This window comes from Schistocerca nitens, chromosome 2 (genome assembly GCF_023898315.1).
Source record: "Schistocerca nitens isolate TAMUIC-IGC-003100 chromosome 2, iqSchNite1.1, whole genome shotgun sequence".
Lineage (NCBI taxonomy): Eukaryota > Metazoa > Arthropoda > Insecta > Orthoptera > Acrididae > Schistocerca > Schistocerca nitens.
In genome coordinates this window covers 355,474,893-355,759,288 of record NC_064615.1, presented here as the reverse complement: position 1 = coordinate 355,759,288, position 284,396 = coordinate 355,474,893, and the positions used below count along the sequence as shown (strand labels likewise).

General features: G+C 41.2%; 1 protein-coding gene across 3 annotated transcripts; it reads left to right on the top strand.

Moving 5' to 3' along the window:
• The first annotated feature begins 112,203 nt into the window (after positions 1-112,203).
• LOC126236181 (klaroid protein-like) lies at positions 112,204-283,625 on the top strand. 3 transcript variants are annotated; one of them, XM_049945279.1, is made up of 16 exons: positions 112,204-112,436; positions 112,527-112,652; positions 112,750-112,897; positions 113,076-113,299; positions 195,317-195,546; positions 214,961-215,215; positions 216,858-217,073; positions 254,772-254,887; positions 256,330-256,530; positions 256,740-256,931; positions 259,446-259,692; positions 272,163-272,402; positions 272,506-272,624; positions 272,714-272,881; positions 275,044-275,136; positions 279,791-283,625. In XM_049945279.1, the coding sequence occupies exons 2-16, from the start codon at positions 112,537-112,539 to the stop codon at positions 279,920-279,922; spliced, it is 2,697 nt and encodes an 898-aa protein (XP_049801236.1). In that variant the 5' UTR covers positions 112,204-112,436; positions 112,527-112,536; the 3' UTR covers positions 279,923-283,625. The 3 variants fall into 3 exon arrangements, 2 of the variants coding, with proteins under 2 accessions (XP_049801236.1, XP_049801235.1); XM_049945278.1 differs by having other exon boundaries at positions 112,204-112,652; XR_007544884.1 differs by lacking the exon at positions 279,791-283,625 and having other exon boundaries at positions 112,204-112,652; positions 272,751-272,881.
• The last annotated feature ends 771 nt before the right edge of the window (positions 283,626-284,396 follow it).

Sequence of the window (284,396 nt, the reverse complement as noted above, 5' to 3'; positions counted from 1 at the left end):
ATTTAACAAGGTCAGATTCTGCCTTGGCAAAAACTCTAAATTGGCTTCTGGCCAGTACAGCTGTAGCTATGTGACATTCAATTGCATGACTCCTGAAATTGATGCTGGTAGGTGGAAAGTTGGTCCTATTATGTTACACTTACAAGGGAACCTCCCCATCGCACCCCCCTCATATTTAGTTACAAGTTGGCACAGTGGATAGGGCTTGAAAAACTGAACACAGATCAATCGAGAAAACAGGAAGAAGCTGTGTGGAACTATGAAAAAAATAAGCAAAATACACACACTGAGTAGTCCGTGCTCAAGATATGCAACATCCAGGATACTTTGAGCTCCTCAGCACCGTGGTCCCGTGGTTAGCGTGAGCAGCTGCGGAAGGAGAGGTCCTTGGTTCAAGTCTCTCCTGAAGGGAAAAGTTTAATTTTTTATTTTCAGACAATTATTATCTGTCCGTCCGTCCAACCGATGCGATCACTTTTTGGGAGTGATTATCACATCCACAAGAAAACCTACATTGGGCAAGGTGGGAGAATCTTTTTACCCATTCGCCAAGTGTACAAGTTAGGTGGATCGACAACATATTCCTGTCATATGACGCACATGCCGTCACCAGTGTCGTATAGAATATATCAGACGTGTTTTCCTGTGGAGGAATCGGTTGACCTATGACCTTGCGATCAAATGTTCTCGGTTCCCATTGGAGAGGCACGTCCTTTCGTTTACTAATCGCACGGTTTTGCGGTGCGGTCGCAAAACACAGACACTAAACTTATTACAGTGAACAGAGACGTCAATGAACGAACGGACAGATCATAACTTTGCGAAAATGAGGGAAGTAAAATTTTCACTCGGGGGAAGACTCGAACCAAGGACCTTTCGTTCCGCAGCTGCACACGCTGACCACGACACCACGGCGCTCCTGAGCTCTGTATCACCTCGATGTTGCCTATCTTGCGCATGGACTACTCAGTTTGTATATTTTGCTTATTTTTTAATAGTTCCACACAACTTCTTCCTGTTTTCTCTATTGATCTGTGTTCAGTTTTTCAAGGCCTATCCACTGTGCCAACTTATAACTGAATCTGAGGGGGGTGCGATGGGGAGGTTCCCTTGTTAGTACCATTGATTAAAATTCCGCTCCCCTCGAGCTCTATACGTTTCGCTTCCGCAAATACTCCCCACTCAAAACAACTTGCTACTACTACCAAATTCTCGTAGCTGGAGAAGATCCAATGCATCCCGACCCGTTGAAATATCAATTTTGGCTCCACGATGTCCCTTGGACAGTCAATTCCTTTCCCCTGGCTAAAAATAACTGTACCGTGCTTGTATCTGGATTGGTAATTACCACTCTGGCTGGACATACCGTTACCATCCCTCTATGGCAGCTTCGTAATTCCTACCTTGCCATCTCGGCGTACTGGTTTCTAGTTGCCGAGATCAGCAATACCTCTTTAGTTTTCACTTCCACAAAGTTGCTCAACGTTCCCCACTTCACTGGATATGGGTGGACCGTGTAACACTGAAACCTCGCGTTCTTCCCCATAACCGGGAATTGGACCAAAATATACACTCGTGCGCCATCGGTTGTTACCCTTACTGTTGCAACATGGTGGAAAAACGGCAAATTTTGCTCGCTGGGCTCCATTACTAAATATAACCCTGATGGTAGTTCCTTCTGCGCCTTGCGCAACCCGCGTAAATATTGGTCCGGCGGTAAAAAAATCTGTACTTATCTAACCTTGCAATGCGTGATGCAGCGCTTCTTGCAGATTCGTTATTACTCCCTGCACATCCCACACACTGTCAGCTACTCCTTGGAAAATTCTGATTAACACCACCTTGATATCTAATACTTCTAGATGCCCCTGTAGGGTTCCCAGGTTACGGTTTATTAAGTCTTCCGACGCCTTAGCGTATTCCACTACCTGCCCTGCTAATGCGCGGAGCAACTGTGTGTTATTCAGGACTTCCCGTTCCAATGTCCCTATATGAGTTGCATGCCAAGCTTCCGTTGCCCTAACTCTCCTCTGCGAGTTGGCTCACCGCTTCCACCGTGTTGTTCACTTCTTTTATACCGCTTTCGTCTGCGGTTCCAAAAACTGTCTTTAGAATTTTCCCCCTGCGTTCAGGCATCCTCGTTTCCGTCTTACCCGTGGCACCACTTCCTCCATCCGACCTACCTGCTTCCGTAGCGTCTTATAAGCCTCATGCAATTTGTTATACTCCCCTGCAACTTCCTTCAGCATTCCCTTACCCTCTGCACATTGACTAAGCTCTTCGAACACTTCCTCAAGCCTCCTTACTTCAATCCGCATTTCCCATGTGTTCCATACTAACCTTAACGCCCACTGGTGACTCGACACCACCACAACTTCCTGCACCCGTAAGGCGTCCACCCCAATGATAAAGAGATGATCACCGCCAACGCTCCTTCTTTCAGTGATCTGAGGACAGGGATCAATCGCCACCACCCTTCCTCCCTCTTCAAAAGGGCTGCTGTCTGCAGCAGGCTACATTCGAAAATACATACAACATATGAAAATGCAATGCCTAATTACTCTACACAAACCCAATGATACATGACATGAAAACAAAAAAATTCAAATACTCTACTACTTTCTGGCTCGCAAAGCATACGGTACTTCATGCTGTACTCTATCTTCCTGGTTTTCTCTGTGCTTATCACCTCTCTTCACTCTCTCTTTCTTCCTCTTTCCCTCCTGTGACACGCCTGGAATCACATCTGGACAACCCTTAAATGGCCGTAACCACCCAATGTGTACTACCATTGTTCTAGTTGGCAGCTGAAGCTTAACATTAACGGGGGATGTGGTTTCAACAATTTGGTATTGCCCTTCATACCTCGTGAGGAACTTCATCGTTTTTCCTTTCTGCATATAGGGGCAGGGCAGTATTATCCGTTGCCCCACTCTATATTGCGGTAAACTTCCTTTCCGCTTTACTGCGTCTTCCTGCCTTTCCAAAGCCTTTGTATTCGCCTTTTGAACCCTTGCAAATTGACGTACAGAGTCATCGGTCTTTCCTTTCTGTAGCCTCACCAAATCAAAGGGTGACGGCATTTTTCGCCCGTACACTACCTCATATGGAGACAAACCGGTATTTGTATGGACTTTTGCGTTGTATGCACATACAATGTGCTTCAAATACTCGTCCCACAAATGGTGATCAGAATCCACATAAAAACTCAGCATCTTCCCGATTGTTCTGTGTACCCGTTCTGTCCTTCCGTTGGCGTGTGGATGCAACGCGCTCTTCCTCAACTTCTTTATGTTCAACAATTCACACAGTTCCTTCATTATATCCGACATGAAGTTGGTCCCTTGGTCAATAATTACTGTCCTCCGGTGCACCAAACTTAAAAATCCAGTTGTTTACAAATGCTTGCGTGGCCATTGCTGCCTGTTGATTTGGCATAGCCACCATCTCCACATACCTCGAAAAACGGTCTATTACTGTCAGAACGAATCTGTTTCCCGATGGTGTTCGCCTGAAAGCTCTTAAGACTTCGATCCCCAGCATAGAGAATGGACATGTCGCTTCCGGCAATCGTTGTACTCGTAGCTGTATCTGTTTCCGGCTCAAAGCTGCTCTCTCCGTACATGGTATACAATTCTTGACATACTGATCCACTCACTACTTTCCTACCTCTCCACAAATACCTCTCCGCCACTCTACTATTCGTCCCTCTACACCCTCCATGACCAGATAACACGTGATCATGTGCTTCCTTTAAAACCTCATCCCTCAACTTCGCTGGCACTACTACCCTTGGCCCTAACTTCGTTTCCCTGCACAGAAGACCGTTGTACATATTAAATTGTGGCTGTGTCCGATACAGTTTACAATCGTTGTCCGCGACCTGTATTTCTTGCCATACAGCTAGGTCATAACCTATGACTTATACTTTTGCCACCTTCCTACTTAGTGCATCCGCATTACCATGCTTCTTCCCAGGCTTGTGCACCACCTCGTAGTTGAATTCACTAAGCCTCACAGCCCACCTAGCGAGTCTAATAGACGGATCCTTCAACCCCATGGAGCATGATCTGTCACTACTCGAAATCTTCTCCCATATAAATAACATTTAAAATATGTGATTCCATACATTACGCTAAGCATTTCCCTCTCAGTTGTTCAGTAATTCATCTCTGCTGCATTCAACTGCCTGGACGCATAGGCTACAGGATGTTCTTTCCCATCAATTTCCTGGCTAAGAGCACACCCTAATGCTTAATTCGATGTATCGCATGCTAGTATAAACTCCTTTTCAAAATCTGGAAACACAAGAACCGGACTTGATGTTAACACTTCTTTCAGTTTGTCAAACGCTTTCTGACCCTCTTCTGTCCACTCAAATCTCACACCCTTCCGTAACAATGGCGTCAACGGCTGTGCTAAATCTGCAAAATCCTTCACGAACTTTCGATAGAAATTGCAAATTCCGATGAATGACTGCACTTCCTTAACTGTTTTCGGTTCCCGAAAATCCCTTACAGCCTGTACCGACCTCAGATCTGTTCGCACTCCGTCCTTACTGATAATATGACCCAAATATTTTACTGCTTCTAATGCAAAATGACACTTCTCCAGGCTCAACGTCAAACGAGCTGCTCTTAAACTCATAAAGGCTTCCCTTAATCGCTGTCCATGTTGCTCCATACTACTTGAAAACACTATATCATCATCCAAATAGGCCAGACACTGCCGTGGTTTCAAACCCCTCAGGATTCTGTCTAGCAACCTCTGAAACGTTGCCGGAGCGTTTTTCAAACCGAATGGCATTCTAATGTACTGGTAATGGCCTCCAGGAGTAGAGAAAGCAGTTTTTGGACGATCCTCTGGAGCCACCTCTAACTGATGATAACCACTTGTCAAGTCCATCGTAGAAAAGTACTGGCACTGTCCTAAGTGATCCAAAGTCTCCGATATGTTTGAAATGGAGTATGCGTCCGTTACTGTCTCATTATTGAGGTATCGGTAGTCACAACAGAACCTTATTTCTTAGTTCCATCCGCAGATTTTTTTGGCACAACGACAATGCCCACTCCCCAGCAACTATTACTATGCTCTATAATACCGTCTGAAAGCTGCTGACCAATGAAATCCTCCACAATCGGCTGCAAATACCTCGGTATTCTGTATGGTTTACGGTAAACCGGTGCTTCATTCCTTGTTGGTATCCTATGTTGTACTAATGGAGTTGCTGGTAACGGCCTTTGTGGAAAAAACAAATTCTTAAATTCCCACAATAATTCTTCCATACGCTCTCTTTATTCTCCTTTCAAATGCTTAATTTTGTCACGCAATGCAGTTCTGTCGGCAGTTAGTGGTTGATCGCTTCGCCTACCTATCGAACACCAGTCTTTGTCATCTGGCACATCCAAATTTGCTTCTAAAACTCCTTTCCTCAAATTCGCGTCTACAGCGCTGAAATTATCCACGTTCACGGGAACTACTGGCCCGTCATTCCCCTCCTGTACGCGTACAACACTACATTTCACAACACAATCCAATGGATCAAAAAATTCATTACCTTCCAATGGTTCAATAACACATACTGTACCCACAGGTAGATCTGACTCGACACTTACCCAAAGCGACTTCCCGGTGCCACTAGACACACACTCATGCGAATTAAGCCTTAATGCTAATGTACGCGGTTCAATTGTTTTGTTCATTACGTTGAATGCCCCTCGCGACAGCTCTGCATTCACAACAGTTTCCCCTAGCTGAAATAACATTCCACCAAATTCCACAGTTCGTTGTCCAAGGTCAATTTTGGCATTATGTTGACCCAAGAAGTCTACTCCTAGGATCATGTCGTAGTCCTCGCTTACCCATGGTGCTATCTCCATGTATGCATTAAATCGGACTTTCTCTATTCGAAAGTCAACTGTCACCAACCCCAAAGGCGTGACCTCCTTATCACCCACTCCACGCAACCTATAAAATGGTGGGTCTAGCATCCTTCGTCCCATTATATTCCTAGTAGCCACTGACACTTGCGCCCCTGTGTCCAACAAAATCTCAAACTTTTTAGTTCATGTGTATCCTACGACTGAACATTCCACCTCTGCATATGTAGTTGTAGCACTGATATTAAAGGGGAGCTCCCTTCGGTGGGTCTTGGGACCCCTCTGCCGTTTAACTCTTGTCCACCTCTCCTATCTCCACTTCTCCATCCTTCCTGCTGCCGATTTCCACCCCTTCCTTTATTCCTCGGTGACTAGGTACATTGCCTTTGCACATGTCCTCTATGACCACACTTAAAACATTTCACACCTGCTGTAAACAATGTTTGCCTCTCACGTACTCCTGTTGCCACGTCTATTTCCTCACATTGGATTGCCAGCTGAATGGCCGAATACAAATCTTTCGGAGTCCCTTCACACACTTTCCGTGACATATGCGCCAGTAACCCTCTCAAAAATACATCAAGTCCCCTTTGCTCAGCCTCCTGCAACAGAACACTATTTGCTTCATCGCTCTGACCCAACTCATAAGTATACTCATTAATTTCCCCTATCCTGTCCACAAATTTCTCCATCGCCTCCCCCTGTCTCTTTGACCTTGTACTTAACCTCTCTTTAAAGTACCGAGCGCTATTCTGTTTTTTGTACCTTTGTAAAAGGCCTTCCTTTAACTGCTTAAACTGTCCTGCCTTCCTTAAGGCCTCAGAAAACCTTGCATATGTTTTCGCTTTACCCACTAATCTAATCTTGGCTATATGTGACAAGTGCTCATCAGAGCAACCATTCATCACCGCTTCCTAAAGAACAAAATTCACAATTTGCATATAAACATTTGACTTCTTGTAACTCACTTGTATCTTCTCACATTAGAAAACAAATTTAAGTACATTTTAGAAAAGAGTTGGCTTAACAACCATAACTCTATTACAAACAAATTGTAAAATATGTCTTGCCTCCAGCAAATCCAAGATAAGAGTTTTTCCAGAATTCCGAATCTCAAGTGTTCATGTTACTGAATGGTCACTGATACGATTAACACAGAATAACCTAGAAGTTCCATAGTTCTTCTTTGCTCTTTCACTATGAATTCCATGGATTGACTGACAAGTACTTGTTGGTGCGGTTTGACTTCCGTGTCTACAGTCTTCTCACAACAAACTTCAAACCTGCACACACAAACATGCGACAAGCAGTAGGTAGGATACTATCGTCCCATTCTCACATCTAAAATATCATGTGTTCAAGATGGTAGAAGGCCAAGTGGTTCTAGAATTTACGCCAAAATTCTCAGAACACTACATATCCACCAACTCAGATGAAACACGTGATATTTTATACATAATCATTATGTACATAATATCTCACATGATAACATTTTACATTTCATAACCATATACTTTTCTTCTACATGTTTACATACTTTTTTTCAATTACAATTCTTTGTACTCTCTTAAACAGGCTTCTGCTTACAGTCTTTCTAATGTTTTCTTACTCTACTTTGTTTAGACAAGAGCATTTGTTCATGATTTAGTAAGCTTCACTAGTATTTAGGGATCGTGAGACTTTTTCTTTAATTCCAATTGTAAACTTCAGGTGTTCATGACATTTGAGTATTCTATTTTCTGTTCTCATTCTTTGTACTAGCTTGTAGCCTGTAGTTTGGAGGAACTCTGGGCGAAATGAAAGAGTTCTTTTGACACTCATTCATTTATATGAAACATAATAATGCTAGTTTTGTATAGAATTCCTATAAAATGTGTGACTTCTGTCACAATACTGTCCCTTTGCCCTAGGATCAGTACCTATACTTTGCTTTTGGGTTGACCTTATGAGAGCACTTCCTCTTTCCATTATGGTAGGTATGTCCCTTTATAAAACATTCCCATTTTTAAGGCCACAGGTCATCCTATCTCCACATAGGTACGCCTGTCCTTTATACTTAGTAAATGCCGGGTACACCCCCCTTATCCTGACTGAATAGGCCTCACGGTTCACTACCCTAGTATATGTTTCTATGTATACTATAACTAAGTATTTTCCGGTAAAGCTACAAATCTACTCTACACTTCACATTCACTTCTTAATAAATCATTTAATCCCTAGAGTCCTCCTCTACTTCTCAACTTATATGCTCTTGGTAGATACTATATCTACCTATAATTCAAGTCCTACTGTCCTACTATTCATCAATTTTCAGAGTATTTATTATACTGACTTTTCTTGAATAAGCATCACGATTAACTCCAATCTTGCTTGCGTTCTCTTTCATTACTCATGCCTCCTTATGTACACTCAATGTAGAATCATCACAGTTCATAGTTCTTATATATATGTATATGCGATATGGAATTGTCATAGTTTTTATATATATTTTTATATAAACAGGCGATGTAGAACCATCATATTGTTTACATACCTCTATGTATAAGTTTTCTTATTTACACATATTTTTTCCCCTACAATACCTCACATCGCAACAGGTTTCTAGTCTATAATTTTAATGCAGTATGATTCTTCAGCCTTCTTATCTGAAGATAAGATGTAGGTTATTGGAAACCACAAAAACCAGGAAGGACTTCTGTGATAGAAGTATGTGAATATGGAAAGAGGAAAAAAAATAGATAGGTCCTCAAATGAGAAGTAAGCAAGCAAATAAATAGAAATGGTTGCTAATATCGAAGAAGAGAAAGAAGATAGCCCAAAAGACAGGAAACCCTTCCCGCCCCCCCTTTCCCAGGAACCCTACCTTGCAGGTACTTGTGCGAGATGCTGGAGGAGGTTTGGCGTTAAATTGCCTCCTACAGAATGGACATTCCCACCTTCACCCTTGAGGTACCCAAAGGAAATCTTAGCAACCCTATGGAAATGGCAAGTGGTGAAGAATCAGTCACACTTGTTTGTGAGGGTTGTCTGAAAGGTGTGGTGTGTGTTTCATGTAAGTCATAGACCACCGTGTCTACAATCTTTTCACAACAAACTTCAAACCTGCACACGCAAACAAGCGACGCGTTGTTGGTAGGATTCTATCATCCCACTCTCACGTCTAAAATATCGTGTGTTCGAGATGGTAGAAGGCTGAGTGGTTCTAGAATTTATGCCAAAATTCTCAAAACACTACAACACCAGCATTCCTGACATTCTGGAGGGCTGAATAGGGTCTATCTTGATGGTAGGCCAATATTTTTTAACCTCATCGCTACACAGCAGCCAGCATTCTGGTACAATGGGTGACAAAGAAAGGTGGTGAGTGGAAGGAGACAGAGCACCTCCGAAGTTGGCATTTGTAAGTTCAGTACATAAGCCGCTGTCACTCACTGCTGCGGTGTCACAGTACAGCCAGTGTCAGTGCTGTCACAAGTGGCAAACCACCAGTGAGCAGTAGGCTGGAATGAAGTGTACAATATGAGCTGCCTTGAGCTGGCTGAAGGCCGCTTATGGTGTGATTCCTCAGTGGGCACTGACAGATGATGTCAATCACGAATCAAGGTGCTTCCTGTATTTTCGTGGAAATAAATATCTAATTCTGAATCTTCTTTCACTGTGCCTACTGGTGACCACAGGTCACTATCGTCCTTCCGAGGAAAACTGGCAAGGAGCAAACTGGGAGAGTGCCTCCTAACACAGAACCAACTCTACTCATTACATTCCATTAGTCACCTCTTGCAAAATTGGTGTCAGGAAGTGGTTGTGCTTCTGACACTAGCAGCATCTACATGAGAAGGCTGTGCAAAGCATTTCATACAGAGCCACGTCAGCAGTTACAACAATCGTTGGGTGAGTCGTTGAAAGCTCTGTTTCTCACACAGGTATGTTTTGGCGCTGATCATGTTCAGAATAAGACACAGCGAGTTCAGAGTCACTTGTGGCAAAACCTAGTAACTGAATTTAAGGGGAATTGAAATAAAGTGTGTTTTGTATTGGTAGATTGTAAAATTTGTAATCTGTATAGGCACAGAGTGCCTTGTGATAGGTTTATTCCCGTAACATATTTCACTTACAGAATGGCCATGCAGAAGAGAGCTTTTTAAGTGTCATTTGGTGTTGCTGAGATGAAGTAATAAGTAAATTTTGATAGACATTGTAGTGTATTGTGTAGGTGTGTAAGGGATACTGTGATAGAAAAGTAAACTACACAAATATGCCACAAATGTGAGCAGCTGTTACAGCAGACATGGTATCAGCTCTCACAGAACAGGTTGAACTATTAAAAAAATGGAATGAGCTAATGGAACAGCAGTTATGTATTCAAATGGAAGATCCTTCACAGTCAGAATCAAGTGAAGTTAAATCAATACTGACAGTATGTTCCCCATCCATAGATGCTGTAGCTGCTAGTCTTATTACCTTTTTTTCTGGCAAGACATTGTATGATGTCCCTATTTTTATTCAGGACATGTTGTTCACAGCCAGCTTGTGCAACTGTTCTGAACAAACATCATTTCAGATGGCCAAATTGCACTAGTCAGGTGAGGCTAAGGCGTACATCATGTACCGTGAGGTTTGGAGTAAAGCAACCACATTTACAGAGCTGGCAAATTGCTTAAAGCAATCGTACAGAAAACAAAATAGTGCTCCTTTCTTTTGAGAAAAATTAAGTAATGTGAGATAATTGCTAAATGAAACTGTGGAAGCAATTTCGGGTAGGATATGCAAGTTGAATGCTGAAACTTGTGAGTTGACTAACAAACCGGATGCTGATGCAGTTTTATTGAGGGAGACTGATGACAGGGTGCTGAATGTGTGGCTAAGGGGGATTTCTCCGGAATTTTCTTGCAGAGTGAGAATGGAAAATCCGCAAGATGTAGCAGCAACACTGCAGGTAGCCAATTATCTACAAGAGATAGAGAGTGCTACTAAGTCTCAGAATGATCAGAATATGTTTATGTTGAACAAAGAATGTTACTGCTGTGGAAGAAAGTGTCATTTTAAAGAACAGTATCACCAACGACAATGTTTTAACTGTCAACAGATTGGTCATAAGGCACACGAATGTAGGTCAAAAAAACACAGTAACTACACTCCTGGAAATGGAAAAAAGAACACATTAACACCGGTGTGTCAGACCCACCATACTTGCTCCGGACACTGCGAGAGGGCTGTACAAGCAATGATCACACGCACGGCACAGCGGACACACCAGGAACCGAGGTGTTGGCCGTCGAATGGCGCTAGCTGCGCAGCATTTGTGCCCCGCCGCCGTCAGTGTCAGCCAGTTTGCCGTGGCATAAGGAGCTCCATCGCAGTCTTTAACACTGGTAGCATGCCGCGACAGCGTGGACGTGAACCGTATGTGCAGTTGACGGACTTTGAGCGAGGGCGTATAGTGGGCATGCGGGAGGCCAGGTGGACGTACCGCTGAATTGCTCAACACGTGGGGCGTGAGGTCTCAACAGTACATCGATGTTGTCACCAATGGTCGGCGGAAGGTGCACGTGCGCGTCGACCTGGGACCGGACCGCAGCGACGTACGGCTGCACGCCAAGACCGTAGGATCCTACGCAGTGCCGTAGGGGACTGCACCGCCACTTCCCAGCAAATTAGGGACACTGTTGCTCCTGGGGTATCGGCGAGGACCATTCGCAACCGTCTCCATGAAGCTGGGCTACGGTCCCGCACACCGTTAGGCCGTCTTCCGCTCATGCCCCAACATCGTGCAGCCCGCCTCCAGTGGTGTCGCGACAGGCGTGAATGGAGGGACGAATGGAGACGTGTCATCTTCAGCGATGAGAGTCGCTTCTGCCTTGGTGCCAATGATGGTCGTATGCGTGTTTGGCGCCGTGCAGGTGAGCGCCACAATCAGGACTGCATACGACCGAGGCACACAGGGCCAACACCCGGCATCATGGTGTGGGGAGCGATCTCCTACACTGGCCGTGCACCACTGGTGATCGTCGAGGGGACACTGAATAGTGCACGGTACATCCAAACCGTCATCGAACCCATCGTTCTACCATTCCTGGACCGGCAAGGGAACTTGCTGTTCCAACAGGACAATGCACGTCCGCATGTATCCCGTGCCACTCAACGTGCTCTAGAAGGTGTAAGTCAACTACCCTGGCCAGCAAGATCTCCGGATCTGTCCCCCATTGAGCATGTTTGGGACTGGATGAAGCGTCGTCTCATGCGGTCTGCACGTCCAGCACGAACGCTGGTCCAACTGAGGCGCCAGGTGGAAATGGCATGGCAAGCCGTTCCACAGGACTACATCGAGCATCTCTACGATCATCTCCATGGGAGAATAGCAGCCTGCATTGCTGCGAAAGGTGGATATACACTGTACTAGTGCCGACATTGTGCATGCTCTGTTGCCTGTGTCTATGTGCCTGTGGTTCTGTCAGTGTGATCATGTGATGTATCTGACCCCAGGAATGTGTCAATAAAGTTTCCCCTTCCTGGGACAATGAATTCACGGTGTTCTTATTTCAATTTCCAGGAGTGTATAATGGGAAAAAGAAATTGTTAAATGACAATGGGGATCTTCCTCACATGGAGAAGTATTCCCATTAAATAGAAGGACATTCAGTTTGCATGCAGAGATGGATTGTATGTTGGTGGCTTGTTTGGAAGGGAAACAGTATGAAATTTTGGTAGATACAGGGCACACATATTGGTTGTCAATCTGGACCTCATGGATAAGAGCAGACAACAAGGGCCATGATATAGGTCATATGCATATGTGGCAATACAGTTGATTCAGTTGGGGCAACACAGCTCAGGTTTAAAATAGAAAATGCAAGGTTTAATGAGCAAGTGGAAATGTTTCGAACTGTGGAATAAGGTGTCACTGCAATACTTGGGCTAGATTTTCTGGTTAGGCATCATGCTACAATCAACCTTTGGCAAGGGATGCTTGAACTCAATGATAAGTTATTTCCATTGGGTACAACAGTTGCAAATATCTACATCACAAGATGCTACCATTGCAAAGGTGGTATCAAATAAACTGTGTTTAAGTGCATTAAAAGTTGTTAGTGTGACAGAGTACCAGCAGGTATAGAAAAACTAAACTGGGTATTAGTAGATAGTAATATTCCACAGGGTGTAGTGGGTTTGGTAGAACCACTAAAATGTTATGACATGTTGGATGATCAACATTGTTTTGTACATAGATGTATAATATGTACAAGGGTTATTAATGGTCAGCTTATGGTGCCAATAATATTGGGCAATTTTGGGGGAGATGAAGTGAGACTTCCAAATGGATTATTGATAGCCATGTTAGATGTTCTGTAAGGGGAAGATATATTGAGGATTCTAGGGTACAAGGCAGAACAGAGCGAACTGTTGACATTCCTGCATGGTGAAGAAAAGTTAAACACCTTCAGGATGAAGATAGGGTGTTAATGAAATCAGTGATAATATGGTACTAGGATTTGTCCAATCCACAAAGATTTTTACCTGCTACACCAATCATTTCACATAGAATATTAACAGGCAAACATCAGCCAGTGTTTGGAAAACATTGTTGGGTACCTACACATTTACAGCCTTCAGTATAGTAAATGGTCAATCAGCAATTATGAGGTCAGTATCATGATAGCGGGTAAGAAGTCACCAGATGGAACAGAGCAATATTGGTTTTGTTGCAATTACAGGTTCTTAACTGAAAAAACAGCAACATATACATACCTGATCCCTAATATTACCGATACATTACATAATTTGGGTCTGTGAAAGTTCTTCTCAACCCTAGATTTAAGAAGTAGACATCATGAAATCAAAGTACACCCTGAAGATAGACCTAAAACAGCATTTACCATGACCCTGGGTCACTACCAGTATAGTAGGCTGCCTTTTGGGCTGAAAAATGCACTAGCTATAATTCACTGTTTATTAGATGGACTCCTCAGAGGTTTAAAACCAAACAAATGCAGGGTGTATCTCAATGATATAATTATATTCACAAAAAGCTTGGAAGAGAGTGTTTGGAGATGGTATTTGACAGGTTGAGAAAGGCTTGACTTACACATAACACTGATGAGTGTCACTTTAGGCAGTCGCAAGTAACTATCTGGAGTATACGGCTCAAATGGCTCTGAGCACTATGGGTCTTAACATCTGAGGTCATCAGTCCCCTAGAACTTAGAACTACTTAAGCCTAACTAACCTAAGGACATCACACACATCCATGCCCGAGGCAGAATTCGAACCTGCGACCGTAGCGGTCGCGCGGTTCCAGACTAAAGTGCCTAGAACCACTCGGCCTCACCTGCCGGCTGCAGTATATAATTAGTCAACATTGAGTAAGGACAGATCTACCTTACAGAGCAGTACCTGACTTTCTGGCCCCTCAGACAGTTAAATAATTACAATATTTCCTTGTATTTGAAAACTACTATAGAAAATTCATGAAGGGGTTTGTTGAAGTGGTGCAAATTTTTGTGGAATGATGTTTGTTTAGCTGGACACCTGAGTGTCAGACAGCATTTCAAAATTTAAGAGATATATTAACTTCAGATCATGTTTTGATTTTCCCAGATTTCACAAGATAATTTATATCATAATGTGATGCAAGTGGTACAGCTTTGGGAAGTGTTTTAGGGAAAATTATTGATGGGAAAGAACACGCCAGCTTAATAAGACTGAACAAAATTATTCTACCACTTAGCATTAGTAAATGGTATTTCTTATTTTAGATGTTATCTGTATGGACAGAAGTTCACAGTGATGACTGATCATGCAGCTTTAAAATGACTACTAGGGCTAAATGATCCTTCAAGTCATCTAACAAGGTGGGCTTTGAACCCAAGTGAATTTCAGTATGATGTGATTCACAAATAGGGCCATAGATCCCTTTCCTTGAGTACCAGTGGAGGTGCCACATATTAGAATTAAGGAGCAAAAGAATAAAGAAATACTGCAGAATAGGCCAAAAGCATTGAGATCAAGGAATATGCAGTTGTGGATATAGAGATACATGGGTTATAGTGGATTTCTTTTTCATGTAATGTACTTAGGAATATAGGTATTTTTGTTGTATTCCCACTTTTCTCTAGGGAGGAAAGGAGTACATCTAAATAATTTCCTCTAGGTTATGGCGAGGATGACACCTACGTGGTGTACAGTTAGTGTTATGATCTTGCTCATCATTGAAGCAGAAGAAACTGTCAATCATCCTTGACAGAATGGATAATTGTTTGTGCAGCAGCTAGATGTAGTCCTCATGAATCACAGGTGGTCGCTGAGACTGACATTTGGCATCTGGGAGGTAAGGAACAAAGTGAGAAGTTTGCAAGATATGTTCTTAGAAGTATGGAAGGAAGTAAAACAGGGCAATATAACACGGGATATACAAAATGGATATTATGAACCTAAGTTCTCCTATGATAAGCTGAAAGAGCAGTTGCAGCAAGTAACAAGTACAATTCCATACACTCTTGCATGGAGGAAGAGGAGATGGCTGAATGCTGGTGGCAAAACTTCCCAAAACCACGTTTGGCACAGCAGATAGTGATGATGTATGAAGTTTAAATAGTACTGTAGGCTAAGTGCAAAAAGTAGCAAGACACACAGAAACAATAGCGGATTGGCATATGATGCATGTTATGGGTATGGAGCAAGGCTTGTTAAACAAAATGAAAACAATGTATAAAATAACAACAGAATTACTGCAGTATGCTAATGATACAATGATTTCTGTAAATAAGGATTTAGGTACAATACAGAATCATCTAAAAATATTGGACAGCAAAGTAGGTATAGCTAGGCAAAATTATGTGCCAAGCAAAATCGTAAGAGACGGAAAAGAGCCACCATGGTACAACAACCAAGTTAGAAAACTGCTGCGGAAGCAAAGGGAACTTCACCGCAAACATAAATATAGCCAAAACCTTGCATACAAAAAAAAAATTACGCGAAGCAAAATGTAGTGTGAGGAGGGCTATGCGAGAGGTGTTCAATGAATTTGAAAGTAAAGTTCTATGTACTGACTTGGCAGAAAATCGTAAGAAATTATGGTCTTATGTCAAAGTGGTAGGTGGATCAAAACAAAATGTCCAGACACTCTGTGACCAAAATGGTACTGAAACAGAGGATGACAGACTAAAGGCCAAAATACTAAATGTCTTTTTCCAAAGCTGTTTCACAGAGGAAGACTGCACTGTAGTTCCTTGTCTAGACTGTCACACAGATGACAAAATGGTGGATATCAAAACAGATGACAGAGGGATAGAGAAACAATTAAAATCACTCAAAAGAGGAAAGGCCGCTGGATCTGATGGGATACCAGTTCAATTTTACACAGAGTACGCGAAGGAACTTGCCCCCCTTCTTGCAGCGGTGTACCGTAGGTCTCTAGAAGAGCGTAGCATTCCAAAGGATTGGGAAAGGGCACAGGTCATCCCCATTTTCAAGAAGGGACGTCGAACAGATGTGCAGAACTACTTGTATCTCTAATGTCGATCAGTTGTAGAATTTTGGAACACGTATTATGTTTGAGTATAATGACTTTTATGGGGACTAGAAATCTACTCTGTAGGAATCAGCATGGGTTTCAAAAAAGACTACCATGTGAAACTCAGCTTGTGCTATTCGTCCACGAGACTCAGAGGGCCATAGACACAGGTTCCCAAGTAGATGCCGTGTTTCTTGACTTCAACATGGTGTTCAATACATTTCCCCACAGTTGTTTAATGAGCAAAGTAAGAGCATACAGACTATCAGACCAATTGTGTGATTGGATTGAAGAGTTCCTAGATAACAGAATGCAGCATGTCATTCTCAATGGAGAGAAGTCTCCGAAGTAAGAGTCATTTCAGGTGTGCCGCAGGGGAGTGTCGTAGGACCGTTGCTATTCACAATATACATAAATGACCTTGTGGATGACATCAGAAGTTCACTGAGGCTTTTTGCGGATGATGCTGTGGTATATCGAGAGGTTGTAACAATGGAAAATTGTGCTGAAATGCAGGAGGATCTGCAGCGAATTGACGCATGGTGCAGGGAATGGCAATTGAATCTCAATGTAGACAAGTGTAATGTGCTGTGAATACACAGAAAGAAAGATCCCTTATCACTTAGCTACAATATAGCAGGTCAGCATCTGGAAGCAGTTAATTCCATAAATTATCTGGGAGTACACATTAGGAGTGATCATATAAAGTTGATCGTCGGTAAAGCAGATGCCAGACTGAGATTCATTGGGAGAATCCTAAGGAAATGCAATCCGAAAACAAAGGAAGTAGGTTACAATGCGCTTGTTCGCCCACTGCTTGAATACTGCTTAGCAGTGTGGGATCCGTACCAGATAGGGTTCATAGAAGAGATAGAGAAGATCCAACGGAGAGCAGCGCACTTCATCACAGGGTCATTTAGTAATCGCGAAAGCATTTCAGAGATGATAGATAAACTCCAGTGGAAGACTCTGCAGGAGAGATGCTCAGTAGCTTGGTATGGGCTTTTGTTGAAGTTTCGAGAACATACCTTCACTGAGGAGTCAAGCAGTATATTGCTCCCTCCTACGTATATCTCGCGAAGAGACCATGAGGATAAAATCAGAGAGATTAGGGCCCACACAAAGGGATACCGACAATCCTTCTTTCCACGAACAATACGAGACTGGAATAGAAGGGAGAACTGATAGAGGTACTCCTGGTACCCTCCGCCACACACCGTCAGGTGGCTTGCGGAGTATGGATGTAGATGTAGATGTAGATGTAGATGAGGGAATTAACAAACACTGTAAGTGATGCTGGAACTGAATTGGAAAAAAATAAAGATGCTATCCACCATGCTATGCATAAACAATTAAGCATTACACTACTGAACTGGAAAATTTTTTGCAAGGGCTATTGCAAGCAAAAAAGGATATTCCTGCAGGTCTGCAGTAATTTATTTCCATAAATGAAAGCAGTATAGCATTTTACTATCATGTTTCCATAGTTACAGTTTCTTCTAATAAAGCATGTACATAAATTAATATACAATTCCCCATAACCAACTTTAAGTCACAATTTGAGTGTTATACAATTCATGCATATCCAATTGGATAGGGTCTTATTAACAGATGGATAAATTTGGTTAATGAAGTATTACTTGTATCTAAACATTGCAAAATGATCATAGTTCTATCAGTAGAAGATCTGGGTAAGTGTATTAATGGATTGTTATTATTTGTCTGCATGAGCAATACAAATGATAAACGATCATATGAAGTACAACTATTCTTTGGAAATATGAATGCACCTGAGTGTAAGAAGGTAGTTATCAAGCCATGGACATATTTTCAGTGAGTCAGAAATCATTGGATTTATTCTGTATACAAGCCAGAAATGGTAATAGTGAACTGTTATACAAACAAGACTTTTACAGGAATGACAAAAGTAGAATTACAGCTTAGTGATATATTAATCATGGACCTGACAGGAGTATACTTTCATCTACCAGCAACCATCGTGGGTACTACAGTAATTACTAGTGTACAACCAACATTATATTGGCCAGAAAATCTCTTCAGCATTTTACCTATTTAGAATATTTTCTAAATTATACACTGGTACTACAGTGTATAAATAAATTGATTGATGCAGAAAAGAGGCAAATTGCTGCTGGTCAAATGTTAAGACATGTTCAGGAATATCACTATGGGCGAAAGCAGGAAACAGTTACCATTAGTGTAGTAACCACTAGTATAACTTAAAGCAGAGTTGAAGCCCATACATGAGATCCCACTGAAATGGGTTGTATCAGAAAAAAGAAGAGAAATTGTAGCCTAGGTTTAGTTGAGGAAGAATTATAGGTGGAGTAAGATTATTATATTAAAGGTTAAGATTTGTTCTTAAAAATTTGGAATGGATTTTTTTTTTATGTACAGAAGAGGAGTATGTTGCATACCAGCCTTGTATAGGGCAGTAAGATGGCTAAAATTTTTAAATTCCCAGAGCCAAGCTATCTCAATTCATTACAACAATGTCAACAAAGATGGCTACAATGAAAACATTTCACCACCGAGAATGAGTCATGGTAAAACACAACATCGGCATTTCTGACAAGCCAGACAGCAGACATCAACAGAATGTAGTGGATCAGAGCAGCCTAACAGGGTCATGTCACCTTCATAATGTGATAAAAGAATGGCTAAGGTGAATGCAGTAAATAGTACCAAGAGCTTTAGCAAACCAGTTCTATACTATAACAAACTCATTAAGCAAACACAGCAGAAGGAAAACTGCTAATACCTTCATAATAGCATGATGAATGATGTCAGGTAAACATTAGTCATTACTTCGCTCCATAAATATCCCAGCAGTTTAGCTGGTGCGCATGATGTTCACCCTTGATTTCCTGATTGCAGTGAAGTGACATCTGGCACAAGTCTGTTGTAGATTTCCTGCACACTGCAGACAACAGCAGCCACTACTGCAGTTGATGGCTACCTTGCCATAACCACCAACTGCAGAGTTCAAACCATAGTCTGTCTCTGTCACAGTTGGAAGGACATGGAGGTTTTCCTCCCTCCAGGATCAGGATACCAGCATTCCTGACATTCCAGTGGACTGAATAGGGTCTACCTAGATGGCAGGCCAATATCATCAAACTTCACAGCTACATGGCAATTGTCATCATGATATGACAAATGACAGAGAAGGGTGGGGAGTAGGAGGGGACAGAGGGCCTCCCAAGTCAGCATGTGTAAGTTCAATACATTTGCTGCCATCACTCACTGCTGTGGCATTTTGATACAGCTGGTGCAGGGCTGTCACAAGTGGTGAAACACCAGTGCAGCAGCAAGCTGGAACAAAATATGTAGTGTCAGTTACCTTGAGCAGGCTGAAGGCAGCTTATGATGTGATTCTTCAGCAGGCATTGGCAGATGATGCCAACCAAGTGTCAAGATGCTACTTGTATGGAAATAAATAACTAATCTGAATATTCTTTTACTGCAGCTACCGGTGAACACAGGAAAACTAGCAAGGAGTGGCTTGAGAGAGTACCTTCTCATACAGAACCAATTCTACTTTCACCTTTCTCAGTAGTCACCTCTTGCAATAATAACATTCTCAACAGGAAAAGGACATGGCAACAGTGAATGCTAATGTATTTCTAAATCCAATGGTCTTTCATGGAAAATAAGTGAGCCCCATAACAAATGCTTTACCTGATGATGATTGTCAAATGACAGTAAAAACTACCCCTTTCAATAAGATTTAGTTAAGAACAGAGAAGTACACTTTCATAGTATCATAAATGTTGTCTGAGTTACACTATTCAAAGATAATTTACAGGATGAATAGTGGGAAGAACATCAGTGCTTTCCTGAAAATATGCTTACAACACTATGAATCCATTTTTTCTTAGAACAGGTCAGTGACAATAAGAGTGGAAGCCAAGGAAAAAGGGGGGAACAACTCAGATCAATGCATTTTGTGCCATGAAGAAAGGCCTTTATTTAATGCACCTCTATCCAAGCATTCAAGGTGCAATACAAATGGTATTGCAAAATTTGTTAGGTGTCATCAAATATGTAAAAATCATATGTTATGCACAAAATCTCAAAATTCAAGGAACAAAGCAAAGGCAGTTTGGAGCATTATTAAGTCAGAAACAAATTTCATACTGCAAATTATGTTACTATTCCCTGATGACCATAGTAATAGAACAATTTACATTACATTCAAATTACTGGCCACTAAATTCAATGGATTCATCCTGGCAATTATTGAAAAAAAGGGAAAAAATGTAGCATTGAAAATAAATTCATTAGACTTAGTTAGAGAGCCATTGCATACTCCATCAGTAGCCACCAGTTTTGTGTAATCAGTGATATAGGAGATCACAAAAATCATTATGTCACTGAAAACTAGCAACTCTTCTGGTTATGGAGGTCTTTAAACCAAAGTACTAAAATCTTGTACTGTTTAGGTAGCATCCAATTTGAATTACCTTTATAGCCAATTGATGAGTCAAGGCATATTTCCTGAAAGACTGAAATACATAGTAGTAATATTGATTCCTAAAACTGGAGATAAGCAAGTGATCTCTGTTAATGGGACCATCACTCTGCTTCCCATGTTCTCAAAAAACTTTTGGAGGTACCTTGCAACATAACCCTGAACTATGTTTTTGGGATGAACTTTTCTAACAAAAGCTCTTTTTGACTTCCATAAGGGTTTCTTAATGAGTAAGTGATTTATGATCTCAAAAAATAGCTTTAGTGTAATTGAACAGGAATAACTATCCTGTTGATAAATTCTGTGAACTTGCCAAGTTCTTTATCATGTAGATAATAAAATTCTTCTAGGGATACTAAAACAGTACAGTGTAAAAAGTCATTACTCTTCTGTAGATGGAGACTTTTCTGAACAACAGAACAGAGCATCACATTAACAGTGATGCAATAGGAATAGGACATTATAATGAGCCAGTGTTTGGCTCACTTCTTTTCTTGACCTAAATGAATGATTTACCCAGTATATTGAAGGAATTTTAGAAAACTGTGGTGTTTAATGGTGTCACAAAAACACTGATAAACAGCTTAAACACATCTATACCAGCAACAGCCAGGAAACAAATGAACCAGGGTTAAAATTGGTACACAGCAAACAGCTTGATCCATAATCTCATATTAAGAATCCCTGCCAAATAAAAATGACTTATCATATTACGAGTAGAGGTTAATGGGCACACCCTGAATGAGGATACATGAGTGAAGTTGCTAGGCTTTCAAATGGATAATCAAGTGAGAGGCACCAGTACATGGATAAATTATCCCAAAAGGTCAGACTTTCACTCAGGAGGCTACTGTCCTCTGTAGTTAATGTCAGAGAATTATCTACTCTGCAGAAGTGTGCAGTAAGAATATTGTGTATATTTGCTAGCCGAACATTATGCATAAGTCCCTTTAAGGACCTATGGATTCTTACAATTCATATACAATCACTCCCTCCCAAAGATATTTGTTGTGAGCAACAAGAGTAAATTTAGGATTAAATGTGCAATTCACAACCACAACAGCAGAAGTAAAAATAATTTCCAAATATACTGTTTATTCCTCTCCAGATTTATGAATGGTGCTTTATGAAAGTAAACATCAAAGCTGTCATCAACCTGATGGATCGTTTGAGCACCACTGTGTTTTGCTAGGCATGGTAATATCAGAGGTGGTATGCTCTGGCCTTCTTCTGACCTCTGGAGTGACTTACACAGCCAGGTATCAGGGAACGTACAGTTTAATGTAGACTCCAAACCATGGTGCAATTCAGCATTTTTCACTTTGACAAAAATTGCCAGAGATAAAAGAAGGCATATATAGTCTGGTGCAAAAGTCTGTAACATGTTTCTGGGTTTCTGACAGACTACTTTTCTACCCACAGCTTCACCCACATACACATGTCACATATATTGCACACATCACCTCCTCCACCCCTCCCCCTTCTCCTTCTCTCTGTCTTTGTCCATCTCCTCATCCCCTCTCCCTGTCCATATCCTCTTCCCCCTTCTCTTATGCATCTCATCATGTCCCTTCCCCTCTTTCTGTTCACGCCCTCCTCTTCCTCCTCCTTCTCACACATGCCCATCTCCTCCCCTCCCCTCCCCTCCCTTCTCTCTGTCCACCTCCTCCCCTCCCTTCTCTCTTTCCATTTACCCCTCCCCCCTACATCTGTCCATCTCCTCCCCCTCTCTCTGTCCATCTCCTCCTCCCTCCACTCTCTGTCCATCTCCTCCTCCTTCCCTCTGTCCATCTCCTCATTCCCCATTCTCTGACCAACTATCTCTCTATACATTTCCTATGTCACCCTATTTTCACATCCCCCCTCACCCCAATTGAAGATGTTTTTTAGCCCAACAATACTTTACTGACAAGTAAATGGTAGTTTTGTTGAAACTGATCCAGTGGTTTGGGAGGAGATGTTACATATACATACATACATGCATTTTGATTGTAGAGAGGGTGAAGCAAAAGTCTAGTGACAAACTTTTGGTACAGCTAGTACGGACCGAAATAAGCAAAAAATATCTAATTAATGTGGACTCTAAAATGAAAACCTGAAGACCTCTGAGCACTTGTTCATCTTCATACTGTGAGCTACATCTCTTCAGTTGAAAGCTCTTTGTTTTCCCTATTTTAAGAGGTGGTAGTATTGATACAAAAAAATGCTGTATACATGGGCTCTAAAGAGTATGCCTTAATAGCTGTCAGTTTTTGTTCATCTACACTTCTGTGAAAAACATATCTTCTACTGAAAAAGTACTCATTGCTACTAAGGTATGCATTTTAGAGCCCATGTTTACTGGACCTTTTCTTCTTGTTTTGGTTGATACAATATCTTCCCAAAATATGTAAAGCAAAAGACTTGAAGTAAAATGATGCATATCAGCTGATAAGAGTATCTCTCCAAGTTTTGATTTGCACTATGTGCCATGGCATAATTGCAAAGCACACCACTAGGGGGCAGCTATCCAGAACATGCATTTTGTGTCCTTGAATATTTTTAAAATTTGAGTTTATTGTGATGGTGTAGACACACTTCCATATCATATACCTGGTAGAAGCTCTGACAGAGAAAACAATCCATGGGCGATAACAACATATTCCATGAGACTGGCTGCTTCTGAAGTTCAAAGAAGACAGGCTGGCTGGGACCATCAGCAGAGAAGTTAGATCATGTGCAGGAACCATTCACTGTGAGACTGAAGATCAGGATGACATGTGTGAGCAGAGAACTACAGATTCCACAGCTGACTGTCTGGTCTATACCTCACAGTCTTCTGCCTGTCAAAGCACACTGGCTGCAGTTGTTACATATGGTGACATCTTGGGACAACATGAATCATTCTGACTTTTGCAATGACTTGCAGCAGCTGCTAAAAGAAGACATTATTTTATAGAAGTTAGTTTTCAGTGACAATGCTTTTTTTCATGTGTCTGGAAAAGTGAATCATATTTTATGTGTTTGGGGCACAGAATGACCACATAAGATTACAGCACTGATTTGTGATTCAACTAAACATAATGCCTTTTGCACCATGTCCACTTCAAAAGTTTATGGATCATTTTTCTTTGTTGTTTGTGGAGAAAACTGTGACTGGTTTCATGCACCTGAACTTGCTGCAGCAATGACTTATTTCACAATGGTAGTAAGGCAGTGGAGACTTCATTTAGCAACAAGATGATACTCCGCAACTCTTTCTTTCAGATGCTCATGGTTATAAAAGACAGAATTGTCTCAGTGTTGGATTGGACATACTACCCATCATGACTCTCCTCTTCTTCCATGGTCCATGTGGTCACATGACTTAATTCCAAGTGATTTCTTCTTATGGCTTTATGTTGAAGACTGTGTGTTCCTGCCACCACTACCACTTAATTTACAATAATTGCAAGGAAGGATAATTAATGCAGTCACTGACATTGATCATGATGTTTTGTGATGTATATGACAAGAGTTTGACTACTGTATTGATATTTGCCATCTCACAAATGCTGTTTCTACAGTTTTTGATAAGGTGAGTGGAATCATTATAGGCCAATAGTTCCCAGGATTCCCCTTGTCAATACCAGAGAGGCCATTAATATATTTTTTCACAAAGTGTTCCTCAGATAAACTATTATATATATAAATATTAACTATTATTGTATAACTGTTCTCTGTACTCTTATTGTAATGCACAATGCCCATTTCACTTTGTAGGACACAAGTAGATCCATCAACATTCTTGTTTATGGTCAGAACTGGGAGATCTGTACAATACCACAATTAAAGTCTTTTCTCTTAAAATGAAAACATTCATATAAAATTTTTTTCTTCAGTATTTTGATATGTCAGTACTTTGAATGACACATCAGCTCTCCCATCAACAAAGAAATATCAGCATACAATTTAAATTATGATGTGAGATGCAGACAATGTCTGTCACCTGTTCATCTATGTTACCTTCAGTACTCTTCATATTTTAGTGAAACAAGACCATTACGCATTTTGAACTTCATTCCTCATTTACTGAACTGATGTTAGCATTAATGGAATCTTCCATAAGAACTGATGCCTTGCAACTGGCTCCACCCTTAAAAAAGGTCTAGTGCTTTCACTAATAATCAAAGGAATTTGACCTACAAGGATCACAAATCCACTCAATATACAATCACTTATATGTGTGGTGTCTATTCTTTCAGACATGTCCAATAGAACAGACACCACACATAAAAATACATGTACCTTGACAACAATTAAATGTCATTCAGTGCAGATGCACTCTTCGTCCAATCTCTAGCAGGAATCAGTGTGAGGCTGTGAGCAATGAGGTTAAGGGACGGGGTGCTATGTATGGTATGTAGTGTGAAGCAAGTTGAGAATTTGGGCTGGACATGAAGTATGCTCAGACAGTTGAAGCATTTAAGGATACCTCTTGTATACAGCAGAAAATCCAATTTCAAGTCCCAGTCCAGCACAAATATTCAGTTGTTGCCAATAAATTTACTTTAGTGCCCAGTTGTAGCTAATGTCAGAATTTCAATTTAATCACTCACAAGTTCAACCAAGCACCCATAATAATTTGTATTCTAAAATAACTTGGCATACATACACTCTCCGATCAAAGGTATCCGGACACTCCTTATGTAATCTAGAATTTGATTGATTGACTGATTAATTTTTTATTAGTCCAGTTATATCATACAGCACAAATTGTACAATTGATATTGGACAGATCAAAGAAAAATTGGAGCAATACTTGGTCTTAGCAAATATTAGCAATTAAAATTAGGTACAGATTCTTATAATTTAATTTTTAAGTAACCTTTTTTGTAACATATTCAGAAATTCTTTTACAGAATAGAAATAATGCTTTATTAGACATTCCTTTCATTCAGTTTTAAACTTTGGATGTATAGTGATTTTTATTTCCTCTTGTATCTTATTGTGTAGTATTACACCAATGTTAATTATTCTCCTCTGATACACTATAGTTCTGTCATATTTTTGGTGAATGTTTGATTTCTTTCTGGTACAATAGTTGTGTACTTTTTTGTTTAGTAGTAGTTTGCCTGTTTCCAAAAGGTAATCTCTAGTGAACAAAATACTTTCATAAATGAACAAACTTGGAACACTCAGAACACGAAGCTCAGTAAATGAGACTTACAAGACTCCATCTCTTTCAGGCCACAAATTATTTTTAGAGCTCTTTTTTTACAGTCTCAAAACCTTTATGCTGCACACTGAGTACCCCCAGAAAATAATTGCATATCGAAGTAGTGAGTGAAACTGTGCATAACATGCCTGCAACACTGTTGTTTTGCTTGTTGTAGACTTTAATATTCTTAGAGCATAGCAAACGGATGAGAGTTTACTAGATAAGTCATTTATGTGTGTTTCACACTGTAAGTCTTGCTGAACCCACAAATCCAAAAATTTTGTGACACTAACATTTTCTAGGGGATAATTTTTTAATCATGCTTAAATAGATATTTGATTACGTGGAGGAAATAAATGAAAGTTGACACACATAGTTTTTTCAGTATTGACAATGAGATTTTTGTGAATGACTCAGAAAGTCTCTTCATAGAACTTTCTGCTGTTGACTGCAAGGTTTCTGGGCTGGTTCCAGTAAGCAATGTGCTGGTATCATCAGAAACTAGGATAGTTTTTCAGGGACTCTCCTATTCAACAACGTTGTCCACAATGAATCAAGAAGGACAGTGGACCTAAGATTGAGCCCTACAGTACACCACATTTTATTGGTAATTCACTAGAAAGAAGCGAGTTGTTTTTTATTTTGCTTGCTGTGTTGAATTCGTACTGAAGTAATACCTTCTGCCTGTGATTTTTTTAGGTACAAATATGACCAACTATGTCCTACACCTCTTGCACCTTGTCTTTCTAATTTTTCAAGCAGAATGTTACAGTCTAGGAATTCGAAGGCTTTCGATAGGTCAAGAAAAATACCTGCAGCTAATTTATGTTGATCAAGGGATCTTAAAGTGCAGTCTAAGCATTCAAAAATTGCTGTCTGTGTAGATTTAGACTTTCTAAAACCATGTTGTTGTACAGTAACAAGTGAATATTTACTTATAAAACTCAAAAGTCTGTCATAAAAGCGTTTTTCTAGAATTTTTGAGAAGAAAATTAGCTGTGTCACAAGTTGATAATTTGATATCTGATCAGAAGAATCTTTTTTTAGCAGTGGTGAAACTTTTGCTACTTTGAGAACATCTGGAAAGACATCAGTTTCTAGTGAGAGGTTGAAAATGTTTGCAATGGTTTTGCTAATGACCACTAGATATCAAAGGGCTAGACCTACCAATATATATGTTGAGGTACCACACTTGTCTACAGCATCCTAATCTGAAATCAAACTGTCTGTATGCACTCCTAACATCTTGGACATGTATGCATAATTTCTGTAATAGTCTGTAAACTGTATTATTAGCACCTCACAGTCTGGCTTATAATACCATAATTCTTCCAACACAAGTATTGGTAGAGACAAATTTATTTTATTCCCATAAACGGTTAAAGTCAACTAATCCAATCTTGCATAGTTTGGTACTATGAATGTCAGGCAGAGCTCATCAGGATAGAACTGGATTTGGTTGCAGTTCTGGTAAAGAAACTGAACAATCTTTAGGTTGTGCAGAGAGAGACAGTAGTGTGATCGGAGTCATGCCCCAAGGCAATTGCATGAATTTATGTTGGCTAATGAAGTTTACATGGATGTGGCTGCTGCATTTGTTATTTACAGTAGTCATAAATGCTGGCCCGTACTGTGATCTGTCTACGTTGGTGACTTCATCTCAGCTGCAAAAAGCACAGTTCTTCAGTTTTTTGTCATGACAATGTCGCCGCCACATGACACTCCAACCATCCCACTGCTTCTGGATTGCAGTGACAAAAGGACTGCAGTGCAGGATTTGAAGCATTCTCAATGTGCACAAATAATGTTGAAATCCAAATGTGCTGATGACTAAAGACTTGTCCTTACTGACACCATTAGACCTCCAGTTTATCAACAATACCTACCACTTATCAGTCCACCCTCACACCATGAGTGCAACTCTCCTAGTAATAGTGTTATCAGTGTACAATGATCCCAGAGTGCCTGTGGGAACATTTTCACATCATCTGCACTTCCATGTTGCTTGTGCAATATGAACATTAACATACCATCCCACAACAATCATTCATGTGTCATGAACAACTGCTGGCCATGTTGTCTTACATTATGGACTTGCTTTTAGATTTGGAGGATAGTGCCTTTATGGGCAATGCTCCCTTTCAAAACTGAGTGCAACATACATGCACTGCAAATTGTGTGCTTCTCGCATCTTCTGCATCACGATACATAAACGCCCAGTCGTTTACCATTTTGCTGAAACAATCCAGGCTTCTTGCACAGTCAGCAGCCATCTTGCTGCCGCAAGAGATAGTGATACTAAATCAGCATTCACTTCATGTCCAAAGCTTAGTAGTCACTTCAAATTGCCATCTTTTGATGTTTCCAACCGCACCTCTTGGTTCGTGATGATTGACAGTATTTTTTATGGCAACAGGAGTACTTAGTGAAGATGCTAGATACCTCAGGTTACTCTGCCATCTAGCAGATCAAGCAGAAGTCATCAGTAATGTCATATTGTCACTGCCTCAAATGAACAAGTAAGATGTAACAAAGTCTACATTCCTACAACAACAAGTAGAGGAAGCAACTAGTGATGATTATGCTTGAGCCTGAACCTCGTGGCAAATGACTTGTGCTAACTGACTGTACATTCGCCATCAACCATCACCATCAATTAATAGACAACCATGATGATGACACACCAGGCAGCACAAGGGCATTATCAGCTTCAATGCCAACCACTGCCAGCTGAGCCAGCTTGACTCAACCTGAGAATGGTGTCATGCCTCACCTTTCAGCCCCAAAATGCCACAGCATGAACATCCCACCCCACCACAGAACAAGGGTTGCTAATGTTCTGCTCATTTCATTCTACCTTTAGGCAGACAGCTCAAAAATTATGAAAACCATGTGAGTTCCCAAAAGCTTTCTGCAGCCTGAAATAGGCACTTCACCCTGTTCAGCACAACACAGTCACCTTTCACCCTCACATGTTCCACGGGCTCATGTCACTTTTACAGCTCCCATGGACAACACCTCTTCATTCAAGAGCTAACTACGAAACAATTCTTCCTTGTGGATATGGGCTCTGATGTCAGTCCCGTGCACTATGACAGCACACCTGATTTTGAGCTGTTGTCGACTATTCCTCTACATGCAACAGATGACTCAAAAATCTCCATCCACAGCACTACCTCATGCACCATTCAGTTTATACTGGCTTTTATAAGTGACATTAATGTACAATACTACCATGGCCTGCATTCAGGTACTATTCTCTAAGACTATGCCCACAGCACATCATTCTGCCAGGTGTGTTTCTACTCATGAGTCTATGATGGAAATGATTTCTCAATGCATCTCCACAACTCAAAACATTCTCTCCACTCAGCAGCAGTACAATGACTGCTTCATGGAAGCATGATTAGTTCACAAAAAAAATTCTGATCTCCATCACCACATCAATGTAGCACAGGATGGCCAACTTAGGATCCCAGTACCTGGACAGAGAGGTTTACCCCTTTCAGTCTGAGGTTGGTTTGTCTGTCAGGTTGGTGGCGGAAGCCTACTCCTCCGGTAGCTTTCATTGCACCGGTAGTTAGGCGAAGCTTGGTGGAGAAAGGACACTCTGCAGCTAGCTGTTGGTGAGTAAAGTTCGTAGCACCTACAGAGGGTTTCTGCTGATAGGAAGTAGGTCAAGCTGAACTTGCAACAGCGCACACACACACACACACACACACACACACACACACACACACACACACACACATATATATATATATATATATATATATATATATATATATATATATATAACAGAGGGAAACATTCCACGTGGAAAAAATATATCTAAAAAGAAAGATGATGAGACTTACCAAACAAAAGCGCTGGCAGGTCGATAGACACACAAACAAACACAAATATACACACAAAATTCAAGCTTTCGCAACAAACTGTTGCCTCTTTCCTGATGAGGCAACAGTTTGTTGCGAAAGCTTGAATTTTGTGTGTATATTTGTGTTTGTTTGTGTGTCTATCGACCTGCCAGCGCTTTTGTTTGGTAAGTCTCATCATCTTTCTTTTTAGATATATATATATATATATATATATATATATGAGAGCTCTCTTCATGATGGTCACCTGTGACAAATGGGATGCCATCCTATGCCATGCAGCCCTGTTGCAGCTACAGCCTGAACTTCATAAACATTCTGTTGTTCCACATGCAAATTGTGGATGTCAATGATCACGCCACAGATGAAGCGCCCCCTCCTCCTCACCACTTGTCTCCACACCAGTCTCAGTGGAGCATTCACCACAGCCACTCTTGCCACCAACACTTGACAACAATACACACACCAACATCTGTATGCTGCTACCTTGAGTGTTACTAAAGAGTGCATTGCCACTGGCCACTGCCTGCACTCAAGCTTACACATGTGCTGTACATGATGGTACAGTGTGACAACAGATGGTCCCCCCACCAGAAACAAACCTTGTCACCTGTGTCCCACAGATTTACAAAAAGCTAAAAATGCCATTCATGAACTTTTACAAGCAAGTATTGTCCACCTGTCTGACAGCCCCTGGGTGTCATGAATTAAACTTGTTTGCCAGAAAGATGGTACAACATGACTTAGTGCTGACTAAAAAGTTCTTAATTCTAGAACAATCCATGACATCTATCCTGTCCCAAAACTCCAAGAGTTTATGCATGCACTTGCTGGTGCAACAACCTTTAGTGTCATCACCTGCAAGTGCACATATCTGCAGATTCTGATACAGCCTGATAATATATAAAAGACTGACATCAAAACACCATTTGGACTTTACAAATACCTCTTTATGCCTTATGGCTTAAAGAATGCTGCACAAACATGGTGGTGTTTCATTTGTGGCCTCCTTGACCACTTCCCATTTTGTTATATGCATCTTGACGATAGTTTGGTTCTCGCGTACTCCGCAGAGGAGCAGACACTTCAGCTAGAATAAGTTCCAGCCATGTTGCAGCAGGGTGGTGTTATCATCAATGAGGCCAAGTCACAGCTATGTCAGTCAGAACTAACATTTCTTGGGCACACGTTTAATGCATCCATCAGTAAGCCAACTGCTGAATGAATGGACAAGGTTAAAACTTACCTCTTCCCAAAACTTAACATAACTTATGTCATTTCCTCAGGATTCTCAATTTTTATCACAGACATCTCCCACATGCTGCTCAGCTTCAGTCTCCCCTTACAGATGCCTTATCAGGCAAGGACAAGCAGGATAAGAGCAAAATTGTCAGGACAGCAGAAATGTCTGAGGCATTCCATAAAACAAGGAACAGCATGAACAGCATGGTACAAGCTCTCTCTCTCTCTCTCTGACTCTGTCTCTGTCTCTGTCTCTCTCTCTCTCTCTCTCTCTCTCTCTTTCTCTCCCCCAAAACCAGAAGCTCACCACACACTCATCACTGATGCTATTGATTCCACAGTGGGTGTGGTATTTCATTAGGTTCTTGATGGAGTACCTCCGCTGTTATGATTCTTCTTGAAGAAATTTTCACAGTCTCAGTCTAAATAGTTGGCCTTCAACTGCCAGCATTTGCAGTGTACACGGCTGCCAAACATTTTCATGAAGACATTGAAGAATGCCAGGTGACTACATACACCAACCACGAGCTGCTGGCTGATGCCATTAGAAATCCCTCTCAAGATGGCAGCCCTACGTGGTACAGAGACTTGGACCTCATCATGCAGAATGCTACTAACATGGGTCACACTCACGACACAGATTATCTGTCCCAAATCTATGTTATATCCCTGCAGTACAATTATGAATTTATGTCAGCTGAGCAAGCAAAAGACTCCATCATCACAGCTCTTCAAAATAATATGGCTACAATCCTGTAGACTGAACGATGTGCTCTGCCCCCTACTAAAACGACTCTGCTCTGCAATATTTCTCAAGACAAATCATGTTCATAGTTCCACTCATCATGCACCAAGAAACATTTGACAGACCACACAATCTTAGCCACTCAGGCATCAAAACATTGGTACAATTGGTGGCAGACAGGTCTGTGTCGCCTGGCATCATGTGCGATTGCCATTGCTGAGTGCGGAGTTGCCTTGCATGCCAGTGTTCAAAAATGAACTGCCATACTCAACCACAACTCAGATGGTTGCCAATTCCCAAGATGAGATTCTGTCATGTTCACTTGGACATCATTGGACCATCTACAGATTCTGAGAGATTCTGTTACCTAGTTTTGAACATTGATAGGAAGTCTTGTTGGGTTGAAGCAACTCCCCTACTCATTTTGGCACATCATAGTTGGTCACCACTGATTAGGATTGCCAGTTTGAGTCAGGTCTTTTCAAGGACTTGTGCTGGCTCTGCAGGATGACCTATGCATGGACAACAGCATATCAGCCGCAGAGCAATGGCCTTGTTGAGAGGTAGCACAGGATCATGGAGGTGGCCCTAATGTGCCATTCTGGTTCATGGACCAAAGTGCTGCCCTGAATTCTCCCTGGCATCTGCTCCTCATATAAAGAAGTCTTACATGGCTCCCTAGCTGAGGTGGTGTTTGAGGAACCATTAGCCTACTAGCTGACTTTGCACAACCTATTACTGCTGGCCACCAACAGGACCTACCGGCACTCATACAGCATGTCTGCCAGCACATTCAGAAGATGAATTTGCCACCTCCAGCTCCTGCAAGATATTCATTTGTGAAGCATGTGAATTCATCATGGTGAGGGATGACACAGTTCGGGCAGCTCTGCGGGCGGCATATATTGGACCATTTTGGGTACTCCAATGTGGGCCACAGACATGACTCATGGCAAGCCTATGACAGTCTCTCTCTCTCCTGCCTCACATCTGCCTGGGTGCTGCAAGATGCTCTCGATACACTGCATCCTGAGGGTGACACCTCGGTTGACACTACTGTCAACCAAAGCATATTGCTGCTTCTTCCCCAGCAGCTAAATCATCTCTCAATTACTGATCTCCTACTGATTTACCATCACCAACATTACCCCCAAATTTGTCATACAGGTCATGCTACAACTGCCCATGACATTTGCTGAGGCACATGTTGCCTTACCATGTCTACAATCTATGCATCAGTTATGACAATCAGTCGAGAAATTGTCCAGCTGTGTTTGCCCAAACACCAGCCATGACATGGCTGGTCAAGCACACCTGCACCTTGACCACCTCACCTAGTGCTGCACACAATGCTGTGCCAGAACAACAACATATGCAAGACACAGCCCCCACGAGAAATGGTCCAGACATGTCTGCTCATGCAGCAGCCACAACACAGCTGGTCAAGCGCACCTGCACCAGATGTGCACATCAACACAGCAACCTACAGTGCTCTGCACTCATGGCGGGGTGCACTGTGGGAGTATCGATGCCAGTGCAGTTTCCAGGGACTCTCTGTCATGAGAAGAGAGTGGTCTTTGGATTGTGCAGAGAGAGTAATGCAATGTGAGTCTTGGTTCAAGGCAGTTGCATGTATTTATGTTTGCTAATGAAGTTTTTGTAGATGTCTCCACCGCATTCATTATGTATGGTAGTGATAAATACTGGCCCATACCATCTGCCTACGGCTGCAATATAAATTTCAGATAAGACTGGGATTTTGATTTAGGAACAAATAATCTTTAGTACTCTACTGGAACCACCATCAAAACCAGATGAACTTACTTACTTTTTTTAATATATAATTTTCTTAATTTCAGAAGGAAAAGTTGGTGATACATTTGTACAAAAATATTATGAGGGTTGCTTTTTCAACATACTTCTGTGATTTTTCTCTTGAACTGTGACCCACACCAGATAGGACTTACAGGGAATATTGAACATATACAGAGAAAGCAGCATGAATGGTCACGTGTTTGTTTAATCCATGGGAGAGTGTCACAGAGATACTGAAGGAACTGAAAGGCAGACTCTTGAAGACAGATGTAAACTATCCCAAGAAAGTCTATTAACAAAGTTTGAAGAACCAGCTTTAAATGATTTCTCTAGGCATATACTACAACCACCTACATATCACTCACACAGGGGTTGTGAGGATAAGATTAGAACAATTACTGTATGCACAGAGGCATTCAAACAATTATTCTTTCCACACTCCATATGGGGATGGAACAGTAAGAAACCATATTAACTGGTACAATGCGCCCATGCACCTCATGATTGTTTGCGGAATATAGCTATAGATGTAGATGTAAATGCTTGTCCCTCTACTTGCTACAATTTTTAAGAAATGATTATTATATATATTTGCTACCTACATCTCATCATTTATAGCCTTTCCATTCAGTTCAGTAGTGATGCTATGCTGTTCTGTGGCTGGATGTCCTGTCTCTCATTTCGCTATATTCGATATAGCTGTTCAGTCTGTTATTGGAATTACTAATTTATGACATTATGTACACATTCCTTCATTTTTAATACATTTTCTGAGTAATTCTGTATAGTTTTTATAATGTATCAATTGCTGCAGGATCTCTACTTGTTCTTGCCAACAGATACATTTGCAGCTCACAAGGTACTTCAATCCCTTTACTGATACATACTTTTTTACATGGCTGTTTAATGTCCTTTCTGATTAGCTTATGCAGAAAGTCATTTTAAGATGATGATATCAATTTATCATGGAATACATTAAATTTTACTTTAGCATTTGGTTCACTATTAATTTCATGCTGGGCCATCCCTTGTAAACTATTCTTAGTTACATTTGTTCTGAATTAATTAATTATTCTATCTGACTTCCACTGAGGAGTATCCATACTGCAAGGCTATTATTTATCTAAACTAACTGTGCATCGTGATCAGAGAGAGCATTTTTTATTGGGTAAACAGTTATTTTCTTGCTTTGATCTTCAACAAAGAAAATATTATTAATTAGGTTCCTACTGTCTTTATCCACCCATGTTAGAAAGTTAATTAGTGAGGACAAATTGTAGGATTCAAAATAGTTTCCAGATTATTTTTCTTATCAGAATCCCTTATTCATACATCGAAGTCACTGCAGACAATTAACTCCTTCCTACTTCCTGGTAGATGGCTTAGTAAGAAATCCAGATTCCTCATAAACAGTTCAAAATGTCTCAGGTGGATCTATATACAGTTGTAATTAAAAGTGAACTGTTTTTCAGTATTAATTCCCAAGCACACACTTCTATGTGTTCATCACTACAAACTTTACGTGCCTTTGTATTTTTGAACTTGTGTTCTTTCTTAATATATGTAACAATTCCTCTTTTTCCCATGTTAGTTCTACAAGAGTAAGATGCTAGTGTATAATCCTTTATAGGTAACTTACCTAACCATATGGTTATGTGGTGCTCAGATAGAAACTGGATGTCTGTCTTTTCCAAACAGACAAGAAGCTCTTCTATCCTATTCCTCAGTCCTCTAATATTTTGTTGAAATAAGGTAACCTTACTTTTCTATGCATCCCTAAGCATTTTGTTGGGTTCTTGTGTTATTCTGAATTCTTTCAAATAATGGTGCCTGCCTTCTGATTCTAACCAAAAAAGGTACCCCTCTGACACTAGTAACCACAGGGATCTTGCTTTTTTTTATGGTGGCTTCCCACACATTTTCTGCAAGAAGCTTCACCAACCTATCTTTCCCTCTCTTATTCAAGTGTAGGCTATGCCTAGTATATCCCCATATCCCAATCATAGCAACAGGCACTGCACTCATATGAAATTTAATTTCAGACGGCAGCAGCCTGCTCAACTCAGTGTTCACATGGCTCAGAGCAGTGTTAACCAAGGGCTGGTCATGGTGCTGTAGGACTTCCACAAAACACATTTGTGTGTGTAGTTGCGACTCCTATTTCATGCAGGTCATCCCTAATGCTGCAATTATTGTCCTTAGCCAGACTGTTTCCCACTCCAGCTACTACAATGACCTGATCTTCTTTGGCAAAATATTTGCACAAATTCCCTATGTTCTTTGTCACCTGGCAAAGGCTTCATAATACTTGTGACCCGGTACTCTGTTCCTAATTTTTCTTGTACCATCCGGCGTCCCTGTCATGGCTAGTACCTAGCAGCAAAACTTTCCTTCCTACTTTTTTGATGCGGGCCTACAGTTTGTTTCTTTGCTAGAAGTCTGCAACACCCTACTGTGACATACAGCTGGACAAGGGCTATTCATTGTATGTTACCTAATTAACAAATCTATCAGGGACATTTTCAAACCTTCTAAAGCTGCCCAAGTGGACTGTTGGTGATATGTCAGTAAAGTGGAAATTTGAAGGAACAATCACAGATAAACCAAGACCAGGTAGCCTAATGTACTGATGGACAGGGATCATGGAGCACTGTGGTGGGTAGCTGTACAAAATCATATGAAATCAGTAGAAGGAATCACTCTTGAGTTTCAAAGTACTACCAGCAATCCAGCTAGTGGAATGACTGTGCCTAGGAAGTTAAAAACAATGGGGTACAATGGTCAAGCAGCTCATAAGCCACATGTTTCTGTTGTTGGTGTTAAGCGGTACTTGAGGTGGTGTAAAGAGTGATGCCACTAGACTTTAGATGACTGGAGTGGTGACTCATATTATAGCCTGTGTCAATCTGATGGAAGGGTTTTGGTTTGGCAAATGCCTGGAGAATGTTACTTGCTGTTGTGTGAAGTGCTAACAGTGAAGTACAGAGGAGGTGGAAGTGTTTTTCGTGGTTAGGGTATGGTCCTCTTATTGTGATTGAGAAAATCCAAATCTGGAAGGAAATGAACACAATTTACAGTGTTTTGTATTGCATACAGCACCAAAAATAGCTTAGAGATGACAGTTATTTGTAAAAGTATGACAATGCACCATGTCATAAAGAAGCGTCTGTGAGACAATGCTTTGTGGATGATAACACTCCTGAAATTTACTGGCATGTCAAGAGTTCTGACCTGAACACAGTGGAACACCTTGGGGATGAGTTAGAACATTAACTTCACTCTAGACCCCAGTGTATGACATCACTTCCTTCTCTGGTTTTGAATCTTTAAGAAGAATGATTCCCCCACAGACATTCAGACACCTCATTGAAAGTGTCTCCAGCAGAGTTCAAGCCATCATAAAGGAAAAAGTTGGCACACCCCATATTAATGTCCATTAATAGGCACCCAGACATTTTTGATCAGATAGTGTATACACTCGACTTGCACATTGTCAACAATGATCAATATACATGTTAACTCATCTTACAGCAGTCTCAAGATAGAGTTGATTGTAATGCTGGAATAATTTTACAAATTTAATACTGGTGGAACAAGTCTGGGCAGTACTTCTGTACAAGTCAACCCCTATATCATAAGTCCATGCCCTGTCAAGACTTTATACCATTTCTCCCAGTGCCAATACTGATTCTCTTAAGTAAAAAGTTCACACTATTCCCTTAAGCATGTTTCATAAGTGAGCTCTGCAGACAGCTCGAAAATGCTGGTGACTACAGGCCACATGTAGGTTATTTTTTCTTTTTTTTCCAAAACAGTGCTTAATTACAGTTTTCTTCCATTTATTTTATGACCAATTTAAACCTATGTGATCATCATCAGATATGTCTGTCTTCCTAAACTAGTATGTAAAGCATAAGAAGCTCGTAGTCAAGATAGACACCAGCAAAAGATGTAAAAAAAATAAAACTATGATAAATGCAAATGACCTGTAGGGTAGGGTCACCATCAGTATACTTTACTGTGATTATGTCATCATTAATAATGTCCAAGTACGTTTTCCGAAGTATTATCTAACCACATATCCAGATATGGCTTATTTTTTACTGACTGTATTTATGGAGTTTTGAATGTGTTTAACTATCAGAACTTTTGTCAGTTTTATTCATCTACTTCTATATCTACATGATTACTCTGCAATTCACAATTAAGTGCCTGGCAGACAGTTCATCAAACTACCTTTAAGCTACTTCTCTACTGTCCCACCCCACTCTCACACAGTGTGCAGGGGGGGTGGGGGGGGGGACCACACTTAAATTTTTCTGTGCACGCTGTGATTTCCCTGGCACTCTCTCCCCTATTTTGTGATTAATACAGAAAAAGCTGCCCTTCTTTGAACTTTTTTGATGTCCTCCATCAATTCTATGTGATTCGGGACCCCACATCACACAGCAGTATTCCAGAAGAGAGTGGACAAGTGTAGTGTAAGCAGCCTCTTCAGTGAACTTTACATTTTCTATGTGTTCTGCCAATAAATCACAGTCTTCGGTTTGCTTTCCCAACAATATTATCCATGTGATCATTCCATTTTGAGTTATTTGTGCTTGTAATCCCTAAGCATTTAGTAGAGCTCCAGCTTTTAGATTTGTCTGATTTATCATGTAACTGAAATATAGCAGATTCTTTTTAACACTCATGTGGATGACTTCATGATTTTTATGATTTAGAGTCAAGTGCCACTTTGCCACTTTTTGCACCATGCACATGTCTTGTTTAAATCCATACATCTATACCTTGCAAATCATAGTGAAATGTGTGGTGGAAGGTACATTCCATTGTACCAGTTATGAGGGCTCTTTCCCATTCCATTCACATATGGAGTGCGAGAAGAATGATTGCTTAAATATTTGTGTGAGTGTGCTGTAATAGTCTAATCTTACGTCTGTGACTCTTGTGGGGGCAACATATAGGGGACTGTAACACATTCCTAAATCCAACACTTAAAGTTGGTTCTAAGATATTCCTACATAAGTTTCCATGGAATAATTCCCATTCTTCAAGTGTCTCCCAATTCAATTCCTTCATCTCTGAAAATCTTTCTCACGTATCAAACAAACCTGTGGCCATATGTGTTGCCCTTCTCTGCATACATTCAATATCCCCTGTTTGTCCAATTTTGTATGGGTCCCAAAAATTTGAGTAATATTCTAGGACGGGTTGCATAAGTATTTTGCATAGAGTCTGCTTTGTAGACTGATTGTACTTTCCTAGTGCCCAACTAATGAACCATAGTGTGCCACCTGCTTCACCTATGACTGAGCCTATGTGAAAGAACCATTTCATACCACTACAACATGTTACATTCAAGTATGAACTAACAAACTTCAGTTGCAACTCATTGATATAGTAACCATAGACCATTAGGATTTTTTCAGTACGTAAAGTGCAAAAGTTTACATTTTTGAACATTTAAAGCAACTTGCCAGTCTCTGCACCACAAGAAAGCTTATTACTCTGATTAAATGTTTGTGCAGCTTCTTTCAGACAGTAGTTCATTATAGACAACTTTCTGGTGTTATGTAACTTGTTACCTCTAGCAATGCATAGAAAATAGGCCCCCCTCTGAGAATTTAGAAAAATTGTTGAAAATATAGTCCTGCCAGTCTGTGTAGGTCTTCCTCAATTAAACTGCAGATGTTTAAAGTCTGAACAACTGCCACTACATCTGACTGAACAAGTTCAAAATGACTGTTACCAATCAAGACATAATAGGGCACTTGACTGGAATAAGAAAACAAACAAACCACTACAACAATGGTTCCAGATATCCTGTTGTGTTATGAGTTTTATTTTCACCAGAGCAGATGTTGTGTGCATGGCAGTGGTCTTTTGTGCACAATATTTATTGTTCTTTCTGCTGCTCATCTTTTGTTCAGAATCCGTTACCTGTTCTAATATATAAAAAAATCAAACTCCACCCGAACAGGCCATGAATGGCCAATGGTACTGACTGGCCACTGTGTCATCCTCAGCCCACATGCATAACTGGATGCGGATATGGAGGGGCATGTGGCCAGCGCACCACTTTCCTGGCCATATATCCGTTTATGAAACTGGAGCTGCTGTTTCTCCATCAAGTAGCTCCTCAGTTTACTTCATTAAGGTTGAGTGCACCATGCTTGCCAACTGTGTTCGGCAGACTGGATGGTCACCCATACAAGTGCTAGCCCAGACTGACAGTGCTCAGCTTCAGTGATCTAATGGGAACCTGTGTTACCACTGTAGGATCAAGGAGCAACACATGCACAGAATTACAGCACTGAGATCACCATTCTAATTGTTCAGAATACTTTAGTGATATTTATGGTCTCAAAATGTACTAATAAATGTCTCTATCATTAAAGCATGAAGATTAATCCTCTACTTTCAGATCTGAGTACTTATTCTCTTACTGTATGATTAATGTTTTCATTGCAAAATTAAATTTTGTTGCATATTTCGTATTGGCAGTTAATGGTGCAGTGATATAGAAAGCCTGCAGTTAGTGATGAGTAGATTTACTACTAAAATTTTGAGAGAGCAGTTTCCAGGACAAGTCAGACAATACATTAATTCCTCCCACATACATCTCATGAAATGACCATGATGAGAAAATTCTAAAAATTAGAGCTAATACAGAGGCATACTGAAAGTCATTCCTCCAACTCACCATTTGTGGGTGGAACAGGGAAGGGGGGGATCAATTAGTGGTGCCAAAGTACTCTCCTGTATACACCATTAGGTGACTTACAGAGTATGTTGTAGGGGTAGATATAGATGAATTTAATCATGCTATTCCTACTAACTAATTTTAGATTTTTATCCATTACCTGCACAATCGAGTGAGCAATGCACCACACTCTGCTATGTACTAGCCACTTGAAGGAGAGCTCATTTAAATATACTTCAAAATAATATTCTTTATTGTCAACTAAGTTCCAGGACATTTAAGGAGGTACACTCAGTAGGATAATTACAGCAAAGATGTTCTTTGTATTCTCATGTAAAAATTTATTACAACTCTTGTATGTTTTTATGTTTCATGGCTTGCACAATGAGTGGAGGATCAGGAAAGCCAGGTGTGGACTGATGACTGACAGTTATGATGCTGAATTATATGCAAGGTATTCAGATCTCTTTTTCAGTGAGTAATTGTGGTCATAATGCAGCAAATAGATATGTGCTTCTACATTTTTCCTCAATTGAAAGATTTCAAATTAATTATTATAAAATTTAACTAACTCGAATGCGTTTGTTTTAATTGCTATTGGAGGAGGTTTTCATTTTTTCCATGGTCTTGTTGGTTATGGTAATGACATCACACCAAGTCAGAATAGGAAATAAAGATGATAGTAATGTTCAGCAGGTTATGGAAAATACTGAGCCTGCTGCTCGAGACAAGCCAAACGCTGATCCTTTAGCAGAATTATTTTGTAAGATTAATGATTTTGTCAGAACTTTAGCCACAGTTTTCAATCAAATGGACATACGTACTGAGAAACAGGAAGTAATGTCAAAGAAACAAGATGTAATATCAACAAAAAAAGATTAAATTGACCGACATAATATATCTTTAGCTAATAAGATATCTGCTTTGAAAAAAAAACTCATCAGCATTTACCTGAAGCAGTCATACATTTAACCAATGAGTTAGTTAAGACCCAATCAGGGAACAGTTTTGGACACTATAAAACAGTTGTTTCAACATGTTACCAAACTATCTCTGAAAGAAGAAACAAAGATTAATGAGCAGTTAGCTCCACAAAGAGATCAATTTGCTGCCAAATTAGATAAGTGGACATCTACAAAAGATGAGCAAATCAGTAATATAATAGAAGGAGAGGTCCAGGCAGCAGTTGTGACTACATCATCCTAGAAGGATAATGAAGGGGATTCATGAGATTCATGAGATTAAAGTTCAGTTGGGAGATAATTTTTCACAGTGACAATCTGTCACTTGCAAGCTCACTAAGTCCCTGAGTAAAGAGCTTACTGAGGTTAAGGATGCAATGCACAATGACCAATTTATAATGAATGATTCCGAGCAGATGCAAGTACATGTACTGTTGCCAGAGAATCCACAAAATAAGAGGTCAGAATTTGATGTGAACTTCCCTATTACAATGCAGTGTGCACGGGGAGTGATGACTGACCATGCAACTATGTTGATGAAGGAAAAGTTGATAAAGCATTGGCGTTTTCAGGTGTTTTTACCAGGCAAAAAAATGTATACATACAATTGTCTTTATATGAGCCTTTAGATGTGCACTACCACTTTCTTGGAGTGAAGTCCAGTAAACAGGCTGTGTCAGTGGATGCATTCCCAAGGATGCATCCCTCTGTGCTGCAGTATACCTGTCCTTTTTTCCCCCTAAGGTAAGTCTTTCCGCTCCCAGGATTGGAATGACTCCTTACCCTCTCCCTTAAAACCCACATCCTTTCGTATTTCCCTCTCCTTCCCTCTTTCCTGATGAGGCAACAGTTTGTTACAAAATCTTGAATTTTGTGTGTGTGTTTGTGTTTGTTTGTGTGTCTATTGACTTGCCAGCGCTTTCGTTCGGTAAGTCACATCATCTTTGTTTTTAGATACATTTTTCCCACGTGGAATGTTTCCGTCTATTATATATATATATATATATATATATATATATATATATATATATATATATATATATATATATATATTCGCAACCAACGGTTGCCTCGTCAGGAAAGAGGGAAGGAGAGGGAAAGACGAAAGGAAGTGAGTTTTAAGGGAGAGGATAAGGAGTCATTCCAATCCCGGGAGTGGAAAGACTTACCTTAGGGGGAAAAAATGACAGGTATACACTCGCACACACACACATATCCATCCACACATATAAGACACAAGCAGACATATTGAAAGAGAAAGAGTTTGGGCAGAGATGTCAGTCAAGGCGGAAGTGCAGAGGTAAAGATGTTGTTGAATGACAGGTGAGGTATGAGTGGCGGCAACTTGAAATTAGCGGAGATTGAGGCCTGGTGGGTAACGGGAAGAGAGGATATATTGAAGAGCAAGTTCCCATCTCTGGAGTTCGGATAGGTTGGTGTTAGTGGGAAGTTTCCAGATAACCCAGACGGCGTAACACTGTGCCAAGATGGGCTGGCCGTGCACCAAGGCATGTTTAGCCACAGGGTGATCCTCATTACCAACAAACACTGTCTGCCTGTGTCCATTCATGCGAATGGATAGTTTGTTGCTGTTCATTCCCACATAGAATGTATCACAGTGTAGGTGGGTCAGTTGGTAAATCACGTGGGTGCTTTCACATGTGGCTCTGCCTTTGATCGCGTACACCTTCCGGGTTACAGGACTGGAGTAAGTGGTGGTGGGAGGGTGCATGGGACAGGTTTTACACCAGGGGCGGTTACAAGGATAGGAGGCAGAGGGTAGGGAAGGTGGTTTGGGGATTTCATAGGGATGAACTATCAGGTTACGAAGGTTAGGTAGACGGCGGAAAGACACTCTTGGTGGAGTGGGGAGGATTTCATGAAGGATGGATCTCATTTCAGGGCAGGGTTTGAGGAAGTCATATCCCTGCTGGAGAGCCACATTCAGAGTCTGGTCCAGTCCCGGAAAGTATCCTGTCACAAGTGGGGCACTTTTGTGGTTCTTCTGTGGGAGGTTCTGGGTTTGAGGGGATGAGGAAGTGGCTCTGGTTAATTGCTTCTGTACCAAGTCAGGAGGGTAGTTGCGGAATGCAAAAGCTGTTGTCAGGTTGTTGGTGTAATGGTTCAGAGATTCCGGACTGGAGCAGATTCGTTTGCCATGAAGACCTAGGCTGTAGGGAAGGGACCGATTGATGTGGAATGGGTGGCAGCTGTCATAATGGAGGTACTGTTGCTTGTTGATGGGTTTGATGTGGACGGACATGTGAAGCTGGCCATTGGACAGATGGAGGTCAACGTCAAGGAAAGTGGCATGGGATTTGGAGAAGGACCATGTGAATCTGATGGAACCAAAGGAGTTGAGGTTGGAGAAGAAATTCTGGAGTTCTTCTTCATTTCGAGTCCAGATCATGAAGATGTCATCAATAAATCTGTACCAAATTTTGGGTTAGCAGGCCTGGGTAACCAAGAAGGCTTCCTCTAAGCGACCAATGAATAGGTTGGCGTGCGAGGGGGCCATCCTGGTACCCATGGCTGTTCCCTTTTATTGTTGGTATGTCTGGCCTTCAAAAGTGAAGAAGTTGTGGGTCAGGATGAAGCTGGCTAAGGTAATGAGGAAAGAGGTTTTAGGTAGGGTGGCAGGTGATCGGCGTGAAAGGAAATGCTCCATCGCAGCGAGGCCCTGGACGTGCGGAATATTTGTGTATAAGGAAGTGGCATCAATGGTTACTGGAAGGTTTCCGGGGGTAACGTTTTGTGTAAGGATTCCAGGCGCTCGAGAAAGTGGTTGGTGTCTTTGATGAAGGATGGGAGACTGCATGTAATGGGTTGAAGGTGTTGATCTACGTAGGCAGAGATATGTTCTGTGGTGGCTTGGTCACCAGCTACAATGGGGTGGCCGGGATGATTGGGTTTGTGAATTTTAGGTAGAAGGTAGAAGGTAGAGGTGTGGGGTCTCGGTGGGGTCAGGAGGTTGATGGAGTCAGGTGAAAGGTTTTGCAGGGGAACTAAGGTTCTGAGGTTTCCTTGAAGCTCTGCCTGGACATCGGGAATGGGGTTACCTTGGCAAACTTTGTATGTGGTGTTGTCTGAAAGCTGACGCAGTCCCTCAGCCACATACTCCCAATGATCAAGTACCACGGTCGTGGAACCCTTGTCCGCCGGAAGAATGACGTTGGATCGGTCAGCCTTCAGATCACGGATAGCCTGGGCTTCAGCAGTGGTGATGTTGTGAGTAGGATCAAGGTTTTTTTAAGAAGGATTGAGATGCAAGGCTGGAAGTCAGAAATTCCTGGAAGGTTTGGAGAGAGTGATTTTGAGGAAGAGGAGGTGGGTCCCGCTGCGATGGAGGATGGAACTGATCCAGGCAGGGTTCAATTTGGATGGTGTCTTGGGGAGTTGGATCATTAGGAGTAGGATTAGGATCATTTTTCTTCGTGGCAAAGTGATATTTCCAGCAGAGAGTACGAGTGTAGGACAGTAAATCTTTGACAAGGGCTGTTTGGTTGAATCTGGGAGCCACTTCCTCATCCCCTCGAACCCAGAATCCCCCACAGAAGAACCACAAAAGTGCCCCACTTGTGACAGGATACTTTCCGGGACTGGACCAGACTCTGAATGTGGCTCTCCAGCAGGGATACGATTTCCTCAAATCCTGCCCTGTAATGAGATCCATCCTTCATGAAATCCTCCCCACTCCACCAAGAGTGTCTTTCCGCCGTCCACCTAACCTTCGTAACCTGTTAGTTCATCCCTATGAAATCCCCAAACCACCTTCCCTACCCTCTGCCTCCTATCCTTGTAACTGCCCCCGGTGTAAAACCTGTCCCATGCACCCTCCCACCACCACTTACTCCAGTCCTGTAACCCGGAAGGTGTACATGATCAAAGGCAGAGCCACATGTGAAAGCACTCACGTGATTTACCAACTGACCTGCCTACACTGTGATGCATTCTATGTGGGAATGACCAGCAACAAACTATCCATTCGCATGAATGGACACAGGCAGACAGTGTTTGTTGGTAATGAGGATCACCCTGTGGCTAAACATGCCTTGGTGCACGGCCAGCACATCTTGGCACAGTGTTACACCGTCCGGGTTATCTCGATACTTCCCACCAACACCAACCTATCCGAACTCCGGAGATGGGAACTTGCTCTTCAATATATCCTCTCTTCCCGTTACCCACCAGGCCTCAATCTCCGATAATTTCAAGTTGCCACCACTCATACCTCACCTGTCATTCAACATCATCTTTGCCTCTTCACTTCCGCCTCGACTGACATCCCTGCCCAAACTCTTTGTCTTCAAATATGTCTGCTTGTGTCTTATATGTGTGGATGGATATGTGTGTGTGTGCAAGTGTATACCTGTCATTTTTTCCCCCTAAGGTAAGTCTTTCCACTCCCGGGATTGGAATGACTCCTTACCCTCTCCCTTAAAACCCACATCCTTTCGTATTTCCCTCTCCTTCCCCTCTTTCCTGATGAGGCAACAGTTTGTTGCGAAAGCTTGAATTTTGTGTGTGTGTTTGTGTTTGTTTGTGTGTCTATCGACCTGCCAGCGCTTTCGTTCAGGAAGTCACATCATCTTTGTTTTTAAATATATTTTTCCCACGTGGAATGTTTCCCTCTATTATATTGATATCAGTAATTTGAACCCAACAATTACGTTTGTTATTGTCACTGTTGCATTTCGAAATCTTTTCTGTCGTCTTATTTTCTCTTTCTGTTCTTGCCAGTAGTTTCACTTTGTATTCACCTTCTCCTTTTTACCGTAATCTGCTATACAATTTTATCCCGCCTATATATACTTAATAATACGTAACCCACTTCCAAACCATAACGAAAAATAAATTTTTTTACCGCTTTCAACACTACCGCCGCTATAAAATCCACCATTTCTAGTTCACAAGCAGTTCCTTTCACCCTTTAAACAACCATTTCGGCTAGTTCTAATAACTTTCGCTTTATTTCCATTTCCGTTTTTCCCACATCACTGATAATTTTTATCCGCTTCCCCAGGTTTTAACGTCATTATTTCTACAGACAATTGTTAGCCTCATTTTCATAATCTGCCACCACAAAACCACTCCTTTTAATATATTACACGCAGTTTTTTCGAAATTTTCTTCCTAAAATCCACAAACCCAATCATCCCGGCCGTCCCATTGTAGCTGGTTACCAAGCCCCCACAGATCGGATCTCTGCCTACGTAGATCAACACCTTCAAGCCATTACATGCAGTCTCCCATCCTTCGTCAAAGACACCAACCACTTTCTCAAACGCCTGGAATCCCTACCCAATCTGTTACCCCCGAAACCATCCTTGTAACCATTAATGCCACTTCCTTATACACAAATATTCCGCACGTCCAGGGCCTCGCTGCGATGGAGCACTTCCTTTCACGCCGATCACCTGCCACCCTACCTAAAACCTCTTTCCTCATCACCTTAGCCAGCTTCATCCTGACCCACAACTTCTTCACTTTTGAAGGCCAGACATACCAACAATTAAAGGGAACAGCCATGGGTACCAGGATGGCCCCCTCGTACGCCAACCTATTCATGGGTCGCTTAGAGGAAGCCTTCTTGGTTACCCAGGCCTGCCAACCCAAAGTTTGGTACAGATTTATTGATGACATCTTCATGATCTGGACTCACAGTGAAGAAGAACTTCAGAATTTCCTCTCCAACCTCAACTCCTTTAGTTCCATCAGATTCACCTGGTCCTACTCCAAATCCCATGCCACTTTCCTTGACATTGACCTCCACCTGTCCAATGGCCAGCTTCACACGTCCATCCACATCAAACCCACCAACAAGCAACAGCACCTGCATTATGACAGCTGCCACCCATTCCACATCAAACGGTCCCTTCCCTACAGCCTAGGTCTTCGTGGCAAACGAATCTGCTCCAGTCCTGAATCCCTGAACCATTACACCAACAACCTGACAACAGCTTTCGCATCTCGCAACTACCCTCCCGACCTGGTACAGAAACAAATAACCAGAGCCACTTCCTCATCCCCTCGAACCCAGAATCCCCCACAGAAGAACCACAAAAGTGCCCCACTTGTGACAGGATACTTTCCGGGACTGGACCAGACTCTGAATGTGGCTCTCCAGCAGGGATACGACTTCCTCAAATCCTGCCTTGAAATGAGATCCATCCTCCATGAAATCCTCCCCACTCCACCAAGAGTGTCTTTCCGCCATCCACCTAACCTTCGTAACCTGTTAGTTCATCCCTATGAAATCCCCAAACCACCTTCCCTACCCTCTGGCTCCTATCCTTGTAACCGCCCCCGGTGTAAAACCTGTCCCATGCACCTTCCCACCACCACTTACTCCAGTCCTGTAACCCGGAAGGTGTACACGATCAAAGGCAGAGCCACATGTGAAAGCACCCACGTGATTTACCAACTGACCCGCCTACACTGTGATGCATTCTATGTGGGAATGACCAGCAACAAACTATCCATTCGCATGAATGGACACAGGCAGACAGTGTTTGTTGGTAATGAGGATCACCCTGTGGCTAAACATGCCTTGGTGCACGGCCAGCACATCTTTGCCTCTTCACTTCTGCCTCGACTGACATCCCTGCCCAAACTCTTTGTCTTCAAATATGTCTGCTTGTGTCTGTATATGTGTGGATGGATATGTGTGTGTGTGCAAGTATATACCTGTCCTTTTTTCCCCCTAAGGTAAGTCTTTCCGCTCCCGGTATTGGAATGACTCCTTACCCTCTCCCTTAAAAACCACATCCTTTTGTATTTCCCTCTCCGTCCCATCTTTCCTGATGAGGCAACAGTTTGTTGCGAAAGCTTGAATTTTGTGTGTGTGTTTGTGTGTCTATCGACCTGCCATCACTTTCGTTCAGTAAGTCACATCATCTTTGTTTTATATATATATATATATATATATATATATATATATATATATATATATATATATATATATATATATATATATCATCCATGTTTCACTTCCGTACATGGCTACACTCCATACAATTACTTTCGGAAACAACTTCCTGACATTTAAATCTATACTCGATGTTAACAAATTTTTCTTCTTCAGAGGCACTTTCCTTGCCATTGCCAGTCTACATTTTATATCCCTTCTACTTCGACCATCATCAGTTATTATCTACCCAAATAGCAAAACTCCTTTACTACTTTAAGTGTCTCATTTCCTAATCTAATTCCCTCAGCATCACCCAACTTAATTCGACTACATTCCATTATCCTAATCCGAACTTTTCTTTTGTTTCCTTTATTGCTTGCTCAATATACAGATTTAATAGCATAGGGGATAGGCTACAACCCTGTCTCACTCCCTTTCCAACCACTGCTTCCCTTTCATACCCCTCAACTCTTATAACTGCCATCTGGTTTCTGTACAAATTGTAAATAGCCTTTCACTCCCTGTATTTTACCCCTGTCACCTTCAGAATTTGAAAGAGAGTATTCCAATCAACATTGTCAAAAGCTTTCTCTAAGTTTACAAATGCTAGAAATGTATGTTTGCCTTTCCTTAATCTTTCTTATAAGATAACTCGTAGGGTCAGTATTGCTTCATGTGTTCCAACATTTCTACGGAATCCAAACTGATCTTCCCCATAGTCGTCTTCTATCAGTTTCTCCATTCGTCTGTAAAGAATTCGCATTAGTATTTTGCAGCTGTGTCTTATTAAACTGATAGTTCGGTAATTTTCACATCTGTCAACACCTGCTTTCTTTGGGATTGGAATTATTATATTCTTCTTGAAGTCTGAGGGTATTTCACCTGTCTCATACATCTTGCTCACCAGATGGTAGAGTTTTGTTAGGCCTGGGTCTCCCAAGGCTGTCAGTAGATCTAATAGAATGTTGTCTACTCCCAGGGCCTTGTTTCGACTTAGGTCTTTCAGTGCTCTGTCAAACTCTTCACTCAGTATCATATCTCCCATTTCATCTTCATCTACATCCTCTTCCATTTCCATAATATTGTCCTCAAGTACATTGCCCTTCTATAGACCCTCTATATACTCCTTCCACCTTTCTGGTTTCCCTTCTCTGCTTATAATTGGGTTTCCATCAAAGCTCTTGATATTCATGCAAGTGGTTCTCTTTTCTCCAAGGGTCTCTTTAATTTTCCTGTAGGCAGTATCTATCTTACCCCTAGTGAGATGAGCCTCTACGTCTTTACATTTGTCCTCTAGCCATCCCTGCTTAGCAATTTTGTTCTTCCTGTCGATCTCATTTTTGAGACGTTTGTATTCCTTTTTGCCTGCTTCATTTACTGCATTTTTATATTTTCTTCTTTCATCAATTAAATTCAATATTTCTTCTGTTACCCAATGGTTTCTACTGGCCCTTGTCTTTTTACCTATTTAATCCTCTGCTGCCTTCACTATTTCATCCCTCAAAGCTACTCATTCTTCTTCTACTGTATTTCTTTCCCCCATTACTGTCAATTGTTCCCTTATGCTATCCCTGAAACTCTGTACAACCTCTGGTTCTTTCAGTTTGTCCAGGTCCCATCTCCTTAAATTCCCACCTTCTTGCAGTTTCTTCACTTTTAATCTACAGTTCATAACCAATAGATTGTGGTCAGAGTCCACATCTACCCCTGGAAATGTCTTACAATTTAAAACCTGGTTCCTAAATCTCTGTCTTACCATTATATAATCTATCTGATACCTTTTGGTATCTCCAGGGTTCTTCCATGTATACAACCTACTTTCATGATTCTTGAACCAAGTGTTAGCTATGATTAAGTTATGCTCTGTGCAAAATTCTACCAGGTGACTTCCTCTTTCATTTCTTAGCTCCAATCCATATTCACCTACTATGTTTCTTTCTCTCCCTTGCCCTACTCTCGAATTCCAGTCACCCATGATTGTTAAATTTTCGTCTCCCTTCACTACCTGAATAATTTCTTTTATCTCATCATACATTTCATCAATTTCTTCATCATCTGCAGAGCTAGTTGGCATATAAACTTGTACTACTGTAGTAGGCGTGGGCTTCGTGTCTATCTTGGCCACAATAATGCATTCACTATGCTGTTTGTAGTAGCTTACCCATACTCCTATTTTTTTTTATTCATTATTAAACCTACTTCTGCATTACCCCTATTTGGTTTTGTATTTATAACCCTGTATTCACCTGACCAAAAGTCTTTTTCCTCCTGCCACCGAACTTCACTAATTCCCACTATATCTAACTTTAACCTATCCATTTCCCTTTTTAAATTTTCTAACCTACCTCCCGATTAAGGAATCTGACATTCCACACTCCGATCCGTAGAGTGCCAGTTTTCTTTCTCCTGATAATGACACCCTCTTGAGTAGTCCCTGCCCGGAGATCCGAATGGGGGACTATTTTACCTCTGGATTATTTTACCCAAGAGGACGGCATCATGATTTAATCATAAAGTAAAGCTGCATGCCCTCAGGAAAAATTATGGCTGTAGTTTCCCCTTGCTTTCAGCCGTTCACAGTACCAGAACAGCAAGGCCATTTTGGTTAGTGTTACAAGGCCAGATCAGTCAATCATCCAGACTGTTGCTCCTGCAACTACTGAAAAGACTGCTGCCCCTGGTAACATTAGTCCAGTAAATGCCTCTGAGGAGTGTCCTGAAATAATCAATTTTTGGCTTATTGATTACCCTCTTGAGCTCAGATTTAATAGATTTTATATCCTGTTCAGTATTAACATTTAACAGAAGGAACTACATGTCATGGTCATTGACTATTGGTTTTGTAATATAATTTTGTTCATTGGACTTTTCTATAAAGATATTATCAAAAGCTGTTTGTGAGCAATTGGCTACCCTAGTGGGGAACTTTACAATGGGAATTAAGTTGAATGATAGTGTTACTAACTCAAATAAGTTCTTATTGGGAGAGTCTTTAAGGAAATCTACATTGAAATCACCAGCAACCACTATTTCTTTGCTTTTGGTTGTTAAGTGGGTCAGTACAGATTCAAGATGGTTTACAAACAGAATCAAGTTACCTGCGGGTGCTCGATATACACTTATTATTATGAAGGATTTTTCATGAAATTCTACTTCTGTTGCACATGTTTCCATATGCTGTTCTAGGCAAAATTTATGAATGTCTATGTTCTTACATTTATGACAGTTCCTGATGAATGTGGCAACTCCTCCTTTCTCCATTTCTGATCTACAAAAGTGAGATGCTAACCTAAACCCTGTAACACTTAAAAGTTCTATACCAGAAACAATGACATATTTCCCTAATGTGTCAGTCACCAATAGAAATAGGGACCATGTTAACTTAATTGAGATTTTTAGGTACAACAACAAGGATGGTATCCAGGAAGAGTTGTCACAAGATGTTAATCCAAGCCAGATTAATAACTCAGCTGTATCACAGTTCACCATAGATGCAGAAATGGAAGGTAAAAGAGTTTTAATAGCCTCAGACAGAGGCTTCACTGTTAACATGATTCTGACCACATTATTCAGATGAATACTGGAGGAACTGCAGGTACCTATCTTTTCCATAGCTAACAGCCTAAGCATCGGAGCAGTTGGGAGCCAATCAAGGAATATGAGGCTGAAGACAAGACTTAATGTAAAGCTAGAAACCATAGCCATCAGAATCACCTTCCTTATTTTACAGAATCTTGTCATGGACTGCATAGTAGGACTTGATCTGTTGAGAGAAAAGGATGCAGTAGTCGACTTTCTTCAGGCAAGTGCCATCTTAATATTGAGGATGTGCAAGTTTTGGTGACTCTATGAAGCAAATAGAATGTCCATGGCAAGTACAGTTCAGGAATTACTGTCGAGAGGATGGCTAGTGATAACAATAGATTTAAAATACATTTGCCTAGAACAATAAGCATTCCATCAATATAGGAATTAAGCTGATACAACAGTCTGCACAAGTGTATGAAAATGGATGTGAAACTGTGCAAGTGTATGAAAATGGGTGTGGAACTGTGCAATGCTAGTCATGTCATCTGAATGCTGTATCCCACTGAATCTATTATCACAGTTCATACTCTACCAAAGATCAGATGTTGACCAGGAAATCTGAAGAACTGGGAAGTGATTGAATTGTATGTTTGTCCTTATTGTAGCCCATTGCTGGTAATGCCTAAAACAGAATCAAGCATGACATTTACTTTGAATACAAGAGAGATAAATAAAGTGATCATCCCAGTCTGACATGACCACAAAATACAGAAAATTAATTCAGAAGTTTCACGATCTTAAATTTTTCACCTGTCCTGATCTGTGATATTAATACTGGCAAATTACTTTGGAGCAAGCACTGAAAAAATACACTACATCTGTTTATCCCAGAAGAAGTTATAAATTACAAGTATTGCTTTTTGGACTCAGTGTAATCTGCAGTGTATTTATCACAGCCTTGGAAACTGTCCTTGGACATGAACTGTGGGATTGAGTGGTGCTGTTCATCAATGATCTGTTAATAGCATCTAAGACATGGCATGAACACCCTGCATTGTTGCAAAAAGTGTTAGATTTTTCCAGGCAGGAGTAACAATAAGCCAGAAAAAAATTGAAATTTGGATACCCACAGATAACCATTCTTGGTCACTTAATTACATCAACTGGAATCCTAGCTCATAGTAAAAAAATCACTGTGATTAGTAATTTTTTCAAAGAAACAACTGGAGGGGTGCCTTTGATTAGCTTCATTTTATACATGTTTCATTCCCAATCAACTATTAACTGCAGAACCACTATTTAACCCATTGAGGAATAAAATATCTTGGTATTGGACTCACAACTGCCAACTTGCTTTCGATAAGATCAAATTAGAATTAGTAAATTCAAAATTCTCCTTCTAAAGGACATCGCAGAAAAACTGACCTTTTGTCCAGCAGCATATGCAAGTAGGATCCTATCAGTGTGTGAACGAGAATAGCACCACAGAACTGGATGCACTTGATATGGTGTGATCTTTCAAAAAGTTTCATTATTAATTAACAGTAACACATACTAACGTCTATAGTGAACATCAGGCATTAAGCTTCCAGCAAACACGTAAACTATACCACCCAATACTTGCAAGATGGCCTTTAATTTTATAAAAATATGATTTTGATATTGTATGTGTGACAGGAAGACATAACATCATAGCTGATGCCCTCTCACAACTACCAGAAGTACTAAGTCAAAGTGTGGAAGATTAAGATCTGTCATCTGAATTTAAGATTTTGTTGATGAAGGACAACATGCTCAAAAAACATTACTTGGAATTATGTTGAAATATGTCAAGGTTATAGGAGTGAGATTCTCACTGGCACAATGTTAACCCTGCAGCAGTCACACATGGACTGACAGTATGCACAAATGTATTTTTTCTTTTCCTTTTAGTCTCTATAAAAGTGGGAGTCAAGTGATCCAAGTTCCTTCCTGCAATCAACAACAGTACTATGTTGTTCCTTTGAACTAGAGCAGTGGTGGCAGAATGAGCAACAAATTTTGCAGACTGACAATCCCACATGAGCAATGGCATTTGATACGAATCACACTGTTGCCTTTCGGAAAATAGTAAAACGGAATCTGTTGTAGCCACATTATAGTTTATTCTCATGAGGTTTCTTATTACTGCAGTGTTACTTTCTATTAGTTACATTGTTTTGTTAGTTACACATTAGTTAATTTTTCTGTTTATATATTTATATATTTTGATCCAACATCAACTGATTAAAAAAAAAAAAGTTTTTTGTTCCAGTCTTCTGGATAAGTCAGATCCTTACTTACTAAAGTTACGTATTATTGCCTGGCATTTTCATCTAGACAACTTTTTCTAAATTTAGTTGAGAAAACAATGTTACATATATGGACTATACATAAAAACAATTTGTTATTGCAATACTTAGATTAAGGAATCTACAGTTTGTGACACAGTATTCAGATTTGAGTTTCAAATATTTACAGTTTGTGACACAGTCTAAGATCTGAGATTACATATATTTTTAGATAGATGGTCTTCCATCATATGAGTGAACTAAATCTAGAAACTCATCTATTGAATATACAGTATTGTTTAGGAGCCATAATTTTCATTTCTTTTTTAGTTTTGTAATGGGCAATTTGTAGATATTACGATGGAAGCTATTCAGTAGTTTTATGCCTGCATAGTGAGGGCTTTTCTCATAAAGTGTTGTTCTATGAGAGATAATGTGGGTTCTCACTCTACCTCTAGTTCTGTGATTGTGTATTTCTTTATTAAGTATTTTGTTACTGTTTACTGCCATAATGGTTATCTTCATTACATACAGGTTATGAACAGTATTTTAAATTCTTTAAACAAATTTCTGCAGGGCTCCCTGGCACATTTCTTTCCCATAATTCTTCTTTTGTAAGATAAGTGCACTTTTCCCATTACCTTTACTGCTGGATCCCCATACCTCTATCCCATAGCTTAGATGGGATTCAAATAGTGCAAAATAGTTTTGCCTCAGAGTGGCGCTGTTAGAAAAAGGTGTCAGTTTTCTTAGAACATACATGGTAGTACATAGCTTTTTGCAAATATCATTTATATGATCAGACCAGTTTAACTCTGCATCAAGTGTCAGGCCAAGAAATTTGGTTTTCATGAGTTTTTTGCCTCCCAAGATCAAATTCAATATAGACAGATTTATTTGTGTTTAATTTTAGTTTGTTTCCATTAAAATGCTGCAGAATTACACTTGCTGCAGTGTTGGATTCCACTTCGAGCTGCAAATAGCTTGGATTGGGATATATTAACATGGTATCATCTGCATATAAGATAGCTGTAGCATGGTTTGTTATGGACTGAATATCATTAACATAAATAATAAAAAGGAGTGGTCCTAATATTGATCCCTGTGGAATACCAATATTTACATCAGTGGTGTTTGATTTGTATGCTCCCTCTGTAGTGCTAATAGACACAAACTGCTTCCTATTTGTCAAGTAGGACCTCAAAAGATTATGGGCTGTGCCTTGAATGTCATAGCTCCACAGTTTGTCCAGCAATATGGTCGTATCAACACAGTTTGTAAGTCTAGAAAGAAGCAACATACATGTTCTTTATTATCTATTGCTTGTGTGACACCTTCAATTAAGTTGGATGCTGCTGCAATGGTGCATGATCCCTTGACAAACCCATACTGCCTCTTAGAAATCACTTTTTTGCATACCAGGAAGTTCCAGATTCTTATGTATATCACTTTCTCAAAGATTTTGGATATTATTGGAAGAACAGAAATGGGCCAAAAGTCTTCTACTAGATTTCTGTTTCCTTTTTTAAAAATAGACACAACTCAGGCAATTTTCAACTCATCTGGAAATAGACCATCTTCCATATGAAAGTTGATAACTGTTGATAAAGGTGATGCAATTTTATGTATACATTTCTTAAAAGTGTCCAGATTAAGACCATCATATCCTGCTGCATGGGAATTCTTTAAGCTACTCACTATTTCAATTATTTCTTCTTTACTTGTTGGTGTCAAATATATACTTCCTGACACTGGTGTTCCTCTGAATTTGTATTTATGATTTTTAAGCTGATTGTTTATGCTGGAGCCAACAGAAGCAAAGTAATTATTAAATGGATCTGCTAAATTATTCTGATCAGTTTCTATTGTGCTGTTTATCAAGTGATTTTCAATTGTATGTTTCCCAGATTAACCTATTTCTCTATTTACTAGTGACTATGACGTTTTGGAAATATTATTTGAGTTTGAATGACACTTTCAAAATGTTTCTGTTTTTCTGAAATTAGGAGGTCTACATAGTATTTCTGATATTTCTGCAGAATGGAATTGCAACCTGAAATCATGAATCCAAGAAAGCATCCAGAGAGTTCAAATACGTTTTCTACTCTTAAACAATATATATGTATAACAAGTAGAAAGGAAGTGTTGTCATATGTGAAAAATTGTTTGCAAATTGCACAAGACACCCTCCCCCCCCCCCCCCCCCCCCCTCAATTGGCTTTTGGTCATATTTTATTCCTCAATGAATGTTGGAGGTAACACTTCTTCAGTAATTCATGCTTCTGACAGCCTAGATAGCTGCACTCAACAAAGAAAATTTTCTGCACGTGTTGTGTTATCAGCTTGTTTGAGAACATGTGCATCTGAGCTGCCATTAAAATTTAAACATAATAAATGATATATTAACAATAACACTGTTAATTTCTACTGATAAATCTGCATTTATATCCTTGTGGACTGATGGTCTGCAGTGACTACTAATGGTATGAAATATGGCAAGACTGCTCCAAGAGTCCGGGTACCTGCCTTCAAATGGTTTAAGTCCTATCTCTCTGAGAGACAACAGAGAGTACAAATATGTCATGAAGGCAAAGAGTATCTCTCATATTTCAAAAAAACTAGCTATGGGGAGTGCCCCAGGGTTCCGTGTTAGGTTCTCTGTTGTTCTTGGTGTACATAAATGATTTGCCAAACCATCTGACAGTTGCAGAAATGGTGATGTTTGCTAATGAAACTAGCATTTTTATAAAGGGATACACTGAGGATAATCTACAGAAAAGTGTCTCTAGGACAATAAATGAGACAGGAAAATGGTTTAGCGATAATGTTTTTATAATAAATAATGATAAAATGGTATTGATCAATTTCAGTAATATTAAAAGTAAAGCTAGAAGAAGAGTAAAAGCTGAGTTAGGGAACTATGTTATTGCACAAGCTCGATACACAAAATTCCTTGGTATATCCAGTATCTTCACAATGACAGTCCTTTGCACTCTTGCAAAGACTGGACTGACTTCCTGGAGGCATCTGTATCAGACTAGAATGGATTGAACATCTTGATACTGATAAATATTTTCCTTTATGTTTATATTTCGTATGAAAAGTGTTAATTCTTTTGTACTTTGTGGAGTTTCTGTCTATTACATATGTAACTTTATTTGCATGTAACATTATGTACTAAATAAATCTGACACCACTATTCCTTGACTAGAACATGAGCTGAAATATAATAGGCTTCTCATTGGTGCTTGGAACACTAGGTATGCCATTCTATATACTTCATCAAAATGCCAACAACTCAAAACTTTATAAACATTAGCTTATGGCAGCAGTTGACTCAGCATGAGTCGACCACTACCTCTATGAGGATGAACTTCTTTGATCTGTTTTGGCTGTGTGTTCTGTTCAGCCATGTTTTGTATGTCATTGTTATTTTTCACTGCAAACATCATTTAAAGATGCCATCAATAAAGTGTATTTAAGTGAAAAGTGTGTCTCTAGTACTTTTTACTATGACATAGTACTGGAGTACCCACAGTGGTGACCCCATTATTGTGCATTTTTGCATCACATTGACTTTCTTCAGTGATTATCGCTGTGTGTTGTGTTCCCATGAATGACATCATGTGGCAGTCCCCGTCCTATATTGAAGTGCAGTACAGAATGTCACTGCAAGTACGTCAAACACCACTTTCCATGACACTTTCACATCTCCTGGTTCTGACAGCTCAACTCACCAACTGCCTCAGTGAGCTCTTACTCAAACATTGTGACATCGAAACCATTCCTGCCAGCAACAACGCACTTCGTCAGCTGGTTGCAGGTGCTTCTGATAACCTGACTCATGCACATCATGTGACTGATGCTCTCCAACCGCGATACTGCCTGCTGAACCTCTGGTAGACAACACACACACACACCCACACACACACACTGCTGTTCCACAGACTTGACAGGTCAGTGACTCTTCCTGTATCAGTGTCCCCTGCCATGCCCCCTCCCCTTCTTTGTGCCTCATGGCTATTTCAAATGGTACCTGGTATATGCTAATGACCATGGAGGCCCTTCCATCTGTTACAAGGCAAGGTCCCTGATAGCTAATGAACAGTGCCACGCTAAGGATGCTGTGCAGGAACTCTTAAAAGCAGGTATAGTCCACCCCTCTTCTAGTAACTGGTCTTCTCCTATCCACTGATCTCTAAAAAACATGGTATGTACAGTTTGTGTGGAGACTACCACAAACTGAATGCATGCACACTAATTGACAGTTATCTCATTCCACACATCCGAGGCCTCACGCAAAATCTGCAACACGGGTGTGTATTTAACATCATAGACTGCTGCAAAGCTTACCATCAAACACCTACACACACTGATAGCATCCCCAAAATGACCATTCAGCCTATTCGAATATTGTTTCAAGCCTTATGGACTGAAAAATGCTGCCCAAACCTGGCAGTGCTTTATTGATTGTCTATTTTTCCCATGGCCATTATGCTTTGACATCTGGATGGCATCCTTATCTTTTTCTTTTCCAATGATGAACATGAGAAACGCCTATCACATGTGTTACAAATCCTCATGGACAATGGTGTCGAAATTAATCACAATAAAACTCAACTTTGCCACACTAGCATCACCTTCCTTGGTCAAGAAGTTACTGCTGAGGGCATTTGCCCGACTTCTGATTGTGTCACCTCCATCTATGACCTACTGCTAGCTGATACCTAATTTGATCTTCGCAGTTTCCTTGGTATGGTAAGCTATTTCAGGCATCATTTACCCCATGTTTTAGCAGGCAAGAACACTTCTGGATCATGTAGAGTGAACTGGTCTGACACTATGTTACAAGCTTTTTAAAATCTCAAGGTCACACTCTCCAGTGGTGTCACTCTCACAGGTCCTGTTGCAGATACATGCATCTCTGTTACCATGGATGCTAGCAACACTACTGTTGGCATAGTGATTCAGCAACATATAGGCGACATTCCACAGACTCTTCACTTCTTCTCCAAGAAATTGTCTTCCACCCAGTGCAAATGGTCTGCTTTTGAGAGGGAGTTATATGCCATTTATCAGGCAGTGAAATATTTTTGAGAAGACATTGAAGCTCTGGAGTTTACCATTTTTACAGACCACCGCCCCTTTGTGGACACATTACATAACTCTGCTTCTCATTGTTTTCAACATATCAACCTCATTTCTCAGTAAACTATGGAAGTCTGCTACATCAAAGGCTCTGACATTACTTCACCACACAACCTGGACAAGTTGGTTCATTTACAAAACAAGACCCCAATGTATAGAACAAGACTTGTCTATTTCCCTTACAGTGGAATCACAACTCCTACCGGGATCAGCTACTCCAGTGTTCAGGGACACTTCCACCAGCACACCAAGTCCCATAGTTCCTTCAGCCCTGCAATGTGCAGTTTTCAGTGCCATTCACAACCTGGCACACCTGGATATCAAATCCAGCATGTGCCTGCTTACCGAGCTTTTTGCTTAGCTGAACAACAAAAGTGACTGCCATGCATGGATATTCCATGCCAACATAGTATGGTCAGTTGATATGTGCTACATGCTCTCAGACACTCTGACATCCCAAAAGGAAGTTTTCACCACCTACATCTTGATCTGATCAGTTTCCTCTCTCCTACAGAAAGTTTCAGATAGATTCTTTATATGATCAATTGGACTAGTAGGTGGGTGGAGACTGCCCCCTTGCTGACATATCAGCCAACCTAGTAGCCCCTGCTTTCATTCACACTTGGCTGGCCAACTTCATCAGCCTATTGTTTGTCACTACAAATCAAGGTCAGCAATTCGAATAGTTTCTTTTTGCTAAGCTCTGTAATCTATGTGGCATTGTCAAGTTCTGTACCACTGCCTACCATCCACAAAATAATGGACTTGTGGAGTGCTGGAATCACACTCTGAAAGCAGCTCTCATGTGTCACACCGATGATTGGGCAAAAATGTTGCCATGGGTGCTCTTGGGCATATGTACCACTTTCAAAGAGGAGCTTCAATTATCTTTTGCCAAGGTACTGTACAGTGGTCCTTCCCACAGATTATGTCACAGATTCCAATCCTCTTCCTCCCTACCCACATTAATCGAGTGCATCCACTCACACATATCACATATCCATGTGCTCCCTCCCCATGCTCACACAACTCCATGCATCTTTATTCACAGTGAACTCACCACATGTGATTACGTCATGCTCTGTGGCAACTCAATTCATGTGTCTTTGCAGCCCCCTTATTCAGGCCTTACTAGATACTATCTAGCTCTAACAACTCCTTTGTTATTGTCCTCAATGGTAAGTCACAAACTGTATTCTTACACAGGCTAAAACTGGCCTTGACAATTGAAAACACCATGATGCATGGCCCGCCACCCAGTGAACCTACTCCAGTCAAGTGTAGTGACTCATCGTTTGGTCAAAGCACACTGAGTCTTACATCTCCTGCTGACCCTCCTCCACTCTATGATCTTCCCCATGCTCTGCACTACTGGGAGGGGGGAGGGGGGGGGTTCGGGGAGGGCTCCTGTGGAGGCAGTCGAGTCAGCAAGAGTCGACCACCATCTCTGTGACAGTCAACTTCTTTGACTTGTTTTGGCAGTGTATTCTGCTCAGACATGTTTTGTATGTAGTCGTTAGTTTTTGCTGTGGACATTTGTGCAAAGATGCTGTTTATAAAGTGTATTTACGTGAAAAGTGTGGCTCTAGTTGTTTCTACTACAACGTAGTACTGGAGTATACACAAATTTACTCTACAAAATGTTCTTGATCTCTGACACTTTTCTAGTCTCAACTAGCATAAATTACTGTTGTTGCATATATATTTTCACTTCTTTCTTACCTCCTTACCTGTATGCCATAATTTTCATTTACTCTTTCTTTTTTCATTTAATTTATATTTGGTGGCTCCTCTTCACTTATCTTTCCTTCCCTGCTTCCTAACCATAATTTGCTTCTTTTACAGTAATAAAGGTGATATTTAAATCATTTTGTGGGGATGCCTCAATCACTATGGGAACCATTCTCATGAGGCAGAGAGGAAGGTCTTTTATAAACAGTGAAGGAGCAGTGTAGGTGATGCTACTGTCTGGACATATTACAGGCATTTCTTGCTAGTAAAGTGTAATACAGCATAATGAACTGTGTATTATTAGTGGTATCCACCAATCCATAGTTCGATACCTCTTATATTGGCGTATTTGCATCAACTGTGGAACATGCACCTGTTCAGTATTCACGAAAATCCATTATATTGTGTTGCAACAATGGGAACAACCCACACCAATTTGTCCACCGCATCAATTTCTGTGGATAACAACTCAAGGACTGCAGTGCAGGAGCTGCAGTGTTGTCACTGTGCTAATCATGTGATTAAAACTGAGTGCAACATTCAACAGTGTGCCATTTCTCTTGCTAACACTGTCCCTGTCATGCCTGAACAATGCCCACCTGGTCCCAGCCTATTATTAGACTTTGAGGACAATACCATGCCCAACTCTACCTTCATTCTGCAATGGCCCCACACTATGTATGATTCTATGTTTACATCTTCCGTGTCCTCTGTGCTGCTAATTTGGATTCAAACAACTGCTACTCCTTCTGCCACAGTCAGTTGCGTAGTGTTCCATGCAGATCCAACAGCCATGTTGCACTACATATCAAACAATGTGGATGTTCACTCACCTTTCTCATCACAATGGTCATACACACATTTAAAAGTACCGCCATTTAATGCCACTCGGTCAACATTGTGGTTTGCGACTGCAGAATGTTTTATCAAGACTTTCAGAATTTCCAATAACGGCAACAAGTATGTGCACCTGCTTTGCCATGTAATGGCAAAGGCCAACCTCAGTAGTGATATTATACTAACTACATCACATAAGAACAAGTATGATGCAGCAAAAGCTGTCCTATTACAGAGACTCTGATGCACTCCAGAAGAGCAACTTCAGGAGGCCATGTATGAGCAACAACTCCAGGAGAACACAGTGTCACAACTTTGGCACTGACTCCATGCAACAGTTGATGTGTCTTTGGCTAGTGAATTTACCGATTGATCTACAGCTCACAATGATTACCCACGAGTCAGCCTGTTTAGAAGATTGACTTGTGCAGGCAGATCACATGTCTTCAGTGATCTTCCACATTTACAGAATTAATAAGCACAAAGATACCATGCCTAGTGCCACTGGAGGTATGATGAAACCCACCTGAACTGCCAAGACTGCTCACGAAGAGGTCACCACACCCCCACAATCATTGGAAACCCACTATGGCTTAGCCACATAGCCCATACCACACAGCAATAATGCACTTGATACCACTCCCACTCCCAACTGATCACCTGCTGGTTTCACAGCCAATTCTGCAGTGACACCCAAGTGTCATGAGCCCTGTGATTACCTGGTCACTGCCAGCAGCTTGATACAGGTGCACTGCCACAGGCAGAAGAAGCAAGACACCTATTGGTTTTGCAGACTACACTGGCATACTTCAAAAGATGACACCCATGCAGGGATGCCTCTTTGTACCCAACTTCTTGACACATCAACATTTCTTGACAGACATGGGACTGGACATAGCACCCTGCCACAACCCAGCACATTGATGTTTGCATCAATAATGTCCTTAGGCATCCATTCTGCAAACAACTTAAAAAATAATGGTCCATGGCACCCTTGACCATACTGAACACCTTTCACTGACTCTGCAATGTTCTTGGACATTCTAAGTCATCGACAGCATCCAGTCAGTCATTGACAACAACTTCATAGACTTTCACCGGTTCTCATGAGATGTCATTCATGCTACTCTCATTTATCATTTCAGCTGTGCTAGTATTCAGGACCTCTTGGCCTCAATCATGCCTACACTGATCACATTTGTCCTATTTCCAATTGAACAGCATCATGTCGACAATACATACTTTGACATGCTTCGCGGAAATGTCACCCTACTCAATGATGTACTGACTACACGTCAATGTGATATTGACTGTCACAACCAATTGCAGTGACTTTGCACCAAACAGGAGGAAATTAAACATGGCATCAGTGATGTAACTAAAGATCTGCAACTGGCCTGAGAATACGTTCACACAGCAGAGTGTCAACAACAGGGGACATTGGACAAAGTCCCAGCTTCCATGTCCACCTGCTCAGCTGAGTGGTAACATTCTTGCCTCCCATGCAGCAGGCCCGGGTTTGATTCCTGGCAGGGTTGGAGATTTTCTCCGGTCGTGGACTGGGTGTTGTGTTGTCCTCATCACCATTTCATCCTCATCTCCAGCATGCAAGTCACCCAATGTGGCATTGACTGAAATAAGATTTGCACTCGGTGGCCGAACTTTCCCGGATGGGGCCTCCTGGTCCACAATGCCATACCATCATATCATACATATCCAGCTTCCATCCTGCTATTCCCTCACCCCTCTCAGCCAACTGTGGCTCACACACAGCATGCTCCATACCACACCAGCTCCCTGTACCACAAGTTAACAAACTCTCCAAGGTCAGGACAGCACCACCTGCATTGTTAGTAAACTGTGTCATCAATTCTGCCCCCCTCTACATCCGCACTCATACATGTGCAGTTTGAGACAGGACATTACATCATATCATGACCATGAATAGTCCACCAGTTCACCACAAACCTCAGTACATGCACCCCGCAGACTTACAGAAACTGTGGCTCACACACAGCATGCTCCACACCACACCAGCTCCCTGTACCACAAGTTAACAAACTCTCCAAGGTCAGGACAGCACCACCTGCATTGTTAGTAAACTGTGTCATCAATTCTGCCACCCTCTACATCCGCACTCATACATGTGCAGTTTGAGACAGGACATTACATCATATCATGACCATGAATAGTCCACCAGTTCACCACAAACCTCAGTACATGCACCCCGCAGACTTACAGACAGCTATGTTGGCTATTAACAAACTGTTGCAAGCAGGGATTTACAACCGTCTCTTTGGGCTTCCTGTACTAAATTAGTGCCCAAAAAAGGTGTTATGGTCAGACTCTATAGTGACATGACACTACAGCTTTTTTATCTACTTTACTGAAGATATACACCTTTCTACTTTGTTCTAGTTGTGCTTTGTACTTTGGTAACCATTGTTGACACAACCAGGTCATGGTCACTGATACCAGTTTTGATATAGACTTCCTCAAGGATGTCAGGTCTGTTTGTTGCCTTTAGATCCAATATATTTCCACCATGAGTGAGGTACTGAACTATCTATTCTAGGTATTTTCCAGAGAACGCAGGCTGTTTCATAGGATGTCTTGTCATGTCTACCTTTAACAAAACTGTAATTTCCTCACTTGATTGTTAGATTGTTAAATTCTCCACTGATGATTACAGTATGATTGGGAAACTGATGTACAAGTGAACTGGGGTTTTCTCTAAAGTTTTTAGTTACATCAGGACACGAGTCTGGTAGGAGATAGAAGGATCCAGTTACCATTTCAAGTCCATCTCAGATACTGAGACTTGCGCAAACAATTTTGCGTGCAGCTTCAATTTCTATCTTGCTAGATCTGAGTTTCTCATCAACTGCAACAAACACACTGCCTCCATTTCCCATTAGCCTATCTTTTGGATATACACTTAAATTTTAATCAAAAATCTCACATTTATCAATTTCAGGTTTCAACCAGCTTTCTGTACCTAGTGTTATGTGAGCTTCACTGCTTTCAGGAGCACTTCAAGCTCTGTCATTTTGTTGCAAATGCTTTGGCAGTTATCTATTAGGCTATTAATACTCTCGCTTGCAGCGGAGCATCTTTTAGACCTTACATTTTTACTTTTGTGTCTCCTACAGCTGTCTGTATCTCCACTGCATGGAGAGTTGCCTAATGTAAAAAAAAAAAAAAAACCTTATGTGCAAACCACACAGAGTTAGCTATCTCACTGCATGAAAAGGAAAGTTGCTACTCACAATATTGTGGAGATGCTGAGTTGCAGATAGGCACAACAAAAAGATTCTTTCCTTCTCATAATATAGTTACATTTCATCCAGGATTCATGTTGTGATGGATCACAAGGATGTGGATTGAGTCAGGGTTATATCATTAAAGAGCTACAATAAACAAAATGTACAATTACAAAGATGTAGCAAATTGGTGAGTAAACTTAAAAGTTACAGCAAAATTAAGAAAGTATATTTCAAGTAAAAATGACATAATATACTGAAAACATCTTACAGCACAGGAAAAAAGAATATTCATACACTGACCATCTTAAACAACAAAAATGAGTTATAGCTAACATTATAAATGGCAAGTCTTAAAAAATAAATACAAATGGCTATACAAATTTACAAAAACGTTCATTGATTATCTGCATGTACTAATTTGGGTCGTCAAACCACCTACTTAAACTGTCCAGAATGTTATTCAAACCAATTGCGAACAGTGGTGGCCCACTGACACAACTAATTCTCATCCATGAATGGCTGCAAATGATTTCCAAGTAGCCGAACATAATCATTTCCAGTCAGTGATTGTTTCACTTTGACCAGAGTACCCATTGCATTCCACATATACACAATCCACACCTTTACGGAGCCTCCACCAATTTGCACAGTGCCTTGTTGATAACTTGGGGTCATGGCTATGTGCAGTCTGTGCCACACTTGAACCCTACCATCAGCTCTTAGCAACTTGAATCAGGACTCACCTTACCAGGTCCTGGTTTTTCCAGTCATGTAGGGTCCAACAGATATGGTCATGAGTCCAGGAGAGGCACTGCAGTTGAGGTCATGAAGGTAAAGACACTCACACTGGTCTGTTGCTGCCATAGACCATTAATGCCAGATTTTGCTACACTGTCCTAATGGATAAAATTTTTCATACATCCCACATTGATTTTTGTGGTTATTTCACAATGCTGCTTGTCTGTTATCACTGTCAACTCTACGCAAATTCCGCTGCACTCGGTCATTAAGTGAAGGATGTGGCCCACTGCATTATGTGTGGAGAGCGGTAATGCCTGAAATTTGATGTTCTTGGCACACTCTCATCACTGTGGATCTCAGAATATTGAATTTCCTAAAAATTTCCAAAATGGAATGTCCCACGCATGTAGCTCCAACTGCCATTCCATGTTCATAGTTTGCTAATTCCTATCATGTGGCCCGAATCACATCAGAAACCTTTTCACATGAATCCTCTAAGAATAAATGACACTTTGCCAATGCAGAGCCATTTTTGTATCTTGTGTACACAATAGTACCACCATCCATACATGAGCATATCACAATCCCATGAATTTTGTCAACTCAGTGTATAGTATATACTATTAGATGTAAATAGAGAATGGTTACTAGAGACAAAAAGCATCAAAGAAAAGATGTATTGAGATTTGGTGGTTAATATTTGGAGCTTATGGAACAGGTTTCCTGCAAGAATATCTTGGATCAATACCATGCATGATTCCAACTACTCTCTTTTATGCAATAAGATTTGTTGTATGAGGGTTTGAGGTGGATGCTCGGGTGAGATACACCAAACAACACCTTGATATCAGGAGTTCAATTATTTACCTCTCCACACAAGTAAGGCTTACAGAGAACTGAATGGCGAAACTACACAATGATAATGTTTTGCTAGGTTCAAAGATGATGCTCAGATCGATACTGGTGTCGATCTCATCGGCGCCACATAGTCCCCCCCCCCCCCCCACACACACACATTACAGAGTACTCCTGAGTGGCCGGGTGATGGAGGGGTGACTATGGCGTCGGCAGGGGTGGTCCGCAGAAGTTGAACCAAGGTCAGCTCGACAGTGTCGTCGAGGAGTTGTGTTGATAGATGACATGAAATAAGGTCCGGCCACCAAACCTGGAAGTCATTGAAACGCGCCGGGCATCGTACTGGCCGTGCTGGTTGTGTGGCAACAGGTAGGGCGGCGGTTTGTGGGTGGAACGGAGCGACGATGACGATGTCTCCGGTGGGCGTGGCGAAGACACGAAGCATGTCCAAGTCAATGTAGGGCGAGAGGGGAACACATTTCACCAGGTGGCAGGGAATGGCGGAGGTTGTGTCATGAGCACCGGATGAAGGGAAACATACGACGAACAGTGTGTCATCGTGTAGTATTATAGGGCACGTTCAAGATGGGGGGGTGTGAGAAACGTCAACAGGGCGAGGCAGCCGATAGGCGAGACGTTGAAGGGGCCAGAGAGGGGCCCAGCGGCGAGGGAACGATCGTAGGTAAATTCGACATGGGGAGCATGTGATCACTCGATGGAGTGCGTGAGACCAGAGTAGAGGGCGAGGTCGGAGGGAGCTTGATGATTGGAGCTGAAAGTCACTCGGCTGAGTGAGTAAGTACAACGTGGAGGGTGTTGTTGGAGTGTCGTGAGCCATGACAGTGAGTGGCGTGGTCATGGCCTGAATGGGGTAGAAGCGGGCTTGACATGAGCAGGCTTAAGTCTGTTGAGAGAGCCTGTAACAGTTGAATCTTTTATCTGGATGCCATAGGTGTTGGCTAAGCGCCGGAGAACTCGGTACGGGCCGGTATATGGGGGTTGGAGGGGAGCACGGACAGTGTCATCTCGGAGCATGACATACTCGCAATTGTTCAGAGATTTCGGGACATGAACCTTAGGGTGGGAATGGCTGGTGGGCGGAGGGATGTGGAGGTTGATGAAGTGGCGTCTGACGAGGTCCACGAAGGAAGGTAAGTCGGACTGAGGGAGAGAAGCGGAAGGGCTCACAAGTTCGCCACGAAGAACAATGTTCTGGCTGTATACGAACTCGGCTATTGTGCCTTTGAGGTATACCTTATAGATTGCACAAATGCTGAGTAGCACAAGGGAAAGGGCCTCCGTCCATAGAGAGTCGTGGCATCGAAGAGTCGCCTTGAAAGTGCAGTGCCGGCTCTCGACTAGCCCGTTATTTTTTGGGTGATATGCTGTGGTATGGATGCGCCGGATGCCACAAATGTTACAAAACTCGTTGAACAGGGCCGACTCAAATTGTATGCACTGGTTAGTCGTGATGATAGTTGGACATCCGAAATGTGATACCCATGACTCAACGAAAGCCAAGCAACAGTTCCTGCCGTGACATTGGGGAGGGGGACAGCCTCGACCCAGTGAGTTGTTCGGTCGATAGACAAGAGAACATAACGAAAGCTGTTAGAGGGGGGGGGGGGGGAGGCCTAACAACGTCAATATGAATATGTTGGAAACGCCAGGTTGGATCGAAAAGGCGCCAAGGGGGGGTGAAGTGTGCTTGTGTACTTTGCAGCGTTGGCACGCGATGCAGGAGCTTGCCAATTGCTGGTAGTCCTTGTTGAAGTTTCTCCACAGAAAGCACTCCGCTACGAGGTGGGCGGACGCACGAACACCAGGGTGGGCTAAATTATGCAGTGCGTTGAAGACAGCTCGACGGAGCGTGGTTGGGATGAGGGGGCGTAACGTGCCTGTACTGTCGTCGCACCTGATCTCACCAGAAATGCCAGGGAAGGTGGTGCGGATGAAGTGTAGTGAAGAGGTAGAGTCTGAAATCAGGTTTTGTGTGACCTCGTCAGTGGGTTGGAGGTTAGGCAGGTCAGAGAGGTCTAACAGCGAATGAACAGCGTCGACTTGTGAAAGGAAATCAGCAACTATGTTGTCAGCACTCTTTATGTGCTGACATCGGTGGTGAACTGAGATATGAAGTCCATGTACCTGAAACGGTGAGGAGGCGGGTCAGCTGGCGGATTTCAAATGGTTGCAGCCAGGGGTTTGTGGTCAGTTAAAACATAGATAGGGCATCCCTCAACGTCGGTCTTAAAATGCTTGATCGCTTTGTAGACTGTGTGCAACTCCCTGTCAAATGCGGAATATTTCCATTGTGCATTGGTGACCTTGCACGAGAAGAACTGCAGAGGCAAAGTTTGGCCATCGACTGTCTGGCTAAGGACAGCGCCAATGGCAGTATCGCTCGCGTCTGTGGTGATGAAAAGCTGCGCATTGGGATGAGGATGCGCGATGGTGCAGGCCTCGGCAAGAAGATTTTTGAGGGCAGTGAAAGAGTCAGTCATAGCAGGGGTCCATGGAATGGGCCAAGATCCAGAAGTCTTGGTGCCTGCCAAGGCGTCTGTCAGTGGAGCCTGAATTTCCGCAGCCCGAGGTAGATGTCGGCTATAATAATTAACCGTCCCCAGAAATCGCCGGAGCTCTTGGAATGACAAAGGTCTGGATAGGTTTAGTATTGTTTGTAGTTTGCCAGGGGGCGGTGAAATGCCTTCGGCAGAGACCCGAAGTCCAAGAAAAGTGACAGTGGATTGATGTAGCTGCAATTTGTCCCAGTTGGTCTCGATGCCAGCTGCCGCGAGAGTGTCCATAACAGTTTGCACATGTCAAATGTTGTCCTCGACAGAGGAGCTGAACACAAGGATGTCATCAAGATAAGCAAAGCAGACTTTTAGGCCAAATAGCACTTCGTTGATGAAGCGTTGCCAGGTCTGGGTTGCGTTTTTCAGGCCAAAGGGCGTGAATCGAAACTGAAGTAACCCGATTGGGGTGGTGATTGCTGTCTTCTCGATGTCTTCAGGAGCCATGGGGATCTGGTGGTAGGCCTGTTTGCAATCAATGGCAGAGAACATGGTCGCACCTGCGAGGGAACTGGTAAAGTAGGCAATGTTGGGAATGGGGTAGGTGTCCATAATTGTTCGTGCATTTAGTCGACGGTAGTCTCTGCACAAGCACCAGGACCCGTCTTTCACGGGTGTCATATGAATGGGTGTAGACCAGCTGCTGGCAGAGGGTTCGATGGCGCTGGAGCTTAGAAGTTCAGAAATCTGCTTTTTAAGGTCGGAGAGGTGCTCGGGGCAAAGTTGACGTGGTTTACTGGAGATCGAGGGACCTGGCATGAGGCGAAGCTTGTGAACCGTGCCATTGGTGACAACGGAAATGTTGCCAGCGGCACGGGAGGCGGTTTGGTTACAATGTGAGGAGAGCGGGGCAGGCGAGGTGAGGTCGTGGTGTTCGGAGCCACTCGGCGGATCTGACGGGAGCCGAGGCGGCGAATTGTCACAGGAGTCGACATGTCAAGATGGCCGCCAGCCTGAAGCAGTGGCACCGAGGTCATGTGAGCTCAGCAGAGCTCGTGAAGCGTCAGTGAGTCCATTGTCCGAGGGCGCGGCCTGTGGCAGCACGGTTGCGGGCGAAGCGCTGGGCGCGAGTGCACTGTTTGTGTTGTCAGTGGCGGTCGCACGTCGGCGCGCAGGAGCCGAAATTGCATAGTTTGAGGTGCTGTCCGCGAGGGGAGAGGTAGGAGCTGTCAGTATGGGAACACATGACGCTCGTGTCCGGCCGAGTGTCAAACGTTGCCGTATTAGGGGGGTGTGGTCCTGTGGAACTGTCAGTACATGTTATGGTAGACTTGATAGCACAGTTGTGAGGGGTAGCGAGAGGTAAGCAAATGGAGGCTCGATTGCTGGAACTACAAGCAGATTCGGCACACTTACTGACCTTGATTTGTCCTTGCTGCTGTGTCTGTAGTTCCTTTGCTGCATCGGATAGCTGGAGCTGAGTTTCATGGATTCGGAGGGGGAGCTCAAAGTTTTCCTTGCGTAGGTGAGCGACGTTTTCAAGCCCGACAAGGCACTTGTGCGTTGTTTCTTGTAACGTCGTCGACAGAGACGAACATGTACGGATGAGATGAGCCCTGACTGATGTGTCATGGGAGGGTTTGCTCGATGGAGCACAGGGGAAGTCAGTTTTGGAGGGGTAATGAAACACAGTGTTTCGCACTAGGTCTGATGAATGTTTGTGGTGTCGCAAGAAGTCAATGCCTAGTATAGGTTCCTCAATATTGCACACTAAAGAAGTCCACTCGAGTTTGCAGTTTGCGTAGAGTAAGACGATGTGGGAGGTTGAACCCGAGCATTGTAGTTTAGTTGAATTCACAGCTTGCAGTGAAGTATGGGGGCGTGACCAAGGGCGGAGCCGGTGACGTCCGAGCTGTTTGTATACTGCATCCCGGAGCGAGCGAAACGGTCGGTACAGTGTGGCCCTGGCCGCGTTCGGCCGCGGGACGAGGAGCCTGAACCTGAGACTTGCTAGGTAGGCAGTGGCTGGCGAAATAGAGCAGTGATGCCTCATGTAATTTGTCAGCAATTGTCATTCGTTCTACGACACTAAGGATGTAGGCAGCAGCGGAATGTCAGCGCCTGTGTCCACTAGGAAAAAGTATCCCAACGAAATGTCTTTAATATAAAGTCGTGCGTAATTATCCGAGTGTTCCCGGACAGAATGGAGCACTGGGAGGTGCCTGTCATGTTGTGCGCAGGAGGCGGGACCCGGACCTACCTGAGATTCGCATTTGGGAAGCAGCAGGGTGGTCTGCAGTTCCGTGCCGCCTCACCAAACCATGTGTGGAAGTAACAGTATGGGTAGTGTGGCTGCATTTCCTGCGGAAAGTTCGTTGCCAGAGGCGGTGGCCGAGGTTCGGAGGCCGCAGCCGGTTCGGTTGCAGGAGGGGGCGTGACCGACGGCGGGGGGGGGGGGGAGGTCTTGATTCATCATCAGAGGATGAAGATGCTTACTCAGTGCAGGACAGTGATGAAGACTTGATTTTGTCCTCTGCAGATTTTTCAGATCAAGATAAAAATACTGTTATCTCCATACGCCAAGGTGGACTATATGGTGGTCAAAGTGTATGGTAAAACAATCATTTCGATGTTATGTTAGCAAAGTTAATTACCTTATTGACAATGGTTTTGTTGGAACATTTTATAAAGAGTTCCTCAAACCAAAAAGTTCAATGACTGAAGAAGAATCTTTTGTATCAAGAAACGATGTTGTCCTAAAATTGTTGTTGCCGGTTCTCAGTTCAAGTGCTTGTTTCAAGGACATGCTATGTTCTGAGGATGATCTGTCTGATTTAACTATTTATTGCCTCTTGCGCACAACATGACAGGCACCCCCCAGTGCTACATTCTGTCTGGGAACGACCGGATAATTGCAGACGACTTTACATTAAAGACATTTCGTCGGGATACCATTTCCTAGTGGACACAGGCGCCGATGTTTTGCTGCTGCCTACGTCCTTACCGTCGTCGAACATCTGTCCTCGTCATACTTCACTGCAAGCCGTGAATTCAACTAAACTACAATGCTCGGGTTCAACTTCCCACGTCATCTCACTCTCCGCAAACTGCAAACTTGAGTGGTCTTTTTTAGTATGCGAAATTGACGGACCCGTACTAGGCATTGACTTCTTGTGACACCACAAACTTTCACTAGACCTAGTCAAAACACTGTGTTTCATCATCCGTCCAAGACTCACTTCCCCTGTGCTCCATTGAGCGAACCCTCCCGTGACACATCGGTCTGGGCTCATCTCATCCATACATGCTCGTCTCTGTCGACGACGTTACAAGAAACCACACACAAGTGCCTTGTCGAGCTTGAACTCGTCGCTTGCTTACGCAAGGAAAACTTCGAGCTCCCCCTCTGGCTCCACGAAACACGGCTCCAGCTCTCCGATGCAGCAAAGGAATTACAGACACTACAGCAAGGACAAAGCAAGGTCAGTAAGTGCGCCAAATCTGCTTGTAATCCCAGCAATCGAGCCTCCGTGTGTTTACCTCCCGCTACCCCTCACAACTGTACTATCAAGACTGCCATAACGTGTACTGACAGTTACGCAGGGCCACACACCCCTAATACGGCAGCATTTGACACTCGGCCGGACACAAGTGCGCATCCGCGACGAGCGTCACGTGTTCCCGAACTGACGGCTCCTACCCCTCGCAGACAGCACCTCAAACTATGCAACTTCAGCTTCTGCGCGGTGCTATGAGACCGCCACTGACATCACAAACAGTGTACTCACGCCAAGTGTTTCGCCCGCGACCGTGCTGCCACTGGCGAACGATGGACTCACTAACGGCTCACGAGCTCTACCAAGCTCACCCGATCATGGTGCCACTGCTTCAGGGCCGGCGGCCATCTTGTCGCGTTGACTACTGGTGCACTTCACCGCCTCAGCTCCCGTCGGATCCGCCGAGTGGCTCTGAACACCACGAGCACGCCTCGCCTGCCCCGCCCGCCACACATTGTTAACAAACCGCCTCCCGTGCCGATGGCAACATTTCCGTCGTCACCAACGGCACGGTTCACAAGCTTCGCCTCACGCCAGGTCCCTCGATCTCCAGTAAACCACCTCAACCTTGTCCTGAGCGCCTTTCCGACCTTAAAAAGCAGATTTCTGAACTTCTTAGCTCCGGCATCATTGAACCCTCTGCCAGTAGCTGGTCGACGCCCATACATATGACACCCAAGAAAGACGGGTCCTGGTGCATGTGCAGAGACTACCATCGACTAAACGCACGAACAATTATGGATACCTACCCCATACATAACATTGCCGACATTGAAACTTCCTGGCAGATTAAAACTGGCAGAAGTAAAGCTGTGAGTACCAGGCGTGAGTCATGCTTCGGTAGCTCAGATGGTAGAGCACTTGCCCGCGAAAGGTAAAGGTCCCGAGTTTGGGTCTTGGTTGGGCACACAGTTTTAATCTGCCAGGAAGTTTCATATCAGCGCACACTCCACTGCAGAGTGAAAATCTCATTCTGGATTGCCGACTTTACCAGTTCCCTCACAGGTGGGACCATGTTCTCTGCCATTGATTGCAAACGGGCCTATCACCAGATCCCCATGGCTCCTGAAGACATCGAGAAGACAGCAATCACCACCCCAATCAGGTTATTTCAGTTTCGATTCATGCCCTTTTGGCTGAAAAACGCAACCCAGACCTGGCAACACTTCATCAACGAAGTGCTATTTGGCCTAAAAGTCTGCTTTGCTTATCTTGATGACATCCTTGTGTTCAGCTCCTCTGTCGAGGACAACATTCGACATGTGCAAACTGTTATGGACACTCTTGCGGCAGCTGGCATCAAGACCAACCAGGACAAATTGCAGCTACATCAATCCACTGTCACTTTTCTTGGATTTCGGGTTTCTGCCGAAGGCATTTCACCGCCCCCTGGCAAACTACAAACAATACTAAACCTATCCAGACCTTTGTCATTCCAAGAGCTCCGGCGATTTCTGGGGACGGTTAATTATTATCGCCAACATCTACCTCATGCTGCAGAAATTCAGGCTCCACTGACAGACGCCTTGGCAGGCACCAAGACTTCTGGATCTTGGCCCATTCCATGGACCCCTGCTATGACTGACTCTTTCACTGCCCTCAAAAATCTTCTTGCCGAGGCCTGCACCATCGCGCATCCTCATCCCAATGCGCAGCTTTTCATCACCACAGACGCGAGTGATACTGCCATTGGCGCTGTCCTTTGCCAGACAGTCAATGGCCAAACTTTGCCTCTGCGGTTCTTCTCGCGGAAGCTCACCAATGCACAACGAAAATATTCTGACAGGGAGTTGCTGGCGGTCTGCGAAGCGATAAAGCATTTTAAGACTGCCGTTCAGGGATGCCCTTTCTATGTGTAACGGACCAAAACTGCTGGCAGCAGCCATTACAAACCCGCCACCTGACCCACCTTCTCGCCATTTCAAATACATGGACTTCATATCTCAATTCACCACCGATGTCAGCACATAAAGGGTGCTGACAATATAGTTGCTGATTTCCTTTCATGAGTCAACGCCATTCATTCGCTGTTAGACCTCTCTGAACTGCCCAACCTCCAACCCGCCGATGAGGAAACACAAAACCTGATTTCAGACTCTACTTCTTCACTACACTACGTCCGTACAACCTTCCCTGGCATTACTGGTGAGATCAGGTGCAACAACAGTACGGGCGCATTACGTACCCTCATCCCAACCATGCTCTGTCGAGCTGTCTTCAACGCATTGCATAATTTAGCCCACCCCAGTGTTCGTGCGTCTGCCCCCCTGTAACGGCTTTCGCTATGTTCTCTCGTCTATCAACCGAACAACTCACTGGGTCGAGGCTGTCCCCCTCCCCAATGTCACGGCAGAAACTGTTGCTTGGCTTTCGTCGAGTCATGGGTATCACATTTCGGACGTCCATCACGACTAACCAGTGCATAAAATTTGAGTCGGCCCTGTTCCATGAGATTTGTAACATTTGCGGCATCCAGCGCATCCATACCACAGCATATCCATAATGGGCTAGTCGAGAGCCGGCAGCGCACTTTCAAGGCGACTCTTCATTGCCATGACCCTCTATGGACAGAGGCCCTTCCCCTTGTGCTACTCGGCATTTGTGCAATCTATAAGGAAGACCTCAAAGGCACAATAGCCGAGTTCGTATACAGCCAGAACATTGTTCTTCGTAGCAAACTTGTGAGCCCTTCCGCTTCTCTCCCTCAGTCCGACTTACCTTCCTTCATGGACCACGTCAGACGCCACTTCATCAAACTCCACGTCCCTCCACCCACCAGCTATTCCCACCCTAAGGTTCATGTTTCGAAATCTCTGAACAATTGCGAGTGTGTCATGCTCTGAGATGACCCTGTCCGTGCTCCCCTCCAACCCCCATATACCGGCCCGTACCGAGTTCGGCGCTCAGCCAACATCTATGGCATCCAGATAAAAGATTCAGCTGTTACAGGCTCTCTCAACAGACTTAATCCTGCTCATGTCGAGCCCGCTTCTACCCCCCTTCAGGCCATGACCGCGCCACTCACTGTCATGGCTCACAACACTCCGACCACTCCCTCCACGTTGGACTTACACACTCAGTCCAGTGACTTTCAGCTCCAATCGTCATGCTCTCCTCCGACCTCGCCCTCTACTCCGGTCTCACGCGCTCCATCGAGTGACCACATGCTCCCCATGTCGAGCTTACCTACGATCATGCCCTCACGCCGGGCCCTTCGCCGGTCCCTTCGATCTCTCCACCGTTGCCTGCCTCGCCCTGTCGAAGTTTCTCACGCCCCCCCCCCCCCATCTTGAACGTGCCCTCGCTCAAGGTGTTTGTGCCTGTCCCCCCAGACATATTCCAGGACATCTCAATAATTCTGTGCGATGGTACACTGTTCAACATGTGTTTCTCTTCATCCAGTGCTCATGACACAACCTCCACCATTCCCTGCCACCTGGTGAAATGTGTTCCCCTCCCACCCAACGTTGATGTTGAAATGCCTCGTGTGTTCGCCATGCCCACCGGAGACATCGTCGTTGTCTCTCCATTCCACCCGCAAACCGCCAGCCTACCTGTTGCCACACGACCAGCACACCCAGTACGCACCAGGCTTGCTTCAACGACTTCCAGGTTCGGTGGCCAAACCTTCCAGCATGACATCTACCCACACTGCTCCCCAACGACGCTGTCGAGCTGACTGTGGTCTGGCTCCCACAGACCACCCCTTTTGACGCCTTAGTCACCCCCCCCCCCCTCAGCCTCTCAAGAGTACTTCGCACTGCCGGTGGGGGGGGGGGAGGCTATGTGGCGCCAATGACGTCGACACCAGCAACGATATGCGTTCGTCTGTGGACTGAGCTTCGTCTTTGGACTCTGAGCATGGTCTTTGGGCTGTTCCGGCATGTCAGTTCTTTGTGAGCCTTACATGTTTTTAAGTGAATAAATGAACTATTGCAGAATGGGTGTTGTTTGGTGTAACCAACCCGAACTTCTCCCTCATCCTCAAAGTCATCAACACTAACACTTCTGCCAGGTTTGACATTAACTTTTGTCCTTTTTCTCCTTTATTTTAGGAATCGGTTTTTGTCTAAGACTTTGGAAGAGTTCTTTAAAATTGTTGTCAACAGCATTAGTGGATTCTTCAAAATTGTTCTTATCCTGGTTTTCATTTACTGGTATGCTAGTACCAGTACCTGGGAGCATTAACAACAGTTTATTGCGCTATAGAAGGTCAATCCCAGATTTCCTAAAACCTGCAATAACATTTTTTTCCTTCAAGGAGTCTCACAACTTTTTCAAAAGCAGAGGAAATTTATCCTTAGGAACTGTTGCCTCATTTCTTCCTGGGTCTTTCTTCCATTCTTCTAATATTTGGTGACAATTAGTTTTAAGAGGCCGAAAGAATGCCACATCCTTTGGTTGTGTCAGATGTGTTGAGTTTGCTGGCAGGAATATAAATCTTATGTCATTGTCCTGACACAGCTTAACCGATTCTATGGACAGATGCAAAGATAAATTTTTTCCAATGAGAAATTTTTTACCTTCCAGCTTTTTCAGGTGTGGGATACCAACTGTAAGGTCCCAATTCTCGAAGTAGAATGAATCGAACCAGCCAGATTTTGTCCAGTTGTATCTTGCATATTTTGGCTCACATTCAGTCCAGCTTCAAAATAAATGCAAAGCCTTATACACGACATAAGGGGGTAGTATAGTGCCAACTGCAGCAGCTGCAAACATTATGGAGATTGATGCCTTTGAAGAGTTCATGGCGCTTTTGGGATATTTAGTTCCCCTCCGTGTGAATACCTTTCGTTTTCCTGGATCATCTGTAAGGTTTGTCCCATCATAATTTATTATATTAGCCAGCAGCACATTCTCCAATTTCTTCATTGACGTAACTATTGGTAGTTTCTGGTGTAACACCAGCTCTTGAGCATTTTATGTTTTGGCACATTCGCACTGCTAATTGATCTTTGTGATGCCTCATAAATGATTCCACAAAATCATGACCAGGGAGATTATTCATAAACCTTCTCACTTCCTTCCCCCTTCTGGCCAGAGAATCCTTTACTAGAAGTCTTAAGGTTGAAAAGTCAACAGGATAGCCCCATTTGCTGCATATTTTCGATCTGTCTACAAACAGCTTCTCTTCTTGAAAAGACAAGGCAGTTTGTCCACCCTGAGGTTTAATGTCGGCACCTCTCTTTAGGTGTCTGTCTAGTATGCTAAAATGAATCCCATGTTTTTCAGCTGCTTTCCGCAAGCTAACCCCCAATTTGATGCCAGAGAGGGCATTGTTTATACGGTTAGGTCTGTGTTTCTTGTGACCACCTCCTATGATGGGTTTGTATTTCTGTGGCATATTCGAACAGCAACTCTGAAACAAGGAAGATATGTTAGGTGTGCATGTACCATAACTAGAGAATTATATAGTATTAATGTGGCATACTAACAGATTTTTTTTTGTTTTTTTTCTTTTTTTTGTTATTGTGGGGTGAACAGAAACACCAGAATTCGTATGTTTCTATTCACCCCACAAAGTTTATAAACATAACCTAAAAAATTTGAAAATTCACAGACCTGATTTCAGTGAAACAAAAACCAGCCCTTACTGTTTTATATATATGTTATACCTAGTACTTACAATGCCATTAACTGTCACATGTAGAGTACATGTTTACTTACCAGAGAAGTAGATAGGAAAACTACTTAAAAACTATCAACACAGACACAAGGATAAACATCAGCCTACAATGCTGCCAACCCAACAAAACATAATTTCCTTGTTAGTCTGAAGTGTTGCCAACCTAAAAACAATAATAGTTAAAATTAATGTCCAGTACAACCTTATAGTATTCAAAGAAATTGTGTATATGAAGTTTTGTTTCTATTCACTCTGCTGTTTCAGTTCACCCTGTTTTACGGTAGCGATGAAGTGAGGATATTCCTGTACGACCATTTCATGAGTGTACTATGAATATCAGGAATCTGGAAAATATCAGATCTCTGACACTGCTGCAGCTGGAAAAACATCCTGCAAGAACGGGACAAAAGACAACTGAAGAGATTCGTTCAATGTGACAGAAGTGCAGCCCTTCGGCAAATTGCTGCAGATTTCAATGCTGAACCATCAGCAAGTGTCAGTGTGCAAACAGTTCACTGAAACATAATCAATATGGGCTTTTGGAGCCGAAGGTCCACTTGTGTACCCTTGATTACAGCATGACACAAAGCTTTACGCCTCACCTGGGGTTAGACACTGGACTCGCATTCGGGAGGACGACGGTTCAATCCCGCGTCCGGCCATCCTGATTTAGGTTTTCCGTGATTTCCCTAAATCACTCCAGGCAAATGCCGGGATGATTCCTCTGAAAGGGCACGGCCGACATCCTTCCCCATCCTTCCCTAATCCGATGAGACCGATGACCACGCTGTCTGGTCTCCTTCCCCAAACCAACCAACCTCACCTGGGCCCATCAACACTGACATTGGACTACTGGTGACTGGAAACATGCTGTCTGGTCAGACGAGTCTCTTTTCAAATTGTATGGATCTGATGGAAGTGTACAGTATGGAGACAACATCATGAATCCATGGACTCTGCATGTCAGCAGCAGACTGTTGAAGCTGGTGGACACTTGGTATTGGTGTGGGGTGTGTGCAGTCGTAGTGGTATGGGACCCTCTGATACGTCTAGATACGAGTCTGACAGGTGATGCTGAGTCACAGATAGGCACAACAAAACAACAAAAAGTCTTTCACAATTAAAGCTTTCAGCCATTGGCCTTAGTCATGTGTGTGAATTGTGTGTGTGTGTGTGTGTGTGTGTGTGTGTGTGTGTGTTTGTGTGTGTATGTTTGTGTGTGTATGTGTACCTGCATCTATTGCTGACAAAGACTAATGGCCGAAAGCTTTAACTGTGAAAGTCTTTTTGTTGTGCCTATCAGCGACTCCGTATCTCTGCTATATGGTGAGTAGCAACTTTCCTTCTCATAATATTGTTACATTCAATCCTGGATTTTCCTTTCTTTGACTCTGACACATGACACGTGACACGTACGTAAGCATCCTGTCTGATCACTTGATCCATTCATGTCCATTGTGCATACCAACGGACTTGGGAAATTCCAGCAGGGAAATGCGACACCCCACACGTCCAGAATTGCTACAGAGTGGCTCCAGGAACACTTCCGCTGGCCACCAAACTCCCAAGACATGAACATTATTGAGCATATCTGGGATGCCTTGCAACGTGCTGTTCAGGAGAGATCTCCACCCCTTCGTACTCTCACGGATTTAGGGACAGGCCAGAAGGATTCATGGTGGCAATTCCCTCCAGCGCTACTTCAGACATCAATGGAGTCCATGCCACATCGTGTTGCGGCGCTTCTGCATGCTCGCGAGGACCCTACACGATATTAGGCAGGTGTACCAGTTTCTTTGGCTCTCCAGTGTATAATAAGAACGTTTAAGGGGACTGTAATGCCGTCTTAGCCCTGTAATAAATTTAATGACTTCCATAATCCATGGTTTACTGGAAGAATGCTCAATGTTCTTCCTCACAGTAATTTCAGATACAGATGAATTCATTTACGAAAATATTAAATTTATCATTTACTTTAGTTATCTCTTAGGCTTGGTCCCAATCAATCTGCGACAAATGGTAGTTAAAGGCAGAGAGATTTTCAGTGTTTATACATCTAAAGGACTGGTAAGTGTGGGGAAACTGTAACATAAACTAATCTTATCCTACACTACTGCTCTAGCGTGCGGGACCTGCACCAAAGAGGACTCGTAGGGGATATTGAATATATATGAAGAAGAGCAGCACAAATCGTAACAGGTTTATATGACGCATGGGAGTGTCGCAGAGAAGCTGAAAGAACTCAGCAGGTCGACTCTTGAACTATCTCGAGAAAGTCTACTAACAAAGTTTGATGAACCACCTTTAAATGATGACTCTAGAAGTATACTCCAGGATGTATCAAAAAGAACCACCCGATTAAAAAAAATAGTAACTGTTACGTTATTTGAGATATGTGCATGAACAATGTACTGTTGGAAAGAGCAAACGCGCGAGTTTTCCATGGTTCCCTCTAGGTAGCAGCAGTGTGCACCCACTTCAGTTCGAGTAAAAATGGCGTTGGGACAACAGAAAGTATTTTGTGTTCTGTGTTCTGCGTTTTGTGCAGTGCAGGTCAATAATAACTGCTCAACGTGACTTTCATACTGGGTACGACGCAGATCCTTCTACAGCACAGAATATCAGACGATAAAGTGAACAATTCCGAGAAACATATTGTTTGTGTAAAGGCAAATCTCCTGTCCATCCTTCAGTGTCTGACACAAACGTCGAACGCATCAGCCATAGTATCACAAGGAGTCCTCAGAAATCCGTTCGCCATGCAGCTCGACGGCTCAATATGGCCCCAATGTCTGTCTGGCAGGAATTGCGTCGACGTTTACATTTGAAACCATACAAAATTCATCAACTGCGAGCTCTTCGTGAAGGTGACAGACAACAACGTGTGGAGTTCTGTAATTTCGTTCTTGGCGAGATGGAGGATGCCAGTTCCTTCCATGCTTAGTGACGTGGCAACATTCCATTTAAATGGAAAGGTGAACCGTCATAATGTGATAATACGGGGTATGGAACAACCGCATGAAATCGTAAAACATGAGAGGGACTCTCCAAAATTTATTTAATGTGTTTTGTGCAGTTTCACAGGAAAAGGTGTAGGGTCCATTTTTCTTTGCTGAGAAGACTGTTACAGGATCCACATATCTTAATATGCTTTTCCCGCAGCTGGCGACTAATTCGAATGACTCAGAGGATTACTGAACGATGGATCGGTCGCACTGGACCAAATGATTTAGTCTTGCAAGATTGACCTCCAAAGACACCGGACCTGACTGTATCTGATCATTTCTTGTGGCGCTTTACAGAAGATTCTGTTTGTGAGCCTCCGTTGCCATCAATAACGAGTGAACTGAGACATCTCATGAAGGCAGCTGTAGAAGCTGTAACTCAAGACATGCTCGCTGCAGTGTGAGAACAATTTGAATACCGCATTGACATATGCCATGCATCTCAAGGGGGGCACATTGAACACCTATGAAAAGGTATTAAAAAAAACAATTGAGTTCCCGTTCATCAAAAAAAAATCATTGTAGATATAGATGTTCATATAGGATAATTCCTCATATCGCTTCTATAAGAATCTTGAAGAAGATTGGATTAATTACAGCACCCATACGTAGGTTGACCATATTTTCTTCGGACAAAAGTGGGACTTTCATACATTTTCTTGGCCAAAAAGTGGAACAATTTTTATTTCTCGTTAAATATCACTTTTAATGCTAACATTTCTTCTTCCTCTGCAAATATAGCCTTCACTGATATTTGCGTGTGTGTGTGTGTGTGTGTGTGTGTGTGTGTGTGTGTGTGTGTGTGTACAAAACCAAACAAAGAATGGAAAGACTGGAAATAAGTACATTTCAAGTTTTCAGAAATTTACTTATTAAGAAATGTAACATTTATAACACAGAATGTAGAAAGACATACAATAACAATCACTACAAAAAAAGTTCTTAGTGAAATCAAGGAATTTATGGTTTTGTGGATTCCACACTGCAATCATAATTCTTCGAAGATGAAATTTCATTCAGCAACTCAGGTTTCCCTAATAGGTATGAATAGAAGTCAGTGCAACTGTATTTACTGAAGTTTAAACAGGTCAGTAAAATACACTTAACACTCCTCACCGTAAATCTATTCCTCTCATCTGTCCACTGTGACGATAGTAAGCTGAAAACTCTTTCAACATTTGCATTGTGGGCATGGAGTGAAAAGAAGAACTGCGCTATATTAAGAGATTCTCTGAACTGTTCATTACACTGGCAAGATCTGAAAAACCTACACCATTTTTCATGTGCCATCAACTGATTCCATTGTTCACTGTCTGTTTCCACTTGTTGTTTTACAAATGACTGTATATGAACTATTTCATCAAATAAGAGGCTGTCATTTACTAGAATGCCCTTTTCATTTAGCCACATTAAAGTATTTTCAACTACTGACCATTCTGGTGGTTCTGTGAGCATCATCCATGAGAATACAGAAAACTCAGCTATTCCCTGTAACCATGAGGATAAATAGTCTACTGAAGCATCATAAAACGTTGATAGTGCTATGTCAAATTTTTTAACAGACTGGTCATCACAATCATTCAGCAGTTTTTTTACACTTAGTGGTACAAATTGTTCATGTTTCCTTGAATTAGGCTTGTCAAAGCTTTATTTAAGACTGCTAACACTTCACATATGGAATTATTCTGTTTCTCAATGCTCAGAATGGATTGTTGGAAAACACTCATTTGTGAATGTACAAAAAGTAAATAACATTCATTTATAGGATCACTGAAAAAACTCTTTAAGATTGCAGGGCACTTTCAGTTAGACTGTGACAAAAAGTAAGATTTCAAAGGTTCATACATTTTAAAGATCCTTTCTATGGCTGGCAACAATGAAAGCCACCTTGTTTTGGAAAAGGAAAGTAAATTTTTGTAAGTGACACCAACAAATTCACAGAATTCAGTGAGTTCTGCAACACGAATAGAAAAAATATGAAAATGGTTGTACAACTTCATGACAATGCAGTCAATGCCAACAGGTAAAACATCACAAACACTTCGAAGTGTGTTACGAACAACATGTGCTGGACAACCTATGCCAACAATGTTCGAGTTTAATTTTTCTTTCAGATGTGTGAAAACATTATTACCCTTTTTCTTCATTAACCCCCCAAAATAACAGTTAGTATTGTCTGCACCAAATGCAACACACTTTGAGATGATACTGAATGACTGTATAACATGAGAAAGATAATTGGAAATTGTTTCGGACTTTTCGTTCTGCAATTCATCAATATCAAGCAATTTCGTCTGCAGTCCACCCTCACTTACAAAAAAATACTGAACTATCACAGGAAAAATTTTCTGATGCCCATGGTTGCTAGCATCAGTAGATATTGAAAAGTATTTTGCACTGTTTACAGCAGCTATTACCTGTTTCTGGGAATGCGGAGCTATAACATTGTTGATCATTGCTTCACACTTTGTTCTTCCACACGAAACATTTTCTGCAATCTTAGAATCAGGAAAAATTTTTTTGTTTAGTTGAACACTGCAGTCATAAGAACGATAGCTTTGGTGGTGTTTAACAACACGGAATGACAGGGTTCCTTCTGCTGCAGCTACGTTTTTCTGTTCCTGTGTATTTGAAGTTACAAAATATCTCGTCATTTTTTGCGAGGAACTTGCCGATCGAAGATTCTTCCTGTGTTTCTCTGATTCCATGCTTGAGATCTGCAGCACCACCATGAGACACGGATACAGCACAGTTACATACGTTACATTTTGCTGAACAGTCATTGTCTGTAGCAGTGAAGCAAGGAAATTCCCTCTGAAGCTCTTCCGAAAACTTTGATTTTCGTTTCGGCAACGCCACGTAGCAATTCACGAAACTGATATTGAGTGCTGACAACAGTGGCAAGCAAAAGCAAAGAAAATAAGAGTATGCAACAATTATAGTGCTTATGCTGTACATTATCAGGGGGTACCAATGTACGGAATGTCAGTTTCAATTGATAGTTTATAAAATCGACACTCAGAAAATATTTTAACCACTTTGTAAATTTCTGAAAATAATCCTTGAAAATGGGACAAATTGCTTGTTAAAAAAAAAAAGAAGTCGGGACAAATTTTTGAGCCTCAAGAAACGGGGACAATCCCGATTAATCAGGACGTTTGGTCACCCTACCCATACGTGAATGGAATGGGGAGTAAGTCCAATAACTGGTACAACGCCATGCACTTTACATAGGTTTGCAGAGTATAGATGTAGCGGGGCAGTCTTTCTCGTGGGCCTCGTGATGTACGAGGGTCGGTCAAAAAGTAATGCCTCCCATTTTTTTTCTACTTAAAGAAATTAAGTTAAGTGAAAAATTTGAATTTGGCGCCATTCCTCAAACCTTCTTCTGCAATCCACTGCAGTAGTAACTTTCTGTGTCAACAGGTGGCAGCACAGCAGAAGTTTGTAAGATGGCCGACATCGATGTTCGTTTGAGACAGCGTTGTGTGATTGAATTCTTGAATGCAGAAGGTGAAACGCCTATACGCATTCATGAAAGACTGAAGAAGGTGTATGGTGTTGTGACAGTGGATGTCAGCACTGTTAGACGATGGGTTCGTCGTTGTAAGGAAGCTGAAGGGCAAACACCGTTGACTGACGAAAAGCGGAGCGGCAGGCCGGTGAGTGCAGTGACTCCACACAACATTCAGCAAGTTGATGACATCATTCGTGGTGACCGTCGGGTGACTGCAGATGAAGTGTGTCGCATTATTTCTCTTAGTAAAGGCAGTGTGATCACGATTATTAAACAATTGGGGTACTCAAAAGTTTGTGCACGGTGGGTTCCAAGAATGTTAACCGATCAGAATAAAGAGGCAAGGAAAACAATAGCCTCCCAACACTTGCAGCGCTTCCGTTTGGAGGGTGATGAGTTTCTGAAAAAAATTGTGACCGGGGACGAAACATGGGTGCATTTTTTTGAACCCGAATCAAAGAGGCAGTCAATGGAGTGGCGTCACACAAGCTCGCCGAGGAAGAAAAAATTCAAAACTGTGCGATCGGCAGGGAAAGTTATGGCAACAGTTTTCTGGGATACAGAGGGTGTGATTCGGTTGATTTTTTGGAGCAGGGATGCACAATAAATTCTGTTCAATACGTCACAACCCTCAAAAAACTTAAAGCACGTCTTCAGCGAGTTCGCCCAACAAAATCAATGGCAGATGTTCTTCTTTTGCATGACAATGCAAGACCACACACCAGTCGTCACACCTCTGACGAGATTGTCAAAATTGGATGGGAAGTTTTGCCTCATCCCCCATACAGCCCTGACCTGGCACCATCAGACTTCCATCTGTTCGGGCCACTAAAAGAAGCTCATCGTGGGATTCATTTTGAAGATGAGGAGGCCGTCAAAACATCCGTGCGTCAATGGCTTAGGAAGCAGAGCTGTGATTTTTACCGTGCTGGGATACATGCCCTTGTTCAAAGATGGACCAAAACTGTAGAGATGGGCGGAGATTACATTGAAAAATGACAAAATGATCCTCAATGTTGTGGTTTTCAACCTATGTAATTGCATTTAAATTTCCTGACAATTAAACGTAGAAAAAAAAATAGGAGGCATTACTTTTTGACTGACCCTCGTAGATAGTTATCGTTACACACTGCCATGTTGAAGGCTACAATTCAGAACCCACTCGCGGCAAACGGCGGCAAATAAGTAGACATGAAGAATGAACTACAATGTCAATAACGTTTGGTTCATTTAAAAAGTTTCGAGGGTGTTCACATAAAAAAATCGTAGGCAATACTTTTCAGCAGGCCCTCGTATGTAGACGTAACTTCCACTTATGGTAATGAAAATATGTAAAAGGTGTGGAATGTCTGGTTACATGTTAAAGAGGACCTAATGACCCTAATCTTGCCAGGTTAAATAAATCAATATCCTGTACACTGACTCGTTCCATATCATGTCGATTAAAAAAAAAAAGAAAAAGGTTCAAATGATATAACGAACATGCTAACCATGAGCAGTATGTATAATAACACGACGCATTCGCTCCTCATTATTTGTGAGTAACATGATTTCGCGTATTCTGCTTCTGTAAAGTATCTAAATGTCAGCACTACTACGTATTTGGTCGTCTTTTATGCATTGTTGAATATGGACATCCCAAATCTAGAAAATAACTGCCTAAAGATATTTCATCGAAAAAAGCAGTTTCTCAAAAATAGTTTTCAGTACATAATGGCTGCAACAAACTAACTTCGTTATAATTATATATTGTATTTGGGATCATGGAATCACAGTGATGTCACTGCTATGCTTGACCTGGATGTGCAAATAACCAGGACGCACCATTTATGAAGCTGACGAGAAAGATTAACAGTTGCCTTTTATCTTTCATTTGTCGGAGCAAATGGTATTAACAAATAGAGTACATATTCAAGAGCGATCACACAAACGTCTTTCATTTTCTGCAGAGGACGCAGGACAGTACCATTCACGGAATTCAGCGATCACTGATGCAACGGCAGTAATCCAGAGACTTTCTCGTAGTGCGTTATTGAGTTATCATTGTTTTAACTCGCCTGTTGCTAATCTGACCTGACCTTGTACACTTTGTAATGAACTCGAAACGTGGGTACATAGGGGAGCAATGGTAGAGCTTCGTTTCAACTGATTTTGCAGTGCTACTGAAGAAGGTAAGGCTTGTAACAATATTTGAATTTCTGATGAGCTCTTGGAGCTTCAAATCCATATAGGAAACAGTGCACGCAAAATGTTGCTTGAACACATAGTGCCTTCATTGTGGAGAGTTCCAAACAACAAAATAACGACCATTGAGTCAGTCATCAGTCTTTATCGCTAGGAAAAACGAAAATAGAAGTAAATATTTAGGTGCTGATGGTCAACTAAGACGCCCTACAAGCGCACACATACATCTGGACTCAATGAGGGCGCAGCTGTGCCATCTGTGGCAGTTATACTTCTGTCCAATGTTGAATAGGGAAAAGTAGTTAGACTTCTTACATTCAAAATAAACGCGGCATTGCATTCAATTCGGCAAACTACTGAGCAGATTAAAGCAAAATTATCAATCCAAAATTAGCCACACGCCTGCGTGATATTTGAGTCTATAGTGCATTTAAAACAAGTTGCGACTTTTGACAGTTCAATACGCATCGAGTGGAAGGAAGTGCAGTTGCCAGCGCCTGCTGTGCACATCAGCAGATGACCACAGAATGCCAGGCCTTTACTGAGTGAAGAACAAGTTGGCCGATCTGCGACCTTTCTCGAACGATTTTAAAGAAACTATTCGGTAATAAACTCTCATTCTCGTACGTCTTATAGTTTAATTCATCAGCTTTATAATGCACAGCCTATCATTTCGTTAATGGTCATAGCTATTGTGATATCTCGATAGTAGGCAAACTAGTGCAAGAAATTCGTAGTTTGCAGTGAAAAATAGGTATCGTTATGAATTTGTGTTTTGTGCAAGTTAGGTTACGTGTTGCTGCGTATTAAATGTAGATGATACATTGAAATATTCTTTTACCTTGGAAAGATATCGCTGTCTGTTTACAATCCCGAGAAAATGAAATGTAAAGCGCTCCGTCATGAACTCGTGTATCAGTGAAAACTACAATGAAATATTCACAAATTCGTCGTATCTCATAAATAGTTTGATATATCGAAACACGATTTTGGCAAATGACAGCGCACAAAGACAAGAGTGTTTTGCGAAATGATTAATATGCAGAACCACCATATCTACAGCGATATTCAGGTGACTACAGATTTTTTCCAGTGAAATAATGTAATTATTGGCGGCCATCGATAGCTGTTGAAACGAGAACTGCTGTGGATTTTTTGACAATATAAGTCAGGAAGTTACAAGTTCGTTTTTATACTGATAATGGACTATTTCATAAACTACTGACCTGACTTGCACTCAGTTGTTAGTTTAATAGTACACTGTTTCGGGATTCTGTCGCAGTTTTAACTGAATTAGAATGTTGGGGAGATGAACTTTTCTAAATTCTGTTGTGTTTTGATAAAAAAAAAGCAGATTTTAACGTGGCAACAAGAGAAGTAATGTACACCTCAAAACTCGTCACAGTCCTGTATGAATCAATGTCTCCGTAACTACCTTCCTGGTGTGGCTGACAACTCAAGACCAGTCCTGTCGTGTAACATTTACAGTGGCTTCTTCTGTCGGAGGAAGCCTGATTAAACTATTTCCTTTACCGTTAGCCAGTCCGTCGACCTCGTAACGTGAAGTTTAGGTTCGTACACCATTACAGGTTCCATTAACTTCGCCTTATACAGGTTCAACTTTATCTCATGGTACATTTGTTTGTACCTAGAGCAATACATCCGCTTTTCTCTATTGCATTATTGGACCTTTATGCACCACAACAGAGTGTTATGGTTTTTGCCCTTTACTACTGCCGAATTCCGAGGAATGTTTTGCAGCAGAACGTTATCTTCCCAGACGTTAACCTGTTCTTGGACGACACATTTATTGCAAATCTCGTATTCAGATGTACTGCACTGCTGTTACTAATGCGGCGCCAACACAAAACACTTGTTCACAATACCTGACGACTACAGAACACCTCAACGGCAAAAAGTACTATTTTAGGAGAGCTGACGAACGTTGATGCATCTAATGCATGACACCATGTGGTACTGTTTATTCATGATTTGGCAACAGGTGCGCTTTACCAGTGGAACCGCTGACGACGTGGCAGGGAAGGCTCCATTGGTGTTACCTAGGCAATGGCGCCACTTCCCACTCCGGTCAGCCAAATGTCAAAAGTCGCAACTAATTTTAAACACATTCTAGTACGCTTAATTATTTGGAGGCAAAATTTCACAGTTGGGGCCTATAGAGACAATGTCAACACAGATTTGCAGCTTCTGCTGACAAACTAGCCACGTTCTTAATACAAGTCTACATCTACAACTGTGTTCTACAAGTAAAAGTGTGGTGAGTGGTGGAGGAATCAGTGTTGTAGCTTCTTCCCTTAGAGCTTGGGTATTTCTGTGTGGCTCTTGTGAGAGGAAATGGACCATTCACTAACTGCACAGCCTGTGTTAACATGGAACTGATACTGACAAATGTGATGACCAAGCATTTTGTTAGATGCAATTGTCTAGACATGTTACTTGTCTGACATAACTTTAACGTCATACAGTGAAAGTGTGGATATTTTTTATATACTACAAAAAGTTGCTTCTGAAAAAAATAAATCATTAAATGGGATATAAACAACAAAAAGAACTGGGACTGTCAGCACATTCCCATTTCAAATCAGTATTGGCACTGGGGGATATGAGTGAAAATATCACAGACTTGTAATACATACATAGCCTATAACTGAATGTTGTATGCATTTGTAAATTTTTTAGTAAGGTCTTTAAAACGTAATTTTGTCGCTAGAGCACATTGTTATGTTGGTAGAATGTCCTTTTTATTAGCAAGATCTGACAATGTTGGTGTTTTAGTAACGTTCTTCGTTGTCACTGTTTTAATAAATTCTTCATTGCCATTTTCAAGGCCTGATTGTATTACAACCATTCTGTTGGGAATAACTACGTTTTTCGTTGCCAAACCCTTTAAGTGGTTAATGGTTTTCATCTTTGATCTCCCTTGTATTTATCATGGAGTAAATAGTTTTGATAATCTGTGAGCTTGACAATGTGGTGTAGGCTTTGTGAATTTCATTTATCACTGTCAACTTTATAATTCCTTAAAGGACTCATTGCAGGCAATATCCAATAGGTTACAGAGTCTAGAAGAGATTAGTGAAGTATCACCATCTACAAAGTACCACCTGTTGAGAAACTGGTCATTCCAGATCGCTGGTATCCACATGACATAAATTGTCGTCACTTTTATTTTCTAGTTATTAGTCGCCCTCAGTATTATTGCATCTGGGAGTGAGGGCGCTTCTGTCAACTTTTTGTGAGCCAGTGCATAATCCAGGTTGATAGTACATGCAAAACTGACCTGAAACCATTGACACTGCGATGCATTTTCGTGAGTTACTACTGTACTTGTTTACAGTAATCTAACTGCCTTTTTCTGATAACAGCAAACTGCAATAATATTGTGGCTGAGTAATTTTGTATTTCACATATTTTCAATGTGGTGTATCGGATTTTGCTAAGAAAAATTCAAGATTTATCTAAGATGGCTTTGAGTGGACAGTCAATGTTTAATTTTGAAAAGTTGACTCACCTGGCTTAATGGCACCCATACAATGGTTTTTAGGGGGCAGAGGGTGGATGTAGGTGTATGAAGTATTTTTAACGTTTTGGAGGATGAATAGCGACCAGAGAGTACCCATGAAAGAGTTTCAATTCTGACCCTGTTAGAAACCTGCATAATGCCGACTTGTAAATCATTTTCTTGAAAGAAAAACACCTGCTGCACTATATTTTTTCTTTTTCCAGTGAAGAAGCCTTGTGTGGAAACAGCTTTATTATTTGTCATTTTACAGTAAGGATTGTCTTCTCTGATGTGGTAGAAGGTATGCTCAATTGCACACTCAAATGCTACATGTAATGTGAATGCAGTGCTTCATTGGCTGCAGTTGTTTTGGAACTCAGGACCCAGCTGCAATGTTGTGCAGGTAGCTGGAAAAGAAGAGCATAGTTGCAAGCCTTCTGTGGCTTACCTCTACCTAGAGTGGCCCACTCCAACGCTCTTGAAGATGGACATACTCTTATATCGTTGTCAGCAACGTATCACCAACGGCGAGTTTTGTGTAGGTGGAGGCCCAGGATCCAAATCAGCAACAAAGCATACAGCCGGGGAGGTGGTACTCTGTGCAGCTAGGAAGGCGCTGCTCAAGCATCTCGCCCAAAAGAGCTTCTCTACCAGGCTATGAAGTTTTCATGTTCATGTGTTAGCTGTAAAAATACGGAATGCGTGCATGTTGTTGGAGAAAGAAGAGTGAAATTAATGTGTAATTCGTGTGGCTATGAATTTTCATGTTCCTCCTCCAAAAAACTGACACTGGTGCCTATGAAAGCAATTTTAGGTCAGCATACGCTCTGAGATGCCTTGGACAGGACAGGGAAGGAGGTAATTTATTGTGTGGTTTTCTGATCATGCCTCCGCCTTGTGTAAAGTTTAAAAAAATAAATAAAGAAATGTCTGTTGCTGTATGCAATACTGTCAGAGTTTCTATGAAGAAAGCGGTAGAGGAATTGGTGGAAATAAACCAAAAAGAAATAGATCCTGGGGTAGATATTCATGACAGTGAATCTCCTACAAATGTTACTGACCTGTGTATGTCTGTAGGTGGGACCTGGTGAATAGTGATCACACGTCTCTGTATGGATTTGCGTCTGTTATTGGTATTGACTCAGGTAAAGTTTTAGATGTAGAAGTTTTGTCTAAATACTGCCACCAGTGTGCAACAAGGAAAATGTCCAACAATGAAGACAATGAGAAACTGTGGCAAGAAAAGCATGCAGTAGAATGCTCTAAAAATTGTAGTGGCTCAAGTGGGGGCATGGAGACTGCTGCAGTTGTGAGGATGTTCTCCAGATCTGAGAATCAATATGGTGTTAGATATGCTAAATACCTTGGTCATGGGGACTCATCTTTCTTCAAAGCTGTAACAGATAAAAATCCATACAATACAACAATAGAAGAGGTGGAATGTGTTGGCCACATCCAAAAGAGGCTTGTGATAGGCTTCGTCGCTTGCTGAAAGAGAAGAAAGGTGAAGTACTTGAGGATAGAAGAAAGGTGAAGTACTTGAGGATAGAAGAAAGGTGAAGTACTTGAGGATAGAAAATCACTAGGAGGAAAAGGCAGGCTTCCTCAGAAAGAAATTGATTCTCTTCAATTATTTTATGGGAGAGCTATCAGGAAAAACACACATAATTTAAAGGCAATGAGGCGTGCTGTATGGGAAATTTTTTTCCACAAACTATCCACTGACTAACACCAATGTACAATCTGTGTCCGAAAGACGACTGGCATAAGCTCAACAACAGCAATGAGACGTATTCACATAAATGCTCATTACCAGAAACTGTTATGAATGCAATTAAGCCCACATTCAGGTTTCTTGTAATCCCTGATTTAGTGAGGAAGTGTCTTCACGGAAAGACACAAAATGCAAATGAAAGCCTCAATAATGTAATTTGGATTAGATGCTCAAAAAGGGCATTCTGTGGACTTGAAGTACTCAAAATAGACTTCCACAGAATGTCGATTTTGAGCAGTTTTATGTTACAATGACGGAAATAATGGCAGATTGAAGTACTGAAGAGAGTTGGTATAGATCCTGGTGTGTTTACAACAAAAGCATTTTACAGCATCGACGAGAGCAGGGTCAATAAAGCTAACAGATCAGGGTCTTACCTGCAAATACAGGCCAGACAGATTCGAAGACGAGAGAAGAGAAACCTGGAAGGTGAGGAGTATCGGTATGGAGGATTTTAAAATTGAGGTAAGCTTATTACATGTATAAGTTTGAGAAGATAGTCTTAACCTCATTTTCTCTGTGTTAACTGTTTGCAAAGTGTTGCTGTCTCCTTGGAACTAAAAAATACGAGATCCTGCAATTACATTCTGATTTTTAGATGATGGGATGCAGAAAAAAAGTTAATGTTGGATGTGCAAAATTAAAGTCTCTGTTAATTAAACAGTTTGTCCCATAAATTAATAACTGTATTTCAGTGGTCTTATAACCTTCACATGACACTACAATAAAATTTACAGATTAATTGCATGATTAGAATTTAAGTTATGGCTTTTTATAAAAAAGACAAAAAAATTAAAATGCAGATTTCTGGCAAAATATTAATCCTGCATATTTTTATATTTTTCTCTTAAAACACAGCTCTTTTGCTTTACAAATGCAAAATTTTATATTTGTACATTAATAAATATGATTTTTTAAATAAATGTTTACATTTTCAGTTACATCCCTCCAAAAGTGTTTCGTTATTTGATGTGTTGAAAATACAGAGACCACTAACACTAAATGGGGACTGGTTCATAACACTCTTCACTAATAACATTAGACGTGCAAGTCGCCAAAGTGGCGTAAAATCGGAAGACTTGCACCTGGCGAACGGTCTACCCAACAGGAGGCCCTAGTCACATGACATTTACATTTCACTAATAACATTACTTGAGTCGATGTAAAATTACATTTTTCAATACTTAATGTAAGATTTGCTCCCTCTAATCTACTGAATACTTCCCCCATCGTGTTCATTTGTACAGTCCAAAGAAACTATAATATCCTTGAGATATACCACACGTTTTCTAGTTTTTAAGCCCCCAAAACCCAGTCTAACAATCTGGAACATGGTGGTGCATTTGTAAACATCCTGTGATATTGAAAATGCCCCCATGGGACTGTAAAAGGTAATTTGCATCTGTCCTCTGGCACTACCTCTGTCTGCTGGCAACCCCTTCGCAGATCCATTGTGGAGAAATATTTGCAACTTTATGAATTATGAAGTGCCTTCATGATATTGAGTGTTGGATAGGCATCAGTGTTGGTTCGAGCATTCAAGTACCTATATTCACAAAAAGCGATATTTTTAGTGCCATCTGTCGATGTTTACGGGATCAAGGCCCTGATTGCCCCCCACGAGCTACAGTTGGGTTCTGTGATGCTTTCTATCAGCTGTTGCTCGATGAACTCTTCCATTAGTGGTTGCAATTGCTTTGGTATACGATGTTGTTTCTTATGAACCAGAGCACTGTGTCCTGTTGGTGTGTGGTGTCAGGTTACCAGAATCATATGCAGTGGACTGCACATTAAACAATTGTGCTTCCAGTAGTGCTTCTATAGCCAGTCACTGCCCTGCAGATGACACATTTTGTTATTGATGCAGAATCATTTATGATATACTGTACTTGTGGCAGCGGTGAGCACATGACCTATCTGTATCCTCTTCATCCAAACCATCCAATGTGGAATCGTTAAGTCCTTTTGAGGGCTCACTTCATCCATACCGAAATTATCTAGGCTAACCGGAACCGTACATTCACCATTCACATTACTTAAGCATGCTAAACTTCTGCATATAAAATAGTGCATTATACCGAATAAACGTTATTTTCAAATGCCTCAACCACATATAACATCTTCTGGGGTAAGTCTGAACCCACAGAGACACAAACTAATTTCCCTGTGCCTTACAGCACATTAACATAAGAACCATCTTTAGTGACCATGTATGCAGCGCAGTTGGTAACACCTTCATATTTTGTGTGGTGTGCAACATTGTCTTGCTTGTGGCGGTATCACCATACAGAAACAAAATCTATTCAAGCTGAACTGTGCGCTGCAAAAGATCGATTTTAGCATCATGTTTACTAAGGAAATCAATCCCGAGACTTGCATAACACCCTTCACCAACCTGTGGCAACATCTTCATATGCACAGGAAAAGTCTTAACCCCAGTGCTTAACTTGAGCAGTGCTCTCTCCAATGAATTTATATCATTAATACCATTTCCACTTCACTTGTTATGCAGGGATTCTAGTCACTTTTTACCCACAAGATCTAATACGACGACCCGTACATGTGCCCCTGAATCTACTAAAAACCTATATTACTTGCCGACAATGAAACTCCACAAGCAGCACTCCATCTCTGCATCAACTCAAACAGTATTACACTTTACTGGGGACCTTTTCTGAATGCTGAAACATTCCTATTCACATTTAACAAACGCTTTTGCTGGTACCGATTTTCCTTTTCCTACTCCTGCATTCCCATGTTTTGTGACTCACTCGTCCCCACTAATAACATTCCAGCTGATGACAATGTTGCTGGACATGCCTCTCACATTCACACAAGTGACATTTTATTATGGAAACAAATACACCATGCTCACCACACCATCTAGACTCTAAACCTGTCTCTTCCAGTTGCTTGGCGATCCTAATAGCTGCAGCCAGATCAGACACATTCTCCATCCTCATACTATACAGTATTTCAGCGGGAATGCCGTGTAAAATACGTCGGGAGCACTATTCTCAGCTTCTCGGCATAGCAATTATTAACTTCCTCATTCTGTGTTAGTTAACGCATTTGGCCATTGATCTTTTGGATCCTATCTGAAAATGATTCAATGGACTTTACTTACAATACCACTGTGGTAAACCATCAGCTGATTGTTCGAAAGTTTGTCCATGCCACAAGGTCTCATGGTAAGTAACGTATTCCGTTGATTCTCCTTTTTTTCTTTTTTTGAGTCATTAGCCTTCTGATTGGTTTGATGTAGCCCACCACGAATTCCTCTCCTGTGCCAACCTTTTCATCTCAGAGCAGCACTTGCAACCTACGTCCTTAATTATTTGCTGGATGTATTCCAACCTCTGTCTTCCTCCACAGGTTTTGCCCTCTAAAGCTCCCTCAAAAAGCATGGAAGCTATTCTGTGATGCCTTAACAGATGTCCTATCACCCTATCCCTTCTCCTTGCCAGCGTTTTACACATATTCCTTTCCTCTCCGATTCTGTGCAGAACCTCATTATCCCTTACCTTATCAGTCCACCTAATTTTCGACATTTGTCTGTAGCACCACATCTCAAATGCTTCGATTCTCTTCTTCGGTTTTCTCACAGTGCATGTTTCACTACCATGCAATGTTGTGCTCTGAACTTACAGTCTCAGAAATTTCTTCCTCAAATTGAGGCCTATGTTTGATACTAGTAGACTTTTCTTGGCCAGGAATGCCCATTTTGACAGTGCTAGTCTGCTTTTGAAATTCTCCTTGCTCTGGCCGTCATTGGTTATTTTGCTCCCTAAATAGTAGCACTCCTTAACTTCACCTACTTCGTGACCATCAGTCCTTATGTTAAGTTTCTCGCTGTTCCCATTTGTGCTATTTGTTATTAATTTCGCCTTTCTTTGATTTACTCTCAGTCCATATTCAATACTCTTTGGACTATTCATTTCATTCGGGAGGTCATGGAAATCTTCTGCAGCTTCACTCAGCATAGCGAGGCCACTAGCGAATTGTATCATTGATATCCTTTCACTTTGAATTTTAATTCCAATCCGGAACCTTTGTTTTATTTCCATCATTGCTTCTTCAATGTTGAGATTAAACAGTAGGGGCGAAAAACTACATCCCTATCTTACACCGACTTTAATCCAAGCAGTTCGGTCTTGGTCGTCCACTCTTCTTATTCCCTCTTGGCACTTGTACATATTGTATACTGCCCGTCTCTCAATATAGGTTACCATTATTTTCCTCAGAATTTCGAACACCTTGCATCATTTTACTTTGTTGAACGCTTTTTCCAGGTGATGAATCTATGAGTGTATCTTGATTTTTCTTTAGTCTTGCTTACATTATCAACCACAACATCAGAATTGCGTCTCTGGTGCCTTTGCCTTTCCTAAAGTTAAACTGATCGTCATTTAAAACATCCTCAATTTTCTTTTCCGTTCTTCTGTATATTATTCTTCCAGCAACATGGATGCATGAGTTGTTGTCCGATAATTCTCACTCTTGTCAGCTCTTGCAGTCTTCGGAACTGTGTGGATGATGTTTTTCTGTGTCAGATGGTATTTCGCCAGACTCACACACTCTACACATCAACGTGAGTAGTCGTTTTGTTGCCACTTTTCCCATGATTTTGGAAATTCTGATGGAATGTTATCTATCCCTTCTGCCTTATTTGATCTTAAGTCCTTCAAAGCTGTCTTAAATTTTGATTCCAATACTGGATCCCCTATGTCTTCTAAATGGACTTCTGCTTCTTCTTCTAGGACATCAGACAAGTCTTCCTCCTCATAGAGGCCTTCAGTGTACTCTTTCCATCTATCCACTGTCTCCTCTGCATTTAACAGTGGAATTTCCATTGCGCTCTTAATGTTACCACTTTTGCTTTCAATTTCACCAAGGTTGTTTTGACTTTCCTATATATTGAGTCAGATCATCTGACAATCATTTGTTTTTCGATTTCTTCACATTTCGCATGCAGCCATTTCCTCTTAGCTTGCCTGCACTTCCTGCTTATTGCATTCTTCAGAGACTTAGACTTCTATATTCATGAATTTCCCTGAAAATTTTTGTAGTTCCTTCTTTCATCGATGGACTGAAGTACGAGGTCTATTCGGAAAGTAAGGTCCGATCGGTCGCAAAATGGAAACCACTGTGAAAATCAAAAATGATTTATTTGAAACAGTTAGCTACACCTTCCAGCTACTTATTTCATAGTCGCCGCTCCGATTTAGACATTTATCGTACAGTTTACCAACTTTCCAATGTCTCGTAGCGGAAGCAAGCCGCCTGTACTTCCTGCCAATTCTCTACGCTGGTCTTCAGCTCGTTTTCTGTCCCAGAACTTTGTTTTCATAACTAGCGGTTCATGTGAGCAGAGATGTAACTCAGGGAGAATCAATTACGGGCTCTATTGTCAGTGATCAAACACTTCCCATCGAAAATGCTGCAGGAGCATCTTCATTGCCCCTTCAGAGTGCAACCGAGAAGTGTCATGCAGAAGGAGATTTATGACAGTTAAGTTATGTGGGCTGCATGACATCAGGCGAAATGTCACACCACGCCCTCGTACTTGGCGGGAGACACTATTGTTCTAAGCATCTCTGTGCTCTCAGAATTGGGAAGAGCGACATGACCCGATCAAAGGGCGTACTAGAGACACTACCCAACATACCTGTGCAAAGCTTCATCAGATTTTCAGTGTGGCTTCCATTTCGCACTTCATCGGACCTTATTTTCCGAATAGTACTCGTATTTCTTCTGTTACGTATGGTTTCTTCGTTGTTACCTTCTTTGTACGTATGTCTTTCATTCTAACTTCTGTGATTGCTTTTTTTAGAAATGTCCATTCGTCTTCAACTGCACTGCCTACTGAGCTATTCCTTATTGCTGTGTGTATATCCTTAGAGAATTTGAAGCATATATCATCATTCTTTACTATTTCTGTATCCCACTTCTTCACGTAACGATTATTCTTCCTAACTAGTCTTTTAAAGTTCAGCCGATTCTTCATCACTACTACATCGTGATCTGAGTCTACATCTGTTCCTGGGTATACCTTAAAAATCAGTACCTTATTTTGGATTCTCTGTCTGACCATGATGTAATTTAACTGAAATCTTCCTGTATCACCCAGCCTTTTCCAAGTACACTTCTTTTTGTGATTCTTGAACAGAGTATTCGCTATTCCTAGCTGAAATTTATCACAGAACTCAATTAGTCTTTCTCCTCTCTCATTCCTGTCTCAAGCCCACATTCTCCTGTAACATTTTCTTCTACTCCTTCCTCTACAGTTGCATTCCAGTCCCACATGACTGTTAGATTTTCATCTCCCTTTACCTACTGTATTACCCTTTCAATATCCTCATATACTTTCTCTATCGTTTCATTTTCTGCTTGCAAACTCAGCATATATACCTGAACTATCGTTGTCCGTGTTGGTTTGCTGTCGCTTCTGATAAGAACAACCCTATCGCTGAACACTTCACAGTAATGCAGTACCTTCCTATTTATAACGAATCCTACTCTATTTATAACGAATCCTACTCTATTTATAACGAATCCTACTCCTGTTATACCATTTTGTGCTGCTGTTGGTATTACCTTATACTCATCTCATCTAGATTGAGCTTATTCAATTCCCTTTTCAGATTTTCTAGCTTCCCTACCGTGTTCAAGATTCTGACATTCCAAGTTTTCAAATAATAAGAGAGATTATAGTAGTAATAATCGTTATACAAACATGTTAAACGTTTGCATTATCATTTTTATATAAAGCATTCTGCCAACAAATGATATACTAGTGCTAAATGGTCAGTTCTTCTAGTAATGCTTAAAATGAAAGCCATTTAATGAAGTATTACACATCATGAAAAAATCCTGTTAAGAATAGAAAGAGATTTTGAATTTAGTTACATCCTCAGTGACGTATCTGTCATGAGCTGGAAATTTGTTGTATACTTTTATATTTGAATAATGTACTCCTCTCTGTAACACACTGCTATGTTTTCATATTTTTATGAAGATCATGTTTACTTCTTATATAATTATCATGACATGCATTGCTGGTTTTATAAATGATATGATTGTTCTTCATTAAGCACATTAGTGACAAATGTAGCGACATGGCATGGTGAGTATCTCCACTGTTTGAATAAACGTCTACAAGAGCACCTAGGATACACTCATAGTTTCAGTGGCGGTCTTTGTGCAATAGAGACTTTATTTATTGTGAGTGATTTCGCCAGACCATGTCATACTTCACAAATAAATGGATGTATCCGAGATATGCAAAAGTGCTTGTTTTCAAGTCAACAGGTGCAACTGACCAAATGCAAATGCTGCTGAATTCATACTTTTACATAGGTCAATGATGTGAACTGACCAGTTTATGTTGTCATTAATACGTATTCCTAGGATTTTGAAAGACTCAACCCTCAATGTTTCTTTGCCACTACATTTTAGTTTAAAATTTTCCTGTTTTTTGTTTTTTATTTGAAACTGAAGGGACAGAGTCTTTGTTAACTTCGAGGGACGCACCATTTAAGCTGGACAATCGAGAGCATGTTTCAACATTTTGGTCTCAGTATTTCTAGACTGCAGTTTCTTACTATGTCAGTCATAACGACTGTGTCGTCTGCATATAAGTTTTTTTGGGTCATTAATCATGGAAGGTCACTGATAAAGACTGATAAAAGTAGGAGACCAATACTCCATATTTCATTGTTCCCCACTCAGATCAGGCAGATACCATTGCAGAGTTATTCAGTACTACCTTCTGCTTTCTATTATCTACACGTTAATCAAGCCACATCCCTACTATACCATTTAAGCCTTACTGTTTGGTCTTCTTAATAGAATTTTGTAATCTGGACAGTCGAATGTTTTAGACAGATCACAAAAGATTCGAACAGGTGACATATTGTCATTTGTGGATTCAAGGGGTTGGATGACAAATGAGAATATGACCCGTTTGGTTGTAATACAAATCTGGAATTCAAAGTGATTTTCATTAAGGACATTATGTTTATGATTATGATCCATAATTCACTTGAACATAAGTTTCTCTAGGATTTTAGGATGACCAGTTAGTAATGAAATCGGCTGACTGCTGAAAATCTCAGCTGCGTCACCTCTTGTGAACAGTGGTCCAACAATTGCACATTTGAGTCTATTGGGAACAGTATCTTGATTTGGAACCTCGTTAAAAGTGCATTACAAAGAAGTTTCAGAATAAATGTCCAGCAGTGCTTCGTTACTTTGGTCTATGTGTAGCCCATACAGGTGGAAATTTTATTTTCCACTTGGTTTATTTATTACCTTTTCAATCTCATCTGTTGTGATAATAGGCTTTTGTAGGCTCATAGCCTCAACGCTCTCAACCACAGACTATTAGCAACCAACATGATCCACTACTGTCAAAATATGTTTCATCGGTATATTGGCAACTATCTCACTTCCGTCTACCATGTTTCCATTACAACACACTTTGATACAGTCGATAACCTCTGAAATTTTTCCTGTCTCCATTTTTACCATCTTCCACAATCAGAATCAGAATTTTATTATTGTTATATTCACACATAAATCATTGAGTAAAGGAGAGGAGACTTCTCAGTATGAATAACGTCACTGAGATATGAGCCCAAAAATCAAAACTTAATCTTAATTTGCAAAAATAATTGGAAATTTATTTCATTACTCTACAGATAAATCTTTATCACCATTTAAATTTTCACATTGACATCTATTGACATGTCTACGGGTAAAGTTTTAGTCTATAAGATGGTAACATACATCTGTTAAAAACGGTATTTTATGAATAATATTCCAGATTGGTACAGGTAAAGACAAACAATTTGTAAGTGTGAAATGTTTAGATTCCTAATAAAGGTTGGCATGAATCCTTAGACTTAATATAACACATATTTGAAAATATTACACGTATTTGTAATAATAGTTATTTGAAGTAATAAATTGTTATTTGCATTACTTGTATTCCACAAAATATTATTGCAAATCTTACAGTAGATAGAAAATAGCTGTTTAGCCTGTTTGTCAAGTGGCTTATTTGAGAAGAGGATAATTTTTTTAGAAATATCCCCAGGAATCTGTCAGCATTTGGTTCCCTAACTTTCTGATTCTTATGAGTTAATTAAAAGTTGCATGAGTTTCAGTGTTTATTTTTAAAATGTGTTACTTTGGTTATTTTCATTTTTAATTTTAATCCATTTACATGAAACCAATGTTACAAGGTATTTAGGATATCAATGACACTTTGAGAAATTTGTTTTGTCATCTCATTTTCAGTGAGTACAGATGTGTCATCTGCAAATAAAACAGAGTGGGATTTTATATTTAGAGGCAAATAGCATTTGGACTAAAATGGAATCATCTGGGATTTCTTGTGAAATATTTTTCGATGCCGGGAAACAGTTTACTGCCCCTGATGTTGCAACTACCCTTCGCTCTCTATCTGTTAAATATGATTGAAACTACTGTTTATTCCATGTTTTTCTAGTTTTGGTAGAAGAAGAGAGTGGTTTACACAGTCAAAAGCTTTCATAAAGCTACGTTCACACACACACAACCAATGTGATGCCACAGCCTGTGGCTTTCTGTTTTGATACCATGAGCTAATGTTCACACAAGACGTAACAAATTCCAAGTAGTCGTAAAGCTTTCAACACAATGTCATGAAATCATATGGGCGTATATTAATTTTATAGTCCAGGTTATGGTATTAAATCTGTGACAGGAGTTAAATAGAAGGTAGATGAGTACGAAATGTTACATCCAAAAATAGATTTTGTGCGGGGATAAATCACAGACCATAACCGCATTTACCAAAGAACTCATAGTCAAAGACGAAAATGCTGTCTGCTGAGGCACACTATCCAGTAGGTGGTATGTATAAATATTCATTTGCAACCATGCCACTCTTGCAAGATTTTAGAATCTTTTGTATTTATTAATCTAGGCATTTCGAATAATTAATCTGTAGTTTAACAGCTACCGCATCACACTAAGGGGCTATTTCCCACATATAATTCACAATTTATACTGTGCTTGCTCTCACAACTAACAAAGACTACATGACTCGCTTTTTTGGTTACATATAAAGTTTATTTCTTCAATCATCAAAAAATATTTTGACATTGTTGGATAGGCCTACATCATTGGTTTGCAAATATATTACACACACACACACACACACACACACACACACACACACACACTCACACACATACACACAACCACACACACTATTACAAAATATTAAACGTAGGTTGCTGTTTCTTGTAGTTCCAGAAGCTGCCGACTACTTTTTTTCAGTACTAACATGAAAACACATTGAAATCGAATGGAATACTGCAGAAATTACTCCACAGCTATGACAGAGTGCTCGTGTTTTGAAATAAAGCCGCCAGGGATCAGTGGTGAGAGTAAAATGGCTTAAGTAAGTACAACAAAGCTGAACTTTTTGTGGCATGACGAAAGTTGCGTAGCTTAAGTTGAACCACTGAAAACTGGCAGTTCACACATGCAACTTCATTGCAGCTGTAATATGCCCCTCGCTGTGGCGATTCTGTTGTTTCGTGTGATACCCAGCTTACGCTACAGAAAATTCCTGTGAGCTTTTATCATTTGTCCAGAGATAAGAGCAATTCGTCAACAAATTTTTTAATGCTGCCTATTGTACCGTTCTCTTCTTGAAACCAAACTGAATTAATGTGATTGCATTAGAATTTACTAGAAATTTTGGAACTGGATTCCAACAGCTTTTTGGAACCCTTTTGAAAATAATGAGAGACGTTTAATGGTCACTACTTTCTTACATTTTCCTTTCAGCCTTTCTTAAATAATGGCTTTACTATTGTACACTTCAGAGTATCTTAGGAGAATCCTTCTTCAAATGACTGGTTTATTATTTCGGAAAGGGGTTCTGTATTATTATATAAACTGTTCTAATTACTCTACTGGATATTTCGTCCCATCCAGTCAAATTTTTATTTTTAGTGGATAGTGATACTTTTTCTACATCTTTAGCTGCAATTTGCTCAAATTTAGTTACAGCTTCTCTGTTATCCTGATTGAAATCGAAGGGTTGGACGTTATCTAGGTAACCACTTACATCATCTTCTTATTTTGATACATTTTTTTTGAATCATTGAAATATTCTCTTATTTTGAAGGATTTACAAAGATTTGTCACCTATCTTAATTTTGGAGGTCTATGAGACCTAGTACAGATTGTATGACTGAACATACCGAATTTGACATATTTGTATGGTTCAGAATGAACTTTTTGTGTGCCAGTTCTTTTCTTGCCTTTACCAGCCTTATAAATACATTCTCTATAAAATCTAAATTTTTTTTTTCATTACATTATGTAACTATCTTTTTCCTGGCACTTGACTCTTTTATACCAGCAGTTACCCATTTCAGTTTGCTTGTCTTTATTTCATGACAGACTGAAGAGGGGAATATTTCATTGAAAATACGCAAAAAAAAATTCAAGAATTCTGTCGTAATCTTAGAATTTGCAGTACACTGATCTACTGCCCAGATTATACTTTGCTTACTGACGCATTGCTTGATGCACGTTTTTCTAATGGCTGGTTCATTTATTTTGGTAGCTCCAAATACAGTGCAGAATGCTCAGAAATCCAAATTATTTTTATATTATTATTTGATGTGTCAGTTTTAGAATTAACGAACATGGTCTTGAATGTTTGCAATCACATTATTAAGGATGCTGCAGTATAATTTGTAGTGCTCCCTATCCTATGCTTCATTAGAATTTCTGAATGAAGTAAAAAGCATTCTACTTTTTTGCTTGATGTTTTGATGCCGTGAGAGACTCATTGTCTAGCGCAATTACTCAAGTTGGTACATTTTGAAATTCTCTTAGGAAATACAGATACAAAAAGGTTAACAGACTGAGTCAATTTGTCATTGACATTTTTAACCTGATATACTGTGTCACATTTTAACTGGTGCAAGCACCTACTGAAGGATTCTGGATTCTTGCTGATGATTCATCTAAAATTCCTGTTGATGAATCCAAAAATTATTAAGAGAGCTAACATCATGCAGCTGCCCCTCAGGGTCAGAAACATCATTTAAGATTTGTGTTACACACATGTTATCAATTCTACTTTTGCCTACAAAAATAGATCGCTCAGACCTGTGCAGTTCTTTGTCGCTATTTTTGGGGAGAGTCAACAACTGTCCTTACTTTAAAAGAACTCATTACATTCTCAAAATCTGTTTATCATTATTACAGGTTAGAAAATTTACGTTAAAATCACCAAGCATGATTATTATGATGTTCTGTGATAGAGCAGGAAATCGGCTGTGTTCTTTTCCAAGGAACCATCAAAAATTTGGCTTGAATGATTCGCAAAATCATATTAAAATTAGACTGCTGGATTGGAATTTGATGCTCACTATTTGCAAACTGAATTCTTGTGCTTTATCTACTATGGCATTTCAATTGTTACATAACTGAACACTAGATTCTAAAAAATCTACAAGCCATACAGATCGTTTGAAAAGTTGGGTTGTGCATGCTGATAACTTAAACATGCTTGTATAAGGAAAGAGTTCGAGATTGTACTGGACATAAATGATGTTTCTTGTCACGTAGCAAGGATAGTGTATTATTTAATTCCAGACGTATCTGTTGGTCTCATTAACAATATGATATTGTCAAAGGTCCGTGTAGTATCCACATAAATCAGGAGTACTTATATAGCCAACACCGAGAAAAATTTTACAGCTGAACTTGAATGCACATTCATATATCACAGATCTTCTTTAATTTTGACAGTTATTAATTAACTGATTATAATACCCTATTCCTGCCCACAAGGCAATAGTTTTTCCTGTGTCCATTGGACATAAAAGAGGAGCCATATGTTGCTCGTGTGTTTATAGATGACAAAACTGGCCAGATTTGAAAGACATCACTGTAATCTGAGCATCTCTGTTGAACTTTTTGAGAGAACAGTATATTTTGTAAGTACTGAACTCTATATTTAAACATAGTTTTGCCAAGGCACATCATAATATGAAAAACAAGAAACACTTTACTCCAACACACTTTCAGAAAGACATAGCATAATATGAAAAATATAGAACAAATACTCATGGTGGCTGTGGTGCCCACAAATAAAACACTAATATTTTATATACACTTGCACAAATACTGCATAAGGTTAAAATAACAGATAATGATGAAAATATTAGTTAAATTGGTTAAACTTTGCTTTAAACAAGTCCAGTAATGACATACATATAATGAAAAAGTAATCAATGTCATATTGGAAGAAAACAGTCTCTTTAATAACAATGAATGTGTAACCTCCCCCTCACTTATCGACCTTAATGACAGTGAAAAATTAAACCGTGTGTACGTAATGGAAATTTAGGAAAAGCAATCCTCACCGAAGTTAATCTGTCGGTAAAGAGGGAGGAAAGGGTTACATCTAAATGAAAGGAAAATGCAAATGAAATTGATGGAAATTAATTTTGGGAAAAGGATAAAATTAATAAAGTAAGTAAATGTGCAGTCGTTACATTAACAGTTAACTGGCGTTAATTAGATTTTTGAGATTTGGGGAAAATTACGGTCGCCAGTCCTATGGACAACTACTATAGTAACTGAAAATGAAAGATTAATGCACATATAATTAGCACTAAAAGAACTGAAGGTTGACACGTGTTGTGTGAAAACTGAATGTTTGTCGGAAGTAATAAATTTCGCTACACTCTGACTAAATTTAGCAAAAGAATTACTCAAACCGGAAAATCGAAAGTTAATTTAGTGACTGACATTAATAGTGAACTTTGTTTCTGAAGCACTACGAAATTCAATAAAATAAGGTTAGTCTTGGGCTACCTCAACAATCATTTCAAAAGCTACTTGAATCTACGCAATTTAGAAATAAGAGATTTAACTTTGAACTTGAATTAAATAATTCTGAACAATTAACAATAATAAAATTTAGTACGTACGAAGCTGAGCTGCACTCACAGGTAAGCTAAAATATTGTGCTTGTGTAACCTAAATATTGTAGCCAGCTATGAATACTTTAACTGAACTTTGAAATTAAAGCAGTGAAATGGAATGATATTACTTAGTGCTGGCGTTTGAATTTCAACAACACTCGGATTCATTCCAGAAAAGGAAGGGACCCTGCTTGGTAGCGCAATTAGGGCAATGAGCAACAAAGGTTCATGCTAAGATTCTGTAATTTGCTAATGGAATGGTTTGAAAAGCTGAGGTCTGCCATACAGTTCTAAAACTTTACGTGCTTCCAGGCTTCCTTGTTGGTTGATTGAAGGTTTGAAGTCGTCGGTCGAGGAGGTGGCGACAGTCACTCACTGTTGGCCGTCGCTGTTGAAGAAGCTGGATGTTGGCACGTCTTCTTCTCGACACTGTCACCAGGCGAAACGGGCTCTTGATGTGCAACAGCTAATGCTTCCTATCCGCGACACCGTGTCAGAAACTATCATAGCAAGTCGAGCGCAATTACATGCTGCCAAACCCCGAAAGCGTGGCAACTCGCGGGAGCGTCACACAACACATCTCTCCACCGCCCTACTCCAGCCAGACTCTCTCTGCCCGCGCTCCATGTGGCAGAGTGAACACTACTACAGATCCTAAACACTTTGGTTCTCCACACAACCAATCGATGTATTCGTTCGATAGCATACTTTACCCTAGGCAAGACCCAGCGTAAAAATACAAATAGTATTTACAAAACAAACCAATTATACATCGACATAACTGCATATATATATATATATATATATGGTAAAACAATTACAATATATAAAGACGCAGAAATGTCATATCTTCAGGTAACAAAATAAGGAAAAATCTATAGCACAATAGATGGAAATGGATGATTATGCATTTCCGGCATTACAAGTGTATCTGTGAGGACAAAAATCTTATCAGTGTTATGTTATGTGACCTCTGTCATACCAATATCATACACAAACTGCCACAAATGCTTTAATAAACAATAACCTGACCTCAGCACAGAAAATAACAGTTAATCGTGTGTGAATTCATTATTGGATCAAGTCAGTAAATGGAGTAACATAAACATTAATTTTACCTTTTTTAATGACTTCCTTAGCTGGGTGCTTTTAACAACAACTTTTTACTTAAGTGGCAGTGTTCCTGACTTGGCAGAAAATTAAATAGATTCACAATTGCAACGCAGTGAGAGCCACACAGAGCAGTCGATAACTACATGACATTCATTCAGATGCCTACACCAGAACAGTGAAGACAGAGGACAAAATATCCAAACTAAAACATTAGATGATCAAAACTGAAGCTGTGATAAGGCTCTCTCATCTTTGAACTTTGGAGATACTTTATGAGTGAAAATTATATTAATATTTCGTAAAAAAATATTGATAGTAACGGTTACTTATATTACATGGTACGCTAAAGAATAACAGTTTCAAAACAAAAAGCTAATTACTATATACAGGCACTTACAAACATAAAGGCCAAATTTGATAACACTATGACAGGTTGCTGATCATGGCCATGTAATGGGAGTCATCCTAAGGAATCTGGCATTTCATTGATATGAACCTAAATAAACTAGGTTATTTGTGGGAAACCGGAAAGTACTAAATTAGGCTTTATTGGAATTTGAGCTGTAACCTCTTTGTTGTCAAACTCTCCTACATTATTACACAAAATGAACTTATAGTAATAGCAAATGGTATTTGTGTCAGTAATAAACTACCTCAGTTTCTGAACAACATCTTATTTTGTTCTTGCGCAACAAGCATATCGAAATTTTGTACAAACATCTTTGTAAAGCACAAAGTAAACAAAATTAGAAACAAAACTTCCAATGGACCACTGACATTTGCAAGAATCATATCTCTCTTTTTCTTAAATATAACATCTACTCAAACGAATTCGAGACTGACAGTGACTTTCAGCTGCTTGGGTATAATTTCCTTCACATGACGTTTATTCTGATGTCCAAAGTTTAAAGGACACAACAGAAATAAATTGCCTCAATTAAGTGTATTAAATTTAAAGAGAAAATTCGGTCTAACACTTCTCATGGCTAATATAAATAAGTGTCCAAGGCAGTTTGGTACCTCCACTATATTCAAAATGGCATAAGAAGTTCTGTGAGAGCTCGCAGCTTTTAACTGCAAAGCACTAACGGCTGTAGGCAGAAACAGTTGCTGATTGTAGATCTGTGACAACATTGAGGTGTTGACATAGAGACAGTTATAAAATCATATTATGTTTCGGGTTGAGGTAGGCCCACAAAGCTGTCAGGGATCAGCTTACTCTGACTTAGCTAAAGTACAATATTTGAAACAATTTCACAAATGAATATATATTCTGAAAATGTAGATTAATTAAGTGGATTTTTATCCTGTGAAATTTTTGGTTAATATGAAATATCTGCCAATGGTAATTTCAGGAAATTTCCGTTTATTACCCCTCCATATACAAAATCTTTTATATATTGCTTCAAGAAAATTTTGTTCTGCAATTGTAAAAGTACATTCTGACAAAAATTGTTCAAATGTATTAAAGTTTCTTTTGACATCGGTAATGTGGCTTGTTGCCCCATTCTCCATTTAATTCATTGGAGTCAGAAATCGTGATAGTCGACGTAACAGCAAGCCAGCTCCATACTCCATTTCTTACCTGACACATCATCAACTCCAAAACTATAGTTTATCATTATTTACGTTGGTGTTCGATTTGTTATCTACTTTCAAAATTGTTTGATCACATGTTTTGGTTTTTTGCAGAATTCTGTACATAATGTAAGTGCCTTTTTGAAATGTATAACATTTTTCGATATTTTATAGAACCTTTTTGTAAATACAGTTATGTCAGATTACCAATTATTCTTTCACTTGTAGACAAGAGCATCCAGTTAGATTAGAACGAAACATATCTTTCTTATATAGTTCACAGAATCTTACAAATTAGAAATAAATTAAGTAGTTCACAACAATTCATAGGATCTTTCTTCATTCCTGGTTTCATACAATTCTACAAAGTCTTCAGTTTAGATATCTGGGTAACGATATCATCATGTTTTTTAAGCAGATTTGATGTAAGTAGTATTGAGAAATACAAAAAGACTTAAGTGTAAGCTCTCTCAATCTTTTTGAGTGGAAACAATCCGGTTTGCTTTTTCTAAAGGTTCTTTCAGTCATATTCATCGTACAGATATGCAGTGCATTGCTGTAAAGTTTGACAAATACTTCTAAAGCATTGTTATATGTCGGATTTCGCGCTACACTTGCATCTTCTGTAACTGGGTTTGGTTTCTCTAAGCAACCTTCGATACTTAATTTATCCATGTTAATAGTGGTTGAACTTCGTGGGTGTGTAATGAATAACTTGTAGCAGTATATCATCCAGCCACTTTTTGTAAAGCCTTGTTTTATGCTATGACGTATTGCAAGCATTTCGATATCTTCAACTGGACTAAATCATCATCATGTACGTCAGTGTAACGTTTTCCTACTAAATTGTGAATAATGTAGCTGCTTTTTTGTGTAATACAGATAGTTTGAACAATTTTAAGTTAAGTGATGTTGCACATCGTTCGCCAAACAGGTTTGTTCACAAACAGTATTTTCACTTTACAAGTCAAGAATACTGATCAGAATCCATTACGGATATGGGCCCATATCCTTTTGAGGTGTAAGCACAGAGAACACAAGTTTTTGTGAATACATAACATTTTATTCAAACATACTTTTAGCAAGGGGCACCAGAGCATGACAAAAAAATTAAGACAAGGAAAAATAATCGTAGTTTTTTATGGGATTTCATTAGGAACTTTGTTCAAAACGACCACACAACAATTATTGCAAACAAAGGAAATTCAAGCATTGGTCGTACAAATTTGAAACCGTTTTTTATTATTGCACTTCGATTTCATCACAGAACGATCTTTATTGCAAAACTCATGCACCATATACAACTTCAAACATAGTGTAAATGATTATATGAGTCCACTGGAGGTCAGTCTTTCGCTGAAGGTGACTATTCTGTGATTGAAATCAGTATACTATTACAAAAAACGCTTTCAATTTTATGCGACCAATGCTAGAGTTTCCTTTCTTTGCAATAATCGTTGTTTAACACCGAATATGAATTTGTAATAGCGTTATTAAGTAGCTTTGTTGAGTGGCCTTTTTAAGGCCCGTCCACACGCAACGATCTGTCTGCGCACATCACATCAGCGCAGACAGATCGTTGCGTGTGGACAGAAGATTTGCACCAACCTGAGGTGTGTGCAAACCTGGAAGTTGGAGTTGGAGGTTTGAGCGAAACCTCTCAAATCTGTGGGTTCAAACCACATCTGTGCAGACAAGTTGGAGCGTGTGGACAGGAGTTCGCCGCAAATCTGGCGCGAAATAGCTGTTTGCTCAGTCTAGTGTTCGTATTTGTGCGCATAGGGCATTAAAATGGCTGATACTCGTCAGTGTTCTCGAGAGTTTGTAAGTGAATTCATTAAAATATATAGCAACCACCCATGTTTGTGGAAGATTAAAAGTAAAGAATATAGTGACCGAGAAAAAAAGACAGAAGCTTACAATGCTCTAATTGAAAAATGATGGGCACTTGACGCCTCGGCAAACAGAGAAACGGTAATAAAAAAAATTCGTTGCGAACGGGCGAAATTATTTGCGGATGGATGCCGAAACTTATAATTATCTCTTAAAGCTTGTAACCCCTCATATTATGAGAAAAAATACTTCTATGAGAAGGGCTATTTCTCCTCATGAACGGCTGGCGGTAACATTAAGATTCCTAGCTATAGGAAGGAGCTACAAGGATTTGGAATTTTCAACTGCAATATCGAAACAAGTGTTGAGTAAAGTAATACCCAACACATGTGAAGGTATTTACGCTGTCCTGAAGGATGAGTTCATGAAGGCAAGTCAAGTAAATTAAGTCTGTCAGCGAACTGTTTACCGAAAAGAGTTATCCAAAGTTCAGAAATCTAGATCTGGTGTAAGGGTAAATCAAGTATACCAGCCAACGTTATGGTATTTTGATCTTCTTGGCTTTCTTAGTGATCAAGAAACGCCAAGACCAAGCAGGAGTACAAGTTGAAGATGAAATTGGAGTGTCAATGAGCCAGGAAATGGAACACGAGTTAATGTAAAACAAAACAGGTTGGCCCTGCAACTCTCGCTGCTTTCGCTTTAGCATCCACTGTCTACACCATTTTGACCGCTTTCTCTGTTTTCTGCGGTTGGTCTGAATGTTTTTTGCAACACAAGTTGCGAACACAGACCACAACAGAACTTCCTCCATTTCAATATTTCAGAATAACTGAATTACATTTTTGACGTTTACGGGGAGCGTAGTCGCTTGCCACTGATATTTCTTTTCTACACCGACAGATGGCGGGCGAATAGTAGATTGGGGTTTGTGTCGTGTGAACACACCACATCTGCAGCGATCTTTTGCATGTACAGACATCTGCGCCAATGTCTGCGCAGACAGATCGTTGCGTGTGGACCGGATAGAGCCACAGTTATCATATTCGACTTCGATTATTCAATCGAGGCTACTAAGTTGTTCAATCGATTCAGAGTTGTGGTTGTGACTTCTTCTTTTAGTTTTTGAGTTCACCATCTGTGGCGCTGCATTGCGCGTTTTATCTTTGCCTTGGAGTGTATAACTCTGGTCAAGTGGCGTTGGGGTAATTACGACATCAGTTTGTAAATAGCTCTGTTAAAGGGTGGTTCGTTCGTTACCGTGAATGCGTCATACAGCGCTAAATCTAACATCAGATACAAAATTTGTAACGTTGTGCAACAACAGAGGAATCGTAATTATTGTTTGATGAGTGTTGCCAATTTAATGTTATTGGAGAAAAAGTTTTGTTTGTCAGTGATTGTGTGAAGGGGGCGTGCATTGGGACGCTTGCTGTGTGAGCCTTTTACTTAACAGTGCCGCACATTCGGCGTACGTTAAGACGTTTACTCATGCCGCTGTGGAAGTGAATTGGTGTTTAGTAGCAAATAGATGTTAATTAGACATTGACCAATTTTGTAGGACTCTCAAAATGGATGTTGACAATGACATAAATGAACTGATAGAGAGCGGCCAGCTGCGGTCAGGCACGCCGCTGAGGAGATCTGGTGTTGACACTCCAACTCGCAGGAGGAGCTTGCGAACCAGGTTAGTAGTTTGATTTTATGTTTCATACTTACAGAAATTTTTATTTATGTTGCCCGATGAAACGTTCGCTACAGATTGTTATTTCCCTACGTTGTAGAACTCGAGCTTCAGCTGAAAAAAGTGAACAATCCAGCACTGTTACACGCGTCACTCAAACGCAAACTACAGAGATTCGTTATTCACAAGCTGGCAAAACTTCAAATGACAGCGACGCGTCTGCCGATTACTCTGATACTGATAGGAAGGTAAGTGCAATGTTTGCTGTATTTGCTGCTTACGTTAATTTTGAAGAACATCACACAGTAAACATTGTTTGGATTTGGTGTTTTTGTTTACTTAAAACTGGAATCAGATGCATAATACCATGTTGATAAAGCTTACAGTTTTAATCTTAGTTCAGCAACATAATTGTTTTACATTTAGAAAGAAACATCTTCACGGAAGTCTTATAGCCGAAGAACGGTTGTGAATGGAGCCTCAGTCAGTGAAGAAGATACTGATGATGTTACTGTGAAAGAGGTGGAGCCACGAAATGTAGTAACTAGCACAGAAACTCTTGTTCAAGATGCTGGATATTCAAGTGATGAAGGCGGTAAATCACGTCTGACTGCATACGACATATATAAATCAGTCGAAGATTACTGGGAGTGAGTATTATGTGAAATATCACTTCTTCAGATATTTGTTATTGATAGTTTTAGATTCATCTTGGATGTGAATCTAGTCACTAATTGTTAGCTGCCATTTGTCCCTTGGTGGTATCGCCTTGGTGTGTGTAACTGTTAACAAACAGTGTAAATAATAATTCTCATTTAGTGAAATGGTTTTTTACCTATTGTTGCTGTTATATAACAACGTCTATTGCTCTAAGTTGAGTGGTGACTGTGTCAGATTTTGATGCTGACAGCTAAAGTCGATGTATCCTATCCTACTCATTTAAATTTCTAGCAGAATGAACTTTGAATTTTTGCTTTGCTCGGGCATTTGTTTTGCATCATATTATTAGTAGTCGTTGACACTGTCCCAATTTTGCTCTAGTGTGAGTTGATATCAGCAGAGTGTCGTTATTTTAATTAGGAGAGTGTGGTAGCTTCGCGTAAAATGTAATTCCAAATACGATTTGATTTTTCCATGCCCAATTGGTGCATTTGTTTCGTCTCACAATAATAGAGCATAATTCAGTGTCAAAAACCGTCATCACGATTATTTTTTAATATGTTATTTTGTCTGAGTTAAGTAAATGGTGAGGAACTTGTTAGTGTTGTTTGGTAACATAACTCCCTTAAATTTTAAATGGTAAATTCTGTTTGTATATGCCTAATATGTAGAAGATAATTTATGTATATATTGAAATATGCATCCATGTAACTATCTGGTTTGCTCCCAGTTCTTAGCTAGAGTGCACTGTCAAGTTGTTTTCGTGGAAGTTTCATGATAAAGCCATTCTTCTTTGATCAGAGGTGTCATCATCGACATTGTTTTTGGCGTTTTTTGTCTAGGTTGTTGTGACAGACTTACCTACGTCAGATCAAGTGGTGAGTTTTGATTGTCAAGGGACACCCCCAGTAAATTCCTCATAAAAGCTATCTATTAGCTTAAATGAATGTTTCGGCAACAGAATGATGTGTAATATTTCTTAAGATCTAGGTCGAGAGTTGGGAAAGCCAACACAAATTTTTGTGTTATGTATATAAAAATCATTGGGGGGGGGGACTAGGCAGTTCTATTTAGTTTTATAATGGTTTATTTATATTATTTCATTTGTTGACATCTTATAAAGATCCATCCTAATATCTCAGGAGCCTTTTCAGAAAGTACTTAATTGTAGGTAAGTGCATCATTTGCAAAAGGTGTGAAGTTTCTGTTAATATTGTCTTTCGGGTCATCAGTTTACAACCTGAATAGCAAAGGTTCATGTTAAGTTCCTTTTGCTTCTTTTCATGACAATCCTTCCGAGGTAACACACTAGATCAAGACCGGTGGTTGTCATGAAAGCGTTTCTCTGCTGCTCATAGGTTGGCAATGTGCCAGTTTGGGTAGATGATGGTATGGTACATACATGTAACCAGTGAAAGATGAGAAAAGAGGCAGTGAATTTCTAGCACAAAATTGAAACCACTCACTTATTCGCTGGCTGGGTTGGGAACTAATAGTGCAGCTTTAATTGCTGTGAATCGTAAATGTTTTAACAGTTTTTCCTAAGTATATCGTGAGTTAAGAGGTTTTGGTTAGGTTGTTAAAACACTTGCTCATGTCTTCCAGATGTGCTCAGATTTCAGATGTTGTAGAATATTGAGGTGAGAATGTGACAGTATTCCTTTGTCTCTTGTTTTGCAAAACATCATGTGTCCACTTGTCTCTCATTGGCTGTGTAGGACCATCAGCTGCCAAACCCCATTGCATTCCCATCATAACTTTGGGTGAGTGCTGACAACATTGCTGCCCGAATCATGTTAAGTACGCTACTGGTTCTGATATAGACTTTTACCCATGCTGTGTTATCTTGGTCAAGTAATCTTTAATTCTGTCACATTTATTTGAACACCTATATGATCATATTATTTTTTAATAAATGTTACTATGATGGTGAATCAAATGCTTTTTGGAAGTCAAAAAATGGCATTTAGGATGTTGTGTGAGAAAAGTGCAAGCTAGGCTTCACATGACCAATGAATTGATGCTGGTTGTCTTGGAGGAGGTTCCTTGTAGCTCATTATGTTTGAGCTCCAACAACATTGTGCTTGAGATGCTGAATGTACATTACATTTCCTGTCATTTCATAACTGCTCGTTGAACTAAACTTCAACTTATTCCTAATCATATTCGTTTCTACTCTGTTCCCGTAGATTATACTTTAATGAAAAATTCTCTGTGACCCCCAGTTGCCAGTCTATATAACTAGTAGAAAGAGGACATCAATAAGTACCCATTCTTTATCACACTTTTGAGCCTTACTCGGACTGGAAGTGCGTCCACAATGATTTCATCAATGGTGCATGGAACTGAAATGGTTTCTAATAGAGCTTTATGTGTGACAATTATTTGTATGTGTTAAACAGTGAAAATTACAATACCTGAGGTATTCAGTATGGATAGCCATAATAAGTACTTGGTTCTGCTTGCCTTGGTACATTGATTTTGTCAATTTCTCTGCTGCAGGAAGGAAAAGGTTAGTTGTTGAAGACAGAATTAATACCAAATCTCACTCTGTCATCTACCATACCTCCTGTTCCAAACATATGGTTCTGGCTTAGACCTTTTAAGGCATCCACTTATCATATTATATCATATTGTGTTATCACTGTATGTGGCTTCTTTTGTGAGAACATTTCTGTAGGTAACTCATCAGAAGCAAAACATAATTTTAATCTCACAATTTTAAACATGGCTGACAGCAGCTACTGTATATGTATTTTCAATAAATAAAATATTCATTTAACTGGTTGCATAAGTTCATTGTAAAAACCTTGACCAGGCTTCAATACCATACCTTCTTCAGAAGAGAAGTCCCATAAAATACATTAGGCCTATGTCAAAACTGTAAACGTACGGGATGAGCTAAGAAGTTGAAGCAAGACAGCAGAAAATATGGAGCATAAAATGTTCCATTGGGAACAGTAAAAACTGTTACATGGGTGCAGCTTATTAGATGTCTGTACCTTGTAACAGTAATTACTGTTTCCATGGACGATTTTATTCCCAGTTGTCTGTGTGTTTGCCATGAGCTTCTTAGATCAACATGCATGTTTGCGATGTTAATGTCGTGTAATTTATGTGGCTTTCCTTCTAAAGAAGATACTCTTAGCTGTATTGAAACTTTGTCAAGGGTTTAACAATAAACGTGTGCAACCTGTTTTTTGTATACTTTGTTTATTGAAAACGCAATTTTTGTATTTGATACTGTAGTCACATTTTTAGCTTATTCCTGCATTCATAGAGTTACGGCAAGAATCTGTACTCAGACGATGGTAATACTTTCTTCAAACACTCCACAGTGTCTTTGTTGCAAAGCCAAATAACTTAGCGATCATGTTAAGGTCAGTAAATGACATGCTGACTCTGCTCCCGTTGCTTGGATACTTCGTGGTATCATTTTTTCAAATTCGTTTCTCTAGGATGGAATCACAGTGATGCCAATTTTGAGTACCAGTTAAAAGGAGTTTTCGGATGCAGCATTTGGTGCTGAGCAAGGAGCGTTGCTGCAATCTGATTGGGTCGCTGGGCGGTCCCCAGCCAACCGCGACGTGTCGAATGCTGCCCGAGCCTGTGAAACCGTTGGATCACATCTTGCGTGACCTTGCGATGGTCGTGGGAATCTGCAACTAGATACCGCACAACAATCACGCGTGGAAATATAACCCGTATTTTCGGCCGAGGCTATTGACTCACGATGACATGCGGATTATCCGTACATAGTTCGGCGATTTTCGAAGGAAAAAAATATTCTCATGTATTGTTTTATAGTTGGAACGAATATTTTTGTTTATAATATACTAATACGGATGTGACTCATGTTTTGCCGCGGAAGACGATGTTTACCGCAGTCCCCCGTCGGATGTCCATGAGATATTTGTAGGTTTTTCCAGGTTCATCTTCAGGTAAGTGCCCTTGTAACATGTCCAAGACTGACTTCCTGTCTCTGTCTAGCTCTTTGTCTAGGAGTTGCTGCTCTTTGATTTTAAACCCGCTGTTTCAGGGAAGTTACGCATAATTGATGCAGTGAGCTCCAGTGTAGCACTGATGGTTGTATGTCAAGACTCCAGAATTATCCACTAGGCTAAACCATGTCTCCGCAATATCCTTTCTTCCGGGAGTGCTTGTTCGGCAAGGTTCGTAGGAGAGCTTCTGCGAAGTTTGTAAGGTAGGAGACGAGATACTGGCAGAAGTGAAGCTGTGAGGAGGGGCCGTGAGTCGTGCTTGGGTAGCTCAGATGGTAGAGCACTTGCCCGCGAGTTCGAGTCTTGGTCCGGCACGAGGTTTTAATCTGCCAGGAAGTTTCAGTTAGAGAGTTGTGTGTATGCTCAGTAACTGTTCATTTGCATGTAGTTACACGTATACGTTCCTTATCTTGACATAATTGTTATATTTTGGGGAAATAACCATTTTGACTCCCGCGATTATTTGAATCTGTGGCCCGACCCGAAACTAGTCATCAAGTAAATAAAACTGAAATTTGCAGCTTCGGCTGTTTTTACGTTGTATTGATTACAAGTTGCTGCCCTGCAATTACTCCAGCATGTTGGAAGTTCGCAAAAACACATAACATACCGAGAAAACTGCTAAAAATGAGCTATATGCTAAATTGAAGTGTTTCATGCAGAATCGCTTGAACACATGCAAAATTTAGCCATAAAAATGCTAAATTGGTGTCACTGTCTGTGTCCGTGTATTGTTAAACACGCCTCTCTACTGCAGCATAAGGGAAGTCCCAACGATGATGATTCCCGTGCTGAGTGATTGATAGTCTGTGGTACTACAGACATCGCCGCCTTGCCGTTTTGAATATTTGCCTTGCTGCAAACAAGTTAATTTCGCGACTCGAGGCCTCTGACGAATTTGCGGTTGTGTGCGGCCGAGTGAACATGTCTCATTTCGTTTCCATATGTAATGGATTAGGAATGCGGTGTGGGCACAAAAGGTCAAACAATTGAGAATCGCATAATGTTGATTTTTGTTATTAACTGCCACTTACACAAGTTGTTCAGTATGAGCACCAGAGACGTCGACGAGATGCTGCACAGCTTCACATATGCGTCTGGTGGCCAAATTTGGAACAATTTTTTTCCAGTGTAAATCTGTTTCGCATTAGCGTGTCTACGAAGTTTCGCTGCCGTATGATAAATACAGCCAACACGGGACCTTCAAGAGTAGCTGCACATTTGTCTTTACATTATTTTCAGCTCTGGCGTCAATGTTGCTTTCAAGAGTTCTATTTTACAACTCCTACATACTCTCATAATCAAGTCAAGTTTGTAGATGAAGTCGCTGACTCCAGATGAACTCTCTTGACCAAAGAACTGATGACCTCGCTGTTTAATCCCTTAACCCGCAACCACTTCATAGTGCTGCACTTTTAATGTTCAGGAGTGTAGGTGAGCAGTATCAGAGTCACAGTGCTGTAATACGCGGTTAGGTGAGGGGGAGATCGTTTTCACATTTGGGAGCAGTATCGATGCGTCTTTTGTGAAACGAATACAACTAAAAAACTTAAGTTTCGGAAATGACCTCATTTGCTTTTTATGTTAATCCTTGTGTAGTCGAAAGTGATGAGTGGTCTGAAGACTACAAAATATCTGTGTCGCTATCGGCAAGGGTATCAGAAGTGATAAGCGCGTGAGAGAGAGAGAGTGAGTATATACATACTTTTCTGCGAGTCGCAGAAGGGTATAGATAACAGAGACTTGATAAATTTGACGATTTTTGAGATTGGGGAGGTTTTTGATACAATTCTGCTCCATCATTCAGTAAATAAGATAGGAGCCAACGAAGTATCTGATCAGATATGAGGCTATATCGCGGGTTACTTGTTCGGTACTATGCTGTTATGAAATAGCCTAAGAGACTAGTATACTATATGATTGCCTTAACAGATAAATGTGTAAATGTACATGTATACCCGACAAGCCAACTTACAATGCAGCAATGAAGTTACATAACATCGGATATCCCCCTGCATAATGAAAGATAGTGTTGCACGATTTCCTAATTGGCGACTACATATTCTGTAATCTAGATTGCTGAGTGTATCGTCAACGTATAACACGACATCGTCAACTGACACTAGGCGGGTCGTTCGGGAGTATCGGATCAGTTGGAAAGCGTTGGCGAGATGCGGAGTCAGGTTGCGGCCACACCCTCTGGCGACTGCATTCCAGTCTTGGGCCGCGTCGCTCCGCCTCTAGCTGCCGGGGACACGTTCAGTTTACGCCAACCAATTATCCATGCAAATCGTGTCCATACTTCAGGTTACGAGATTACGACGCGAACTGGAAGTAAGGAACTTGGCTCTCCGGCTGCGTTTGGGCACGAGCCATGTGAGCGAGTGGGATTTTCCGCCGCCGCCCAAAGCGATGCTCCTGCGCACGCACGCGAGTGGGGCCCGCGCCGCATGTATGTTTGAGTACAGTGTACACCGGCGACTGCTGCGGCTGCGTGGGCGGCTACCGCGTCAGCCAGCGCGCCTTTTCAACGGCCGCGCTTACGTCACCCCTGCAGGGCGGCGTCATAGGGACGCAGTCAGTTGTGCGCTGCGCTGGCCCACTGTAGGCGGCGGTGATCCATCGCGATTGCTTTTGCAGTCAGGGACACGGTTCCTTCTAGGCGCCTACTGCCTTACCGATTCCTCTATAGATGATGAGCTGCAACCAAGGGGATGGCAACACAACGAAACACGCTGCAGTCTTCGAAAGTTTCAATTAGCTCGCAAGCGCTCGTTAGCGACAGGACAACGTTCAGTGGGACTGCGCATTCGCAGTTGCGAATCACGGCGCGGCGACAAGTTCAGAAAGAACTGATTTACACAAGCAAGAAGACAAGGAAAACACCGACAGAAGGATCTTCTGACGAATATTCAGAAGGCTTTTATCCTGACAAAGCATATCTACTGCTTGCATCTTGATGGAGACATCATTAGCTCTTTGTTTATTTTGCTGGGGACTTTGTTCTTTCAAGCAAACTTCTTGGTCGTGTGACCAAACTCTTTAAGTACAGCAATTCCTATCACCGCAATGAATAAGCGGTCGTCACTAATATAAGGTTACTTCAAACAAAGGACCTAAAGTGCCGCTGTATACCCGGCGGTTTTCGACGGACGGTTTTGTTTTTCTTAAAAGGATAATAATAATAATATTCGTGTTATTTGCGTACATGCGACTGTTTTGGTGACACGTATGTGTCTTCCTTGTGATGTGATTTGGTTTAACACTGGCGACGAAGGTAATTCGTTAGCATGTGTACGTGTATTGCTCTAAAGCATTGGTAGTCAACCTTTTGGTCCTAACAGTCTTCTGATGGGCGTTGCAGCTTTTACATGTGGGCGGTAGGCGCTGTAGAAACATTTTCATTAGGCTTACCCAAAATTATGACAAAATGTTTGGTAAATAATTACTATTATATGCTTGAACTTGCTGTAACCATAATGTACCGCTGATAACCTCGGCGTTGAGCGCCCGTAAGCACCAACCAACGATAATTTACAAATGTAGTAAAATAAAATTACCTCCCTACGTTATATTTATCATTACTGTGGAACAGTGGGAGGTTAGAAAATTTTATTACTAAAATAAATAAAAAATGGGCGATATGTTAAAAGGTTTGAGTACCCTACTCTAGAATGAGTTACCAATCTAGAGAGAACTACTGACTGCTCTGAAGAAAATCTTTCTCCACCTGCGACCCTCCCTCCCACATTCCCTCCCACCATTGTACGCAGTAAGCATGCTTTAACGCTGTCTTCGGCGCATCGTTTTCGTCATTCATGACGTGCCCTGTACCATGTACTGCAAGCAGCCGATGCCCTTGAGAGAACGGGAACCGATTGATCTACAGCACAAGGCAGACACGCTAGGACGAAAGCGTTCACCAGTTCCCATTGTTCTGCGGTCATCACCGAATTATGACGTAACGTTTTCTGCGTCTCACGTGACGACATGTGCAGGTGTGCACTCGTTATGGCCTCTCACACGTGCAGTCGCAAGATCGCTGTCAAAATACATGTATTTGGGACAAATTTTTCAACGCCTTTAGCTGTTAGGAGAAAAGCGCGTTCGTGCCTACCCGTGTTTCGCATTTGTTTTCCTAGCGTCACTCGTTGTGACGTTTGCTTTTCAAGTCTTACTCATTCGTAACGCCTAGCATAGTAGTCAACAGAAAACATATTGCATGGTACGGGGAACGCCTACCGAAGTACTTTATCGGAATTACCACCGGTTTCGAAGTCGCAAGGCGTTTATATCAGTATCTTAACCTAGTTTAGTGTCCGCTACATCGCCCGCGCAGACCGTATGGTTTGCACACTTTTTTCTTTTGTTTTTATTTAATGGAAATATTGTTCACAAATTGCAAAATCTTGTAAATTTGCACTTCAGTTAAGGTCATGGTCTTTTCAAATCTAGTTCAGACCAGCAAGCGATTCTGGTCGCCAGAGTCCGAGTTCTTTGTTAATCCTGCCTTTCGAGTTCTTGTGGTGATATTTCCATAGAATCTTTCATCCTCTAACACCTTTTCAAGTACCAGTTTTCATAGATTTAACTTTAGATATGTTTTAATGTAACGGAATACTTTAATAAAAATGTCCGACCCCTATTTCACCCCTTCAGGAGTTGAATTTCCAAAAAACACAGAAACATGTATTGTTTTCTTTCTAACGGAGAAGCTCAATACGAATTTTCAGAGTTTTAGTTGCGATTACAGCCGTCTCTGAACCACGGCACACTAAGTGATTTCTTCAGCTCTGCCTGGTTACTTATTTATCCTAGACTGTAGTCTTAAATATAAATTATTTTATTTACATGTTACTAGAATTTTTCCACTTCTGTTGTTGAAATTTTCTGCAGTCGAACCAATCGCTAGCCCAATAATTTAAACAATTGAATAATGAAAAAAGACTCATGAGGAAAGTAACGTACGGCTCAAAATCTCATATCTCTTATATAACTATCTTTGTACTGTATTGTTCGATCGAAGGAAGGGATAGTAACGCCGCCTCCTGATGGACTATACATAGTGAAGCCCTTTACTGTTCAGTACAGTTGGATATTTTTCGAATCTTCGTGTTAGCCCCCGTTGCGGCTACAGCATTGGGGGTCGTGAAGCACCCATGTTGTGCGACCGGCAGTATTGAATTTCCTGCACACCTGCTAGCTAGTACCGCTTACGAATTGCCAGGTGCTGTTTTCAGACAGTGCTGTAAAATGCACCAGGCTTACGGTAGCGTTTTGAAAGTATGCTTAGGCAATTTCCAGTGCGTTACTAAACATTGTTGAAACTTTTATGATTCCGACTCAGATTCATAGTTCCCACGACATTTATTAATACTGCTTCCGTCTGGTAGGTTTAATAAAGTGGTCGCTCGCATTCTAAATTTGATTAGAATATGTGTCACATAAAATAGAAGAATTTTCCATGTGCGGCTGGCTTTAAAATAGGAAGTGAAAGGTAAGTGGTGTAGCTCGTTTCAGAATTTGTTTCTTACTGTAAAATGGAGCTTTAGAAGTGAAGATGCTTTAACTGTAGATGTCGACAATATTGGTGTCATGGTGTTTTGGTAAATTGATGGAATGGCAGCCAGCCTATTCACTGTGTCGTGCGTTAACGGTTTCCCACTGTAACGCTGGTGCGTGGACTGTGATGCCGTTGGTACCAGACCACGCCCTGTCACGTCCTGTCTCCCCCAGCACAAAAAAAAAATCGATAAAGGTGCGTGTAATCTACCTGATGCACTTCCTAGGGTGCAAAGCCGTAGACAAAGCTCCTCACCAGACACTCTTGTGTTGTACGGGTTTCGCTCTTCATAACAAGACTGCGGACGATCCGATGCCGTTGACCAGTGGTTGTGAAATGATAATTTTTCTAAATTTATCACAATAGATGCGTGGCGCTAAAGACAAATGAGCGTTGGTAAAAATTGTGTCGTAATTGAAGTAACAATTTATTTGACCCCACTTTAAATTTTTGAGGAAAAATGTTAATTCCGCGTGTTTTTTAGTAAATAGTGCGTCGTATTCTTTTTTATTATAAGAACGAACTGTCAACGCTTGCGTGAATGTCTTCCCTCATATGCAGCCAAAGTAACTGAATGCAAGTCACTGCTGCCCGGGACATGTACTCGCTTGATATGTATCATCTGGTAATAAAGTACCGAGCTACAGGCTCTGACAACTCTACAAAGCCAGTGGATGACAAATAGCAAGGCTGCCAGTTAAATTGCGTTGGGTCTTACAATGTGTATTGGGAACTACTGTTGCTGGAGAGCAACATTGACAGTTACTGAGTTAAAAACGATTTTCTGGACGTAAGCTCTTTTCACGAGAACTAATTTATAGTTTAGTGAAGGAATTTTCATCAAAAATACTGTTTTGTAGCAGTTTCTGTGCGTCCTGCAAAAGGACCACGGAAAAAAGTATTACATCAATTGTAGGATATGCCGAATCTAGTCAGAACTTCCGGATAATAGAATGTTCAAGGTTTGCTAGTACCTGTCATACTGTACAATGGATATACGTCGGATATTTACGAAGAGCCGATGCAGATATCAGCTTTGTTAAGAACTCACCGTACAGAACGTTACCTGACTTTTCGATGCTAATTGGAAGGTCAGATGTCAGTCATTAGTAATGCAGAAAGTAAAGGTGGCAACACATGCTTTGAGACTTTGACATGGCAGACACAGCAGGCGACAATTTACAGATTACAGATTACCTGAGCAGCCAACACCAGACTTTAATCACCGGGGTATAACATCCAAAATTATTACACTGCGTTTTTGACGTGTCTGTACTGCGTAAGGTTGTGAGGGATTAGAAAGCTCATTCACCATCTAATAGCTCTGTCAGAAAATGTACACAAAAACTGAGAGAGCTTCATGACAAACTGTCATACTGTACAATGGATATACGTCGGATATTTACGAAGAGCCGATGCAGATATCAGCTTTGTTAAGAACTCACCGTACAGAACGTTACCTGACTTTTCGATGCTAATTGGAAGGTCAGATGTCAGTCATTAGTAATGCAGAAAGTAAAGGTGGCAACACATGCTTTGAGACTTTGACATGGCAGACACAGCAGGCGACAATTTACAGATTACAGATTACCTGAGCAGCCAACACCAGACTTTAATCACCGGGGTATAACATCCAAAATTATTACACTGCGTTTTTGACGTGTCTGTACTGCGTAAGTTTGTGAGGGATTAGAAAGCTCATTCAACATCTAATAGCTCTGTCAGAAAATGTACACAAAAACTGAGAGAGCTTCATGACAAAAAAGATGGAATAACGAATTTCGTCTGTAGAGATTTGTTTATTTAGAAATATACTTCTTTTCCACCATCTTCACGCGTTCCGATGTGACTGATATTGCGATAAGCGATCACGAAAAGAATAACTAAAATCGTTCAGCAGAAGAAAGGCGACTGAACCATATGAGATAAATAATCATTCTTTAAAGACTATGCAAAGGTACTTGCTTTCCTTCTGTCTATAGTCTATCGTAAACAGCTGGAGCAGTGAAGTGTTCAAAGCTATTGTAAAAAGTGCATGTAATCCTCGTTTCCAAGGAGGGTCGTAGAGCTCATGTGCCTAACTGTAGACCCATATCGCAAACGTCAATCTGTTGTAGAATTCAGTCATTTCATATCATTTTTGATGGTAGAATCTCTGTAGGAATCAACGTGGATTCAGCAAAAGGTGATTTTCTATAATCCAGTTCATGGTCCTCGTCTGAGAAGGCAACAGGATTTAAGGCTCCCTTGCAGATAGAATTCACATGATAGTTCTTAACGGGAGTACGTTCCCTGTCATACAGAGCTGTCCGAAATGAAGCACTTTTCAAAAGTTTCTTTCCTTTCAAAGTGCAAAAGTCCATAGTATTTGGACGTAGTAGGAACAGCTTTCAAGGTTCAAATGATTGTACACTCAACGTGGGCTAAGTGTTACACGACAAGCTCATATTTTTGTCACATACTAGCCAGCTAGTCTCTAATTATCGAATACACAGCTTCGACAATGTGATGATAGATCGTGAATAGTAGCAAGCGTAGGTGAGACATAAATACGATCTTTTATGTACATCCACCGATAAAAATAGGGGAGGTCACCGACGATGAAATTGATTCTTCTGCTCCTCGTCTTTCAGTCCAACATCCTGGAATGATGTCTGTCTAGTAACGTCTGGCGTGGTTGGAAAAGTGAGGCCGAGCGACTTTGTGCATGAAGATGAAATTACGTGAGTTACTTCGAAGTTAGGGAAACAGCCAGTTTTTTTTATAGTAAACTTGATTCCCGTGACAGTGTTAGCAGTAAGAAGAACGCTCCATAAACTTTTACAGCAATGTCGCAGGAGGTTTTAACTCATGGCGAGTCTCTTCCACGTCGAATAACGAGCATAGGATTTTCAGTTGCCCAAAATTTACATTATGGTGATCAAATTTACAAGAAATGTGAAAAAAGCCTTCAACTGAAAAATTAATTGTTAAGAAAAATTTTTCTCTTTCATGACGTCTAAAATTGCTTATGATGCTGACGTTGTTTCAGAACTTGTCATAGCGTTGGTTGAGGGAATTTTTAAGTTCATTGCTTGCTCATTTTGGGCTCCATTTTCCTACAAACAACCAACGGCGCCATTACGGCTTTGAATTGAACTTGGAAATGCGACCGTGCAAAACATCCATCGTTTCAATGTGTAGAAGCGTTGGAGTTGTGTTCCTGTCTTTTTGTGGTTTGTGAGACGCAAATTCTTGAAATTTGCTCCATCATTTGGAGTAACCCTGTGAATCATGATTGGAACTTTGATTCTGCGGGCGTTCTGTCATAGATGGGTCCTGTTTAACCACCAGTTACGACGGGGTGTCATTCACATGTGCGGAATTGTCACCTATTTGACATCAGTCGATTTTATGACGAATGTATTGTGTGTATTGTCGAAAGCTCGAAATTTTTTACTGGTTCAACGCCACCAATTTATCGAAGTATTATGCAACCAATCCGTCCAAAGCTGGTGGTTACATTTGGCAACCACGTCGTAATTAATTAGCATTGTGTGAAGTGACCATTTTCTGCGGAGTATCTGTTAGGATGATCAAGAGAAATGAAGTAGGGTCTGCTAATGAGAAGCTGGCAGTTATGCTCCTGTACACAAGAGGGCCTCAGACGGGACTGTAAAAGCGGCAGCACTCGTCATCGGTTGCGACAGTGCCGTTTGAAATGGCTTCGCAGTTTCCTACGCGGAGGTATCAGTCATTGCACCTGCGGAGCCACGATATCCTACTGGAAGGGGGAAACCAGCCACAGTTGTCCTCTGGGCAGAAAAACATCCACTTTACGCCTCGTTTAAATCCCTATCATTAAATCACTATGATTCCATAAACAAATTTTCCCGCAAAAGCTAGTACATAATCTCTAACCACCTCAAAATCGATACAGTGTTAATTCTGATCAAGAAAACGAGCACATCCACGACTTTCTAGAATGTCATGGCCCAGCATCACGGATAATGGAACTGTGCTCTCTTTAAACTGCCGAATTCCTAATTTGTTTTCATTTGGTAACAGGTTTCGATTGTACAATCACGCTTTGGCCAATTTAACGTCTAAGTCGAGTTTGTATTTTTCCATACTGCAATACTACACTCTGGGTGGCAGGGGTGCCGGCCGGTTTTCATGTCAGTACGGGCGAAATATTTTCCTCGTACACGTGAGTTCGAAATTTTGAGGATGCTATTATCTGCCGATTATATAAACTTCCGGGATCTTTGCGACTGATGTCCAGATCACGACATGGGGAACCAATTTTGCTAGAGACACTATGTTCCCTGACGCTTTCCATTGATGGTCGACGTCCTTTATATTCGCCGGGCCCTGCGGCGATGTGATTTCTCATATATTTTTTATTTTACTTCATTTTTATCAATATTTTCTATTTTAGGATCATTTTAATAATAATTTTCCAGTATTTTAGATCATAATAATCCGGAGCTTGTGGTTGTAGGTCCTTTTTTATATTCATAAATTGAATGGATTCTCACCAGGGCTAACTGCCCTCATAGCCTTCCGCACAACCCCGTTTGCGGGTGCCCCTGCTAGGAGGTGATAGTTTGTCAGTGCTGTCGCTTCAGTGTGAATATTAATTTGCTGTGACAACGGCTGTACAGCCAGAACAGGTCACCAAATGCAGATAAATCAGTTTTCATTGTTGCTGCTCCTTGGACATCGTGGCTAAATTTGTAGTAGAGCTACAATTTGTTGCGGCAAATTGTGCTGCCTCGTGCGTACCACACCCTTCCCCAATTTTAAAGAATTTGAGATCTCGCCGTGGTCAAGATTCTGGATTCGAATTCCGGAGAGACTGGGTTCAAATTACAGTCCGACCATCCTGGAAGTCGCTTGGGACGAATACTGTCAAGTTTCCTTAAATACGTGTGCGGCGGAATCATCCTCCGTCTTCGCTCAATCCGAGCCCGTGTTCCGTCTCTAATGACCTCAATGTTGGAAGGTACATTATAGCCTTCCTGCCTTAATTTTTCATCAAACAATTATATCACTGTACACATTTCGTCAATTTCAAAATTAAAAAGGAAAACTTATTGTACAAAATTGTTAAGGCTTTCGTGGCCACTTGTTGACAAACTGCCTATTGGCTTATGTCTCGGGTTCTTCGGCCGACGTTCACCTATTGATTTTTCTGACGTTTCGCCAGCACGAGTAGCTAGCATTGTCAAAGTTTCACCCTCCGAGTTCACCACCGGCAATGGAGGGTGAAACTTTGACAATGCCAGCCACTCGTGCTGGCGAAACGTCAGAAAAATCATTAGATGAACGTCGGCCGAAGAACCCGAGACAGAAGCCAATAGGCAGTTTGTCAAAACTTATTGTGATCATCGTGTAAGTTTTTGAGTAAGTTGCTTCTTAGCTTTCCTAGTCCAACCGTTGGCAGATCGATCTCTGTTTGTATAATTGCGTAGGCTTCCGCGGCCAGATTCAGTCGACATAAAAGTTTTCTGGGTTTGGTACCGCGTCATAATGTAAAAACTACTGTTGCTGGAGGCCCAGAAGAAGGCCGCTGCAATCGTGGCCGAAACGTTGTTTTTTTTTTCTCCATCAGCAGTAGTTTTTACATTATGACGCGGTTCCAAACCCAGAAAACTTTTATGTCGATCTCTGTTTGGTTTAGCAGATATCAGTTATTTTAAAGTCTAGCAAAATGATAGGACGACTTGGAACTTCGCAGATAACACAATAAATCGTAGATTTTTAAAATGTTTTAATTACTCTACGGACTGGTCACATGGAGGAGGAATAAGGCGACAAACGATCTTCAAAAGGGCTGTGTTCGTAGTGGAGCAGTGCGGTGTTGAAGGTTGTCTCTCTCCCGTAACTACTTTAATTTCTTAATAGTTGTTTTTTTTACAGTTCATAGACTCTTAATTGACGTGTGTGTGTGTGTGTGTGTGTGTGTGTGTGTGTGTGTGTGTGTGTGTGTGTGTGTGTGTGTGTGTGTGTGCGCTATGCAATACTTAATTTTTGTCTCTGCATACTTCCTAAGGAACTTATGCTAAATAGTAGAATGTCGCATAGTACAACTAATTATTCATTGTTCGTTGGGTTACCTAGTTATATAAACTATACAGCGTACGTTAATTCGACACCAACCTGTTCACTCGTCTGGTAAATGTTCCTATTAAACCATACTGTGAAAGGAGGCTGCAACGTCCCATCGACCTCGTGGTCCCGTACTCGGTAATCGTACTATAGTTGTATTGGGGGGAAAATGTAAGCTAGGGTAGTCAGTCAGAGCTCAATTCTGGTCTTTCCAAATAGACAACTGGTCATAGACGTCAGTTATTCGTAATCACTTTTTGGCAAATACCTTCTTACACTCTATAGAATTCCGGCAAGGAGCCTCACAGTTCTTTTCTGACATTGGCGAACACAAGACCAGAGTCTTTCCAGTAATGCTTCACTTTCTAGGCTGCACTTGCTCCTCTCTGAGCGTCAGCCATTGAAACCTGGTTGCAGGCCTGGAGATCTCGTGGTTCTCGCGCCATGTGGTGGTTATCACCGGCAGTGCTCTATTATGGTAAATGCCGGACAAGCATTTACCACCAACGTAGGGAATGACGGTAGAACGTTAGGCGCCTCGGAGATCTGGGGTCTTGGCTTAATTGCCCAAATCTCAAGGATGGTACAAATATCTGTGTAAAAATATAGTGAAAACTCTACTTCCTTGTTTGCCACCTGAAGTGGCAAAACATCGCTAGCGGGCCATCTGAGGGGTCGCTCCTGCACCTCAGTTGTACAGGCTTACAGAGGCAAGCGGGACTCTGCCTGGAAGGACGTATATTTCCCGAACAAAATGGTTCTTACTGATGAAGTTCAAACTTCCGACGGAAAGGGTGAACTGTCGGGAGGTATTCATACTCGAGCAACAAAGTAAGCTCGAGTGGAAATTCCTCTTGAAAGTGGTTAGTTGGTTAGTTACATGTTCCAGTAGATCATTTGAACGATTCTTTTATCGAAATAACGTGTAACGAGTCAGTTTACAGGATATGTATAAATGTTTAGTGTTAAAATTAACAACACATTTGTGTAGTCCTATTCATGCAACTACACTTGAAAACAGGTGTTCCTTTTCTACAGGCTACTAGATTTTAAGTAGATATTCGTCCGTATAATAGGAGGAGTCGTCCAGCAGAAATGATTTAACGCTAGACTTAAATCTTACTTTCCAGCTCGTAAGACATTTTATGTCACAGGGCAAATGATCAGAAATTTTTGTTGTTGCATATTGAACGCCTTTCTGAAACACTGAAAGCTTTAATAATAGGTAATAAAGGTAATTTCTTGCTTTAGTGTTACAGGTGTGTACACCACTGATTTTCTCAAATTGTGATTGTTTATGACGAATTTAATTCGCGAATATACGGGAAGAGGACAAAAAAATTTACCATGCTTAATATGGTGTAAGAAATCCGTTGGCATCAAAAAATAAACTTCCAATCGTCTCGGAAACGATTAATACGGGTCCTGTATGGTTTTCAAGGGAATTTTGTGCCATTCTTCCCCCCCCCCCCCTCTCTCTCTCTCTCTCTCTCTCTCTCTCTCTCTCTCTCTCTCTCTCTCTCTCTCTCCCCCTCCCCCCCTCCCTCCCTCCCCCCCAAAAGATCACAAACGTTCAGTAATATCTCTCTCTCTCTCTCTCTCTCTCTCTCTCTCTCCCTCCCTCCCCCCCTCCCTCCCCCCCTCCCTCCCTCCCTCCCTCCCCCCCAAAAGTAGATCACAAACGTTCAGTAATATTGAGATCTGGGAGGTGGCGATAGTTCATTATCTTCTTTTAATACAGCATCATCACTGGGGAACAAATATGGCATCATGGGGGCAGTCATGCAACCTTGCAGAGTAACCATGGGGCGTTTGGAATACCCCGATATGACTGCCCAAATCATCACCGAACCCCCCGCAAGCAAGCAGTCTGCGTCGTAGGCTTGCGACAGCCTACACCACATGTTAACTCAGCCGAAAGTTGGAAACAGTGTATAACAAGACTGATCCGACCGAGTGACTTTCTTCCATTGCTCCATAATCCAGGTTTTACAGCTTCGGCTCCACATTTTCCTGTTATGGGCATTTGTATTACCCGTGAGTGGTTTAGGAATTCCAACGCGCACTGGAGATTTGTTTATGGAATTCCCTTCGTATTGCTTTGCTGCTGACGAGGTTCGCGAATGCGACAGTCAGTTCCCCTTATTATGCGTCACGATCCTCTTCAATAACATCCGTTACGATCAATCTACACACACTTTCGTCGTCGTCGTGACTTGAGGGATGATGTTTTTCCGCTTTCCCTGTATGCGGGTTAGATCTTCTATATGGCGCTTCGTGGAACACCAAACACTTTGGCTACGTTCGTTAAGGAAAGACCAACCATACGAGCACCAATCATTTTCTCACGTTCGAATTCACTGAGCTCCGACGTTATGTACACACAACTACACGTAAGACACTTTTGACCACGACTGACAGTTGCAACGTATTGAGTGCATTGCACAGGTGTCGTTGGTGTAAAATAAGCAATGCAACCTGCAGGCTTGGCTAGCATCGGCATTTATGTTGAAGCATGCACTTCTCGTGGTGTTTCCATATTTTCGTCCAACCCCTGTATGTATTGTAAAGTGCAGTTAAAATGCCTTAACTCCTTGAGGGGGTACGTACATGACGATTGCCGGGAAGCACCGCATATTATTCTTACTGCTCGCTTTTGTGCAATCAGTACGTTATTTACCCCAGATTATAGGGTGGAAATATGCAAAATATGTAAGGAGATAGCAACTATACGAAGAGGAAAAGTAGCTGAACTTAACTGTTTGACAAGCTCGGTCATATGCTTCTTCCAGTTCAGGTTTTCATCAGTATGTGCACTCAAACATTTGGAGCAATGTACGTTATTTGTTAACTCCTCTTCATGTGCTAAATCAGTTGCTGATGTGAGAACAAATCGAAAGACTTAAGATAAACAGAGTAACAAGGCAGAAGTTTGCCATAATTCATTTGTGGTTCGTAGTTAAGAGAGAGGAGGGATCATTTGAAAAGTTCTCCTATATCTGTATTTCCAGTTGCTGCGTCTTTGAGGGTCAAGTCAAACGAATTCCAAATACACTTTGCTGGTCAAGAAAGCTACATCACAACAAGTGGCTAAGCTTTCACGATTTAAGAAACTTAGTGACTACTTTATAGTGCTTGAAATGCTTGTCTTCCTTAAACGTAGTCACCTACCTCAATGTAATGAAAACTGACCCCAAAGAATTGGAGGAAGACCGGTGAAATATGGGAGTCAAAGAGGTGAAATACATGCTGAAGAAAGTAAGAGTCACTGGAAAAGGCTGTGCAATTCATTTTAAACATCTCCCTTATACTACCAGAATACGACAGCTGCGATTATCTGCCTTAAAGTTCGAACTTGTATACCCAGTCCTATGCGATTTTTTAAATTTATAGTACTATGGGCATGTAGTTATTGCTAGTGAAGATGAAAATGTGCGGCAAATGCGGACCAAATCCATTTGAAACAGTGACTTAACTAGTAAACAGGCGTCCAAGGCGAACATCGACGTAGTTGCTTTGTGATAAGATTCAAGCTGGATCGTCAGTTGTAGTTCCACATGTGCCCTGGAGTTCTTAATATAATTCGCCGTACCACTTAACAATACTATTTGCGATCCCAGCGTTTAAAAGAAGATGCCGTTGCTCGCAATAAAATGGAGATGACGTACCACTCTGGTGTACAGAGCTGGCTCTGACGTTACTGCTGGGATTTGTATTTATAACTGATGACGATGCACACAACAGTGTAAGTTTCGCGCACTGACACTTTGAGACGTCAGCGTTTACTCAACAGGTTTCCTGTCGCGGTTTGAGGTGTGGCTGTTTAAAGTCTCGTGTGGTGTTATTACGCAACAGTCGTGTCACTCAGCCCTGACCGCCTCAGGCGCGTAGACTAGTCCTCCACAGCTCGTAGCCCTTACGTAAGCGCCATTTTACTAGCCACAGAAGTCAATGACTTTGAAATACGACGTTGCTGGTTCCATCAGAACACCTACAATTAAATTTTCTGCAAGAGGTCCAGTGAGCGGGCAGTGTACGGGGGTGAATTCATAAATTGGACAAAAACTTGTCAGAGTTTTTCGCTAAGGCATCGATGAATAAAATTTAATCGTCGTTCAGTCTTCGTCGTGCTTGAGCTAAAACTCGGAACTTTGTTGACACCCACCATATTCACCGTCAGGATCTGCCTGCTGGGACCGATGTGTCTCTCTTTGCCACTTACACACCAGCAACTTTCTTACCTCAAGGACTGCTGCCTGGATACCTGTGGTGGGACTCGTCTGCCAAGCGTGGTCTTTATTGTTTACACGGGCGCCCAGATTGCGTGCGCACTGGGGATGCTGATTGGCACATGAACGATGAAAGTGATTATAAAGGATCACCTTTCGTACAAGAAGTCTAAATGTAACAACAGAATTAGGGAACTACCAATTTTAACTGTCTTTTAACGGCCAAAAATAAATTCCAAAATGTTTATAACTGAAAGAATGTGAAAACTGACATCCCAACATTTCAGAACCACTTTTTTGCTGATGAAATTATATAGCTACAAACAAAACATACAATACAGCTGCCCATAGTACCTTCTTTATTTTGGCCTTTGTCAGATTTTCTGCTTCAATAGAGCTGAATTTACCACTGTAGAGACATGTTCAGTACAGTGTGTGCTTTTCCTTTGTCCAGGTATTATAAAACCTAAATAATTTGTTGCATTCAGATATGTGGTATCTCTTACGGGAAAACACTCTGAGGAAGAATTCTAGTCCTCGTGCAATTTTTGCAGTGTATTACGAAAACACACAATAAAAAAAAGATTGAGAAGACGCAAAAGCACAAAATTCCTAACAGTAGTCTAAGGTAGTGAGGCGAGACTAGGTTAACTTCCGATGTTAGCAGACGACACCAACCAAACTTCTGGTGTGGTGACATTTGTGATAAAAACAGAGGAGATTGTTCTAGAGATCCTAGAATTCTCAGGGAATTACATTTTACCCAGAAAAGTTACGTTACGTCAGGGTATTTCAGGAATTTAATAAAATCTCAGGGAAATTTTTGTGTGTAACTCAGCATTAGAATTTAATTTTATTGAGCTTTATAAATCTCAAAGTTTAATGTACTTAGTATTTGAAAGTGTCTTAATTATATGAATATTGTTCTATATGTTATCGATGTTTGAAAACTGAGAGAAAAGAAAAGTTATAGTTACGAGTTCCCCCTCCTCCCACCCGTACTCCCCTACACCGCTCACTCTTGATTTATTAGGGTATTTTTTCATGTTTTGGTAGTCACCCTGTAAGAATCTGTTCTGCTCTTGTTATCCTTAGTTATTTCAGAGGATTAGATCTAATCTGCAACTGAAATAGTTCTCTATAACATAAAGCTAGTAGATCATATCTGTTGTTGTAGTCTTCAGTCCGAAGTCTGGTCTGCTACAGCTCTCCATCACTGTGAGAATTCCGAAAACCCGCTGCCACTTTCCTTTCCCATCCCTATTCATCCTCACTGTTTATCAGGTTTGACGAGAAGTTAAAACTATAATCCTCTAGTCACGTTATTAATAAAGATACATACAAACATAGTGTCTGTAAATTACAGAATACGTGCAGAATAGTTATGTATCTCTTGAATAGGAGTTAATTTCCGGGAAGTTACAGTTCGCTTGCTTGAGAAACAGAAGGTTTAAAAATTGTATTTTGTTTTCCGAGTTCTGCAGAATGAAATAGACACAATATTTCATTGTGATTATCCTAATTACTGAATTTGTAACCAACCGCTGAACGCCGGAATAGAATACGGACCATCAGTGGGGAGAGATAACCTGATTTTGTAGTGTGGCACATATTTGCCCCTATTTCGCGCAGGACGTGGCAGCTAACGCCTACTGGACATCCCGTCCTCACGAGACAGCACGGTCGCCACATGGGACGGACTAGTTAACGTGAGTTGCGCTCTTCAGTAGCAGGTGTCGTCTGTATTTGTCTCTGAGACCACGCAGTTGGTTTACGGAAATGGACGCGTAAAATTTCTCCTGCGTTAGCCCCATTAAAGCGTGCATTTCCTCCCATGTGCATATGCTAGTCGTATTGTTCCGTCTGTAGTATATAGGCCTATAAATAGAAACTTCGATAGTCATGAATATGTTATAAGACAGAGAGAAAAATTCCATGTCCAGCCAGGAACGACATGAGCTAATAAAGCTTTACAAATTGGAACAAACTTACTCCTGAGAGACAGCGCACTTACATTTACATAGCATCGAGTATTACAGATATTATTTCTATTAATTTAATAGTGCAGTTCGATAACCTTTCAGGAAAGGCGAAAGTGGAAAAAAAATCTGAATGTAACGGGACGCCAACCCACTTCAAAAAAATGGTTCAAATGGCTTTGAGCACTATGGGACTTAGCTTCTGAGGTCATCATTCCTCTAGAACTTAGAACTACTTAAACCTAGCTAACCTAACGACATCACACACATCCATGCCCGAGGCAGGATTCGAACCTGCGACCGTAGTGGTTCCAGACTGTAGCGCCTTTAACCACTCGGCCACTCCGGCCGGCCAACCCACTTCGCATTGTTTTGTATCTCGGCGCTTCTACCAACTAAGCTATGCTGAAGTTCTGCAATGAACGACGTTGTATTTTATATCTTCCGAAGGCTTTAACCGCCGATATGTTATTAGTTGGCATTTAATTAAAACAAATGTTACCAAGAAACTCTTGTTTTCGACGACTCTTCAGTATGACTTTACCTTAAAACGGCGTACTTTCATAACACGAAATTAACTAAATACGAAAATTCCTTAACCACTAATATGACGTTTCCCGTCATTTTGTCACAACAAATCGTACCATTAACCATGTATCTTCGAGAGATCGTGAGCGTACGGCTGCTTAGAAACAGCATATTGTTCATAGGGTGAAAATTGTATGAAAAGAACCCCCCCCCCAAATTTACGTGCTTTATCAGGAAAAGACAAATACAATATGGCGTCTCGCAAGTTCTGCTTGTTACGTGACTTTGGGCCATCTCGTACAGCTTCCCGCGTGATAGCAGCGTCACCCATTAACGCCGGTCATTGCTAGGACGCTACTTCGTTGACTGCAAATGTATAAATTACCAGAGAGACAATGAGTCACCAACGCACTTTCACCCATCAGACACGCTAGAATAGAACACGTTTTACTTACGTGGTCATTCATGAAACACAAAAATTGTGCGTTCACGGACGACCACGTGTTCGTATTGAAACCGTTGCCCACTAAACGTCCTTGGCGCTTGTAAGGGGAATACAGAGATACCCTGTGTACTATATTGAAGTGTTTGCGTCATTTTAACAACCCCCAACAGTTGTCACGGCGGAGGACGCCGGAAGGAATTGATCGGTGCGTCGCTGGGTGGCTGCAGTGTTTATAAATACTGGAGGGGCGGTGTGGGATCGAAACTCCGTGGAACGGAAGTGCGCGCGTCGCGCCGGTTAAGTGTGTCAGGGCGACGAGGGAAGGGGGTCAGGCGCTGCGCTCCGTGGCGCGACCTCGACCCAGTCCTCGCGTGTGCCGCGAGCTCCTGGAACACACACCTGACCGCAGTGTCGAAATCTGGACACGGACGCCCGGGAAGCAGGCCACAGCCACGGCTCGCATTTATGTCGTTCGCGGTCGAAAGAGCTTCCCGATAGTGGGTGGCGAATGTTGTTCCACAGAGACGAGATTAATAACGGATTTGCCGCAAGGGGTGCGTTATGGGACGCTTAATGCTTTCAGTATGCGTAAACAATTTATGTCAGTATCTGTAGTACTATAAGATTGTTCGCCGACAATGCTAATGGCTGCAGGATCGTAAGAAAACGCATGATTGGCCAAAATTTACGCTCGGTCTAAGGAACTCAACTCCCTTTAAACTCATAACTATCAGATAATACTTACGACAAAGAGAAATAATCCGAGAGTATCTTATTACAAGGTTATGCGTCAGCATCTTCAGTTGGCCATGTCGTGTAGGTGAAGGGCGTCCACATGAAACCTCCCTGATGACCAAATGCAATTAAAAAAAAATCTGTGTTACCGTTAGCGGCATCATGTAAAAGCACTCAAAAAGTTTCGTACAAAGAATTTATGTACAATTATCCGAACGTCGGTCAACCGAACGACCGCTTAACCGAACTGTGTACTCTCTCGCACCTGTTACTCTCCCACCCTACAGTCCATCATACCCCTCACTCCCAAACCAAGTTCCCACAGTAGTCGCCGCACTGGGCCACCGCTGGCGGAACATTGCTTCTAATGGGGCCTTCACAAGGCGCTGCTGACTGGCCAAGCCGCCAGTCGCAATGTTTCAACAATCACCACACTTCTGTCGGCTTGGCGCTGGCAGTAGAGCCAGCATAGAGTTGAGGCGTGCCACTCCGCACAGTTTGAAGGATTGCGCGCCCCCAAGAAGAGCTTCTCACTAGAGATGGGTCGAACTCGTTCATTCCCGTGAACTACTTCATTCGTTTCACTCTTTGCCGTGAAGCGTTCAAATGAAGTAGTTCTTTCATGAAGTACGGAAGCCTCGCGAAGTTGCCCAGTTCGCCGCTTAGCCGCGGCTACGCTCGCTTCGCCTCGCTCGTACAATAAAGCTTCGTAATACTTAATAATTTTACCAACAGATGGCCGAACTATGCACTAACGTGCACGCAACGTTTTACGCTCTTACAGTGTCTGAGAGTTAATAGAGCATGGACGAAGGGGACAAAGGAAAGATAAACAGAGAAACCTGTCACATATAAAGAAGGTATTACATTTAATCTTGCTCGACATTTTCTCATGAAGCGCCCAAAAAAGTCTTTATCTGCCAAGTGGAACCTTATTTGTTGTATTCATGGACTGAAAACTAGGGCTACCAACGAAATGCAGTCCAATTTTATGTTCCTTTTAAAATTTAATGCAAAATAGAATGAGTATGTTTACCACTGTTACAAAGTCTATATACCTACCTTAAGTAATTATTCAGAAGTTTTCCTGTAGATTTTATTTTTGTTGAGAATAATAACCCTCCAAATTCAAAACGTAAACTCTCACCTGTAGTCATTGGTACGATTTCAGGTAAAATCCCTCTTTATTTCCTTTGGCAAGCAGTTTTTGTGTCTTTTCACTCTCATACAATGGCTAGCAACTCGCGATCGCGTAAAAGTAGTGAAATTTGGGGTTTCTTCGCCGATTTAGGTGATGGGAAAGCAAAGTGTAATTGTTGTTCTAAGTGTATTTCATATATAGGAGGAAATACATTTAATCTAGCGCGTCATGTTCGAGTGCTGCATCCAACAGTGTCATTGCTCGAAAGCAGGAGCACTGATTACCCGCGAAGGGAACAGCGCAGCAAGCCGTGAGTCAGTCAGGCGCTTAACGCCCCCTGCTCCTGCATCTTCCGATATTTCTTGGACAAAAAACCCGGACAATCCGGAACCAACATCAGCAAATCAGAAGCGAACAGCAGTTGGTGCCAGAAAATAACAGTATCACTTCATTATCAGACAGCAGACATCAATATCACGGAACGTTACCTATCTATTTTCCGAAACCTCTTTCTAACAAAAGAAATCAGGAGATAGATTTCGCACTTCTGCAGTCTGTTGTAAAGGATTATTTGCCCTTCAACATAGTGGAAAGCAAACATTTCCAAAGTTTTTTAGGCAAACTGAATGGTGCTTACAGACTGCCATCTCGGAAGACCATTTCCAACACACTGCTACAACAACAGTGCGCCATGATGAAAGAAATTGTGAGAGTCAAAATTAATTCTGCGGAAGCGGTTGTGCTGACAATGGATGGGTGGACCTCAACTACAAATGAGAGTTATTTGTCGGTGACAGCACACTACATTAAAGACCTAGAGCTGGCGCCTTCCCTCCTAGAGTGCTGTAAATACGACGAAAGGCACACGTCAGAAAAACTCTCGGAAGAACTGCTACGTGTCACAAGGGAATGGGGGCATTCAAGAAAAAGTAGTGTGTTGTCAGCGACAATGCTGCTAATATTGTGGCAGCTGTAAGACTCACAGCCTAGAAACACATCCCCTGCTTTGCGCACACACTCAATTTAATTGTTCAGAATGGGCTTCCGCACATTCAACCCATTCTGAATAAAGTAAAAAAAAATGTTGAATTTTTTAAAAGAAGTTCGCAGGCCTGCACGAAACTGAAAAAGATGCAGGAACAGTTAAAAAAGCCAGTTCTGACACTAAAACAGGACACTGTTACAAGATGGAATTCAACCTATGATATGCTGCGAAGAATAAGCGAGGTTAAGAATTCCCTAATGACAGTTATCACTCTGAATTATCCGGATCTTCCAAATCTGACCGCAGAGGACATTGCAAGTGTTACACAAGCCTGTGACCTGTTGAAAGTTTTCAAAGACTGCACTGAGGAAATGTCTAGTGACAATGTTGTCAGTTGTACTCCTTAGTCGCTCGTTGAAAAAAATGGTGTTGCAGGTTTGTTAATAACACTGAAATTCATGTAGACGTGCAACAGATGGCCGGAAAGTTAGCTGAAGACCTAAAAGGACGATTTAGAAATATAGAGGAAAATTCAATTTTCGAGGAAGCAACTGCCTTGGATCCCGGTTCAAATTACATGGTTTTTCTGATAAAAATTCTGCTGAGAAGGTGAAATTAAACCTGATCAGGCACTGTGAGAAATTTGTGAGGAACACATCCACTGCTACTGCAACAATCTCAGTTCCAACCACTGAATCTACGCAAAAATACGACTGTGTATTGTCGCAACCTCGACGCCGTGTGAAAGTGTTCTCGAAGGCAGGATACCTTATAACTGACAGAAGAAATCGCCTGACAGGAAAAAAAGTGGAGCAAATCATGTTTTTAAACGGAAATCTCTGAACACTCACCAAATCCGTTGATGTTTATTCATAAATGTATATGTGTATTTTTTAGAGTTTAATTAGGACAATCGTCAAATTGACATTTAGTGTAATTATTTCAATAATGTGTACGAGATAAACATTTCTACATGAACGATTATCTTTCAAGCGTGGATTCCACGCATGCTTCAGTTCCAGACTCACAAGGTAAGCATTTTATTTTCATGTTGGCTGTGGGTGCTCACACATCACTGCAGGAAGCAGCTGACGCTGCCTTCCCCTCGCCCCCTCGCCGCCACTACCCCTCCTTACCCTATCGTTCCCAACAAACACCGCGCGATTCGTCGACAGGCAGTACAGGGAGAACTGAAGTGAAGGGAGAATGAGTGACGTAGCGCCGATGTACTGTGGGAGGGAGAGGGGAAGAGAGTGAGTGAACTAGAAAAAAGTGTGGAGTGTGCTATCTGTGAAGAGTTTGAAGTACCAGTTCATTGAAATTGAGTGGTTAGTTCACACTTCACTGGAGTGAGTCGTTCATTTGAACGACTCATTCACAGAGAACAGAAGGTGACTGCACCGTGAGAAGTAGTACTTGTGTGCTGCTGCGTGAAGAAATAAACTTGACGATACAAAATGCTTAAACGTAAACGTGTTGTCCTTCCTGCGAGGGACAAGTACGAGATTATTACTATATATTCCTACTGAAGTAGCCTTTGTATGTTACTTTGTAATACTAAAAGAGATGCCTGTTTTTATGAATAAATTTACTGTACAGTACTTCTTTTTGGCAAATAAACATGTACAGTTCGATTATCCGAACAAACCAGTTTTCCGAACACCCATGTCCCCCAATTACTTCGGATAATCGACGCTCTACTGTCATTCAACATGGTCCCCATTCGTAACACGTCACATGTCGCACGATACTCTATCTCAGGCTGTTCCAACTGAGCTCCAGGGAGCCGGAGCGCTCACTGCGGCAGCTCAGAGCCCGCGTGGAGGGGGAAAGCGAACTCACTGCCCCCTGGCAGCCGCAACTGACGCAATAATCCGTGTTCAATGACAGCTATGACGTGGGAGCCCTGTACCTCTATTTGAGGATACCTTTCCATTCAATGAGAGGGATGGTCGTCCGCAGTGGCTTGTATGTCATAAAAATTTTAATTCTGCGAAGAGGTACAATATACAACGACATTATACACGTCTTCACGCAGCGCACTACTATCAGGTAGAAGGCGTTGCACGCAGAGAACTGGCAGCCAGGCGTAAGTACGACATACCGGGAGACGAGTTTAAAAACGGTTTCGTAATACGGGGGTATGAAAACATGCAACATAGTTAGTGTTCTGTAATGCGTTTATAATTTTCAGGTGAATGAGAGCAGAGAAAACACTACTGAATCTGCAATTCGAGCAAGCTACAGGGTCGCTCACATCATTGCGACGAGAGGCAAGCCGTTTTCGGTGGGACCACTCGTAAAATTGTGCGTGTTAGCAGTTGTAGAATGTTTGTTTCCAAGGGAGGTGCAGGCAATTGAAGGGGTTTGCCTGTCGAAGCAAACAATGTCGAATACTGGACATGGAAGCGGTTTTAGAGACACAGATCAGGAAAAAGGCGGAGAGCTTTGCTGCATTTTCGCTAGCGCTTGAAGAAATCACCGACGTATCGGACTGTGCTCAACTTTCAGTCTTTGTGCGTGGAGTCGACATGGAGCAGCAAGTAACTGAAGAACTCTTGGATGTGGTACCACTCGATTACACCGCAACAGGACGTGACATTTTTGAAGCTGTTTTTGTATCAGTGAACAATATGTATTTGCCGTGAGATAAGCTCCATTCTGTAGCGACAGACGGTGCACCCCAAATGATCGGGCGTTACTAAGGTTTTGTTTCTCGCTTGAAAAATAAACTCAAGGACGAATTCGGGAAAGACATTTTGACTCTTCATTGTTTTATTCACCAAGAGGCACTGTGTACTGAAACAGTAGAGCTAGGTGGCGTAATGAAAGATGTCGTGAAGTGTGTGAATTTTGTGCGACGTCACGGTATGAATCATCGCAAATTCAAAGGATTCCTGGAAGGTATGGAAGCGGAGTAAGGGGATATACCTTACCACAGTACAGTTCGTTGGATGAGTCGGGGAAAAGTTCTTGATGTTTTCTTAGCCATTCATGAGGAAATATCTCTTTTTCTCGAAATGAAAGGGGAAGAAACGCGTTGTCTGAAAGATATAAAATGGATATGAGACCTGGCGTTCCTAGCTGACAAAACTATTCATCAGAATAATTTAAATCTGTCATTGCAGCACAAAGGGCAGCTAATCGTTGACATGCACGACCAGACCAAAGCGTTCATTGAAAAGTTACGTTTATTTGAGAGGCAGATGAATAATGGACATTTAACGTTCTTCAATCGTCTTGCTTCTTTAAAACTACCTGAGTGTACTACTTTCGGTGATTACCGCTCATCACGTCGTTTGAAACACGATTCCGAGACGTCACTAGTTTGGAAATGGAACTTAAGGTGTTCAGCACTCCTTTTTCAGTTTCCCCCGATGACTTGTCATCGTCACTTCAATTGGAGATTATTGCTTTGAAAAATTCAAGTTTGTTGAAAGAGAGGTACTACAACACGTTGGATTTGTCACGATGGTATTGTTCATTAGAGCAAAAACATTTCCCAAGCGTCACAACAATGCCGCTCAGATCATGTACATGTTTGGATCTACGTATTGTTGTGAGCAGCTTTTCTCAGCAATGAAAAGAGTAAAAAGTAAGGAACGATCGTTTCTTCAGGCTGCAATAATGAAGGCCATCCTCGGCATTAACGCTGCGAACACTTTGACGCCTGATATTTCCTATTTTGTAATGAAAATAAAATGTCAAGCTACAGGGGCCCAATCAATTCAGTACCCAATTTCTAGTAAAACTGTTCTTATTTATTTCATGAACATCGTATTTCCTGGTGTAGCATGTCACCACGTCTTAGCAGCTAAGAGTGTGAGGTTGTCGATCTTGTAAGACGCAGCTGGCACATCAAAACACCCTGCCGCCTGCCTCGGCCAGCCGTGCCACGTGCCGGCGTGCCGGCCCACTTTGAATGGTCACAGCGGGCGACACGGCTCCTGGGAGCAGGGAGCGCTCCGCGGCTCACAACGGAGCCGACGAGCTGGAACAGCCTGCTCTATCTCAACCCGTGTGCTCACAAGCATGCACGGGGCTAGTTAGGCTGTTGCATTCAGTGTTCTTTTGCGTAGATTGCCAAAATAACCTATCTTTCTATAAGTAACTATCAAATACTAATAACCTAAGTGAGAAATAATCGTATAGAATAGCGACTTACATGGTTATTGAGCCTTAAGCGACCACTTTGTGGCTTCTTGCATGTTGACGCTCCTCTCCGGGATCATCGGTCGACGATCGTTTTGGTAGTGGTCTTTTTCTGACGCCTTTGACATCGCTAGCGACTCGTGCTGCCGAAACTTCAGAAAAACAAACCAATAAACTTCTGTCGGCAGAAGATTTCGAGGAGAGCGTCAAAAGGCTACACGTCTAAATAATAAAAGTTGTTGCTTACCTGTCACCACGATGCTGCGTGACTACATCGTCGATATTCCTACCGCGCAAAAGAAAAAGAAAATAAAAAAGGCAAATGTTGTAGACCATCTCGACAATCGGCGATGTGAATCACTGGCTAAGACACTGCACTCGTATTTTTTGAAGAATAACTTGAATTCCGGTCGGGTCATTTAGACTTAGATTTCTCGTGAAGTCAGGTAAACATTCGCCGAACGAGACGACGCAGTAGGAAGATACTGAACTCTCATTCGAGAGGGCGGAATTTGCAGTCTTAGTCCGGCCATCCAGATTTACGTTTTCCTTAGCTCATTTAAACTGGTCAAGGCAAATGCCGGAATGGTTCGTAAGGAAAGGTACGACCGAATTCTTTCTCAGCCTCCCACAATCCAAGCTTGCGCTCCGGTGCTGCTCTCACCGTCTTCACCGTCTGCTTGAGGTTACTGTTGCAGTGGTAGTGTTTTATCGTGACGTAACAGAATCGGAAAAAATATGTTTGACCGGAGATTAAGTTTATGTAAATAATACGGGAATTTTGTCCGTAGCCTCTCAGTATCGAGCAAGATCCACTGCAGGTGTAACCACTGTCCCGATTGAAGTTCTTGATAAGCAGAATTTCAGAGAAGATATTGTACAGCGGTGGTTGACAATGGAAAAGCACGGGTAAAGCATATTGCCATTTGAAGTATCCTGTATCAAAACAGAGCATTATGATTTAAAAGGGTAATCTTTGTGTGTTGTAGGTTGCGTGACGTCCATCTGTTAGAGCAGTTTGTGCCATGCAAACAGAATACTTAAAAGAACTGTCGGGTGAGAAAAAAAAAGAGTAAAGATATCAGATTAAAGGCACTGATTGCGTCTCTAAAACTAATAACATAGGTTCGTCAGACTGTTCGTATAAAAGGTTAGAGCATGTCACAGTTTTTCATGAGAATTCAACACAAAACGAGGAGCACCGCAAGTCACGAACTTTAAACTCCGCAGCCAGCAACACGGAAAATTTTCCTTTCTTCTATTACGTTTCAAACTTACCATTTGTATCCGTTGCAGTAGTGAAAGCCTGAAGATTATGACTGACGAAGGAGATACTGTATAAAATTCTGTAGCAATTCCAGGGCTGTATTCAAACTTCACACATATCTTATATACGTGTGGCGTGATTTCTGTATTCCGATAGCTGTATGATTAGAACAAGAGGGTTCTTGAACGAATGAGATATTGGCTACAAAGCAAAAATCCATTTATCGGTGGAGGTCACTCGCCGCAATGAGAGAGCAAACGAGACTGAATCGCCCGATGCAACTTGAGCAGGATTTGCCAAAGTTATAGGAGGCATTCGTTTACACTGAGATAACCATGTGGAGTCATTGGTATCTATATTAGTTGCACTTACTGTAATTTTTTCCACGAATGAATGCTAGTTGGCCGGCCGGGGTGGCCGAGCGGTTCTAGACGCTACAGTCTGGAACCGCGCGAACGCTACGGTCGCAGGTTCGAATCCTGCCTCGGGCATGGATGTGTGTGATGTCCTTAGGTTAGTACTATCTAAGTTCTAGGGGACTGATGACCTCAGAAGTTAAGTCCCATAGTGCTCAGAGCCATTTGAACCATTTGTTGCTTCATGTTGTCGTCTTCATTCCGAAGACTTGTTTGATGTAACTCTTCACGCTATTCTATCCTATGCAAGGCTCATCATCTCAGTTTAACTACTGGACCCATATACATCTGAATCCGCTTACCGTAACCGGGCCTCTGTCTCTGTTTACTGTATTTACGCCCACAGTTCTCACCATTACCAAATTAAGTATTTCTTTGCGTCGCTCATCGTGAGCTCTTTCTTTTTTCCCCGGTTCTGTTGGTTCAATACTTCCTCGTTAGCTACATGAGGTACGATCTAAACTTCGTCATTTATTTTAAAAACTACATTTTAAAAACTTATTATTGCCCAGTTTCAGTGGTTTCTTGTCGTTTCCCTTGCATACACTACTACCCTCCAGACATATAGACCCAAAAAAGACTTCCTAACATTTTACCTTATATTCGATGGTGACAAATTACTCTTCTCCAGAAATGTTTATATTGAAAACTGCCAGTCAGCATTTTGTTCCATCTCTGTTTCGGTTGTCATCAGTTACTTAGTTATCCAGCTAGGAATCCCAACTATTTCTACTGTGTCATTTCCTAAACAATTTCTCTCAGCATCTGCTGATTTAAAAGGCGCGTTCAGTATGTACGGCAACACATTTTTTTCTCAGCCTATTACGGTTGAAAAAACGTGGTATTTGTTGTGGGACATCGTGGAATATTCCCGCTTGAGCCCCTATAGGTCCATGAAGTTCCGATAGGTGGCGACGCTATAAGAAGCCTTCAAATTGGCACCTATATCGGAGGTGCGTTCCAAGCAGAGAGCTGTCATTGAGGTTATTTTGCCGGAAAACCGGAGCATTGCAGATATTCATAGGCGCTTGCGAATATCTCGACGGAGATCTGGCAGTGACAAAAGCACGGGGAGTCGTTGGGTCAGGCACAAGGTTGCGCAAACCTGTTGGATATTCCGCGTACCGACCGGTACACACAGCTGTGACTCCTGCAGTGTTGAAACGTGCGGACACTCTCATTCGATGTGATCGAAACCTAGGTGCAGAACTGGACGTCTCTGTTGGTAGTGCCGACACACTCGTCCTTCAGTTGGGGTACTCAAAGGGGTGTGTGCTCGCTCGGTTCCTTGCCGCCTAACAGACCACCATAAAGAGCAACGAAGGACCATCTGTGCGGAATTGCTTGCGCGTTGCGAGGCCGATGGTGAAAAATTTTTGTCCAACTTGTCACAGGCGACGAAACATGGGTTCATCACAAACAAAACGGCGATCCATGTAGTGGGGCCAAACCATCTCTCCTCCGAAGGAGAAGCTCAGAGCCGCAGCAGACGGTAAAGTCATGGCGACGGTCTTCTGCGATTCTGAAGGGGTTATTCTATTGATGGCCTCCCGTATGATGCAACTACAACTCTGAAATGTATTGCGCTACCCTAGGAAATTGAAGAAACGACTTCACTGTGTTCTTCACCACAAAAATGCAAACGAACTTCTCTGTGACAACGTAAGGCTCGACACAAGCGTGCACAGCGGAGAGGACTGACAAAACTTCATTGGAGTGTTCTTCCTCATTCTCCCAATAGCCCGGATCTCGCACCTTCCGTCTTCCATCTGTGTTCAGCCCAATCAAGGATGCACTCCGCGGGAAGCAGTACGGGTATAATGGGGAGGTTATTGATGTGGCAAGACGTTGGCTCCGACGCCGCTCAGTAGACTAGTACCATGTGGGCATACAGGCCCTCCCAGAAGCGAAAGGGGATTATGTTGAAAAGTAGGATTTAGTAGCCGAAAGAGTGGAGAGTAATATGGTGTATTGGAATCGTGAATAAAACCAATCTGCTTTCACAAAGTTTTGCATTACTTATAGAACGCTCTCGTAATTAGATACAGTCCCATTATCCTTATTTTGATTTTATTGATTTCACTTTATAATGCCTTTTCAAGATGCTATCCGTTCTGTTAAACTGCTCTTCCAGTTTCTGTGCTATCTCTGAAAGAATTACTATGCCATCGACATAAAAGTTTTTTTTGTATCTTCTCCATGAACTTCAATTCCATTTCCAGTTTTCACATTGGTTTCCTTCATATCTTGCTCGATGTACAGATTGAATAACTTTGGTGTTAGGCTACAACACTGCTTCATTCTCTTCTAAATTCCTACTTCCGTTTCATGTCCTTTGGCTCTTAGACTGTAGTCTGGAGTTTGTACAAATCGCAGAAAACTTCACATTCTCGTTATTTTATTCCTGCCAGCTTCAGAGTTTGAAAGAATGTGTTTCACTTACGACTGTCAAACAATTTCTCTAAATGTGTAAGTGCGGTGAAAATAAATTTGCCTTTTTTAAAAATATATTTTCTAAGATAGTCAAAGCGTTAGTATTGCCTCCCGTGTTCCTACATATCTCCGGAAACCAGACTAATCCTACTCGTTTTTCCATTGTTCTGTTCATAAATCGTGTCAGAATTTTGCAGCCATGACTGATCGTTAGGTAACGTTCACACCTGTGAACACCTGCGTTCTGTGCAATTAGAATTTTGTTCTTGAAGTCTGTGAGGGCATTTCAGGTGTTTCAGAAGTCAGGCATACCCTGTGGAAGTACCTCCTGGGGAAACGCAAAACTGTATGGGCTTAAGTTTGGACCGCTTATCGGCCTTCCAGATTTAGATTCCCCATATTTTTCCCAAGTCACTTCAGGCAGGTGCTGGGATAGATTCATTGGTAAGGAAGCTGACGATTGTCATCCACATCTCTGTTTCAGTGTTTGTGCCCTATTCCTAACGATCCCATTATCGACGTGTTGATAAACTTTACCTCATTCGTCGACCGCTTGAACATGTGTCGTGCGAGGAAGACTTGCCAAATATATGTTGTGGTAACTGGTAACTTCTAGTGTAAGTTTCTTTTCGTACATTATATGTAGTAAATATGAAGTATTTCTGAACAGTTGCGGGTAAGTATGACTGCTTGTATCCTGTTCATAGAAATAATGTGAATTCTTGCAGGATTTTAATTCAAACAAAAATATTTATGGAACTTGAAAAAGAAGACTCCAGCAGATACCAAATGGTGTAGCAATGGGCAGCTGTATAGATGCCATGTTAGTGCAAAACTATGCCATGTTAGTGCGAAACTAGGGTGAAAATCCGTACTACCACTGTCGGTGTGCGATCATTTGCCATTTCTTTCCGCCGTTGGAGTACATAGCAGTAACTGTTGGAGGGAAGAGAGTATCCAGCATATGAGGAAGGAGGGGGCAACTCAGTTTAAGGGCAGGCGAAGTGGTCGCGGAATCAAATCACAATCGCTTAAAAGATAAACCTCGAAAAACTGTATTTCTTAATTTGTAAACATACTAATGCACCATTCTCTAATTGGTACCTGCTACCAAGTGTGCTCGAGTGACAATGTCTGTGAGATTTCTACGAATTTAGTTTTCTGTCAAGAAAGAAAAACCTTGCGACTTCAAAGTTCAACGGTATTGGCGTTTCTATTTACAAAAGAATAGTGGCGAAGAGCGAAGTAGTTTTTGAGATTTCCCGACACGTGACTGTATATACTTCTGATACCGAGTTGGGGGCGGCAGCTGTACCTGCTGAGTCTACCGTTGGTTGGAGGTGGCGCAGTTGAATAGACCAGTTAACTAGGTTGCAATCTAAATGGGCGAGACAAGGAACAGGTTTAAGAGAACTGTTACACAGGAATGGAAGATGCTGCCTACCAAATACTCAGCCATACACTTCATATGCGTCCCTTAGAATTTGACGAGATGTCAAACTGATGAGAAGATTCGAACAACACTGCGCATTTTGTTCTGTCAAGCTGATCGAGAAGATTCGAACAACACTTCGTTTTAGACTTAATATTAAAACTATTGTTGGCTTGAACAATTTAAAACTACAATAAATGCTCGCTGATAAGCACGAACAACTTCTACAATAAATGCTTTCTCATAGGCACCGCTGTTATGTGCAGAGAGCGGTATCTTTGTAAGTTATTACGAAATGCAGAGGAGAGGCAGATAATCAACGCCGTACGCAAATAGTAGCCGTCGACTTAGCGTTATCGGTGAGAGGCAATGCACATACACAGGCAAAGAAATCATCCTGTGTTTGGGTACAACCTCGGTAATAAATCACGTCTGTTGCCGGCTGTACTTGTGATATTCAAACCAAGCAACATATGGTGTACTGACCATCATTTTAGAACACACACCAGGTTTATTGCAATATTTATGAAAAAATAAATGGATCACGTGTAAGTTTTGCTCTGGGCAGTTTTTATTATTATTGCTCCAAACGAAACATGAATCTAGGTTGGGAAAATCGGGATTAGAAGGGGAGTTAATCGGTAAGTTTAGTATGCACGAGACGGATGCTCGAGTAGGATTTGCTTCGAGATGAACATTTTACACCAGGAAACGGCTTAATATGCAAATATTGGAACTTGCTTTCCAGTACGAATCAATGCAAATATTACCTGCCCTCCTCCCCCCCCCCCCCCACTATGTGTCGATCTTTGTTGAAAGACCCCCGAGTTATAACTGCGACTTTTGTCCCTGGCAAGAGGTATGGGTGCAAGCTACTGCGGCGTTAGAATTTCCGGCGGTGCTAGCACGCTTCAGCGAGCCGTCAATTGAGAGTCTAAAACAGCAGTCTGTGAGGTTGGTTCAGCTTTGATTGGCTTGTGGCAGAAAGCTTGCAACAAATTTAATTAAACATGTAAAATAAATTATACACTCATAACAAACAGCTAAACCTGGCCGAAATCCTTACTGCGCCTTGAGTTGCTTGCTCCGAAGTGAGACTTCTACCTTCGACAGAGGTCATTTTTTGTCACTGTCATCTAATCTGCCGTTATTAATGTTGTATTTTTGTACATGTCGTTAATAATTTTTAATGCACAGTTCTGATAATCATTTAGCCGCAAATTTTCCCAGTATCCATCATGGAGAAATGCTTCCTCCATGGGATGTTCCCATCCGATGTGTTCCATCGTTTATCATGTGCGGCCATGCGTCAGTTTCGGTTCCGTTCCTGTTGGAAGTTTGCTTGATCGTCTGTAGGGCAGGAGGTCTGTTCAAGTTACCCGAGGCTTGCTAGATTTTTATTTATGCAAGCTTGTGCAAATTTATATAAACAAAGTTCGTTTGTGAAGAAATCTCCGTAGCGATACTGTCGAGCGATGTGAAGCAAATTTATGGCAATTTGCTTTAAAAGTGTTTTAGAGTACACGAAATTCAAACTTCAGAAGCATGAAATCGAAAGCGTGCCACGATAAAGGCAAAGACAGATGTTTCGTCCTTTATACTTTCACCAAAGTGAAAATCATACGTTTCATTATTAAAAAGATAATTTCTCCCAGAACCAATTAATGGGGGGGGGGGGGGGGGAATGGAAGACCTGTAGTAATCTGGAATAGGAAGAGATGAGATGCAGAAGTAAGGCATTCTCGTATTACAAATATCTGTAGATGCTAAGACAAAAGACAATATTGCTGTATGTGTCTGGTGTAGCATTATAGCTTTATCTTGCTTTTAGTCAGTAATGTTAAGGAAGATAGAGAGGATCACATTTATTCCTTCATTGATCATGAAATCATCATGTCCGGTGGATATTTCTTCAACTGAGAATAACTTAATGCTCGAATAAGTTTCTCATTTCATTAATTCGACCTTACACATCACGCCACGTTTGCCTTTTAAGTTTTTTCCTCGTCATAGCGGCTGATGGGACCAAAAGGAGCAAATCGGCCTCGTGCTAGTTCAACATATTTGAAGCACAAACTAAATCGTGTTGCAGAAGCACACTAGTACTGTGTGAGTTAGGGATATTTGCATGTTTATCAAACTTTCAGTTACGTATTCACCCGCCATTGCACACAGAAGCAGGTGAGATAGCGCATGCGTAGTCCTGTCTGCTGCTATAGCCGCACCTGTTACGACAGGTGCGCGCTTACCATCACTTTGTTTACGGTTGCATAGTTGAATCGGTTGTAGCTGTTGATCGCAATCGCAAACTTATTCGTGTGACCGGAGAACACATACCTGAATAAAAAGAAAACACTGTTAACAGGCCCTGTCACAAACACATGTCCCAACCTTTCATATCACGTTTCCGAAGCGGTGATGGTGTTACGCGTCCGATATCCAGGGACAAATGGCGGTTTATTTAACAGTTTCGTTAATCTCAACAAGAACACGAACTTGTCGAAGTTGACTTTGCGAAAAGGTTGATATTTCAGTCCATGGGTAGTCGAGGTAACATTATTGTATTTCTTAACATGAGCACCAAATTAGGGTTTGCAGCTTACATCTCGCTGTCGGCCAGACTTTGGAGCTTACTAGGAGAGCATGTGTCCAACTGGTCAACGAATTGCTTACTTTTGCACGATTCTAGTACATGTTTGTGTGTCACAAATTCTGCTTTTTGTTATGAAAAATGAAGACTGTAACACACAGGGTCTAACCGAAGAGACTGCACTTGAAGATGGGGCCTCTACCCGTCACCTGAAAGCCGATTGCGGAGTGCCTCCTGTTTTCTGATAGCGAATAGTAATCTCTGTTACAAGAAGTATCACAAATCCTCCCCACCGGACATATGTGAAGAGATTTACGAACTGCAACATTCCTTGGTGATGTTGCGAGGTTGTCTGGGAGACCGACGACCATCGACCTTCTGGGATATACGGCTGGCAGTCTTGCTATTTGATGTTTTGATTTCTTGAAGTTTATAACCCAACTTGAAGACCTTACCCTCCGTAAAACATCTATCAGCAAAACTGAGTCTGATTTGCAATTTGAAATGGAAGTTCCGCCCTTTCCGAGTCTGAGTACATTCCTCCTTGTATTTACCACTTTCAGGAAAAGTAATTTACGATTTTCGAATCATGTCGCTTACAGTAATGGAAATTACCGCCTCGCTCTCGCAAGCTTTGTGCCCACTTTAAGGGACGTTACTCTCGAGGCTAGCCGCGGCAGGCGGTGGACGCCTGACGCGGGGTATTCAGGAGAAGAGCCGCAGAGCGTCGTCTCCCCCCTCCCACTCAACGACTCGGCGTCGCACACAAAGCAGCCTGTGTTTAGCGTGAAGGCACGAGCTGTGCGGGCCGGCCTACCAGCCGGGCGCGGGTGCAGCGACGAGCCCCCAACATAACTTGGCAGACAGTGCTGCCACGCTGGCTGCATGTTACGCCGCAACGTTCATTACTTTCCCTCTCTTTTTCCGTTCACCGGTGACTTATCGGAACATTGTCACTCTCTACTGAAGTGAAGTAGTTACTACGTCACCAAGACGTTGCTATACGGCACTCCACATACCTTGCTGTGACAGCGTTCCTTTCCGTACTCTTTGTTGTCAGTGTTTAGCTGATCTGACAGTAGTATCAATAAAATGTTGGTCCAGATCGTCAGCCAGTTTTGTATCGAAAAGTTATTTCTTGGTGTGTTGGGTTTTTTATACGAAAAGAAACCGCGCGTTAACCGACATAGACTGAGGTGACCGCCTAATTTCGTGTCGGATCTCCTTTCGCCCATCGTAGTGCAGCATGGAAGTTCCCTGTAGAAGTGTTGAGCCATGTTGCCTGTATAGCCGTCCATAATTGCGAAAATGTTGCAGGTGCAGTATTTTCTCCACGAACTGACCTCTTGATTATATCCCATACATGTCCGATGGCATTCATGTCGGGCGATCTGTTTGGCCAAATCATTCGCTCGAATTTTCCGGAATGTTTTCAGACGACTCACGAACAATTGTGGCCCAGTGAAATGCCGAATTGTCATCCATAAAAATCCATCTTTTTTTGGGAACATGAAGTTCGTGAATGGCTGCTTATGGTCTCAAGAGTCACCGAACATAACCATTTCCAGGCAGTGGTCGGTTCATTTGCATCAGAGGTCCCAGTTCAGACCATGGAAATACAACCACACTTATTATGGAGCCGCCAACAGTTTGCACAGTGCTTTGTTGACGACTTGGGTCTATGACTTCGTAGGGACAGCGTCACACTCTAACGCTACCATCATCTCTTATCAACTGAAATAGGGACTCATCTGACCAGGCCATTGTTGTCCAGTCGTCTAGGGTCCAACCGATATGGTCACGAGCCCAGGCTGCAGTAGACAGCTGCAAGTAATCTGTCGACTTAAAAATCAACGTGTAATATTATTTGGGGTTTTCAACATCAGAAACGCTCTGTAGATTGGATAGCTTTCGTCCTATACGTTATAGTTACACGCGGTCCTATAAACAGCTGGAAAATTAAGTTTTTTTGGAACCCTTTGCAAGCTAATCACCTTTAATCAGAAGAGAAAGAGGGTATTTCACGCACATCAAAATATCATGATTATGGCATTGTATAGTTTATAATGCACAGAATGCCGATATGAATATTGTAGGGGAAGACAAAGGCTTGACTGCAGTAAGCAGGTTAGGATAAAAGTAGGCTGCAATAATTACGCAGAGATGATGCTTGCACAAGACAGGCTGACATAGAGTGTGACATCAAACCAGTGTTTCCGCTAAAGAGAAGGGCTGCAGCAGCAACAAGATGCTTTTTACGCAGCGTCTACACTGATCAGCCAGAACAGTATGACCACGTACCTAATAGCTGGTATGTCCAACTGTGGCACGGATAACAGCGGCGACGCTTCGTGGCATGGAGGCAATAAGACCTTGGTACGTCGCTGGAGGGAGTTGCCACCACATCTGTACATACAAGTCACCTCATTTCCGTAAATTCCAGAGAGTGGGCGATGAGTGCAGACGTCTCGTTCAGTTACATCCCAGATGTGTTCAATCGGGTTCAGGTCTGGCCGGTTGGGGAACTCTCCACCGTTTTCCTCAAACCACTCCATCATGCTCGTGGCCTTGTGATTTGGAGCATTACCTTTGTGAAAAAATACCACTGCCGTTGGGAAAGGTGATCATTATAAAAGGGTGTTCGTGGTCTGCAACCAGTGTACGATACTCCTTGGCAGTTACGGTGCCTTGCACGAACTCCAGTGGACCCATGGATATCCACGTGAATGTTCCCTAGAGCATAATAGATGAAGATTGTATCGGAATTGATCAGACCATGCAATGCTGTGCCATTGAACGTACGTCCAGCAGCGATGATCACGTGCTCATGTCGAGGTGTTAACATTGGCACATGCATGGCTTGTCAACTGCAGAAGCTTATCGTTAGGATTGTTCGGTGCACTACGTGTTCAGACACACTTGTACTCTTCCCAGCATTAAAGTACTGCTGTTAGTTCCGCCAAGTTCTCCGCCTGACTTGTTTTACCGGTATGCCAGGCTACGGCGTCCGACATCTGTAATGAAGCGTGGCCTTCGAACCTCATGACGTCTGAACGTGGGTTCACTTTCGTTTCGCCAAGTGGTCTACAGGCTGGAACCGCGCGACCGCTACGGTCGCAGGTTCGAATCCTGCCTCGGGCATGGATGTGTGTGATGTCCTTAGGTTAGTTAGGTTTAAGTAGTTCTAAGTTCTAGGAGACTGATGACCACAGCAGTTAAGTCCCATAGTGCTCAGAGCCATTTGAACCATTTTTGAACACTCACCACAGCATTCCTCGAACACCCGACAAGTCGTTTAGTTTCCGAAACGCTCGTGCCGAGCCTCCGGACCATCACAACCTACCCTCGGTCAAACTCGGCTAGATCGCGCGCCTTCCCCATTCTACACTCGGATCGCACACTCACTGATACTAGCTGCACCGTGCGTGTGGCTTGGGAGTCATTTCTCGCCAGATGACGCTGCTATCGTGTGGACGGATATATGTCGATAGTAGGTCGGTGGTCATAATGATCTTGCTGATCACTATATATGGAACTTACTGCTTATATCATTTTTTGTGTGACCTTTCATTTGTTTCACAGTATTCGTTTCTTTTTTTGAGACGTGTAAGGAAAAAAATGAACTCTGCCCCAGTGTAAGAGAGTGCCGAAGGTGCTAGTGTGATCAGGTTAAATAAATAGTCAACTGACGACATAAAGCCGACCGTTCTTTCACTTTGCAGCGGTAAATTCTAGGGGCGTTAAAATTTTTTTGTTAGATACCAGTGACTGGGACTGCAACACAGACGTTCACCTTAACGCACACAGTGGCTGTATTCTGAAGTCGAAAGAGGCATTGGCAGCATAAAACTTTTGGATCGAGTCATGAGGTACATTCAACCACTGGTATTGTATGTGTGTGTAAAATTTATCTCGAATGCCTCAAAAGAGTGCAACTTACCAGAGTCAAAGGGTATTCCGCAGTAATAGACAACGAAACAACATACCAACTAGCAAAGGTTAATACGTCTACGTTTTTGAGGCTTTATAGTTATTGTAACGGTTGATGCTTTTGACGAATGGTATCGTCATCTGAGTAGTTAGATGACGAAACTTTCCAAGGATTCAACCATTCGTGCCTAAAGGAAGAGGGTATTCAGAATTCAGACATGGACGATGTCATACGTTTGTGAAACGGACATGTATGTTACCCAGATATCTCCACGAAATAAATTTTAACCTGTTCACATTGCGTAGATCGTGCTTTGAACTGGAAGATCTAAACCACTTACTGCTCGGCTGTTCACCTGACGGTGAGCCATATAAGGCAGTTATCAAATTGGAAATTTCGCTACTTACGAATGTCAGGATCCTAATCCACCAACCAGAAATCTGTGTGTACATCGCACTGTATTTTCATCAAAGAGAAAATGGTCTCTAAATTGTTCAAAAATGACTGAGCACTAAGGGACTCAACATCTGAGGTCATCAGTCCCCTAGAACTTAGAACTACTTAAACCTAACTAACCTAAGGACATCCCACACATCCATGCCCGAGGCAGGATTCGAACCTGCGACCGTAGCGGTCGCGCGGTTCCAGCTTGAAGTGCCTAGAACCACTCGGCCACACCGGCCGGCCTCTAAATTGTAAGATGTGATACTGAACCAGAGCAACAGCATTTCGTGATCGGCTCTGCAGGTGCACACAAGTCAGCCTCTGCTATTAGGAGGAGCAAACTGCATTCATTGATAACTGGTTATTATTTCTCAGTGTTAATACCTGGCACTATTAGTTACGTACCTCCAAATATGTACCCAATAAAATTTACTTCGAGTGAAATATGATTGTCAGCTATTAGCATCCTCCACGCAAGACTTAAATAACGGTCGACAAGGAAAATATAAGGGCAGGCTAGTAAGAAAATTTATCCATTGGTGTTACTTGGAATGAGAATAATAGTCCGATAATGGAAATCGCTGAGTTCTTTCCTTTGATAGTACGACCGTTTTCCTTCTGTATCCTTAGAGAGAGAGAGAGAGAGAGAGAGAGAGAGAGAGAGAGAGAGAGAGAGTTCAGGATTGCCAAACAAGTAAAATCAGGGAAGACCCACAAAGTTGCGACCGTTTAATTGACTCGCTGGCCCTTGGTAGTTGGGTGGCGTCTCGGCGAAGACCTTCATTCACTGCAAAGGCTTGTCCTGCTGCAGGCCGCTCCATCCGTGCTGGGGAAAGTTTCCGCGCATGCCATGATCCGGCACAGCTTTGCGCTTCAGTGGCACTTTCCAATCGTTCGGTCGCTCCAGACTCCGATGCGATGGCTCCACTCACGCTACTGGGTTATATTAAGTGTTTGGGGAGCTCCTTTACTGCTGTCTGTAATTCGTCTAACCGTGACATCCAACTTTTCCAGCATTCCTGGGAAATTTATTAACATTTATTTTCCATTCGCATAAGCGCTCTCACGAAAAATACCATCGCCGGTGATTTAAGATACACAATTTAATGTTGTGCCTTGCTCATTTTGTTTACCTGTTGGATATAATTCATGAATGTGCGAAAATAAAGTTAAATGTGGAAACTGTCTACTAGCGCCTGCTGAATTGTAATGCCTCCGAAGTTGTTGTGTGAAACCTCGTTAAAGATGTTAGAATAAAACAAACATTACACCATTGTACATCTTTATTCTTCATTTCTACACGTTTATTTCATGTCGTAGTCCCCCTGGCGAAGAACACATCGTTCGCAAAGAGAGATCTGCCGCTAGAGGATATCAAATTATAGAGTGTACTATGGCGGAGTATGACATAACTATGTCGACGCAAAAAAAAAAATAAATAAATAAATAAATAAATAAATAAAAATAAAAAAACAATGCTGTAATCGAGTTACGAATTCGAAGGTCTCCTCCACACATGGATAACTCCCTGCTTCAGCATGACAATGCCAGACCACACACGGGCACTGCGGCATCTGCAGCTATCCGACGCCTTGAGTTCCCTGTCATCGATCATCCGCCATAGTCTCGACTTGGCCCCATCCGTTTTTCATCTGTTCCGAAAACTTAAAGAAAACCTTCGAGGACTTCACTTTGATATGATTCCGTGGTGCAATCAGAGCTAAGGTTGTTCCGTCAACAAAGTCAAACATACTATACTGATGGTAGCAACAAACTGATGTCTCATAGGGAGCAATGTGTTCGTCGCCAGGGTGACTATGTTGAGAAAAATATATATGGACATGAAGAACAAAGTTGTTGTTGTTGTTGTTGTCTTCAGTCCAGAGACTGGTTTGCTGCAGCTCTCCATGCTACTCTATCATGTGCAGGCGTCTTCATCTCCAAGTAGTTAATGCACCCTACATCCTTCTGAATCTGTTTAGTGTATCCATCTCTTTGTATCCCTCTACGATTTTTACCGTCCACGCTGCCCTCCAGTACTAAATTGGTGATTCCTTGATGCTTCAGAACATGTCTTACCAACCGATCCCTTCTTCTAGTCAAGTTGTGCTACAAACTCCTCTTCTCCCCAATTCTATTCAGTACCTCCTCATTAGTGATCTACCCATCTAATCTTCAACATTCTTCTGTAGCACCACATTTCGAAAGCTTCTATTCTCTTCTTGTCTAAACTATTTATCGTCCATGTTTCACTTCCATACATGGCTACACTCCATACAAATACTTTCAGAAACGACTTCCTAACACTTAAATCCATACTCGATGTTAACAAATTTCTCTTCTCCAGAAACGCTTTTTTTGCCGTTGCCAGTGTACATTTTATATCCTCTCTACTTCGACCGTCATCAGTTATTTTGCTCCCCAAGTAGCAAAACTCATTTTATATCATCCTTTGCAGGCACTGTCCATTCCGTTCAACTGCTTATCCAGGTCCTTTGCTGTCTCTGACAGAATTACAATGTCATCGGCAAACCTCAAAAGTTTTTATTTCTTCTCCATGGACTTTAATTCCTACTCCAAATTTTTCTTTTGTTTCCTTTACTGCTCCCTCAGTACATCGATTGGATAACATAGGGGATAGGCTAAAACCCTGTCTCACTCCCGTCCCAACCACTGCTTCCCTTTCATGCCCCTCGACTCTTAGAACTGCTATCTGGTTTCTGTACAAATTGTAAATAGCCTTTCGCTCCCTCTGTTTCACCCCTGCCACCTTTAGAATTTGAAAGTTTGTGTTCCAGTCAACATTGTCAAAAGCTTTCTCTAAGACTACAAATGCTAGAAACGTGGGTTTGCCTTTCCTTTATCTTCTAAGATAAGTCGTAGGGTCACGTGTTCCAACATTTCTTCGGAATCCAAACTGATCTTCCCCAAGGTTGACTTCTACAAGCTTTTCCATTCGTCTGTAAAGAATTCGTGTCAGTATTTTGCAGCCCTGACTTATTAAACTGATAGTTTGGTAATTTTTACACTTGTCGACATGTGCTTTCTTTAGGATGTAGAATGAAGATGTATAATGTTAATTATGCTCGTTTTATTTAAGAAGGTTTGAGAGTTTCCACATAAAAAATTCGGAGACTTTACTTTGTAGCATGCCCTCGTAAAATTCACTCTGGCCTGCCGCAGTACCAGTGGAATTGCTTCTCGTTAAACCTTCCTCGAGAAATTCAATCTTTATTTCTCATATTTTGGGTTCTATTTCCTATGCTTAGAGACTGTGTTTCAACGTTTTCCGCACTGAAACAGGGCATTAACCTAAACGCTGGTTTGAACTGACGTGCTCTTGCCATTTCCTGCCATTTAGAACTGCTTACTGAGACCTGTGGGAGGATGTAACAGCATAATGTGGAATTCAGAGTCGGTCAGGGTGGCCGAGCGGTTCTAGGCGCTACAGTCTGGAACCGCGCGACCGCTACGGCGGCGGGTTCGAATCCTGCCTCGGGCATGGATGTGTGTGATGCCCTTAGGTTAGTTAGGTTTAAGTAGTTCTAAGTTCTAGGGGACTGATGACCTCATATGTTAAGTGCAATAGTGCTCAGAGCCATTTGAACTTTTTTTTTTTTTTAATTCAGACCAGAGTGCCACATTTGTTTTCAGTGGCACGTGTTTCTAACTCAGTGGCAAGTCCCATTAAAAACAAAAAAATTACCAATATCCAGAGACTAATTGGGGAAACATACGCCGTATGGTTTACAGTGCTGTTGAGACACTCATTGTCCAGCGTATGACTAGCGACAACTTCCTCTCATATCGAGAACGTTTTGGCACTGAGCACTATGGGACTTAACATCTGAGGTCATCAGTCCCCTGGAACTTACAACTACTTAAACCTAACTAACCTAAGGACACCACACACATCCATGCCCGAGGCAGGATTCGAACCTGCGACCGTAGCGGCCGTGCGGTTCCAGACTGAAGCGCCTAGAACCTCTCGGCCACACCGGCCTGCGAGAACTTTTTGGATGAAGCACAAAGCTGAAGATACCTAATAAGTCAACCATCATTCGCCCGATGTAATAACAGTTGTCTTCTTGCCATCGATATATACTACAGCGATAAGCCTGGTAGAAAGAAGCTCCTGGAAATAAAATATACAGTCGCCATTTGGTTTCGTCATCTATTTACTGTGATCGAACCTTATTCTCCCCTTGCTGTTTTGATAAATATCTTCAGCGGGCTGGTAGCGAGGGTGTCTTTCGTTCCAAAGAGATGAAACAACACAATCTTCTTACGTTTTTTAATCAATTGCGTATACTAAGTGGTGGTATTGATGTTGGACAAGTGACTTGACATCATATGGAATTTATTTAGAAACTGAGGGAACCTATTCAACAATCCGCAGATTGGTCTGAACACAGCAATGCTTTGGTAGGTATGGCTCTCAAGTTATTGTCGGGTCCAGAGTAGACTCATACAGGCATATTGATACAGTATTTAGCGGTCCATCTGGCTGCTATTTTCAGCCGAGAATGGCTGCTAAATCTCGCCAGAACCGTCTTCTTCCGTGAACGAAGATCATTTTCTAAGCCACGGAGAACCAAAGCGCGTGCCTTAGTGGGCGGCAGTGACATTTCTCTTGCAGGCGCTCGGACGTGGGAGGAGATTTTCAATGGTTGTTCGATAAATACTCGAAACTGGTAAACTTTTATCGTTTATTTCTAATTGAGAGTCCCCTACGTTCCACTGTCTGCTCGCTTGGTATTTGTTGAAAAAGAACCATGATTCTGTAATGGGCTGGATCTAAAACAGCCCGCTCTACAGATAGAGAAAGAAAGGTGGAAAAAGGGTAGGAACCAGTTAAGACTAGATTTAGCAAACGTTTTCATCTGGCGAAGGCGACCAGATGGGTCGCCGAAATATTGGGTCAAGATTATTATAATTCTGTTGCTGCCCCGAAAGAAATATAATCGTTAATGCAAAAGTAAAGCTTAAGCGGTCGCAGTAGGTGTGGTCTCGTAGGAGGCGCTATGTCCTTGTCCTCCTCAGACATTTGAACTGACCAACCCAGGCAGTTGTAGGAGGACCTCCAGTTTAAGATGGAGTCCGAACCAGGGTGGAACTTCGCATTGTCCGTATTAACAAACATTGCCAGTGGTGTAAAAAGAGTAAAGCGACACATGAAAATCCTAGAACTAGTCGGCGATCGAACTGTAGACCATTGGATCCATAGTATCCAGTCTGGCACTTCACCACTGAACCACTGAGTCAGAGACTTTAAATTCCATATAGTTGTTCCATTTCGCTTTCATTATTTCATTTTGTACCAAGTAGGTACAATTCCTCCAGTGGGTTGTTTATCCCAGTTGACAGTAATGAAACTTGAAAATCCAGAAAAGTAAAGTACCCAGAAGACATGGTCGGATGTGAGTGTAACTTTGTACTCATGCACGCCATCAGGGTGATTAAAGCTGCAGTTGGCTGTAACAGATAAAACGGCCACCAGAGTGCATTACTGTTGAACGTGTTAAGTGTTCTTATCACGTCTAGTACTGTATATAAGGGGCGTGAACAGCTTCAGCTATTGAGTGATCTCTGTGAAAGACACGGAGAACCCTGTCACGTCTGCGCCTCCCACCTGAATACAGACAATGGAATCCCTGCAACATTCTGTGTCAGCCGGACCATTGGTGGGAACTAGCATCAGTTGGACTAAGGGATTACTATCCCATGCGTAGATTGGCGTTAACACCGCAACACAAATGGCTGCGTATGGAATTGTGCCCTGATTGAGGAGCATGGTTTGCTTATGAATGATGTCCCATTGCGCTCAGCGGTGAATCGCTATTTTGGACTATCCCGGATGACCATCGTCAGCGAATATTGTGGCGACCTGGGAAGAGGTCACTTGTTCCAGTGTTCTGGGGAGGCTCAGTGTCGTTCGTTACTGTCGGTGTCATGGTGTGGGGAGCCATCGGGTATGTCCTCAGGACACGGCAGGTAGTGTTTGATATAACTCTTGACAACATAATGGTGCGACACAGACGACTTGCGCCATGTGTTACCTCTCATGAGAGGATATCTCGGTGCCATATTTCAACAGGACAGTGATCGTCCATACATGGCATGTGTCTGTTTGAACTGTTCGCGTATGTTGAGGTTCTCCTGTATCCAGCAAGATTTCCATAACACGTGCTCGGACCTCAACTCTGTCCCAGTGCCAGTATCCAGGATATCAACAACCAGTTACAACAGGAGAGGCAAATGACTGTCGTGTGACTAGGGCCTCCCGTCGGTAAGACCGTTCGCCGGGTCACTTCGGCGACTTGGGTGTCGATGGGTATGAAATGATGAGGCTTAGGACAACACTCAGTTCCTGAGCGGAGAAAATCTCCGACCCAATCGCGAATCGAACTCGGACCCTTAGGACTGACATTCTGTCGCGCTGACCATTCAGCTGCCGGGGGCGTACAGCCGAATCGGTACACGTATCCAACTCTTACATTTATAGGTGGGTTCATACTACTGAGTTCTTTGTAAATTGGACCCGTTTTTGTAAACACTAAAATAACATCACATATCGTATGAACTTCTAAGAGTTTCGTTTCCTCCTCCCCTTATGGGTGCTTAAATTCTTTGACAGTTATTGTAGTTTAATGCATGCTTAAATAATGTGGAAAGGAAGGTTTAATTGGAGCTCTTGCCAGAGTGATTTAAAGCATTGCATGAAGAAATGGCTCAAAATCAGTCGAAAAAATTTTCTGCAGTCTGTGTACTTACAGCTTTTTTACTACAATTTTTCTATCTTGGGTTTCTACTTCTTCCAAGACAAGATTGTTTGATGAGTCTCGTAGTGTCTATTCGATTGTGTTTAGAGACATCAGTTATTCTTCCGTTAATACACCTTTCATCAGCAGCTTGCGAGAATGACAGCCATGTTCCTAGCCGAAGGGAACGCTGTCACTTGGAACTGTCACTGTGTTGACATCATTTAGAGTTCTATAAAGCGTTGTTTAAACATAGACAGTCTTTGGACTTGGTACCAGTGTTACACATACTTCTGAAGTTCTGGCCTTGATTTACTTGACTTTGAACTTCTGCCACACGCATGGTTTTGTACACAAGAGACGAAACTGTTGTGAGTCGCCAGCTAATACAAATAACGGTTCCATTCGGAAAGTTAATATTTATCGTCGCCCGTCCATCAGCCCCTGTGCATTTAGCTCAGATGTTGCTGTTGCTCTGCTTTCGTCAGTGCTTCTCTCTGCTGTTCCTTTCTAACCCGGAACGAATAAAAGAAAGGTTTTGTTCAGCCTTTGTTTTTATCGTAAATCAAGTTACAAGTAGGCTTTGGAAACGCCAATTCGATTGGAAATACGTAAGCGCACTGTCAGTGCAGGTTATAGCTCCTTACCCGTTAAGGCAGTTTTATTTCCGATTTTTTTCTTTGACACATATTCCTGCGAAAACTATTTCCGTACAGTAGGAACCTAATGTCGGGAGAGACACGGAACTTGTAATGGCAGAGGACTATATACAAGAGGAAGTAGCAGACATTACAGCGTCTTATGGGATACTCGCTGTCTATCGATTGTACCATACCGTTCGAGAATAGTAACACTGTCCCCTCTTACCACCACCGTCACTCTCGAGGAACATTAGATGATCGTTTATTCGAAGTCAGCGGTTGTTGTACCAAATGGTATTCCTTTTACAGTTGTAGTTAGGTAAAGCTAACAATTACACCAAGCGGGCCATGTTACACCACTGCAATGTTTGACCAGGCGTGGGGTGATGGAGATGGTGTGCTGTGCCTCGGCCTTGTACGATTAATTATTTTTGAATAAGTATATAGGTCTGTCGTAAAAAAATCAGATAACTGAAAGCTATAAGGCAGTCATGTACGTGGGCTGTAACACGCGCAAAACAGGAGTGGAGGTTTTTTCACTGAAGCATCCGACTTTCTCCTTATGATGTTCCCCATGACGTCTTGATTGATATCACATTTGTGTTGCCAACTTCAGGTGTTTCAGCTTACGGTTTTCGTATTTCACTACTTACTACTTTGGTTAGTCCTGCTGCCATTGCATGTCACATCCCATTCTGCTGTGTTTTTGCTTCGTTCTTGACGGGATTGGCGATGTTTTAATAGCATAGTTGCCGACAAGCCACTAGATCCGGGTTCGAACCCACCGTAGCAGCTCGGAATTTTTAACAGAGCGAGATGTCGCGGTACTAAAAGATAGTAATAGCATTCCTAAAACAAACACTTGGATGGTTGCTTTGGAAACGACACTACCGATTTCCTTCTCGTATCGAAGCGTGTGCTCCTTCTGTAATGATATCGTTGTCAACAGGGCTTCAGAACCTAATTTTTCATTCGTTCTTGAAAGCGTACTAAATACGATAAGTAGAGTTAATAATATAAAAAGGGTGATAAAGACGGTTGTGTTTTTGAAAACCTTTTGAGTCCAATTTTAGTGACTCTGATACCTTATTTCTCGTTCGCGGGTGATTTACCCGCTCCGAGACCTATTGTGTAAGAGGAAAACTTTAGAACAGCACACGTGTGGAACAGCCCAACGTAGCAGGTGTGGATGCCGTTAGTAACGGCGTTACTTTTGGCCGGATGTAGCTCTGGTTAAAGTCCTCGTGGACGGCCACATTTTCACCCCAGGGAACCAGTTACAGTTAAGCGGAGCCTTACGTCACTGTGTAGTCCACTGTTCAATTCGTCTTCCTCGGCAGCTGCGCGATCAGAGCGGCGGATTGGTGACAGAAGGGGCCAGGCTTCGATTCCCGGCCGTGTTGGAGATATTCTCCGCAATGGGACTAGGTGTTGGGTTGTCCTCACGTTCGTGTTGTCATAATTAACATTCCAATAATGAAATGGCTACATGGGCCGTCCGAAAGACAGTAAATTGGAAAAAAAAAATATTAGCGTAACTACGGGCTGTTCGTTTCGACCGCTTAATATCGCAACAGAATCTCTGTCGCTTCTTTGTACTAAGTCTGTTAAACGTCACTGTATTATACCTTAGAGTTTAAAACTATACTTGCACGATTTCGTTGCTTAATGCGAAAGCATTTCTCATTACTTTGCAACACCGACGACAGCAACTACTGAATTGTGTACACGTACTGCCCAGCAGAGTCCAGACAGCTTTAGTCGCTATGGAGGTGTAAGACACCTGGATGGGCTGATCCAAGAATTTTTAAAAGTGCTTAACACGATTTGAAATTCGCTGAGATTGAATGACATGTGCAGGATGATAAACGACCACACTGTGATTTCAGTACATTTCCTCATGCCTGAATTTTATTGTTGTTCCTCCCCTTGTTGTTTACGCGTGTTCCGAGTGTCATTATTTCCCTGAGAATGATGAAAGAATTTTCTCGTCTGATATGATTTCGTAAATGGCAGACTATCTGGAAAATCAAGCTAACGAAGGCTCTTCAGTACGCGCATCACATGCTCGAGCTGCAGGGGAAGGAAATATCATTCTGCTGCTTATCGGGACACGTGGGGTTCCATGGAAATGATGCTTGCTGTGAACAAACTGTTATGTGCTGGCCCGTTGTGTGCTACTGAGAAGCAGGGCAGGGTTTCGGGCTGAGAATAATGGCTTGGGATGCAAACTGTGGTGAATTCCGTGGTCGACATCCACTCACTCGTGTGTCTGACACAGGTAAGAACAGATCCTTGCCCTGTCATACATGACAGCTTCCTGTTGCGGGAGGTTTCCCACTATTTTGATTTTTATAGCGTGTCATTTTGGTACGCCATCGTTTATTCATTGTTTTACCTTCTGCTAAGAGAGCAAGCTTAGCTTAGGGTGATACCTGAGGGAGGGAGAGAGAGAGAGAGAGAGAGAGAGAGAGAGAGAGAAGGGGGAGGATGACTTCTAGGCCACTTTCACACACGTGAATGATGTAGGTTGTTAGGATACAGAACGCTTAAACCGAACTGTAGATTACAGAGGCGATGTAGCATAGCTGCCATGTGGGCCATGTTTATTATAGGACTGGTTTGCCACAGTCTTATTTTTCATAGAGGGAGGAACTAGTGTTACCACATGTGTTGTAATTGTGCAGAAACTCCAATTGCGGGAAACAGAATTGGTGCTACTCAGTACCTGTTTTCAATTAAGTTCAGGAGCTTCGCACTACCGTCATTTCGGGAAGATCCTGAGGTCTTTCTAAATTTATGTGGCAACTGATTGGCGTCCTCTGGCGAACTCTTTATAATATTGAAACCGTTCTTTCAAGTGGCTGTCACTAGCGAAAAGAAACATGTAACTGCGAAAGTTCTGTCTCTTCAGGGTTTCCAGAAAAGAAATTTGTTGGTAAAAAATGAAAATTTTCCTTTAATTGTGGTTATTATTTATTATTTTTACAAGAATTTGCGCAACAGGTTATGTCAAAACTTTTTCGAATTTTGTAAGAAACTAGTTGTATCTTGTTAAGCACGTAGAAAAATCATAATTTTTGCAAGGGCTTATGAGTTGAAGAATAATGTGGTCCATTGTTGATTTTTGGAATGGGACGAGATGAAGTGTTGCGTCCTGTACCACTCGTGTTAATTCCTGGCTTCCGATTTTCTTTTTTTAATATAATGCGTCTCTTAATACTACAGTACTGACACAACTACTACATAGTGAAACGACAAACGTTCTGTAAGCAATCTCAGGCGAGCTTTAGCACTTCTGATCATCCCTGTGCGGAGGATAGAGAAAATAGCTACTGACTACACAGCGTGTACAGAAAGTTCCCACGAAGGGCGGTAACAGTGATGCGCACTTGGGGCGGCAAGCAGCTGCCTGCGTTCCTCTGAAGGCTCCCCCTTTGATCCGCTGTAAGAGTGTAGCTCTTATGGCGGCTGCAGTGATCCGATGATGAACATTTGGGCCTCTCATACGGAAGGTCGTTTGAGTTTCAGTGTAAAGCGACATTATGTACACCCTGTATACAGGGCTGAAGTAAAGTCTGGGTACACTTTCAATTATTTATTTCACAAGAACTAAACATTGTACAGATGTTACACATATTGCATTTTGAAGAGAAAATCTGGAAGATTTTTTTTTACAACATTCGACATGCGAACCATGAGTGACCCGGCAGACTTCAATAAGGTAATCTAACTCTTGCCATACCCGTCCCAGCGTGGCATCGTCGACTGTGGCAGTCGCTTCTTGTATTCTCTCCCGGAGCGCTGCTACATCACGTGGTAGAAGCGGTACAGACACCAGATCTTTAATGTGTCCCCACAGAAAAAAGATCACACGGATTGAGATCTGGTGATCGGGGAGAACTTTTCATGAAACAGGTGTCCCGTTCTGTAGCACGCCCGATCCATCGATGCGGCAGCTCCGTGTTCAGGTACCCACAAACTTCACGATGAAAATGCGGTGGAGCCCCATCCTGCTGCAAGATGAACGGAGAGTCCGATTGCATTTGAGACATCAGTCGTTGCTGCAACATGCCCAAGTAGGAATGTCCAGTGAGTGCTCTCGGCGAAGAAGAATGGCCCGTACAGTTTTCGACGTGATCCAATTTGAATGAATTCATAGACAGCGTCTGTCGCAGGACTTTTCCTCACTGTCATAGGAGCTATTTCGAGTTCACGAGATGCACCGATTTCTTTGGACTCCTTATTAATGTCTCTCGTACGCGCTCCACATTCACTAGGACGTCCGCTTCTCTTTGCCGGGCACAAGCAACCCGTCATAACGAATTTGTTGTACCGGTGGTAAATGGCCTTCCTACCGTACTTGGTTCTAAACATCCGTTGAACAGCTGTAGCACACTTGTTTTTGTCGAACTCCAACACACAGAAAGCTCGCTCCGCACCTGAACTCGCCTCCGTGTCAAAAGCGGTGATGCAGCTGTATATGTTAATCCGTAATCGAGTTTGGGTATTATAGCATTCTTTTGTAATATATTGTAGACCATTTATTTTATTATTTAACCACAAAACACGATTGATAATCCGCTTCATGCTTCGTTCCGATTTTGCAACAGATTTCCGGTTTCGATTGACTTAATGAAGTCTGTTTCAACTTAATGCACAACGTGCGACGTTACGTACTCCAGGAAATAGAGACGAGGAAATGCGGTAGAAAACTACATTCGTGACTATCTGCCTCGTTTTTTGAATTTTCCTAAGCATGAAATTGACGCACAAAAGCTTTCCTAGTTCGTACATCTCTCTGTACTGTGGTTTGTTAACTGATTATTGTATGACAGATCCCCCTTGGTTTGCTCGATATGACCTCTCCTCGACCTGCCTGTCTTGCTTGTAGATATTTAAGAACTGGCTTTAACGTCCCATAGACAAAAAGTCATTCGAGACAGAGTAGAGAGAAGGATAGTGAATGAAGTAGCCGTAGCAATTTCATCGAAACCTTCCCAGCATTTGCCTTAAGTTATTTCGAAAACATGATTATCAACAACAATTGGAAATGAAGTTATAATTCAAGGCGAAGAAATAGAACTTGATGTTTGTGGATTAGTCTAATTCATTCAGAGAGAGAACTTGGATGAATGGTTGAACGGAGTGGACAATATCTTGGAAAGAGGTCTTATGATGAATGAATGTCAACAAAAATAAAGAAACGGAAATGGAATGTCGTCCAATTAAATGAGGCGATGTAATGTGAATTAGATTATGAAACGAGACACTGAAAGTAATAGAGCAGTTGTGCTATTAGTGTAGCTCGTAACTAGCAGTGGCTGAAGTGTAGAGGATATAAAATGCAGGGTTACTATAGCAAGAAAAGCTTTCCAGAAAAAGATAAAGGAGTTATATTCTAATGTAAATTTAAGTGTTAGGAAGCCTTTTCTGAAAGTACATATATGTGTGGAGTGTAGCTTTGTGGGCAAGTCGTCCAATTAAATGAGGCGATGTAATGTGAATTAGATTATGAAATTGAATGCTTTGGGAATGTGGTACTACAGAAGAATTCTGAAGATCAGATTATTGATCGCATTGGTTAACTAGTGAGAGGTATTCAGTCAAATCGGGGAGGAAAGACTTATCCCACTACGTGACTAAAAGAAGCGATAATTTGAAAGGGTTCGTTCTGAGACTTCTGGTAATGCTGGTAATGGAGTGAAACGTGCGGGTAGAGGGAGATAAAGGATTGACTATATATGGTAAGTATTTTAGTGGATATATCGTGCACATGAAGGGACTTTCGCACGTTAGACAAGCGCTAAGAGTTGCCTCAAACTAGTTTTTGCACTTAGGGCAACAACAAGAACAAAACAAAAGATAATGGCCCGTTACTCATAAATGCGAGTCCAGCACGTTAACCACAGCGCCACTTCGCTCGGTACATGTCGAAGTATTCACATTCGTATTTCAGTGATATTCGACAGGAAAGCCATTCCTCGTTAGTAAATGAGAAGCTCCACGAAATTTTCAGCATCCGATATCCGATGGCAGCAGCCTAATGTCAAAGCCGTCGACTCTTGTCCTCTGCTGAGTTATCAGTATTTGCGTTCGTGGGCAAACACTCCAAACAAATATTTGAGTTTAGTCCTACGGCACTGTTATCAGAAGTGACTAGTCTGTTAGTCGTCGTCACAGAACACTCACCATATTCCAGAGTATTTCCGTGTGTTAACAGGTGATAGCGAAGCTGCCTTTTTCCTTGCGCTGCCCATTTAGAACTATATTGGCCCTGGCACCTGCACCACTATCCCCCCGCCGCATGGCTCTAGGTTTTGCCATGGTCTACCATCTTGACTGCTTCTTTCTCTGACCATTTCCGCTGAATCTTCTCTACTTCGAGAAGAGCGGCTAAGCCATCCGTAAAATGACGTTCCCTGCTCTCCCACGAACTTTTTCTCACTTTATCCAATAATTCATCGAGCATACTCAAAAAAAGGAAGGTGAAAGTGGTAATTTTACGCGACTTCTTTAATTTTTGTTTTTCTTTTACGCTAGATCTTACAACTGTTGCCATTTTCATCTAGACTCCATCCTCTTTCTACTCCATTTAAGCCCTTCAATATCGTTACGTTACCCACCGATTGCAATGTTATGGCTATTCATTTATCTGCAGCTGGTCAGCATGCAGCCGCAGTGAAATACGAATTGAATTAAATAACCTGTCTGCTGACTCGATCCACGTCATTAGAGATGTACGATTCAGTAAATTACACAGTCGGTAGTCATGCGATTGTTTGCGTTTCCGCGCAATGCTCTTAATGACAATACACGGGGTGGAGAAGGGTAGATAAATAGAAGCTCTGGGAAGAAAAAAAGTTACAGCTCCTTCAAAGAGCAACCGAAAGATGTACTCAGTGAACAAACGGACCTGAGTAGTAGGTGATTTTAGGATTTTCAGGCATTTTCTCTAATGTGCTACAGTAAGTATTCGCTGTTAGCTTTGTAAACCCTCGTTGTGATGTACATGGTCCACTCAAGATTACACCACATGGAGTGGAGTATCATGATCGATAATTTACTGCTGACTAGTTACTCTTATGTTACCTACGTATCATATTACTCGTGCCACTAATAAAAGCCGTTGCCGATGTTAACCTAAAGGATGACGCAAGGACGTTATATATGAAGACTACGGATTCTTGTAAGTGTTGGGGTCAATGTTAATGTTGTGCCTGAGCACGACTCGCACTGTTCGACCAATTGACGTAACAGCTCGAGAAACCTCGATCTTTGCTTTAACTTTTGATCCCCTGACGATCTAGCGACTTGTGCTGGTATTACAACTATGAGGCTTCAAAGCGTTATAATATTTATGTGATGTGTAATCATAAAATAACTGTGAAACACGGCCTGCAGTACCTTATAGAATGTAGGTGATACGTAAAGACAGCCACTAATAAATTAATAAATAAACCAGGTCACGATTCTGTCTAATTTTTCTAGCTTTATCTCGTCCTGCAATCTGCTGAAGTTTAGGCGCTGCAGTCCTCGACTGTGCGGCTGGTCCCGGCGGAGGTTCGAGTCCTCCCCCGGGCATGGGTGTGTGTTTGTCCTTACGATAATTTAGGTTAAGTAGTGTGCAAGCTTAGGGACTGATGACCTTAGCAGTTGTGTCCCATAAGATTTCACACACACACCTGCTGAAGTTTGTTGGTACTGTCTCCACTACAGGTCTCTCCGCTTGTTTATTCTCGTGATCGCAATTTGTCAGTCAGTTTAATGTGGCTTATTTCATCTATTAGGCACTTATTCCCAATTTATTTTCTTTCTTGTTGCATCTGAACGTTACCGTCTTGTTTTAAAGCTGGTTATAAACTAATAACTTTTTACGCATTTTTCTGATACGTGAACAGGGTTCGAAACGCACTTCTGCAACTCACTTGGCAAATTACAATAGTTTCTAATAACCAAATAAAATATTGTGTTTCAAACGAAGAATTGATAGCCAGTGTTGACAACTGTTTTGCAGGCCTGGAGGAAACTCATTTTCGAGATGTGTTCAGAATCGAGTATTACTTTGGTTGACCATACTTTCGACTTTGATTGTTAGTTTTATATAAAAAGTCACCACAAAGATTATATACAGTATTGATAAATACTGTACTATAACTCTTACTGTAAATTAGTTAAAATACTACAGAAATTTCTAATGCGGTAGGATTTATTACCATTTCCACCTTTCTTTTCGGTGAAGAGCCCTACTCCAGCCGCAATCGGGCACCGGAGTAATTAGATGGTGAAAGTTGAAAATTTTTGCTGGACCGGGACTCTAAACCGGACCTCCCGCTTAATGCGAGCGGTTGCCTTAACCACATCAGCCATCCGACACGCTTCCAGTCTGACCCAAATTAGCAGCTTGTCAAACGCTGTAGTAGCGTCCGCTGTCCACTTACTTGCTCGCAGCGTGTCCTGTCTTCGCGCAAGAGGCACGAACCTTATTGTGCATTCGCATTGACGTTACCAAGACAGTAATGCCTTAGATATACTACAGAGTGACTCAAAAGAATGGGAAATGTTGATACGTGTTGTGACAACGTTGCTAAGTGGCGCCGAATGACACATACGAGGGTGGTTTGAAAAGTTCTCCGAACGGAAAAAGTACTTATTTTTGAATGTAGTCTCCTTGTAGATCGATGCACTTGGTCCAACGATGTTCCAGTGCCTTGATCCCATCTCGAAAATGAGTTTCCTCCAGGCCTGCAAAATAGTTGTCAACACTGGCTATCAATTCTTTGTTTGAAATGAATCTTCTTCCAGCAAGAAAAATTTTCAGATCTGGGAAGAGATGGACGTCTGATGGAGCCATATCAGGTGAATGTGGCGGGTGTTGCAACAATTCATACCTTAGTTCGTGTAATGTTGCCATGGCGACGGCACATGTGTGCGGACGCGCATTGTCTTGATCCTTGCTAAACCTGGCCTTTTTTTCGCGTATCTTCTGTTGCAATTTGTCCAGGAGGTTAGCGTAGTATTCTCCAGTAGTTGTTTGCCCAGTGGGGAGATAATCTACAAATAGAATCCCATTCGCATCCGAGAACACTGACACCATGACCTTTCCCACCGAAGGAATTGTCTTTGCTTTCTTTGGTGGCGGAGAATCGGCATGTTTCCACTGCTTTGACTTGTTTTGTGTCTGGGGTGTAGTAGTGCACCCAAGTTTCACCTTTGGTCACAAACCGGCGCAAAAAATCTTGTACGTTTCTCCTAAAACGGGCCAAACATTGTTCCGATATGTCCATTCTCAAGCGTTTTTGATCCAGCGTCAACAGTCGCGGCACCTATCTTGCAGATAATTTTTTCATTTACAATTCTTCAGTTAAAATGTGATGTACCCTTCCAGATGACATCTGGCAAGCGTGAGCAGTTTTACGCACTTTCAATCGGCGATCCTCCATGACCATTTTGTGCACGTTTGCAATGATTTCTGGAGCAGTGACACATCTTGGCCGACCACTGCGCGGATCATCTGAGCTCACCCTAACAAATTTAAATTCATTTGTCCACTTGGCAACTATTGAATATGAAGGAGCAGAGTCTCCAGTGTATTCTGGAAATCGGCATGAATGTCATTTGCTCTCATACCTTCCTTTATGAAGTACTTTATTACTGCTCGGATCTCGATTTTTTTTCCATCTTCTCAAAACCGGCCGGAGTAGCCAAGCGGTTCTAGGCGCTTCAGTCTGGAACCGCGCGACCGCTACGGTCGCAGGTTCGAATCCTGCCTCGGGCATGGATGTGTGTGATGTCCTGAGGTTAGTTAGGTTTAAGTAGTTCTAAGTTCTAGGGGAGTGATGACGTCAGATGTTAAGTCCCGTAGTGCTCAGAGCCATTTGAACCATCTTCGCAAATCACAAAGCGGGAACAACAACAGAGCCACGTCACCGCTGCAGCTCTCTTCCAAGAGCACTGACGTGGCACGTGTTTACAGGCAACAATCCACTGAACATCACATGAACAACTCTTTGCGCTAGCGCTGACCTCTCGTGGTGATTCCGAGAACTTGTCAAACCACCCTCTTAGAATACTGCTCGCACTGTCTTGCCATTTAGTAAACAGTAAAATCGGAGTAATGAAACGGTGTGCAGCTGCCCTTTGCGGTAAAAGCCTGCTACTGGAATGGAAATGGGGGGGGGGGGGGGGGCGAGCTTCGAGAATTTCGGCATCGGACGGGCATTGTCGTATTCTCTCAGCGCATGCGTTCAGCACCTGGATTTACTATTTTGAAGCAACAGGTTCTGTATTGAAGAAGCAGTCTGCAGGGAGACCCGGAACGGCTCGGATGGGAGACGATATAGACTGTGCGAACTGCTTTCGCAAGAAGCCCACAGCGCTCTGTTAGACGTCACGCAGAGTCCTTACAGTTGCAGCGGTCTCAGACGCTGAACACATTTTAGCAAAAGCCAACGACGTCCACAGTTCCATTAACAATCTGTGGATGTCGTACGAAGTCAACTTCCATCTCAGTGGCTTTGTCAAGAGAGTAGTTTCGCTACTGGTATGAGTGAAATACATGTCGACTACATGAGCGACCATTGCACAGCAGTAAAGTTGCAGTATGGTGTGCCAACTTTTTTGAAGACGGTTATGGGTCCGCAGTCACTGTAACGTCTGTTCGTTATGTTGTCATGATGAAAAAGTTATGTAGCAGATTAACTGCCCCATTTTCCTGCCAACAGTTGGTCTCAACATGACTGAGCATCGGCACATACAGCACAGATATCGATGGGAACTGTGCGACGATTTTTTGGCAGACGTATCATTTCAAAGTACGGTGACATTGCATGGCCCCCTAACATCGCCTGACCTCACAGCGTGTGATATTTTTTTATGTGGGGGGACGTTAAGAGCCTATTCGACCTGCTACTACTGAAGAACTTAAAAGCAAGAATACGAGATGAAATCTTCGCGATACCTACTGAAATGTTAGGTCGAGCCGTGCATCACGTCCGTATCAGGCTGCAGGAATCTATCGGATTCGGGTGTGATGCTGAAGAAATAAAAATGCTAGTGACATTCAGTAAAGACATTCTCTGTATTACACATCGACATAGATATGTGTAAAGCAATTGTGCTCATTCGTTAATCTCAATTCTAAAATTTTCCTTTTTCCGTGAAACAGTCAAATTTATTTCAAGTTGAGCAATGGCTTGTTCCTGTGGCTGCTTTTTAGCTTCTCGTCATCGGTTGCTTTCGTGCCGCTTTAGTGAAATGTCACTTCGATCGAGTAGCACTCGATACTGCATCGAGCTGTGCGCCGTATCTGGAAATCCCGATCTCGTTCGAACGCGAGTACCGTTTGCCCAGCCCTAGTAAGTAGTTTGAAAAATATGGTCTGAGAAAGTCGTTTAGTAAACATGGTGTGAGTGACGTTATTGGGCCTCTGTGGGAGGTGGGCAAGTTTGATTGTTGGCGCACGCAGACGGGCCGTTATCGGCGTGGGCCCGCACTTCCGGCGTTTAGTGACGAGGGCCAGGGATTGGCCTAAGTCTCACGCGTCGCGCAGCGTCGTCCCACAGCCGTTATATAAGGCGGCCTATTTATACTGGGCAGGGGACGCTGCTGCAGCCACGGCCACGCGTGCCGCAGCCGGCTGGGCGGCGCGGTGCGTGTCTATTCGCGGTGGACGGCCGCCGGAGAGGGAAGGTCTCGTTCCAGGGGAGCCTCCCCTCTGCGACTCGCCTTTAGGAGTAGGAACAGTTTTACGCGACCCAGGAGGGACCGAAAGAGCGACGCAGTTACAGCGTCGCCTTGTAACAACCGCGTGTCTCAGCTGCCAAATACTGGGCAGTATAGTTGGAATTCTTATCTTATGAGGGATAAGATACAGGGAGCTAATTAGGCTACCTACGACTTGTACGCTAACCAGTCTGTATTTGTACAGTCCTAAGAACATGGAAAAGAAAGCAGCAACTGAGAGGGCAATGAAGTGGGCTTGTAGCCTATCACCATTTTTTTCAGACGTTACATTTAGCAAATGATAAAGGCAACCAAAGGAAACTTTGGAATTAGGTATAAAGTACAGGGAGAAAAAATTAAAAAAAGTATTCGTCGATGGCATTGTAATTCCGCCAGAGATGGCAAAGGAGCTGGAAGTTCTACACCTACAGACACTTAGGTGACAAAAGTCACGGGATGCGTCTAATATCGTGTCGTGCCTCAGAATATGCCCTACCAACCGATCCCTTTTTCTAGTCCAGTTGTGCCACAAACTTCTTTCCCCAATCTTATTCAATACCTCCTCATTAGTTATATGATCTACTCTTCTAATCTTCAGCATTCTTCTGTAGCACCACATTTCGAAAACTTCTATTCTCTTCTTGTCTAAACTATTTATCATCCACGTTTCACTTCCATACATGGCTACACTCCATACAAATACTTTCAGAAACTACTTCCTGACATTTAAATCTATACTCGATGTAAACAAATTTTTCTTCTTCAGAAACGCTTTCCTTGCCATTGCCAGTCTACATTTTATATCCTCTCTACTTCGACCATCGTCATTTGTTTTGCTCCCCAAATAGCAAAACTCCTTTACTACTTTAACTGTCTCATTTCCTAATCTAATTCCCCCAGCATCACCCGACTTAATTCGACTACATCCCATTATCCTCGTTTTGCTTTTGTTGATGTTCATCTTATACCCTCCTTTCAAGACACTGTCCATTCCGTTCAACTGCTCTACCAGGTCCTTTGCTGTCTCTGACAGAATTACAATGTCATCGACGAACCTCAAAGTTTTTATTTCTTCTCCATGGATTTTAATACCTACTCCGAACTTATCTTTTGTTTCTTTTATTGCTTGCTCAATATACAGATTGAATAGCATCGGGGAGAGGCTACAACCCTGTCTCACTCCCTTCCCTGCTTACTCTTGTAACTCCCATCTGGTTTCTGTACAAATTGTAAATAGCCTTTCGCTCCCTGTATTTTACCCTTGCCACCTTCAGAATTTGAAAGAGAGTATTCCAGTCGACACTGTCAAAAGCTTTCTCTAAGTCTACAAATGCTAGAAACGTAGGTTTGCCTTTCCTTAATCTAGCTTCCAAGATAAGTCGTAGGGTCAGTATTGCCTCACGTGTTCCAATATTTCTACGGAATCCAAACTAATCTTCCCCGAGGTCGGCTTCTACCAGTTTTTCCATTCGTCTGTAAAGAATTCGCGGTAGTATTTTGCAGCCGTGACTTATTAAACGGATTGTTCGGTCATTTTCACATCTGTCAACACCTGCTTTCTTTGGAGTTGGAATTATTATATTCTTCTTGAAGTCTGAGGGAATTTTGCCTGTCTCATACATCTTGCCCACCAGATGGTAGAGTTTTGTCGGACTGGCTCTCCCAAGGCTGTCCGTAGTTCTAATGGAATGTTGTCTACTCCCGGGGCCTTGTTTCGACTCAGGTCTTTCAGTGCTCTGTCAAACTCTTCACGCAGTATCGTATCTCCCATTTCATCTTCATCTACATCCTCTTCCATTTCCATAATATTGTCCTCAAGTACATGGCCCTTGTATATAACCTCTATATACTCCTTCCACCTTTCTCCTTTCCCTTCTTTGCTTAGAACTGGGTGTCCATCAAAGCTCTTGATATTCAAGCAAGTGGTTCTCCTTTCTCCAAAGTTTCTTTAATTTTCGTGTAGGCAGTATCTGCTTCCTTGGTCGTCTATAATTGCGTAAGCGATGTCGGTGTAGGATGTGCCCAAACTGACCTCTCGACCATATCCCACAAATGTTCGATGCGATTCACGTAGGGAGATCTGGAGGGTAAAATCATTCGCTCGAATTGTCCACAATGTTCTTCAAACCAACCACGAACAGTTGTGGCCCGGCGACATGTTTGCGAACATGAAGTTCATAAATGGCTGCACATGGTCTCCAAGTAGCCGAACATAACCGTTTCCAGTCAGTGATCGGTTCAGTTGGATCAGAGGACTCAGTCAATTCCATGTAAACACAGTTCACACCACTATGGACCCACCACCAGCTTGCACAGTACCTTGTTGACAATTTGGGTCATCCTCGGGGCGTGATGGCGCTACACTAATTAGAAAATATGCCTTTGTTCCTTCTAGGCACGTATGGTTTAGATGGTTGAATCATAGAATCGATTCCAAACAAATGAGATCCACATTTATTTTTATCAGTTGTCCGTAGTTGTGTGCCTCTCGATAAATCCAGTGTGTGATTGAAATGCCGGTTAATTCCCGTAGCATTAAGAAAACATCCGGAAGTACAGGCAACATTCTGGTTCAGGAAGAGAAGCGTTTCAGGAAGATAATGTACGCTAATCACTTGGTTAAAGTTTAACCATGGCTGTTTTGGGAAACACTTTTACACACTTGGTGGTGTAAACTCTGAGTTGACAGAAGCCATGGGATACCTCCAAATATTGTGTCGGACCTCCTGTCACCCGGCATAATACAGCAACTCAACGTGGCATAGATTCAGCAAGTCGTTGGAAGTTACTTGCAGAAATATTGAGCCATGCTGCCTCCATAGCAGCGGAGGTATTCTCGCTGTAGGATTTTGTGCACGAACTGATATCTCGATTATGTCCCATATATGATCTATGTGACTCATGTCAGGCGATCTGGGTGGCCAAATCATTTGCTCGAATTGTCTATAATGCTCTTCAAACTAGTCACGAACAACTGTGCCCCTGTGACGTGATGCATTTTCAGCCACAAAAACTCCATCTTTGTTTGGGAACATAAAGTCCATGAATGGCTGCAGATGGTCTCCCAAGTTGCTGAACATAACCGTTTCCCGTCGATGATTGTTCATTTGGACTAGAGGACCCAGTCCGTTCCATGTAAGCACAGCCCACACCATTATGAAGCCACCACCAGCTTGTACAGTGCCTTGTTGACAACTTGGGTCTATGACTTTGTAGGCTCTGGGCCACACGCTAACCCCTATCATCAGCTCTTACCAGGCCTCAATTTTCCAGTCGTCCTAGACCCAACCGATACGGCCACTAGCCCGGGAGAGGCGCTACAGGCGAAATTGTGCTGTTAACAAAGGCACTCGCGTCAGTCGTCTACTGCTATACCCCATTAATGCGAAATTTCGCCATACTGCCCTTACGGATAAGTTCGTCGTACGTACCACATTGATTTCTGCGGTTATTTCACTCAGTATTGCTAGCCTGTTAGCATTGACAACTCTACGCATATGCTGCTGCTCTCGGTCGTTAAGTGTAGGCCGTCGGCCACTGTTTTGTCCTTGGTCAGAGGTAATGCCTGAATTTGGTATTCTCTGCACAACCTTTACACTGTGGATAGCGGAATATTGAATTCCCTAACGGTTTCCGAAATTGATTGTTCCATGCGTCTAGCTCCAACTAGACATCCGCGTCCAAAGTCTATTAATTCCCATCGTGCGGCCATAATCACGCCGGAAACCATCTCACCCGAATCACCTGAGTACAATTGACAGCTACGCTTATGTAATATCCTTTTATACCTTCTGTTCGCGGTACTACCTTCATCTGTGTGTATGCATATCGCTATCCCATGACTTTTCTCATCTCAGTGCAAACCGCCGATTGTGAAAGCGGAGTCATGGAGAACATTAATGACATTGTTGTTAGGCACTCGCGGAAGAAAACAGAGACAAAAAACTGAAACATCTGTACAACTTAGACGAGTCCATTAACGGTCACCTCTCTTATAACAGCGGAAGATTTAACTGTGCTGTAACTGAATGATGTATCTCAGTGGGTGTGTAACAGGCCAGTTTCATGAGAGACCAGACTGGAGTTTTACTCAGAAGCCGTGAGCGGTTAGGCAAACGGACCTCTAAGGAGTCAGTGAACGAATTCCATGGTGACTTTTGGTAGGCTAGAACCCACAACTCCTGAATATGGAGCGTGTACAACAAACTGCTTGTAGGTACTCTTGTCTGAATGAGTAGACATTGGTACCGTGTAGAATATTTATATATCTTAAAATAAGTTTATTCGTGATTTTGAAAACTGGCGAGGGAGAAGGAATTCGTATTTGTTGATGGCTGTATGGTTAATAAACGGAAGTCTAAATAACTATTTTAAATAAATAGACGAAGTTAATAGACAAATGTTAATAAAAGACTAGCGAACCGAGAATTGTGTACCCAGATAAAGAGAATCTCTGACACCGTGTGGGGAGAGTAGTATTCTGTGGACACATTCTTATATTAGGATTGACGGGGGGAGTTTGACACGTAATGTAATGCAGTTTCTTATGAACAAGAGAACGAAACTGTTCTGGAACCAAGAGGCACAAGGGCATCAGGAAGAAATGAGAATAGGGGAAACGAGAGATTTATAGCAGTCTTCCTTTCAAAAAATTCAGGGTGCTGTAGGTTTCCAGGGACAGAATAAGACCCTGGACGAAACCATCAGGCATAGAAGAGTATAAGAAGGAAGGAGGTTGCAAAGGAATGAGAAAGAAATAATATTAAGCAAGAATAGAAATTAGAAGAAACGTAGTCGATCCGAAGTAACGTGATCCTCAGATGACCTAAACGAAAAGATGCAGAAAATTTAAATATCATTTATTCCGTCATGTACGTAATTGAAATTCAGATAACAAAGCCGAGTGGGTTAATGACATTGCTAGTATTAGTACGGAGCTTATTACACTCAGCTGTCGAAAATGTGTGAATTACTTAACACAACCTGTTTCGGGACTACATTATCCCATTATCAAGTTTTATAAAACAAGGGAACACAAATGATTACTTCTCTTTACTACACAAACTAAAACAGTGAAAAAAGAATCTAATTGATTCGCTGCAGTCTGTTCTCTTTACATTTGAAAGCAACGCTTCGAAGGGTCTGCTATCACAGTGGTTGCCAGTTAGGTGCATCATTGGTTATAGACGGCGAGTGAAGCACCATGTCTCATAAGAATGCCACTGCAGTATAACCAAAATTAGTTTTGTCTCATATCTAGCAAGCGGTGCCGTCACAAGAAAAGGTGCTTATGGCGACTAATGAAGCGGTTATGCAGTAGCGCACCATTCCAGCAGGACAGGTTAGACTGATATAATTGTCTTACACAAACCAATAATGAGGATAACCTAAGGAAGCTAATGTAAGTGCTGTTAAGTTATGCAGGATCATAATTGCGTCCCGTTGCTCGTGTGTTTCGCTAACAACGGCTCCGTAAAATGGATCAAGATTCCAAAGGAGGTTTGTGTGTGTGTGTGTGTGTGTATATATATATATATATATATATATATATATATATATATATATATATATATTTTAATGTCTGCTTGTGTGTGTGTGTGTGTGTGTGTGTGTGTGTGTGTGTGTGTGTGTGTGTGAACATACCAACGCTTTCATTTGGTAAGTTACATCATCTTTGTTTTTAGATATATTTTTCCCACGTGGGATGTTTCCCTCTATATGTGTGCTGGACACTACCACTACCTAAGAGCATAATTATGCGCCATAACCTATGCCACTGGTTCTTGCTGCCGGTTCGCAGCCGCATGTGGTGACGTAGTGTGCGATATGCTTAGTCGGACGGTTGGTTAATATGGGTTGCCGTGTCGCGGCATTCCTGTTGCCCTCGAAACGGGTCAGTTATAAATAACGCTTTCTGCCTCTCCATGTGATGCAACGTGCGCTCCTCTGATGTGTAAAGAAACTGTTTTCACTGTTCTTCGGACTTTCAGAACGCTACTGTCCGTACTTAAATGCGAAGTGCTATGAAAGCAGCGAAGCGGCGTACTTTTCCTTTTTTTTCCATTACTACATTACTGACTGAAAGATACAGTTCAACAATTGCACCATAACATTTTCTGGTAACTATGTTTTTATAGATGTCAGGTAACCAAATGCAGTGAGATCTGTACTTCTTGCCGTGGCGATTCAGGAAACACAGATCAGCCATGGCCAGGAAATACAACATGAAGAAGTGCGCGTTGTTCTTAGCGTAACGGATGCGTGTATTGCCAACTTCTGTCACAATATATTGAAATAAGAAATGGCCCAAATAACGCCTGCTCTGTTCACAACGACCTGTATCATTACATGATTTGGGCTATTTTACAAATCTTCATAAAACATCAGTAGTTTCCTCTCACCCAGAAGAATGCGTTCCACGTTCACTTGTTCTTAAAAAACTTCCTTAAGCCACTATTGTATCTGTAAATGAAGAGTGGAAATGACAAGACATTTGTAAGTACCATTTTTTTACAAAATGTTTCGACTGCTTTTGTGTTCTGTTGCATGTTCTTTGACTTGTTCCAAATGCCAAATCATGGAAAAATTTTCAAAAATTAATTGCTGGTTGACGCATGACTTTTTGTGTCAAGCAGTGCTTCCCTCCGAAGTTGGAAGTGGCTTGCGCTAAGTTCTCCTCCATTTAGTTGCTGAACAGTTTGTGTGTTAACAAGAGTGCAAATAAACTTCTGTTAGTATCAATGAGACACATTTGTAATGGATTTACACAAGTGTATTGAGTCAGCTAAAGCTACAGGTATGAACTCATTCCATGTAATTCCAGTGCATGCTACTGGAGCATTGTTGTCGGTGCAGGCGTCTTAAGATCTCCAAATGCAGTACCATCAAAGTGTCTCATACCCATCCATCTCAAATACCTATTAAAAAGTCTTACTCAGAAACAAAAGAATGGAAAAGTGTCAGTGTATTCAAAAGAGGACAGGTCATGGCCGATGTACAACATTCTGTGCTTCGTATTAAAACTTGTCGATGATGTTACCGTTTCTACAATGTGACACAGAATAGCGGGAATGTTTGAAATGGGCGATGTGCAGGTGACAGCACTGCGGGTTCGTGACAGTGTGAGTAAACAGTCTGCCATTTCAGTAATCATGGATCAGTGGAACGAACAACAGCGTGCATTAGCCATAAAAATGTATAAAACCAATGATAGTTTGCTAGCGGCGCTGAGAGAGTTTCGACACATTTTTATAATTTAGGGCGTCATGATGCCGTCGAAACAGGCGGTAAGATGTTGCATTAATAATTTTGAAGAGACTGGATTTGCCCTCAAGAAGAAACCAACAGGACGACCAAGAAGTGTGCGTTCTCCAGCGAACATTGATGTTGTGCGCGAATCCGTCTTACGAAGCCCACGGCGTTCAATTCGTAAGCAAGGAGAGGTGGTTGGAATGTCGAGAGAGAGTGTTCGCAGGATTCATCTTGATTTCATCCGATCAAAGTACAGATGGTGCAACAATTGAAGAACGATTACCGGTTACGCTTAGGATTCTGTCAGCAAGGGATAACAAAAATAAACAATGACGATGAATGTTGTGGATGTTGACCATGACAGTTGTGGATGTCAGATGAGGCACATTTCCATCTCACAGGTTATGTGAATAAACAGAACTACCTTTACTGGACAAACACAAATCCTAATGACGTTCATGAGAGCCCTTTACGCGCTAGTAAAGTGACAGTATGATGTGCTGTTTCATCACATGGGATTATAGGACCGTATTTTCTCGCAAATGAACAGGACAACTCAATAACTGTCAGCGCAGATCGTTACGTGGATATGTTACGAACTTTCTTCACACGTGCGTTGAACAACTTTCCAAACGTTCAAGGAGGCTGGTTTTAACAGGCCGTCGCGACATCACACACTGCACGGCAGTCAGTGGTATAAGTGCGAGAATTGTTTGACAACCGTGTGATATGATTCGGTAACATTCCCTGGCCCCCTAGATTGCCAGATTTATCAGTTTGTGATTTTTTTTGTTAGGGTGCTTACCTCAAGAGCAAAGTCTACACGACTCGACCAAGAACCGTGGGTGAGTTAATACCGAGGATTCGGGATGCAGTTCACAGTATCGCACCTGAGATGTTGCAGCCGTCAATGGGGAATCTCAACAGCAGATTTCACGAATGTATTCGTGCAGGAGGACGCCATCTAAAGGACGTAATGTTTAAAAAATGATGAATGCTTATCAGTATTTAGTAAATGGCAAAGTTGTAAGGTTTCAGTTACCATGAGTGCAATTTCTTTCCTTCTTTACTTCTAGTTTTATTGTTTTGTAGAGATGTTCCCGTTTTCAGTGTCACCATGTACGTCAACACTACAGGGAGTTCAACAGTAAACTTAACAATATCTTATTCCAAGAATGCAGTTGTTTAAGAAGTAGTCAGTGCTGAGAAATTTTTTCGTGAATTTAATTTTGTTGTTCTCTTGTTAAAGAGAAATGAGAAATGGTTTAGTGCTCTTGTTAAAGAGAGATGAGAAATGGTTTAGTGTTGACTACAGTTAGAACATTACTGCTAGTTAAAAAATTACTGCAGTATTTCTGTACTTGTATTATGATAAATAAACGCAGTTCATCAATATTAATGGCACTTGAAACAAAAACTTTCTTATTGGCACTTTGAACCAGTCAGTTTCCTGGTGTGGTACCTAGAACGTGTTTAATAAAATATTTATTTTCTATCCAAAATGAATTTTCACTCTGCAGAAGAGTGTACGACGATTTGAAACTTCCCAGATTGGAGCCCCGGTCCAACATTGTTTTAATCTGCGAGGAAGTTCAGACCAGCGCACACTCCGCCACATGGTAAAAATTCATTCTGAAAAAGTTGACGAGGCTGTGGCTAAACCGTATCTCCTCAGTCTCTTGGCTTGTAGAGTGTGCTAGTCGCGTAAGGTAGGCGGGAGACTTCTGTGAAATTTGGATGGTAGAAGATGATGTATTGATGGGAGGACAGCTGAGAGTCGTACTTGCATATTTCAGACGGTAAAGTATTTATTTTATAATTTCTCACTTTTACAGTGATAAATGTGCACCGTAATTCTATTGTATCAGAATACCGTCTCAGTTTTTTGGACATAAATAAGTTACGTACAAAAAGAGATTAATCCTTTTTGTATCCTCTTGACACATGAAATTTTTCATGCAGAACGTCTGACAATCCACTCTTTAAATACTGTTTCATATTATTCTACATGTTGATCGGGGTTTGTAGCTCCGCTGTGGTGGGCACTGTCATACCATGTATCGATCTTAACTGTATTCTGGGAAAGGAGTCCTTTTAAACAGCGTCTGAGAATCAGCACAATTCAGTAAACTACCTAGTTTGGGTTAGGCCTACTCACCCAGCAATTGGAAATGGTGTCGTATCGAACAATATACGAAGACGTATCAGCCAGTTTATTGATATGAAAATGTTTTCTGAGAACCTGTAGTGCTGCTGTGTGAGGTACGAATAGATAGAAGAAACTCAAGTGACTATTGAGATGGAATTCAAGACACAAAATCAGGCTAGTTTTAACAAACATCACACGAACCAATACCTTATATTCGCTACTGACGAATTCATTTCCGGGAGTACGCTACATGGCAGTTTAATTTTCCACTGCAGATTGTTGTTGTTAGCTGTAGGTGGCCATTCAGTTTTATTCGGCTGCTGCTTGTAATTAGCCAAGTAGATAAATGTTCACATCTCTTGAGCTGGGTAAAATAACGCAAGTGGCATGACTTAGAATTTTTGCTCATAAGTGCACCGGTTTCCTCTGGTGCCACATCTTTTTGTTCTTTGCCTGCTGCATGTGTAGGAATGATCGCCGTGGATTAATCATTCAGCTGGTAGTACACGCAGTATACATTTCGTTCGAGCCTCCCGATTCCCAAGGATTGATTTTACAGCCTTTTGGCGAGTAAAAATGCACTGTAATTTGAATGTAACCAAAATTTTAAGTAACCCACCGTTGCCCTGTCCTAACTTAAATTTTAGTGTTTTCTTCACATAACCATGCAGCCAACACTGTTTCGTAATTGATACGTATGATGAATAACACAAATTTGTCGTACCCCATATGGCCTCAGTGAGAACCACGCCTTCTAGTTACACGTCGACTTCTGTAAGATAATGATTAGTCAGTAAGTAAATGCAGCACTATCGTCCAACAGTCCGTGCTATGGTACAGAACAGTGATCGTCAAACTGCTTCCCAAATAAAGTATTCGTGCAACCCGCGTCTCTCGCTTCTCAGCAGTGTTTCTGATAGGAGGTCGCGCTTAAAAGTAGTCTCCGAATTCATGTGAAAATTCTGAAAGCATTTTAAATAAAATACACGTTAACATTCTGTATTTTCATTCATCATGTCTACATCTTTATTCCTCCACGTAGTCACTCTACCGGCGAACACATTTCTCTCAAAAGAGGTACCGGTTTGTTGATATCATCACTGTCGAATTTTTTATTTTGTTGACGGGGCTACATCACCACCTCTTGATTGCACCAGTTCATCACTATCAAAGTGAAGTCCGCGAAGGTTCTTTAAGTTTTGGAAAAAGATGAAAATTGGATGGGGCTAAGTCGGGACTGTATGCAGGAAATGTGTGGAGCCAAGGGTTGCAAGGAATCCGGTGTTTACGATCGTGCACGGCCACATCTGCCACTTTTTAGCTACGAAACAGAGAACGCATAACTAAGGCCCCTTCCAAGCTAATAACCTAATCGAGGGCTAAGTGTAAAGAAGGATAAATAATTTCATTCGGAGTTATTGAAATTGGCAAAATATTACAATTCCAGGATGGTTCATTTCACAAACGTCCGAAGGACAAAAGAAGGCAATAAATTGAAAACCGACACAATTATAAAGACGACGATTTGTAATTTTAAATTACCCTACCTAGAATTCCACAAAATTATTTCCAAGGAACATAGCGTTCTTGATAGTGATTTCAAATGAGAAATATTAATACTTAGCTATAGAAAATTATTTCTTCATAAATCTAATTAAAATGGACAAAGCTATTGATCTTTTATTTTCCATGCAAGAAGAGTACATAATACCTAATTATGTTTAATGAATATATTTTAGTTTATTTTGACACAAGGTTATCCTAGGAAGAAAACTGATCCGTAAAGAAGACTGAGTACTGAATTCATAATTGTCAAATTATAAGGCTGTTTACAGATTTCTTCCACAGTCTAAGCACTTTTAAGGCTGTCGTCGCAGAAAACTGACCGTAATTGATTATTAATAACGATAGAAAGTACCCAGTAAACTCTGTTTCTAAGACTATTTCTATTTAGTTAGGTAGTCAGTCCTTTAGGGCAAAATATCCTGCTAAATATAACGCAGAACCTGGCTTTTCAGTTTTTGGACCTGGCAACCCTAGTGGAGGGGCACGTCTTAGGCATGCACTCCCACGGTTTCAGTGGGGAGGATGTTGAGCCATATTTTGGGCCTGTATGAATTACGGATATCTGATGAATTTCATCACTATCGACGGTACTTTGAGGGCTGTGCGGCATCTGAAAAGAGTCCGCCAACCTGTTGTCCAGCCCCACAGTTAACATTCTCGCTTTGGGTTCGTCTTTAAGTCCGTTATGCAAGAGCGTGTTGCACCACCACTTAATAGCCTGCGGTATCTGCTATGTGCTTGGGACAAGTTTAAACTTGTAGACCGCCGTCGCAGGAATCATCGGGATGATCTGAGAATAGCCGCCATCGAAGAATCGGATTACCTTGAACAGCAGCTTATCGATCACCCTGCGGACACAGTGCCAAGGAGTATCAAAGTATGTTCCAGTGCGTAGGGTGGAGTAACGTTGTTGTTGTTGTTGTTGTGGTCTTCAGTCCAGACTAGTTTGATGCAGCTCTCCATGCTACTCCATCGTGTGCAAGCTTCTTCATCTCCCAGTACCTACTGCAACCTACATCCTTCTGAATCTGTTCAGTATACTCATCCCTTGGTCTCCCTCTACGTTTTTTACCCTCCACGCTGCCCTCCAGTACTAAATTGGTGATACCTTGATGCCTCAGAACATGTCCTATCAACCGATCCCTTCTTCTAGTCAAGTTGTGCCACAAACTCCTCTTCTCCCCAATTCTATTCAATACCTCATTAGTTATGTGATCTACCCATCCAATCTTCAGCATTCTTCTGTAGCACCACATTTCGAAAGCTTCTATTCTCTTTCTGTCTAAACTATTTATCGTCCACGTTTCACTTCCATACAAGGCTACACTCCATACAAATACTTTCAGGAACGACTTCCTGACACTTAAAATCTATACTCGATGTTAACAAATTTCTCTTCTTCAGAAACGCTTTCCTTGCCATTGCCAGTGTACATTTTATATCCTCTCTACTTCGACCATCATCAGTTATTTTGCTCCCCATATAGCAACACTTATTTATTACTTTAAGCGCCTCATTTCCTAATCTAATTCCGGCAGCATCACCCGATTTAGTTCGACTACATTCCATTATCCTCGTTTTGCCTTTGTTGATGTTCATCTTACATCCTCCTTTCAAGACACTGTCCATTCGGTTCAGCTCCTCTTCCAGGTCCTTTGCTGTCTCTGACAGAATTACAATGTCATCGGCGAAGTTTTTATTTCTTCTCCATTGATTTTCATCCTCCTTTCAAGACACTGTCCATTCGGTTCAGCTCCTCTTCCAGGTCCTTTGCTGTCTCTGACAGAATTACAATGTCATCGGCGAAGTTTTTATTTCTTCTCCATTGATTTTAATTCCTACTCCGAATTTTTCTTTTGTTTCCTTTACTGCTTGCTCAATATACAGATTGAATAACATCGGGGAGGCTACAACCCTGTCTCACTCCCTTCCCAAAGTTTTTCCATTCGTCTGTAAAGAATTCGTGTTAATATTTTGCAGCCGTGGCTCATTAAACTGATAGTTTGGTAATTTTCACATCTGTCGAACACGTGCTTTCTTTGGGATTGGAATTATTATGTATGAATTTTGATTTCACGGTTGTACTGCTGGAAAGCTTCACGGGCGTTGCGTTGGCTGGTCTTTTTTTACGCCTATGAACCTTTCAGGCATTTATTACGTCGAGTAAGCCCCAAATTGCAAACTGCTTTTAATTTGGGTTCTGCTTTATTTCGCTAAAGTTAGTTTTTAGTTTGATAAATTTCCTTCTTTAAATTCCAGCCCACGCACGATCACAGATTTGCAACAGGTGCAAAATTCTTTTAACCAATTTGTCTCCAGGCTAAGATATTTTAAAATGCCCATGATTGTTAGACGAGTTGTTGTTATTTTCCGTTTTGAGGGCGATTGTGATATTAGTGGGTCACCTCTTATCGGACGGAAGAGTGCGCTACTACGTGAATAACAGAATGTTGTTGATAATTCCGACCGCCCAAGATCGAACGACAAATTTCGTGTGAATAAGATCAAGACATTCCACTCGTATCTTTAGCCAGGATTCTTACTGAAAATGAATTTCATGGTATCAATGAATGGAAACAATATTGGCAACAAAAAAGCCCTCTACAACGTCTGAAACTGCCGTGCATTCCGGAGAAACTCGGGGGTTTGACCAACATCGGGCTGTTGGACCGCATCCGAGCTGGCCACGGAAGACGTGCGGACAGTAGACAAGTGAGTTAAATCTTTATAATCATTTTGTTACTCTAGTGCAGGAGTTTCCAACCTTTTAGCTTACCCGGGCCACATAGGAAGAAGACCGTCCTATACTTAACATTAAACACACACACACACGAACACACACACACACACACACACACAGAGAGAGAGAGAGAGAGAGAGAGAGAGAGAGAGAGAGAGAGAGATAGATTTTTTTTTGGGGGGGGGGGGTACAGATCAAGCATCGTACGGCGGGAGTTTCAAATTTAAAATATCCAATTTATCGTTTACTGAACGGGTGATATGTGCTCACTTCCGTGGCCGCATTGATACTTGCTTTGGGCATGTATCGCCTGCCGACATCGCTACTCTATAGCGTGAAACGACACGACAGTCGCGCATGTTGTGCGGCATGTCCCGAATGTACCTGCAAGGGTCCTTCCGAAGATTTCCTGACAGTGACGAGTGTCATAAGCTATATAAAAGACCCTGATATTTATCTATAATATTGTAATTTGTGTTATTTTGGAGAGAGGTGTTGAAATGTTTTTATGTAGTAGTTTGGTAATCTTTGTGTATGTATAGCTAATCTTGTGATTCAAAAACACCTAATTTATGCCATACAATAAATGTATATGAATAAAAATCATTCCCGCATGTATGAAAGGTCACCACCTGAGAAATGAGCGACAGATTTGGTTGATCGTTTGTTGTTGCGTTCGTTGTTGTCAGGACAAGGTTCGTGTGAAAGAAAACGTTTTGGAAAATGCAACGCAAAAGTCGGAAATTAACATCAATTGCCGCTTGTATGAAATATCATTAGTTTAAGAAGCCTCGACAGATTTGGTTCAGTTTTGACTTTGAGGTGTTTGCAATTGTCAGGACAAGGTTTTTATGAAAGAAATTTTTTGGAAAATCAACCGGAAGAATCAGAAATTAAAATCAATTGTGAAAACTCATTTAAGAACGGTAAGAGCGATTTGGTTGATTTTATTTTTGTTGTGTTTTAATAAGGGAAAGCGTTGTTACCAAAATCTCGAAAAGATCTTGGTTTTACTTCAGTCTTTTACACGATACTCTACTGAACCTGTAGACAGAAATGGAAGTTGAGAGGGAGGGGTGGCGGTCAGGGGGAGGGGGAAAGAGGGTATGCACAGAGAGATGGTGGGAGAAGAGATGTATGGAGAGAATGGGGGACAAGGTATTTAGGATGTATATGCAATTCCCATATATGTTTAGTAATTGCTAAGTTTTGTCGGGTCCGCTATTAAGTAAATAAATTTCAGTGTGCATACTTTCTTTATCAAAGTCAGTCACTAATCGCGACATCTCTCACAATAGGGTTATTTAAATCCCTTTCTGATGAACCACACCAGCGACTGACGCCTATCTTGTGGGAATAAGTGAGAAAATTTGCTTGTTTGAAGTTCACCCTTACCATGAACGTTTGTTAGGTGGTATCTGCTGCGCGTCTCGGGTCGCGTTTCTTCTCCACTTTTCTTCCATACACTATACAAGGGGTATCATAAAGTTGCGATTAATACTTAAAAAATGAAACTGCATAATAAATTTTTATTTGTATGCAGGTACACGTCCATGGTACATATTGAAATCTCCGCGACAGAATACCTTAGCATGCCACTAGAGATTCTGCATCCCAGTTATAATTTGTGGTATCGTGCAGTAATTCGTTTTCAATAGCAGCAGAAACGTTGCATCTGTGTCAGGCAATTCAGACGGCTGAAGAAGTTACCTGGATTGGCTTATCACAACTGCATTTCCGTTGATACAGAAAAAGAATTATCGCACGACACTGCGCTGTGTGTCTAGACTGCGCCATTTAATTCCGGCGACATGCTTCGGTACTGTAGCGCGGAGATTTCAATGCAGGCATGTGCGCATCGCGTGTCATGCGAAGCCTGTTAACGCTGTTGTATGTGTTTGCGAATTGAGTAACTGAATACAATATGGGGTTGGCAGTCCCACAGTTACGTACATATGTTTGGGTAAACCGCCTAAAAACTACGCTTGGGTTGTCTGATTTCCAAATTCTCATACGTTATACAGGCGCGTCTATTTGACCCATAAATAAGACAGCCGATGGACCGTTGGCCTATTTCAGCTGTTGAGCGCTTTGCCAGTTTGCACACTGACATGACAGTGTTGTCAGTCCACACTGAAATGTACCTCGAAACTGGTTGAAGTTAGAATCACAATTCGAGGCGGTCTCACAGGTTCCTTTATCTAGCTCTGAGACACGAAGATAACTTAATTCTCAGAATTAGTGTTCTCGAATTCCATATTTAGATTTTCTATTTCTGCGAAGTAGATAAATATTTATAGATACACGGTCATTGAGGCCATGAAAAAAAAAAAAATCCAGTGAAGTTCGACGCCAGAGAAACAGCGTTGCTGCTGTAATTAATTTCGATGTGCCACGACATTTTCCGTAATCCTTTGCTGCAAATTTCACGGCAGGCGTCGCTGAATACTGTAAAGACTGAAGAGAAAATAATTTCTACTGTTTCTAAGATCATTTTTGTCGACCACCTCACAGCTGGTTTTATTACACCAATGTCATCTTGGTCATCTTGAGTTAGCGGGCCCACGTCGTAATATTGTCTTAGCTTAAAAATCTTGCGTAATATTCGCAGGGGTGCTCGGAGAAAATTTTTCCACACAAACGACTTACCATTTGGCGCTCCTAACCACCCAATCCCCCCCGCCAACGAATGACGCATGCAACAAAAGTGTGATCATGATCGGAACCTGTAGTTGAATAAAACAATTAAGCATTTGTGGTGTACAATATCATGTTTATGGATTACTCAACAATGCAGCACAATATGCACAAAACCTATCACTTATTCGCTGTTCATTCCCATCGACAGGTGCTGCTTGTTTCCGTTCACAGTCTGTGATAAGGTTCTCCAGGTACAAGTCTTGTGGAAAAACGCGGTATTCATGACTTATTTTTCGTGGCTGTTCCAGGTGTTCAAAGTTGAATTTGGTGGCTTTCCACAACACATCGCGTGTGCATTCGAAAGTTATTCCGAGAAGCGCATTGGGACTGCAACTGAAATAGTTCACCGTATTAACGACCGAGAGGCCTCGCTCGTGCTGTGTGTCCTATGTGACTCTTTTTGGATGGAGAGATCAGTCCTTGACAAAAAAAAGTGCCAGAAATGAAAACAGGTTCGCCTGAAATCGTACACCACGGCAGCTTGTGTCTAGAAACGATACGACTGTCCTTTGGCCGTGCGAACTTTCCTAGTGGGCAGAGGCTTACGTAAAGCAACAGGTTACTGACATACATGTGCTCAGAGCAGTCAACGCTTCAAACCTGACGCTCATCTCACCACACATTCGAACTGGCTAAATCGTAGCGAAACGAGGTGGTGGTTTGCAAAATGATCAATTTTTCTTCTTGGATCCATAAGTGAGGTAGAAATAAGACGGCCCTTTTCTTTTTATCCAGTATATTCATGATAATCTCTTATTACCCAAAACAAAGTGCCATAGAAATGACAGTGGCAGCGAACTCGACTGATTTGGTATCGTTCACGACACCTGACCGGTGGTACGTGATGGTTTGCTGGTCATGGTGGACAAGCGAGGCGGCTGTAGCCAGTAGTGCCTTCGTTGCCCCATTCGAATCCATTCAACGACGGCAAGTCTGCGCCTGTTGGTGCGTTGCAGCTGTCCACTGTTCGGCAGATGGGATCCTTCCCACAGGGTGAGTCTGAAGGAAGGTACGCTGGGGTAAGAGTGCGCCGCCAAACACTGCACTGCGAGACGCATGCGGTGAGCGAGCGACTGCTGTGCTGCCGTATTACTGTGCGAAACTGCGGACGCTGTTGCACCGTGGTTTAATTAGTAGTGCTGAGTACTGTTTCATGCGTCAACGCTGGGCACGTGGAAAACTGTTAAACACAAATTATACAGCCGTTTTGCGTAAACATTGCGGTATGTACCATTCTCCTGCACGCACCAGTTTAATTATATTTTTCATGTACGCCAATCGACTTATAGGTGTAAGAGAGAAAGAAGATATTTGCATAACTTTTTGTTTCTGTGCGATGTATGTAAAAAGCTGTATCTTGGTACAGTGCTCAGTGTGACTGAAGCCACTACTTTACTCCATGAATTATGAGTAACTAATGGAAGTGATTTTTTTATTGTCAGCTTGCTTGATTTTAAGAATAAGCTACGATAAATTCGAATGTTACAACGTTCTCTGATTTACACTTTGTATTGTTGGTGAGAAAAAAAAGCAGCAAGATTTTTGGATAGTATGCTATATAATAAAATAATTTACTTATACAACAGTTTGTTCGATACATGAAAATATCCAATTCCTTCCATGCTCTCACCGTAAACGCAACTCGTATCAGATGAAAGTGCACACATTGATATTGGCCCTTATTTTAAATAGAGTTCTCATCGCAAAAGAGGCCTTGCTCTATATTTTTGCAACGCTCATTTATTATGTAAAATGTTCATTAGTGGTCCTTATAATCGTCAGTCTAGGTTAGATCATAGTTTGGATGTGAGTTGAAGCCAACATAGGTATCTTCATAGTCTCTCGTTGTATCATACTAGCGATCCTGACGATGTTTAACAGTTGTTAAATGTGTGTGGGACTGGATATGCGTCCTAATCTGGGGTATCTCGGGTATTTTTTTGTTTTAAGGTTTTTAATTTTTTGTACACAATTACTTACTTCAGAATATACAGTGGTTTTTTGGGTGCTGTGAAAGAGCAACATAAAACTGACCATGTGAATAACTCTGACCATAAATCAATTCCAACATTCTTGAATGTCTGACCTTGAGACTTTATTGCAAATGAAACCTTGGTAGGGAAGTGAAGTCACTTAAAATGAATAGGTCAATGGGTTGGAGTCATTGCTATGAGAGTGTTGTCCAGATGCTGAATCTGATAGTATAGTAGCTTCAGTGACATTACTTTTATTAATTTTACCCTGCAAACAGGTACCATTACAAAGTTTCACTGAATGGAGATGGTGTAGTAGTTGCCCATTACAGGAACACGAATTTAAGCCCCAAACTGTGTGCCGAAAAGCAAGCTGGATTCATTGTATTTATATACTTATTGATACCAAACCTCTAATCTTCAGTGGTGGCTACAGTTCCAATTGAACACTATTCCTTAAGTTTGTTACTTGCTCCAAAACAATATTGTTTGTCAGATGCGAATTGTACTCAGATGTTTCGTGCAACTTATGGTGCTTGGTAGTATCCTAATCATAATTTGGAACTAGAACTTTCCTTACATACAGATTTTATGTTAAAACTGACTGTGTGTACAATATACAATCTTTGTTTAAAGTTGTGTGTGCTGAGAAACAGTGTGTATGGGAAAAACAGTGTCCTTAATGGTGTAAATACACTGCTGTTTTAGTTAAAAGTATCGTCAAGAAAGAAAGGGAAATAGTAATTTTCACAGCACAGTATTTTCTTTCTCATGGTCCATTTCAACAGAAAACCTCTGCAGTCCATTGTTTGAATATATGTCTCAGGCCCGTCTGAATGTGTAGATTGGAGAAGTGTGTAAAAATTTGAAGTTAAATTGGTCGAGAACTTTCCATGATTTTTAGTGGCAATGTTTCCCTTTTTTATATTAGTAAAGATAAAACAAAATGCATGTGCCTTTTGTAGTTCTATTTACATTTGTTTTCTTGTGTTGATCTGATCGTTCCATGCAATTACAGTTTCCAAAGGTGGCAGTGAGTATGTAAATGCATTTTCCAGATCTCGTCTGCCTATTCAAGTACTGTTTAACTGAGGCTAAATCACATCATTATTTTAAGTTCCTGCTAATGGTTTTGTGGTTTGGTTCTAACTGTACCTTTACTTTTATTACCCATACTAATTTTAAAATGAAAAATTATTCTGTTAGAGCTGTCTTGAGGGCTGTTGCCAGCATGAAAGTGTTCCACCGAGTACATGGGAACAACAGCACATCCTTCATGCAATGATTACTCATAAGTCTGAGCACTTCCTCACAAGCAAAATCAAGTAACATTTAGGATTGAACAATATGTGAGTGTGCCGATAGTTACACTTCTGCGCTATGAAGTGATTTGAGAGCTATGTGTGAGGAGGGAGGGGGGAGTAGTTATGTTTGTCACTCTGTGTGTAGCAGAGTAGATACATACAGGAAGACGTTTCATAGAAATATGAGAATTGTTACACGTTCTTCCCTTGGTGACTTAATGAACAGCTTACAGTCTGTGGGATGAATTGTAACCAACGACACTGGGTATCTACTTCATACAGTAACACAATGATGTTGCGTGTGGTATCATACATGCATGAACAAAACACTAGTCAATTCATTTTGGTGCTATATTAGTTTTTGGCGAGTCTAATCTGTAGCATAGCTCAAGGTCTAGGTTAGGTTGGAAAGTGACAGTTAGGCTGTGAGTTGGTGAAGCCAATGAATTTGAATAAGAAATCTTAGCAGCCGTGACATACTGACCTGTAGGTCTATTTTATGTTGAATTCGGTTGAGAGTTGGAAAAGTGGTGCCAAACGCTTAAGCTACCCCAATCTGTGTGTATGGCACCATGCATTAGCATCCGAAACTCTCAATCAGTTGTATAGTTTCTTCAATATGTAATTGGATCTATCAACATACAATAGTTGTTTTAAGTAGTTTAAAATATTGGAAAAAGTCACCATTTTAATACCACATAAAACTAGCTGCCAAGAATCCTTTGATTTCTTGATTTTTTAATGATTGAGAGATTTTATGTTTTTAACAAAGTTATTTCCAGAAAATGTTGCACACCATCAGTTGAAAATTTCATTTCCCATGGTCTTCAACAGGGTTTTCCCAAAGACAGACTATACATATTCACGTTCGTCAACTGACAGGAAGGAAATTTCACCAGGTGTAATCAATCCACCAAACATGTCACGACGAAGCTTACACCCTCGTACAATACCATCAGTTAGTGATCTTCGCAGGAAGTCTCCCACAAAGTTACATATTATGAAACGTGAAGTTGTGAAAAATGATGCAGCATCGAGATACTTCACTGAAACAAAATCTGATGGTGAGTATGTGATTCAGACTTACTTCCTTGGATATATTGTATGGATTAATTACTTGTACTGTTGATAACCATCACCAACTTTTCAATGAACATGGCACGGAAAAAATTGTCTTGCCGATAGATTAATATCATCATTAAATTTTGCTTTTCTTTTGATGAAAAATGTTACACACTGATGTAAATGATGTAGTGTCTTGATACACACAATTGAAGCAACTCTATTGTTATTTATTTTTAAAGTAACTCTGTTTTAAGTGAATAAATTGGAATACTTTTTGTTGGACAGTTTATCATCATTTATACCAAGCAGCCCTAACTGAAGGCCGTAGTCTGCCCCATTTTTTTGCATTGATAAACAGGCAGCTAAATTCAAGTGTTGGTTGCTTTTGATTCTTTTCGAATAAAGTATTCCCAAAAGTTCATTTGATAAAAACGGGTAGCTGAAGTGAAGTATATTGTATTGAATGAAGTGTGAATGGAGATGTAACAAATAACTAATGCTATTTAAATACTTGATGAAAATGTTGGTCTAAAACATATATCCAAAACACAATTAAGGTGTCAAAGCTGTCAGAAAAGGATGGCAAGTGTTTTCTGGAATTCAAGGAGGACTGTTTATTGTATGGACTATAAAATTTAAATTTATAATTGGCAAATACCAATCAAATATTATCTTAGCTGTGTGTGGACAGATGTGGATAACAAATGAGTTGTATCATGATGGTAATGTACCTACCCACACAGATGCTTTGGCAGTGGAGCACATGAGGTGTTAGAAGTAAAACCTTTATCCACCTATTCCTACATGTAAAGATATTAGACCTGAGGTTAATCTAGAGATGGCATGTTACTTCTACACAAATATTTTACAAACCTCTGAAGAACACATGTTACATTCAGTTCTCCATTGTTCAACCTACATGAACACTGGTATAAAGTTCACTGCTGAGATGGAGAGAGAAGTAAAATTACCATTATTAGATGATTTGCTTGAACGAAAATCATGTGAGCGGGCTCCCTGTGGGCCCGGGGATTAGAATAGGCCTGAGGTATTCCTGCCTGTCGTCAGAGGCGACTAAAAGGAGTCTCACACCTTTCGCCCTTTATGTGATGGTCCCCTGTAGGGTTTGGCCTCCATTTTTCAAAACTTTCCCAAAGAGTGAGCCAATTGGGGAAGGGTGCCGTACGTGGTACATTATGTCCATCGTGCATTGAGATTATCTTTAGCACACTTTCGTCGACGCATTGCAGTCCTGCTCATCCTCCATCTCTTGGGTGAGGACACTTTGCTGGGTCTCTTTTCCTCCACCCACTATGCAGTGTCGTTTTCTGCACTGACTATGATCGTGGAATTCTTTGCACCTCATATCCAGCTCGGTAACCAATCCGTCGCGGTGGGGCTGCCATGTACCCTGTTGGTTGTAGCCCCCTGACTGCACAGGGTTCGCTCTGCTGATGCCTGCGCCGTTAACTCCCAAAATATGCCCGTCACCCTGGGGCATTGGGGGACTCCTGGCATTGGGACTCCTGGCAAATGGCCTTTGCTGCGGCTGGGTGGTGCCCATGGGGAGGGTGGCATCAGGGCGGATGACACGCCATGAAGCGTAGTACATCATCTCTTGCTAGTGTCTGCCGCCAGCAGTCTGTAAGTGGGCAAAGTCTAACTTCAGTGCTAAGAAATATGACCTCAAATCATTCCCCTCCCTGGCCACACCAGGGGGGGAATGCCAGGCTAAGGATGGCAGTGAAGCTTATCTGCCCCGGTACCTTGTATATACAAGAGTTGGTGGGGAATCTTTCATGTCCATGAATCCTCTGTTTTTTGTGGAGCACTTGGAGGACAGGTTTCGGGAGGTGGAGGGCTTGTCCAAAATGCTCTCTGGGTCAGTCTTGATAAAAACAGCAATCTCTGCCCAGTCACGGGCATTACTCACTTGTGACAAGTTGGGGGATGTTTGTTACCATCACGCCCCATAAGAGCTTAAATATGGTCCAGGGTATTAAATTCCACAGGGACATTCTTTTGCAGCCTGACGGCGAGCTGCACACCAATTTAGAGCAGCGAGATGTTCATTTAGTCTGGTGCGTCCATTGGGGTCTGAGGAATAACCAGGTCGCCACCGGTGCCTTCATCTTGGGCCTTCGAGGTTGACACATTGGCCGAGAAGTTGAAGGTGATGGTCTGCTGCTGTGATGTCAAGCCATATATCCCTCCCCTGATGCAGTGCATTAAGTGCTGGAAGTTTGGCCATGTCCTCCCACTGTACATCCAGTGTCACGTGTCGAGATTGTTGACGTCCATCGCATCCCAATACTCCATGTGCCCCGCCTCCCATCTGTGTCAACTGTAGGGCATCATTCACCTTGCTTGCCAGACTGCCGGATTTTACAGAAAGAGAGGAAAATCGTGGAATATAAGACCCTCGACTGACTGACCTACACTGAGGCCAAGAGGAAATTTGAGGGCCTACATTCTATGGCTATGATCTCCTTTCCGCCGCAGTGAGAACAGTTGTCGCCCCATCAGCTCCTCGGATTCCTGTTGCCTCTCAGAACCAGAAGACTACACCTGCCCCCTTGATGGTGGGGCGCACTTCTCTCCCTGTTGCTCCCACACCATCTACTTCAGGAGCAACACCCCCACCCCTCTCCTCTCCCGCAACCATGGGGGATATCAGTCACCACTTCTGAGCCGGAGAAGTGTAAGTCTTCTTCGGTTCCTCTCACTAGAAAGGGGTCCCTTGGGTCACTCCCTTCCCAGGTTTCTGCTAGTAGGAAAGATGACACCTGCCAGTGGTGGTAGAGCCCAAAAGCAGCCACTACTGCTACTTACAAGCTCTGTGGATGAGGTGGAGATTCTGGTGTCCGCTGCGGACCTAGATCTCTCTCGTCCCTCAGACACAATGGATATAGACTGCTCAGGCAAAAAATCGGTGGCGGCAGGTGACCCTGAGGGTAAACTGCCTCATTGAATGTTCCATGTCTTCCTAGTCTCACAATGTCATCCTCCAGTGGAATGGTGGCGTTTTTTCCACTGCCTGGCTGAGATACAGCAACTGTAAAGCTTTACACGTGCTTTCTGCATTGCCCTCCAGGAAACGTGGTTCCCCGAAATGCGGGCCCGTGCCCTCTGCGACTATAAGGGATACGACAGGAACTGTAGTGACTGTAATTGAGTGTCAGGTGGAGTTTGTGTCTATCTCCTAAACTCCGTCTGTAGTGAACCTGTGCCCCTTCAAATCCCTCTTGAAGCTGTGGCTGTCAGAATAAGGAGAAAGCAGGAAATAACTGTCTGCAATGTATATCTTCCTCCAGACAGTGCAGTATCCCTGAATGTATTAATTGCATTGATTGATCAACTCCCTAAACCTTTCCTACTTTTGGAAGATTTTAACACTCATAACCAACGTTGTTTGTAAGTTGCTGGAACATGTGGTGTGTCTGTGGTTGGGTTGGGTCCTGGAGTCACGTGGCCTACTGGCTCCATGTCAGGGTGGCTTCCACCAGGGTCGCTCTACCACTTGTATCCCTCGAGTCTGCCATCCAAACAGCCTTTTATAGATGCCAGAATCTGGTTGCAGTCTTCTTTGATTCATGAAAAGCATGTGACATCACATCGTTGCCACGTTACACAAGTGGGACCTTGGAGGCCCGCTCCCGATTTTTATCCAGAATTCTCTGTCGCTTCGTACTTTCCATATCCAAGTTGGTGCCTCCCAAAGTTCCCCCATATCCAGGAGAATGGGGTCCCGCAGGGCTCTCTATTGAGTGTCCTCTACCTTTAGTGGCCATTAATGGTCTAGCAGCAGCAGTAGGTGTGTCTGTGTCACCTTCTCTGTATGCAGACGATTTCCGCATTCTGTACTGCTCCACCAGTACTCATGTTGCTGAGTGGCGCCTGCAGGGAGCCATTCACAAGGCACAGTCATGGACTGTAGCCCACGGTTTCCAGTTTTCGCCTGAAACGTCTTGTATGCACTTCTGTCAACATTGTGGCGTTCATCCAGAACCAGAACTTTACCTTAATGACGATCCACTCACTGTAGTGGAGACATATCGATTCTTAGGACTGGTTTTCAATGCCCGATTGACTTGGCTTCCTCACCTTTGTCAGCTTAAGCGGAAGTGCTGGCAGCACTTCAATACTCTCCGCTGCCTGAGCAACACCAACTGTGGTGCAGATCGCTCTACGCTGCTGCAGCTCTACAGAGCCCTTGTTCAATTCTGCCTTGACTATGGGAGTCTGGTTTATGTTTCGGTGGCACCCTCAGTGTTGCATTTACTCGATCCAGTGCACCACAGTTGTTCGCCTAGTGACAGGAGCTTTTAGGACAAGTCCAGTGACCAGTGTCCTAGTGGAGGCCGCAGTCCCTCCATTGTAGGTTAGGCATGCACAACTGCTGGCCAGTTACGTCGTGCATGTTTATAATTCTCCTGTGCTTCCGAATTACCATCTCCTTTCCCCACCCGCGGCAGCCCGTCTCCCGCATCGGCGGCCCAGGTCAGGGCTAACAATTGCAGTTCGCTTGCGATCCCTTCTGTCTGAACTGGAGTCCTTCCCTTTACCACCTATACATCAGGTCCATTCACATACATATCCATGGTGTACACCTTGGCTGCAGCTTCGCCTGGACCTTTCATATGGCCCTAAGGACTCAGTTAACCCTGTGACTCTCCATTGTCACTTCCTCTGTTCTCGACATGTACCGGGGCCATGAAGTGGTTTACACTGATGGCTCGATGGAAGATGGTCACGTTGGCTTCGCCTATGTTCATGGAGGACATGTAGAATAACACTCCTTGCCCGATGGCTGCAGTGTTTTCACTGCAGAACTGGCAGCCATATTTTGTCATTTTGTCCTCGTGAACACATCCGCTCATGCCCAGGAGAGTCATTTCTCCTGTGTGCTGACTCCTTGAGCAGCCTACAAGCCATCAACCAGTGCTACCCTCATCATCCTTTGGTAGCAACCATCCAGGAGTCCATCTGTGCTTTGGAACGGTCCAGTCGTTCAGTGGTGTTTGTCTGGACCCTAGGTCATGTCTGAATCCCAGGCAACGAACTTACCGACAAGCTGGCCAAACAGGCTTCGTGGAAACCGCTTCTGGAGATAGGCATCTCTGAATCTGACCTGCATTCTGATTTACGCCACAGGGTTTTTTGGCTTTGGGAGACGGAATGGCATAACAGTATGCATAACAAACAGTGTGTCATTAAGGAGACTGCGAATGTGTGTAAGTCTTCCATGCGGGTCTCTCACAGGGAATGAGTTGTCCTCTGCCTGCTCCGGATTGGCCACACTTGGGGCGACCCAAGGTTACCTCCTGCGCCATGAAGACCTGCCTCAGTGTCAGTGCGGCACCTAGTTGACAATGGCCCATATATTGGTGAGCTGTCCTCCTTTGGCTGCCCTGTGACAGATTCTTCAGTTACCGGACTCGTTGCCATTAATTTTAGCTGACAACGCCTCATCAGCTAATTTAGTCTTACGTTTTATACGTGATGTGTTAGGGGATTTATCATTCTATATAAGTTTTAGCGTATGTCTTGTCCCTTTGTGTGCTCTAATACTTTTAGGCTGGATGTTTTAATGTGTAGCAGATTGGCTGGCTTTTCCTTTATATTCTCGTGGTCGGCCAGCCACGGTCATCTGCTCTCTTGTTTTTACCCCTTCTACCTGTTTCTTGCTTCTTTCTGTGGCTTTCTTTACCTGTTTTGTCCATAGTAGTGTTGGTTGTCCTACTGTCGTTCTTCTGGTCCTTCCTTTCTCCTGTACGTCTCCTTTTTTTTCCCCCTCTTCTTTCCCTTATGTAATTATTTTACTGGGAACAAGGGACCGATGACCTCACAGTTTGGTCCCTCCCCCCCCCCCCCCCCTCCCCCCTTTCTTTTAAACCAACCAGCCAACCAATCTTATGGGTGGCTCACCAGCTCAATTTACTGTTAGTATCTCAGTGCTGAAAACTTTCATAAATTCAGTCCAAAAGGGATCAAGTTTTAAGAGGCCGATGAAAGCTCTTTCTAACAAGGACCAGCTGGACGTTTGGAAGAACAGCTGTAGTAAACAGGATATTAAGTTAGCCATCATTAATAAATGAAAACATGGAAATACTCCATCTGATCAATGAAAACATGGAAATACTCCATCTGATCAGCCTGTCACATTTCTTTTTTTCTTTCTTCATAACTGCATAAAAGAAAAAAAGTTCTTGTCAAAGATGGATACAGTCTGTTTTCAGACAACCCAAGAAAATTCTAGGTGCTGTGCCCACTGAAAGACAGCCTTGGTCTCCATTTTTCTGGGATTGTAATGTTTTTTGTCAATGCAGTAGAAGCTACATTGGTTAGTCAGTACGTAAGATTTCTGAATGCTACAGAGACCACTAATGTCGCATTAATTTCATAGTTCTGACAAATCTGTTGTTGCTGAACACAGCCTTACAAGCATATGCTGCTACCATAGGTGAGAATGTTTAGTTAAACACAATTGTTTAATGAGGTGAATGGGATGAGAATCTTTATCGCGTGCTGCTACATACTGGATCTCAGTCATCAAAGAAGCTCTTGAGATCAGATTGTGCAATAACAGCTTTTAGTTAGTTCAGAAGTGCATGGAATCAGGCACTCTGTGCTGAGAGCTACAGAGAAATAAGCTGAGTTAACTAATAGTCCAGCATTCTGACAGAATCAGCATTGCTACAGTTGTACTTCCTTCATAGAGATAGAGATAATCTCCGGAAGCACGCAGAAGTTCTGTGGTGTCTGCATGACATGTATTTGTTTGACAGTTAAGCGGCGGTGGTGGTGGTGGTGGTGGTGGTGGTGGTGACAGAGGAAGTCATTGAAAGCTTTAGTAGACAAACAAATCTGAAACAACAAGAAAACTGGGAAATATTTATTTAGAAATCTACTCATTGGAAAAATGTTTCAGAAGTGCATTGAACTGAGTAGAATAAATGCATGATTTTTTACTGAAAATCACCCATTTCACGTGGAGAAATTTTTCCATTTCTCGTTCTGGTACAATCCAATATACCTTGGGCAATTAACATCTTCCTGCAATATTTCTGAAGATAAAATCTCTTTGTTAATAGTTCCACATTCTTCTCACCTAAGCATGTTTTTTCATTGCTGTGATATCCTCGAAGGTAACACTATTTCTTCTGTTACCTTATTTAATGGTGTAGCAGGCACAGTATAGTTGTAATCCACTAGAATATTGTAATTGCATTCCATTTTTAATTTTTTCTCCCTGCCATTGGAGAAACGTAACATGGAAAAATGTCATGTAGCCCCCCTCCCTCCCTCCACTATGGTTTTGAAGCACATTCATATGCAGAAAGTTTGTACAAATTTTAAGTCTTCAGTATCATGGTGTTCTTATGCATTTGAATTGAAAACCTGTGATTTATTGTATTATAAAATAAAGCGCTATAAAATAAAGCACTATAATATACTCTACCCACAATGATACTACAGCAGTGTCAAAATGTATTTAGATGAGAAGAAACTGGAACTGTAAGCATTTATACTTCTGCAGCTACTACTTGTTGCTGAAGTTGGTATCGTGGATTGCCTACATTCCCACTTGTTACCTGTGCTTGTCATCGTCTTTAAATTAGGACCTCAGAAATGACTTCGGACAAATCTTTTAAGAGTACATATTACCTTGGCCCGTGTGCTTTAATTTCTGCTAACCACGTGCAGTGGGTAGTAATCATTTGAGAATGACTGCCACGTGTGCTGTCAAACTGCTACTAGCAACAGAACCAGAAACAGATAGCTCCATGCAGTGTGTTGAATAAAACTAGTTTTGTAAAAGTGAAGTTTTATGTGCCATTTAGGCAAATATCATTTCACATGCCTTGCATAGTACAAGGAAAGACGGTGGTAACAGAATAACATTAAGTAGGGAGTAAGTCACACAACATATACTGTGCATGGATGTTTAATTTCATATGTGCAAGCATTAAACAGAAGGTGTAGAATATGAGAAAAAAGGTGTGATGATAAGTAAGATTTCATGTGCTGTGGACAGGGTCTTTTTTGGCGTCACGGGTTGGCTGTGGCAAGGCCATCAAGGATGAACCACTCTCCCCTAGAATGAAAACAAGAGACAAGTGTGTTTTGTGACAAAATATATAGTAATCTTTGAGGTCATCTTGAGCCTTCGAGGCATATGTCATTTGAAAAGTTGTTCTGCTCTTAATTCATAGATCACTCAAATGATCTGTACACTCATTCAAGGAAATATTGGTTTGTAAAAGGAAAGTAGTGGACATGGTTTCTTTTGTGACATGAGAAGAAGTTACCTTATTTTCTTCAGTAACAGCTGGAGAATGTGAAGAAGTAAAACCTTTTCTTGGCTACACACGGGACTTTAGAGCTGCTGATAAGCAGGAACTCTACTTTAAGACAATCAAATAAGGTGACTGGAAGAAAAAAGTAAATACATCAGATGTTACATCAGGTAATAGATCTCAAGAAGTGCTCTGACTCGGCTTCAACTACAATAAACGAGCCAGCAGCTACATTAACCATAAACTAACAAGAAAACAGGCAGACCATATAGTCAAAAATGTGAGTGACTTATAGTTACAGCTATAAAAAATGAATTGATTATATTCCACAGTGAAGGGAAACCTACGGAGATGTGGAATGAGTAAAGTTACATATTAACAAGCAGGTGTTGGAAACTGTATTAATATTGGACTGTTGTGAACCACGTGTACTTAACAAAGTACAGTTAATGGGGAAGCAGCTAATTTGTTCAGGCTGCTGCTTTCTCAGCTATATTAAACAGCTGTTGATTATTTTCTTCCATCAGCTTAATATCAACCTGAAGACATATCTACTGTAGAATAGCAATTATGTGCCATGAGTAGTAGTACCTGTTAACAATCAGCACTGAGACTTTGTATGCAGCTGATAGGAATTTAAAATCCTTTAATATAGATTAGCAGATAATTGTATTGGTGACTAGGTATTTTAATTTTCATAATTTATAGGATTCAAAATTTCCTTTTTTTTCTGATTGGAACATGCTGACATCTTTGTCACAAAATACTGATCTTCTCTGTGCTATAGACACAGGCAACACCCAAATGGAAATTATTTTGTGATGTATTTTGATCATGGAAATCATTTTGGTGAAAAAATTTTTTAGAACCATCGTGCAGCATGGTGTTGGAACATTGTGTGTCACAGGCAACTGGGATATTGGCTTGATTGACCGTATCGCAATGATGGTAGTAACATCTCAAAAAAGCCAGCCACAAGATGTGCTGCACCCTGATAAGGTGCTTGGCCATTGAGGTGGAACAGTCAGTAGTGGACAACCTGTGGGGAACCTGCTGCACCTCAGTTGTATAAGGCTTACTCAGGCATGTGGGCTCTGTCTAAATGGACCCTTATTTCCGTAACTGCTTGTGGGACCAAGATGGAACCCTAGAAGTCTTCTCCTCCTAGTGTGATGGGTGTATTGCCCGGGAGTACTTGCATCCTCTCATCCAAAAGAATGAGAGAGGATAGCCCTCTGATAATAAGAAAAAGTCAGCTGTGAATAACAGGGCTCATGGAGTCATAAAGCAACTTGTTTCTGGCGTTCAAGAGGAGGGAGGGGACGTTTGAGAAAGTGTCCACCTTTTATGCCCATAAAGCGTGTTTTAAACACTTACGTAATACTATCTTGCTAGTCAAAACTAATTGGTGAAAGAAAGTTGAACTTCTCAAGAAATTGCACAAATTGGGTGAATATGATATCGTTGTTGAGATGCAAATCTCTCAACTGAAGCAAGGGTGTGGTCATATGCCATGATATCATGGATATGGACATAGTGGAGCTGAAACGAGAATGGATATTCCAGAGTATAGTCGATCTGGTGCAACGAATGTGAAGGAGTAATGGAGAAACTGAAAAGACTGCCACTTTGTTTGTCACCTTCATTTCTCCAACAGTGCCTGAACATAATATAGCAGGATTCCATTAACTTACAGTTCGACGTTGCACACCAAACCCTATGTGGTGCTATAAATGCCAGTGTTTTAGCTGTACTACCATGAGTTGTGGAGGTGAAGCGACCTGTGAGAATTGTGGAAAAGCAGCCTACGATGCTGGGACTGATTGCTCATCTCCAGTGATCTGCATCAATTGCGACGGAAACCACCTAGTCTGGAGCTGAGACTGCCCTTCTTTTGCTGAGGAACATAAGGTATAGGAATTAATGTGTCCTAGTGCCCTATGCTGAAGCCCGAAAAGAATATAAGACAACGAAACCCCCTATCTTTCCACACCATATTCTTCCATGCTGCAGAACTCTGTTCCCAAGGTGGACACTTTGACACATATGACAGTCACGTGCCAAAATCCACCATAAGCACCTGTACTTGCATGTGAACATGCCAAGGCAAAGCGAGTAAGGGAAAATCAATCCAAGCAGCTGCAACAAAAAGGACAAGCAGCAGTTCATGGTGAGCATCCAGAAGGCACACGGAAAGCAGTGCCCCCCAACAACCACTTCTCCCCTCATCTTCAAAGAGACAGTACATGGGAAAGGATTACAACGTTTGGTTCAAAAGCTGTCCTGAGCATCATCAGATGTCATTCTGGCATGCCTGATTGATGAGGAGGGCATTACAGATTTCGATGCCTCAGATCCGGGCAGTCGCTCAACTCCCTCTCACTCTAAAAGTACATCACCTCCCTTGTGCAAAGCTAGGGGTAAATTAAAATCACATCAATGAAATAGCTCCCAAACTACAGTGGAACATCAGTGGGTTTAGGACTCACGTGGAGGAACTGAAACTTGTAGCGCAGGAACACTCCTTGTGCTTGTGTTGAGAAAAAATGCATTTTAAAGATACTGATGTCCCTGTGCTAAAGGGCTGTACGCTATATTGCAAGGATTGCCTGATGGGGGAAGGAGCCAAGGCAGGGGTTGCTGTGCTTGTCACTAACGTGCACTACTCCTCTACTCTCCTCCTGGCTATTGACCTGCAAGCAGTTGCTGTTGAAATTGGTGTCAGAGGATCACTGTTTTCTCATTGTATTTACCTCAGCCATATGAAATACTCACTCTCACAGATCTCATAGAACAACTCCTCTGCCCATTTCTTTAATGCCCATTATATCTTGTGTGGCTCGACCTCTACTTGCCCACTGGGTCATGATGACTCATGAGCTTTGCATCCTCAAAGTGGGTACAATAATGTGCTGCTACTGGATCATTCTTAGCCATCAACCTCTCTTTCTGCTCTCCTGCCCTCATGAAAAGTTATTGACTATCTTCATTCCAGTGACCACTCCCCATTTCGCATTCAACTAGTGGGTGGAGCATTACCCAAATGAAAGCCACCATAATGGTTGATTAGCAGGGCTAACTGGACACTGTTCAGCCAGCTGGCTGTGTTTGAACACCAAAACAGTGTCCAGGAATGGGTGGACCACTTCACACGAATGATCCATCATGCTGCTGACTTATCCATCTGAGTCATCAGGTCATATTTAGAGGCAACCATACTATGGTGGATTGATAAATATCACTCAGCAATCTGGGAAAGGCATGCAGCTTTGTGACATTTAACATGCCGTCCAACAGGAGAAAACCTTAAGAGTCTTTCGGGTCGTAAGAGCCAAAGCTCGAGTGTAATTAAGGAGACCAAGAGCTGGTCATGACAAGCATACGTGAATGCCGTCAACCATCCCATTTGTGCTTCGAAAATATGGGAAGCTATCGGGATTTCCAGTAAACACAGTTGTCTACCAATGGCAGGAGTGCTGAAACAGGGGTGTCTCCAAACAATGCCTGCAGACATCATTCAGTGGCAGAGCATCTTGGAAAGACTACTGCTAATTCCAGCCAGGATCCAGCATCTTGCCACTGCCGTGAGACTCTAGAGGGGTATACTGGACTACAGATCCACCAATTCTGAGTCTGACAACTGATCTTTCTCCATGTGAGAGCTGGAATCAGCACTGTCTGATACTCTTGATACTGCACCCGGTCACGATCAAATCAGGTACTGCATGCTTCGACATCTACCAGCAGCGTAAAAGGAAATCTTCCTTGAGTGTTTTAATCTTATAGGGCCGGTAGGCTACTGCCCCAACTCATGGAGGGAAGCAATTCTGATACCTTTCCTCAACCAGGAAAGGACTGCACATCTCCCAGTAGTTACAGGAGTTGTGTATTAACAAGCTGTGTAGGAAAGACCGTCGTGTGGCCTGGTTGTTAGAGATCAGGCAATTCCTTAGCTGCTCTTGTGTGGAGTAAGGAGATTTCGGTCCACTGGCGACAACTTGACCCTGCTAGAGGTGAGTACTGAGCAGTCTTTTCTACATAAACATCACTATTTTCATATTCTTTGATACCACTAACGCATATGACACTACTTGGAGATACAGTATTCTCGTACAATTGCATCGGTGGGGCTTTCGTGGCCACTTCTCCATCTTCTTACGGTCTTTCCTGTCTTGTCGGTTTTTTAGGACTTGAGTTAGTGGCGCGCTATCAGAATGTTTTGAGCAGGAGAATGCTGTCCCTCAGGGCAGTGATTTAAGTGTTACCCTCTTTGCCATAGCATATCCATAAGCAGTATCAGGACTACGGTAAGGAGTCCTGTAAAATGCTCCTTATTTGTGGACAATTTTGGTATTTTCTTTTCCTCCTCCAGTGTTACAACAGTGAGCTGTCAGTTGCTGCTTACAGTGCGAAGGTTGGACAAATGGGCTGCAAGGATGAGTTTTCAGTCTTCTGCAGATAAGTGTGCGTGTGCACGCTTATTTTAATCACTCTCATCATATTTTTATTTACCGGCCTAGCTTATGAGAGACACCATTCTACAGTTTGGAGACTCTGTGAGGTTTCTGAGCCAAATTTTTGATTTCAAATTATCATTGTTAGCACACCTGAAAGACCAGAAAGCTCGATCGAAGGTGTGCTGAAGATCATAAAGTGGCTTAACCACAGACCTTGGGGAGCAGACAGGGCAGTGTCTGCTCCAGTTTCATGGGGCTTTTGTGTGTTCACGGTTAGACTATGGATGCACAGTATATGGGTCAGTGAGAGGCCTTCCTTACCTGAAGATGGTTGATGCTCTCCACCACGAGGGGATTAGGCTAGCCCCATACCCAACCTCTGTGCATAGGCCTGGGAGCAGCCATCTGGCAGCAGTTCCATTGTTAGTCAGGTGTGTAAGTTCCTCACAGCTCCAACTTCACCCACATACCATACTGTTGCTCATCTGCCTCTGGGATGCCTTTCCTCCAGTTGTCCATGAGTAGCGATGTTGTTTTGGGATCCACATGCAGCGTATGCTGGAGTCACTCGGTGTGGTGTGAGTATAATCACAAATCCAGGGTTTTAACTGTCTGCTGCCCTGGTTATTGCAGAGGCCCAGAGTAATTTCAGACTTGCTGCAGTACATTAGAGATTTCACTCCTGCTTCTGTTTTTCATGGGATATTTTCTGACATTTTAAATGTGCACCATGACTATGTAGCTGTCTTTACAGATGGATCAAAACAGGGGGACTCAGTTGTTTGCTCTGTTTTCCTGAATTGTGTCCTAAATGTCTGATTGCCTCAAGAGTTCACTGTGTTCAATGCAGAACTATATGTTATCTTATGGGCACTGCAGCAGATAACGTGTTCTCCCAGTGATAAATTTATCATCTGTTCCAATTCCCTGAGTGCTCTTCACACTCTGCAACACTTGTACCCAGCAGGCAAAAGTGGTCCAGAGCATCCTCAATTCCCTCATCCAATTAAAATGACTGATGGAGGTGTATTTCAGCTGGGTATCAGGGCATGAAAGGGCAGATCCAGCAGCCAAGGAGGCATGTTGTGATCCTCAATTATTTCACTGTGCTATTCCCCTGCATGCTATAGCCTTGCTGTTAAGGTACAGAGTCGCGCATCGATGGGAAAATGAGTGGCTGGAAGGGACGGGCAATAAGCTCTGTCCAGTAAAGCCCACAATGTGGCCGTGGGAGATCCTGCACACACATCGACAGGACAAGGTTCTCCTTACTCGTTTTCACATAGACCACAGCCCTACAGTGCATGGCGTCCTATTCCGGTGAGAGGACCCTCCAATGCGTGCTGCTTGTGGTGTACAGATCACACATTTTATTGGACTGTTTTATTTTATGACCAGTGTGCCAAGGAAGTTTTTCTGATGGATCTGCCCTCTTTTTAAGTAACATTCAAATGAATTTTGTTTGAATTTTAAAGTTTTGTGAATTGTCCAATATTTTTCTCAAGGTTTTAGGGAGATAGTTCTCATGTGTTAACAGGGTGACTGGCTTATCCATGTTTTTTGGAAATGGTGAGCCAGTTACATTTCTCTTTGCCTTTCTTGTTGCTCCATTATCATTTTACTTGTGATGTACTTCCATGTATACATTCATTCACTGTTGTCTAAGTGTGTATGATCAAATTATTGTAATTTTATCCAAACTCATTTGTTTTAATGTATGTTAGGGCACTGATAACATTGCTGTTAAACACTGTTGAGTCGTTGAGTGCCCGTAAACTGATAACCAACCGGTTGTGTTTGTTTTGAAATTGCATTTTAGGAGTCTTCACAGAGTAAAGCGCCCTATACTACATGATCAAACTATTTGTCAAACTTCTCCAAGTTAGTCAAATATTTGATCATGCACAGCAGTTTCATTTGTTTGTCAAACTTGGAAGGTGTTTGAGAGAAATTTTGATTGACAGCATAGTTAACAAGATCGACGGATGTTATTTGTGTCGATGTTTTGCCCCACATTATTAGCGAAAGTCTTACTACAATTTATCTCACTGTGTCGTGAGTTCCCACAACTATGGAAACATGGTAAAGGATAAAAACAAAATAGCTCTGGTGAGTACCAAAATGGTAGAAGTGTTGTCTTCCTCAGCCACATATTGCGCAAGAGGAGGTGAAGAAGGAAAATCCAGAATGAGATTTTCACTTTGCTGCAGAGTGTGCGCTGATATGAAACTTCTTGGCAGATTAAAACTGTGTGCGGACTGAGACTCGAACTCGGGACCTTTGCCTTTCGCGGGCAAGTGCTCTACCAACTGAGTTACCCAAGCACAACTCGCGCCCTGTCCTAACAGCTTTACTTCCGCCAGTGCCTCGTCTCCTACCTTCCAAACTTCACAGAAGCTCTCCTGCGAACCAACAAGGCAAAGGACCTGAGTTAGAGTCTCGGTCCGGCACGCAGTTTTAATCTGCCAGGAAGTTTCAAGAAGAAAATTGTCTACCCACGACATAAGTGATAGGGCAATAAAATAAAAAGAATCTAAGCTCTCCGGTACTTCCATGGGTGATACAGATGTCCCACATTGTGTGGTATTTTAGTGAACTGAAATTAGAGGACCAAGTAAAAGAGCATAAATTTTACTTGTATTTTTGAATACGAGGGAAAGGTCTTGGTTATGAACTTATTCACCTTCATTCAGAAAAAGGCTCTGAGAGTAATGTTTCCTTTATCAGATGTTCATCAGTATATTTCTGTCTCAATTTCAAATCATTTCCTGAACCAATTTTTGGTTTTGTTTTGTTATTTAGTTGTTGTCGGTGGTCTGAAGATTGGTTTGATGCAGCTGTCCATGCTACTCTGTCCTTTGCAAGCTCATCATCTCCAAATAACTACAGTGACCTACATCCTTTTGAACCTACTTACTGTGTTCATCTCTTGGTCACCCTCTACTACTTTTACCACCTCCTCCCCCACTTCGCTCCAATACTAAATCAATGGTCTTTTGCTGTCTCACGAAGTGTCCTACTAACCAATGTCTTCGTCTAGTCGAGATGTGTGATATTCCCCTTTCATACAAGGATACGCTCCAGACCAAAACCTTCAGAAAAGAGTTTCCAACACATACATATATATTCAGTGTTAACAAATTTTGCTTCGGAAACATTTTCCTTATCATTGCCAGTCTATATTTTGTATACCACTGTACTTCGGCCATCATTTATTTTACATCCCAAATAGCAAAACACGTGTACTGCCAGATGGCTATACATTGAGATAAGTCATGGGATGGCGTTATGCACATATACATGGCGTTATGAACATATACAGATTGGGGTAGCATCGTGTACACAAGGTGTAAAAATGCGGTGCATTATTGGAGTTGTAATTTTTAATCAGATGATTTATGTGAAAAGCTGTCCGATTTAATTATGGCTGCAGGATGGAAATTAACACTTTGCATGCAGAATGGTAGTTGAAGCTAGATGCATGGAACATTCCACCTCGAAACTCATTAGGGAAATTAATATGCTGAGGTCCAAGAATACCAAATTTCATGCATTACTTCTCACCACATGCAACGCAGTGGTTGATGGCCTTTACTTAATGACTGAGAACTGCAGCATTTGCTTATAAGTTGTCAGTACTGATGGACAAACAACACTGGTTGAAGTAACCGTAGAAATCTATGTGAGACATTTGACTGTTAGGACAGTGTAGTGAAATTTGGCTTTATTGGTCTATGGAATCAGATGAGTGACATAAGTGCCTTTGCTAACGGCACCACGTCAGCTGCGGCACCTCTCCTGGGTTCGTGACCATATCATCGAGTGTTTACATGAAATGGACTGTGTCATCTGCTCCAGTTGAACCAATCATTGCGTGGATGTGGTTATGTTCGGCTACTTTGAGACAATTGGCAACCATTCAGCAATGGAATTTTTATGAATGACAATGCCCCATGTCACAAAGCCACAATTTTTCATGGTTGGTTTTCAAGAACGTTCTGGACACTTCGAGCAAATGATTTTGGCCAACCAGATCTACCAATGTGAATCCCATTGAACATTTATGGGACATGATTGAGAGGTCGATTCGTGCATAAAATCCTGGACTGGCAACATTTTTGCAATTATGAGTGGCTATAGAAGCAGCACGGCTCAGTATTTCTACAAGGGACATTTGACAACTTGTTGAGTCCGTGTCATGTTAAGTTGATGCACTATGCCAGGCAGAATGAGGTCCTACACGACATTAGAACATAACCCATGACTTTCGTCACCTCAGTGTAATTATAGTGCAGCTATTCATGGAAATCCAGTTTGGGCTCGAAGTTCTGTGGCAGCGAAACTTAGTAGACACACTAATGCATTAATATGTAACTGATTTACGCTGGAAAAAATTATATCTTATTTTGGCCACCAGGTGTAATACACTGTATGACAGTATGACACCGAAACTGTCATTTGACAAGCTGTAATGGTGAATAATACATCATTATTCCTTTCCCACTTGTTTGGTCTTTCGTGCCCACATCCCATTCCTAATTCATCACATAAGGAAACATTTTTATATGTCTTTGTTGCATTCACTGTGCCAGGTTTTACACCTGGTGGGCACATTTGAACTACTTTTTTCCAGTGCAAATAGGTTCTGCATTAAAGCGTTACCATATGTACCAAATTCTGCTGCCACACTGGTCCTCTGTGAATAGCTTTACTTTATTTCCAACCACCTGATACTTGGTGTTTGTGCTGATCTAATTCTCTCAGCATCACCGGATTTAATTCAGGTATATTCCATTATCCTAGTTTTTCTTTTGTTGGTATGCATCTTATATCCTGCTTTCAAGACACTATTCGTTCAGTCCGACACATCTTCCTTGTAGTGTGCTGTTTCTGACAGAACTATGTCATTGACTAACCTCGAAGTTCTTATTTCTTTTCCCAGAACTTTAATTCATCTTTCAAATTTTTGCTATGGGCTTTCTTTCCCTCACGCAACCTGGGAAACGCATCACTGAATGTGAGTGAATAATGTTTCCTTGCTCTTGCAGCACTGATTTGTGTACCCTGAATTTTTCCCTTTTCAATCACACTTATTTGTGGGATGTTTTTGTGATTTTCGTAGTACGTTTTCTGGAGTAAATATGCCTTTAAGCCTGGAACAAGCTGCGAAAGCTGTTGCTTTGGTGGAAGATAGCTGCAGCGTGCATTATGTTACAGAGCGTTGAAGACTACACTTCCATGATTTCCAGAACTGTACGAAGGTACAGGGGAAACTGGGGGCTTTGCAAGGAGACTAGGAACAGGCCCGAGAAGAGCGTCGGAGAGAGATGAACGCTTCTCACAATTTAAAGTTCTCCACAACAGTCAGTCACTATTGAAGCACGAAATCAACTCCACCAGGTTCGAGGGGTCAATTTTAGTGAGAGACCCAATTGAAGAAGGCTGGGAGAAGCCATCTTCAGTCCAGAAGACCTGCTATAGGTCCGGAACTCACCAGAGACTGTTGCACAGCTTGACTACGTTTCGCAAGGGAGCATCTTGACTGAACGGTGCAACAGTGGGATCAAGTGTTGTTCACAGATGAGTTGTGATTTGGCCTCCGATAATCTGACACAAGAAAGAGGATCTGGAAAAGACCAGAGAAACGTATTTCCCTTGCACATTGTCGTCCAGGACGCCCTCATGGGGGTTCTGTGATAGTGTGGGTAGGAATCAGTACAGCTGCAAGAATGGGTTTGGTCTTCGTGGAGCATGGGAGATTTACCGCTCATCCTTCTAGAGCATGTTGTGCCTTTTGCTTCATTTATTGATGATTATTTTACACTAATGCACAACAATGCATGCCCACATGTTGTGGGAGTTTTGCAAGAGTCATTGGATGAAACAGGGATTCATACTATGGGTTGGCCTGCTCAAAGCCAAGATTTGAATCCGATTGAACACGTTTGGGACCGGCTGGTGAGAAGGGCACGTCAGCATTATCCAGAGACTCTACAATCCCTTTGAACACCCCCCTTGGAAGAATGGGATATGATTGATCAACAGGAAATTACCATTACCGCGTTAATCAGGAGCATACCTTAAAGGTTGAATGCCGTCATTGGTGCAACGGGTGGCAATAGACGCTTTTGAAGATGCTAACAGAGGTCTCAGGGGTCTGTGATGTGAAATGTGAAGTGTATAACATCAAAACAGATGTGCATTACCTTTATGAGCTTACTCAAAATTTCCATGAAGTGTGCGTCTCTCACTGAATTTTCTAAATTTGTTTACAATCATGTTTCTTTTTTCATTTTTGGGCATTTAAGATGGGACCATACCCAATATTCCATCATAATATAATGGATTAGTGTCATAAATTTAAAATAAATTTCAGTTTTTTAAAGAAATTGGAATGTTGCTTTTTGCATGCCAGTCAGTGTAATTCAGCCAAAACCAATAATTACATCAAAATTAGAGATATACATTATATTTTTTTATTTAATAAAATGTTATTTGTTACTATCAAAATGGAATTAGGCTTAAGTATCACTTCTATCTATGAGAGTTTCGTACTTACTGTCTTCTCATTTAAAGTCAGTGTTTTTTATTTTTATTTGTGATTGTTTACGTATTGCCAGTTGTGTTGTGAAAATTATAATAAAATTTGATTACAGGGTATGTGTCAGAAAAGCTGAAGCGCTGGTCTGCAGTTGATTCCGATGTAGATGAAGTTGATGAAAAATTCTCAGCCCATAAAGCCAGCACATCTGCTTCAGCTGAGAAGAAGTCTGTAATTGTTACGAAGCTGATTACAATATGGACATACATAACAACAATTTTGACATCTGCAAGAAAAAGTTTGACAACTGCAAGTCAAAGAGTTAACAGTGTTTTCAGAAGGGAGAGATATGTGGAAGAAGCTCATTTCTGTAAGCTACTTGTATAACTAACAATGACAATAACAGAATAACTTTAACAAAAATGTGATTGGAAGAATACTATTGCAAAATATAGGTTTCCAGTTGATGGATATAAAAGCTGTGGGCAATAAATATAGCACATCAAATGCAGTTGATGGTCTCCTTAAATTTTGGATTAATATGCTTCTTGAAGTTTTAATGGTGGTGATCATAATGTGTGCACTATTTCAAAACTTGGCTGTTAATCTCTGCTTTGACATGACGATTTTATATATGTGGCGATGAAACCTCTCTCTCTCTCTCTCTCTCTCTCTCTCTCTCTCTCTCTCTCTCTCTCTCTCTCTCTCTCTCTCTCTGTTCTTTTACTGGATGCCAAGTGAATTCTGAGTAAGATGGAGTGGGTGAGCATTCCAAGGCTAATTATCACACCAATACAATGAAGTAAGTCTGTACTTAGCACAGTGGTATGATTTACATTGATACACTTCAGTAAAGAAAGGTTATACTGATTGCCAGTCTGATGGACCACAAGTGTGGGTAGACATTTGAAGGAAGCAATGGTTTTTCCAGTGTGAATGTGGTATAATGGAGAGGGCAGTGGCGGATGGCCTAAGGCACGTGCCCTGGAGTAGAGGTATAGTATGAGAGAGCAAGAATCTCAAGTGTCTCTGTAGGCAGGTGTGAGAGTTGGTTACAAGACATCTCTTATGCTTCCTTACATATCATTGCAGAAATACTGAGGTATGCATTGTCTCTAGAGACTCTACGCTGCCCGTGGAATTTGATCCTTCAGTTGTTGCAGCATGTGTAACTGTCTTAGAACAGTAGGCTGTGCAGTCTGAAATCTTGAGGAGAAATGTAAAAAATAATTAAAATTATTAACTAATGAGGTCTGCTTTGCGACCAATAGGGTTGTGCATAGTTTCCCATGCTGTAAATGTAGAGCTGTCACTGTGAGAATGTTTGAGAGTGAGTGGTTACTCTTGTTTCATCAGAAACTATCAGCCAACCTCTCTTACTCATTCCTGTGTGATACATGTGCTTATCTAAGTAGTTAAACATTGCTTACTAGCTTCAATATAATGAACAATAATTGTGTTGGACCGTAAAGATGTACAAAATAAGATTGTTTTTGGGGACATGTAGACCAGTCTGGACCCATAACATCAAAGGGAGCACAGAAATTATTCTGTCAAATACTGCACATGGTGACTGCAGAGCATGTATGTAAATGCAATAATTTGACATGTGCTAAAATTTTAGCATAGGCAGTTACTGTGTAACATGAACTGTAATGGTTTTCGACATTGATCAGTCAGTCACAAAAATGTAGAAAATGACTATCTTACTAGACATTTACCCCCTAGCTGTTTTTTGTAGGTATATAATATACCTAATCTTTATGTTGGAGCTTGCGATCATTTGACTGTATTTTTTATTCCTAGTCAATTGTTTTTATTAAAAATATGGAAAAATTATATCTTAAAACAATGGTAAAAATTAACAACAGAATGACCTCCACTTTTTAGCTATAAGAAACTTTAACAACATGATCATGACTTGGGAAGGGTAATTTAACTTCTTTTATTTGTTCCATATATCACCTGTAAATTCTGAAATTGCAACTAATAGAAAAGTTTTTCCATTACAGCATCAATACAGTTGGAATCTGAGCAGCATCCATCTGCATGGCTGAGGTTCCAAGGACTTATGTTGTACTGGGCTACCTGCTTCCAGACATGGGTTGTTGCCTGGTTGCTGTACTGGTTACACGGTGCACAAGATCACGTAACTTCAGAGCGTAGGCAACGCAAGAAGTATCTGCAGTTGTTCCTCCTGGGCTTGCTGCCTCTGCTTATCCTGCTCGGTGAGTGGTTGTATGCTTCTCTTTGTAATTAGGAGGGGACTTAAATGTGTAATTGCTGATGTCTGCTTTCACAGGCATGTTGTGTGTCTGTAAATGTTATTACCTTAGCATTTGGTTATGCATTGCAAATTGGGCTTCTTTGTTACTGCCTACATTCTAATTTGTAGTAGTTCTAGTTAACAGATTAATTTCATGAAAGATTATAAACTTATAGTTACATTAAATTGGAAAGGAACATACAGTAATGGGAAAGCAACTTGAAATTTACCTTATTTACTCGAATCTAAGCCGCACTTGAATCTAAGCTGCACCTAAAAAATGACTTGAAATCAAGGAAAAAGAATTTTTCCCGAATCTAAGCCGCACATGAAATTTGAGACTTGAAATTCAAGGGGAGAGAGAAGTTTTAGGCCGCACCTCCAAATCGAAACAAAGTGAGACACAATTTAGGTTGAATGAATGACGATCCAGCTACAGTAGTTTGGTTAGAGTCGTAAACCTAGCAGTTAAGCTTTACCAAGTAGCCATTGCTATGTGTCAGGCGCTCCGTCCGTATTTATACGGGTATCCTTACTTTTTCACGTGCTTCGTCTGGTTTGAATTGATTGATTTATTTTTCTTTGATCTGATTAGTGGCGTCTCTTTGTTATAGGTGTTTACGTCACTCTAAGCTGAAAATGCATTACTGTACTGTCTCATGCATTGTCGCATTCTGATAATGAGTGTTTACGGCCTGTCGCCGCTTGCGGCATGGCTTGCTTCTGTGCACGCTACTGCCGCTTACAATAAATAATAAAAAAAAAAAAAAAAAAAGGAATTGTCTCATAAGTGAAACAATGGCAAGAGACTGCTATTTGTTGTTACTTACACTGCTGCTTTCTTTGGTAATGATAAACAAGAACCAAATAATAGAGTGCGTATGATAGAAGATGTTCTGAATGAGAGTTTAGCGAAAATATTTCTCCATTTGAAAATCTTTGCAGACGCCTCTTAAGTACATTACATTTTGCACAGAAATTAGTCATCGTAGATTTAAAAATCTAGTCAATTGCCGTGCTTCATTTATGACTGTGTCACTATTAGGCATAAGAATAATATGAATATAAACATGACATGATATGTATATTCTCTTCCGCGTTTGCTGTTGTCTCACTCTAGTTTTGTAGTTTATGAGGCAGACAGGATTTAAATGAGATAGCAGCAAACACGAAAGAATACATGGCAAAATGTTTATATTCGTATTATACTTACGGTGAAGAGAATACTGCATGTGATTCACAATTCATAAAAGTTCCTATTAGCAACCATCTCTTCTCACAGGTAAGAAAAAATTCAGAGCGTAGAGTGGCCATATCGACAAACATCCCAAACAGTCTTGCCAGTCGGATTTTCGTAGTACATTGAAATGCTGCGACATTCGAAGATGAACAATATGGAATTTGTATTTACTTTGTTGGATAATGTATGAAAATGCAGTGGTCGAAACTCGAGGTGTAGAAAAAAAAGCTTCCACCCCCCCTTTTTTTTATTTTTTTACCAATGCGGTCGCTTTGGCGCCAGTATTTATCTTTGTGCTTGCAAACCATGCCTGTGTAGCGCTACATATATTCGACAGCAGAAGTTAGTTGTGGCGGCACCTACCCACATTTTTCAGACCTTCCGCTTACTTTGCACTCGATTCTAAGCCGCAGGCGTTTTTTTTTGGATTACAAAAACTGGAAAAAAAGTGCAGCTTAGATTCGAGTAAATACGGTATGTTGTTGCACACTGCAGTTTGAAGTGGATGAACAAGAGGTGCAAGTTTAAATAATGTTCATGTTCGTAAAACTTAATTTATAGCAACAGGAGGTAAACTGTTAAGAAGATAGTTAAAAGTTTCTACAATTTATCTTGTTTCATGATTCCTACTATCTCATTTTATTAACAAGTAGTAGGATATTGAAAAATATGAGAAAGAAGATATCAGAATTACAATGAGTTAAAGCAGTTTTGTTGGATACTTATTGAAGGCATGTTACAGATAAGAACATTACATAAACATTAAATGTGTGCCACAAATTTTATAAAACCATTTCACACAGCATATTTTCTATTGAGTGACCAAAATAATAAGACAACACTTGAATTTTGAGGATGCACATTTCACCTTCCGCCCCCCCCCCTCCCCCTCCCTCCCTCCCTCTCCCTCCCTCCCCCTCCCCCTCCCCTTTCCCTCCCCCCCCCCACACACACACACACAACCTCTCGGAAAGCGCTTAATTGATGATTAGAGCAGTACTTGCCTAATTACATCAGTAGTCTGCCAACCTTTAAATCATCTCGTATATAATTAGGTCAAAAAAAAAGTAATGTTACAGGATCCTTAGTCTTTCAGATAAATCCTGTTTATGTGTATTGTTCTAGTTTTGAACACTTTTCATGTATCTGTGAAATAAGTCTGTAAATGTGTTAATATCTTTTCTAACAGCTTATTTCATCTTTTACAATGTTTGCTTATAATTTGTCTATATACTGTTCATGACATTAACAAAAATAGGTCTGTCTTGGTAAAGATATCATAATCTTCCTATGTTTTTGTTTTAGTACCAATATGTTAGATTTAGTTTCAGCTTCTGAAAAAGACTTGAGTTCATTGCTTCCATCTGTGCATTGTAATTGCATGACAAGTCTGTAGTAGTCATGTGCATAGACATTGGTCTTGGGGAATGCACTTCTGGTAATTGCACAACAGTGCACTGCAACACTGTCCATGCGATGTTAGCAGTGTTCCTGCTCCAGCACGTGGGTACTACACAGCTCCAGTAAGCAGCACTGGAGTATGGTGCTCCTTATTAGGCAGTGCGAAATTGTGCAAACATCATTGCTGAGCAATTCCTGCCAGAGGAGTGGGTTATGTAAGCAGAAAGTCAGCTCCCTGGTAGGCATGCGGCCATTATCTTTTTCAGATAATTGTGCATCAGTTCATTACAAAAACATCTGCTGACACTCAAATGAGTTATGGCACTGATATGCTCCAGATACATCACTTTAACATATACTGCTCCATTGCAGAAAATTGGAATGAAAAATGAAGTAGAACTTTCCAGTTTAATTGAATCAAACAGTAACTAAACATTTTTGAAATTTATTATAAAAATGATCAAAGCAAAATATTTAGTCTTCTTCGTGTGCCCCAGTTTAAGAAGTTAGGAGCTGTTGATTTCTTCCCTTCAGTATTATGTAACGATATCATAAACTGCCTAAAATGGACTGTAGCTTAACATTGGCAGTGACAATATTAAAAGTGGGGTTAATGTGACGCAACAAAATTGCAAATAGTTCCACATGCAGGGTGAGTTGTGTAAGATGCAAATGCAGGGTGAGTTTTGTAGGGCATAACACCCATTTTATTTTGTGAATGGTTCCAGATATTGAAATGAGGTTTTCAGCAAGTAATATCACATTAAGGACCACGTACTTTGGTATGTAATAATGTGCTTCAACTCTAGTATCGATCAAGTTGTTGAAGCAAGTATAATTGCATCTGAAAGAGCTTGAAAAAATGGGTACAATGATATAATGATTAATGTTGAGGTTGAGACTCTTCGCAAAAGCATCCAAGAAATTTACCAAAATTGGAAAGCAGTGTGGCCATTCAGCTATTGTTATGTAAACACTGCCAAGCAGAGCTCTCATGTGAGGCTTTTGTCATTACATGCAGCAAGACAGCCCTATGTTACTACAATGAAAACTCATTTCCTGTCTGACATAAATACAGGGTCAGTTATTGTTTCTGTATATGGAACTACGATTTATCCTAACTTCTGGTGCATTGGATGGGACTTAGGAAAACTATTTCTAATGTGTGTTGTACATTTCTAGTTTTTTGTGGAAACGGCTAGTTTTGTCAGACAGCTTTCCATTTAAACTCTCCCTATTGCTGCTTACATGTAAAAGCCAAACCAGAGATGTTGGTCATTCACACTTCATAATGAGAAACAGTCCTATTCAAGGGAAAAATGAAACTATGCTATTAATTCCATAGACGACCTGTCTTTGCCTGTAGACACTGAAATGCTTCTTAAAGGAAACCACCTGCTATTGTACAAATGTGTCTATAAATACTATTCAAAATTGTAGGTCAACGGAATACACTTCAGATAAACTGAACAGTTTATTGAGAGTGATTGGAGGCATATCACCCACAAAATACTTTCATTAATGAAATGTAACTTTACACTTTACTTAAATATGTGCCCAAATTGTTTACAAGTGACTGAAGGGCACATTTGTAATCATCTTTCAAGAGTCAGATGAACAGATTAAAGTACATTCGTTTTGCCATTGCATACTGTGGTGGCTACAAAGCATTTACTGTCTGGCGTAGTTGGGGCTTCATGATTGACTGTATCTTTCAGTGTTTCCCATAGAAAGGAATGAGGAGGAATCAAATAAAGTGACCTGTCCAGCCAGTGTCCTGCAGTATTCTGGTCTACCTGATGACCAGGAATCTTTTCTTCACTATTTGCATAGCAACATGGGAAGTACGAGCTGGGCAGCTGTTGTGTTGAAACCACATCCATTGTCATTTATCCAGTGCCACCTATTCTAGAAGAAAACAGAGACCGTTCGTAAGACAGTGAGAATATGTATTTCTGTTTAATACTCCAGGAATGAAGTAAGGTCTCCTAGTGGGTGCCACACTGAGTTGATGCTCCACAGTTGTTATACCTGATGAAGCCAGCATGAATTTTTAGCTGGCCAGTAGTGCATGTTACTTAAAATTACATTTCTGTGGTTCGTAAACATTCCTTTGTGTAAATAAATTATGTCTTACAAGCAATGCACATCAGAGAAACAAAATTCTACATGGCGTTTTGATATCGTGTCCTCAGTGTGCCCGAAATAAAGTTGCTTCATCTGAAATCGTGTCCTCAGTGTGCCTAGAACAGTGATAGATGAGAAGGGTGAAATTTATATCGAAGCAAGGTGCGAATGACACTCCTCTGGCTGATCCCACATTCCTTGGGAATATGTCTTTTGCCACCATTTGCATCGAAGTACCTTGTCTTAACTCACCATTGGTGTCTGTGTGCAAGGAATGTTGTCGCAGATATTACCTGTCTATGGATGATGCACTAAAACCACAACTGGTTTCATGCTAATTTTAAGTGCATCTTCAAGTGATATAAATTGTCTACAATATTATTTTACACTGTCCTGAAGCCTTATGCTATTGAATAATATTGTGTGTACTTACGTGCATATTATTTGTGCCTGAAACCATTAGTGGTTTTCTGCATCTGCCAGCTAAATGAGTTCATGTGGGGTGATCAGTCAGTCAGTTTGATAGCATTTGACAGCTTGAGGAGTTCTGAAATAATTTTCCAATGACCATTACCCTTCTTTCTAGAGTAATAACTCAGTTGTACTGATCGGGCCTTTGTGCAAGTAATTTCATTGTGAAATTTATTTTCAGTGATGTATATGGATTTTGTATGCCTTTAATGATTGTTTTATTTCATTCCTTTCCAAATTTTTGGTCCATTCAGGCAGTGCACTATAGCAATTGGGTTGGTTTTTCCAACACTGTCTGAACTCTCATGATCTTCAAATGACTGCATTTAAGACACATGCACAACCTTGCTGACATCTTTCAATTACCTGCCTGAGGGGAGAGGGATCAGTTCTTCAGATAATGTCACTAGTGTCACCCAAGATGTGCTTAATACCAAAATCTTCTCTGCCTATTCCTAAAGAAAAGTGTTCTTATTGCACTGTATTGTGTGTCACTTATTCTTGTAGTTCGCATCTACTTGCATTAAGTGGGGAAGGAATTGTTTAACCATTTCTGAAGGTAATTTTTATAACATGCGACACCATCCTTTTTAAAGTGATGGTCTTTTTTGTTCCTCACAGCAGTTACTGGCTCACAAGACATAAAAGGATTATAGACGTCCTTCATAAATGAATTTCATGAGAAGTAGGATAGGAGTAACAAGGAAACACAGGATGAAGAATGAAAGGGTATGGGAAATAGTGAAAGAGGAACTCTTGCTGAATGAGGAACCCTTGCTGAGCAGGACAGAAATGTCAAAGGTAAGATAATATGGGCACACAAAGAGTGGAAAACAAGAGGATTTCTAAGAAGGTACCTGGAATAGAGATGTGAAGGAAACAACGAAGAGGAAGCTTGAGTGAATTGATGACTGAAAGATGTGGATGAACACTGAAAAAATAGCTGAGTACTGGACCAGGGTGAACACAGAAAGGTGGTGGGAAAACAGGAGCAGATGGCGAGGCTTATATTCCAAACAGACCAACCTGGGGCTAGAAACTATTCAAGATGATTATAGCTGCCATAGTGTGGGAAAGGAAAGGAAGGGAAGACATATAATACTGCATTAATGTTACCTTAGCATATCCCTGCATCTTCTCAGCAGAAATATGATCACTGAATAATTGCTGTTAAACCTTTAGACAACACGGAACATAATATGTAGCCCATGTGACTAGTACACCATGTCAAATGAATCTAGCAATTCGTGGTGTCAGCTCAAAATGATTTCTTCTGACCTGCTTTATGTTTTTAAGTAAAATTCTAAGTGTATAAACTGATGTAACACTTTCATGACATTTTTGATACAAAGTAATTGCCTGTGTTCTTAACCTTTTGAACTAAAAGGTTGGTGACAAGTAATATCAACCATTTGTGGAAAACCAGAGAAAGATACATAACCAATTTATGTTGTCACTTGTATGTATATATGTAGTATTAAAGTTCAAAATTTTCTTTACATACAAGCTACTGGATAAATTTGGAAATTTGTCAGACTACAGACCCAAGCACTATTAAATTTGCAATTTTTAAATCTTACAGGGGCATGGTTTCTTTTATAATGTTTTTATTGTTGTTCCCAAAGGAAGTGTTAAAATTGGGTATGCAGCTATAAAGCTCAGAAGTATGCATCAGGTTTAGAAAGGTTGTAAGCTGTCAAATGGAGAAGTACCGAAGTGTCATAAATGGATCCCTCAGCTTTCTGTGGGAACATTTTAGTATACAGCAGTCATATACCTTTCTAAAACTAAGTGAACTGTGGCCTCGTCTACCCAGTGCAACTTTTGATGTGTACTTTGTGTCCTTGGTAACATATTGGACACCATAACTTAGTAGCTTTGGCTCACTTGGTCCCATGTATCCTGATAAATAACGTGTGCAGAAGGTTTTTTCATTCATGAATTAGCTGAACTTCAAAGATAACATTGACAAAGATTGGATGCTGTAATATTTCTGCCAATAAATCAGATACCTGAAGCTGTGATATCTGTTATGTTCTTTGAATGTTGTTCAACTCTTAGAATTTAATATTAATGCACAATTTTTTGCACGCTGCTCTAGTTCATTGCAAATTTTATAAGGACTTTCTCAATTTTAGTTACCTTCTATATTGGCTTTTGTGGGTGTAAATATTAAATTGTGCTTACACACTGAACTTTTTATGTACATAAACTTTTAAAAAATGTTATTGTATTGAACAGTCTGTGTGAAATCAAATATTCAAATTCATAGTTGCATTGTTACTCCCCCAATCCTTGCTACGCTGCACGAATGGGGCTTAAGGGGACCACTTCCAATTTTTCTATGGGATTTTCTCTCGAATCGCTCCTTTCAGGTTAGAGTTGGCACTTATTTTAGCTCTGCTCATATTCAGGAGAACGGTGTCCCGCAGGGCTTGGTTCTCAGTGTTCCCCTCTTTTTGGTGGTAATTAATGGTCTTGCGGCTGCAGTGGGCTCATTGGTCTGTTCCTCTCTATATGCCGATGACTTTTGTTTTTAATTACAGTTCCCCAAGCATCAGTGTAGCTGAACGGCGGCTGCAGGGAGCTATCCGTAAGGCACATTTTTGGGCGCCCAACCATGGTATTCAGTTCTCAGCCACTAAGGCCCGAGTGATGCATTTCTGTCGTCGTCGAACGGTCCACCTCCATCCAGAGCTCTACCTTGCCAATGAACTCCTTCGAATTGAGGAGACGCATTGCTTTCTTGGCATGCTGTTTGATGCTCAGCTCACTTGGACACCTCATCTTCGCGAGCTTAAACAATGGTGCTGGTGGCACCTCAACATCCTTCGCTGTCTCAGCCATACCATTTGGGGGGGGGGCTGCACGAACAACCCTCCTACAGCTACATAAGGCCTTAGTCCAGTCCCGTCTCGACTACGGGAGCGTAGTGTACGACTCGGCAGCACCTTCAACGTTGCAGATCCTCGACCAGATTCTCCATTGTAGCATCAGACTGGTGACAGGTGCCTTCTGCAGTCGTGTGACTAGTCTTCTTGTAGAAGCTGGAATCTCTCCCCTACGATTCCAGTGACAACAGTTGCTTGCATCATACATCCATCACCCGCATCCATGCCTCGCCCAACCACCCAAACCACAGGCTCCTTTTTCCATCTTCTACCCTCCCCTCCCCTCCCCTCCCCACGATGGCGGCCTAGGTCGGGTTTCCAGATCGCGGTCCGTGTTCGATCCCTTCTCTCGTCGGTCTTTTCCCCTTCCTCCATCCTTCCGGCCCTCTTCTTCTACCCCTCCTTGGTCCCTTCCTCGCTTGCAGCTTTGCTTGGATTTGTCCTGCGGCTCCAAGTCCTCCGTTCTATCTGCCAGTCTTCAACAATTCGTGGCTCTTCTTGCCTTGTTTCGCGATGCAGATGTAGTCTACACCGATGATTCTGTGGTCGATGGACGCACTGGGTTTGCTTTCATCCACGGCGACTACGTTGAGCAGCATACCCTGCCTTGTGGGAGCAGTGTTTTCACTGCGGAGCTGGTTGCTTTTTATCGTGCATTCCCTCACCTTTCCTCCTGCCCTGGGAAGTCATTTGTCATATGCAGTGACTCCCTGAGTGGATTGCAAGCACTCGACCAGTGTTTTTCTCGGGACCCTTTGGTGCGCGGTATTCAAGATACTGTTTTTGCTCTCGCCGAGTGTGGTCATTCAGCGACGTTTGTGTGGATCCCGGGCCCCATCAGCATTCCAGGAAACGAACATGTCGATCAGTTGGCCAAGCAGGCCACCACTTCGCCACCTCTGGAACTTGGTCTCATGGAAAGAGACCTCCGGTCAGCCCTACATCGCAAGGTCCGCGATGTCTGGAGCTCTGAATGGTCTGTCATGAACACGCCAAATAAGCTTCGCACGGTAAAGTCGTCCACGGCCATATGGAACTCATCCTTTAGGAGCACGCGTAGGGACTCAGTTGTTCTCTGCCGTCTCCGAATTGGACATACATGGTTGACCCACAGCTATCTCCTTCACCGTGAGAACCCGCCCAAGTGTCGCTGTGATGCAGGTCTGGCAGTGGTTCATCTTATGATGGACTGCCCCCTTTTAGCCCCCTTGCGGCAGTCCTTTAATTTACCAGCTGCACTTCCTTTAATTCTACGTGATGATGCGTCTATAGCTGACTGTTTTACGTTTTATCCGTGCAGCTGGATTTTATCACTCTCTAGTGTGGGCGCTCTTGCGTGATTTCTCAGGCTACACCTACTCCAGCGACTTTTAATTGTGACGTGGATACCAAAATAGTGTCTTTTATGGTAACAAGTTGTGTTGGTACCTCTATCAACGCTTTCCAGCTGGAGGTTCTTAGTTTGTAGTTGAGTTGTTGACCTTTTACCTGATCCATCAACTACTGTAGTCTGTTTTACTCTAGTCAACTATTTGCTATGCTCCTTTTAAGTGTCCTCTACTGTTGTGTTATTGCGGTGTTCATTTTAGCTCTGTACCCCTTGGTGTTCCCTCCCTGTGGGTGCAGAGGTTAGCTTTTACTGTATAGGCCTTTTACAAGTATGTCTGTTTTGAACAGGGACTGATGACCTCGATGTTTAGCCCCCATCAAACCCCAAAACCAACCAACCTTATTTTGTTTCCTTTACCATACAGTACGGGCTGTGAAGTAATGTACAAATATGTTTGTTTGCATGGCCACCTTCCATTGCATCTGTTGTGATGGGTTTTTCATCTCAAGCTTACTGAATTTCAAGATTATTCTTTACTAGATACATTTGCTTTTACACTGATCATTTTTAAAACCGCTGCAACTGATTCACTGCAAACTGGGTGAGTATATTGCACTGCACCCCATGAAGTATGCCGATGTTGTATACATCATCTGCTGAGCACCAAGGTAGCATGAATGGAGTCATGACATTACACCCATCGCATTGGTTGACACAAAGAGGTCTCCAAACAGCCATGCTGGCCAGTATGATAGCGCATAGTGTCACTAGAGCACCACCTGTATGTGTAATATTCCCAAGCAACAAGTAAGGCAGCATGTTCTATAGCTCGATGAGTTGGAGGAGGGGTACTTTGTGGGGTTGCAACCGTTGGCTGGTCCTATTGTGTTCTGCACTACACCAGTTGTTTGGATACCACCATTGCCCTTTTTTGGCAGCAATAGATACAGAAAGCCACACATGCACAACATGTAGGATCTGGATATCTGACACACACCACAAGGAGGGAGGACTGACAGATTGCCCACAAAGTGCAAACAGTTCGAACAATAACGTAAGGACCACTCATCAGGCTTTCCTGCCTTCTATGCAACATTCTCTAAGTGCTAGTACCGTTGGCAGGGTTGCATGGTGCAGGACTTGCTGACCACTTACCCTATACGTGCCTAACACTTACACCTACACAGCGTAGCATCGTATCAGGTCCTACTCACCCTGATGTGGGCAGTGACAGACAGCAGACTGGCAGTGGGTCATCTTCACTGCCCCACCAGGAGGATAAAAAATCTTTTGTGAGTATGTGCTTGGCGCTTGGCTATCTTTGGTCCCCAGCCTTTGCAGCATTACTTCCTTTCCATGCTGCAAGCTTATACATCTCTCTTTCCCTCTGCCACTCCATCGGATGGTTTTGTTGGAGCAGACCCTGCTTGGTTCTGGTTCACGATTTGGGACTAGAGTTTCCACTTCCAGAGATTCCCACAATTTTTTATTAAATACACACATGATTCCATTATTGGGTTTGACCTGGCACCAGTTTTCAAAATTCTCTAGAACAGCGGATCGTGCAGGGAAGGCAGCCCAATGCGGTGTACGCTCCTTGTTTGTGCCTTTCCATTGTGTGTGTGTGTGTGTGGGGGGGGGGGGTGCTGAAGTGCCTGCACGGAGGTAGCCCCCCAGATGAAGCAGGGATCACACTGTTGGTGCCTGAGCTGGAAACTCCCCATGTTTACCAAGCAGTGTGTGACCGTCGTGACTGGGGTACGAGGACTATGAGCAATGGATTACTGGTTAGGTAGCCATTGCTGAGGGTGGATGTTCATGGGGAGAACCCCAGTTCGTTGTAGGTGGTACCGTGTCAGATGAGCTGCAAATGAAGCGGATGAAGTTATATGAAGTTATCTGCTGCTGGTGGCCGCACAGCCCCAGCAGTCTGTTTGGAAGGAAAGGCCCCTTTCAACGCAGAGAGATATGAACGTAAAATGTTCCTGTCCCTGGCTACACCATTATGCCATGATAGGAACATAGGACTAATTGGCAAGCAGACAAATACTCCCTCCAGTTCTTGGTTTCCACAAGGACTTGGGGAGATTCCTTCTCGGCTATAAAGCCCTTACTATTTGTGGAGAACAAAGAAGCCTAGTTTTGGGAAATGACAGCCACCTCTAAAATGAAACGTGGGTCAGTTTTGATCAAAACAGCATCCCCTGCCCAGTCATGGGCACTGCTAGCTTTTTAACAAGCTGGGTGACATACCTGTGACTGTCACCCTCCATAATAATCTAAATATGGTTCAGGGCATCATTTTCCACTGAGACCTGTTCGTGCAATCTGGTGTTGAGCTATGTGCCAACTTGGAGTGATGGGGTGTAAACTACATTGTGTCCATAGGTGGCCAAAGGACAATGAGGGTGCTATCAGTGCCTTCATCTTGGTCTTTGAGGGCTATTCATTGCCTTCAAAGGTCATGCTAGTATACTGATGTGATATGAATCTCTCCATCCACTGGAGAGGCTGCGATGACCTGTGTGATAGTGAGCACTTCCCGATATTCCTGTCCCACAATCAGCGTCCCTCCCCTGGATGCCTGCACAGATGGGCTCTCAGCAGTATTTACATGGGTGCTCTTCCCTCTGCTGTCACCCTTGGCTCCCCGCTGCACGTAGATACCAGTGAGGCAGTCCAGACTACTACTACAGGCAATCTTTTGGCAGCTGATGTAGTGATCCCTGTTTTCCTCAGGACTGTCCCGATGGGAGACAGTACCTTGGTGGTCATCAGAAATAGAAGAGGCCATTGGAGATTGTTGGCACTCTCTCCAACACCATAAGTGGCACTCCTCTATGGAGCACCCCATTGCCTTTAAGCAGTTTCATGTCCAGTTCCACCACCTAATAAAACAAAACAAGAAAGAATGCTGGAAACAGTACGTTTCAATCATCAGGCCATTAAATCTGCTTCATAGGTTTGGGGAAGATCAGTCTTCTCTATGGATGCCAGACACCTGCAGGTGTACCTTGTATTACCTTGAATGACACTATCTACTTACCCAGACATTTCGCCAAACGTTTTGCTGTGCATTATGCATGAGCCTCTGCATGTGAGAATTATCACACTGCCTTTTGTGTCCTGGAACAGTGGGTGGAGCAAAAGCAATTATCTTCTTCTACATGTGATCTGGAGTCATGTAATAAATACTTCATTCAACAAGTGGGAATTTGTAAGTGTCCTAGCCCACAGCCCCGATACAGCCCCATGGTCAGGCCACATCCACAACCAAATGCTCGAGCACCTATCAGTGGATTGTCAGTGTCATACCCTTGAACAGCTTACTTGTGTAGGCAGGGGTCCCTTCATTGTAGATAAGGTTACAACAGCAGCTTGTCAATTACACTACATATGTCGGCAGCTCCCCAAATCATCCAAACTATCATCTCCTCTTTACAAACACTGAAATCCATCCCCTGCAATGGTGGTTAAGATCAGGAATTAAGATACGGTACAATCCATGCCTGGTCTCTCCTCTCTGAACTCCAGTTGTTTCCTCTATGACCTCTCCTCTGGGCCCATTCACGTACACCTATGTGGTGCATTCCTCGGCCACTTATCACAAGGTCTGAAAGACTCAGTTCATCCCAAGGCCCCCACCACAAAGTGGCCTACATCCTTGGCACATTCCAGGGTCCAGACATAGTCTATACTGATGGGTCGATGGTTGATGGTCACATAGGCTTCGCTTATACACTAGACACTCCCTAATCCGGCCCTCGGTAGTCCGGCCACTCAGTAATATGGCGCACATCCAAAAACATGTGCACAATGAATTATTTTGCGCAACAATGCTTAGTCAAAACAATGCTTTATATACTGTATTTGATATTTTAGCTTTCTTTACAGTTTGGAATCATGTCTTCTAAAAGGAAACAGTTACACTAGACCTCAAGCAGAAACTCGAAATTTTAGATAAGTAAATTGAGGTTCTTTGCAAAAAGCCATTGCTGCTGAGTTCAGTTTTGGACGAGCAGCTATTTATGACATCAAAAAGAAAGATATTTGACAATACTCAACACAAATGAATAGTGAAACACAGAAGATTATGCGAAAGAGTGAGAATGAAGAACTGGACGTAACTGTTTATAGATGGTTCATACAACAACATAGTAAAGGAATTCCAGTCAGTGGCCCAATTATAAAGGTAAAAGCAGTTACATTTAACAAACAACTTGATGGTAGTAACTTGTTTTGCGGCGAGCGAAGGTTGGCTATCAAACTGGAAAAAACAGCATGGCATTCGGCAGCTGACAGTCACCGGGGAAAGTCGCTCAGCTAACAATTGTGATGCTGATGAGTTTGTAAGTAATATATGGAGGATAATAGAGGAAGAATAATTAACTGCTGATGCTTTGTATAATGCTGATGAAATAGGACATCTTTTACAAGATGCTTCCTTCAAAAACAGCTACCAAGAATGAGAAGGAAGCTTGTGGTTACAAGCAACAGAAAGCGCGTAACATTAATGGCATGTTGTAAAGCAAATGGGAGACATAAACTACTGCTTATGGTCATTGGAAAATCCCAACATCCATGTTGTTTTCAACACACGACACAAATACTCTACTAGTACAGTATTGCGCTCAGAAGAAAGCGTGGATGGACAGACAAATATTCTGCTGGTGGTTCCATGAAATGTATGTACCAGCATTGAGAAAAGAGCTAAAGAAGAAAAAGCTTCCATGAAAGCTATTCTTATAATTGACAATGCTCCTTGTCATCCTGCAGATGTTTCTCTAAAGTCCAATGGTATACAAGCACTCTTTCTCCCACTCAATGTGACAGCCCTAATTCAGCGCATGGACCAGGGAATTTTGGAATCAGTTAAACGTCATTATCGATATTCACTTCTCGTCTCCTTGCTGAACAAAAGTGATAACGACTGTCAAGACTATGCAGAAGGAGTGGAAAGCAATTAACATATTGATGTTTTCCAAGCAGCCAAAGCATGGGATAAAGTGGAGAGCACTACCATAATGAAGAGATGGAGAAAATTGTGACTATTTATTGATGCCGAGTTGGATCCAGTAGTGAGTGACAGCGATGAGCCAGTCAATTCGGAATTACCAATTACTTTGTACACTGACATGTTCCACAAGCTTCCAGGAGGAGAAGAAATTGATGATGAAGATGTTACTAAGTGGCAGAATGAGGAAAACTATGACATGGACCAAACTTTAACGAATGATTAAATAATCAAAAGTGTGCAGGAAAGTGATGATGAAAGTGATAAAGAGGACACAGGAGGAGAGAGCATGAAGATTTCTCACACTGCTGGTGCTGAAGCTGCTGAGGTCTTCCTGGAGTACATTATGCAACAACCAGATACATGCAATACCGATGTAATGCTTATAAAGCGCTTGGTTGATAAGCATGCCACCATCACGTATCATCATTGCGACAGTACAAAATTAGGGACAGGTTTCATAGTGAGTGATACGACTGTATAATTATATACACTATATACTCGAGGACTAAGCTTTCTTTGAAAATTGATGTATTTTTGGGTTTAATAAAGTATATCCTCTATGTTTTAAAATTGTATCCTTCAGTTTAATAAAGTACAGTACACCATATCCCCTATGCTTTCAAAATAAATGAATAAAACAAATTTCTGACACTCAATTATCCGGTACTTCTGTTAATCCGGCACCCATATGTGCCAGGAGTGGCTGGATTAGCGAGAGTCTAGTGTACTTATATGGGACATACTGAACTGCGCTCCTCGCTAAATGGCTGTAATGTTTTCACTGCAGAGGTAGTAGCCACCTCTCCTGCTCTTGAGCAGGAGAGATGGCTGTTCCTGCACCGCTGAGTCCTTTCTCATCTGCAACGACTCCTTGAGCATTTTGCAACCTCACCATCCCTTGAACATCACTATCCAGGATCCTTTGTATGCCCTTGAACAGTGTGGGACTCAGTAACCTTTCTCTGGAACCCGGGGCACATTGGGATCCCAGATAATCGACTTGCTGATAGCCTGGCCAAACTGGCTGCCAGTAAGCTGACTTCTGAGATCGGTATTCTGGAAGCAGAGCTCTGATTGGTATTATGCCGTCAAGTTTCTGAGATATGTAGTACAGAATGGCTCACACTGAAATTTGCTAAACTAACTATGGGTGATAAAGGAAACTACAAATCTGTGGGGGTCCTTTCCTGGTTCCTCATGGCCATAATTAGCTGACTCATGGTCATCTCCTCCTTTGCAAGGAGGTTCTCATTTGACGACGGTCCACATTTTGCTGAACTGTCCCAGTTTCACCACCCTGTGACAGACTTCTAATCTTCCTGATTTGCTAACCCTGGTGTTAGGAGACGATACCTCAGCAGTTTACTTGCTTCTCCCTTTTATTCATGAAGGGGGCTTTTACCATTAACTTTCAGGGGGAGCAACTTAACCTTATTGACCCTTTGAGGGGTTGACTGAGCACTGTTGCCTCCTCTGCCCAGACCGGGCTGTAGCTATGTGGGCTTGGTGGTCTCATTCTGACCCTCACCCTACCTACTCTTTTACTCTTCTTCTTCCTCTCTAGCAGGGTCTGTTAGACTCGTTCATTTTTTGTCTATTTGTACTTCTCTTGCCCTGTAGTTTTGCTAGTCTTTTCTAGGAATTTCTGATTGGTGTACCTCTGGTAAGTTGCGGGGAATGGGGTATGTATGTCCCCTGATGTAGTCTACCCTCGGGGGCTTCCAGCTGCTTGCTAGATGGGGCAGCTCGCCTGCCTTCTTTCCTATGTCTCCCTTTCTTCCTTTTGTCCGTTAAATTAGCCTTCGTTGACCTTTGGTAGGCCTCAGGGTTTTCTTCTCTGGGTTTTGTGCAGTAGGCCATCTCTGATATACAGTCTTGTTGACCTGTCTGTCTGAGGAAAAAGGCCCTGAAGACTTAGTAGTTTGGTCCCCGTAATCATTCAACCAACAAAAGCCGTCGCCACCTAGGCCCTACCGTAGCCACTTAGGCCCCACCATCGCCACCTGTGCCTCTCCTCTGACTCCCCCCCCCCCACACACACACACCAAATCCACCAAACCTTCACATCTGTCCCCAAACGTTCCCTCTCCCCCTTATTTCCTAGCTCTCTCTTTCTTAGGCCTAGCGCTCCCACGGGCTGGGCCGGATCGGATCGGTCTCCAGTCTTCTTAATCTATTTTTGTATTCAGGGTGCCTCATGTTGTAAAGCGCCTCGTCAGCTTCATACATCTCTATTAATTTTGTAGTTGTCAGCACACACCAATTGTATTTACCGGCAATGTTTATAAAAACACTACAGATGACAGAACACTGCAGCAATGCTAGCGCTCCATGTGGTAACATGTCACATTGCAGTGAACAGAAGACCAGCGACGTCTTTGATCAAATCTACAGCGAGGCCCTAGATTTGATCAAATATTTGAAGACATTTGACGAAGTTCTCTAATGTTGTTGTGGTCTTCAGTCCTGAGACTGGTTTGATGCAGCTCTCCATGCTACTCTATCCTGTGCAAGCTTCATCATCTCCCAGTACCTACTGCAACCTACATCCTTCTGAATCTGCTTAGTGTATTCATCTCTTGGTCTCCCTCTACGATTTTTACCTTCCACGCTGCCCTCCAATACTAAATTGGTGATCCCTTGATGCCTCAGAACATGTCCTACCAACCGATCCCTTCTGCTAGTCAAGTTTGTGCCACAAACTTCTTTCCCCATCTTATTCAGTACCTCCTCATTAGTGATCTACCCATCTAATCTTAAGCATTCTTCTGTAGCACCACATTTCGAAAGCTTCTATTCTCTTCTTGTCTAAACTATTTATTCTCCACGTTTCAGTTCCATACATGGCTACACTCCATACAAATACTTTCAGAAAAGACTTCCTGACACTTAAATCTGTACTCGATGTTAACAGATTTCTCTTCTTCAGAAACACTTTCCTTGCCATTGCCAGTCTACGTTTTATACCCTCTCTAATTTGACCATCATCAGTTATTTTGCTCCCCAAATAGCAAAACACATCTACTATTTTAAATGTCTCATTTCCTAATCTAATTCCTTGAGCATCACCCGACTTAATTCGACTACATTCCATTATTCTCGTTTTGCTTTTGTTGATGTTCATCTTATATCTTCCCTTCAAGACTATCCATTCCGTTCAACTGCTCTTCTTAGTCCTCTGCTGTCTCTGACAGAATTACAATGTCATTGGCGAACCTCAAAGGTTTTATTTTTTCTCCATGGATTTTAATACCTACTCCGAATTTTTCTTTTTTTTTCCATCGCTGCTTGCTCAATATACAGATAGAATAACATCGGGTAGAGGCTACAACCCTGTCTCACTCCCTTCCCAACTACTGCTTCCCTTTCATGCCCCTCGACTCTTATAACTGCCATCTGGTTTCTGTATAAATTGTAAATAGCCTTTCGCTCCCTGTATTCTACCCCTGCCACCTTTAGAATTTGAAAGAGACTATTCCAGTCAACATTGTCAAAAGCTTTCTCTAAGTCTACAAATGCTAGAAACGTAGGTTTGCCTTTCCTTAATCTAGCTTCTAAGATAAGTCGTAGGGTCAGTGTTGCCTCACGTGTTCCAATATTTCTACGGAATGCAAACTGATCTTCCCTGAGGTCGGCTTGTACCAATTTTTCCATTCGTCTGTAAAGAATTCGCGATAGTATTTTGCAGCTGTGACTTATTAAACTGATAGTTCGGTAATTTTCACATCTGTCAGCACCTGTGTTCTATGGGATTGGAATTATTATATTCTTCTTGAAGTCTGAGGGTATTTCGCCTGTCTCATACATGTTGCTCACCAGATGGTAGCGTTTTGTCAGGACTGGCTCTCCCAAGGCCGTCAGTAGTTCTAATGGAATGTTGTCTACTCCTGGGGCCTTGTTTCGACTCAGGTCTTTCAGTGCTCTGTCAGACTCTTCACGCAGTATCGTATCTCCCATTTCATCTTCATCTACATCCTCTTCCATTTCCATGATATTGTCCCCAAGTACATCGCCCTTGTATAGACTCTCTATATACTACTTCCACCTCTCTGCTTTCCCTTCTTTGCTTAGAACTGGGTTTCCATCTGAGCTCTTGATATTCATACAAGTGGTTCTCTTTTCTCCAAATTTGGAGAAAAGTTCTCTATTACACCATGAAATTTCTTTGACAAAGATATTGGACAAAGAAATATGATAGTGTAATACCGGCCTTACTACTCTGTGTACCCTGCTCTCGCTGTCCCGTTCCCTGTCTTTGCCTCTGCTACAAATGAAGGTGGGAGGACATTTGTTCAGAACATGTAACGAGGCAAAAACACTGTAAGTAAATGGTACACCACTTTTTAAAGAAATACTTTAGAGTGTTCATACCACAATGTAGAGCCGTTCATACCACAATGTAGAGCCATATTATGTATATGGTACTGTATTTCCAGAATGAACTTGGAAGAGGTGGTATACAATAAAAGCAAAACACATGTGGTGAAAAGTACTCTTTAATTCCAGTAAGATTAAGATGGAAAAATTAATTCATTTGCAAATATATGTGTGGAGTATATATCAGCATATTGTTTATTGAGGCAATTTTTTGGTCGCTGTGGACTATTCTGGGTGTGTTGTAATCAACAGAAAGTGAGATCACTAGAAGCTGTATAATGATTCTTCAGATAAATTTTCCAAGTGTCATATTTTTTTCGGTCACAGCACAAATTTTACACTGTTTTGAATATTTAAGTTACGCCATTGAAATCTCATCAAACTGTCCAGACATTCCCAGCTCTATCTGTAAGCTCATCTGTTATTTCTGTTTAATTTGTCATTGTGTTGGTATTTAACTGGGCTAAAAGCCCAGCATCAGTTGGCTTGTTGGCATTTTTCAGACATTTAAAAACCACTGTTGGATTGATTTCATATTTGAAAAAAATATAGTATTGAATCTCTCCATTGCAACATAATTGAGGTTAAGACAACATTTTATACGAACATACTGTTACATTATCATCTGTCATAATGATGAAATGAGGGATGCTACATTTTAAAACTGTGATTTGACAAAAACGTTATTTTTAAAATTTTGCATCATTACGTGGTATGTTTTGGATCTTGTTGCTGGGTTCTGCAGCGATACTATTTAACTTGGAGGAGAATAGAAGTTTTGGTCACACAGTGTTGACAGTTAAACGATACTTCTTTTTTCTTTTTTTTCCCAACTCCTGGAGATAGTGAATTTTCAACCTATATTTTTTGAATATTCTATCTTTGCTTTAACAAAGATACTGAAGTATGTTTTTCAGTAGATATCAATTAAAAAAATGTGTACTTTTGTGTCCCAAGCATGGGTTTTACTTGAGAATGAGTGACACAGTTGATAACCACAGATTAGCTGGTTTGCCATCGTGAGAAGAAGACTTTGACTTAGCTAAGAAGTTACGGTCTCTGGTGTGAAGGTAGGAAAAGGCTGGGTGAAAATTGAAGTACTCTCCAGAAATGTTTAACTGCCTGAAGTTTATTCAAAATATACAGAAGAAATTCCTAACAGCTCTGGCTGAGAAATTTCCACTGAGTGGCCAGGTCCGATACAGAGACGGTTAAGACATCTGCCATTCTGTCTACTCTTCGAATGCACCCCACACAAGTAGCTCAGAGTCCCACAGCTGCTGCCTATCCGATCATCAGTTCCGGATGTTAACTCTGCAATGAGCCCCAGCTCTCTCTGCAGCACCTCGCGTCAGACCTCCGCCTCATCTCCTGACTGTCCTTGATTGCTTACTGCCTAGTTTCTTTACTCCTAGACTGCCTCTCTTGGATCTCCCTGTGAGTTCGGGTGTTAGAATAGGCCCGAGGTAGCCCTGCCTGTCTTAGGAGGCGACTAAAAGGAGTATCTCACTTTTCGGCCCTATAAGTTCAGGTCCCATTTTATGGCTTGACCTGCCACTTTCTAAATTCTACAGAAGTGCGGGACATATGGGGAAGGATGCCTTGTGTAGTGCACGAGTTGTCCATAATGCCCTTAGATTTGAATTCCTGCACCTCTTGCAATGGCTTTGCATTTCCACCTGCAATTCAACTATTTGGGCGAGGACATTTCCCGGGGTGTGTCATCTTCTTCCATTGTCTTTGCCCCCATGACAATATTGAATTTCTCTGTGCACAATATCCAGCATGGTAGCCAGTCCATTGGGGTGGGGCCGTTATGTACCAATTTGGTGGTAGCCCCCTGACAACAAAGGGATCTCACTGCTGCTGCCTGTGTTGTAAACTCCTCACGTATGCCAATGATTAGATACCTGTCTTCTTGGGGCATCAAGACTCCCGGCAATGGCCATCATGCCAGGTGGTCTTCGCTGTGGCTGGTTAGCGCCGGTGGGGAGAGCCGCTGATGGGAGTGGGTGGCATCTGGGTGGATGACCTGCAATGAAGCAGAGTAAGTCATCTCTTGCCGGTGACGGTACAGTGCCGGCAGTCTCTAAGAAGGGCAAAATTGAGTACAATGCTGACAGATATGACCCTAAATCGTTTCCCTCCCTCGCTACACAAGGGAGGAACATAGTGCTACAGAAAGAACAGTCATATTTGCCTCGGTACTTAGTCTGTAGCAGAATAGACGGGTAACAGAATGGACATAGACTCCTTTCTACCTACGAAGCCTCAATTTTTTGTTTAACATCTTGGGAATAAGTTTCGGGAAGTGACAGCGCTGTCCAAGATGAGAAGTGGTGCAGTCTTGATTCAGACAGCATCCTCAGCCCAATCCCAGGTGTTACTCGCCAGTGATTGGCTGGGTGCTATTCCTGTTTCTGTCACTCCGCATAAAAGCCTCAACATGGTCCAGGGGATTATTTTCCATTATGACCACCTCTTGCAGTCTAACGACGAGCTCCACGCCAGTCTAGAATGGCGGGGTGTTCATTTCATTCGTCTCGTTTACAGGGGACTCAAAGACAACAGGGTTGCTAATGGAGCCTTCATCTTGACCTTTGACAGTGATTCATTGTCTGAAAGATCATGTTGACGGTTTACTGCTGTGACATTAAACCACACATCCCTACCCCTATGAGGTGCTTTAAGTGCTGGAAATTCAGGCATGTCTTCCCGCTGCACTTCCAGTGCCACATATCGAGACTGGATTTCCACTGCATCCAAATACTCCATGTGCGCCTCCTCCCTCTTGTATCAACTGTGGAAAGCAGCAGTCCCCCTGCTCGCCAGGCTGCTCAGTACTCCAAAAGGAGCGGAAAATCTTGGAGTAAAAGACCCTGGACTGGTTGACATACAAAGAGGCTAAATGTAAATTTGGACAATTACTCCCAGTTTGGTGTACCTACTTCGGGAGCAAGGATCCCCCCCAAACGCAACGGGCATCGGTCCACTTCCCCCCATCCAGAGAAGCAACAGCCTCCTCCAACTCACTGTGGAAGGGACCCTCTCTCCCAAGGTTTCCACTAATGGCACAGCGGACACTTGCCAGTGGCTAAAGGAGCCAAAAGCTTCTGGACGAAGAGCTTCACAGTCTTCCTCCTGAAGCTACTTTGGAGAAATCCTCCCAGCAAGCCTCTAAAGAGAAGTGCGAGGGCAAGAAAACAAAACAAAGAAGTCTCCTAAGAAAAAGGACCCTCCGGTGGCCCCAACACTACCACTCCCTACCAGTTCTGCGCCTGAGGATGAGAATGATATCTTAGTGTCCCCTGAGGATCCGCATCTCACTGTTGCCTCATCCACAATAGGAATGGATACAAATACTCAGTTGGTGGCAGCAGGTGACCCTGAGGTGTAAGCTGCCTTCTTTTGTATGCTTCATGCCTTCCCAGCCTCAAGATAACGTCACCTTCCAGTGGATATTGTTGCGGTTTTTTCCACCACCTTGCTGAGCTACGGCAAATGTTAAGCTTTACATCTGCTTTCTGCGTTGCCCTCCAGGAAACCTGATTCCCTGCAATGCGACCGCTGCTCTCCGCGGCTGTAGGAGATATTACAAGAAGTGTAGCTACTGTTATGAAGTGTCAGGTGGAGTTTGTGTCTATGTCCAGAACTCAGTATGCAGTGAACCTGTGCCTGTTCAAACCCCCTCTTGAAGCTGTGGCTATCAGGATAAGCAGGATAAGTACGAGGCAGGAAATAACTGTCTGCAACATGTATTTTCCTCCAGATGGTGCAGAACCCCTGAATGCATTGGCTGCACTGATTCATCAACTCCCTAAACCTTTCCTACTTTTGGGAGATTTTAATGCCCATAACCCCTTGTGGGGTGGCACCGTGCTTACTAGCTGAGGTAGAGATGTCGAAAGTTCCCGTTTGAACTCGACCTTAACCTCTGCATCTTAAATACTGGGGCTCCCACACATTTCAGTGTGGCTCATGGCACTTACTCGGCCATTGATTTATCCCTCTGCAGACCAGGACTTCTCCCATCTGTCCACTGGAGAGCCCATGAGGACTTTTGTGGTAGTGACCACTTTCCCATCTTCTTGTCACTCCCCCAGTACCATTCCCCCAGATGTCTACAAAAATGGGCTTTAAACAAGGCAGACTGGGAAGCTTTCACCTCTGCTGTCACTGATGTTAGAAAATATGGTAAGTCAGCGGTTGTGTTGGGTCCTGGAGTCACGTGGCCTACTGGCTCCATACCAGGGCGGTTTCTGCCAGTCACTCTGCCACTGATAATCTAGTTTCCCTTGAGTCTGCCATCCAAACAACTTTTTCCAGACACCAACATCTGGTTGCCATCTTTTTTGATTTACGAAAAGCTTAAGACATGACTTGGCGACATATCCATGCCACATTAGAAGAGTGGGGTGTCTGGGGCCCGCTCCCAATTTTTATCCAAAATTTCCTATTACTCCATAATTTCCATGTCAAAGTTGGTGCGTCCCATAGTTCCCCCCGCATATCCAGGAGAATGGGGCCCCACAGGGCTCTCTATTGAGTGTGTCTGTTTTTAGTGGCCATTAACAGTCTAGCAGCAGCTGTAGGGCCATCCATCTCTCCTTCGTATGCAGACGACTTCTTCATTTTGTAGTGCTCCTCCAGTACTGGTGTTGCTGAGTGGTGCCTACAGGGAGCCATCCACAAGGTGCAGTTATGGGCTCTAGCCCGCGGCTTCGTTTTCTGCCGCGAAGTCGTGTGTATTGCACTTCGGTCGGCGTTGTACCATTCATGCAGAACCAGAGCTTTACCTTAATGACAATCCACTCACTGTAGTGGAGACATATTGATTATTAGGACTGGTTTTCAATGCCCAATTGATGTGGCTTCCTCTTCTTCATCAGCTGAATCGGAAGTTCTGGTAGCACCTCAATGCTCTCTGCTGCCTGAGCAACTCTAACTGGGGTGCAGATCACTCTACGCTGCTGCAGCTCTACAGAGCCCTTGGAGGCCAGAGTCCCTCCATTGAAGGTTAGATGTTCACAACTGCTCACCAGTTACGTTTGACACATTCATAGCTCTCCTGAGCATCTGAATTCCCGTCTCCTTTTCCCACCCATGGTGGTTCATCTCCCGCATCGGGGGCCCCGGTCAGGGCTTATGATTGCATTTCACGTCTGATCTGTTCTGTCTGAAGTGAAGTCCTTGCATTTACCACCTATACTCGAGGTACATTCACATACACCTCCATGGTATACACCTAGGCCGAAGCTTCGCCTGGACCTTACTCATGGTCCTAAGGACTCAGTTAAACCCGCAGCTCTCTGCTGTAATTTCCTCTCGATTATGACATGTACTGGGACCATGAAGTGGTTTACATTGACGGCTTGATGGCTGATGGTCATGTTGGCTTTGCGTTTGCTCAAAGAGGGCATATTGAGCAGCACTCTTTGCGAGATGGCTGCAGTTTTTTCACTACAGAGCTGCTCTTGAGCGCATCTGCTCATTCCCTGGTGAGTCATTTCTTCTCTGCACTGACTCCTTGAGCAGCCTGCAGCCTACACGCTATCGACCAATGCCCCCCCCCCCCTCCCCGCCCATCCTTCGGTAGCAACCATCCAGGAGTCCATATACGCTCTGGTACAGTTCAGTCGTTTTGCGGTGTTTGTGTTAAACCCAGGCCACGTCAGAATCCGAGGAAATGAACTTGCTGACAGGCTGGCCAAAAAGGCTACACGGAAGCTGCTTGTGGAGATTGACATCCCCGTAAGTGACCTGCGATCATTATTACAACACAGGGTTTTTCAGCTTTGCAAGACGGAATGACATAATCTCAGCATGCACAAGAAGCTGTGTGCCATTAAGGAGACTAAGAGTGTGTGTAAGTCCTCCATGCGGGCCTCTCGCAGAGACTCTGTGGTCCTCTGCCGGCTCCGCATTGGCCATATGTGGCTAACACATGGCTACATCCACCATCGCGAGGACCCACCTCGGTGTCACTGTGTTTCACATATGATTGTCGTCCACATTTTGCTGGACTGCCCACATTCCGCCCCTCTGTGGCGGACTTTTAACCTTCCCAGCACCCTACCTTCAGTGTTGGCAACAATTCCTCAACAGCAGACTTAGTTTTACGTTCTATTCATGAGGAGGGTTTTTCTTGTACCATGTAAGGGTGGGCATTTAGCCTTCTCTCTGAGGCTGCCACCCTCCCTCCATTTTAACTCTGTCACACTTTCTTTGCATTTGTTTGCCTTGGTGGTCATCTTTTCCCTACATATGTGTTCTCACCTTGTCTTTTTGGGGTGGACATTTTAAAGTGTTGCAGAGTGGCTGGGTCATCCTCTTTTATTATTGTGATCAGCCAGCTCAGACCATCTGCTTTGTGGTTTTAATACCTTCTTCTACTTTTCCTTATGGTGTATGTTTTCCCCATTTTTTGTCCATTCCATTCATTTTCTTTTTAGGTGTGGTTCCCCATTCCTTTTCCCCCTCTTACTTTCTCAAACGTACTTGGGTGATTTTGTACCTTGGGCCCTGCCTGCATCTAGAAAAAGGGACTGATAACCCTGTAGTTTGATCCCTTCATACCACCAACCAACCAACCAACCAACCTCTCTCAGGACATCTTGCTGCTGAGGTTTGCATCCTTTTGCTCTTCGACCCTGCCGGCTATTGCCATGACATAATGTTGAGGGCTACTTGCGTCCTTATTGGCTGTCATTGTGCACTATTCTTCAGTGGTTCTTCAGAGGATGGGTGGAGGGGTAGACACACACTGCGTCCTAAGCCCTGTATTGGCTTCTTATGACATAGTGTTGTCCCCACCAGAAGGTCCTCTCTCTTTCTCCCTCTCATCCCACACTCCCTCTCTAACTAGAAGTGCTGATTGCTTATTAACTTTAATTACAAGCTTTATCGTGGACCCCATTGTGAAAAGTACACAGAGCCCTCTTTGTGTGTTTAGGGCTTATTGCTTTTAGCTGATTATCAAGCACAGCTATATAGTATCAGCCACTCAGCCCGCTTCCGGGTCTGTGGCTCCTCTCGCCATGCCTAAATACATTACTATTGTCTCTTTTTAAAGTTTCCCCCTTTTATTATTAAAATGCCTTAACAATTCCCTGTTCGTTATGTATAATGCAATTCAGATTTAGCTTTACTCATGGATATAACAGTACTGGAAACAGAATTTCTCTTTGATACCATTTGTTTAAATCGTATTCTTAGTAACACACAACTAAATGTGCCATATATTGTTTCTTGACTAACTTATACTATAATGAATGACTAATTACTTTTAAGTCCAAGGTAGTCCATTTCTTCTCAAAGCTAGAAGTATCCTTTTTATTGCACTAATCATTTCTGACTCCTGTTCTCAATTTTCTCCATCAAGTTTATTATTATTCTTACAGTTGTTATACTGTATGAACGTGCCCTCTCTTAATTGAATTATATTGAGAGGGTGTGTAGGGCATGACCAGAAGTTCATCTGTAAACAGAAATACGTAACTTGCAGGTATTTTTGAGAAAATAGAGTTCCATAATTTTTGTCATGCTCATATGCTTTGTGTGGTCATTAGTATTGAAGGAGGCTGCAACTGAGTGTGTAAACACTTTGTTTCATAAGCATGACATCTACATCAAATCTCTCTGCAGATACTTTCTTTCATTCGTATATGATTCTAATGATAGATTTGTAATGGTTCAGCAAATATCAATATTTAATGTTTTATTTATTATATTCAAAAATGTCATGCTGAAAAAAGGAGAAAAAGAATTTTGGTTTACAAGGAGATTTAAAATAAAAAGGATACAAGAAAACTGACGCCTTTTTATTCATACTGTGGATAATGTGTGTAACCCATAGAGCTGCACGAGTCAGGATGCTATTTATCATGTAAACGTGGAAAACAAAAGTTATTGTGACAAGCAACACATGTAAAGAGAAAAACTTGGTTTACATTTGTAAATACTTCTCGATCATAACACAGTTTTGTGGCATATCGTGCATATTGAACTATATAATCGATTATTGTTGCACACAACTGATGGTGTAAGATTGATTGAATTTTTATGCAATTTTTATCTAGAAGCTCTCTAGCATGTTCATGATGTGATTTTCAGTCATTTTAGATGGTTGTTCACTTGCCTGTAGAAATAAACATTGCAAGGCTGCACCATCGGAATACATTATGGAGGAATTACTTTAAAACTGCACATTGACAGGCCCTCTCCATTCTGAAGTTCGGCCGTGCAGACCTTGTTCATTTGTTCTCCCCGTGAATCGAAGAGCAAAAGAAATTGTTCTACTCTAAAACATGGTTTTTAAATTTTGGTTAGAAAATTCTTGTATATTGCTGTTGTGAGTGTTTCTGCACTTTAAAGGTGTTATCTTAATGTTTTAATATTTGCATGGATGTTCATAAATTGGTTTTTTCACCCTTTGGCCTTATGAGCCAGTGGTCTCTTGAAAGCAAACGAATATTGGTAGTAATTTTCCAAATAAGCTGACAGAATATTGAGCAGTGTACGAATTTGTCACCTTATGTGTATCCTTTCACTGCCCAAGAAGCTCCATTGTTTTTCGTATGGTGAGAGTTCGCTCATAAGTTGATTGACATTGGCACCCTAAAAAAAATCATGTCATATTGTAGTATGAGGTCTTGAGTCTGGATTCAAAAATTTGATGCTGCATCAAGGATTTTATGCAGTGAAGCACTTCCACTCTGACACAGATCTGGTGATTTTCTCTGAAAGATCTGATATCTTCTTGTGAAGAGCACTACCCAAAAGTCGGAAGCTTGAAAAGTAAAACTATGAAATTGGCAAGCAACATCAAGAGCCCATTGTTGGTAGTTTTGTCACCACCTGCTTATTACATTCTTGTGCTTCTGTTAAGTGGTCATAGACCACGAATCACTTGTTTCAAGTTGTTCATTCTTCATCCCATGTTGTCTTATATGTTCTATTCAAATTTTCCTTGCTTTTGAGATGTCACTCCCCTTCTACGAAGAGTGGCCAAACTCCATCCAGGATGCTCTCACTAGAAGCTGACTCTAATCTTGTAATCCAGAAGAACCAAATTGGTGTCCATTTTCACCTGCTTCTCTTTGGGCTTTTAATTATCTGAAGATACGACTTCTTTGGTTTCTTGTCCTGTGTTGATTTCTTGGTGGACAATAAGTTTATCTTGTATCCTGAGTTGTTTTTCCTCTACCGTTCCAAAAGTATTGCAAAAAATTTCTTCTCGGGGTTGTGTGTGTTCTTGTTGTACTACTGCAGGATGATTGATTGTTTTGGAACAAGAGCTGGTCACTGTAAAAGAATACTGTATTTATTCATACTGTTGAAACTTCTCTGCAAATTAATTGGGCTTCACAAATAGATTCATATTCTTTTGCTGTTGAAGTACTAGGCACATCACTACATATACTTATAAAACATCTTGGGGTCCGTACCTACAGGGCTAACATATAAATGAAGTATTCTCCGGGTTCATGAATGCTGTTCCCTTTCTCCCTCCACTTATTGAAAGTTGTTTGTAGAGATGCAGCTTTCTCTAGTGCTTCAAATACACCTGCAGGAATAATGGGAAAACAGGTTCATACAGTGAGTCGTACCGTACGTGGATGTGTACCAGGAAGCCAGGCTCATGCTTGGTCGAAACCATGTGAGGGAGCTGGAACATACCTGCAGCAGTACAGTAGTAATGGGAAACTACTTCCAAAAGTTCACATATAGATTAGAATTTTGGCATAGAGATTATGAAAATAAATGAGATTAATTAGATACACACAATTTAGTCATAATAAATATATTGTTATGGATATAATAGAGGGAAACATTCCACATGGGAAAAATATATCTAAAAACAAAGATGATGTGACTTACCAAACGAAAGCGCTGGCAGGTCGATAGACACACAAACATACACACAAAATTCAAGCTTTCGCAACCAACGATTGCTTCATCAGGAAAGAGGGAAGGAGAGGGAAAGACGAAAGGATGTGGGTTTTAAGGGAGAGGGTAAGCTGTTATTCACTTGGCTGCAAACTCCTTGAGTGCCATTGACCATACAAAGGAAATAAGCATGCCTAAAATTTTCAAACTTGATTTTCTCAAAAATGTTAGTGTGTTGATTTTTCCCTTTATGATAAGTCCTAGTCATTCCATAGACACATTGTAAATATGAATCAAATCAGTGAGGGGAGGTTCATATTGTCCCTTCGTCAGTATCCATTGAAGTGAAAGTTAATGATACAGTAATTTTCATGGTTTCCTGTGTCCCCTCTTTTTTGCCCCCTCCATCCAACAAAATTCTCTTCGTGTACCCTTAGTTCTCTCTCACATCATCACAAATTGTCCCCCACCCCCCTCTGAAGTCCTCATCTGTAGCTTATTTATTAATCTAATCACATTTTGTGTATCTGTTCTTCACTCCTTTGCGTCCTCTCTTTATTTGCATATTTTCAGCAGGTATGCCATTTTTGAAAATGGGATTTTAGTAAGATTCTTCTTTAGACAAGCCATATCTTCTTGAAGGTGATTAAATTAATCATACTTCAGCCTCTTTCCAAATGAAATCCACAATATTCATCCTACATCTCATTCCACTTAAAATCAGTGCTCATTGCATTTGGTACCCTTCAGAACTCTGAGTACAGACTTTTGTTATAAGTTTCCCCAAGGATTTGGTTTAAGGATAAATTCTCCAAACAGCCACATTTGAGGTTAGGGTTGCTTTCTTCAGTCACTAATACCTTCCTCCTTTTTGTTGAATAAAATGTTAAAGGTAACTTAGGATATTCTGTTTCCTTGAAGTTAAGTGACACGTTGAACAAGAAGCATACGCCTCCCTGAACATAGTTACTTTTTGTGGTGTGTGCGGTTCCCTAGAACAAATTGCTTTAAGTAGGTGAATTATGCGTATGTGAGTGATGGGCAGTATCAAGTCTCTTGGGATGTTGAGTCTCCGTTTGATGGCTTTGAAATTTAATTAGTTCTATCTATATCTCATGTTCCATTAGACACTACCAGGCAACTATTCTAACCTAAGGTAATGTATACTAAAATGTTTTTCATTCCCATTGTTTTTTTCTTATAGTCATGAATTGTCTACAGTATCTGGCAATTGAATGGATGAACGTAATGCTTTATATGTGCATTTTCTAAAGATTGCTGTTCCCTTTAGTTGTGATGTTAACTTTTCACAATGGTTATGTTTTTAATTTCAGTGGCATTGAATTAAAATGCTTTTTGCTTATAGAATCATTGCTTTTGAAATTTGGTGCTTTTGGTGTCATGTCTCATAGCACACTTAAATTTTCAAAGCATTCTGCTCTTGTTAAGATACAACAATCTTTAATCATTGTTCCTTGTGTTATACGTTTTTCACAAACTTTGGAAAGTCTTTCTGTCTCCTTTCTTGTAATACTTATCCACAATTAATAACGTATCTTTCTGTCTAATGTAAGTTCACGTTTGAATATTCTTGTTTTTAGTAATATGCAGCATAATTTATTGCTGGTTCTTTGTGTTTGTTTAATGTAACAAACTTGGTAATCATAATTTCAGTGATATGTTAGCTAACTAATATTTCATTTTAAATGTATTTTCAGGGTTACACATAGCACAGGATTCAACAGTCACATACCAAGAAATAAAATCTACAGTTCTTGAATATTTTTACCAGATTCCAGTATTTATCTCACTTATTCCAGCCACTCTTTATAATCTTCTGAATTATGTTGGTAAAATCCCTCCATTCCTCTACCAGCTCTGGTTATCTCTTTTGGATATGACTTACCAATTGCCGAACCTCTTTGATATTACTGCAGACATTCTTTCCAATGTGTTAAACTTCTTCATAGGAATTCTAGAAATTCTTTCCAAAACTCCAAGTATGGTTGCCAGTATACCTGAAAAACTTGTTAATTTAAAGGAATTTATTTTTTCTTTATTTTAATACCTCCTTTCTTTATTCTTCTCATCACCTGTGAATACAAATATTTTTAACACCTGCTTGCTTTCTGCTTGAAATGTTATGCACTGTTTTTCAACACACATTGCATGCGTTTTATACTGAATATGTTATGTAAAGAAGCTTACACACTGCCCCATGCATATATACACTAACTTTTTTCAGCTTCAAGCATAATTTTTTGTAATGAGATAAGCAGCACACAACTTCTGAACAAGCGTTCAGAGGAAATTATTAAAAAATTGAAATTTTGAGGAATTCACCTACACCTTATTGATGCATGTAGCATGGACATAAAGCAATACAGAAAGATTTGCTACCATTATCTTTCAAGTTATATATATTTTTCTATTGGTATCTCTGGGTTTGGGTGTGTGTGCGCTTGTGCGTGTTAAAGCGTGTACACGCATGCACTTAAACTGAAAGAATAATGGTAGTTTATGAAAGTTAATGTGATTCTGTGTTGCATTAGTGTGTCTATGTACCATATGTCAATTAGTTGCAGGTGAATAATTACCTTTTCTCATTTTGCTTGGTTTCATTCCCAGAATTTCCATTGACATATTTTGCAGAAGTTGTATTTTAATGATGTGTTTAGCTGTTTGCTGTCAATGCTGCTTTAAGGCCTTAGCTGTTCTTTAACAAATTTAATACTGTGGACATGGGGAGATGAAGATTGAAGGTTCTGTCACCTGGCATAGGAAAATTGTTTCCGAAACTTTTGGATTAGAAACATGATACTGTTAAAGAAGGGGAGGTACATTACTGTTCACCTATAACCAACATCAATGCAGAGTGCACACAAATTATGTTGAACATTTCAAATGTCAAGACCTAGAACACTAATCACTCTCTCATTTAGGATTGGGTGAAATAGATATGTATACTGATCTGTCTGTATAAATGCCATGTACCAAAATATGGTTTGAGCTTAAATCTATATATTCTACTTCAACTCTTCAATTGAATCATAGACCAGCTGTAAGTTTCACTCTACTGCCACTTTTGTGCTGCAATTCTAGCTATAGTTTGTACACAAGGTTCGTTTCAGTTGAAACAGTGTTGCACCATGGATGATGAAGTTATGTCATCACCAACATTCATGCAAGTATAAACTGATCTGATGAGGAAAACAGACCATCCAGAAATGTATGAATTAAGCAGTGATCAAGGGAAAATAGTTGATTATAATGACAACTGTTAGCGGAATTAAAACTGTAAGGGCAGACAGGCTGAGAGCTGTGCGGGCAGCTCACTTGGTAATAGCAGTGACTGTGAAAGACAAAATTGTGTGTTTCAATCCCTCTGTGGGCACAGTTTCAATCAGTCAACAAGTTTCAAATTTGTAATTTTGTCTTAGATTGGCCAGCTGCACAGGAATGTGTGTCTGGGTCAAATTTTACTCCTTCAACAGTTGCCATCTTCCATATATTGTGCGACTATATATTTAAAAGTTGCCAGGAAAGTGACTTAAAAGTTTTGCCTGGAATGGTTAACAAGATAAGTTTCAAACTGGACACCTGGATTAAGAATCCCATTTTTATTTAAATTTTTAATCTTTTGTGACCTGCTCTATCATAATTACGGAAAAAAAGTGACAATGTTGAAGCCATTTAAGAAAATAACTTGGAGAACTACAATGGGATAAGATAAATTGTTGAGATCATTGGCTGGCAGATAAATAATGTTAAAATTTGTGTATTCTGTTAACTTAGTGTCAGGTTGTTGTATTCAGTTACTTATTTCTTCATAAAGTAGGACAGTAATATTTGCATTTTAATATGAGCTTTATGCTTGTAAATTCATCTTTTTTTCCTCCAGCAGTGCATTGTTTCAAACTGATTTTGCACGATTGTGGTCAGTTAATGGGTTGGTCAGTCTAACAGTCAGTTTCTTAGTACTTCATTGCATTCTTCAATAATGCAGTAGAAAGTACTGATGTTGACAATTCTTTTCTGTTATTGAACTGTTGTGTGCATTGACTTCAGAAATGAGTTTCCAGATGTGGCTGCCATATTACAGTAGTGAGAGTGATTTAAGAAATAAAATGAAAGTAAAGTGATCAGTTTTTTGTTGTGTAGTGTTTGTATGTGCACACTATTTTTCTGCAGAGGTACTTCCAAATGAGGCTCACCTGTTCTTATACACTTGCATCCTTCAGCAACGAGAGTTGAGAAATGAGAACACATGTCTCAAGACACAAAAAACTACTAGCTGCCTTAGTAGTGAAGCATGCTCCATGAGACTCTTGTAAATGAAAAAACACTTATGTTACAATACAAGAAGTCTATACTCAGACTCTTATGGAATGGGGCAATACGCTGAGTCACTAATGGAAGTGTGGCTTCTGCATGTGTGCAGTCTTCTAGGACCAAAACGCCAACCATGTATTTCAAAAAGTCGATCTTTTCACTTGAGCCCTATAATTTGTTTGGTGTGAGCAGAAGAGGTTCAATACTTGCAGTGCATATTTACAACAGGAAATAACAGATCATGGGTTTGACAGTATTTCAGGTAAATCCCAGAAAATAAAGTGCAACATAGTATTTGTTCCCAGTAGATTAGTTCTGAAAGACAAAATACAGTAGATGCGATTCATTATTTGTAGAATGCTGAAATATTTCTAGGCAGTCAGGCATCAACTAATAGCTCTCCTTTGCGGGCAGTACTACGGAGATGACTAGTACGTTTTTTATGGTAAAGGTCTTGTTTTTTGTACATCATGGAAAAAACTCTGTTATTGTCACTCTAAGTATGGTGCCTATGCATTTGATTAGTTTTCTTCATAGGAGTAGCCTTACGTAATTACTTCCATACTTACCTATCTATGTACTATTGTCACATAAAATGTCAAGTTTATTTGGATACCTATATACTTGAGCTTTGGAATTTAACCATGAAACAGGATTTAGAGTAACATTATGTAGGCATCTGAATACATTTTACACTGATGGTTGTGAAGATAGAGAGAGATAAGGCAGGAAGTAACCCTTCACTATGTTTACAAGAATGTGTGCCACAAATTATTGACCCTGTAACAATTGTTCTACCTGTATGAGCAAAACTAGAAACAGCTCTGTGTTTTGGAACCACAACAAGTATTCATGCTGCTTAAATATCATTCGTTCTTTTTAATAGTTCCTGTAGTCAAATTCTTATGCAAAAGTGGACTGAATGTATTTGGAAGCCTAAAATAGTGTCCTGATATGAAAGCAAATTGTTCATTTTTCTGTGTTGATGAATCACTGCAACAGTATCAGAATCCTGAAAATTGGAAATTGTGACTTATTTTCAAAAATGAGCCAAAAAAGCCTGACGACATAGTGTTGATTGCTGTAAGAAGTGCTGTTGTAAAAAGCTTTTTCTTTCTGTATAAGTGCACATGTACGTTAATGGTTACCTTAAGTGGAGGTATCTAAAATATTACACAATTTTTCAACATGTGTACATCGGGATACTGAGAGTCTTAAGCCATTTTAGTGTGTTGTAGAGGAACCATCTTGTAGTAATTGTGGCAGTGTTCTCAGTCAAATATGCTGTGTTACCCACAATTCTTTAAATTAAATTTAAGTCTCCAATTCCAGACCAAATTATGTTCAGCCAGACAAGCACTCTCCCCCACCCCAGGCATTTTTAGTTGGTATTATAGTACATGTATGAGTGGCAGCTCTGGATGTGCTTGCTTTCATTAAGAACTGAATAAACTTTTTTATGATTTTAAATACAAAGTTTGGAATGGATAGATCATAGAATAATTAAATTGAAGTAGCAATGTAAATTATTCAGTGGTGTTCTGGCATATCAACAACAAAAGCAACCATTAAAATCCACCTATCAATATGCTCACCTGTTGCAGGTGACTATACTTTTGTACATCTAATGCTCGCATTGCGGGATGGACAGTGAGACTAGTCAATAAACAGCTTATATAAAGAACTGTGTGCAGGGCTTCTGTAGATTTGCATACCCAGTTAAGAGAGCGCAGCACAGGTTTGCATTTCTCAAGATGCTTCACATTATTCTTGAGAATTGGCTATATTTATTTCAAGCAAGATAAATTCCTAACCTGAGCAGCAGCTATGTTACTAAAAAAATGTGGAACAGTTTTTAAAAGCATGTGGGGTAAATTTTTCCGTTAAGTTGTATTATGTTAACCCTGAAATACTCCACTTTTTAATAAAAGTAATGAATAGCATGATAGGCCAGTCTTGGGTAAAAAAAATAAAGCTAAAAAGCTAAACAGGAATTTAAATCCTTTGCATTCCACTATTTTGCATTTATTTGTGATAAGGGGTAGTTGACAGTTCTCACAATGAAATTTCATGAATCACAATAAAACATTAGTCTCATTAGTCGTCTAGTTCTTAGTAGCATTGTAAAGAAAATTGTCAGTAGCAGAGATATACTTAATGTTAATTCTTATAACAGTTGTACTGTGGAACAGGGGAACTGAGATAGCATTGGTCATGGAACGTTATCATCAACCTAAAACTTTAACAGTGATACCGGTATTTCAAATACTAAATCAATTTGACTACAGTTCTGGCAATGTGCCATACATATGTGAAACTTTCTGTGTGATAATAGTGGTGGGTGCCCAAGGAAAGAGGTTGCATCATATTGCTTCTGAAGTACAAACTTCGTCCAGCCTAAGGGACTGTTCATCGAGCCAATGAAGAGGGGCATTTGTAGTTTAATCAGGAACTGGAACTGAGTTGCGCCCCCCCCCCCCCCCTCTCTCTCTCTCTCTCTCTCTGTGTGTGTGTGTGTGTGTGTGTGTGTGTGTGTGTACTTTCAAAAGGGCATGTCCTTCCATAATCTAAGCTAGCTCTCTGTGACTGATCATCTCTAATGGGCATCAAATCCTAGTTTACTTTATTCTTCATCTCAGTTCATTTTCTTTTGTCTCCACTCCCCACCCCATTTTTTTTCCACTGTACTTAATTTCACACTTACCACTTGCTGTTTTGCACTATTTCTATAGTCAGTCAGTAGCCACAGTAGAAGACTGACATTATTAGGTCTTCCTGCTAAAAATCTTAAATAGTTTTAGTTTCATCTTGGTTTCCATGTGTCTCCTGACCCCGAAAGACAAAAGAGCTAAATTAATAACATTCCAGTTTTCAAAGTTTATACTCATTCCGACTTGCTGAATTGTTATGCTGCCTTTGCTTTTCTAGCTCTGATCTTTAATTTTAAAGTCCTTAAACTGAAGCAAAACTGCATATTCTATTCAAGGAAGACAATTACTTGCTGCAGACATTTAAAATAATTTTAAAGTTCTGTAAAAATGCATGAAGATATTTCGTATGCTTTGCTGTCAACAGTCGCAAATAGCAGACATTTGAAGTTTCCATACAACAGTTATGCTTAGAATTATTACCATACACTTAACTGTAGAAAGGAGATTGCTTTGGGCAAAGCTTTGTAAACTTTTCATCTGCTGATTACCATAGCAAAATTACTGGCAGTATACCAAGTATTTTCTGAATTTGGTTCTCCAATGAAATGGATAGATCCCTTGTCTCAAGTTTGTATTTCTCATAATATGTTTTTCCATTTAGTCTTGCAGCATGTTTCTCTCATATATTAAACACAAAATTTGGGCACTCTTTATCTCCTAGTTTCTAACTAATGAAGTGGGTTAAGTACCATGTTAAAGCCTTAAAACAGATGGCAGCTGATTTCACATGAAAAAATCAAGTTTATAATTAGCCAGTATAGTTGTGTGTGTGTGTGTGTGTTTTTGTGTGTGTGTGCACTGCTTTTCAACTTAACTAATTTTATAGTAAAAACAGCCACTTTGTAATTATACTTCTTGCATCTATACCTTTTCTTTCTTCTGTAAGGATTGTGCATTGATTTCCTGTTGTACATAGTTTCTTTGCATGATAGTGCCTTCATAGCTTTGTCTTCGTTTGGTTTGGTTACTGTAGAAATTTGTAGCTGGGATTTTGTAATTTTTTTTTTCCTCTTTTAACTGTGTGAAGAATTTGTATTCAGAGCACGGTAATAGTTTACCCTGAAACAGCACTTAATTTCATAATTTTGTTTTATAACTACGCTTCACTCTTATACAATGCATGCTTGATGCACAAGCTTATCAGCCCCAAAAGAGTAAATATAGGCTTTGCTAACCTTCCTCTTGCATTATAGTGGAGGAGGGAGAAGGATAGAGGAAGGAGAGTAAGACACATACTATATTTTTATTATGTACATAGTTCTGTCACTTATATCCTTGATCCTTCCCAATTCTCATCATTCTGGAAAGTGCCAAATGAATATCCTTGAATGTGGAGCCACAGAAGTGTGCTGGTGACTCAGCGGACATAGCAGAATACTTGGTAAGTGACACCTCTATCCTTCTCACCTCACTTTCAGTAAGCTTTCCTTTAATTCCTACAAATAGACTGGAATTCAGATTACAAACTATTACATACAGTTTTTCATAAATATGCCTCTATTGAAAATCCATCACTTGTTAGGTTAACATTTTTTGGTAGTTCAGAAACTGGGAAATTTTGTTGAAAGTAATTTTTTGTTTTAGAATTCCTTCACTGATGTGTGACTAACATGTTTATTGTAGCAGTATTGTTGGTTAACATTCAGTTTGGTGCTGTTGGTTATAATTGTTGGGGCAAAGTAAGTAAATAGTTGCATATGTATTGCGTTGTGTGGTGTATGATGGCAATAGATAAAAGAATGCACTAATTGATATATATATATATATATATATATATATATATATATATATATATATATATATATATATATATATATTAGTTGTAATTGTAAGTTAATCTGTATGACATGTTGAGCATTTCATTATTGCTTGCAGGTGGAGGACTTGTTTCTTACATCAGGAGGTCACCAGTTGAAAATTTCAGTTCAATTCTGGAGAGGGTTGGAGCTGTTACTGAAAGCTGGCTACATTTTCCTCAAATTGATTTTAGGGTAAATTGTTCACTACTTTAGATAGAGATTCTGAAGTCATGCTTAAATCATTGATCTCCTTCAGTAAAGTTGCATGGATGAAATTGAAATTTGTTATTTTATTACTCAGATGTGTCAGTGCTGCAGAATGAATGTTAAGAACATAGTGGGCCGTTCACTTTTAGGTTTTCCTTTAGAAATGTTTGCTTTGTTGTTGAAGTCTTTAAGTTGTCAGTAGACTGAGAATTAATCTGAATGCTCTGGGCCAAGTGCATTGTATCCAACCATATTTTACTTATGTTGACAAGCTGCAGCTCAACTTGTAGATGCAGAGGACAAGCCAAGCATCAGAAAACACTGTTATTAGAGGCATTGACAGCTGAGTGCCGCACAGAAATTGCATAACAGTTTGATACTTCAAAAGATAGACCTAATGCCAACCAAAAGAAGTAGCACTTTCACAAGACTGCTGCACTGCGCAGTGTGTTCGTCGACATATCAACTCGAAGGAGGTCTTAAGTTTTTGGCATGTGTACTTTTTGAATATTATCTTTAGACAGAAAATGCTTTCTTGAACTGCAGTAACACTAAATGTTAATAAATGACTCAAAATGTAATAAATATAAATCCCCCATTAGATCACATAAAAAACAAAAACTGAAGCTATGCTGTCCATGGGTGACCACGAAATTCATTCAAAAACTGAAATGTAATGTGGCAAAGTAAACTCCAACCAGGGTTTTGGGACAAAATGTGGAGTGCATAAACTTGTTGAAAGAAGTAACAGAAATTTGAAATTTTGATAATTTAAAGTGAAAGGGGATTAATAAAATTATAATGAATGACAGTTGAAAACTGGAGATCTAAGAAAGTGTGAAACAAGTGGAAAAAGTGAGAAAAATTTAGAAGTGGAGAAAGAAATTACGTTGTGCATAAATATGGGAAAGGGTGATAATCATGAAATGGGTTGGGGATTTGGATGTGGGTAGGAAATAGGCTTAAGAGAAGAATTGAGGCATTTTATAATAATGGAAGTTGGTATTGAGTAGATGAAAGTAGGATGCTCTTTCTGAAAATTTATTACTGCCTGTGTTGGTGATTGTGTTAAGCAAAGTGCTAACAAAAATTTGTATCTGCCATAGTGTTGCAGACCATTTTTAGCAACAGGCTTTGTTTTTACAAATTGTGCAAGTTTGCCTGTGCTCATTTATCATCAATGATGATGTAGTGATGACTTGTACTTCTAACATTGACTATTCTAGCAGGTTAATTTGCCATGCCACTGTATGGTTTTCTGTTGCCTCTGGGTAAATAGTTATAGCATTTGTGTATATAACTTATCACTGTAATACAATTATAAACATTTCACTTCCACATTTAATCTGTTGGCCTTCTTTTCTCATAATATGAAATTCATTACACAGTCTTCACTAAACTCAAGCAGATGTTATTGTTTCATGCAGGATAATGATGAACATAAAATCCAGAAAGAAAATGTTAAAGGTTATTCCTTTGCACCTTTTGATGAAAAACTTATTGTGAAGAAGGTTCTATCCAGTTCTGAGTTCCTAAAACTAATTCAGTCTCAGAATCATCTGGAATCACAGCAGGTAGAACTGGAAACTCAGCTCAATGGACTGGAAGCAGATGACACCAGATACAAGGTAAGATTGTTGGAGTTACTTCAGTGTACCAGTAATGTGTTGCTCTGTTGGAATCTTCTATGAACATTGCATATTGGGGAAACAATGTCTCTTGATACATTTTCGATGATTTTAGCAAATAATAGATAGCATTAGAAACTTTTAGCAGACAAGACTAAATTCATATACTTGCTGTATTCAGAATTTAGATGCTCTAATTTTCTGTGCAGGCTGCACTTAATGAAGAACAAATGGAACAACAAAAAAGACTTATGGTGGAAGTGGACAGGATTAAAATGCAGGTAGACAATTTGTTCAATGAACAGCAAAGGATAAAGAATACACAGCATTCTGTCCATGCAGAATTTAATATATGGCAGAAGAAAATTAGAGATCTAAGCTCTCGCCTAAGGCTTTTACAGGTTAGTTCATAAAAACCTGCTGACAAGCTGCTATGGTGTTATTTATGCAGTAAATCAGAAATATTTGATGTGTCGTTCATGTGTATTCCAGTCTTCTGCTTATAATGCTACTGAAGTCAGCTTTTTCCCACGTGTTCACTCTGATTACATTGTCTGTGTTTTTCTATGCAATTTTTTCTTGTGTATATTTGTAAATTTAAACAATTGAATTGTCTTACATTAAATAGCTGGCTAACTCAGTTCTTCGTGGAGGTATTACATATGAATGGATGATTGTGCCCAGGCCATTCGTATCAAATGATAACAGTATAATCAGCTATGGAGAAAAGACCCTGAAGTGCATGACTGCAAAAGGGTTTTTACCAGAATTCAAAGTGCAAGATTGTTAGACACAAACAGAGTGAGGACAGAACATGAAGGGAAACCAATGTAAATGGGTAATTCTTTATGTTCTCAATGTAATGTAAATCGAAATTTGAGGAGACATGTCCAAAAGCAGCTTCATTGCATGCAGTGTCCCTTAAAAACAAATTGATATCAACAGGTACCATATTAAGAAAGTCCTCCCAGACCATTAAGTATCTTAGTTCCTTGAATAGTCCTTAAATATCTAGGTGGAAGAACAGTCTTCAAATGACTAGATACAAAAAGATTTGAAGGATGGTGTTAATTACTGCAGAAAAGTCGTTAAACAACAGAATAATGTACAATGCAGAGAGTAAATAATAAAACAGCCTGGGAATTATTAAAACATGAAGCACACACACAATTGAAAGCACAACTTAATTAGGGGAGCTGATGCAACAAATGATCCACATCACCTAGCAACTATGTGAATCAGCATTTTCGAATGTTGCAGAGTAATAACAAAAATCTGAGAAACACACATGATATCTGTAAATAATTTTGCACTGAGAACATTGATACTATTGCTGACCATAGAGCATGAGGCAGTAATACTGTAGGAAGAAACAGTCAGCAGGCTTACATGAACTATCAGGATATGTGCTGAAACAATGCATACAAGAATACAAAATCCCTCAATGAACATAAAAATAAGTCATTTGTATTATGGATTTTGACAATTATTTACAGCAGGCAAGAGTTGTGCTATTGCTAAAGGTAATGCAGGAGACATTGAAAACTTCAGGCAAATTTCCCTGCAGTTATCTTCCTCAAAAGTAACAGAATCTATTATGAATGATAGATCAGTGCTTTAATTCAATAAAACGTAAGTGAATTACGGTTCGGTTTCTGCAGTGGTAGTTTGGAATCATGCCTTTGCAAAACTAACAAAATTGATACTTGATGTTCAGATGTTACTCAACGAGCTAGAATTATTAGGAATAAGGGGTGTAGCTAATGGCCTAGTGTCGATTATGCTTAGAAAGTAAAATACCAAAAGTAAAGATAACACAAATTTCATATGAGGCTCAACTGTTAGTGATGTGGTATGGAAAGTTCTGGCAAAATGTAAATAATTTAGGAATAAAAGTAACAACTGGCCAGATAATATTAATTTTGTGTTGCTTACTAATCTAGTGCAAGTGTTTCAATCGCATGCCAGTTTGGTGACTTGGGTGGCCCTAACATACCCCAGTTATCCAACCAGGAAAAGGTATGTACACTTTAACGTGGAATCTGAATATGTCATTCCTGGTGACTCCTCGTACTGCTGAGATGAGAAGGGTGCGTTAAAATGCAGACTGAAAAATCTGATGGTCAGACAAGGATTTGATCACACGATGTGCCCCCCCCCCCCCCCCCCCCACCCTTCCGTGTGTGCGCGTGCGCACGCACGCACGCATGCGCGCCACGTACATTACACTAGTGGACTACACAATTCTTATTTGGTGGATTGTTAACTTTACTCCTAAATTAGTGTGACAGGTTCAACAGAACCAAAGTACATTAATATTAGAGTTTTGTCGGGGTAGGGTGGTGGTGGTGGTGGTGGTGGTGGTGGTGGTGGTGGTGGTGGTGGTGAATTGTTCCTATAATGACTAGGTTTCCAGGTTAAATACATGTACAAAGATTCTGTGGCGGAGTAGCATAATCAAATGACTGATGTTAATTGCTTTCTAGTTGCTACCAATATTAATTACCAGGTGACATAGAGTGATGTAAATAGCAGAAATATTAAGTATGATTTGATGTGAAATGGTCTAGTTAGACATGTTTGATCCTAAGATTATGTTGTCGACTAGCTGAAGTTGACAATGGAGAGAATGCATTCATTACTGGCAAACAGATTCATATTTCTAGACGTCTACTCCCTATCAGTCACCTCACCAAGAGTCACAATAAAGTGCAGTTATAGTACTGATTATGCGTAATACTCAGGGACTTTGTGCTGATTCATATTTTCTATGTAAAACAATTTTGTTACCTTGTTTTAATATAAGGATATTGATTGAATCAAAACTATTTCCATAGGTAATGTGTTGTCCTCACCCTTTTGCACAGTATTCTACATGGAAATACTGACTTCTTACAATGTTTCACTTTTTGCAGGAAGCACGCATCCATACTATTAAGAAAATGGAACAGTGTTGTAAGAAACAGCTTCCTGCTGTCACACCATTAGATATTGAGAATCATGTGATAAAATTTTTGTCAGGATTATTTAGCTCTGAAGAAGAAGTCATTAATAACGTTCCAGAGATTCATAACTGGGTTCACAAACTATTTGTTGCAAGAGATGAATTAGAAGCAAGGCTTGCCAATTTAACAGTCAAACTTTCCGATGGTGCCAAAGAAGGTATGCTTTGCAATAAATATGCTTGTTTCTTGTGATATGTACTATTTTGAATGGTTTGTTCCATTGGTGATCGCTAAAGATTTACAAAAGCCAATGGCCTACATTTTAATAAATGTACTATCCATAATTTTAGTGAACAAGTCTACGGAAATATGGTGAGAGATGCCAAAGTGAAGAACTGTAATTGTTGCATAGTAGTGAGTATCTCTTTTGGGCTAATAGCTTATTCCAGACAATCTTGGTGCAAAGATCTTGGTTCTTAGCAGTAGCAAGTTTGAGCTTTCACAGACACAGCACTCATTACCAAGTGAGCAGACTGTAAACAGAATTGTTAATACCAAATGTTGATGAAGCAACAACGTAACAAACTACTGGACGTTGTCAATGAGGTTGCTGAAAAAATTCTTAAAGATGACTTATGAATAGTTAATTTGCAAGGAATAAATAACCGCACACAAATTTTTGTTGTTCAGTGAAGTTTGTGATTATCGAGAGACAAAACAATTTTTGTAACCTTTCTGCTGTTTGCATTGTCATTGAATTTTTTGGGCTACAGCTTCTGGCTATCGTTTGGTTGTATATTATATATATTGGAATGTTTCCCGCTGGCAGGTCGATAGACACACAAACACACACACAAAATTCAAGCTTTCGCAACAAACTGTTGCCTCATCAGGAAAGAGGGAAGGAGAGGGAAAGACGAAAGGATGTGGGTTTTAAGGGAGAGGGTAAGGAGTCATTCCAATCCCGGGAGCGGAAATACTTACCTTAGGGGGGGAAAAAGGACGGGTATACACTCTCTCTCTCTCTCTCTCTCTCTCTCTCTCTCTCTCTCTCTCTCTCTCGCACGCACACACGCACGCACACACACACACACACACACACACACACACACATATTTAAAGACCAATATCTTGCTATCTTTGGTTACATGGAACTATCCTCACTCTAGGTACACAAGCTGCTGCATTTCCAGTCGATGAGCGGTCCTTGTTGGTATGTGGTTAGGGATTATATTGTGACGTGGATTCCAAAGGAAGAAAAAATTATAGGAAGAAAAATAGTCAATATGGTGCTGAAGATGACAAGGCAAATAATTAGAAATTAAAAAGAAAATGAGATCTAAACCTATTAAATGAATAAAAATAATGATCAAACTCTTTTGATTAGATTTGGAAATAAGAAAAATTCATTACAATTGACGAGATTCGAAACTACAACCTTGTGCATGTCAAGTTAATACACTAATCGTTGCACTAAGCCACAAGGCTGCATTGAGGAGCTCCAGTATTTATGTTTATGACTGTGGTGCTCCAGTTGCAATGCTGCTTGCAAAAATTTGGCTTTCTGCAGTGTCATGCGAAGCTTATCTAATGTAAGCCAGTCTCTCCAATTGTGATAACTGTATATGTGTTGTTGAGTTGCATCTTTTGCAGAAGTATACAGTAGTGTTTGGTTAGTGTATGAAACTTGTTTCAGTAGGATCGTTCTGTGTGTGCACTGGTTTTGGTGTGGTTATCATGTATGAAATACGAAATTAAGATGCCAGATCTGTGAGTCATGATCCAAACAAATCCAGAATGAATGGTAAACAATGCATTGGAAGTGAACCGACCAGTTCTGACGGCAGTTTGGCAATGGTGAGCTGGTCAGGCATGACGTTGAGTGCTCTGATAGAAGGAAATCACCTCCCAATGTGTGGTCTCTGTACTATCAAGTACTTTTAATTAGAAAACAGGCAAAATTATTTGGTTTTTATGAAGCATCTCTTTAATCAAGAGGTCATCCCTGTTTTGATTCTCTTTACTGCTAAAGTCTTCCTCATAAATGAGTGGGTGCAATACCCCCCACTGCCTGTCTAAAAAAGCTCTCTCTCTCTCTCTCTCTCTCTCTCTCTCTCTCTCTCTCTGTGTGTGTGTGTGTGTGTGTGTGTGTGTGTGTGTGTGTGTGTGTGTGTGTGTGTGTCCGTGTCCGTGTCCTTGTTTTTTTCCTGCACTTGGTTGTGTGTGGGCTATCTACTTTGCTCTGTGCTTCTCTATTTTTAGTGGTCCCCATTTCCTATGGTGGTTCTGGATTTCAGTTAACCAAGAGAGCAGAATTATTCTGGGCAAAATAAAGGAAACACCAAAATACAGATCAAATGATTGTAAAAGAATAGGAAACAACCATTTAACAATGCAAACTTCAAGTGAGAATGTAATTGTAATATTTCATTACAAAATGAAAGCAATAAATTTAGAACAGATCTATGCACTATCTGATCTGAAATATCTGGACATCAATTAGAATTTACCATTAAATGCCAAGAGGTGGATCTGCCAGTATGAAAGTTTGGGAATATTGTGTTATCAGTAGATAAGCATGAACAGCAGAATGGGTTGGTCAAGAGAGCTCGGTGACTTCAAACATGGAGACTAGTCATTTGATGTCACCTGAGTAAAAGATCCATCAGGAACAAGACTGGAAACATTTCCAAAATGGCTGAGTTTGTAAACTGTTTGTATCCCTTTATGGTTGAAGTATACTGTGCATCCTGAAGAGGCGCTATCCAAAATAAGTGCCAAGGCAACTGAGGTGCACCACAGGCCATAGGTGATGGGGGAGAATGGCGGCTGCAGATATGTGTACAAGCAAATAGATGTGCAACTGTTGAGTAGCTGAGCACCCACGTGAACCAAGGTGCCACCAACAGTGTCTCCTCAACAGCTCTTCAGGAAATGTAGCTGTATATGGGCCTCCACAGCAGGTGCATGGTTCACACAGCCATGCTGACAGATGATCATTGGTGATGAAGGCTGGAATTTCCACGCTAATATCGCAACTGGACATTCACCGAATGATGATAGGTGGCCTTTTTGTATGAATCGAGCTTTTTATACTCCATCGGACAGCTGACTGTTGGCATGTATGAAGTAAAACATCTGAAAGCAAACACCTTGCAACAGTCTTCAGAAGGGTCCAAGCAGGAGAAGGGAGAGTTACAATCTGGGGAATGTTTTCATGGAATTCCCTTGGTAATCTTGTCTTTCTTGAAGGCACACTGCAACAGCAAAAGTATGCATCTATCCTTGGAATCATGTCGTCCCCTACCAGCAAGACAACGTAACGTGTCACAGAGCCCACAGGGTGTGTACGTGACTCGAGGTGCTCCAGGATGAGTTCACATATTCCCCTGACCCTGGATTTAAACCCAATTGACAAAATGTTGGACCACCTTGATTGGGCTGTTCACATCATGGATCCTCAACCAAGAAACCTAGCACAACTGGCTGTGGCACTGGAGTTGACAGGGCTCCACATTCTTGAAGGTATCATCCAGAACCTCATCAGCTAACCTCCTGCATGTCTTGGAGCTGTCATGTACTGCAAAGTGGGGTTATTAAGGTGGTTGTTAAAGCCATTGACAAGTGGTCATGCTGTCTGAACAGTACATCTGTAATTTGTGGTAGTAAGTCTAATTATTGAATGTGTGACCATAAGGATGTTTGAGTTTTGATATTTAGCGATACATTGTTTACTGTTCAATCTCCTAACTATTTGACATACATGGAAAAGAATCACAGGAGATCATTACACTGAAATGAAAAGGGTAGCTGCCAAGTGATGGGAATGAAAAGCTGTATTGAACCTACCAAAGGGTTTGAAACATTTTAGGTTGTCCTTAAATATACTAATTCATTGCATTGCAGTCAAGGATGTTAGGTGTCCAGATTTCTTTAGACCTAAAGATGACAAAGTTATCAGAATCCAGTTTGTACCAAATGGCTTTTGTGGATTGCTATATTGGTACACTGTCCAGTTGAAAACATACGGAGTTCAACACCAATGTTTCCATCCAGGTATTTGTAGCGCTCAAATAACGTCCATATAAATTTCTTTTAGTGACAGTTCCTTTGTTTTTAAGAGAATTTGAGTGCCTGGCATGTCCCTCACTGGGCGGAACAATTTACACTTGAAGACTGGTGGGAAATTTAGTTCTGACAATAACTGTGATGTTCTTGGATCATGTGCAAACCAGCAGTCATTTCTACTGTTGATTTTGTGAATCTACAGTGAATATCTTATCAACAGAAAAGAATCAAATTTGCACTGCATCAACTGACTTGATTTGCCCTAGCAGTATCAGAAAACCATTTTTTGTGAAAAGCTCGTGGGCTTCCAGCCAGGTTGCCGTGTTAACGCGATATTTCAACAAGTCATACTTGTCGGCTTCTGGTGAAGTGCTGAGGCAGGTAGATGCTGTGGTATTTATATTAGTGGAGTGCCCACTGCACCTTTCAATGGGTGGCTGTCCTTGCAGCCTTTCTAAATAAGCACGGTGTTTGCCTAGTGTACTGTTGGCCACCTTTACAGGTGATTCTGTGTATTCCCGATACATGAATTTTTAGTGGATATTACGTAGAGGAAAGCCAATCTATCCCATTCAGTATTTGTTGGAAGAAGAATTTTATGTTGGATTTTTTGTTTAGCCTCGCAATTTTGGCTGAGAGCAGTCATGGGCACGGAAAGGAAGTGAGTCTCACCTTGTTCTTCTTTCTCTTTTGGTTTCCAGCATCTTGTCTTTCCTTGAATGCCCTACTGATCTGTGCTTCACTGTACCCCTTTTTGCAGAATACTTCCTTCAAGTGTTTTACCCCATCTGGGAGGCTTTGTTTATTGCAGATGACATGCTGTGTGTAGCAGAGTGATCAGCACAGTGTGTCACTGTGCTGAATGGTGGCAACTTTTTGCATGCAGGTACAGGTCTTTGTGTGTCCTCTTCCTGTATACCGAGTGGCCTAGTGTACCTTCTGCTTTCTTCTTCATCAATACGTCCAAGAAAAGGGGACAACCATTCTCCTCTGTTCGTGCAGTGAAAAGAAATGTTACGATGGATGCTTTGAATGTGATTTAGAAACTTGTCCTATACCTGTCTGCTATACTCTTATACCAAAAAAGTATCATCAACATAGTTTGCAATCCGTGAAGCCACTGGCATACCCACGACCACTCCATCCATCTGTTCATAAAACACACTGCCTTACTTGAAGTCAGTGTTCTTCAGTGCACATTCAAAGAGTTCAGTTATTTGCAGCTCTAAATGTTGAGATAGGTGCATCAAGGAGTCTTGCCGAGGTACTTTCATGAATAGCGATAGAACATTGAAACTCACAAACATATAATTTTCTTGTTATCACATATCTTTAAGTATTTTCATGATGGCCATGTTTTTAACATCATGACTACAGTGTCCCACAAGGTGTGTTAGAAGTGTCTCTAGGTATTTGGCCAGTGTGTAATTATGTGAATTAATGATGTCAAGTATTGACAGCAGAGGCAGCCCTCCTTGTGGATTATCTGTAGTCCTTAAAGGCATGGTGTTGCTGGCAGCCTGGGGTACAGCAACTACTTCACAGCCTGCGGTAGATCTGAGTTTGTCAGCAGAGCCACGATTTTGCTGGTCATCATTGAGGTTTAATCATTGTTGAATTTACTGTAGGCTGGGTCCTGCAGCAGCGAACCAATCGGTAATCGACACCGTTGCATTATCTTTATCTGCTGGAAGAACCCTTGTGTCAGCATCACCTCTTGATCAGATAGCCTCCTATTCTGCCGCATCACATTCGTTTCCAGAAGTGGCTTGTCGATTACCCTGCAGGTTTCTTGCCATATCTCGTCTCTTTCTTTCTTTGTCAGACCTTGGATTTCTGCCTCCACACCACTACAGTCCCGACTTCTAAGAGCAAACATAATGTTGGCAGAATGGGAGGCTACCTGATCACTGAGAAATGATGTTGACATTATACTACTTTCAGCAGACAATGGGAACGCAACTGTGTTGACTTGCACCAATGACTGGCATCATAAAATTGGCTCGCTGCTACAGGACGCAGCCTACAAGAATCTCAAGAAGGATCCAACCTTCCTTTATGATGACCAGCAGAACTGTGGCTCTACTGAAGCACTTGGATCTATCAGAGGCAGTGAAAAGCAGCTGTATCCCAGGGTGCCAGTGACACCCCACCTGTACGGACTCAAGAAATTCCACAAGAAAGGGGTACCTTCATGGTTAATACTAGACACCATCAATTTACCCAATTATGATCTGGTCAGATATCTGGCGACACTTCTAACACACCTTATGGGGCACTGTAGTCGTCACGTTAAAAAGTGGCCAATTTTGTGAAAATACTGAAGGATATGTGATTTCAAGGAGATGATCTTCATGCAAGTGTTGAAATTGTCACTGTTCATGGAAGTACCTCTGCAAGACTCGTTGGTGCTGCTGTTTGAATATTTAGAGCAGTTGACCTCTTTGAACATGAACATGCACTGTGACAGAAGGCTACCTAAGTGTCTGTGAACATTTTGTCTCCAAGTTGTTGCCTGTGACATTATCCATCTTCTGAAGATGTCAAGTGCAAAGAATTCACTTAAAATAGCCAAAATTTCATAAAACATTCTTTTAAATGTTCAAGCCATTTTTACTAAGTGAAGTACAGTGTATTTGATCTGCTATCATTGGGAATTTGATATAAGGGAGTGGTGAGATGTGAATGCTGACTCAATTCGTGTCAGTTATCTGCTGAAGTATTCGGCCAAATAAGCGTATACAAGATAGTTATATGTACCTCTTTTACAATTATAAGAGGACACACACCACCGAATTAAAACACTTCCTTTCACTGAATTTGCTGCCAGGTCCGCCTGATATCACCTGTGATAGAGAGGATCAATGACCTTTGCACAGCTTGGCAGAAATTGCCTAAGATAACCATATCACCTAATGACAACCACTTGCATGTGTTATGTATCTATGTGAAAATAGATTGGATCTGCACAGGCCGTGAAGATGTAGTGTTTGCAGGCTCGGAGCTCTTCCATAGGTCCGCTCTGTGCTGTGACGTAGCTAACAGCCATCTTTTAAATAGCCACATGGAAGGGCCATACATTTGTTCCACACTTCTCAAGCTCGCTCACTTGTCACTTGAGTGAGAGTGAGAGAGAGAGAGAGAGAGAGAGAGAGAGAGAGAGAGAGAGAGCGCCCAATCAAATTGTGTGGACAACAAGTAATAGGGAACAACTGTTACTCAGTTGGTCTCGTCAGATGTGCTTTGATGGTCATAGTCATATTAGAGAGGGTACTTCCTACACAGTAAAATTCCTTTTTAACTCTCAAGTGGATGCACCTGTATATAAAGTGCGCCACTCACAAATAGCAGTGCTTTGTGCTGTTTCATGGTTGTTTTACAATTGTGAGCCCCTACCTATTCCTTCATTATTCTGCAGTGAACACAGTAATAAGTTGTGTTGTCACACGAACAAGTGAGCAGCAGTATTATAAAATAAGCAGTGAGCTGGGTGAGAAAAAATTCTTGATTGGCAAGAAGAAAATGTTGATTATGAAATAGCGCCACAGTCCTACAATGAGGCAGTTAACTACTAGATAATTAGTAAACAAATAAGCAGCTGACAGGAATCTGATGCAAATGCACTGTTTAATGCTTTGAGTGGGTCATTACTGTGGGATAACACTTTATTGCAGCAACAGTGTGATACAATGGAAGGTTTATTTTATTACTGTGTAATCACAGGTCATATAATGGTAGTTTATATTAATTAAACTAAGATTAAACTGTAATTTTCTTCATACACATTTCCGTTGGTAATATTAAACAGTTATCCTTTACGTATGTACAAAGTGCACCTCGTGCCCACACGTTACAAAAACTGGTGCACCCACTTGCGAGTTAATGACTCTGTAGGGACCCAAATATCTTTTCCTTAAAATAGGGGTTTTCTGTCAATATTAGATTAGCATGCTGACTTTTCATCAGGGTGCTGATGACCATGATGCCGTGCGCCCCTCAACCCAAATCATCTTCATTATTTTCCGTAAATGGGGGTTTAGCCTAGGTGCATAGAAGCGACCCAGAATTGGAACTCAAGCTTGTTAAGGTGGTGTAAGTACTATTTAATTACACACTCTCCAAGAGTGTACAACAAATTCAAATGCAGTGCACATACTGGTACGTGAACACACTTTTCGCAGACTACATTCTTTATTGAAAAAGAAATCAAGAACAGTTGTTTGTTTTGACCTCATTGCAGTGATAGTAGCTGTTGCTCTAGTTAGTTGAAATTTGTTAGAATTGACTCGTCTGTATTAAATAGGAATGATAGTTTGTGGCAGTATCTGTTCATTGTACTGCAGTTGCAAAACATTGTGCAGTGGCTTCCTCCCTCTTTTTTGTCATTGACACCACCACCACCATCATCTACAGCACATTGTTCTTTCACTAGCTTTCCACACATCTCTTACATTCATCTTTGGTGTGGAATTCAAAACACCTTCATCACAAGAAAGTCCTAGAATGTCACATTTTTAGGAACATCTGTGATTATACTCCATTCTTCTTCTGGAACAGTGCAATCAACAACAGCAACCAGTGATCTCAACCAGCCTTTTCAAAACTGTTTAACACAAAAAGTTGTGTTGCACAGTTCCAGGTAGCAACAAACGAGTAGTCTGTAAAATGTTGAACCTTATCACTATCTTCCATTCAAAGAATGTAATTAACATCTGTACAACTTCTACTATGTAATTGGCTTTGTTGTATCTGATCCTAGAGGCTGCTGATGCTGTGCTGTTCGGTGGAAGGAACACAACTTTTGCATTTTTCAGAAATGATGTTTTGATGTGATGTACAGGTATTTTGGTCAATAATGAGCACTATTTTTCTACCTGCTGCACCCATCTTGACATCAAAATGCCTGAGACATATTTTAAATATTTCCGATGTCATCCAGGAATTGCTGTTGAGTTTGTTCATAAAAGGAAGGGCTTTTATGTTCTTATATCACCTAAGAGATTTAAATTTCCATATTATATGGGCAGTCTCGCTTCCATTGCTAGTTACACACAATAGTGCAGTCATTCTTTCTTTACTTTTTTTACCTCCATGGCATTTTTCTCCCTAAACAAAATGTGTTTTCGCAGGAAGCAAATTGTAAAAGATGCCAGTTTCATCTGCGTTAAAAATATGTTTTCACCCACAACCCTTATTTAATGATTTCAGGTTTACATTTGCTACTTCGACAGGGGCTCCCCACCTCCTCCTCCCCAACTCCACTTATGCTCTGAAATGAGAGATTATGGTGGTTTTTAAAACAGATTAACTGACCATTTGAAGCACTTAAATTTTCAACACTGATCTTGAGGGTGATTTCCTGAGCATTCTGTTGCAGTATGTTTCTGCATATAGGAATGCTTTCCATTTATAAACATTGACATACAAATGTTCTTCCATTTACACCCAGAGAAACGACAGGCTTTGACATTTAACAATGCATTGCTTGTTGTTGAGAATGCAGCATGATCAAGACAGTACAAAATTGTACCATTTTGCTGTACCAGAACGTTGTATGTTGTGATTGTTTTTGACATTGTGGATGATCGTCAGCTTTTACTGAATCGTAAGCTTTCTACATTTGCAGGTCATAACTAGACAAAAGGAAAACTGATAAATTCAACAATGAAATCATGTCTACGGCTTCCTTACTTAGTGAGTGTGACTGATATTAGATCATGTGATCAGGGTTGTGTTGTAGGCTGTGTGGAAATAGATTTCCGGTTCGCTTGATGCTTTATCTGATATCGCCACAATTGAATTCTGTATGGATATGTGTCTACCCAAAGAACCAATTACCTTACATTGCCATCACATGAAATGAAAGACGTGTGAAACCAAAAGAAATCGAAAACTTATTGGAACATGTTAGGAATTGCATAAAACCTAATTTTAATTTACAGAATACTTCATCTTTATTCCTTAAAAGCAGACTACTACTTAGAGTGGGTTTCATTGAAAGTGGGGAGGAATAACATTGTTTTTAAGGAAATTTTACCAGGATCGAGGGAAATATTTGTTAAAAGTGGGATGTCCTCAGCAGCAGATTCATTAATTTGGGATTTTACTGTACAACTCTTGTTCATTCAACCATTCTTGTTCCATTCACAGATGGTGTGTGTGAAAAATAGCTTTAGTAAGCCTATGATGAATTTGAGCCTTTAATTTTTACCTTCAAGGTTTTTGTGAGATACATGGAGGAGGAGGCAATATATTGGCTAACTCAACTTGAAGCATATGCCCGAGGAATATTAGAAGTAAGCCACACCATGATGCACAAAACTTCTCTTGTTGCGTGTGGCACTTAAGTTTGAATATCTCTGTCATTTTCATGTTTAATAAATGAACTGAGGCTAAAAACACTGTTCTTCTTCATCTTTTCTATCAGATAAGGGACCTAGACTTGATAATGATAGTTTTGGAAGCTACCTTATTCATGGACTGACTAAAATGTCCTGAGCGTTGTTCCAGTGATGTTATCTGGCATCTGCCTTTCCTAATATTAGTTTTATTAATTTAAAGGGTCGTTCCACTTCAAATTGCTCTGTGTGCATATTTCCAGATATTAATGGATATTGTTTTAAGTTTCATATCCCTTCTACCAAGCTACTATATATTATTTGTTTTTAAAGTTCTATATTTTGCAAAGTATTACATGCCCAAATTGATGCATGAATAGAAGTGGAAACTCATAAAGTTTTCATGTTCTATGAGTACTCCTTTGGTTACATGACCCACATCCAGATGGTAGTGAAGTTCAATCTGCAGCTTATGTAGCAACATCCTGTTAATGGTCATCACAGCAGCATAAATGAATATTCAGCTGTTTGTGTTCTTGCAGTGGAGGTATTTAAACATGGTCTTTAATATGCCCCCAAAGGAGAAAATAACAGGGCGTTAGGTCAGGGGGTCTGGTGGGGGCTGAGGAAACAGGAGCATATGATCTTCACCCTACGCCCCATCCAGTGATGTGGAAGTTTGTCAGCCAGGTATGAGGTATCAGTCAGTCTTTTCACAGAAGGAAGAGGCCCATGTAGCTTTGTATGTTGACATTACACAGAAAACAACCTGTGACAAATATCAGTAATGTGCCACAATTTCATGAGGATGTTCAGTGCTCCACACATTCACATTGTGATGATTAACTTTCCCAGGTAAAGGTTGAACGTTCCTCCATCGCGGAATATTAACTTGGAGGTGAAATGTTCATCCATAAGTGCTTCATGCATTGTGATGTAAAACACAAGGCACTGGCCTAAACTTTCAGCTTTAACTGTTACACGAGTTGTAGACAATGTAGTTTGTAATGTAACTGCCATCACAAAATCTTCCACACAGTTTGCTGCGGCATTCCCAGTTCGTGGCTTGCATGGGCGATTGATTATTTCTGGGCTGTGTATGAAACTTTCCCTAACCTACTCTACGGCTACATGGGGCATACTTGGTCACCCATACCTTTTCTCTACAGAGGCAGTGTCCATGAACTGTCGATACCCTTGCACACTGCACCGTCATAACAGGTAAACACCTCATATTCCAACACGTGCACCCCCCTCCCTTGCTTTGTCACCATTTTGTTAATGCACTGCACTCGTAATGCCTTCTGGCGTGCACTACCAAACTTGGTGAGTTCACAGTTCTATTCGTGCATCAGTCACATTGTTACATGTAATACTTTGGAAAAAATAGAACTTTGAAAATAATTGAATGATTTGTAGTAGCCCTCTGTATATCTTCCATCTTTCAGCATTGTTTGCTTAATACTGGCTTCCCATCTGAGCATCTGATGGTTCATCTAGCTGCTACTCTTTCAAACCAAGTTTCAACAATGACAAAATTGAAGGGCCTTATTAAAGAAGTAGGCAAGTCAATTTTTATGAAACTCTAGAAAAAGCAATTTTAATGTTTAAGTGGTAATTACATCAAAATATCGTACACACTCAAATAATCTGCAGTACCCAGTAATCCTAATTTTAAGGGAAAGAAAAAGTAGTAGCATTGGCTTCAATTTTTTTCCAAAAAATTTATTCTATCATAATTGTTCTATTCATCATCACTATTGTAAGTTGAAGCAGCACTGTTGTTGCCATCTTCCCGTAGTGTGTCATCCTTGGTTTTATCCAGTGAATTTGTGATACCACATTTTTTAAAGGATTTTTCCAGCAGTGGTGGAGGATTGGATTCCCATGCCCATTCTGCCCACTCACATATCAGCTACAAATCTAGCTGCTTGACTTGTCCATGTGGTGTAAATTTGTGGGTTTCATTGGCTATCCAGTGCGTACATCATTGTTTAAGTTAGCTTTGAATATGGTTGCAGGACGGATGTTAGACCCCCAGGGATAATGACCAAATCAGTTTAAGCGCGTTTGTGCGCGCCCCCCCCCCCCCCCCCCCCCCCCACACACACACAGAGTTGTGTATAATTTATTTCAGATGTATAATTTGTACCTTTTTGCTCATGATAATAGTTAATGTAAGAAGTAGAATTAATTTTTTAAATTCCAATATTTTTTCATTTTGTTTCTTTAGTCATTTTGTTGAAGTGTGTTTATAGAAATTAAACTTTGATTCTTGCAGCTGCAAATTACTCAGCTGATATTATTATGACCTCTGTGTCAGAAAAAATTAGAGAAGAATTTGTTCGACAACACCAGGATCCCATTATTGGTTGTTACTTTTCCAAGGCAACAGAGCATACAGAGTGCGACAGCAATGATGGTTTATCATATTCTGATGTCCAGAAAATTGTTGATCGAGCTCTTGCGAAGTATGATGCTGATAAAACAGGAATGGTGGATTATGCGTTAGAATCATCAGGTATTTCTGCATTGTACACATTTAACACTGTCTTGTAAATTACTCTATTTTAAACAAAAAGTGACTGTCTTTCTCTCAATCTGTTTCTCACTTTTGTGCTTAGGAGGGAGTATTTTAAGCACAAGGTGCACGGAAAACTATCAAGCAAAGACTGCTATGCTAACAATAATGGGGTGGTTTCATTGGTACCCATCTGGTGTTTCCCCAAGAACTGTTATTCAGGTAAGCAGATATTGTTGTTAGAGACAACTTACAAACTTAATTTGGTGCTGAAAGCAACAAAAAATTAGTTCCCTTCATATCATTAACAGCCTGGTGTTGTACCTGGTAACTGTTGGGCCTTCACAGGAGGGCAGGGATTTCTGGTAATACAACTTTCTGCATGGATTAAAATTACTGCGTTCAGCATTGAGCACATCCCACGCTCATTGTCACCAACTGGAAAACTGGACTCAGCACCTAGAGATTTTCGTGTTTTGGTGAGTTCCATGTATATATTTTATCATGCCTATACAATAATGAAGCTTAACTGAAATGAGTTATGTAGACTAATATTGAAGGAAAGTAGTTGTGGATAGTGCAGTTTATGGTTACAGAGCCACATGTTAAATAAGTTTTTATTTTTTTAATCCCAAATGGAGTTAATGATACATCATGGACATCCATCATATGTAGACATATAGGGTTCGCTCCTTAGACATCAGGTACATTTTTCTGGTGTTTCGGCATGTATTTGCAGTTTTAACTTTGCAGTGTGTAGCTTCAGTCAGCACAAAGAAATACTGCTAATCACACCTTTTGTGCAGCATTCTGTGTTGATGGAAAGCATCAGTTCGTTTTCCATTACAAACTAAATGATTTCTGAAGCGGAATTTTATGTCCAAAATTATTAGAGTGCAATATTTTGTTTTATTGATCTATATTAACAGGGTTACTAAATAAAAAGAATAACCAGTACCCCAACAGTGGCTGCGCTGTGCTGCTGCAGGGAAGTCAGTCACCATGGTGCAGGGCAATGCTGTCACTGCAGGAGAAGTAATTATTTTCAGTGTTTCACTGTTCCTTTTAATACGTATCAATAAAACAAATATCACACTATAGTAGTTTTGGATTGCTTTATCAAATGGGAATGTAAAATTCTGCTTTAACTTAATTTCGTGTATAACAGGAAACAGATTTCCCATCGATGCTGGGCATCCCATGGAAGAGGTGATGGGCAGTATTTGTTTGTGCTGACTCCAGCCACAGCCTTCCCTACAGCCTAGACCTTCGTGGCAAACGAATCTGCTAGAGTCCTGAATCCCTGAACCATTACACCAACAACCTGAAAACAGCTTTTGCATCCCGCAACTACCCTCCCGACCTGGTACAGAAACAAATAACCAGAGCCACTTCCTCATCCCCTCAAACCCAGAACCTCTCACAGAAGAACCCCAAAAGTGCCCCACTTGTAACAGGATACTTCCCGGGACTGGATCAGACTCTGAATGTGGCTCTCCAGCAGGGATAAGACTTCCTCAAATCCTGCCCCGAAATGAGATCCATCCTTCATGAAATCCTCCCCACTCCACCAAAAGTGTCTTTCCGCCGTCCACCTAACCTTCATAACCTGTTAGTTCATCCGTATGAAATCCCCAAACCACCTTCCCTACCCTCTGGCTCCTACCCTTGTAACTGCCCCCGGTGTAAAACCTGTCCCATGCACCCTCCCACCACCACCTACTCCAGTCCTGTAACCCGGAAGGTGTACACAATCAAAGGCAGAGCCACGTGTGAAAGCACCCACGTGATTTACCAACTGACCTGCCTACACTGTGACGCTTTCTATGTGGGAATGACCAGCAACAAACTGTCCATTCGCATGAATGGAGGATCACCCTGTGGCTAAACATGCATTGGTGCACGGCCAGCACATCCTGGCACAGTGTTACACCGTCCAGGTTATCTGGATACTTCCCACTAACACCAACCTATCAGAACTCCGGAGATCCGGAGATGGGAACTTGCCCTTCAATATATCCTCTCTTCCCATTATCCACCAGGCCTCAATCTCCGCTAATTTCAATTTGCCGCCACTCATACCTCACCTGTCATTTAAAAACATCTTAGCCTCTGCACTTCCGCCTCGACTGACATCTCTGCCCAAACTCTTTGCCTTTAAATATGTCTGCTTGTGTCTGTATATATGTATATATATCTGTGTGTGTGTGTGTGTGTGTGTGTGTGTGTGTGTGTGTGTGTGTGTGCGCGTGCGCGCGCATGTACCTGTCCTTTTTTCCCCCTAAGGTAAGTCTTTCCGCTCCCGGGATTGGAATGACTCCTTACCCTCTCCCTTAAAACCCACATTCTTTCATCTTTCCCTCTTTCCTGACGAAGCAACCGTGGGTTGCAAAAGCTTGAAATTTTGTGTGTGTGTTTGTGTGTTTGTGTGTTTTTTTATTGTGACTATCTACCAGCGCTTTCCCATTTGGTAAGTCATGGAATCTTTGTTTTTAATATATTTTTCCCATGTGGAATGTTTCTTTCTATTTTATATATATTTTGTAGTTTTGGAGGATTGTTTGAAATGCAACTGTACTGACAGAAATGAAATGAACACGTATCCTTGTTGAGTGAAGGTTTATTTATTTTGTTCCTTCAGGGTCTGAAGCATGAAAATGATGAATTCCCAATGGAAATTGGGAAGTACCAGTTCCAGGAAAATGGGACTAGTCTTCAATATTTTAAAGTTCAGGTACTGTGAAATATATTTATTATTTATTTTAGAGAGAGATGATGATTTTTGTGTGTGCCATAAATGTATTACTTGGTGATTTTTGTGGAGAGTGAGGTGGGCTTCTAGACTGTGAGGAGTGGGGAGGGACTCGGTATTGTGAGGAGTGGGGAGGGATTTGGGATAGCTCTTTGAATTCACATCTGATTAGGTTTCCTGTGCTTTGCTTTCATAATTTGGATCATACTTTTCATTAGGGCACAGCTGATTTCCATCCTCATCTTTGCTCTGTCCTAATTGGGGCTCTAAAACTTGTCTATATCACATTGTTATTGTTTTTCCATTGACTTAAATGTACTTTGTCTTCTTGTTAAATCATCTAACAAAAATTTAAACTACCTTTTGTATGTCTCGCTGAAGTGGCCTACTATAGTCTCCCACCGTATTGATATTCCAGTACCAGTGTACAAATTTTTGAAATGTAGAGTCAACAATCGTCTTTAAATTTCACTTCTGCCATGTGAGGAAACTTCTAAAATCCACTAAAATCCATTCAACATAAGAATAAACCTGCTGTAAACAAACACAAACGTTATGATTGGTCAGAAGGTGTAGCACATACATGTACACTGGTGGTGTTATGCTCTTGTGGAAGTAGGTCCTACTTGTGTAGTATGTATATTATTACTAAGTTACGTTAAATGAAACTTTAAGATATTCAAATGTATTAACATCCATCAATGTTTTTCTTAATCATGCTTTAGCTACGTAGTTTTTATTTTAAAAATTGTGTATAATCACAGCCTCTGTCGCCTGTCAGAAGATCCGACAAACAAGAGTGATGGTATTGGTTGCCACTTTTCATAGCAGAACTCCTTTGGTTGTTATTCTTGGCACCCATGCAGCACAGCAGTACTTTGAGGCTATTCTATGCCCTTTTATGTTACCATTCATTGCAAGTCATCCTGGGCTTACACATCAGGAAGGTAATGCCCACCCACACATGGCGAGAATTGCTAGTGCTTTTCTTCATGCTGTACCAAACTATACCTTGGCCTGCAAGGTCATGTATCTCGCCCCAGTTGAGAAGGTTTGGAGCATTATAAACAGAACCCACCAACCATCTCAGTTAATGCACTAGTTACACAGAATTGGGCACGATGTCCTCTAGGGGATATCCAACAACTATGCCAGTCAATAACAAGCTGAAAAACTTTTTGTGTAAGGGCCACAGGTAGCCCATCGTGTTATTCACTTGCTTAGTTTGTGATGCTCTCTCTCTCTCTCTCTCTCTCTCTCTCTCTCTCTCTCTCTCTCTCTTTCTCTTTTTTTTCTGAAATTCTAATCATCTGTTTGCCTGCACATGTACATTACATTTCACATTTACCAGTTTCCATCCCATTCAGATAATTCCTTTGCGTTCTGATTTTTTATAATTCCTTCATAGTGCTTTCTTTTAATTGTACATCACAACCAATTGCACCACAGACACCCAGATATCAATTTGGTATTATTGTTAAGTGATATGGTTTATCATTAAAATCACTAAAACTGCATTATTTTATATGTTGAGTGAATTTTGTCTTGGTACAGTGTGGAAGTGCTGCAACAAATGTCTGAAAAGGCCACATGCAGAATCATTATTCAGGGGGTGTCTTGGTGCTTGGTTCATATTTGAGTTAGGAACATGGGGTAAAAAGTTTTGGGTTTAGCCCTAATCAGCAGGCATTTTTATAGCAATTTGAACATCTGGATAACTGTAGCTATGTTACAGTCTATTAAACAAATTTTGAATGTCAAACCGGAGCTGTTACCCAGGAAAATTGATTTCCTTTAATGAATATTTTAAATGAGCTGAAATGAGTGCTCAGTTAATGACTTGTATTTGTATGTTTACCACTCAGATTTTACGTGCAGAAACATTCACCCATAAATAACTCCAGACTGGAGTTAGGCTGATTCTTCAAATTTGCTCCACCAGTGTTAACAGATCTTTGTCTGAGAATTTTTAACTGTTTGAAAAAAAAAATGCTTTGTTTGGATTTTACATGCAAAATCACACTGTATTCTGGGAGGGGGGTGGGGGGAGTGGTTTGAAGTGCCCCACTTCTATAGTTTAAACTTGTAGGAATTGCTTCAAACTTTTCATGAAGGTTAAAGTCAAAACAAATTATTTTTTTTGTCCAGTTCTCTTTATCTGCTGACAAGATTTTATGGTTTAAAACAGAGTTTTAATACGACATGTAAAATTTGTTCGGATGTGATTGAATGTGTGAAAATGACTTCATTTAGATAAATAAAAAAAATTACTTCTTATGATCAAATTGAAAACTTGCCTTAAAAAATCGTGCTTCATTTGAATTTTGTGTGCAGAAACACATTTCCTAGTGAGCTTTAATGCGCACCACTTCATGTTTTAGACTTCTGCAAATCTGTTCAGGTTTTTATAAGAAGGTAGACAAATATGTGTAAGTAATGGTCATCTTGTTTTGGGAAAGTATTGTCTGTTGCCACAATATAAGCAGCATGGTTTAAATGACAATAAAGAAACCTATACTGTATCAGTCATCACCATAGTCAACTAAAATCCATGTTGGTTGCCAAGCTATGGCAGTCTAATTTCAAAATTATGGTTGAGCGAAAGTTGTGAACCAGATTGAAACATGCTCATATTGTAGCACAGGAAAAGGTGATGTCTCCTGGACAGAGTTAGAATTGAAAAAGAAGGAAACCAGCTTTCTTACTTTTGTGGCAGATTCAAAGACATTTAAATCAAAATGTCTGCAAGTATTTGAATTTGTTTTTGACTTAATAGTACATCCCCAGTACAGTGAGCTCTTCAACCCACCCCATGTTAAGTGTATGACAAAGGGTGTAAGAGTAAATATAGATAGCATTGGCAGCCGGAGAGATAGTGGTTTTGTGTGCATGCGTGCGCGCGTGCACGCGTGTTTCAGCAGAACGCTTTCTGGCTAGAAGCTTACGTGTTTAGTAGCCCTTTCGTTCTAGCTGTCTAAGACTCGACTTCTCCGTTGTATGGTGAGTAACAGTCTATAATTTTCATAATATTGCCATATACAAATATATGTGCCTCTAGAGAATGGCATGCTTCTACAAAAAGAAATACCAGAGGGTGAGGAAATATCCCAGAGTGGGGATGCCTGCACCATGAACTTGAAGGCACATTATGTTGCACAACATGACATGATATGTTACTTTACCTGATGTGATGCATAATATTATGTGACATGGGTACCAACACTAACAAGTAAGAAGTGCAAATGTGTCAAGATGTTTTGATTCAAATGTGTCTGAAGCTGACATCTTCGTCAAATAGTTCATTCCCTTCTTTTACATCACTAATTCTGCCCAGAACATAATTGCCTTTTTTTGTGCGACAGTAGGAGCATTTTTCAGTCTGGTAAAATAGTGTGATGTTGCTTCATTGTGGTATTAGGTTTCAGCACACTAAAAATCACCCAAGTCCCTTCTGGTAAGGCTTTTTCGTCATTGGTCTTCTGTTAGAAATAGCAAGGGAACACATGAAAATCATCCAGTCAGGATTTAATTTTATTTTATCTTCTTTTTTTCATAAAAATTACAGTGTCTCATGCATTTACATTATTTTTAATTCATTTTTATCGGCTCTTGGGTCATCTATTTATTTATCCGATTCCATCGAGCTGCAGCCAGGGTTGTTTTGTTCTGCCTATCACATATCTTTCCAGTTAATTGGAAGAAAAATATGTAAGTGATAAATGAAAACTGAAAGCAATAAAGAAAGATGGAGCAGAAATGATGTTCAGGTATCTCAATTTAGTCTATGCTCTGTACAAACTATTTGACACATCGAGTATACAGTGATCTCATTGCTGTCATCTGTTAACCGAATAGGTTTTCTGTTGTGCATCTTCTAGTAATTTCAGTATAAATTGTGCATTTCCAATTTTGTATTGCTCACTATTTTTACTCGCCTTATTTCTGTGTGTTAAAACTAGAAAATTTTACAGCATTACATATCAATAAGATTCTAAAGTTGGACAGTGTGTATTGATTATGGGTGGATTTAAGGAGTAAGGTACTTACTAGAGGTTGACACTGATTTTTAGAAGAAAAACGTCATTTCTTTGTATTGGACATCGTACACCATATTGCTTATTCCAGATCAATGGTGTCATTTGTTGTGATGATTGTGATCATTGACCATAGCTGTTTAATTTTTGTGTTGCCAATGAAATTTGATGGAAGGGTGGCACCCTTGTGCAGCATCCATTTTCAAACCACCTAATTGCAAATAAAAGATCCGTAATGTAAACTCATATCAAAACTTGTTAAATAAGTCATCCTACTGCTATATTTTCAGAATATGCATTACACTGAAAAATAAAAGGGAAGTTCCATCCCCCAGATCCTAATGTTCTGAGCACACCTTACCAACAAACACTTTCCATCGGATTAATAGAATATGATAAACTCCTGCCTCCCTCTTAAATTGATCTTTAGCAACTACTATTAGTTTCTGTGTTCGTGGATAAATTTTACATTGTTATATCTAATAACTTCTCCCTCGTTTGAAGAGTTATGTGGATCAAAACTCCCATGTACTAGTAAACAAGACACATTTTGTAATTCCAGTGTCCAGAACTGTTAATCATTGAGAATCTTTCTTTTTCAGCGACCTGACTTGCCACCTTTCAATATAGTAGAGCTTCAAATACAAACAAATCATGGAAATATGGAGTATACATGCCTTTATAGGTTTAGAGTTCATGGAATTAGAGTATCAGAAAAAGACGTGAGAAGATAACATTGATGCCTCAAACTTCATTGCAAAACATTGTTCTTCACACCACATGGTGTAAATGTACCTGTACATTATATGTGATGATTGTTTCATACATGTGATGTTTTAGATGTTAATTTTTATTTATTTTTGTTAATGTGTTCAGCAGCAGAGGAAAATATTTGGCTATTTATATTTTATTATTGTTTCCAAGTTTTGCATTTGTTTCCTATGATTGTAATGATGGCTGTATTGCAAATATTTAAAATTGTAAACATATTTTCAGTAGCTTGGCTTTAAGAACAACTGCAATAAAATGTGGAGAGGGTGCCTTCTGTTCCTGTTATTAACTGATGTCACTTTGTGTGCATGAGATAACAAATTATATGTTTTGTTAATTTTGTGCCTTACAGAAGCAGTATTTTGATTCTGATCTGTTTTTACTGGTAACTTTTTGTGCATTTTATGTGGAAGACTGGCATTGCCAGTATCCATTGGATGTATATACATATGTGGTAACTTAAGTTCATTGTTGTATGTAAAGCTTTAATATGGCTGTGAGTTTCATGAGAGTCATACTATTTATGCATGAAGGATACTTAAATATCTAACTGGACCTTTTAGATATATGAATTAAAATGTTTTTCAGTGCCTTTATTGCAGCAAAATTTTTTATCTATTCTTCAGGAGGTTAAGTAATAATGAAAATAAGTGTCAAGATATTTCTTTTTGTGGGTGCAAGATTTTATGTTTTTCAATTAAGCTATTAAAATAATTGTCACAAACCCTTAACTTGTTCTTTATAGTTTAATTCTTGTAGAAGCTCTAGTAAACTTTTAAGTTATTGCTCTAAGCTGCATATGTGTTCACTTGATAGATCAGAAATGTTCCTTCATGTTAAGGTTTTAGAACAGTGCAGGAACAAGGTGTTTGCAGAGGGCATTTCTTCACACTAAATGATCTCCATTGCAAGACATTTATGTATTATAGTTTTATAGGGCCTATTAGATTGGGGGAAAAATCTGTCAGAGTAATAGATATTGATCATGAATAAATAACAATGACGTCTGATATTTTTCCGTCCCATTGCAAGATATAATGCCTATACTGACCAATGTAAACCAACCTTGGCTATTGATGAATCACATTCTTCGGATATAAATACTAATTTCCAACTGTCATATGTTTGACATTTTTACCTTCATATCAATTTTTTGCTTGGAAAGCTCCAGGTGCAGTGAATCAAGTGTTCAAATATTGACTATAGTTTGAAAGTATGATTATTATATACTAGAGAGCTATAATCAAATTTTTTAATAATGTATTGTATGATCTTTGTAATGAAGTCTGAGGTTAAATGTTGGTCAAATAATTATTATTTCATTGGGAAGTGTAAGCCGAAGTAGTCCAGAACCTTCTTGAATGGGAATTGCAGCTTATAAAAGTAGTAGTGCAGTGTAGAATTACCAGTGTGTAGTGAGTGAAGAATCAACCAACCTTCCTGTGCCTTAGGTAACTTTTTGTATTAAATCTAAATGGCAATTTTGTAAATGATAGTCTTTATAAAGATGATCGTATTTTAAGTTCTCACAAAAGATCCCATTGTATCAATATTTATTACATTATTCATTAAACATTTACATGAAAGTACAAAGTATAAGAAAATATTATGCACAATGACTATTTTTTAAATGTGTGTACTTTAAAGGTAGGTGTGTGTGTGTGTGTGTGTGTGTGTGTGTGTGTGTGTGTGTGTGTGTGTGTGTTTTAGGATGGGTCACATTTCAGTTTAGCATGCTTTCAGTATGAATTTATGTTTACATGCATTGTAGATGAACACACCAATCTAAAAAAGCACAAAGAAATGGTCATGATGACAAATTTAAATGTTAAAGAGTGTCATTCATTTTGTGTTTACAAGTTGCATATTACATTTTTCATGTGAAGTATTAAAGGGAAATGAAGGAGGTCCATTTATTTTGAGCCTGTGCAGTTAGTAGTCCATACACATTTTGTGATATATGAATGAGTGTGGTTATATTGGGGGAAACATTGCCAGTCATCTGTTTAAACTGAAGTGCTTTCTTATACATGCATGCCTGTAAAAAAGCAAAATGGAGACGAGTCTTTGAAAGAGAGTTAGAAACTTACAAAGTGAAAGTGTAATGATCATTGTGCAGAAACTGCACTGAAATCAGAGTACAATTAAAATTACTGCCGTGTTATGAGTTTCTCCATTGTTTGGTGAGGATTTTAGTCTGATTATTGGCTTTGTCTGTTCCACAAGAACAGAAAACTTGTGGTTGCCTTTTGCTGGACTGTAGCACACAGAGCAAGAATTGTTGTGCATGTGCCCCAAAATTTTTGTCTTCTAAGATGTTCTGTAGAAGTATTCTCCAATTACAAGTGCCAAAATTCACTGCTAAAGAGTTTGGTCATACTGTTGTGTACTTTTAGTATCCTAAAAATTCTCAGGTGGATACTTTTTATGTGATTCAAGATGTTACAAGTGTTGAACTAATGTAGTTTAACATTGTGAACAGATGACTGACAACATTTGTTAAAGGCCAAAATGTAGTGAGAGAGAGAGAGAGAGAGAGAGAGAGAGAGAGAGAGAGAGAGAATACAATGCGATAAATGTTCAGTACTACATATATCACACTATTTTATAATTTGTAGAAACTACCAGATTACATTATGGCTCAGAGTTTAATTTTTTATTCTTTCAGATGTGTTAAAGAATATAAGAAATTTCTTAACCTCCTACAAGTTCGATACTTATTTTGTAACCAGAAATTATTTTAATATTGCATAACTGCTAGTCTGTAGATCTTTTAGCTGATAGTCATCTTTTTGTCAACAAAGTTGGTATTGCTCTGAGAACTGGGGCATTAATTACCTGCTGTTGCTGCTAAACTTTTTATGTGTGTGTTTATAAATATTGGCATATTTTCTTCTATCAAACAAATTTATGGATAATATGTTATTTGTAAAGTGCGTGAACTCAACAACCATAATTTTAAAAGTTTTCTTACTTAAGTTTTAATAACTTTTTTTCATAATGACATTAAAGTATTTGGTAGACAAAGGACCATACACTTGAGAAATTTAAGTACATATCTGCCTCATTGGGGTTGCTGAGATTTTTGTTGGGTTTTTAATTAAATTTGTAGTTGTTAGTGGTGGTAAATTCAGGCTCATCTTAAGTATATTAAAATTTACTTCTCTCTTTGGCTTTGCTACCTGATGTTATTTGAAGTGTTAAAATGTTAAAATTTCTTAGTGACTAGTACTCCTCTCATTAGCATAATCTGTTATTAACTGTTTGTTTAAAGATCATAGTCTTGCAATGATTATTTTTGGAAATGCTTCTATCTTATTGATTAAAATTTGTTTACTGTGTGTGGATAAGGCTAAAATTTGAGATTCCTTGACTATGTTCTTATTAGAATGCTGCTCGAGTAATTTCTGGGGTGATAAGTAATGAAAGTAAATTTCATTGTTTAGTGGTAAGTAAATGTTAATTCATGGTAGCTCATGGAGAATACAGATTGGTAACCATTGTGGCAATAAGCAGCTAATTGGTGCTCCATTATTTTTGTGAAACTGGTATTTAATACCACATTTATTTTTGTAGAATTAAATTGTAATGCATGTATTGTTATTTTGAACAATTTACTGTACCACGCTTGTCATTTCAAATAAATTATCTTTTGCACCAATCAAATTGCAAATTTTATTAAAATATTCTTTTGTAAAGCCCCACACTAAATAGTGCAACTTTAATCAAACATTTTGACATCTGAATTCAGTGTGCTTTGATAATATTTGATTGTACTAATTTCTTTAAATTTTTAATCTGACAAGAAAATTCTGGGTGTTAAGTCAGTTCTGTGTGTGATTCGGGCCCTGAAAAATTTGCATTTGCAGTAAGAGTGAATATAAATGTGAATTACACATCAGTGTAAATCTACCTAGTAAATGTTATTTCATAGCTAATTGTTTCCGGATGAATTATCTTATCAGAAATTGCTTGACATGGGTTTATTTTTAGCATAGAAATATAAAAAAATTTGGTTGTGGGTATTGCACATCTGGCAAAGCCCAGTTTGGGTAGAGAATGTGTGCAAGAATGCATTTGCAAAATAGAATGCAACTTCACATAAATGCAACAACAAATCAGTGTACTGCTGCTAACTTACTCACAGACAGGAGTGGGCAGAGAGCAGTCTCTGCAATAATGTCACTATGGGGATGTTAGTTGTGGGACCAAAAATCTTAGAACAAAGAAATGTGTACATTTGTCCGTTAGCTAAAGAACATTTCCGACTGATTCTACCGACCTCGGCAAGCAGTTGCACAGCAGCAGTTAAGAAACGTTCTGTCCACGCTGCTTTGCTTTGGGTTGGGTGTTGCTTCATTGTTTCATTTCTTATTTTGAAATGAGTGAAGAGTTAAATCCAGATGTATCGTGGGGTTAGAGTATGACTTCCTGTAC

Coding starts and splice junctions, on each gene's coding strand:
- LOC126236181 (XM_049945279.1), top strand. CDS start 112,537: ATGGATGTTGACAATGACATAAATGAACTGATAGAGAGCGGCCAGCTG. Junction 217,074..254,771: donor GCCTCTGCTTATCCTGCTCG/GTGAGTGGTTGT, acceptor TATTGCTTGCAG/GTGGAGGACTTGTTTCTTAC. Junction 254,888..256,329: donor TTCCTCAAATTGATTTTAGG/GTAAATTGTTCA, acceptor TGTTTCATGCAG/GATAATGATGAACATAAAAT.